Source organism: Patagioenas fasciata, chromosome 2 (assembly GCF_037038585.1).
Source record: "Patagioenas fasciata isolate bPatFas1 chromosome 2, bPatFas1.hap1, whole genome shotgun sequence".
NCBI classification, from domain to species: Eukaryota; Metazoa; Chordata; class Aves; order Columbiformes; family Columbidae; genus Patagioenas; species Patagioenas fasciata.
The window spans coordinates 55,150,103-55,427,144 of NC_092521.1; the positions used below are offsets into that span (position 1 = coordinate 55,150,103).

At 40.4% G+C, this 277,042-nt stretch overlaps 5 protein-coding genes across 16 annotated transcripts in view; 4 read left to right on the top strand and 1 right to left on the bottom strand.

Moving 5' to 3' along the window:
- TWSG1 (twisted gastrulation BMP signaling modulator 1) overlaps nucleotides 1-9,807 on the top strand; it is a 23,622-nt gene extending 13,815 nt beyond the window's left edge. For both annotated transcript variants that reach the window (XM_065832520.2, XM_065832521.2), the window contains exons 4-5: nucleotides 1-235; nucleotides 8,134-9,807. The exon at nucleotides 1-235 is cut by the window's left edge and continues 32 nt beyond it. In XM_065832520.2, the coding sequence (XP_065688592.1) occupies nucleotides 1-235; nucleotides 8,134-8,315 (417 nt within the window). In that variant the 3' untranslated portion in view covers nucleotides 8,316-9,807. The remainder of the gene's footprint in view (nucleotides 236-8,133) is intronic.
- A 4,999-nt stretch (nucleotides 9,808-14,806) lies between these two features.
- Nucleotides 14,807-48,594, top strand: RALBP1 (ralA binding protein 1). 2 transcript variants are annotated; one of them, XM_065830971.2, is made up of 10 exons: nucleotides 14,807-14,962; nucleotides 31,752-32,045; nucleotides 39,402-39,860; nucleotides 41,886-42,235; nucleotides 43,645-43,806; nucleotides 44,266-44,397; nucleotides 44,965-45,072; nucleotides 45,833-45,954; nucleotides 46,369-46,492; nucleotides 46,771-48,594. In XM_065830971.2, exons 2-10 carry the CDS (start codon nucleotides 31,802-31,804, stop codon nucleotides 47,032-47,034), a joined length of 1,965 nt encoding a protein of 654 aa, XP_065687043.1. In that variant the 5' UTR covers nucleotides 14,807-14,962; nucleotides 31,752-31,801; the 3' UTR covers nucleotides 47,035-48,594. The 2 variants fall into 2 exon arrangements, with proteins under 2 accessions (XP_065687043.1, XP_071660345.1); XM_071804244.1 differs by lacking the exon at nucleotides 14,807-14,962 and adding an exon at nucleotides 39,026-39,122 and having other exon boundaries at nucleotides 31,909-32,045.
- A 7,040-nt stretch (nucleotides 48,595-55,634) lies between these two features.
- Nucleotides 55,635-124,349, bottom strand: PPP4R1 (protein phosphatase 4 regulatory subunit 1). Of its 9 annotated transcripts, none has more exons than XM_071804248.1 (21): nucleotides 124,013-124,349; nucleotides 123,680-123,724; nucleotides 108,003-108,087; nucleotides 99,262-99,368; nucleotides 87,999-88,141; nucleotides 86,074-86,220; nucleotides 84,411-84,518; nucleotides 83,645-83,710; nucleotides 81,288-81,446; nucleotides 80,246-80,376; nucleotides 78,192-78,709; nucleotides 75,763-75,852; nucleotides 70,604-70,779; nucleotides 66,297-66,392; nucleotides 64,883-65,068; nucleotides 62,829-62,990; nucleotides 62,122-62,222; nucleotides 59,721-59,841; nucleotides 59,491-59,625; nucleotides 58,338-58,479; nucleotides 55,635-56,722 (listed from the first exon to the last, which is right to left on the bottom strand). In XM_071804248.1, the coding sequence occupies exons 1-21, from the start codon at nucleotides 124,017-124,019 to the stop codon at nucleotides 56,559-56,561; spliced, it is 2,889 nt and encodes a 962-aa protein (XP_071660349.1). In that variant the 5' UTR covers nucleotides 124,020-124,349; the 3' UTR covers nucleotides 55,635-56,558. The 9 variants fall into 9 exon arrangements, with proteins under 9 accessions (XP_071660349.1, XP_071660347.1, XP_071660350.1 ...); XM_071804246.1 differs by having other exon boundaries at nucleotides 108,003-108,138; XM_071804249.1 differs by lacking the exon at nucleotides 108,003-108,087 and having other exon boundaries at nucleotides 124,013-124,202.
- A 23,304-nt stretch (nucleotides 124,350-147,653) lies between these two features.
- On the top strand, nucleotides 147,654-218,680 carry RAB31 (RAB31, member RAS oncogene family). The gene is given in 8 exon segments (XM_065832161.2): nucleotides 147,654-147,803; nucleotides 147,806-148,051; nucleotides 176,864-176,943; nucleotides 178,346-178,427; nucleotides 190,709-190,780; nucleotides 194,889-194,995; nucleotides 199,686-199,795; nucleotides 214,502-218,680. Coding segments are annotated over 8 exon segments (945 nt in total). The 3' UTR covers nucleotides 214,600-218,680.
- Nucleotides 218,681-234,507: 15,827 nt separating this feature from the next.
- Nucleotides 234,508-266,428, top strand: VAPA (VAMP associated protein A). 2 transcript variants are annotated; one of them, XM_065830875.2, is made up of 6 exons: nucleotides 234,508-234,654; nucleotides 251,351-251,503; nucleotides 257,121-257,224; nucleotides 259,226-259,315; nucleotides 262,030-262,206; nucleotides 263,138-266,428. In XM_065830875.2, exons 1-6 carry the CDS (start codon nucleotides 234,579-234,581, stop codon nucleotides 263,294-263,296), a joined length of 759 nt encoding a protein of 252 aa, XP_065686947.1. In that variant the 5' UTR covers nucleotides 234,508-234,578; the 3' UTR covers nucleotides 263,297-266,428. The 2 variants fall into 2 exon arrangements, with proteins under 2 accessions (XP_065686947.1, XP_065686948.1); XM_065830876.2 differs by having other exon boundaries at nucleotides 234,509-234,654; nucleotides 259,226-259,306.
- Nucleotides 266,429-277,042: the final 10,614 nt, after the last annotated feature.

The following is a 277,042-nucleotide window of genomic DNA, read 5'->3' on the forward strand; positions in this document are numbered from 1 at the left end:
CCTCCAACATCCAAGAGCACTGTTGAGGAATTGCATGAACCGATTCCTTCACTTTTCCGGGCGCTGACAGAAGGGGATACTCAGCTGAACTGGAATATTGTTTCCTTCCCTGTGGCAGAAGAACTGTCACACCATGAGAACCTCGTTTCCTTTTTAGAAACAGTGAACCAGCCACAGCATCAAAATGTCTCTGTTCCAAGCAACAATGTCCACACATCTTACTCGAATGACAAAGGTAATGAGTGTAGTATGTAAATTCCTAGCGTTTCCTCTTATCTCTTCCAGGAGCTTTCTCAGTGCGTCTTCTGTGCTTGTCTGTGCTCTCTTCTTCTTTTCACATAAAAAAGCATGAAAAGTTCAGTCTAATTTTGAGCAAGACCTAACAAAACGAGTGAGGCAAAAGTAGTGAGGAACTTGGAAGATGGTGTTAATGTGTCTGATGGTCTTAGGAGACACTGAACCACAGGAATTTGTTATCTCTATAATTCCTCCTGTGGCATGAGATAGCTTGTTCACGATATTTCATGTGCACTGGCATGGGATGTTCTTTGACTGTGAAGCAGTTACCTGCATCTAGGAGACAGGACAAACCAAAAACTGGATCCAAATCATGTATCATTGCAGGGGCAGGCAACTAAAATGCTTGGCTTCAGAGGTCTGAGAAAGACATGTGCTATAAACCATTGCATGTGAAGTAGATGTTTAATTTTTCATCTGAGCTGACATAACTTTAGCTCTTTAGAAAGATAATTTGTATGAAATCCAGGATTAATAGCTAACCTGAGTAAGATTAACAAGATCGCTCTTTATGTTGACGAGGGATATGTGACAGACAGTCTTAAAAACAAGCAGTTTGGGGGGTTGTTAACGTACGACTCATTCCTCTTATTTTCTATCAACTTTTTTATATTCTCACATTTAGTTTAGAGCACAGACTTCAGAATATTGTTTGCTGATGGCAGCGGTAAGATGAGAAGGTTGAGGTAGTGGAAACAGTGGCAGAAGAAAAATGCTCTCTGCTTCTTTGTTTCCGTCTTAAACCTGAAATACTTTTCGCTGCAAATCAATACATCAGACTTAAAAGAAGCTCATAAAGAGCTCCCTGCTTAACAGGGAAAAAATAGCATCTGATTTATTAGCATAATTAATGCTTTTCTTCCTTCCCAACACACACTTTAAGTATTAGTAACTCCATCTGTTGCTGTTGTAATGACTCTTTTATCTTATCAATGAAAGATACCTTAATTGATGGACGTGCTGCTTTTCTATACCATGGTGAACCTTTGACCTAGTTACGTTTCTGAGTAGGACTGAGCAGGAGTTGGTTAAATAGGACCATAATGGCAACTTTTCTAATTTCCTTTGGTTAAGGTACGTTAGAAAAAGAAATTAATTCCAGAACTGGGAAACCAGATGGTCAGAAAGAATCTCATTCATGTCTTTGATGTTATTAAAATACTTGCTTGACATTATGAGAATGATGCAGAAAACCATGTTAAATGGCAAACCACAAAAAGCCCTGTGTGCAAGCACTACCGTATTTAAAGATATAAATTATAGTTGGAAAAAAAAATATTCTTGGAACAATCTTGAATATATCCCACTGTACTTAGGTGCAGTAACAAATGGCTATTCCCTGACAGTCCTTTACTACCATACCAACAAAACGGGCTAATGATAGTTTTGGATTAAACTTGGAATTTGAATTGCATCTCAAGGGTGTGGAGGGGTTCTGAGTTTAACAGCATGGACAAATACATAACACTGCAATTTTTTCTTAGTCAAAAGTCTCCTTCATTTCATTTACTGAGAATGTATCAGAGATTAGGTTGAGAGACCTTTCAGTGGAATGATGGTAGTCCAAAAACAACAGTTATATTTAGAAATAGTTACAAAACGCCACTGGTTTTTGGGCTTCAGTAGACACTTAGAGCAGAAATAAATGTCAGAGCTGTTCTTGTAATCACTGGCTATGCCTCCTCCGTCTTAGTGATCAGTGAAGAACTGGGAAAGGTAGAAAATGGCTTTCAACAATGCTGTACTTTAAGTATCTGAATATGTAAACCTGTTGAGGAGTCTCTCCTTGGTCACAATGTTAATAACTTTGTAGTGCTCTGCTTTTTCAGAAGTCATGTTAAATTTTGATTATAAAAACATGGATGATTTGTGCATTGAGAACAGAAGAAGGTGGAAAGAAAAGCTGGCTGCTAACCTGGGTCAGTTGATGTTTATTATGGTGGAAGCAAGGACAACTGAGGAATTGTACCTCTTGTGTTGGGTGTTGTGTGAGCCCTGGGTTGGCATTGGTTTTAATACTTTTTTCATGAGTTCATTGGGGAAGCGGCAACCAAAAGGTGGAGTGGTAGGAGGTCAAAGGCTAAAGAGCTTTGTGAGCATGGGCACAGAGAGGAAGCCCAGGAAGTTGCTGGTGTCTGATGGCTTCTGCTTGTGCAAAAATCCGTCACACAGTCAAGTCACTGTGGCGTGTTAGAAGAACCCCAGTAACAGAGGGTGGGCCTGTGCGTGTGTGTGCTCAGTTGCAGTAAATAACCATAGCCTGTAGTGGAAGAAGCTGAAGACCATTTCTTTACCCTTTCCTGCTCCCCAAACATGCTGCTAAGCTTACAGGCACATTTTGCAAATGGAGACGTCCTTTGGGTGACTTGCTGAGCAGTTGTCTTCAAGGCCGTGACATTCAGGGATTTGAAGGAATATCCCTGAGAGCAGGAACGTGGATCCTTTATGTTTTCCTTAGAGTGCTGTGCCTCCTCCATTTTGAGGTTCTTCTGTGACTCTTTGCATGCTTCACTCCAACATGGTGTTCTGGCAGCAGCCTACTGCGTTGCCTGTGAAGGGAGAGGAGCTTATGAGAGGTAGATTTTGATAAGAGGACAGTAGTCTGTGCTGTCTTCTGGAATACATCCCAAAATGCATAGAGGCGCTGCCTACAGATACCCCTTGTCATGTAACAGCAGCTCTAATTTTAATTTTAATGCGTGTTCACGCAGGGATTGCTGTTAAGCTCGTCCAGGGTGTCGGACTTGCTCGATACAGTTCTGGGTGAGTGCCAATAAAAGCAGCCCCAGCCACAGGAACCCCTAAGCTTTGTGCCTAGAGCGGCGTGAAGCCCCTGGCCCCGGGAGGGCGCCCATGGATCCGGGAGGAGATGGGGTGCGGTGGGATATAAAGCATTCCTTTCTCGCCCCAGCTGGCCGCAAGCCCAGCCGCCAGACCTTGAACTTCCTCGTTATTATCTTAATGAGTGTCTTCCCTTTCCTCCTGTGGATTGACTTGTAACGTTTTAGCTGCCAAAGCATGCATGCGCTGCTGGAGCTGCTGCTGTTCTTTGTATCAGTAGTTTCTGGCATTTGAGGCGCTGCTTCAGAGAGGATTGTGATGATTATTAATCTAGAGCTACATTTATACTTTATTCTTTTTTGCTTTACTTTTAGCTGATACCCTCAGAGCTCTCTGAACTGTGAGTTCAGATGTTTAAATAAGCTTAATTGTTTCAGATGGTGACAGGATGTTGGCAGGACAGAGAGGAACTAGATAATCTTTTGGCAGCTGATGAAACAAAATCTGTGTTGTAGTTCAGGGTTTCTGACTTACGCTGCTTGGTGACATGGGGGGGATGGCGTCCACTCTGTGCTTCTGTTCCCCCCGTAGAACCAGCCAGATAAGGAAGAGTTAGAAATCCCATAAAGTGGCATCTTCCTCCCTAGGTACACTAGGAAGATGTTGTTTTTATTTTTTGTTAAATGTTTCTTTTTATAAGTTCTGACTGGCATAAAATGTTGTGGCTGGTAGATGGACAGTTACCTTTTTAAAGTACTTTCAGAGGTACTGATAAACAGACCAGCAGACAACTGAACTTACATAGCACTTTTAAGTTCAAATGTAACATATGGGGAATTGTTATTAACTGGGAAAGTTTTTTTCATCTTGTAGATAGGCATTTTTCCTTAACTTACAAGAACTGAATTGTTTTCTCTGAGTTGCTAAATTCCTCTGTAGTGCACCAACACAGATCTCAGTGGCAGCACAGACAGTATCATAGCAAAGCCTGATAGAAACATGAGTCAATTTCTTCTGGTCATTTTGAATTTAGTCTTGATTGTTGTTTCTCCTACACAACCTTTGTTGAGTATGAATTGAGGGAAAAAACCAGCGAGAAACTCATGTTCTGGAAAAAAAATAAAAGAATGCTGCTGCATCTTCCTCCCTGCACCTGTAGCCTGTAGTCCTTGCAGTGTGAAAATGGGCAAAATGCAAATGAAAGAGCTGTTACTGCACTAAGTAACATCCTTTTTATGTACACTGAGGGTGCCAAGTGATGGCAGTGTAATTAGGTTTGTGAAACAATTTAAATACTCTCCCGGATCCCAGCTGAGCCTGTAGGTGTGTAATTTTTTTTCCCCCCTGTGTAACTGTTTCTGCAGCCTAGAAAACGGGATTTAATGCTTCAGGTGAGGAACGTTCCTGCTTTCAGTAATTCATTCTCTATAGGGGCACAGGGACTCTCCTGAGGAAGGAACCAGGAGTGTCCCATGATGAACAAAGTGCGCCCTGGCCAATCTGGCTCCTTCAGATGTGGCAAGTCTCTGAGTCAGCAAGATTTCAGAAACTGTTTGGTAGCATATACGTCGGAGCATGTCCTCCAGCTGCTTAGGAGAGCTACTGGGAACCAGCCAGGCCTACTGCTGGCTCTGGCCTACTATGTGGAGTCTGTCCTCTCCCCTTCACAGCACTTTTGGACTAGTCCCCTAGGACCTAATTTGCTTGGCTTGTGTGCAAGTGAAAATAAACCTTCTTCTCCACTCAGTCAAGATTAATGTCCTTGGTTGTTGCTGCCACTTTAATAAGGTTGAGGTCTGGCTTTGGTTCCAGTTTTGGTCCTGGGAGAGTGGTCGATGAACCAGTCTCTCCAGTCTTGCAGGGCCTGATTGCTGTCATCTGGTTTTGCCAGGGTTATGGACCTGGTGCTGCTTGTCCTCTGGCCTCTTTCGCCAAACGAGACATCTTCAGTCTCTCATTTCAGTGTTACTGATCTTTACATGCTAGAAATCACACGCTTTTTTCCACAAGAGGTTCAAGCAGGCATTACCTGATGAACTGGGCTTCTCTAGGACTTCTGAACTGGTACTGACATAGATGAGGTTAACATGAAGGTGAACACAGATGTCTCCAAACACAGAGGGGGCTAGTCATTCTCTGGTGCGAAGACAGCCTGCAAGTGCTGGGAACAGCTAAACCACCTCAGAGTGTGCGTAACTTTCCTGATGAGTTTTCCTGACCTACTGCAGGCTTTCCTTTGCATGTTGCGAGTGACCAACATGATAGCAGTGAGCACTTCTGGCCACCCTTTGGAGAGGACTGGTTTCTTTAGAGTTGTTCCACTACTATCTAGAGAGAGCCATGAGTGATTTTGCCTTCTCGAGCTGATCCAGAGACTAGGACAGTGAGGTGGAGATGGCATCTCAAAAGCTGATTTTGCAGCAAGTAGTCTTTCTGGATTAGCCAGGATTGCTTGTTTTGGGGCAGAGGCTGTATACCTCCAGCTGACACCTTCTAAGACTGACCCTTGATATTTAAGGTCAAACTTGAGAAGAAAACTACTGAAAAAGTATCAGAGGAGTGAACTGTGATTAAGCAAGAGGGTATGAAGATACTTCTTAGAGAGGCTTCTGTAAGGTTCCCATGCTTGCACACCAGCACTGAACTGGATGACCGATAGGACACTGGTGCTTCAATCTCATGATGAAGACTGCTTGGAGACCCACCTCTACTTTCTCACACTTTACGCTTCCACTGAAAACCTCTTATGAGGAGTGAGGGGAACAAGTACCTGGGAATGCCTGGACCTCCAGGGAATGGAAGCTGTGTGCTCCTCCTTGGCACCCAGGCAAACTTAGTATTTTGTTGCTGGTAATGAAGTGTTGTCAAGTTCTTGTGCATCCTCCATAACAAGATGGAGCTGTTGCACAGCACCTGGGTGGATTCTTGCCTATGAGGCTGTGGTGGCTACATCTCCCTGCCACTTTTCAGCTTTGGCTGACCGCTTCAGGTATATACCTGGCTGCTCACTTTGCTCGTGCTACCATAGCACACACTTCTGTTTTGGTCTGTTCCTCTCTCCTGTGTGAATCAAGTATCGTTACTGAAGCTGTAGATACGTTGGTTGGTTTCAGGCAGTGGTTTTGTTCTCTGAGAACTCCTCTGGTTGCTGTGCCTCAGCCTTATTATAAAGGGTCATAGAAATAAAAGGACCAAGAATGAGAAAGGACTTACACAGCCACAGTGTGTTTTGTTGACATTACCAGTGGTCCTTCAGGTACTCCAAGGTTTCTTGGACAACTTGCAGCTTTACTCACAGCGCAGCTTTCCTGGGAGCAGAAAACTGCTGCCGCTGTGGGTCTGCACTTTCTCCCCAAGATCCTTTATTGCCTGTTGCACTGTATATGGTGTCTGCAAGAAGTGTGTGTCAGTTCAGAGCCTGAACAAGGCAGTTAATACTCTCTTGCTTTCAGTGGGCTGGCAGCAGATCCTGTGACCCTCTTGCAGCTGTTTAGGTCATAGTAAAATAGTTTGACAGTGATCAGGGTTCCCTCATAGATGTTTTGACAAACGATAATTCTTAAAAGGGTAGTCAAGGAAGATGATGCATCCTCAGAAAAGTTGGTGGGTACACTGTCCTCTCCTTTACATTGTACTGTCCCTTGCCAACTGTGTTGGTTCTGGGGAAACTGAATAGATCTGATGGCTTGTGGGGTGATGCAGACCCTGTTGGCCTCAACTCACCTTTGTACCTAACCTTAGTACCTTGCCTTGAGAGATGAATACTGCTGAGGTTGCTGCTCTTGTTGGGCACCAATATTTTGAAGGGGAGGTTCTGGTGCATTTCAGCCTTCCAAGATGTACTCACAGATAAGAGACTGAATAAACACTATGGTGAACAGCTACACTGCTCCAAGAGTCCTTCAGTTACTCACCCTTCTCCATATCTCCATAATAATTTAAAAAAACCCACTGTCTTGATTTATGTTTGGAATATGTTTTTCTAATCCATATTGGAATGTAGGTCAGTATGTTTCTTCTGGATCCACACGCCATAAGTAGTAATGGGGTAGAAAGACATCTCCTGCTCCCAAGTCTGTGTGATATGTGCAAGTGGGACATTTATGTTTGCAGACAGCTTTTGGTTGTGCTTTTCACCAAAGTATGCCAAGTTAGGTTTGGGTAAATGTGATGCAATCAGGATCCTTCGGAGGATGAAACGAGTTACAGTGTAATCACCTGATCAGCACAGAAGAAAGCTGGTAGAATCTGTCAGCTTGGAGAACTGGAAGTAGACTGGGGAGAGATGTTTTTGTTTCATAGTTGTGGTGAATGCCTTAGCTCCAGTGTGAGGTTGCAACACTAAACTTCATGGCATTTCAAGTAATTGCATGGATATTAGAGGAATTAGGTCGATGCTTAGGCAAAAGGAGTTTCTTAATCTTAGTACTAGAGCTGGCGTTGTTGCTATAAAAAGAAGAAAAAAGTGTGCAGCTTCAGGTAGAGGAAAGTGTAATTCTCTAGCTCTGTGATTTAATGCAGTTTAAGAATATTGTTGAGTTATAGGGGAGAATGTTTACACTTAAGTGGGTTTTGTTGGTTTTTAAGCAACTTCTCTAAAACTGAACTTTTAAATGATAGCATATAGTAACTGCTGGCAACTGTGAAAGTGGTATCTTGGTGATAAAGATATTACATTCAGAGGACACATGCTTGCTTTTTATTTTGGCATAGCCCATCTTTATACTTTAAAAGGTATCCCTCATAACTGTGGGACACAGAAGAATCCCAACAAAAACATTCTTGCCTATGACTATATGTAGAAATAAATCAATCCAGAGGCAGAGCAGACAGCAGGTTGAGTTGTAGACACTGAAAACTTGAAGTTGGTAGACTGCCCCTTGGGTCTCTGTCTCTTCCCTCTGCTTTCACTATCACCTCTTTTTTTCTTTATGGCTCATTGTCATGACTATTTGCAATCCTACTTCAAAAGCTGCACATTTAATAAAATTTTAACTAACCTTTAACATTATTTTAAGACCCTTTAAACCAATTTTTTTCCCCGTTTTGGTTTAGAACACATGTGTACTGTGGTGTATTTTGACGACTGCATGTCAATACATCAGTGCAAGATCTCTTGCGAATCCATGGGAGCATCCAAATACCGATGGTTTCACAACGCCTGCTGTGAGTGTATTGGGCCAGAATGCATTGACTATGGCAGTAAAACTGTAAAATGTATGAACTGCATGTTCTGAAGCAGAAAAATTGTAGTGTAGCAATACTGAGGCCAAAGTAATCTCTCTCGGTTAAAGAGACGGAGATTGCAAATACTGTGTTTTGGTGGAGTGCCTACTGGTTGCAATTAAATGTACCTAGTTGAAAAAAAGATGTATAAAATCTGAAGACTTTTTTTTTTCCTTTATTTTTTGAAATTCATGTAAGCAAGGCTAACTAGTAGAAGTTTCATCACTATGTTCTAAATTTATTTTTCTTTATTTCTGCTCAAATGGTACAGCCATGCTCATCCTTGCTGTTCTGATTGTTTTCCTTTGATTTGAAAGTATTGACTATACTGGTTTTTGGAATGTAGTACTATATCTTGTAGTTTAGAGTAGGGAAACCTTAAGAATATGGTAATGAGATTCCCATCATTTAAGTTCAACAAATAATTACATGGCTGCTAGGGTGGTGGGGGGTGGTTGCTCTTTAGGGGCTGAGTTTTTTGCTTTTGCTTTTTGTTTTCGTCTTTATTACCTTACAGTTTGTGAGCTTAGCCTTCTATTGTGAAAATGGTATTTGGTGAAAAAGAAAAATTCATGCTTTCTCTTCAAGTTCAACACATGGGCTGTCATGGATAAAATCCTAACTTCTTAGAAGGGCTGCCCAACAAAACACTATGTATGGGACACTTTTCTTCCAAGTGTCATTTGCTCTGCTCTCATAAGTACATTGGAGCCTGTGTTGTATAATTTATATATCTTAAAAATGTATATCTTTTCAGTCTTCTCTTAGGCACCAAAATAAAGCTGTTAAGTGCAGTTGCATGTCCCTCTCAGGGTTGCTTAGTCCCTGAACATTCAGTCCAGTAAAGGAAACATGAAAGATTTTTATGGATTTAATGACTAAATAAATAAAGAAAATGAAATGACATGAACTAGCAGGTGGTACACAGTTACCAGTTGAGCAGTTGGCACTAAGACTGTTGCCATTTAGTAGTTTGCCATTAATATTTATTCTGAAATATAATTTTCTTTTTCCTCCCATGAAATGTTGTCGCTGGAGAAGGGAAGATGTGTCCACAAAGGCAAAATTAGGATGTTCTGAGTTTAGAACACTGTCCATTTCTGTAAGGGTTTGAATATGTTGACAGTTACTATGACCCAGTTAGGTCTCCATTGATAATGGTACTAAGTACAAGAATAAAGTGTATGAGTAGGTAACGACCAGCTTTTGGTATTTATATTCATGTGGGTTTTAACTCCTTGAAATTTTTTTAATGCATATGTACATATGCACACACAGAAAAAGAATATTTGACTATTCATGTTTCTCTCACTAACTTTAGCTAGAGGGATTAAACTGTTTTCTAGCCACACCTGTCTATCTGTACCATGTACAAATGAAAGCAGTCATTTTAAATTTATTTTGTTTAAATGTTTGCCTGAATGTTTTTTCATATTTTTCTCATGATACAGTTCTTTCAATAAGATGAAACATAATAATAAAAAAATCTGCTCTTGTGAATAATGTTAGTTTTTTCAGTCTCTTTTTCAGCTGTAAAGAAGTACTTGAAATATGAATGTTTATTGTTTTGAGCTAGTGGAAAATGGAATACCTTCATGCTTTAAACTTACAATTAAGTGATAAAAAATCATAGACATCAATAGAAAAACTTATATCAAAATGAAGGAGTCATTCTTCCTGTATTTGACAATTCACATTATCCTTTTTTTTCTGCTTGAGTTTCTTAAAATGAATGGAGAGGAAGAATACATTAGAGTTGGCTGTGCCTCATTTTGGCTGGAGGGTGATGCATCATCATTCTTGACCAAAACAGGAGACGTACAGTGAGCATGGCTACAGGTCATGAGCATCCTTCAGATTAGTGTTAAATTATTGCAAACATTACATTAGTTCAGAATCTTCTTGGAGGAAAAAAAACAAAGGGCAGGTACCTGCTGCCCCATGGATCTGTGACACTGTGACCATTACATCATCAGAATTTCCCTGTCAAGTCAAGTCCAGGGAACAGCAAGGGTGGGGAGCGGGAGGGACTGGGGAGAACTGGCCTCACAGGTGTCCGGGAAACACTGTGGGGAACGGCACAAACATGTAAATACGGTTGTCTGTGTCATGGCCTGAGAGCCAGCAGTGAGGATCCATGTTTTCTGGGGCTTGCCTTATTTTCTGTAATTCCGAATACTGTCTGGAGCTTGCTGTAAGCCTTGTGTATATGCAAATGTCATACAGCAACAGCCAGTGTATTTTATTACAATGAGTGTTTTAAGAGGTATTTTAATAAAAAGACATTACTGGTTTATGTGTTTGTTTTCTCATTATTTTCTCAGGGCAAATGTTACCAGGAAGCATAGTATAGAAGTTACTGATCTAGATGGATGGAATAATACAGAGAATTATTAAATCTTCAGCAGTTTTTTTCCAGAACTAAAATCGAAGTTGCCTTTTATTTTTTTTCTTTACAAAAATCAATAAAATGTAATTTTATTAATACTAAAAATGTTCTTTTGGACAGAAATCTAATTGATTTGGAAGGTTGTTTATTTTATCTTACTCTATTTTGTAAGAAAAAAAATAATTTATTTTGCAGGCTCTTATTTCACTTAGGTCTAGAGACCAGCAAACTGTCCCCCACCTAAGTGCTTTAAAATACTTAAGAACATGCTTTAAAAGCTTTATTGGGTAGGAATCTTCTCCAAGTAAAGCATCAGCCAGTTTTATCACTGTCCTTTGGGACAGAATTGTAAATCACTGGTCTTAAAGGGAAGAAAAAAGGGAATGCATATAATAAAGAATAATACAAATCCTTAGTCTCTTGGGATTCTGACTGAGAAGGGGTTGAAGGCCTTTTGTTATTCTTTGTCTGAAAGCAGAGAAGGTTTTTGTTGAGGTGTTTTGTTTTAGGGGTTTGGTTTTTTTCGTGTTTGTTTTGTTTCTCCCCATAGGCACTTCTTGTTCCTTAATTTCAGCAGCACTGACACTGAGAGTGTACAGAGAGTGAGTACAATGGCCATAATGGGACATTGCTTTCCTGTCATTCCCTAGGGTTCCTGGCTTGCTTTTAGTACACTTAATGGATTCCACATATAGTACTTAAAAATGAATATAAGAACACTTGCTTGTTTCTCTAATAATATCTATGGTCTCTCCAGTATCCATCCCAAAATTATGGCTGATTTGATACCTGGCTCCCGAGCCACTTATCCTGCTGGCTGGCCGCTCTGGCTTGATGTTTGCTGATGATGACTCACTGACACACAGACCCAACACATACATGCTCTGGTCTCTCCAGCCATGGGCACCTAAGACCTGCAGGCCCCTGTGACTTGTGGTCCCTTCTCCGTTAACTGGCACTTAACATCTCCATGCACCCAGCACAGAGAGCTCCTCACCCAGGAGAAGATGGGACAGACCTGGTGATAGGAGGTACCTGCAGGGCATGGCCAGACAAGTACTGACCTGCCACCTGTTTGCAGCTGACCAGCCCCATCTGTCTTCTTAACCCTCTTTTTTTCTCCATCTTTGTTCCTCCCTAAAAAACCCTCATCCCTCCCTGCCTTTGGTCTCTCTATTACAAATCCTGTAGTAAATCTTGAGCCATCCCAAAATGTTCTTCCCCTTTGTCCCAGGAGCCCCATACTCCTGTAGGCAGTAGCCCCACCTTTTCAGGTGCTCTGGAGAGCTTCTCCTGTAACTCAGGGTGATGGGTGTCACCCCTGCCCAATGGGCTTATGGCAGTTATGGGACAACCCCATCAGGGGCTTGTTTCTCTCAGTACCATATTGGGGCTACCCCACTTGCCATTGTGCCGCTGTGCTCCTTCATGCTAATGGAGAGGGGTGTTGATAATGTAATTAAGCATTTTGATGACCATGATGTCTGTTGGGTTTCGCAAAAGAAACACTTATAGCAAGATTAGCTGTGCACTGTTGGCATGACATGTCCCCAAGCAGTGCATTGTTAGAGTTTGTGATGCTCACACAAGAGAACAGATATATAAGATGTCACAAGGAACAAAGCAAATGCCTTTCAAACAAATGTAAGATGAAAGGCTGCCAGACACCAAATTTTTATTATTGTCTTCGTTGCTTAAGTATTTCTCAATCTTCTTCTTATTGCAAAGATCTGGGAATGATATGACGCCACAGTGCTCATGGGAGATGCATAGGCAGAGTTCAGTGTTGTACAGCTCTTCCAGCTCTTTTGAATAACTGATAGCTTATGAATAACTGATAGTTTTTTCCCAAATACATCAACCAAGCAGTTTCTTCTAGATTTTCCATTGTATAATGCATTCAGGCTCCCACTGTTTTGCATGTGTTCCCATATGTGATCAGTGTCTTTCATAAGCCACACTTCTTTATGACCATTATTATTATTCCCTTATTGCTAATGAGAATTCTGTGTCTAAAGCTACCCCAGAGTAGTACAACCCATGTAGACTCCCTTCTCTCCAAGACAAACTTCACACCAAAACTGGCTCTCTTGAAGTAGTAGTGTAACTGAGAGGGAATGGGAAGGTATCATTCATTTATTGAACACAGCTCTGCCTTTTCTTCTGACAAAATACTTTCTAAAGCTCCCCCTCCGTTATTATTCTATTACATTTATGAGGCTCAGGTACATCAGAAAGACTGAATTTCAAAACAGAGAGCTCGACACTGCGGAGTCATTGCTTGGCTTTGTCCTTACAGCAGTAAGAATTTACAGAGTGAATGTGGGGCATGGAGGGTGAAAGAAAGTGCCCCAGCCTCTGTAAATAGGTCTCGGGCCACAATGAGTTTTGCAAGTCAGAAATCATCCAAATGTGTTTTTCCTGGCAGTAAATTTGTATAGTCAGCACTGCACACAATTGCTTGTTTGTCTTCAAAAAATGGGAGAAGATTCATCCTGGGTTCATTAGCTGATGGGCCCATTGTGTGTGAACTTGTGTTGGCGACAGCCTCTGCTAATACTTATTCTTCAGAGTTGAGAGCCTCTGGCGACTGTCACTTCAAGTGGAGATCCTCACAGGCAATCATCTCAAATTACTATGGGATGTTACTGAAGTAACTACTCTCTCCTGTTTTGCCAGAAGTAACACAGCCGTTGTATAACAAAAAATAACCAAACACGAGCTGCGATCTTAAATTAAATAAACCAGTAAGCCCTTGCTGTTAAAACTCTTTCTTTCTGGAGGGGAGGAGGTAAACTGGAAGTTGTGTGATTATGTAATATGTTGTAGAGACAATATCTCTGTGCTCCAACACTAATCAGAGTGTTTACAGCCACCCCCTTTGTATTTTCTACTGAATAGCACAAATTCCTGTGGGGGACCTTTTGCATTACCACGGGAGGTTGCACAAAGAGACCTTTTGACAAGGACTAAGCACCATTGAATCTCAAGTGAATAAATGAAGCAGGTGGCACGTTGCCACAGTATTAATGTGTCCTGTAGCTCAGGGATTATATTTAAGGCTGTGGGAATGGATCAGTTCGCTTCTTACTGAAACAAATTCCCTTGTTGATGAAGAATCCTGAGAAGGATTCAAATTATGCAGGTGCTTAACAGAACAGAAACTTGCATTGTAAGAGACAAAGAACACAAAATTCCTTTTAACATCTCTGTAAACAGGATGCGCGTTGAGATAGAGATGTGTTTCTTGGCACAGGTGCCTGAAGTCTCATCCAGAGTGTTTCTCCATTTTCTTGTATTCCAGAGAGTGGTAAATGGGTAACGGATTCAAGGTCAAATTCGTTATGCAAGATGAAGCCAAAGTCGATGGCTGCTCCCTTGTGAACTGCAAACGGAGAAGTCAGTAGCAACACGTTATTGGGAAAGCAGGCCAGATGCAAAGGCCTAGACAGCTGCCTCAGCTCTTGTATTAACGGCTTTTGATGTTTGCTGACTTCCCACCGCTGCAAATTATTTTATCTCACAACGGACTTAGTCGTTCACCGCTTTAATTAATCTTAACGCTTACATTTCCTTGTAAATCCGTCCAGAAGAGCAATCGGGACGCTGCCCGTCAGCAGCTTCGGGAAACTTTACGAAGTTATTTTACCAGTTTGTCCCCGCCGGGAGGTCACTCACTGGAGCAGGGGGGACGGGGGGCGCCACACGCCGGAGTCCCCTCAGGCAACCCCTCGCTGCCCGCAGCCAGGCCCAGTTCTCCTCACGCCCGGCCTCCGGCTACCGGAGCCCGCCACCCCTACCCCAGACCTGGGGGCTTCAGCATCGGGGGGCGAACGAACAAGGGACCAACGGCTGCCACCAACAGCTCCGGCGCCCGTGGCTGGGAGTTGTAGTCCGGCGGCAGAGGCCGGCCAGCTGCGGCTATCGGGGGACGTTCCCAGGGGAAATACAGTGCCCGTCGTGCCCTGCGAGCGGGAACGGTCTCCACAACCGTCACGGTACTGCGCTTGCGCAGAGCGCATCTCATGGGGGGGGGGGAGGGGGAAATGTCCGTCGGCGCACGCGCCTCCCGCCCTACCAGGCCGCTCCACCCCCGCCCCCGGCCGCCTCGAGCCGCGGAGCGAGGCGGCGGCGCCTGCGCGGTGGGCAGCTCGCGCGGCTCCCCGGCCGTCCCTCCTCGCGAAGCCGGGCGGCGGAATGGGGCGCGAGGCGGGGCCCCGCGCGTGAGGCCGAGGCGGGGCCGCTGCGACGGCGAGCGGGGCGCCGGCGGTGAGTGACCGCGGGCCGGGGTCCCCGGGCCGGCCCCGCTAAGGGGCGCGGGAGCCGCTTCCGGGCTGGTGGCGGAGGGGGGGGAGGGGAAGAGTGGGATAACGGTCGAGCGGAGAGTCACCCCCGCTCCCCCCAGGCGCGGCTGCCGAGTGGGGGAGGGGCCGGCCCGAGCCGCCCGGAGGCTGGGGGAGGGGCCTGGGGGGGTCCCCGCCCTGCTTTCCCCTTCACCCGGCCCGGGGCTGCTGGCGGTGCCGGCTCGGCAGGCCTGGAGCGCTGCCCTTCCCCCCGGGGGTCAGCCCCCTCCAGCAGCGGGGCGGCCTGGCTCGGCTCGCCTGCTTCGGTGGGGCTACCGGGCTGTGCGTCCCAGCGGTGGCTTCTTCATCGGGCTCCTCTGCAGGGGGACCCGACCCGTGTGTTTCACTTATTGGCCTGGTTGTCCCTCCTGTCCTCAGGGGGTTGGGCTGCTTGTGCACCCTCTTTGCTTAAGCATTTACGCGCTTTGAGCCATGTAGGATTCACCGTAACTCAGGCTCCCGTTAGAGGTGTGCTGGGCTATGGGCTATCTTTCTGTGGCTTTTTTTTTATTTTTTTGTTAAGGGGAGATAAGGTTTTTTTAATTAATTTACCTTTGCTTAGAGATCACACCTTTAAAAATCAGAAAACTCCTACCATTATTGTCATTCTTCAGTGTCTAGTATGTTTAACAAGTTGTAAGGATGTGGTGTTTTCCACCTGATAATGTTGTTACCGTATGTCATGTGTCAATGTGTGATGTATGAGTAAATAAGCAGATCTTATTTTTAAGTGCTTGTATGTGTTAAACCACGAAGAAAATGCGATCCACCCAGAGAATTTGAAAGTATCTGTTGGTGAGAATGGTATGGTTTGGATTTCCACCCCTCCTGTCCTGGTGTCACTGATGTTAATGGTCATCCTTTATGAGGAATAATAATAAAACCTAATAGCCTTTTTACCAGTTGCATACATCAGATGGATTTGTGTGAGTTGTTTGTTCCAGCATGGCAAAACAGCCATAATTGCATTCTTATAGCTATTTCTCACCTGGAAAGCACTTGAAGTGCTTACCATGTGTGTTCACATTGCTATAATGCACCCATTCATGGATGATGTTAAGGCTCTGTTGGATGCAATGCAGTATTATAATGCAGTGAATTTATTAGCAAGCTTAAAGAGAAATGGGAGAGAGATCCTTAGATTTGGGGTTTGATGTCATTTGAGGTGTTGCATACGGCTTCTGATGAATGATGCTATACAGCTTCTTCCATTCATTTTAGTACAGACCCTAGGTGTTACAGTACAGTTATGCAGTCAGTGTGACACATGCTCTTGACGGGCTCTTTTAAATGGAGAAACAAAATAGACTTTTAAAAAGCTCACAAGCAGTTGTGGTTTTGACTTTTTACTACTTTTAAGCGTGTGACTAAACTCCGTGCTGTAATGTTCTAGGTAGCGAGGTTAAAAATAGGGTGTTTATTATGGAGGAGCAGGAAAGTTTACATTCCGTGTTCTAAGGTTCTGATTTCTAACATTGAGAAAATAAGTTGTGTTTTAGTCTTCTCCCATCTGAAATAAACTATAGGGATAGCTGCCTGAAAATTTTAATGTTTTAGGTGCATCTCTGTCTTTGTCTTAGTTAAAGTGTGTTCAGGGGTGGAAGGGCAATTTTGTGGTTGGTTTGTTTGTTTCACAAAAGTAAGAATTTAATGGTAAAACCCCTGGTGTGCATGTAGTTATACAGGGAAGAAGTTTTTTCTGTAGGGTAGCTTATTTCAGTTTCTATATGTGCATGTCTATACTGGAATATGTTGTCTTGGTATTGCAATAACTGGATTTTTGCTTCAGAACGGCATGGCTTAATTTTGTACATGTAGTTACAGCAAAATTGATGTGTGCATGCACTAGATCCAACAGTTTGAGGTTTGGATCTCAGTTGTACCCTTTAGGCACTTCCCTGATATGTTTTTGCTGTATTTTCTTACAGAAAATATTCAAATAACACTGCTGTTTCTTACAAGCTGGTTTTAGATTAATGTGGAAGATGCTGCTGCTTAGCAATAAATACCAGAAAATGCAAATCTGAATTCCTTTTGTAAAGCTTGGTGTCATGTAGCTGGCCTCAAAATGCCAAAATAAAGTAGAGTATGACAATTCTCTTCAGTTCATTGTATCTGTAGTATAATGCAAGCTTTCCTCTGAGCTAATGCATCTTACTATTTTGAATCAGTGAATGATTCATTACCCTTAAAACTAGTCATGGCTTTTCGTGTGCCTGCTTCAGATTTTCACCTAAAGAATTCATCAGCTCTTTCTACTTTTCACCTGAGCCTCATTACCATAGTTTTCAAATTATTGCTAAAAAAAAAATACACACATATATACATATATATATATAAATGAGCCCATAGCTGGGCTGGAAGTAGCCCAGGGGAGGCTTGTGCTTAGGCTGCATCTACAGACGTGGTGATGTTGGTAAGTGATTGCTGTCCAAATAACAGTTACGTCTTCTGCCTGCCACTGCCAAAACAGAAAGGCAAGCATGCAGGTTGATTTTAGGAAACGGAAGGGTACGACTCCTTTCCTGTCTGTACTTATCCTTCCCATCCCAGCCATCCGTCGCCTTTTGGGCTTTACATCAGCAAATACAAACTGGGTCAAAGCTGTGAAGGTACAGTAGGGTGAAAGAGCCTTTGATGTTGGTGGCAGCCACAGCCAGCCTTTATCTCTGAAGCTGAGTAACAGCAGGGATGCTGCACTCCCTGCTTCCCATTTCTCTGCAGGCTGCAGGAGGAGATGGGGGTGATTGCTTACTGGGGCAGCTGCTGGGAGGTGGCAGGGAGAGGGATGTATGGAACTGCATGAGTAAGGAGTGGTGATCCAGCCAGGATCACCCAGCCCAAATATCTCCCAAGAGATTATAGGTTATTTTGTCCTGTTACTAGAAGATAGTACACTAGGAAAAATTCCTATATTTAGGTTTCATCAATACAGTGCTGTGACAGTTTTGAACTATTAGGGAAGAATTTGTGAAAAAGATACATACAAAGTACAGTTGCTTTGGTGGATAAAGTAATTTATGGAGAAGGTAAAAAGTAAAGCTAATACCTAAACAAAGTGTATCTGACTGAAAAGATTTGGGAAATTTAACTGAGGTTCTTAGGGTGATTTATTACTATTACTAGTGTATTGAAAATGCAGAAGGCATCTTTTTTTTTTTGTCTAATCTATGAATTCCAAGTAGGCATAGGAGACTGAGATCTACCAATTTGAAAACATGAGATCACAATGTTTAAGAGCAATCAATTCACTGCCTACAAGTAGTATTTCCTTTGGTAAGTAAATAAGATGTATTTAAATAGAGAACGTGGTTTGATATTTTTTCCCTGTGTCGCTTCTGTAATACTAAGTAAACAGAAGTGCAGATAATTAACGTTTCCCAGTTTCTTCCAGTAGCAGTTTGGCATAACATCCTGACTAAAAAATAACAACTAATTGTTTAATAAACACAGAATTTTATAACAATAAATAATTTTTTTGAAAGTGCTCACCAGTTGCTAAAACAATAGTAATGTAAATCTGAATAAGTATGGTGAGATGTTTAATAGCATGAATTAATGTGGTATGTAGCCCAGATTAAAAAAAATAGTAAAAAAAGTGTTGTGTTTAGTTTTAAATAATCAAATTTAGTATTGTTTCTATGTGCAGAATTAAATTACGTGGTTGTTCTGACATAATAGTAATTGAAGGGTGTGATGCAAGTTGCTTCATCCTTATTGGTCTGGCCTTAATTGTTAATAGTTTTTTATCCGTCCATTTGTGTTAAGTGCTGGGAAGATTTGTAGAAATGTAAACCTTAAGCAATCAATGCAACTATAAAATTTCTTTCAAAAGAAGGTTTCCGATCCTTGGTGCTATAGATTGAATTACGGTATGACCTTGCAGACAATCCCTGGCTTGCTTCCATCTGGGCTAACGTCTTTTCTTGAGGATGCTAAGTGATTCTTGCCAGCTGCAGCCCAACACGAAACACTGTGCTGGGAACACCTTGCACAGGTGTGCAGAAATGCACTAGTTTGTCTTCAGGGGGATACACTTTTCATAGGAGTAGGTGCTGCCCTCTACTTCAGAGCAATGGAAGGGGTAGCTTTGCAACTAACAGGAACAGATTTCTCTTTTGCATACTGCTGCCTTTATTCTTCTTCTTGCTCACAAGAAACTGAGCAATTTTAGACTGGCTATTTTGGTCTCTGGATGCACAGGAGGAAAGCAAGGGATGGTGGTGGCTGCTGGCAACAGGTGGGAAGGGGCCAGATGGCTGCTGTAGAAGAAGAGTGAGTAGCAAGCACTTGGTTGCATGGTTTGACATTCCAAATCGGAATGCAAGTTTGGACCAAACGGAAAATTATTTTAAGGAAAATAAATTTAGCTTCACATTGGTTGTTTTGTACATTTGCTAACAGTGAATTAACTGTTCACTGGCGTCAACTCATATAGTTATGTATAGATAGAATGTATTTTTATTTCATTTTTGTCCTCTCTAGTATGAAAACTTCACATGCTGCTATGATCTAACTTAAGTTAGGACATGAAGTTTAGATCCTGTTTTACAGTTTCAGTAGGATACCTGGGCTTCTATATTACATGTAGCCGAGCTTTGTGCTAGAAGACAGACATCTGGCAGGAAGGAACTCTTGGGACTGAACATTGATCTCTGGTACCACCAGAGCTTGAGCTGGATACATGGTTTTTAAAAACACAGTGTATTGTGATAATACCATTAACCTCAGACTTGTGGGAAAAGGGCTACCACAGTGATAAAAATTGCAACTTATCTTTTTCACAAAAAAATAGTAAGAATTCTGCAAGGATGTCACTTCTCTTTAAAACTATACCTAAGTTTTAAAAATAAAGTTACACCTAAGAGTGCAAAGCTATAATTTAAATGTTTTTTTTTCCTATAACTTTTGTGAAATTTAACATTTAACTTACCCTGGTAATTGGGCTTGTGCATTTTAAATATGAGTGTCACCAGTCAAGGTACAGAAAGTTTTTTTGATATTACAATTAAATTTTCACCGATTTTTGTTAGCATGAATTACATTGAATGCTAAATGTAAATTGTAATGCTAAACATGCCAGCAATGAAACTCTTTCATTTCATTGTATTAGTAGTGTTTTTCCATCATGTTACTATGTAAGTCCATAATTCTTGGTTATTGTTTTTCCCTGTCCAATACACCACTTTCACATACTTACTATTCAGTGTATAAATTTAATATTGCCTGCTAAGATAATTAAATTTGCAGGTATTTTACTATGTTTTTAATAATCTAACTCCAGTAGATGTTAATATTGTGAACTAAATGCTAGATAAAAGCATAACGTTAAATCTGTAGAAAAACTAAAATACTTTTTTTTTTAAAAAAATTGAATTAGAAGAAAAGTATCATCTGACCCCTCTTTTAATTTTTTGATTGTGGTGGCTTCCAAGGAGATGCTGTTCTTTTAAGACAGCCTGAAGAGCTTTTCATATTTGATGGGATTTTTTTTTTTTAATTCATTGAATGAACTAAAAATGAAAGAGCTCGGGAGAAGACCAAAAAAGAAGAAAACAAAGAAACCCAAAAAACCTAACAACAAAAAAATAGATTTACCCAGAAAATCCTTGGATTATTTCAGTCCAGTGGTTTTAGCTTTTCTTGTTCTTTAGATGTTTTAATCTTTACAAATTCTGTAAGTTTTCTTTGTGCTGGCCACTTGCAAGCTAATCTTAGATGCAGAGTTCTTTCACAGGGCTTGCTTCTGAAGTTTGAATCCTGAAATTTGGGGTTGCAGTTCTCCAAAATGTATACAACTCATACCACTGGTGATAGGTTTGTTTTTATCAGTCATGTTTTGAAAAGGATTTAAAAAGTTGTTGGAGGAAGTGAAATGTAACTTTCCAGCTGAAAGAAGAAATGATGAATATATGGAGTTCTGACCTTGTTGTTTAGATGGTTCAGTAAATTAATGTGACTGGCATACTAAGATGTAGATTCAAATCTGAGTTCTTTGACATAAATGATTAAGAAGAACTAATTTTCTGGCAATGACTATCACAAATATATCTCACAATATGCATAAACCTGTATATCAAAAAAACAATGGACAAGTTCTGCTGCTTGTTACCTGCAGCACTCTTTGTGTGCTACGATTTTATGATATTTATTTTATGATAAAACTGCCTTAGAGTTTCTATTGTGGTTTGGCTTAGTTTGGTTACTAGTTCTTTATAAATCCTTCTTTTGTAAGTAAGTTTTTAATATGCTATTTCAGTCAGACTTTGAAGACACCTAGAAGATACCCAAACATCTGTCATGGAAGTTTGCAGTTAACACATATCATCAGAACAGTCAGTGACAGATGCACATTTTTGACGGGTAATTATATTTGGTGGTTTTTGCTGCTTAAGAGCAAGGATTTCACCACTCTTAAAAATGCCTTATACCAACAGAGGCAGCTTATTTTCTTTTTGGGGTTGGGGGGAGGACAATGGCACTATTTTGTCTTATGTATAGTAGGGCTTCCATTAAACTATCTCCACTAATTTTAGTTAAAGCAGCATGATTTTTCTTTTGTAGACAAGGCTACACGAGAGATTTGGGAATGGCAATCAGAACTTGTTTGGTCCTGTGCTACCAAATACTGAACTTTTTTTTGCCAGCTGTGAAGCAAGCGTATTTTTAATGTCTATTTGTGTTACTATTCAGTTCATTTTTACTATATTTAGCAAGTAAATTGAAAACAGCAATCATTCTTTATTTCTTCAGGTATGTTTTTTATGATACTCTGAAGCCATAGGACTGCTGAAAAGTACTTCATCAAGTGCTACAGACTGAGTTGGAGCTTGTTTTAGAAAATATGTGTCAATTTAATTTTAAATTCTAAGGATGCGTATGCAATTTTCTGGAAAGCCAGTGTTTCATGTAAGTTTTCTTGTGAGGCTGTTTGAATGTGTAAATTGGCACAGAAAACAAATGTTATGAACTTGTGGGTCCTGCTGCTGTTTCAGTAATCAGTAATTTAACTGATCAGCCTTCCCCATAGCTGCTTCTGAAGAAGCCTTTGCTGGCTGTGGAGGCAGATTCCTCCTGCCCAGCTGTTCCTTGCTGGGAGGAACCGTGGAGACCAGTTGCTGCCCCAAGCTGGGTGGTGCCGCACCTTGCCTTGAACATGTTTGTGAATGTTTGTGGTGTTCACGTGCGTGACATTTTGCAACATCTCAGCCCTGGAGGTGGTGATGTTAATCATAATTAATAATCTACTGAGCTTATAAATATTCAAGTTGACTTTCCCCTTGGGTGTTGAGTGAATCTGGGGCAGAGGTAGAAAACAGGAATTGTTAATACGAACTCTACAAATGGTACTGAAAAAAATAACTAAAAATTTAGAAATTTACAGAAAGGTTAAATACTTCATGTGGTCTTGATGAAGAGTTGTCATTTGCATTGATGGGAATATGTCTGAAAAAAGGATATGATATAGTCTTCTTCTTGTGTGGAAATTTACATACCACAGGTTATTAAAAAAAAAAAAAAAAGATAATTTTCTTTTACATATTACAGGAGTTTGACAGATATCACACAAAATCACAGGATCAGTATATATTCCAGCAGTTTGCACTGCTATAGACATACCATGGATCAATAAAACTATTATTTTATTGACAAAACATCTACAAATAAAATGAGCTACACCAGAAAAAAAAAATATTTTGATGGGTAAAACTGCATCTACAGCAAGACTTTGCTAAAAACTGCTGTGCTGGGAGCATGGAAACATTATGCTCCTATCCATTATAGTTAAGTTGGTGAAATGCCTGCGTGTAACTCAGTGTCCAGTTGATTTTTCTCATTATGGTCCTAATAACACAAGCAGTGAAGGCAGAAAGGGAGACTCCTTTTACTTTGGTTTCCAGGTCAATAATTACTGATGTTAGCGTGATAATATACAGGACTCTTTATGCAAAAAACAGAGGTGCTGCAGATAGACATATTTATCAAATAAGCGCTAAAATAATCAGCAGATAGACATAGTTATTAAATAATCCATAAAAATAATCAGAGCAGCTGTCATATAAACAGTTTTTCTAGATCGAAGTTTTTTGTTTTTCTGTTGTTACAGTGGAATGGGTTTTATCTCAAACACTGTAGTTCTGTTTTAATATTCACTAAAAGTTGGGTGTGATTTACCTGAGTTACATTTGAACATGCAGGGTTTTAAACAACAACAAAAAAATCATATATGGAAACTGATCATCTGTGTTGTGTATCACACTATTAAGAGATTGAAGCAAAGCTGTTCTTAGTTCCTCCTTATGTTATAGAGTTGTCAGCCTCTAATTTATAGATCTCTTCATCTGTGTTCAATACATGGTAGCAAAAATTCCATGTAAAGCGCAAGAAACCTAATTATCCTAGTTTTAACCCTGAAGGTTTGTGTGTCAATATGCTTTCAGAAAATGCTTATTTCTGGGAATGATAAGGCCTTAGATTTGAATAATATTTGTATTTGGTAAAGTAAACTAGCCTATTCATACTGATCTCTCAGTTAAAGGATTATGAAGTGACTTCTGTAAAATTAACTTAATGCTCTTTGAAAATGTTATGAATAAAATAATTATCACAGTTCAGGCAATTCAGTAAAGAAGAATGGTACTTCTAATTGATTTTTCTACATCCAGCCTAAAAGATAATGCCCCAATAATGGATTAAAAAGCTACACTGTCTGGATTCAGCATGCAGGACTTTGTGGAGCGTGTGCGCTCCTTCTCATTTCCTCTATATATTAAGCTTACACAGTTGACAAAGCGTAACTGGGCTTCGTCTGTGCTAAACTTGGTGTGTTAGCGGGTGGCAGCAAGTGGCTTTTCGAGGACAAACCAGAAGATATGAGTTAGGCAAAGGTGTTTGCAGGGGGACATACCCCTTCAGGTTTGGTTGTAATTGGCTTGAATAAGAAAGATTATGATAATGCAACAGCGTTGGCATCTGCTTATACCTGTCAGCGGAGTATATTCCCAAAATTTCTGTAGAGCTTGAACTCTACCTGCTGGCAGGAGCCTCACGATGTGTTAGTGTGCCTCTGCTGCTGCTGTTGCTTTTGCCAAGTGAATTACTGCAGTTATAGAAATGCTATTGTGTTACATTACGCATTTCTGGTCTCTAGGCATGTCCCAAATTTGTTACTAGCGTTAAATCCAAAGCAAAGTGTCTTTAATATTTGTTTTTTACCCTTGTCATTTCTAGAATTTTAGCATGCCTTAGCTAATGCACTCTTAAAACAAAAACAAACCCAAAACTAGGCTATGTGTAGCCTTAGGGTTTTTTTTATTATTTTGTTTTAATTGGGCAGTAGAACTGATTGTGCAGAGCTCTGGCCTCTCTCAAAAACTAGATTCTGTTCTCTGTTGTGTGATCTGTCATAGTCAGTCTGTAAATGCTCTTGAAAGAATAGCAGAAATGCTTAAAACTCCAGTTAAATATTTGATGCCAAATCCATTGACTTCTTGTCTGCCTTTTTTTTTTTTTTTTTCCCCCTCCTCACTCTGGTGATTAGCACTTTCTTTTTAAACAGCATTTATGGTACATTCAGCTCAGCTGGTCAGGCTTTTGTGGTCTTTTTTTATTTTTAACTGACTCCACTAAATAGACAGCTGTTCTCAAATGTCTGAATTTAGATACTGAAGCGTGACTGAACGGTGCCATAGTTGAAATCTCTGATAAGGGGAGTTTCTCATTAAATAAACTCAGCCCAGGAACTGACAGAAGTATAAAAATTAGTCTTAATTCTCTAGATCAATTACTGTACGACTTGCTGCAGACCTTTGGTGACTAGGGATTACACAACTCCTCAAAAGGCTTGTCAGAAAACATGAAACTTGTACATAGTCCTGAGGGCAAAAAAAGCCCAAGGTGATACTATGTTTGTAGCAATTTTTAGTAAACTGCACACGTTTTATTGCATTTTCCTCCTTTTTTCTTTCAAGTGGTGAAACTAAATCTTTCTGTTCTGTTTTACAGGCATTAATGGTGGCACAAGTGGGAATTTGGAGAGGTGGACAGGAGAAAAAGGACAGGGTTTTCACAACAGGAATAATTTTAGGGCCAATCTAAGCAATATGGCTAGCATAAATGTGGTACAATATTGTGTTTTTCAGAAGTATAGGAAGGTTTGATGCATTTGCAGGACAGTGTGTATTATTTAATTTAGCTCTGTCATGGTTTAACCCCAGCCAGCAACAAGCACCACACGGCCACTCGCTCACTTTGCCCCGCCCCCAGCAGGACAGGAAGAAGAGAACTGGAAGGACAAAAGTGAGAAAACTCATGGCTTGAGATAAGAACAGTTTAATAATTGCAATAAAATAATTATAATAATTGTAATGAAAAGGAATAGAACAAAGAAAGAGAAATAAACCCCAAGAATGACAAGTGATGCAAATGAAAACAGTTGCTTACCACGACCTAACCATGCCCAGCCATTAGCTCAACCCCAGCCAAAACCAGCACAAGCTCTCAATAGTTTAGCCCTTATTGAAAGTTACCACATTTTTATTTGGGCTGAAAATTGCTTGGTTGGGTTTCTTAGACTGGTATTTAAAAATTTAAACAAAATGCTCCAACCAAATTCTTTCAAACTATTTCTTAGAAGTAAACTAGCAGGAGAGAAAATGTCTTTAGTGTAATTAGAAGTATTTTTGTAATCAGGCAAACTTTTTTAATGCTATTTGTATTTTAGAGAGGAAGCCTAAATTTGACTGGACATGACCTCCCAACTTTCCTTGCTTATGTGCAGACTGTAATTTTCAGAAACCTTAATTAGAACCGAATGTGAGAGAAATGGAAGGAGGCAGGCGAAAACCTGGGAAATGGTGAGCAGCCAGAGGGAGAGATTAGATGGGGCACTGGGTGTGGAGAAGTGGTGAAACTGAATTTGCACAGTTCTAAGTGCTGAACACCTGCATGGTGAGGAGGAGGTTGTGAGAGAGAAGAGGTACAGTCCTGACAGTGGAGGAACTGCAGGGGAGGGGAATGAAGAACCTAATGGAGAGGGCCTGAGCCTGGGAAGCAGAGGGACTAGACCTCAAAATGGGAAACTAGTGTGCTGCGCTTGAGGATGATTGGGGGAGGAGCTGGCACTGGGCTGCTTTGTGGTGATAAGACCATGGGGGCCAGGAGTAAGATTCACAGTGGCTAAGACTAGAGAATCCTGAGCAGTGGAACAGCACTCTCCCAAGAAAAATGAGAATGAAGAATGAGAAGCTGTTCTCTGGGTAGACAGTAGCAGTTGTAATGCAAGTCACTCATATAGTCAAGATGCTTCTGCAAAGCCTGGTCTGGTTACAGTGTTTATCTGCCTCACAGCGCAGGGTCCAGACCTTCTTACTTCAGAAATATGCAATGTAAAGCATTTAAACAGCAGTCTTTCCGGTTGTTAGCTGGCCATTTATTTCCAAGAATGCCTTATGTATATGTGGTTGTGATCATAATAAAATGCACCACTTTGAATCTGCTTCCATGGCAGCTGATTCAACTGGGGAACGACATGTGGCAGGGCTTGCTGAGATATGGGAATGAACAAGGAAGCCACACGTGCCACAGTTTGTGTAACCTCTGTATAGGGCTTTGGTTGTTACCCTGTGAAGATCTGTGCCTAGGCTTTTCTCGTAGACTGTCTGCTTTAGGTTGCTCTGGAGCAGACAGTTGGATGCAAACCATCACAGTGTGCCTCACCGGGGAAGTGGGCTGTTACAGCAAAAACAGGCAGTGTGACGTGGGGAGGCAGAGTTATGGGACAGGGGCTTTTCATATGTGGTTATGGTTGATCTCTTTTCAGGTGCACTCCCTCTAGAGTAAAGAGCACTTAACTCTCTCCAGGGAGTCCAAGGTCTGTTTTCCCCAAGATGTCTGATGGAAACAGCCTGATGGAGCTCTCCAGAATTTGTAGACTAGAGGCTGTTTTTTCTGAAGTGAACCAAACCAGAAAGCTAACACTTAACCTGGAGAATTTATCATCATGTGATTGTGAGACTTTATCATAATGCGATCAGAAGCCTGGTTTCTGATATTTTAAAAATATCTGGGATATTATTAATTTTTTTTTAAGGGTCTCTCTACTGAACAGGTTAATGAAGAGCTGGAATACCCTTGATAAAAGGGAATAACCTGGCTAGTGCAAGATATTCTGAATGTGAGCTGGCTCCTCAAGAGTCTGCTCAAATATGGATGTGGTCTGTAGCTCTCTGATTGTGAGAGCTAAGTAGTTTTGTGTATTTGTATATCACTACAACTGAGCTGGTATGGGCTCTTAAAGCAGAACTTGAAATACTTTGGATAGTACCGTAATTCCAAGAGGCTTTATCCACCTACAGGTAAATAAGAGAGCATGCAGACCTGTGTATGTTACTTTTAGAGTTGATCTGATGATGGCATTTTTTTCGTAAAATGTACAGCTTGCTCCTATGTGACTCGAGTTGAGTGATTACACACTCTCCTTTGAAGTAAATTTTCTAACGTTCTCATAGCATCACATATTCTGTAAAGCAGGGGTGTCAAACTCCTTCTCAGTGGGGACCACATCAGCCTCGTGGTTGCCTTCAAAGGGCCAAATGAAATTTTAGGACTGTATCAAAGTAGGAATAAAGTAAACTTTGGTTTAGGAACTGAATGCTGCTGTGCAGTTTGAATTTTATTCTCTTTGTCAAAAAAAAAAAAAATCTTGTGAAGGCCTTTCTTGAGGCTTTAATTATTGCCAGTTGTGAAGAGTGCATGACTCCCAAGGGAGTTATTTAATGCTCTGTTTATGTGATTACTGGTGACTTGTGAAATTTTAAACTTGCTCTACCTGCCTACATGAAGCACTTCCCTTTTCTTTTTCCTTTTCATGGCCATGTTGCCTTATTAAAGAAAGGAAAAGACACTGTTTATGTACCTGGATGCTGCTTGTTAAATAAAATAGATGGCCTGTGATGTCATTTTGCTGTTTGGCTGCATGGCAACAGTTCAGTCTAAGAAAAGCCACATTTTGTTTTAACAAAAGACGCATTTTGTTTTAAGTTTTTCAGTATGTTGTAAAATTTGCACCTTTTTATGCAAAAGTGCAGCTTAAACTGTAGTGGTTTGTTGCAATAATAAAAACTCAGAACAATTTGAGTAAAACCTAAATGATTTATCAGCTTTAAGATACTAAAAGCTTTCCTCTTTGCCTAAGCTGTTGTGGTAGCTGACATCCATTGGTAATTACAAGATGATTAATTTGAGGCATACTTAACAATATCCTCTACTCTTGGAAGGACCGTGGTTTTAATGGCCTCACACACTTTGCAATAGTCTGCTGAAGATGCAGAACTTAGACATGTCTCTGACGTTGTATAGTCTTGGTAAATAACTTACTTCTAACTCTGTTTTCTCATCTCCAAGTCAACTTTTTCAGCCATCTCAGCAGTTGTATGAGTACCACTCATAAGTTTCTGAAGTGCTTTGACATGCTTAGACCACCAGTGATAGATTTTATTCTTTCCGCTGTGGTTCATTACTTGCCAAAATGGAGCTATGCTTATTACTAGGATAATTTTTGTCCAAAGGCAGTGTGCCTCATTCTTTGGGCAACATACGTTTCTTCGCATATGTGCAGATCTTTTGGACTGAAGGCCTGCAATGACGAGGCACTGCTGTGTTCTGGATCTTGGTTTTGGAAGCTTACAATAGTGCAGGTTCTGGTAGCCGAGGGAGTGTTTCCACTCTGCCTCCGTCCTTTGATTACTGACTTCTTGGGACTGTTCTCAATGTAACACCCAGATTTGCCTGTTCGTGGCAAAATGAGGATGACCTGGGGACACCCACCGTGCTTCAGATGTGGTCTTGCATAATGCTTGCTACAGAGAAATTTCCCATGTCCTTCATTCCGCCCAACAGCTTTACAAAATAACATCTGTGCATGCAGTCACCTGCTGTAATTTGCTTCTGCTGTTGCAAGTGGTTACAAGGCACAAAGTCACAACACAGACTCAGTGCAATACAGAAATAATGGAGCCTTCTGTACTGAATGAGAGCTGGGAGTCTGGTCTTTCAAACTGTGCCTCTCTTGAATGTGTTTGCGCCAACTTAGACACACTGTAGTAAGTGTAATAAGAGATCTATTAAAGTTTGCTATCATATCTCTGTCAGCCTGTTCCAATGCTATACATCCCTTTCCATGAAGAAATTTTTTCTAATATCCAATCTGAACCTTTCCCTGTACAACTTGAGGCCATTTCCTCTTGTCCTATCACTTGCTACTTGGGAGAAGAGACCAACACCCTCCATGCTACAACCTCCTTTCAGGCAGTTGCAGACAGCAATAAGGTCTCCCCTCAGCCTCCTTTTCTCCAGGCTGAACAGCCCCAGTTCCCTCAGCTGCTCCTCATCAGACTTGTGCTCCAGACCCTCCATCAGCTTTGTTGCTCTTCTTTGACCATGCTTCAGCACCTCCATGTGCACCCTTCAGCACCCTTCTTGTAGAGATGCCCAAAGCTAAACATGGTACTTCAGGTGCAGCCTCACCAGTGATGAGTACAGGGCGATAATAATTTCCCTAGTCCTGCTGGCCACACTATTTGTGACACAAGCCAGGATGCTGTTGGCCTTTTTGGCCACCTGGGCACACTGCTGGCTCATGTTCCGCCAGCTGTCTGTCAACACCCCCAGATCCCTTTCTGCCAGGCAGCTTTCCAGCCACTCTTCCCTGAGCCTGTAGCACTGAGGTTGTTGTGACCCAGGTGCAGGACCCGGCATTTGGCCTTGTTGAACCTCATACAGTTGGCCTCAGCCAAATGATCCAGCCAGTCCAGATCCCTCTGTATGGCTTTCCTGCCCTCCAGCAGATCAACGCTCCTACACAACTTCGTGTCATCTCCAAACTTGCTGAGGGTGCACTCACCTCATCCAGTTCATCGATAAAGAGATTAAACAGAACTGGCCCCAATGCTGAGCCCTGGAGAACACCACTCATGACCAACCACCAACTGGATTTGGCTCCGTTCACCACAACTCTTTGGGCCCAGCCATCCAGCCAGTTCTTCATCCATTGCCAAGTACACCTGTCCAGGCCCTGAGCTGCCAGCTTCTCCAGGAGAATGCTGTGGGATAGGGTGTCAAAGGCCTTACTGAAGTCTAAGTACACAACATCCACAGGCTTTCCATCATCTATTAGGTGGGTCACGTCATAGAAGGAGATCAGGTTGGTGAAGCAGGACCTGCCTTTCATAAACCCATGTTGACTGGGCCTGATCGCTTGGTTGTCTTGTATGTACCAAGTGATGTCACTCAGGATAATCTGCTCCATGAACTTCCCTGGCACTGAGGTCAGACTGACAGGCCTGTAATTCCCCAGACCCTCATTCCGGCCCTTCTTATAGGTGGGTGTCACATTAGCCAACTCCCAGTTGGCTGGGACCTCCTCAGTTAGCCAGAAGTGCTGATAGGTAATGGAAAGTAGCCTGGTGAGCATCTCTAGCAGCTCCCTCAGAGCCCTTGGATGGATCCAGTCTGGCCCCATAGACTTGCGGGTGTCCAAGTGGTGTAGCAGTTCGCTAACCATTTCCCTTTGGATTATTGAGGCTTCATTCTGCTCCCCATCCTTGTCTTCTGGCTCAGGCGTTTGGGTACCTGGAGCACAACTTGTCTTACTGTTAAAGACTGAGGTGAAGAAGGCATTTAGTACCTCAGCCTTGCCCTCATCTTCTGTCACTGTGTTTCCCCCCGCATTCACCAGAGGGTGGAGATACTCCTTAGTCCTTCTTTTGTTCTTGCCTTGACACTTGGGGCAATGGGAGTAGGAAATAGCTTTTACTTTTTCTGAAGTTTGCTCTATTTTTGTTTTCCTTTCATCCCTTGAAAGAAGAGCTAATATCTGAGGGTGATGATTTAGACACAGAGGGCCAAATTCAGCAAAGCAGCCTCCAGAGGTATGATGTCCCATATGGCTTATCTGTTCTGTAGAATTTCTCAGATTTTGTTCTAGGAATAATTTTTTGCTTACAGTTTCCATTGCTAAGAATTTATGTATTGGCTTCTTTCAGCAATTTTCATCTTGTCTTTTATTTGGCCATAACTCTCAAGCAAACAATGTATCAGCATCTGGGTGCAGATGACCTGATATAGCCTCTTCAAATGTGAAGTTGTTGTTGTATACCAGAAAGACTTAATCATTCTTTTTCTACATTATTTAATTTGCGTTAGCATAATTAGAAGATGGATTTTACTTTAGGATTTTTTTTCCTTATTGCAACAGCCCAGGCAAGTTCTTATTTGCATCTGTAAAATATGCTTGGGAAAGATGAAAATGATATTTGCCTTAAGTGCAGTGCTCACAAATACCCTGATGTTCCAGACAGATCTATTTGCCAATCGGTATGCAAACTGCCTATACATTTTGTAAGAATTATTTCAAGTGTTAAAATATTCCAGTACTTAATATATAATGTTTTGTACAGGGTAGAGTACAGATGGCTAAAGTAGCAACTTAGCAACTCTTTTATTATGTTAGTATGGTTTAGGAGTTAATGGAGAGATTCTGCAAACACTGAACTTTGGACCTGATGTTGTGTTACTGTGTCTTGACATAAGTTGGAGCATTCATTGCAGAAGGTATTGCTGTTCGTTGTGTTTTCAGGATAGAGCTCTAAGTAAGGTATTCTGACACCCGGTGCTTAAAATTGTGTGGGGTTTCTTTTTGTTTTCCCCTGCTGCAGGTGTGATGGACAGGTAGCAGAAGATTTCACTTGGATATCAGGGAATCAGAATGACTGAGTGCTTCCTGCCTCCCACTAGCAGCCCCAGTGAACACCGTCGAGTAGAACACAGTGGGGGTCTTGCTCGTACTCCCAGCTCTGAAGAAATCAGTCCTACAAAATTCCCTGGGTTGTACCGCACCGGTGAACCTTCACCACCTCATGACAGCTTGCACGAGCCTCCAGATATAGTATCTGATGATGAAAAGGAGCATGGGAAGAAGAAAGGAAAATTTAAGAAGAAAGAAAAAAGAAGTGAGTAGGCAACTTCTCTTATTTCATGCTTATAATTTCTCTTTCTTCCTTCCTTCCTTCCTTTCAAAATTGCTTAATATTCCCAATGGAACTTGTGTAGGTGTGCAGGAAGTTAACTTGTACAAACAGGATTTGTGCAATACTTGTTTCTCTTAAAAAAAAAAAAGCTTTAACCAAAAATTGGATTTTTTTTTTTCTCTGATACAGGTGCCAAGCACATGCCCAGAAAATTACTAATAAACATGTTTATCCAAAATCTTTAACAATGCATTGGTAATTGCCTGGCATGGGGTTCTTCTAATCTCATTACCTATTCACATTCCAAGTGGGATTTTTCAAGTGTATTTCTAAATAGATGCTTTTTGAAATTTTAGCTGAGGTGGTAGCTATTATACTGTGTGTTTTTCCTGAATTTTGTACTTTTAAATTTGGACAAGTCAGTTTGAACAACTTTGACCCTTTTCCCTTATGTCTCCTGTATCAGGTTTGCTGTTGTGTACCATCTCAAGTTTTCTTGTGCACACTGCACCATTATTTGAGGTGTAATAATAGCTGTGTCCTTTTTTTCACTGGCTTCTCATTTTAGTCTGATCATGCAGTTTCCTCCAGCAGTGCCTAAGTATTATTGCAGAGTTCAGAAATGTACAAGCCAGCACTGGGATCTGAATTTACTAGAACCAACAGAGTAGAAATTAGAAGAAAGTAAAGCTTCGACTATAGAATCCGTTCTTTCTCAGTGTATCAGTGGCCAGAATGGAAATTTTTATTTTATTTAAAACGGACTCCTGCAAAACAACAGAGATCTTACTTCCCATCTTTAGTGTTGTGCAGAAAATTTTGGAAACATGAAATAGTTTTTATTCAGTAGCATTTTCCTGCATATTCTGAAAGAACTTGGAAATTTTAAGCCGATACTGAGCACTCTCAGTACCAGAAAGATCCTTACTGTCCAATTCTCCAAAACCTAAATTATCACAGCCCAAATGTTAGTACTTTTTAAATTGGTATTTGTTTTAGCAAGATTTCAAAATAATGTTCATTTTGTATGATGCCTGTATCTCTGAGGCCTGGAAGTTCTGGATGCCAGTGTACCTTGACACTTCTCATTTGTGAAATTTGGAAGATCAAAGATAATGAAAAAGCACATAGTATTCTGGCATGTTAGGGTGAATATGGTGACTATTATTAATATGCATGCACATATTTAAATAATTTCTCTTTAAGAATTTGCTGCCACTGCCCTGCTTTTAATCAAACCAGTTTCCAAGAATGCAGGATTTGTTTCTGGCACAGTTTAGAAGGACTATTGTTATTAACTAAAGGCGGTGTGCATAAAGGATACTGTAACTCAAGAATATATTATCCTCCAGTTAAAACCAACAGTTTAAATTCCTGCAGGTTTTAAGAAAACTGATTCTTTAGGTTTTTTTCCTAATGTTGACTTGTTAACCTAATACAGGATATTGGATTGGTGATGAAAATTCAGTATTGATCGGATGGGTCTAAATTCAAGCTATTAGAAGCTGTTTTTTTCTTCTTTCCAAGTCAGCTTTCTGTTATAACTCTGAATTAGGCACCTCCAAATTTAGAATTGTTAGGGGTCAGCATTATACATCGTGTGGATTTGTGGTGTAATTCTGCATGTCTCATGGTGATGGTCTAACTGAAGGCTGAAGAGGAAAAAGGCTTCTTCAGCAAATACGTGCAGGTCTGTGCACATTAGCATTGTAATGGCTTTATTCCACAAGTGATTACAGCACGCTTTAGAGCTGATGGAAGCAATTTTTGTTACTTAAAAGAAGCTTTAAAGGTATGAAAAATCCTCAAAAACACAAAAATGCAAAACGTAGGAAGAATCAAATTCTGTCTTGCAGCTATAATGTAAAAGGCATTCAGCATTTCTTAGCCCTAATGTAAGTATGTCATATAATTGCCAGTCAGGTAGAAGAGTAAGTTACATACAAAGCTTTCAGTATCTCTTGTACAGTAAAAAAAAAGGCCATTATTGTAAATATACCCTGAACAGACATTTCACGTATGTAAATGACAAGGGCTTTTTACAGCTGCTTAACATGGCTGATTTTTAAGAGTTCCCCTTCCAGCCTTGCCTGTTGTTATTCCTTCCATACTTTTGATTTTTCAGGTTCTTCCACCTTTTAAATTCTATTGCATGTGTTCAGATTGTTTCTTTTCACTTCTCTGGACACCTGCCTTGATTTTGGGTAGCACACAATCTGTTATGATCATGTCATTTGGAGCTTCAACAAATATAATTGAGCATTTCAGGGAGAAAAAGAAAAGCGTTGGTGTTGATATTAAATTATGACAGAGTAAATGTCTGTTGAGCTTACAATACTAGTGAATTCATAACAAGGTCATCCAAACTCCTGAAACTGTATGTAACTTTAATTCTACAAAGATTTGGGGTATTTTAATAATACTCTAAATGTAAACTTCAAGAATGCTTGAAGAGCAGGAGGATATATGGAAAGGGAAGGATAAGTACCCCATTTTAGTTTTTCAGGTAAATCCTTTTTGCTGGAGAAATATACTCTTATCTTCAGCATTTTATATGCTAGTAAGGGATCTTCTTTCCTATGTAGATAATAAAATAATTTGATATTTTTCCTGTTAATGGCAATAATCTAGTAATACACAGCAATTATCCTGGGGAAAAAGTTATAAATTTTTTTTCACAGTGATAGAAAATTATATGAAATGTTGGGGGGGGGGGGGGGGGGGTTTGTGTGGAATGACAACTACTGGAAAAAAGTTTCAGCCACTGATGTCTTTCTCTGCTCCTCTCTGACATCCTGTTGTTTAGCTGCAGAATGAGTTAGATTAGGGGACTTCTTAGGGGTTGAAATGAATTTTCTTTTTACTGGGATAGTTTTAACACCAATCTGTTTCCTCACTCAAAACAACCTTTGCTCGTGGAAGAACTTGTGCTGTGGCAGCGTGCAAGCAAAAACGGATGGTTGTTTTGAAGCAGTAATGGTTTATACGAGACACTGATTAGCGTAATTGACTTTTTTTTTTTTAATGGTTAACTTTCTGTCAGTAATCACACCATAAAATATGCAGTTCCTTGCAAAAGAAAAAGTTTGTAAGTAATACTTAAAAAGCTATTCCACCCATTATAATTTCTGCAGATAGTCTGTAGGTAGTACATCTTACTCTGTCCATTCGTTGTACTTTTGAGATTGATACCATTGGACAGGATGGGTTCAATATGTAGCTAGGATTTTTTGTTTAGAATAATTTTCATTTTCTTTATATAATTTGTGGGAAAATGGAGAATTGGTTGAATTGTAAACTAAACTATCTTGTGAAAAAACAGTAGTATCATTGGTATGAACTCTTCTGAAATTTTCAGGAAATATTTTTGAAGACCAAATCTCTAATGTGTTGGGCAAGAGGTCATATATGGGTTTTTTTGAGATGTAGAGGAGGGCTGAAATATTCCTACTGTTAACTTGGGGACCTGCTCCAGTTGGTGTCAGCCTTTATCTTCTTCCCCTGAATTCCTGAGTTGGGATTCTAGCCACCTGCCACTCTGTGCTGGGTACCACCAGGTGGAAGATGCCAGCCTGCTCTCTTTTCTGTCATCATAAGGGATTTTTTTTCCAAAATAATTTCTGCTGGACATCCAGCAACTATGCAAAAGCTCCAGTAGCATTCCCAGCTGTTCCAGGTAAAGCAATGACTTGGTAAGTTGCATCCGTGCTCAGGATCCTTCATTTCTGTGGAGAAATATCACATGTCTATAGGGGCAGGTCTGTTAAACATTTTAAGGAAGCCATTGTCATCCTACGAAATAACTAAATAGCTGCCATTACAAACAAACCATTGTTTTTACTGATGAGGTGTGTGGAAAAGCCCTGAGTACAGTTTCCAGATCTAGAGAATAAGTTACTAGAATTTTCTACCCGCGATAAGCATTAGAGACTCTTCATATCAAGGTTTATCTTTGTGTTGCTGCATCCCATCTACTGACAAACTGGTATGTGTACCTGTATAGCACTGTGTATTTATTTAGTAAAGTACTCTTTGCAAATAGTTTAAAAGCTTGCCTTTTGATGCCACTAATTATTTATATCAAAATAAGGCAAATTGAGTATTTCAGGTTAATTTGCTCTCCTTGCGTAGCACTGCACAGTAATGCGAATGCAGAATTTGTTTGGGAGTGCTGTGCTCATGTCAGTGAGTTGAATGTATATTACAAGCAAACAGATCTAATTGAAAGTTGGATAGTAAGTGTTGGTAATGTCCGTAAGTTTTAGGTTTCTATTAATAATAACAACACATCTTGTGGGTTAGGAGAGGAAACAGAAGCCATCTACACAAGCTCATTCTGCATTCATGGATGTCTTACTCTTTTATTTATAAGTGGCATACAAGTTGATGGCAATCCCTCTGATAAACTGAAATTAGATTATAACTAATGCTAGTGTTGCGCATGGGTCTGTATAGTCATAGCTGACCTACTAAGTCTTCCATATGTAAAAGCAATCCATGTTTTCTCTTAGTGAATTAGTTACATGTGCATCCAGATTTTCCCAGGGAGCCAACATCCGACGTAGAGGCATAAATGACTTAAAAACTCATCAGATACCTGATGCGCAAAATATATCATATGGTAGGTTTGATAAGTGGCAGCTCTACACAATGCACCCCTTTGTGTCAAAAGTAAATGCTCTAGCAGGAATTTATAGCTGCATTGTGAGAGTGCAGGACAAGTATTCCCAAGTAAGGAGACTGATAGAAACAGTGGCCTTGCTGCATGACAAAGCTTTTAAGCCTGTAAATTAGATTTTTCCAGAGTAACACTGGAATTTTTTTATTATTATCTTTCAAAGCGGTTTTCGTAATTTTCAGTAAGGTAAGAGCTGTATTTGCAGCATCACGTTTCAAGTAACTGCATTGAAGGCATGATTGTGGCAAAGCCCAAAGAAGGTACTGGCAGAGTCCCGTCGTTATGCTGGTGGAATTTGAGTATTTATTAAATGAATACGGGCTTCATACAGGTGGAGGAAAATTGGTGCACATTAGAGTGATGGGAAAATGCAGACTAGAAGTCTTGAGAAAACAGTGAACAGATATGCCAGTTTACTAACAGTAGATAATACTTCATTCCACATTTAAAATTACCTGATTTGTCAGGTGCTTTTGATGATATTTCTTCTGTGTAAATTCAGGTTGTTTATATTTCAATATATTGTGTCACTGGTGAAAGGTAAACAGCAATATAATATACCGTACCAGAAGTACGGTAAAGAAACTTGGGTTACCTGAGAGACATATGAAAAGCCCTGTTGGTATGGGTGGGAGATCCTCTGTGAATCTGTCATTAGCATGTATTTCTAAACTTTGACTGCAACAAATTAGAATAGGCTGGTTTTGTATTTAACTTGTTCCTTCATGTCTTCTCACAAAGTCAAGAATTACCAGTTCCAGTCATGTGCTGTTGCTGGTGTTGCATTACCACAGCTCTAGAAAAGCACTGAGGCTTGTGTTGCAACACGGAGTGTTGAGACATGCGAGGCAGGGGCTGTGTTTGGTGGTGAAAACAACCTCTGGTCCCCTGTGCTGGCCCAGGGGATGCGCTGGTGCCGGTCCTAGTGTGCGTGGGAGAACCCCGCGGTGCCGGACTGGGGCTGTCAGAGCCACCCAGCAGGAAAGGTTGAGGGTGGATTGTTCTGAGCTCTGGGGAAGATCTGGCTGAATTATTTGTTTATGCACTGCAGGTTTCCTTATCCATTTCTGGGTTTAGTTTACCAAAAGAGGGAATGATGGATTAGCCAGTAAACAGGAAGGGTAAGACCTGGTTGCTAGCTGTCCTTTAGTTAACATTTGCATTTTTATATTAAAATTCCCTTGGATGGGAACGGTGCTGCAGCCTTTCTACATCTATAACATAAAGTACATGTTTGGGACAAGTCCAGGATGAGAAGGGTGAGCTGGTCAAACAGCTGTAGTTATTTTATGGCAGTTCCATGCTTTAATAGATTTCTTATATTTATTTGACTATTAAAAGCCACCTTCTACAGAGCAGCCAAGGAGGCTTCAAGATACAGACGGCTGCTTGAATGTGCTGAAATAACGTTGCGAAACTCTGAGCCTTAATATAGTTTAGAATTTGAAGAATAAAAGACTGAATGCCCCCTGGTTCTTTTGCACAATATCATTCACCTGTAAAAAATTACAGACTATAACCTTGTCCGTGACGCTTGCTCTTGTAATTGAAGGGGGTAGTTTTCCACCACCCAAAACTAGTGTTGATGTGGTCCCTCACTTGGGCAGAGGTGCTGCCTGTGGGTAGTGGAAGAGCCTCAAAGGGTCTGTGTGGTGAGGGCTTCACCTTGAAGCCAGTGCTGGCTGCCCTGGGGACCTGACTGCTGCAGGTGGTATGTGAAATGACCTCTTTGTTGACCAGGTTTTAGGCTTACTTTTCTTTTAATGGGGTACAGTCACAATCAATTGACTTCTTGGTTTGATTGTGTGTTGGTTTGGTTGGTTTTGTTTTTGTTTTGTAATCCACCTTTAAAGCTCTCCTTGCTCTTGCCTGCAGGATGGGCAGGGCTAGCTGCAGAGGCGTAGTTAGTAAAAACACAGGTGTACCTTTTAGAGGGCACTTGGTGTTTTGCTGCTGAAACAGGATACACCACCCAGGAACTTGTTTGATGCTTTTTAAGGCAAATACGGGGCTTCACTGACAGGTATTGTGCTAGTGTTACTGGAGTTGCTTTATTTGTCTAATGGAAAAGTGTGCTTGGGCTTTTTTGTTTGGTTTTTTTGGGTGTTTTATTTGAGGCTGAAACTTTATTAACTTTGTACTTATCTTAAAATTTGTAATATTCTGGAAATGAATTGGGGAGTTAAGTGGCTGAAATTTAGTTTGTTCTTAGCACAAGTTTGTGTAGAATGACGTGTATGTAGTAGATGATCCTTAACAGTGACTCTTATACTGTTGATTACAGGAACATAGAGAGAAGGTGCCAGACAGTTGTTTTTATTTTGCATTTCCTTGACTATTAGATGGGAAACTAGCCCATAAGATGGACATTGCCATTATGAGTAAGTATATGAAGTATTAATTGTTTAGATCGTTCAGGAGCTGTGTGGCTTATCTTTGATGCGATTATGCAACCTTGATTTAATCCTTCTCCACTTAATTGTGTAAAAACTCAATAAAACCTTCCGAGGAGTCAGGCAGGTGCTGTGTTTCAATTCATGCATCTTCTTCTCTCTCCTCCTTACATATTTGCTTCTTGTTCTCTCCCTGTTATGATGTGCTATCTGGAAACTAAACAGACTCACAGCTGTCCTCTTGCCTTCTCCTCCTTTGCCTAATAGCGGAAGGTTATGCTGCATTTCAAGAGGACAGTTCCGGTGATGAAGCTGAAAGTCCTTCAAAGTTGAAGCGGTCCAAGGGAATACATGTCTTCAAGAAACCCAGCTTTTCAAAAAAAAAGGAAAAGGATTTTAAAATAAAAGAGAAACCCAAAGATGAAAAACACAAGGAAGATAAGCATAAGGAAGACAAGCATAAAGAGAAGAAGTCAAAAGACTTAACTGCAGCAGATGTTGTAAAACAGTGGAAGGAGAAAAAGAAAAAGAAAAAGCCAATTCAGGAGACAGAGATACCTCAAGTGGATGTTCCAAGTCACAGGCCCGTGTTTGGCATTCCTTTGTCTGACGCGGTAGACAGGACCATGCTGTATGATGGCATCCGCCTACCAGCCGTTTTCCGTGAATGTATAGATTACGTAGAGAAGTATGGCATGAAATGTGAAGGCATCTACAGAGTTTCAGGTACTCTGGGCACGCTGACATGCAGATTCCTAAGGTCTTTACATGCAATTTTCTTACTATTTTACCATCTTCAACACCTAGAGACTCTGTTTGTAGCTGAATTAATTTTAATTATCCAAAAGATAATCAGGTAGCTAAAGTGAAGCATAGCTGTAGGTCTGAAGTACCAGAAAAGTTGCTAATATGGTGGGACTCCTTAATGGCAGTAAAAATACACTTGTTTTGGCCTTTTGTGATAGGATGGTAACAATGCATAAAATGTGTAAGTATGGCCAGCTTGTATTTTTTCACTTCTCCATTAGAAATACAATGCTAGTTGATTGCAAAAGCAAAGATGAGATACAACTATGTTATTACTTAAGCTTCCCACTAAGTTGCTTTTTCCAGTTACTTCCATTGTATTATTTTTTTCTTAAAACTTCTTTTCTTTGGGCAAATACACTAATAAGCAGAAAACGCAAGTTTCACTATTTAAACTTAGCAACAGCGGGCCAGTTAACCATGGTAGTTAAGTAACACCAGCTTGCATAAATGAAAATCAGTTTTAGTCACGTTCAACAAAACAGTCCCTTTATTTGTGAACTGCATCTGCAATATAACTTCTATAAGTATCTCTGTGGGTATGTTTAAGGGAGCAAGAACAAGTGAGAAAAGGAATTTGAGGAGAAGTATTTGGAACAAGTTGCCTAGCACTGTAAAACAGTAAGCAAATGATTGGAATGGCTTCATGAAGCTGTCTTCACGCTGTCGATCTACATGGTATTTGGTAGGCATGCATGAATACCGCAACAGCTTCAACAGTTTCTTTGTCTTGCCCATTGGAACATTCCGATTGTGTGGTTTTTTTCAACACATGATGCGTTGGGAATTTTCACACAAGGTGTGTTTTCTGTAAATCATTTGTGATGTTTGTACTTTCTAGGTGTAAACCAGTGCAACAGCACCCTCTTGTGTGTGTAAGGTTGTTTAAATGGAGAGCTCAGGGAGAGGATTGCAGTGATTTAACAACCTATCAGCTTTTTGTGATGACTAAACTCCTTGGACATGAAACTGGGCACATTTTACCTGGCCCTGACCATGGGCTGATTGCACCCAGTTTTGCTGGTTGTGTATGAGCCAAGCCATGGCAGCACATTGAGCTGATGTAACTCAAGTGCGTGTTTGAGCTTTAAGAATGAAATTTCCCTGAGTTTGAGGAGATTGGAATGCCACCGAGTTATAAAAACACTTTACAGAAAGTCTTGGCTGGGTTGAGTAATTGTGTAAACACACTTTTATTCATGCAGTGCCTCAAATCAGGAATCCTGTGTGAGATTCCTCCGCTGAGAAGGGCCAGCTGGAAATCTGGAAAGGAAAAAGTGTGGGTTTTGTTTTGACAGAGGAAAGCTGTTATAGGTAGAACTTGTTGCACAATATTTGAGTTGATAGCATATTTGCTACTTGGCTTAAGGCTGTATAACTGAACAGCCAGAAAGATGCTAAATGCAAATACATAATTGATCTTATGTTCCCCTGCCCTTCATCACCCTATTTTGTGTTCCTTGATGCGAGGAAATGCTGGCAGCAGTTCTGATTGAGAACTTCGGCACCACTGTGGTTTTGCTTTGTAGTAGTAGTCACTCTTTTAGAATCAGTGAACACATAATTTTGAGTACTTTTTTAGATATTAGGAAAAAGTTCTTTACGGAGAGGGTGGTGAAGCACTGGAACAAGCTGTCCAGAGAAGTGGTGGAGTCACCATCCCTGGAGGTGTTTAAAAGGTGTTTAGATGAGGTTCTTAGGGACATGGTTTAGTGCTAGAGTTAAGTTAGTTACAGTTGGACTTGATGGTCTCTTGCAACTGATACAATTGTATGATTCTATGAACTTTGTTACATGTGGATAACTTTTAAAAGGCCTTCCTCAATTAGCTTAAATCATAAGGAGAGGTGAAACAATTTCATTCCCCCCAAAAAAAATTTAAATATAACTATTACACATTTACAGTTGAAGATTTCTCTTAATTCTTGCTCTAAATATTTTAAGGAATAAAATCTAAAGTTGATGAGCTAAAAGCAGCCTATGATCGAGAAGAATCTCCCAACCTGGAAGAATATGAGCCCAATACAGTAGCCAGCTTGCTGAAGCAGTACCTACGAGAACTGCCTGAAAATTTGCTTACCAAAGAGCTAATGCCTCGCTTTGAAGATGCTTGTGGGAAGAGCACAGAAGCTGAGAAAGTTCAGGAATGCCAGAGGTTGCTGAAGGAGTTGCCAGAGTGTAACCATCTCCTGATTTCTTGGCTGATTGTGCACATGGACCATGTTATCGCAAAGGAACTGGAAACAAAAATGAACATCCAGAATATTTCTATAGTGCTCAGCCCTACTGTCCAGGTACGTGTACCACACAGCAAGTGTTAGAGCAGAACTGCAGCCTAAGGCAGACTTTATAGGAATTCTTTTGCAGGTGGGAATCAGGTATTGTCTGATACAGTAAAGCTAAATTACAACTTCTCTTTGTACCTCAGGAACCTAAAATGCTGGGAAAGGGGGAACAAAAGACATTCTGAACGTGAGCTTGCATACTGCGGGTCTGATACTTGAATTCTTATGAGAGTGTTACAAAGATGCTCTCAGTATTTTATTTCTGTCGTGAACAGAAGGAATTTAATGTTGAATTTGCTCAATAATTCATGCAGATACACAATTTCTGTGAGCTTTATATTCAGTGACAATTTAGTGAAGACTGTATTGTTGCTTGATTTTAATATCAAGCCGATGAACCCCATCCTGCAAATAGATCTTCCTGGTGCAGCAGTGGCTTCGGTACAGTGACTTTGGTGGCTGCAGTCAAATGGCTGGGGAAGAACAACTGACTTGGTTTTCCAGTAAGATTTTGTGGTTTCTGGATTAATTCCTTAATAAACATCTTGGAAATATTTAAATACAGCTCAGAATTAGTCCTGTGCGTAATGGAAACATGGTGTTATTGGGTGTGGGTCTTCTAGAAGGAAACGCACACTTTAGAAAAGCTTGGCTTTATAATTAAGAGTCTAGGTGGAGACTCAGTAGCAAAAGGGCTGCGTATTTGTGGCTGTTTTGCTGTGCCAGGCACTTTCTAGCTAAAGAAGCAACAATTACTGTAAAACAATGCAGGCCCCATCACGTTTTGTTGTGAAGTAGATTTTAGCAATTAAAATACAGGTAGTGACAGAACACTCATCTTTCAGAGTAAATTTTTGAATTTTAATGGAAGATATTATATCAAAATAAATACTTGCTTCTGTTTTGTATTAAAACAAGGAGTACAGTAGCAGCTTCTTTCCAACTACTTTTTCTACTATATTAAATAAGCTGAGAGTTGCAGAAAATAGTTACAGGTTGGAGGAGGAGAGAGAATGTACCAGCAAGCAGCCATAAGACATTATGGTTGGTGTTCCCTCTTACCTGTTGCTGTCACTAACAACCTTTACATGCCTAAAGATATTTTCATCACTGGTAGATACAGAAATGTATTATAATTGTGGTAAGTTAACATGTGAAAATTCTGAGTTTAGTATAAAAATGCCTCAGAAACACAGGTAAGAGAGAGAGTGAAGTCATTCCATGAGTTCAGCACTGGGTCATCTAAAGTATCATTTTAAATTCAGATTTTAATCTCTTGGGGCAAACTAACAGGACTGCGACTCACCGAAAGCCATACTAAAAGCTGCGTGTTTCTGGAGAAAGATACTGCGCTTTGCAGATAAAGATGATGTGAATAAATCAGCTTAACCAATATTTTGTCTGGCCTTTCTTTGCAGATCAGCAACCGTGTCCTGTATGTATTTTTCACACACGTTCAGGAGTTCTTTGGGAATGTGACCCTGAAGCAGGTGACAAAACCCCTTCGCTGGTCAAATATGGCAACAATGCCAGCGCTTCCAGAAACACAAGAAAGCATCAAAGAAGAAATCAGGCGGCAGGTTGGCATTTACTTTACTGTTTTCATGTTTATCTTTGCCCTGACTTCTGTACGTTCAGTAGTAAATTCTCATAAGCTTGTAACATACTCTCTAATTCCACCACAATCGTCCTGTCAGTGGACACCACTGGACAGAGACTGGTGATATTCCTGCCCATTTCATGTTTGGAAAGTTTGTATGGTCTTGTGATGATAATAGCTGTGCCTTTCATGGATTGCTTTGCTATGATCTTTGATATTTTTATCATGGGAGAAAGGTTAGGAGAACGTGTTAAAAAGTGTGGATTCTTTAGTATTGCTCTTCAGTTGGTTCTAGATCAGGTGCTGAATGTAAGTTAACACTTGATGTTGGTCGACACGTAACATCAAGCCGGTTGCCACAAAACCAAAAAGATTTTTCTTTTCAGTCTGCCCTGCTGTGATATGGTAATGACACTAATTTCTTTGGCAATATTTCTAGGAGTTCCTGCTGAACTGTTTACACAGGGACTTGCAGGCAGGGATAAAAGACTTATCCAAAGAAGAGAGACTCTGGGAGGTGCAAAGAATTTTAACGGCTCTTAAGAGGAAACTAAGAGAAGCTAAGAGACAGGTGGGTAACTTTGCTATATATTGGCCAAACACCTAAATCACAGATCCCTAATTTCTGACAGTGCAGAGGCACACAGATCAAACCATGTTTTGTTCTTTTTACTGCAGATTTTTTTAGTCTTAACTTTACACATCTGACAAGCAATTGCATTTTCTAGTTAGCTGGCTCTCCCTAGGGACAGCAAGATCTTTGCACTCCTTCACAGCTGTCTACAAAAAACAAACAAACAAAAACAACAACAACAAAAACCAAACCAAAACAAAAGAGTATTATTAAAAGCTTAAGTGTTTGATAGAGCACGTATTCATTATATGCTTAAAACAATGTGTCCTGGAGTACCAAGGGGAATTTCTGGAGGACTCAAGGTTAACAAACGTCTGAAGCATTTGTTTTTTTCCAAGTGTTGTATGTCCCAGAGAATAGAGAGACCTTGCTGAAAACTTTCAAGACGACTGAGATGGTGATCCTAAATTTGGAAGATAACATGTTAAAAAAACCTCTCTTTTTATAGTAAATAGAATGACTGGAGAAACTGTCCTTTTCAAAGTTGTTCTCCTTCTCTGGCAGGAGTGTGAAACAAAGATTGCACAAGAAATTGCCAGCCTTTCCAAGGAGGATGTCTCCAAAGAAGAAATGAATGAGAATGAAGAAGTTATAAATATTCTACTTGCACAGGTAGGTGGCAGGCACTTACCTGGTTGTCTGCTGGTATTTTCTTGTTCCTTATCTTTCAGAAAAATTAAATACACTTTTGTTCTTTCTAATGCAGTGGGAGGTTTAAGGCTTAAAGGGGTCTCTCAGTCCATTAAAATACAGGGCTTTGTTTTAATTGTAAATAAAGTAGGGAAGCAACGCTGACTGCAGGCGTGAACCCAATGCTGAGTTAGACCCTTGCTAACAGCAGAAAGGAGACACCATTTAACAATAAAGGCTACTTCTTTTTTTTTAATGTACTCAGAAAGCATTTCCAAATCTAACCAATTCTAATGCCATTAACTACTCTCCTGCTGATCAAAGGAAGTAAAGCAACTACTTTGGCTTTTTTGCCCTGCTTTGCTTCCCTCAGTAACTTTGATCTTCTCTCCACTATACTTTGCTCCTTGAACATTCATCTTCAAAGACATATTTTATAATTCGGTTTTTCTAGTTATTTTACTGGTCAGCCAGAGCTTTTCCCTGTGATTCAAGGAAACAGGCAGCCAAATGTGCCAGAATTTGGTGCATCTCCACAACTATTCAGTACAGCGATTGTCTTGAGGATTGAAGAACAGACACTGGTTTTGAACTTAGATTTGCTTTGAGGTCTTGATGAATCAAGGCAGGCATGTTAACCACTTCTTCTGAAAGTATTTCAGAGAACAGCATCATCTGATACTGCTCGTGTTCCTGTAGAACATAAAGTTAAGGCTTTAAGTGAACTCATTTATCATTGCAGGAGAACGAGATTTTAACAGAACAAGAAGAACTACTGGCCATGGAGCAGTTTCTGCGGAGGCAGATTGCCTCAGAAAAGGAAGAAATAGATCGCCTCCGAGCAGAAATAGCTGAAATACAAAGGTAAAAGCGACACTGCTCACATCAGAGCCCCTGCCAGGAGAGCACTCTTTGCTTAGAAGTACATATATGCTCTTCTGAAACAATACTCTAAATTACACTTAAAAGCTCACCTTATGAACAGCACGTTTGAAATCTGCCTTTCTTAATTGAAATCTTAGCAACTTTGGACCTCTTAGGATAAATTCTGAGTATAACAATGGAATTAGCATCTAAAGGAAACTAGACCCTGTGCACTAAAAAAATCCCCCCTGGGAAATCACCGGTTTACTAAATTAAGCTTTGAAAATAAATCTTGGTTTTGTTTTTAAAACCACTGCAGATTATTCAGTGGCTGTAAGTTGACTCTTTTATACTGCTCTAGTTCTGGCAGATGTGGGGAAGCGTTTGAATCAGAGTTTGTCATTGGTCTTTCAGTCGCCAGCAGCACGGCCGAAGTGAAACCGAGGAGTATTCTTCCGAGAGTGAAAGTGAGAGTGAAGATGAGGAGGAACTGCAGGTCATCCTGGAAGATTTGCAGAGGCAGAATGAGGAACTGGAGGTAAGATTTGCATCTTCGTATTAATTGGTGCTCTTCTCCTCAGTGGTTACTTGATTTAGTCTGTGCAGAGACATTTGCACACGTGCAGACTGGTACTTTTGCATCCATTTCACGTAGGCATAAAACCCACATGCTGTTCTAAAATCACTGTAGTGTGCACGTCCACATTGCTGCCTGGGTTAGCAGCAAAGCTTCACTGTGCAGGGCTAAGTGGCCGCCCTCACTACAGCAGTTCTTTGTCGGAAGAAGCCCTGACATTTGTTTTCCTTACTTAAAAGATAAAGAACAACCACCTGAACCAAGCGATTCATGAGGAGCGAGAGGCCATCATCGAACTGCGGGTACAGCTTCGGCTGCTGCAGCGAGCGAAATCGGAGCAGCAGGTGCAGGAAGAAGAGGAGCCAGAAAAACGCGGGGGTGTTCCTCAGCAGCAAAGAGACACTGTCCTGGAGACAAAAGCAGCCAAAGAGCAGCCAAAAGCAAGCAAGGAGCAGCAAGTCAAGCCATCGCCAAGTAAAGACAGGAAAGAAACTCCCATTTGATCAGGCTCCTTGGATATGCATAAAATCAACTGAACGGTGCGAATTACTGTAATTTGAGTCAAACTGCACAAATTATTGCTGGCTGTGTACATTCTGTAAAGAAACTTCTAAGCCCTGGAGACTTTTGTCTCTAACACTTGTGGCTTCTACTCATCAGACTCAGGTTTGTTTGCAGAGGCCAGAAGAGTTTTCCAGTTAGTATCAGATTATTTCAAGACTGGTTTTCTTCAGGTGATTTAAAATAATTCAGTAACAGTTTTATTTTAAACCAAAATCATTCTTTACATTCATTGGAGCAGAATTGGAAGATCTCATTTTCAGTAAATAAACAAAAACTCACCCACATTTACTAATTATTTGCCTTGTGAATCTATTCATCCTCATTCACCATTAATTATTTCTGCTTATTAACCTAGTCACTTCTTGCTTGTGCCTTTGATACCTTTCTGATGCAGAATATATACAAGGGAGCTTTAAATTTATTCTGGGTTGGCTGAAAAGTTGGGAGACTGCGGGGTATCGCGTTTACCTAACATGCCCTTAAGCTTCATTTTTGTCTGAGATGTACTGAATAAATGTAAAAACTTGAGAGATGTTATTTATGTCCCTGTATGATGGAAATATTCATCAAGAGCTGTTCATGTCTTTTAGCGACACAGGTAATCCATTTGCTTGTTTATAAACCGCCATCATCATACCTGTTTATGACAGGCTGTGTTCACACTGCTGCCAGATAAGCCACCAGCTTTTTCTTCAGCCATTTAAAATGTTTGGGTCCCTCGGAGAAAGCCACTGACAGCTGCTTTAGGCAGGGATGGGGATGGGTTACGTCACTTACTATCAAGCTGTCTGACCAAGCAATACAGCATTTCCCTCTGCAGAAATGCAAGTCACTCGTGCTTTCCAAATAAGCCTGAAGAACACCACCAATGGGAGGCACCTAATCTAACAAACAGCAATAGCCTCTTTTGTGGTGGTGTTCAAAAAGAAACAACCACCACCTGGGACTTGCTTTTGGTTTGGCTGGTTTACTGCTTCTACCCATCGAAAGCCTCCAGCTATTTAAGGGCCATTTAATGTTTCAGATGCTCACCCATGGGTTCAGACATAGGCAGCAAACTCCACAGCGTGCAGATAGGCTATCTTATTTTTTAATCTGGATATTTATTTTCAGCACCTGTTGGATGTGGTTATATTCTTTAATCTATTGCACTGTTGTGAATCATTGGCCATGATTTGATTTTTGTACAAATAATGCTTTGATATGTTATAGAAAACAGCATAGTATTTTTTTAAAATTTGGAAAAAAAGTTTATAAACACAGAAAAATGTGGTCAGATGACAAATGTAAACTAAAGCATTCTCCCTTGCCTTCGTTACATACATTTTATATTTGCTGGCAATATTTAAACTTTTTTGTTGTTGTTTGATTCACACTAATTCCTATTGAATTGTCGTGGATTTTTCTAATGTTCTTCAGACAAATCTCTTAATATTGGTTAACTTTTATTTTGTTAGGATCGTATTTATCAAGCAAATAAATTCAACAGCCATTTGAAAGCAGTTTCTAATTTATCTACTTCGTAATGTATAATATCCTTTTCTAATGCAAACAATAGTTATTCTTCTTGGGCAGCTACTTGCAGTTTGAGAAGTTTATATGAAAAAATAAATTCAGGCTTTCTAAATAGCTCTTCTCTGAAAGAACACTCTGTGCATTTGAGTGTCAGAAAGCTTCCATAACTCAGCTGAATCAAGTTTAGCTTGATCAAATTAAAGATTTTGAGACTTTCCTTCTCTGTTACTACTAGAGATTTCAGCTGCAAAGGTAAAAACGTCTTATTTATTCACATTATTACTTCCAACACATGATCAGTGTTCTTTCTCCTGGAACCTTACAATGCAGTTCAAGTGTGGCACCACTGGTGTCTGAAATGGAGGTGTGATTGCTGCTCCTGCAGTAGTCCAGCAACTGTAACCAGAAATTCAGTTTCAAAACACCTGAAAGATGTTTCTTTTAAATTTTCTTTCACATTCTTTCGAATGATACATCCAGTGATAAATACAGTTATTGATAAGACTCCTGCAGTTTAAATTGTATCAGTCAACGCTGGTCAAATCAGACCCACGCCAACGACTGCCCCTTGTCAGAGCACTGGGGGATGTCGAGCCTCAGGCCCCTACCCTGCCCTGCCCAGGGGCCAGGGCACAGCCACTGCTCCTCCTGCCCCCCTAACCTCTGCCAAGGGGTTTGGCTGTCCCCAAATGCCCTAGCAGCAACACTACCCCAACGCTTGGGGTGCTCGTGGTGAAAAAGCCTCGCTAGCAAAGGCTGCGTGCAGCAGTTGCAAATAATTAGCTGAAAAAGCCACAGCTAATCTCAAATAAAGTCACGAATAATTACAAGACAATAATCTGAGCATGTTGTTCAGATCACTTCATAAGCTGCCTTATGCAACCCAAGTGTCCTACAGTGAAATCTGTGAGATGCAGCGCTCACGTCATTGCCCACAATGGCACCAAAAAGGCCCGCACAGCAGGCCACCTTCGTGGAGTCCATACACATCCTGAATATCCAATTTATCTAAATTAAAGTGTCATTTAAATGGACTGACTTACTTAAAATAAGACTCCTCCCAACAACTGCAGCTTTTGTGTGCAGAGTGCGGCACCAGACCCTCTGACAGACTCTTTGGACAAGACATCAGACCGACTTACCTTTACTGAAATGAAGAAACAGGCCTGCAGCGTTCATTCTAGTGTGCTGGACTTTGTCATGAAAGTTTTGTTGCTGTGGCCCGTCTGGTTTCCTCTTGTAAGTTTAAGTGAAGTGTTTCCACTGCAGAGCATTACTCCAGAGAAAGGAGGGGGAATGGTGGGATGGGACAACTACATTCCTCACTTGATCTTATAGTCCTTTTCAACACAAGCCTAGAACAGATTTTGTCAGATCAGTCAGTCAGAAACCCAAAGGAGCAAGAAGCACCATATAAACAAGTCACCGGACTCCAGTGCCAACCTGAATCAGGACACAAAGTGGTTTTCACCAGCAACAGGCTACTTTCATCTAACTGGAAACATGACAGCTTTTATATGCATAACTTGCTCAAATACAATGGAACAATGAGCCAACTTCGGCCATCTGGCATACCAAGTGGGTTTTTTTTTCTTCCCAATAAAGTCTTTTTACTCTGAAAAAAAAGCAGCCTGAAGTAAACTGTTACTGCCTGAAAGGGTGCAGGTCTTTTATTGCAAGATAAGGGAAGAAAAAAGACAAAACCATGAGCAGTACTCCTCTCAGATCACATCCCTGCTACAAGTCTGAAAACATCAGCTTGTGTCCGAACACCTTGCAAGATTCCAGGCAGCTTTCCAGACTTCCTGGGCTCTGCGTTGCCCACCCCAGGTTTCCAAGGCTGACTCAGCTTCATTCTTACGGAAGCAGAAGGTGCCTGTTCTGATTCCGACAGGTTTCCTCCCCAGTGCATTGAGGTACTTTGAAAGCTCTGTCATGGAGCACAGTCCTACAGGGAACCATCAGGGGTTCCAGAAATTCATCATCCTTTATGATGAGGATAAAAGACCCCTGCACAGGAAGCTTCCACCTCCATTCACCGATTCCAATACCAGGAGGGATTAATTTTTACCTCTGTGTCCCGTCAGATTAATGAGCTAAATCTAATTTTTAAAGTCTATGCACTGAAGCCAATAATTTTACAACTGACCATGTAAGGCTATTCTCTTTCAATTAGAAAAAACAAACAAAACAAAACAAAACAAAACAAAAAAAAAAATCAAGCCCATCAACCTCAATCTCTGCCAAAAAGAGGCTTGACCGGGCTTAATCTGTCAAGGTTTTAATTTTTCAGCATGCACCTCTGACTCACAGTGCTTCATCTGCAGAGGGGAAAATGCCTCATCCAGACCAAATATGGCTTATATTAAAGCAGCACAAGTTCTCTACGGTGTTCTTTAGAACGCACTCTGATAGCAGAAGCCAGCGGCACCACGCACGGTACCAGAGAACGGGTGTCAGTCCTTCCGGCCCCAGGGAAACAAGGCACAGCCTCACTCTCAGAGCCACGGGCCAAGTCCCTGGCTGCTCCACCATCCCATCACAGATGTGGATACCCAAAGTAGCACCTGTCAGAACCGACCTGGTGGTGCTCCCTGCCCTCAGCCCAGTGCTGGCCCTTGCACTTGGGCTGATAAGGGTTTACAACTGGAGTTTCTTGTGCTGCTATCTTAACAACTCAGCAAGGAGGTCTGCCAGTGTTCAAAGGATTATGTTGCAAAGCATACGATTTTAACCAGATAACCCCAACTCCCATGCACTGGAAAAATTCCCCCATCTGAACTGCAAAACACAAGAGTCCCAGTACAGTGACAGCTCAGGGCAGTGAGAGCAGCCCTTGTTGCCTGAGACCTGCCCTTGGCCGTACCTTCTGACTGCTGAGCCGTAACAGTAGCTGACAGCCCTTCTACAGCTTCTACTAACAGTAACCAAAAGTGGGGGGCTGTGGGGAATAGAGGAGGGCAGATATCAGGAAAAAGGCCAAGACCAAAGGTCGCTGCATCTCAAAACCTGTAAGGCTGTTCCTTACATTGTTCTGACTTGTCAGCTGATTCCTCCCTGTATATTCCTCCATGCTCCTGCACAGCCTGCCCTGTCAGGGCTGCTCCATCTTCCAAAGCAGGAACACACCGAGCCCACTGGAGAAAGACCAAGCTGCTGCAAACCAGGGCTCATCATCATGGGCCTTCCCCTCCCTGACCTGGGTTTGCATGGCAAGGTTTTGCTACCAGGAGGGGCTACAGGGGCGGCTTCTGTGAGAAGCTACTAGAAGCTTCCCCAGTGTCCAACAGAGCCAATACCAGCTGGCTCCAAGACAGACCTTCCTTACACAGGAAACCTGGATTGACTATGAAAAGAACTGAAATTTCTTTCGAAGTTCAAACAGTGCATCTCTCCTCCTCTCACTATCCCTGTTAAAGCCATGCAGAGAAGTGCACTCAGTACCTTCACTTTTCAGAGTCATGATTCAAAACCCCTGCAGGTAACCCTTTTGAAACGCTCCCCACGCAGAAACATGACTGCACCTCTGCAGAAATGGGTCACTGTATTTCAAGCAGACCACGGTCAGAGGGCTGGAAGATGTTAAAAAATCTGTTTACTTGTCTCTGCTAAGTCACAGTGTATTTTAATCACTTAGATGTAGTCCAACCTCAACAGCAATTGACCACTAAAGCATTCCCATTACCTTGAGCTCTTTATTTGTTTTTCTGATTTAAGTAGAAAGTAAAGTAAAAGTACAATTAAGTACAATTAAAAGGCAGAGTCTGAAAGCACTCGGGTGGGGAGGGAGGAGATCATGCACATTTTAAATGAGCTTTCCTGTCATAGTCTTACATTTTTCAGGCAGTCTAGCAGTATGTCCTAACTTTGCATAGAAAGAAAAGTTTAACCACTTTAAGATTATCACTAAATCACTAAAAGATTAACCACTTTTCCTGTTGTGTGAATGCCCACCCTTCCTCTAACAGGGCAGGGAAAAAGGGTAAGAACCAACAAGCCTGGAACAACGAACTCTGGGGCACAAGCCATTGATAGAACATGAAAACCGCCACAGCCAGACCTACACCTGCATGGGGTGGTTGTCTCTCCACTTGCTGAGGTTGCCAAGCCCAGGCAAACATTTATTTCAGTTGGGCTGAAGTGCGCCTGTTCTTCTGCAGTTCTAATGAATACAGGATCCTGCCCACAGGACCAAAAATTTGTGCAACAGCCATCTGGGATGCTCAAAACAGAAAAAAAAAAACCAAAAAAAACAACAATTTCCAAGTGTCAGCTGTGTCTTGGTTAAAAACAAACCGCCCTCTAGAGGGTTCCACACATTTGCCAGTTTTACTGGTGTGAAATCGGCAACATAGCGTGGTGAGGAAATGGCCCTGCCAAATCCAGACACTCTCTGGGGAGGAACAACTGAAGACAGAGACCTGCTGTGAAAAACATCAAGCAGGAGAAAGGCACACACTGCTATAACCAGGACGTGGGGAAAAAAGGGATGTTCCCATGAAGAAACTCCAAGATGAGCAAGCCAAGAGACTAAATGGACAACAAGGAAAAGTGTCTGTGAAGGAGTGATTTGGTAGTCTACCAAGAAGGTGGGGTAGAGCTATGATAGTGCTTTTCAAAAACCATGGACCAATCGATGACAGTTCAGGAGGCACCTCACCTTCTGCTCAAGAAATCCTGACCAACAGAGAAATTAATTGAGATATTATACAAAGCTCAAATCTTTCTTCAGGGGAGACACACATAGGGGAATTCACCAAGATCTTTGGGAGCACTCCCAGACACTGTCCCACAGAAAAAAACCAGCTCCTCTTTTTCACCACTCAGAACCAAGATGCACATTTTGCCAAATCCCATGTCCTTAGGGACAAGCTGAAGCTTGAATTACTGACATTGCTAATGCTGCCAGCACCACAAAATTCCCTATCAGAGCTCAGCAACAGAAACCACATCCCTCAGGCTGCAGATCAAATGCTTTTGGGCAATGCTGAGAATAAAGCAAGTCTTTCCTACCCTTTCCTTTCATTTCTTGGGAATCACCAAATGAAGCAAAGAAGAGGCAGACAGATCCATGACATGTTGGGTGAAGAAAAAAAAAAAAACAGCGAAAGACAGCTATTTGCCCTCTTCCCTGAGAATGACTTTTGTTTGTTACATATCGGGGAAATTCATACACTCTGCAACAGAAAACCCTCAGCCTTCCTTAGGAAAAGTCCCAAATTATCCCTCAAATTCACAGGCCTGCACCAGTACTGAAGAAATACAGAACAGAGAGAAATAAAGCATCTGGAAGATCTGTCTCATTTTTCAGCTTAAAGGTGTCTTACTCTTAAATAACTAGAAAATACTCAAAGGGAACAGATAAAATGCTTCATTTTACTGGACTAGTAGAACACCACCCCAGGGAGGCTGTGGAGTCTCCTTCTCTGGAGACATTCAAGATGCTCCTGGACACCTTCCTGTGTGATCTGCTCTGGGTGACCCTGCTTTAGCAGGTTGGACTAGGTTGGGTTGGACTAGATGATCTCCAGAGGTCCCTTCCAACCCCAGCCATTCTGTGAATACTACATTGGTACAATAATGGAATTAGGTTGGGACATGTTCATTTTGGACTCCAAACACTACAATTTCTTTTAAGTCCCAATACTCCTCCAGTGAATTTTCTAACTTAATTCACAGTTAGAAGCTGACCTGAGACACACTCTGGTCTGAACAAAGAGCTGGTCCCATTCACCTCAAAAATCACGCACGTGACCTAACAACAATTCAACTGTCATTACACTGAGGCAGAAAAAAAAGACAGCAGGATTTATGTACCCTGAACAAAATGTAAAAATCAACCAGACCTCAATGCGTATTTCTAGACTGGGAGAGGACAAGTTACTTTTAGTTTTCTCCGTATGGCAGTAGGGAGAGCTCAGAAATCCTCTTATCTCTGAACAGCTTGCTGCTTTCTAACAATCTGCTGTCACCCAGATGCACTGCTGTCACACTGCCTAGTTCTCTAGGGATTTTCCTGTGACTTCTGAACAATTATCAGAGAACATGAGGAACAGAAAACCTGATGAGAACAATGCCTATACTTCGGGAACTTCTGACCTGGGCATATAGTTACCTTTTCAAATTTTAAGCCAGTTTAGAAAAGAGATAAGCAAAGAAAAAAAACTAAGGAAAACCCCAACAGAAACCAACCAAACAAAAATTCAAACAAATAAAAAAACCCCACTCAAACAACCAAAACAATAAAAACAAAAACAAAACAAACCAAAACACAAAAAAAACCAAAACACACCAATAACACACAAAACAAACAAACCAACCCAACAACACCACACAAACCCAAGAAGCTTCAAGGCAGACAGAGATGACTGTATCTTAACCACCTCCATGGCCATGCTCAGGAGCAGAAACACAAGCCTTTGGAGAATAAATAGCAACCTTCTCTTTTCTAGAGAAGAAACTACAAAAGAATCTGTTTTCCCAAGAAAATGGGGGCGGGGGGGAAGAGACACCTGCCTGAGGCTGAACTGCCAGGGTATCAGGCACCTGACTGATAAATGAAAATGTTCTGCTAAAACATATCAAAGATAAGATTCCATAGCCATTTCTACTTCCTCAGGAAAATAAGCTTCACACACATCAGGTTCAGCAGGCTGGAAGAAAGGTGATTTAAGCAAGCTGCCCCTGGAAGGCACAGAAGGAGATTCGGCATCAGTTATCTTAAATGAGGGGAAACCAAAGCAGTCAGCGAATTGAAGGCAGATTAAGGACAGTCTGAGCTCACAGTTTCTTGTAAGTCTGGACTGAGCTGGATATTCAGACTCACTTCAAAGGTGCCACTTCATGCTGGAGCACAAGAGGGATGCTTGAAAGAGAATCTAGCAAAACCTCAATTACATGGCCAAGTACACCTGTGCTGTTGCACATCCCACCTCAAAATGAAAAATTCTTCACAATCCTCAAGCAAGCCGCTTCCACCTGCAATAGCAATCCAAGTGTAAAGAAGCAGAAAAACAAAGGCCACTTAAATTTCAAACTTATTCTTTTAATGTCTTAAAAAGGTCACAAGATTGCTTTCAATCTTATTAATAAATTTTATTTGGACAAGTAGAGAACAACTTGTATCACAACAGCTTTAAACAACATGATTAAAGACTGCAGCACTCCAAGGAGGCTCACAGATATGTACAGTATATGAAGAAAAAAGTTGCACCTCAGAGCCGATCATGATCAAGTTAAAAATACCTGACTTAAAGTACATGTGCTAATAAATTTCCTTTAGGTCATGACCAGCATGAAAATAATTAGGACACAGGTACTCAGCAAAATTTTCTGCTAATGGGTACAGCAATATGCTGCATTTAAGGATTAAAATCAAATTCTAGTTTAGTGTTAGCACTGAGCCCTTAAGAGAAATCCAAATTTCTACTTTTCTCCATTTACAAACATCAAAGCTATTCCCACTTAAGGGTGTGCCCAGCTGCACACAAATCAAGTCCTTGAATGATAAAAACTTTTAGGGCTAATACTGGAGGTCATATTCCGGTATGAATTTGCCTTTCTGGCCATTTTATCTACCAGTTGCTACAGAAAATACTTGCTAAGTTAACTCCTCAGGAGAAACAATGCAGGTCTCTGGAAATCACATCCTTTCTACAATGAAAATGATCTGCCAATTCAAGTTTCATTTGTTCAGGAAGACAGAAGATTTAAGGCTTCGGTGGCAAAAATAATCCTCTGAGCAGTGTTTTTCTAAAGTCAAGCTGACACAAGTATGTTCACTTTTTCTTGACTTCAAATTCCTGGTATCAGTTTTAGATAACATCCACCTGTTAAGTCTGGCAAGAAATCTCTCCTTCTAAAGAGGTTGTCTTAGATCAACCATTTTAGAAGCATTTGAGGATAGTTCATTTAAATTTTTTTTAATTATAGCAACATTCAGAACTTTTTAATAAGTTGATGAAGCTGTACTCATGGCATCATCTGCAATTTTGGTACTGGCAGGGTGTATGCTTGCAAAATATTTGACATCACTGTCATCATCCATTTGAAGCGCCATAATTGTTTGCTCCACGGCTTCTTGATGAGAGTTGGCAGAATTTAGAAAATATTCTGTAAGAGAAAATGCACAAGACTTATAGGAGGAAAAGACAGTAGATACTTCAATGTAAACCCCAGCACACTATGATGAGGTTCAAAATCTCAGGAGACCGTGCACATGTATAGTCAAATTGGAATATCTGAGCAGGCACACAATAGACTTCTAAATAAAACTATACATTCTTCTTCAAACAAACAAAACAAAAAAAAAAAAAGCCAAACCAAACCAGAAAGCCAGAAAAAACACAAAACCAAACAAACACCCACACCACAACATTCCATGTTTTAGAGGACAGTTGCTCTAACAGTGTTGTTAGAGTACAGGATTTCTATGGTCCTTCAGTATGAATGTAAGTGTGACAGAATCCATGACTAAAGAGGAAGAAAAAACCTGCAAGAGACTCAAGAGGAGTGTGCTTGTATTTGTGATGAAGGGAAGGTATCACAAATCCATGGCCATGTCACTCCATTTCACTGGCAGGCTTGCCAAATAATGACCAAACAATAAAACTAAGATAATAGGAATGGAAGAAGTACCAACATCTTGACAGTTTTCACAAACTACACAACACAAGTTGCATAAAAGCAGTGCTAACTACAAACAGCTCACAGGAAGGACAATTTAGATCTGAGGTTTAAAAACTTTTGAACTTCTTTTTCAGATCTGCCTTTCACAATCTATCCACCACCCCTAATCATGTACACATCTTTGAGACAGGGGCTACCTGTATTATAAGCTTATACACTGGCAATGCAAAATGGAGATGTACCATCCAGGTGGGAAACACAAAAAAAACAATGACAACAACAAAAATACCAATACTATATGATAACAGGAAGAACAGTGACAGCCTTGGCACAGTTAACAGTAAATCACTGCACATCGGCTGATCCATCTTCCATGCTCACTCAGTCTCCAGCATGCACAAGACAGCCAGCAATAGCCTGGTTCTCCCTGTGTTGGCATCTTTTGCATTGTCCAGCGTTTTGAACATCTTGCATTTTTCTTCACACTGTCTATGCTAGAAACAGCAGTCCTCAAGCCAGCGTATGGTTTTGAGAAAGAAAGCAATCAGGGGATGCTTCCTAAGCAAAGTCTCCAATTCGAAAGTTGCATGTCTAATTTACCTAAAGAGATTCCAGAGAAGCTTCCTTCCCACTGCTACCATAAAATATAGAAAAAAAAGAAACAGCAGCCACCTCTTCTCCCCGAGTGAGAAAACAGATGGTGGATTTGTATGGATGGATTTTTTGTTTTTATCCTCATTACACAGAACATCAAGATTTTTTTTAACAAGAGGCACTGCTCAACAACTTCACAGTTGCTAGTTGTTTGTTCATGCTTTCTGTGCCCTGGTGACACCTCTACAAACTGGTTCATTCAGGAAAAATGGTATAGAAAGAAGAGGCTGGCAGATGAGCAGGAACTCTAATTTCCCCAGCATTACAAAACAGTGGCTCTCATACCACAATAAGGTTCATGGTTTTATCTCAGCCAAGGTAACATTCCACACCAAGGAGACTCTAAAAACAAGATCTGATGTTGTTTCCTCTTTCCCAGCTAACCATAGGAAAGTAGAGGGACAAAAAGATGCACAGCCCATTGCAACTCCTTCTGACCACTAACCTTTCTCTAAAAGAGTCTGCTTTAATGTTTTTGCAAGCAGGACTCGAACATTTGGAACCCTGTCAGATGCCAAGTGTAACAAGTGTGGCAACAAATGCACAGCAAACTGGTCCATGGGCAGGCAGTCATCTTCACTGATAGTCTGGCAAGAAGACAGAAGCAATTTCATTAGATTTCAGCACAGTGAGGATAAAATCCCAAAACATAATCAGAGCTGACACGTTTTATTACCTTCATAGTATGAATACACTAGGTAGTATCCACAAAATTTTAAAATGTGGTACAATACTTTCTAGCACAAAGCTGTACACAATAAAGTAAGTAAGGGCTGAGGAAATTCAGGCTCACCCAGAAGCCCACTTTATTTTCTATTAAGTCTGGCAACTTCCTTCATCTTTTTATTTAATTATTAATTTTTTAAATCACTCTATAATTTGAAAACAGGGAAGAAAAGTAAAATACCTTCCCAATCCTTTTAAAGACTGATTTAGTCTTTGTTTTAACTAGGCACTATATTAAGACAAGAATGGTCTGTCTAAATAAACATCTGTTGTACTCAAACATGTTTCTCTAAATAAGCTCAAGTTCACATTCCTCCAAATACTTTTAAACTGTCCCACTTGGGCAGGAGTCATGTGGGTTCCCAGTCTGCACCTCTGCTACAGCCCCTAAATGTGACCATTTCTTTGGGACCCCAGCCAGCTGCAACTCTACTACTTATTTTGCTGAGAATACACTGGTTTTGACCAAGCTGCACTAGCTGGGTAAGGAGGTACAGGTAACTCCTAGCACTTGATTTCTAAAGAGTAACCCAAAGAAGTGGCAGGCTGCTGCAGCATATTATAAAAATCTCACTTCATGCTGAGTAACTAAGCAGCTTCCCAATTCAGTGATTATTTTGCTATGTGTTTCATATTCAACATCAGATTTGACAACCTGATGTTAATATGCTAAGCTAAAGATGCATTCAAGCTCATCTACGGAGCAACACAGAAGAAAGCAGCTATGAAACCTATTTCCTTGGAAACAAAGTTCTCACATACTCATTAAAATAGTGTCAATAGATTATTGAAGAGTTCCAGCTGCTTATCCCTGCCTTCATTCTTACCACCACCCCAACAAAACCAAAAAGATGAACAAAAAGGCATTTTACCTGGCAAATAAAGACAAAAGTTTGCCGACCAGACCATTTGCGACATTTACAGAACTTTTCAACAAGTTCATTCATGAGGTTTACCACAAAGGTTGATGTTGAAGCCATGTACAGCTTTTTAACCATTTCACTAACCTTGAAGAAATGAGAAGAAAAAAAAAATACAAAAATTACTTCTGATCACCAACCCTCAGAAATCTGAAATCTGCAATTTACTTAGATTGCTTTACCAGCTTGTAAGAAATCCAGCGGACAGAAGACACTTTGTCTGCACAGAGGCTGAAAGCGATAGGTCGCAAGTAGTCATAAATGTCTCTGGCACTGTACAGATCTAGAAGCAAGATCAGTTGCCTACAAGACAGAAGAAGAACCAAACAGAGCACATTATAAGAAGAAGAAAGGTAGCTTTAAATGTAAATATGATAATTTCTATGACAACACCTGCCAAATAAGCAAAATAGCCATAAAGTTCCTGAAAAGTGAAATCATCTATTTTTCAACGACATCAGTTTGAGTACATGTCACTTGCAAATTTTAAATTGCCACTTATGCACAATAACGGCAAAGTGCTGCATGAATGTAAAGCTAGGGGAGAGGCAAGGGAACCAAGGTTGCATTTATGAGGCAGGAATCCTGATACTGGCTACAACGCACATACAGCACAGTGATCCAGATGTGGATGACACAGGAGTGTGCACATGTATTTGAATACCAGCTGATTGAACATATCCGTACCAGGAGTAATAGGTAAGTGATTTGTAGCTACTAAATCAAAACAATACTTGAATGTAGCAAAAACATTATATCATGATCAGATGTTAAACCAGATCTCTTAAAATGTAATTCAAAAGATGCACTGTAATTAGTCATTACAACATGCTCATTTCATCATTCCAGCTAAAGAAGCCCTGGTCCCACAGCCTCTCCTCACAGGGCACGTGCTGCAGCCTTGATCTCTGTGGCTCTCTGCTGAATTTGTTCAGGTTTATCAGCGTCTTTCCTGTATTGGTACAGATGCATTACTCCAGATGAGATCAAATCAGTGCTGATTAGAGGGAGGTAATTGATTCCCTCAACACACTGACTTTGCTTCTGTTGATACAGCCCAGGGTTCTGCTGCCAGGACACACTGCTGGCTCATGTTCAGCTCGCTGTATTCCGTAATACCCTGGGCCTCTTCAGAAGAGCTGTTCCCATGGCTTGCAGTCCTCAGTCTGTCTCACCATCAGAGACTTTTCCTTTTCAGGCACAGGACTTGGCACCTGTCCCCTGTTTATTTTCTTAAGGCTCCTGTTAGCCCCTTCCTCCAGCCTGTCTAGGCCCAACTGCATGGCAGCCCTTCCTTCAAGCACATCAACTGGTCTTCCCATTCTGGTGTCACCAGCAACCCTGATGAGAGTACCCTTTGTCACCCCCTCCAGATCATTGACAAAGACATTAAAGAGGAAAGGTCCCAGAACACACTTCTGCAGCAACTATAGCTACGCTCCAGGTAGAGTATAATTTATTTCCCACAACCTCCTAAATCCAACCAACTCTCTAACTTCTACTCATTCAGCCTCCACCCATCCGGATCATTATGTCCTAACCTGGCTACAAGAATATTGTGAGACTTGGCATTAAGAGCCAAGCAGAGGTAAATGACATTTACCACCCTCTCCTCATCCACAGATTCAGTTATTTAATCACAGAAGGCAGGTTCTTCAGACATGCTTTACTCTTGGAAATTCATGCTGGCTATTTTCATGAAGGATTCCTCCTTCACAATTCCCAGAGGCTGATAAAATTTTAACTCCCTGATACTATCTTCTAGAAAGCCAAAAGCACATCATCTGCCTTTCTCTAGTACCTGGTGACCTGCCTTCATCTTCACAGCCTTTCAAAGGTGATGACTAATGGCCTCTCTATGACATGGGCCAGCTCTGTTAGCACCGTCAGTTGCAGCCTGTCTGATGGATATACAGGGGCTGAGTTCTCAAGTAATCCCCCAGTTGATCTTCAACCACCACTGAAAACTACTCTAAGCTTGGAGGCCTAGGAAATGTTGTCAGTGAGTATCTTGTCAGTACCTCAGCTTTTCTTCACCAAATCATCCACCCTATTTAGTAATAGTCTCTTATTATTCAGGTGTTCATGAATAAACAGAAGTTATGGGACCATTGCTGCCTCCCATAGGAGCCCAATTACGAGTTTCACAAAAAAGCCAAAGTCTGCTCACATGAAGTCCAAGGTCACTACTCTGCTACTTGCTTTCTTTACTCCCCTCGAGATCTTCATCTCCTCCCTTTCATGGTCCCAAATTCAACCAACTCACCAGACACAACAACTCCAAGACAAATTGCTAGAACACTTCTATTGACTTCAATAGCAAGCAGATGTGATCTTCTCCTTTGGCAGCTTCTTTTTCATGGAAGGGTAATGTTTTCAACATATAGTCATGAAAAAGTCATTCGAGTTCCAACCTGAACACTTAAAAATGATGGGAACTTTCAAGTAACGGGAACAAGTAGAGGAGGATAAGGACTATTCACTAACTAAAAATTAAATGAATAATGTCACTGTAAGACATTTATGATGTAACATTTTAAAATACCCACAACGATAAAAACAAGCACCCAGAAAACTACATACTCAGCCAGCTCTGCACGGAAACGCCAGTTCCTGCTGTTATCAGTCACTAGGAATTCCTGGAGCTGATAAAGATACTCTCGTCTTTTGTCAAGATGAAGAAGCTGTAACAGTAAATATACACAAAGAAATATAGGCTACCATCAGCAGATAGAATAAGAACTTTAAAATACAACCAATGAAAGACTTTTATTAAAAATAATAATCTTCAGCAGTACTGTTGCTTTTGTAGGCTAAACCCTATCATGCTTAAGTCTACAGAATCACATGGGGCACTACTGAAAGCAAAATCTGACCTAGTCTCTGCTTTTACCCTAGGAAACAAGAAGGGCAAACAGGAAAGACCGTATTGATTTACAAGGTTTTACAATTTGTGTCTTTCAGCTCCAAAAATGAGGCAGTTACAGAAAAACTCAAAGAAATTTGAGAAGTTGTGTACAGAGGTTAGAGACACCAAAAATCGTAATACCATCCACAGGTACTTGTTTATTGAATGAACACGCACAAACCAGGCTCTTCAGAGAAAATAAAGTATCAGCAACACAGATGTCCTGAGAAATACACTCCAGTATTCAGACAGACATCCGGATTCTGTCCACATTTGTATGAATTACCACAAAGAGTGGGATTTGCCACCAGTGTTATGTTAAAAACAAAGAAACAAAGCAAAATACTTGATGTCACTTGACCGAAGTTTAACACAGACATACCTTCAGAAAATCATGCAAGTGTTTAAGCACACCTATCCTGACTTCATCTAGATCTTTTAAAAAGCCATTGAAGACAGGAACTAAATCTCCAGCTGTAAGCTGGTCTCCAAGGATGACAGCAAGTTCATGTATAGAAAACGCTAGTGTCCGCCGAACCTTCCACTGTAAAATAAATGGATTTTATTGATGTATCATCTGAAGTATTCGATTTTAACTTGAGGGTCAGTATCCAAGCTGGACTCCCAGCAAGCTACAGTACTTACAAAAACATTCAACATTATCTCACGTAACAATTGAGGATGAAATTTCAAATTTAAAAGAGAAAAAAAAAAAAGGGGGGAAAAGGAAAGAGAGGGCAAATTATGAGGTTTCATTTCTTTCACCTGAACAAGAAGGAACTAGGCAAATGAAAATAATGAAAATGTTTTCATTTTCCAGGTGTTGGGAAGGAATATAGTATTCTTGACATGAGTACTCTTCCATACATTACTCTTTGCTTTAAATTCTTTTGGGTAAATTAGTTCCATACTACTACTGTCTCACCCATTTAATTTATAAACCAGAACAAGATACATATCCTACAATATTGGAGCTGGAATATTTTAGCTTCCATTATTATTAGGTCCCATTAACTTCCATCATTAGGTCTCATCCTCTTGACATCTCAAGGGTGGGTGTCAAGAGGATGGGACCAGACTCCTTTCAGTGGTGCCCAACAATAGGATGAGGGGCAATGGGCACCGACTGAAGCACAGGAGGTTCTGTCTGAATATGAGGAGAAACTTCTTTATTTTGAGGGTGCCAGAGCACTGGAACAGGCTGCCCAGAGAGGCTGTGGAGTCTCCTTCTCTGGAGACTTTAAAAACCTGGCTGGACACATTCCTGTGTGATCTGCTCTGGGTGATCCTGCTTCAGCAGGTGGGTTGGACTAGATGATCTCCAGAGGTCCCTTCCAACTTCAGCCATTCTGTGATTCTGCGATTGCAAGTAAATTTTCACCCAGACTGAGTGTCCAGCAGTCCAAGGACCAGTAGAGCTTTTACTCACCCTAAAGCAAGGGGGCATTGTTTCATTGGAGTAATTATTTCAAGTTAGTATTTTCAAAAGTAAAATAACATATATTCTTTAACCAGCACTTTGCAACCAGCAAGAGTACTGTTCTTTTGCCCTGATCTGACAATTCAGTCTTTGTTCATATTAGAGTGGTGATAAACTCCAGACAGTTTTTGAACACAGAGGTAATTTGTTTTTACTTGTGTTTTAAATTTATTAGCGGATTGTTTTTAATGGCTGCAAAAGAGTTTGGAAAATATGAGCAACAGCCATGTATAAAATTACTCACTATATATCACTGAGAACTGCTGCTATGACATAGCAAGCAGCAAGTTCAAGAGAGGTGAAGTAGTCTTAGAATGTTTAAAAAAACAAAAAGAGCATCTCCAAAAAAGGAAAAAGGACTGAGAAACAACTGTAAAACAGCAGTAAATGCACAAAGCCACCTCCTTACCACCTGACAACAAGGAAAATGCTGCTATTTCCAGTATTTGTTTTTAAAACAGCAATGCTGCATGGTAATAATGGATGTTATTCCCTTATGACTAACTGGATGCAGCATCTAAAGGCCATCAAAAGGCCTGGGTGTGAGGCTGACTCACTGAGCTTCAGACATGCCTGCAGGGGCATGTGTCTGCTCATGTACAGCAGCACAGCCTGAATTCTCATACCCATGAGAATCCTGAGCATTGCCATAAGATCTCAAGTGAGCAGAAGAAATCGGAGACCTCTCCTCACATTCCCACCAGGGATCCACCTCCCACTCAACCTGCCCCATTTCCTTACTACCTGAGCACCACACATACCCACCCCTCCTCCAAGACAACACTTACACTTTCATTCCTCATATAAATAACCAGTATCGGCAACAGAAAGCTCCGCATAAAAAGCGGAGCAACCCAACACCCAGTGAACAAGAGAAATCATCACACAAGTTCAGATTATTCATTGTCATGTCATAAAAGTTCAGATCGTTCACTGTCAGGGCTTCTTGAACTTACCTGCATGTCAGATGCCAGCGTCTCATAGGTGTCTTTCAAACAGTGCCAATTCTGTCTGCCCAACGTAAGTGCCACACCTGGCAGGCTGTAGGCACAGTGTTTGGCAATCTCTGTATCAACCGTTTGTGCGCGAGATGGATCAGTCATTGATAAATACTGATCCAGCAAGGCTTGAGGTACAACATCCTATAGCAAGAAAAGAGTAGAATATTTACACCATTTTCAATGCTAAAATTCAAGGGCACACTGTCAGAAGAACATCTTTTTCCCCACAACTATAGATTATTATTTAATTACGATCTCTTAAAAAGAATGCAAAGGTTTTGTATTTCATAAGTACCAGAGAAATTATAACATACTGGGGGCTATTTGAAAATGTACAGACCAACGTAACAGATGAGTAGGTGGATCATTGTCTACTTAGACCAGGAAATTAAGAGACTACATTCTACCTTTCTACAAGCATTCAGGCTCACAGCCTGTACAAATTGGCCATTTTAAATCAGCCATAAAAACAGGTAGAGCAGCAAATGACAAGACTTGCTCAAAAGTCTTTTTCCTGTTTCTCAAAATCTTGGGGAGGTGGGGAGAAGAAAATGGAGTTAAAATGCTTTGGGAACAGAGCATACTCAATATTGCTCCCAAACTCCCTAAATAGTCAGCAGGAAGGAAAAGGCTTCTCCAGAGATAAAGAGATCCTTCTCTCCACTGAGAAATGAAGGCATCTGAAGTAAAACTCTGCAAAAACCTCTTTGTGTTGACTTGAACACTGCCTTTGCTTCAGCTGTTGTCAGTTTACCCCAGGCACTGATTCAACCCAAGGGGGTGCACGAGAGGATTTCCCCAACACATCTGCCAAATAGCTCAGCTCACATATGCAACAAGAGGGTTTGAGGTTCCCACTCAAGGAACCACACTGGTGCAGGGTGGCACGCTTAATACTGAACTATGTAACAAACATTTGATTCCTTTTGGGAAAAAATAACAGAGAGACAGTTCAAGCTAAATGAAACACTTTCACAACTTTTCTGCAAAAAGCTGCCATGGACTGGAGTGGTTCCACTCATAACATTTAACAAAAAGTCTTGTTTCCTCAGTAACTTAAATTCCCTTACAGGATAGTTTCCATAGAAAATGAAATCAAACAAAACCAGAGCCTGGAAGTCTATGACAACCATCACTTCATGTCAAAAAATACTGTAATCTCTTATACATAACTAAAGCAGAAGCAACTGCTGAATTAAGCCATTATCTCTGGAAACAAGGAATATTTAAAAATTACTTATTTAAAAGGTTTGCCATATTTAATAGGAACTACATTATTGAATGAAATACATAAAAGAAAACCCCATATACAGAAAAAAACTTTACTTATCTGATACACGTAGAAAAAACAGAAGTCACTGTATTTTACCTGTACTTTGGATTTTCTTTCTTCTTCAGGGCTGAAACTACTGTTGGTGCTTAAATCTGAATCATTATGAATATAGTGAAGTGTAGAATCCATATTCTAGGAAAAAAAGGAAAAGGAAAAAAAAAGAGAAGTCACAAAAAATACACTCAAGGATTAAATACAAGACAAATGTCAACACCAAGAAGTGCTGTCCTCAGCTCAGCATCTTTTTCTTAGATTAAAGGAATACAAATTTTAATATCAAATGCAATTTTGCTACAGCTTGAAATCAAAAGGTCTGCAAGATAAATCTTTCTGCTTTCAATTTCAAACACAGGTTTCTCATATTCTGCTCCATTTTGATTCTTCGGGAGTGAAAAATCACAGGAGATGAGTACCTTTGAGACTGCATTAAGGAAAACCTAATTAACATATGGGTCACATTGCTTCTGCCCTGAAGGGAAAATGAGAAAACACCTGTAGTGGATTTTGTTGGATTTGTTGCTCTGAATTTGTTTTAGAAAAAGGTCAAAATAAAGCCACCCTCCCACTTAAGAATAGAAACTGGTAAGACTTATGCTGTTGCTCCTTTCCTAGAGGTGATTATTCTGTAATCTTCTCTACAGATGAGCTTCCCCTTATAATACAGAGTCCTAGTAGACCACAGCTGCTGACATTAGTCATCACTCCTCTCAGCAGTTCTATTAAAATAATTTCTAGCAGTGACTGAAGCATCCTGGCTACATATCTGGGCCTTGAAGATAAGGACTGAGACTATGTTTCAGAATTCGACAGAGCAGCAGAGGTCTGGTATGCTATGATAAAGTCTGCTGCTGAGGGGTGCACTGTCACTTTCTATACCAGTGCAGTTCCCTGAATACAATGCACTTTGCATAATCAGACATGAATTCCAAGATGCATAATACATGATGAATATTTGAAAAGTACATCAGGCTGCTGTCTGGTACAACCGGACAAAGACATTTTTGCTAGATATGAGCCAAGGTATCTATTCACAGATGCCACAGGGTGCGCTCTCAGGGTCAACACAAGCACTGAGAATATGCATACTCTGTCAGTTGTTCAGATCATTTTGACAATAAGAATTTCCAAGCAAGCTATAAACTTCTTCAAAAAAGCCTGAGGATACCACCTGCCTTCCTTGGTTTGACTTCAGACAGTTCCTTTTTTCCTCTTCCATGATTCACTTTCATCTAAGCATTGGGTTGTAATTTTAATCATTGAGGTATAATTACAGGTGATAAAGAACAGGCAGAGCTGTGAGGCAATTGTGTATCACTTGCACAGCAGCTCAAGTCACCTGTCAGGCTTAACAAGCAGCAGCAAGAACATGTCAAAGAGCCAGGGAAAGAAGAGATTTACAAGTGATTCCGTAACTGTGTCCAGCAGCATACAACTCCAACTATAAAACCTCCAGAGGCTCTGAAAATCATCTATGCAGGGTTTTAGTTTGCCAGTCAATCTTCACTTTTTTTTTTCTCTCCCCAGAAAAAAAGATCATTTTCAGCATTGCCAGAAAGCTTTGACCTCTTTCAAATCAAGAGATTATGAAGCAGCCAGTACAACCTAGCCACAGTGTTTCTCATGAGTTGTCCGGGTGCACAGGACCAGAGGCTAGTCATCCATTCTGCTACAATAAAAACAAAAGACCCCATCTCACAGTCTCTGTTATCCCACCTCTAAAAAGCTAAGTTAAAAAATAAATATCTATATATGTATATGCATACATATATATATATATATATGTGCACACACATACACTGAAGGGTGTCACAGATGGGAAAATTTTTACCCAGCCACTTTTAACATTGAATACACATTCCAGAAAGGAAAAGCTTCGGTACACAAAAACCACAGTATCAGTTGGTATTTAAGTCAGAGCAGTATCTCTATTCCTGCAGATGAAGTTCCATCTGTACTTTTCCCATGTATCATGCACACACTGAATTGAGCATTGCAGAGAGCCAGGACATAAAAATTCAGCAAGGTTTAGCCTGAAAGCTTCTTGTATAGCAAAGGGGTGAACCACCACTTCCTAGATGTAAAATCTTTGCCATGGCCTTACAAACCTCTTGCATGAGGTTTCCTTTAGCTGCAGAATAACAAGAGCTCCATGGTGGTTCTCCACAGTCCCCATGGCTTGCACACAAAGCCCACAGCACCAGGACAAGTGATGCTCGTGTTTCCTGACAGGGCAGCTGGCCCAAACACAGAGACAAGAGGCCAGTCTCAGGGTTCCACTCTTTTCCTGTCATCCTTGTTCTTCTTAAAAACAGTTACTTGTGCCAGAAAGGCATGGACTGATATTAGTCCAGTTTCCTTTCTTTTCCTTCCCTTCTCCCTCTACCTCCAACCAAAAAAGAAAAAAAGAGGACTCCCACACCCATCCACTGGAAGTACAATTTGGGAGCCTTCTTGAGGCTCACATTTATTTATCAAACCTTATAAAGAACATACAACCTAGAGAAAATATAATTGCTGGCTCTTGAGGAAAAAATGAACAGCTACCCTCATCCTCAACAAGATTCATTTATGTCGAAAAATCTTATCTGTTCATTCTGTTACAACATCCATCATCCATTTTCATTTGAATATTCTCTCTTTAACAGGTAGCATTAACTCCGACAGAACCCAATACATCTGCAGAAGGGCAAGCGAAGTGTGACTTTGCTTCATGATATGTGTACAGAACTGTGAAGGCTGTTTTCAAATATAAAATGCTGTAGCTTGATTTTTCCGAAGTGCCCAGTACCCTCTGTTGACACATTGCTCTGCTGAGACTTGAAAAAAAACCCAACCAAACAAACAAAAAACCACTGCAAGAAAAACACCTGTGAAAATCAGAGCTCTCTTCACTGCTAGGGGCAAGAGTCCACTTGCTCAACAGATCACAGCATGATTCTCAAATTCTAGGTGACCTCTATAAGATCTTTTCACTTGTAAAATGAGGGCTTGATTCAGTGCCAGTAACAAACAAGCAACTGACAGATTAAGAGCATCCTGTTAAAGAGTAAAACTGAAACATGCAAAACCAATAAATATCAGCAATGTGAGAAGTTCTTAAGGTACTGTCAGTAGCATACTCTGTAAAGAAGTCAAATGCAAGACAAGTCCCTTTGAACAAACACCACCTCCATCATCCCCAAAAACTGGAAGGACGGAGGTTACATTTACACTGACATTTTACAGGTTAGCATTAGAAATACATTACTATAACAGATCCTATGATTAAAAAAAAAAAAAAAACAACACATATCGAGCCTGACATCAGGAACAGGGGGCAGGTTGTTTTTTTGAAATAAACCAACCAAGCAGCCACATTTGTAGTGTTAAATTATGATTGTGTATAAACAGCAGTATTCAACTAATTGTCACATTCCTCCACTCTCCAAATGTTTTTGGGCTACATGGTAGTCCAACAGCTTAGGTGAAAAGTTAAATCAAATGTCATCTAGAAGCACCGCCCTAATTAAAGAAGGTTGAAAATGTTTGCACTGGACTGATGTCTACTCCTAGACTTTTCAAAGACATTTATCAAAATTTCATCTGAAAATCCCATTTAGGCTACATGATTCAACAAATCGCTTGCTGTGGTTTTATGGAGCATATTTTGGAACCATTGCTTTCTACATAGCCACAGTTTTTCATACCAGCAGAACTTGTGGCACTATATGCAGTGAACACAGTGGGTTTGGTCTAATACACAATACAGAACAGAAAATAGTATGAAATGCCACAGACTTCGGTTAGGCAGGAGGCAGCAGTGGTATGCTGAAGAAGTGCAAAAAACTTTAAAATGTTACTGATTGTTAGAATCCACTTTCTCTTTCAGCAGTCCACACAATAACCTAGATTGCAGGTCCTGAACTAGTCTTATGCAAGCCAGTAAACTACTATAAAACACTCTGATAGGGAGGACAGGGAACAAAGTACTTCCTGCAGATTGGGGAGCAGGTACAGAAGGGGATTCATGTATTATCAGTAGGGCTCTGTTTTAAGGAAGGTAATTTCACAGTAATAAACTGCAGTAGCATTAAATCATCTTAAAATGTGATAGTCAACACAGATTTTAATGGAAACAATTTCAATAATTTACTTGGACAAACACAGAACTGGCAACCAACACAATTCATTTCATTTTATTTTAGTAGCTAGTGCTTCAATACCAGCCAACAAAACTGAATGCCACACCAGCCAAAAGTAGGAAGCATTTGGCTGCAATTACAGCACAAATACAAAATACAGCTCTACTACTGGAGTCCTGGAAACCCTAATAGGAAAAAATAGAGTATAAACTTGCTTCTTACCTCAACAGTGTCACCAATTAAAGGCACAATATCACCCAGTATAGGTTTAAAATTTTGTTGGTCACTGATGGTTAGTTCAGTCTGTGAGTCTGTTCCCTTGCCAACACTGGTCATTGTCTCTTCTTGAGGATCCAAACTGGATGCTCTGAGTGCAGCAGACAACACTTCCACTTGTGCTGCAGCATGTAAAAGAGAAACACACGAGAGACTGAACTGCAATAAACTTTTAGCAAGTCTACAAATCAACTAATTGACTGAAGGGATGACAGAAGAACTACAGAAGAAGTACAAATTTAAGATTATTGACTTTTAGTAAACCCCAAACTGGAGACAATTAGTGTAAAATGCAAAACAGATTAACGCTCAATCACACTGCAGTTCAGTGACATTTGTCTTCAAAGAAAAAAAAAAAAAAAACAAACACCAAAAAACAAACAAACGAAAACCCACAACACACAAACAACTAAAAAACCCAACCAAACCACCACAGGAGTAAGAGACTGCTATTAAGGTAGGATTAGTTCTCTAAGGATCTTGGTACATATTAATGGCACAAATAGTCTTTGAGTCTTTGGGGCAGAACAGGACATGACTACTAACTTACCGACTAGATCTTTTGTGGGAGATGTGAATATGAGAAAGAAGGGAAAGGTAACTCACATGAAAGTTAAGAACAGGTTTATTCCTATAGAAGAGATTCCAGTTTTGAGAAGCTGTGTCTCTCTTTACATATGGTCATTAAATTGTTATTTTTTTATAGAAACTCTAAAGTGAGAATTATATAGGAAGATGCTAGAGCCCAGCAACTCCTTGCATCCTCCAAACAAATAATGAAAGTTGCACTGTTTGATGTCCTATTACTCATCAAAAGAAAGCATTAGCACTTCACACTCTGCCATCCACTCTTTTGAAAAAGATCCAGCACTTGTGAGACTGCTCTGCTTACTGCTAATTTAAAAAAGCTTTGTTGAGCAATGTTCCTTGGATACTGCCTGACCTAAGCAGATCGGGTATCAGAGCCAATCTTAACTAAAACTGACACAGAATTCAGTGCAAACTGATCTACCCTCCTCCTCTCCTCTGCTTCTTTCCAAGAAGGTAGGAAGGAATAATCTCCCAACTCATTAAATTTACCCAGACATCCAAAAGCTCTGTTCCTCATAGACTCTGGCTTTTCCAAGGTTTCTTAAATGCTCATTGTGAAATTAAATGACAAACCATATGCTTGCTTTTAATCTCATGTTGCCCTACTAAGTTACAGAATATAAATTTCTCCCTCTAGCTTTTTTGATAGGGTTATTAACAAGAATTAAACAAAGAAAGTTAGGCTCATTTATAGACAGAAGAAACATATCCAATACATCTGTTACAAGAAACAAAATTACAATTCAGCATAATCTTAGCTATCAGGAATTGGAAAACACTCTACAGGTTCACTGGTTTCTAGGTGTAGTCAGATGAGCAAGAGAAAAAAATCATTTTTTAGAATATGCAACACTAGCTCCATGACTATGTCAAATTTCTGATAGAATAACCAAAATATATTCTTACTGTATCACTGCAGTTCACCTCAACAGGAAAAACTGCAACGAGGTAGAAACTTTAAAACCAAAACATCATACTAATACTATAAAACACATTATATCAGAAAATATACTTTCAATATATATCTATAAAACATACTATAACATAGAATTTATAAATAAATATATAAAAAATAGGAATTTTACCATTTGTAAGATTAACAAAAGCTTGCTATGACTTCACTCTTCAAGTGTTAGTTCACTGACAATAAATAAAGTTCTATTTTAAAGGCCCATGAGAATAAACAAGATTAAGGTTTGTAAATTTCCCCAAAAATTTAAAACTTATATAAATCACCCCAGACCCATGCAAAATAGGCAGTCATTCAGAGCACCTGCTAGGGAAAGAAATGCCTGTTTTATTACCAGTTTATTCTCATTTAGATAAAATTAAAAATAATTATATTCTGCTGCATATCAAAGACATTTTTTCATAAGGACCTTTTTCATGAAGGACAACTTCATGAGAAATGTAAACTCCTCTCATTTTCACTTAAAAGTCGAGAAAGCATATCCTGACTAGGTAACACATACTGCTTAAACACTGAAAATGTATTTATGAAAAATCCACAGAGTGTTCCACAGATTACTTCTAGTAACAAGAGTGAAGGTATTTACAGCAGTAATTGGGAATTTTCCCAGACATATTCCCCACCCATGCCCCACTGTCAGCCTGCATGCCTGGACCACCCTTGCTTAGGGGCTTAAGAGGATAGAGACCACACATATCCCGATTTCCTTTGCCTGCCCTAGAGGAGATATGACACAAACATGCATCTCCTCAGCTTCTTGTCAATTCTATAATCCCAAGACATGAGGCCGAAGGACAGGAGACGCCAAATTCCCAATGATTTTATTGACTGGCATGTGCCTTCCTTCCTCTTTGAGTGCTTCTCCATAGGTCCTGTCACCAAGGGTGACTCCAGTGCTGTCATTCACTGAAGGGTGAATGACCTGAAATCCATAAACACCTTAAGGTCCTAGCCAAAAAAAAAATAAGATCCAAGTACAGTTACTATGGAAGGTTCCAGAACGGTGGGCCACTTAGTAAAGGAGGAAGAAGAAAAATAGAGTGCATGTGTGAGTATGCATGTATATATGCAGAGCTCTAGGTGGTTGCCTTAAGATAATGAAACTTGAGACAATATCCTACTGAGTTGTCTTCACCACCCTGGGTTCAGGTAGGGTATATACCCTCATAATCCTGTCACACACAGTCCAAGATCGGTGCTGACACCCTCTTGATTGAGGTATCTGCTGCTCTTCCGCATCTCCCACTTCCAGAAAACCATCAAAAGCACAAGCAAAGGATAAGCCCCCCCCAATGCATGACACAGAGAAATGTCTCAGAGCTCTAGGGAAGAAAGGCTCTGGGAGAAAGACTAGAAGGGAATGTGCTGGCTAACTAGCTTTCACAACTACCTTCAGTAAAAATCCTAGTGTGAAGGTCAGTTTTGTGCATAACACAGAACTCATGTATTGCACTGGTATGATAAAGTCAGTGTTCACTGGATCTTAAACCATCTGCTAAGTAACTCTTTCTTCCTTTGACTTTTGCTTCAGGTGAGAAGTATTTTTCAACAGGTAATTATTTATTCTTGGCTATTGTACTCCAAAAATAACTGGTACAACCTTTGAATTCAAGCCTACATTTTACCTGGCCTTATTAAATTTCCCTGTCCTCAGGAATTTGTGTCCTTTCAATATGCTTTATTGTTGTTTTCTGTTTCTCCTAATGTTTCACTAGAAGACATTGATATTTTAAAGTGACATGCTCCCTTCTTTTCTCTGAAGGATCTGACTTCCTGACCCTCATTTCTACACTCTGAGGGAAAAGCTATGAGCTGCATTAACGGGTACAGAGATGGAAGTAAGTAAAACATAAAAATAAGGAGTTTCTTCTCCACTTCCTCCTCACCTATTGTTACATTAACAACATATAAACTTTGACTGCACGCAGCACTAGCAGCCTAACTTATAAACACAATTTTTACATGGGAATGGCATCAACTGACCCCACAGCTGGGCTGGTTTACCCATATTATATCTCCATCTGGTAAAGCAGCCTGTAACCAGCATAAGCCAGAGTTAGCCCCAATAACCAGCAAGTCAGGCTTTTTCTCTTCCTCCAAGTAATATCAAGAAAAGCTGACATTACATGATTTAGCACTTTCTATGCAGAACATAAGGAGATAAATAAAGCTGAAGAAAGTGTCCCTAGAAAGAAAAATAAAGAAGTAAAAACATCTGAGAAAATAAAAGCAAACTCTGAAGTAAGTGAAGACAGCAGCAGCCTCAGGGAGCTGGAAAAAGGTGACCTGAATAAAGACCCTGTGATAATTTTAAAGGACCTGGTATACTTCAGAGAAATGTGCAGGTTTCCATCTCACAGTTTGAGACCCTCAGGATGTCTGGCCAGGGGATTAGAAAGGTCTTATTAACAGGGATTACACACCATTGCTTAACTCTGCATGGCTTGCGTAGTTCTGCTAGGCAGTAGCGTTTGTCTGTGAGCAGACAGACTGTCTTTATTTCAGTTGGTGACTGCTCAACTACCTACTACTCAAATTAATCACTTCGGTAACAAGCTAATTCTTGAAAGAAAGCCTCAAGGTAAAGATTTTTGGGAGCCTCAGTTAAAGAAGTTCATCCCCTTCTGAAAATGAGATTACAGGAAAAAAAATGTTCTATGATGGTTGCTGGTCAATGTTAAAAAATTGTATTTGCTAGAGACCTCATCAGTCTCCACGCCCTGGAGCAAGGATTTGAAGTTTGCAATGCAAACTGCTCTAATGATAGGGAGGTGCACTACTGAAACACAGAAAACCTAGTCAAGTTACAAACCTAAAAACCCCCACAAACAAACACAGCCACCCTAATACCCCACACAACCACAAACAGCTTGTGCTGTGTATGTAAACCGTTACCCACCAGTGCTTGGCAGCCAAGACATCTGGAAGATTGGGGTATGTGCTAAACACACTGCACTCTGGGCTGCACAAGCTGGATGCATATACAGTGGAAAGGAAAAGAAAAGCTGTACTCCTCTGACTCAGAAAGAATCATTGCTGGTTGAACTTCAGTACCAAATCTCCACGCCTGCTTCAGCTGCCAGGGACTGGCTCATTGTACCACGAAGGACATGACCTTATTACCATCACCAGTTGTTATGCAGAGTCAAATAATAAAAATGCAGTTTGATCTTAAGAACTTTCAAAAACCGTGTGCCAGTGATCCTGGCCAATATGGTTCCACACAACAGGTATTAATTTTCTTCTTTTTTTAAGTTTATAAAATATTCTCCAAAATAAAACATGTTAAGAACAGGATGCTGAAGTTGCACAGTAAAGCTCTGAAATGCTAGGTACAGCCAGAGCTAAGGTCATCCAAACAAATTAACCTTACTGACACATGTGCAACATCATACACTACAGTCTCATTCCCAAATTACACTTTTGCTAACTCATCCCCACTTCATCTCATGACGTCTCTAGGATGCTTGCCCTATTTGCTACAGAAACCAGAAGACATGTACCCAGGGGAGCTCTCCAGTATGGCAGGTCTATGCTTACCCACCACAGAGAACACAGCATCTTCCGCTTCCATTCCTTGGCTGGGAATGCAGTGAAAAAGACAGGAGCACAGCATGGAAGCAGGAATCCAGGGCTTGGGTGACAGCAAACCAGTGAAGAAAATAAGTGCAAGAAAAAGGCACAGGGATTTAAAAAGAAAGAAAGAGAGGAAAAAAAATAATTCTAGCTTGCTCAGTCTTTGCTGTCAAGAACCAGCTCTTTCACAGTACAAGACTCATAAAAATGTAATGGCTAGTTTTGTGGGGATGGTGGGGCAGGGAAAGTCCCTGAGGACCACTTGGGACCAGGGCTGTTTGGTAAACACTTGTAAGCCATGTATAACTAGAGACAAAATTATCTGTGAAATTAAGACTAAGAAGTTACATAAAATTTCTATTAAAATAATCAGACAACCTTTGGACTGAATACTTATACCATCAGTTTGTAACAACAGTTTTAGATGATAAAGATGGAAGGATTATTCCTGGTATTGCTATGAGCAAAGAGGAAGTCGGGGCTCTGATCTTCTGGATTACTCCCAAAGGGAGCCTACCTCCCTCTTGTCACAGTTTATGGAGTGTAAGGTCCAAAGCATAGGCATTAAATCAGCTACTCAGAGACTAAAGTCCTGCAACTTTTATGTGTGCTTTAGTGTTTGAGACAAGCATGCAAAATGTATACTATTCTATCAATTTTTGTCTCAATTTCCTTATGCCGCAATGCACTTTGTGTAAAATTAAAATAACAACATTACCAAATCAAAACAGGCATGTTGTTAAATTCCAGTATCTGAAGTATTTAGACCAAATAATGAAAGTACAGGCAAGAGGGAAAAAAATAGTACAAGGTTTAGAAGGTGTTTCACAGGGCTTAACTACACAGCCTTCATCAAGTCAGAGGTACTGAACAAAATACAAAGATGACTGAGTAATTAAAACCACCCACCCCAAATTAGAATAAATGGTACTGGTAACCCTTATTCAAATCTTTCCTAACTTGTGGGCACTGGGAACCTATGTTGTGGACAACCTACTGAGAGTTTTCTCCTACTGAAATGCACAAGTGCTGGTCAACAGCTGCACAGAAAACCTCTTGACATCCAATCAAGTGAGTTCGAAAAAAATCCTGCTCTGAAACAAGACATGAACAAGATACATAACAGGAACAACCCTGTAACCCAGGACAATTCTGATGTACAAATACATGCCTACATAAATCTTCATTAAAGGTGCTTAAGATATGTTCTGTAACTAGACAGAACAAGGTTTTATAAAACAAAACTAAACAGCTGGACGAGTTTTAACAGTGGGTTTCAGAGATGGGTTACATGAGGACTGAGATCATTAGCAAGGATGAAATTTTTTTTCTTATCTCTCTCCTTAGAGAGAGAGTGCTCAAAGCACCCTTAAAGCAACAAGTCTCAGCTGCTGAGTTCACAATAGATTAAATAGAAGCAGCTCAAAATGGATTTAAGAAAAGTTATCTGTATGTCATCCTACTAACAACAAAAAGAAGCTGAAAGCAGTATCAGTTTATCCTAAGGTGTTTTTTCCACTCCCAAATTGACCCTCTTTTTCCCCTCCTACTTTTTCTGGTATAAAGGCATGATTTCCCCTAGGGATTCTCCAGCTCCAGAATAACATGGCTTCTTACTTAGTGGTACCTCTAGACTTTCTGACTGAAGCGCTCAAGCTTGATGTGCCTTGGAATTTATTCAGTACACAAATACCAAAAGAAACATATCTCCAGTAGGTGTGAAATGGCCAAGTCATTTTAGCCCAGAAGGTATTTCTGAGGTGCTGTTCCATCAGCTGGTCACACTTAGGAAATCCTTCTCCACCCTTCAAGAGCCTTTAAAATGGAAGATATGCATTCACATCAAGAATTCAGTTTGGATCGATTGTCAGTTTGACCTAACAAACTTGGCACACTTCTGCCAACAACGAGACTGCAATAATAAAGACCTTGCACAAAAATGGAGAAGACTAAGTCATTAAAAACCAAATAGATAATGCATAAAATAAAAATCATTATCGCACTTCGACATTTAAAAAACAAAATAAAAAAATCTTAATCTGCCTTCTTGTTTTGCATGTATGCTAATTACAAATTAATTTCCTCATCAACAGCTTATGCTATTGAACTATCTATTTGGTTATACTGTCAAAACAGGCAGTTGGAAGTTTATAGTGCTAACTGTATGCATATTCAATTTACGGAAAGAATCATATTACCTTTAAATATCTTCACACAAATGCAAGTTCCCTTCTAGTTCATAATCAATTTTCACAATTAAATCAGAATAGTTACAGTCTCTCTGAGGACCAAGATAAAGTAGTATTTCCAACTTTTAAAACAACAGAAAGCCCAAATTGCTAAAGCAACATATGCATATCCCTAAACACTTAAAATGCTTCAGTATCCTTACTATACCTTTAACATCTGGATCGTCTATATGGGGTTCCAAATTTTCTATCATTTCTTCCAATTCTTTCCTTCTTGCCATAGGAATGTTTGGGGATACTGGCATAGTGAGTTCCTGAACTTCTCTATCAAGTATTATCTCAGAACTCTGCTGAAGTTCGAAGTCAATATCTATTTCAGGAAGTGGAGTCCTCCAGAAATTGAAAGAGTTGTACAATTCCTGTTCTGGAAGAGAGGTTTCCTGGGAATTCAGCCCAGCCTCCCGCAGACCTGCTGTACAGCAATGAGAACTTTGCTCATTTTCATCAGCCATTTCTCCACACGATTCTGAAGACAAAGTGCAATGGAAGGATGACTCAGTCTGGAAATCACTTTCCCTCTGGGAGTTCTTTGACACTGTATTTTCATCTTCCATGGCATTTTCAAGTTTTGTTGCAAAATCATCATTATCAACATGTGAAGACAGATCCTCTGTCCTGTCGTGCTCATCCTCTGTTGTGACATCTTCCGCAGTCCTGACTTTTTGACTGTTGAGTGCCAAAGCAAACAAACATTTAAAAAACAAAACATACTTTTGCAAACAGATCCTCTTGAAAATTCACACACGTCCTATCATCTTGCTATTTATCAAATAAGATTTACTTACAGCTTAGCAAAATAAATCATATAATCATAGAACAGTTGAGGTTGGAAAGGGACCTCTGGAGGTCATCTCCTCCAACCTCCTCCCTCCAGCAAGGATGCCCAGGACTGTGTCCAGACAGCTTTTGAATATTCCAGAGGATGGAGAATCCAGTCTCCCTGAACAACCTTGTGTCAGTGCTTGGTCATCCTCACAGTAAAAAAAAAAAAAAAAGGATTTCCTGATGTTCAGATGGAATCTCCTGTGTTCCAGGTCGTGCCCACTGCCTCTGGCCCTGTCACTGGGCACCACTGAAAAGAGCCTGGCTCCATCCTCCTTGCACGCTCCCCTTGGGTATTTGTATACATTGCTAAGTTCCCCCCTGAGCCTTCTCTTCTCCAGGATTAACAGTTGCAGGTCTCCCAGCCTCTCCTCATAGGAGAGATGTCCAAGCCTCTTCATCATATTTGTGGCTCTTCAATGGACTCTCTCCAGTATGTCCATGTCTTTCACATAATGGAAAGCCCAGAACTGGACCCAACACTCCAGCTGTGGCCTCACCAGTGTTGAGCAGAGGGAAAGGATCACCTCCCTCAACCTGTTGCCAAAGCTCCTCCTAATGCAGCCCAGGATAGCACTGGCCTTTGCTTCAAGGGCACATGGCTGGTTCATGGTCAGCCTGGTGTTTATCATGACCCTTTGAGCCTTTTCTGCAAAGCTGTTCTCCATCCAGCCAGACTCCAGCCTGTACTGGTGCCCGGGATTGTACTTCCTCAGGTGCAGGACTCTGCACTTCTCCTCATTGAACTTCAAGAAGTTCCTGCCAGCCCATTTCTCCAGCCTATTGATGTCCCTCTGGATTGCAGTATGACCCTCTGGCACATCAGCCACTCTTCCCACTTTTGTGTCATTGGCAAACTTGATGTGGTAACACTCTGGTCCACCATCCAGATCTTTAATGAAGATGTTAAACAGGACTGGACCCAATATTGACCCCTGAGATACATAAGCTACTAGCCTCCAACTATGTGTTACTGCTCAGAACCCCTCTGGTCCTGGTCATTCAGCCATCTGTCAACCTACCTCACTGTGTTCTTGTTCAGCCCATACCTCACCAGCTTCTCTATGAGGATCTTATGGGAGACCATGTCAAAGGCCTTACTGAAATCCAGGAAGACTATATCCACTGCTCTCTCTTGTCTATCAACTCAATCATTTCATCACAGAAGGTATATCCCAAAGTATCCTAAGTTAATGAATAGTCATGTATTTTTAGTAAATAACTGAAAATTCTGGTAGTCTATTAAATAAGATGAGAAGTTCCAGATCTTTCCATTTACAAAGATTAATGCTCAATTTATACAGGAAAGTTAATTTTCTCAACATGCAGTTCATACAGAATTAAGGAAAAAATAATTTGTAGATTTAGTAAATTCTTTACCTGTTTTCCTGTGCAGAACCACAATCTTCTGGGTTTTTACCATCTTCTTCTTTAAAGTACTGGCCACTGCTGGATGGATTAGCAAAAGTTGATATAAAAGGCCCCAGGGACTGAAAAGCAGCTTGGCGGACCTAGTAGAAAGGGTCCAAGGTGAAAAAAAATTACCTATATATATAAAGTTTGCTGTCCTACAAAATACAGCTGGTATTAGGAATTGGAAGGGTCATAAGTCTACTGAGGAAAGAAACAGTAGAGGCTCTTGTCTAGAAAGAATCATCCAGCTGTATCCATAAAGCACTAAGTAAAAAAGTTAAGAAAAAGCTGGGTAAAAACAGTCAAACTTGCATGACGTTCCAGAATCCAAGAGCTCATGTTCCTATGCAAAAGACGTACTTTTGGCTCTTAGAAGTAGTCTGATTGATAACAAACTTCATAAGGTTTGTAAAGTAGCTCTTCAAGAACAAAAAAACCAAACCACTAAACCAAACAAACAAAACTAACACACCCCCCTACAAAAATAACCCAACAAAAACGAAACACACAACACCCACAAAACAAAACAAACACAAACCAAATACACACAAAAAAGGACAAAAAAACCCAACCCCAAACCAACCAACCAAAAAAACCCCACACCACAGCAAACAAAAACCAAACCACCCAAAACAAACAAACCACAAACACCACCACCCCATTCCACTAGCCCATTCTCCCCAATAAAAGCAGGTGGTGGTAGGGAATATGAAGAAATACAAATAAACCACATCTAATTTTCTAGTTTTGTTACTGATTTTCAGCAATGTTAAGTCATAGGCAGTTCTGTAGCTAAGAAAAGTTATCCCAACAACACAGTTGTTCTTACATGCTGCTGTGAAAATGCGAGGGACCCTCTACACCCATTGACAAACTAAGCAGAAAACAAAGAAGAATTTTGCTTGACAAGTTCTGTCATCCACACCTATGGGGAGAGGTTCTATATGGAGTATTGCAATAAAATCCTTGAAATATTACAGCTATGCAAAAAATAAAAAGCAATTCTTACCCATCGTGAAGGATCACTAATCAAATTAATAAAAAGGGTTGATAATTTTGTCCTCCGGACTTCCTGTGATGTTGCACAAGAAACTGCCATGAAGCATTCAGCACAAGCTTTCCTAACTCCCCACACATTATCAGAGCAGAGCTGGAAAAACCTCGGCAGCTGTTAGGAACATAGTGAGTAAGTTTGCAAGTCTTAACAGGTAGTATTTGTTACACAGAAAGTTCTTTCCTCACATACATTTCCCTCATCTGGTTCTCTGCCCTCATACTCAGATGCATTAGTTTAACATTTGCAAGACAAATGCTACTTATGGATACAGATAAGGAAAAACCACCTAGCTGAAGAGCAGCAGGAAAGTACTAACTTCCTAAACTGATTTATATCCAAAAAAGAGCTCCAAAAAACCCAACTTCAAAAATATGGTAAGACAAAACCTCATCACTACACCATTCTTGCCAAGCAGCTAATATTGAAAGGAACAAAAATATAAATAATACTGGTGCATTATGATTTTACCTATCAGAGATCACTTCAGATTTTTGTAAAATTCCCACTGATATGCAAAGAAAAGAGCATCTTCAGAAAGAACGAAAACCTTTCTTTTCCATCTAAACTTCTCATTGTGAGATTTACTAGTCTCTGTCACCACCTGCCCTATGAAGCAGGACCTGAACTGCGCACAGGAACACGGGAACGAGAGAAACACTGCATTTGGTGCAAGAGAAAACAGGTTTGAACAGAGCAGTGGTTTTACTAATAAAACCAAAGCACTTAGAAGTTGCTCAAGTGATTAGGGTTTCTTGAAAAAGTAATAGTAAGGATGAAATGGTGGACAGAGTGTAGGAGAGGCAGTAAGAGACATGCCGGTCATCACATGGCTGCCTTCACTTGGAACAGGCAGACCAATAAGATGTAAGCAATACAAGGACTGTTGCTACAGCTCTGATCTTAGTTACTGATGTTGAGCTATTCCTACTGTCTGCAGCAAAGTCTTCTGGACTTAGCTCCTTATTTTTAAAAGTATTTATGTTACTAAATGAAGTTTTATCTAAAGCCATACAGCTTTTTGCCTTTTCAATAATCAAAAAAGCACAGAAAATGGAAAATGGTATTTTTTGTTATGGAAACAGATCCCAAATCGTCCACCCACATTATTGCTTTCACATAAAATCAACAACACTTCTTTGTTTCCTAGTTTAATTGCACCTTCTACAAAGTTTTAATCCAAATCCATTACATGTATCACTAAGAGGGCACTTGTGTGAGAGAAATCAATTTACATCCCAAATCAAGAAACATATGGGATATAAATCTGCACAATGACACTTATCAAATGGCTTGAACCACACAATACCTAGGGAAAAAGGCAGCAAATGCTTTAGGAATGTAAGAAATGCCCTGAGGCTCACACTGGGTATACCTGTCCCACTATCGTATCTGCAAAAGGTTGCAGAGCCTCTTATTGAAGTCATGCCTGCATTTACACTCTTCTCCTTTTCAAGCTCTTCGCTAATTCATGGCACTGATTCATCAACCTCCTCTGGCCCTCAACAAGCTTACTGTCCACATTCCCAAAAGGAGAAAGCTTGAAGAAGGATCCCTAGCCCTGCTGTGTCTCCAAGACCAGCAACATCCACCACCACTTTGGTCCTGCCAAGGGAATGGGGGGCACTGTTAAGGATACTCTGCTCAATTCTCCATCCATTTCCCTGCTTTTCCATTTTGAATTTGCATCTCTTCCCTTTATTACATTTGTTATTGCCCAGATTCATTTATTTTCTCTACTTTTCCTTCTCTTTCACTCCTTCCTAGGAAGGCTGTGGGGCTTTGTTCGAGTAAGGAAAACGGACTTTAAAAGACCAAATCAATGAATGGCAGCTTAAGTGATGCTGTTTAAAGAGATAACACAAACCTTGCCACTTCTAGCAGTCTGTACTGCCCATGTTCTTCCTGTATCTGCAATCTCTCATTGCATTTATGGACACTGATTCTATGATGCACTCCTGCTCACCTCTTGCCTAATGTATTTTTGAATTTGGGTATACTCTCCGTCTCCACAGTCTGAGACATTTTCTTCTGTCTGGTTTGAACCCTCCTCTCAGCTTTAGAATTGAGTATCCCTTAGATCCAGACTGTGCGACTTGGTAAGTAAGAGTTCTGTATTCGTAGTAACTGCCTTCAAGATTTTGTAAACATCAATCATAACCTCACAACAGCAAAACTGAAGAGTCACAGCTTTTTCAGTCTCTCCTTCCTAAGGGAAAGTAATCATACACAGTTGCCTAATCATTTTAACTACCCTTCTCTGCACCTTGTATAGCTCCACTACTGACTTGTATTAAAAAGAAATGGATTACCAGCATTTCTTCAGTAGCTTGCTGTCCAACCACACTGCAGATGTCTCCAAAATTGGCTGCACATACCTACCAGACAAAAAACCGAGAAATAACCACTAAGATCATCACTTTAATACAGCAAATAAAATCAAAGGAAAAATGTAAACAGCTTTTAAAACCATAAAAACAGCTTTCAGTGCAAACTCAATATCAGCCACTTCCCCATTCCATCAGTTCTCATGGTTTTTTAAAAAAAAAAAAAAAAAAATTTCTTTATTTCAAGCTTAATCAGCATTTTTTAATCACAAAGGAACCGCTCCAGAACTTAAGTGAAAGGGAAGGAGGATAAAATGTATTCAAAGTGCTGTCAAATGAAAGAATACAAGCAGGGTGAAACCAAAACACAGCCACAGGACCTAAATACCAGGATGGAGTACTGGTTTATTTCATCTTAAGGTGCATCTCTAATTCCATCTACACACAGTGATATGAGCTCAGGTGGCTGATGTTGTATCAGTTACAGTTGGTTCACATTTTTGTGGCTACCTGCATAATCATAAGGACAAACAGATTCTTTGTTTCTGATAATAAAGGTAGGAACTCTGGAAAAAACTCGGTGTCAAATATAAACTCTGTGGAAATGCAAGCTACAAAAGAAACTCCACAGCTTTCACTTATACACGTCCCAAATGAAATCTAGCGGGAAACAATAATTTAGATAAGTCAAGTTCCAAGTTGATGACATTCCTTTCACAGATAATCCCGATCAGATGTTGATAATTCGTACCTTACGAACATGAAACATTCTGCAGTCACAGCACATCTCACAGAACCTGGGAAGAACAAGTCTTTCCGTGATGTCTTTTCCCACCATGGAGGCCATTTTGCACATTATCTAATGGCAAGACAGACACTAATCAGGGATGCTTGTGCAACACACAATTCCCTGTCAGTTACACACAGACATTTTACACTTTTCATTCTGATGCACGATTTTATTGAAAACTGTGAAATCCATTGAAAAAAGCATTTTTTTTTCTTTTTACCTTCCTCCAATCATGATGTTACACATCTGTAGAAGACATCGGTCTTTCACCAAACTAAATAAAATTCGTAACTAACGGAGATAACTGAACTCTAAGGAAATCACTCTCGTATCTTACCAAACAAAACTTCAGAAATTTTTTTTTAAAAAGAGATTCTTTCACTATTCCAATACTTAATGGATATATTTACAGTTAACAGAAAATTGACAATTAATATGCTTAAGTGACTTCTACAACTTCTGTATGATTTCAAATTTAATCACAACACTCTATATTGCACATATGCAACTCCCTGACAAAATTACTAAAAAAGCTTATCATAACAAAGAAAGCGACGGTTTTCCCTCTAACTGCTCCTTCATTCCAATTTTTACAACTCTTAAAGAAAAAAAGTAATCTAAAAGAATTTTTTGTTTAACTTTTTTTATCATATCAGTAGAGCTACTTAAATTCATTTTCTTATAATAACAATTATTATTTTTCTAACCCCTAGGGGCTCAGTGACCTACAGAAACCTTTCTCATATTTAAAATCTTCAAAACAATGAAGATTGATAGAACAATTCTGCTTTAAATTTTACTTTCTACAGTATTTGTAAGCTTCTTCAAGTACATACTAGAAATTTTGTATCAAACACAATAATGTCCAGCCTGCGTACTGTTTAGGAGTCCAGCCACATTATGAAAGTACAATATTAATGAGGTCTCTATCAACCAAAAAGAAGAAAAAAAATCTGCCAGCAAAAAGCATCAACACAAATTGCAAAAAAAATCAGGGGAAATAAAAGGACATACATCTCCTGCCATTTCTTGTTCATAAATTAACTTATTAATTTGTTTACTATTTTAATTTGACAGATAATAATTTTCATTATTAAGGCTGTGTCTAAGTATAAAAAAAAAAAAAAAAAAACAAAACCACACCAACCAATTGTGAGTTAATCAACTCAAACGCTTACGATTTCATCCAATAAAACAAACCAAAAAAATCAATAAAGAAAATAGCAAAGACCAACAAAATTCAAGAGTTAGAGATTTTCTACTGATGGAAATTTTACACATATGCAATTTAAAATTCCATAAAACAAACCAACCTGAAAATATTAAAAAGCCAACAGTAGCAGATGCTTTAAGGAGTCAATAAAATTAATCACACATGCTGTCTTGGGACAGCTTGTCCAGTTGGGTTTTTCTTTACAGCATATATAAGCTACTGAATTTAAATCTAACCTTGATTCGAGTGTAACACAGAATAGAAAAAGTTACAGATTAGTTATGGATAGCAATACAGTTGTTTCTCTTTAATACCACATGGATGTGTATCTTGGAAACACACTACCATTACTAAAACATCAAGTATTCAAGCAAGCTTTGCACTGTGTGATTTGATATTGCTGTTACTTACAGCCACTGCTTCTGTCTTCACATCATCATTGCTGTCTGGAGCTGTCAGATCTATCAGAACAGGGCATACTTTGGTCTCCACATCGTATCTCTCTATAAGTTCTTGCTCCAACAGAACTAACAATGCTGCCTGGCTTGTTTTTCTTACCTATTATAAAAAGACAAAAAAATGAACTAAGAAACTCAGAGACAGTTTTTTCTTTGTTTGTTTAAATATGTGTTCTGTGTTTTGGAAGCTGTACCTCTATACTGCCACACACCTATACCAATTGTACTCAGCAAGAGGACGTGTACTCCAAAACCACTTCTGCAAATGCTTCATGTTTGAACCAAACTATGTTTGAACTCAAGAACCTGCATATTGCAAACTAAGGCAATGCTATTACAAAAGTGTCCTCCTACATACCTCCCAAAACACAGTACAGCAATGTCAAAATAGTAGTCATGGCAAAGCCCATGCAAGAAAAGCAGAACGACTAATTGGGAGCAACAAAGTTCTAAATAAAGTGAATTTTATTAAACAAATCCTCTTTTTCTGAGATGAACAATTTTGGCTAACAATGAATTCATTTTGAATGTATTTTAAATTCTGAGAGACTGTACAAAAATAAAATAACCATTAATAACTGACTTCACACATGGCTAAGCCCTGCTTCTCAAAAATTAAGTTCTTCAGAAAACATTACATAAAACAAGAAACTATATATTGCAATGTCGTAATTTTGAAAACATCACCGAGATCTTTGTTTCAGAGCAAATCAGCCACATGAGTTATCAAGTATCAACAGAGCTTAAGATAATGAACAGAATCACTGATCTGCTAGCAAGAAAATATCAAGCAAAAGCATGGTTGTTGTATTAGAAATGAATTAGTAAACCAACTCAAGAAAAAATAGGTTTAGGTACCTATTTTTAATTATGGAAAACCTGGAAAGTGCAAGGCAAAAATAGTTACAAACTCAGATCTAAAATACTTAAAATACTGTATCACCTAGGATTAGTCTAGTCTGAAAGGACATGGAGAAGCCTAGAGAAAGCTTTAGACAAGCTAACTCATACATGTAGAGAAACAAACCATACGAATCCAACCAAAAGTTTTATTGGATCAATATATAAATAAATGGTTATGAAGGTTCATAATGATGTTAAAAAAAAAATCATACCATACTACTGTTCCTTTATGTCAGAATTTAAATTACATAAGCTTATCAAAAGGACTGTTTGATTTTGCCTGTAAGAATACAATACCAAATAAAAGGCCCCAAATCAGAACAGACCATGTTAGATTAGGGGTGCCAAACTCATTTTCACCAGGGGCCACATCAGCCTTGCGACTGCCTTCAAAGGATCAAATATAATTTTAGGATTGTATAAATGTAGGAGTAGTTACATTTAGATTAGATGAAAAATTAAAAGTTGGAAATTTTCTTTAATTAAAGTTCAGAGTGCCATGCATTTCATGTCATTCAAAACCTTTCTACCCCAAAATAATACACACTTGTATGATGCTAAATTATTTAAATTGAAAAACCTCACACCAAGTATATTCAACAAGCTAATAAACTGTGAAGGGGTTTCATTAGAAGGAGATATGTTTTTTAATTAGTCAGGCCCAAAGGAATCTCAAGGCCACTTTGAGAAGCTGAGAACAGAATCTGCTGTGAGAAAGAGGGGTGTTTCTTCATTAACAGGGCCTCAGCATGGCGTGAGTCGTCGGACCTATCATCGGTGGGGCTCCAGCATGTGGACTGCCCGTGATGTTCATTTAGCGAATCCATGCTTGGAGCGTGGATTCGTGATTAGAGAATAGTTGCGTATATAAGGAGACATGTTTCTGTAATAAATGGCTTTTGCGTGATTCACACCAAATCGGAGTGCTGAGTCCTTTATCGTTCCAACAATAAACTATTTCTAAAAGACACTTACCTGGTTATTCTGGTCTGCGAGGTATCGTACCACAATAGGCAGTAAGTATTTGGAAAAAGCATATGGGATTGAAGGTCTGTTTTCTTGACAGAACATAGCAATATGAGGCACCTGTTCCATCAGTTCTGCCCGTACTGTTGGCTCTGTTAGAGTCAAAATAAAACAAAACAAGGCACAACAAATGTTTACAAGCATACTGCCAGAATAAGCCTTTTACAGTCCTGTACATAGAAACTGTGTTCTCATATGTTCAGGGCAGCATGTTTACATCAAGCTTCATTTTGATAATCATCACCTTTTTGCAAAACCATGTCCACGTACACTCTGTACTGCTTATCTTCTAAAATGACAGATTCCACATTCTTGGTATAAAAAAAACAGGTACAGGTATAAGGAGAGCAAGTCACCAAACATTACGAGTATCAGAATCTGTCTGAGCTCCCTACAAGCATCACTTACTTCCAAGAAATCTAAGCAGAAGTCAACCCAACACTTGCACCAGTTTGAGAAGAACCAAACTGAGGGGTGCTCCTGGCCACAGCCTCTCATGCAGGAAAGATCCTGCCGAGCAGGACAACCAGCCACAACCACCAATGATTTTTTTCATTCTTTGCTTTTTAAGGTTACTGATATTTTTGTCAGATGGAAAAGATCCTGCATCTTTCCAGTTGCTTCTGTTAAGCCTTTCAGGTATGTTTTTCATCAAAGCTGGTGACTATTTAAAAAAAAAAAAAATTAATTAACCTTTTAAAATTCAGAAAACAGAGCATGTTTTGAGATGGAGAAAGCTACCATCACTGCAAACAGACTGTAAACAGCCCCTCTCTCAAGAGTAACTCTTTTCAAAAGGCTTCAGATGGGAAACAGAGCAGATTGATGGATGAACCATCAGGCTGGGCAAGGAGGGATAGAGGGCTGAGAGGTGAGTGATAAGGAGATAAGACTAGCAACTAAAGGGAAGGGAGACTGGAACTTGCTGGACAAGAAACTGGAACCAGGGCCCAATGCCAGGGCTAGAGGGACTCACTCCCACCTTTCCCACAAGGCTGCTATTTTAAGACATGCCCAAGACATGATGTAAGGGTACAAGAGGCTTGTGTCACAACACTTATCACTAGGATCTCATTCTCACTTCTCTAGGACTCCTGCCTCATTTCCTGCAGCAGACAGAAGATGACTTGGGAGGAGGGATGTGCAGAGGAGAGGGGGAGTGAGGAAGATAAATTTGTCTGAGGCTGCATGTTCAGCACTAGTGTATCCCAAATTGTTTCCAAATTTGCTTCAGGCAGTTCCCACCCTCCCAAACCCAAAACTTGTGGATGCCATCATGCCGATACAACTGTTTGCGCAGCCAGACAGCAAACTATATCAAAGAACTGATCTGGCTGATGCAGCTTTTGGCCCACCACAGCAGCATGATTAAACAGCAAGAACTGGCACTTAGATTGGTTTCTCTGTGCAATCACACATTTCCCTCAAGTAGCAGAACCATCTGATGATGGAAGTGAGCAAGTGATGGTAAGAGAGCATGCTGGGACTGCTTACTGTGATATTACCATCAAAACAGAGCGAAAGAAACAAAATGCTGAGAAACCCAATTCATCCCTTTGCCTAGCATGAAGCTGTGCAAAATCCTCAAGCCAGAACCTTCAGTATAACTGTATGCTACTCATCTGATTGCAGTCCAAACTCTGTCTTCACTGCTGAAGAAATACCACTGCTACAATCAAGGACAACAAGAGCTCTGCATTAAGCATATCAAGAGCTATGTATAAAGCTTTGGACGCCAGGCCCTCAAAACGTGCAGACTGTTTTGGCTTTGACACCTCTACAGTTTGTCCACCCACTTGTGAACTAACAGCAACACTCCCTTTCCCCAAATTGTCTAGGTTTGCTGTGAAACTGAATTCACAGATTTCTTCACAAAGTACTCCAGCAAGAAAGCAATGACTACCAAAACATAAGATCCTTTTTTCTTCAGAACAGGGTTCATCTATTATGCAGCACTTAAGAGAGTGACCACACCACCTCAGACTATTGAAGAGCTGCTCATGTAAAGCAAATCCCTTTCTTCCTGAGCAAGTTCTGGCTTTGTGGAGGACACAGATGAGATGATGCAATTAAAGATCTGAAAAATTCATGTCTAGGAATGAATTAGACCTGTAAAGTCACCTTAGTTCTCACATTTCCCTAACTTTTAAGTACGTGGCTCTGCAATCTTAGTAAGGTCAATTAAAACCAACAAACAATCCACCACTGTCTATGTAACTGGCTGTGTAAGGCAACACCGTAATTCACTAGCAAAAAAGGCATTTGTGTTGTTCTGGGGAATTACTGTCACTATGCAAGAACCTGAACCTTAACCTTACCAATTTAGATAAGAGCTCAGTTCTTCCAAATGCTGAAGCATATGTTCCAGTGTGTACTGAATAGAGCCTAATCTCACAATTTGATGGGGTTACAGTAGAGTTGTTTTTTTTTTTTCTGTATTATGTTTCCTAAAGACCCAAGCAACAACACAAAAAATTTCCACTAAAAATACTGCATTTTCTCATTCCTTTCATCCATTCCTCAGCCTTGTCTTGAGCTTAGATGGGTGGCAGCTCCAAATACAGATTCCAACAGATTTCAATACACAACACTGTCTGCCATTTCAATTTAAACTTTTCTATGGTTTAGTCATCACCACAGTGAATGGAACATGGCAGTATCAGCTAAAACTATTATACAAGACTTCTGAAAGTGTAAATTCATCCAGCTGGGGAATACATCTGCATTATATATTTTTTGCACTGTACAATACAGTCAGGACCTGTTAGGCTCTCACACAGCATAAACAAAATCTAGGTGGAGAATTTTACTTCACATCAAGACTGAAAGTTTCTATTTTAGGCACTCTGGAAAAATCGCTGTGTACAATTAGGTTCTCAATAACGTTTGCTTGGAACAGTACTTTTCCACTTGCAGAGGAATTATTTTTAAATGCTGCTCTTTTCAAATTATCTCCTGAAGGTAAAAGTCTGTGCCTTAATGTAGCAAGCTACTAGAAAAAAAAAAAAAAACAAAACCAAAACTGCAACTTGTCAAAACAAAAAAAAAATTAAAAGAAATATTAATATAAAAAATTAGATCTTGGAAGTAAACTCATTTTTTCTCATTCATTAGCACTCTATTCTATCAGGTCTTGTATATTCTCTATATACAGAATTTAACTTAGAGTTTTAGAAATCAAGCAAAACTAAAAGAATGATAGAAGAAAGTAAAAATACACTTCCATTTCTTCTGTTTGTAAATAACTTTGAAAAGAAGTTGCAAGAATAAAATGACACAGTTGTATTTCTCTTGATTTCCAGACCACATGAATGCAGCAACATATTACGCAGAATCACAGAATAGTTGGGGTTGGAAGGGGCCTCTGGAGATCATCTAATCCAACCCACCTGCTGAAGCAGGGTCACCCAGAGCAGATTGCACAGGAATGTGTCCAGGTAGGTTTTTAATGTCTCCAGAGAAGGAGACTCCACAGCCTCTCTGGGCAGCCTGTTCCAGTGCTCTGGCACTCTCAAAGAAGTTTCTCCTCATATTCAGACGGAACCTCTTGTGCTTCAGTCTGTGCCCATTGCCCCTCATCCTATCGTTGGGCACCACTGAAAGGAGTCTGGTCCCATCCTCTGGACATCCATCCTTGAGATATTCATAAACATTGATGAGATCACCTCTCAGCCTTCTCTTCTCCAGGCTGAACAGACCCAGCTCTCTCACTCTCTTCGTAAGAAAGATGCTCTAGGCCCCTAATCATTTCATAGCCTGCCGCTGGACTCTTCCAGTAATTCCTTGTCTTTCTTAAACTGGGGAGCCCAGAACTGGACACAATATTCCAGATGTGGCCTCACCAGGGCAGAGTGGGGGGGGAGGAGAACCTCCCTCAACCTGCTGGTCACACTCTTCTTAATGCACCCCAGCATACCGTTGGCCTTCTTGGCCACAAGGGCACATTGTTGACTCATGGTCAACCTGTTGTCAACCAGAACTTTCAAGTTCTTCTCTGCAGTCCTGCTTTCCAGCAGGTCCGCCCCTAACCTGTACTGGTACCTGGGGTTATTCCTCTCCAGGTGCAGGACACTACACTTGCACTTGTTGAACTTCATTAGGTTCTTCTCTGCCCAGTCCTCCAGCCCATCCAGGTCTCGCTGAACAGCAGCACAGCCTTCCAGTGTGTCGGCCCTTCCTCCCAGTTTGGTATCATCAGCAAACTTGCTGAGGGTGCACTCAGTCTCTTCATTCAGGTCATTGATGAACAGGTTGAACAGGACTGGACCTAACACTGACTCCTGGAGAACCCCACTAACTATAGCCCTCCAACCAGACTCTGCACCATTGATCACTGCCCTCTGACCTCTGCCCTCCAGCCAGTTCATGACCCATCTCACCACGCATTCATCCAGCCCACACTTCTTGAGCTTGCCTATGAGGAGGTTGTGAGAGACGGTGTCAAAAGCCTTGCTGAGGTCAAGGCAGACAAGTTCACTGCTCTTCCCCCATCTACCCAGCCAGTCATACCATCATAGAAGGCTATCAGGTTGGTCAAACATGATTTTCCTTTGGTGAATCCAACCTGACTACTCCTGATAACCTTATTTTCCTCCACATGCTTGGAGATGACATCCAGAATAAGTTGTTCCATCACCTTTCCAGGGATGGAGGTAAGGTTGACTGGCCTGTAGTTTCCTGGGTGGCCCTTCTTGCCCTTTTTAAAGACTGGGGTGACACTGGTTTTCTTCTAGTCCTCAGGCACCTCTCCTGTTCTCCAAGACCTTTTAAAGATGATGGAGAGCGATTTAGCAATAACATCTGCCAACTCTCTCAGCACTTGTGGGTGCATCACATCAGGGCCCATGGATTTGTGGATGTCCAGTTTGTCTAAAAAAGCTCTAACATGGTTCTCCTCAACCAAGGGAAGGTCTTCCTTTCACCAGACTTTCTCTCCTGTCTCTAGGGTCTGGAATACCCGGGGCCCGGTCTTAGCAGTAAAGAGGGAAGCAAAGAAGGCGTTCATTAACTCTGCCTCCTCTGTATCATCCATCACCAGGGCACCCTCCTCATTCAGCAGCAGACCTACATTTTCCCTAACCTTCCTTTTGCTCATGATGTACTTGAGGAAGTCCCTTCTTGTTGTCCTTGACATCCCTGGCCGGATTTGCTTCCAAGTGGAGCTTGACCTTCTTCACCACATCCCTGCATACTCTAACAGCCTCTTTGTACTCCTTCCAGATGGTCTATCTCTTTTTCCACATTACATAAACATCCTTCTTCCACCTGAGTTTTGACTGGAGTTCCTTACTCATCCATCCTGGTCTCCTACTCCCTTTACTTGATTTTTTTCCTCATAGGGATGCAACCCTATTCCAATCAACATCTCCACAACCTGGGCAGACTTTGATCTGCACACAACAACCTACACCACAGAAGTAATTAATTGTTCCTTCCTCATCCATGGAAAACAAACAAACCAACTAACCATTTAAATTTCCCCTAGAATTTGACACCACCTCTCATGTAAGCAAAGTACTAATATGCTCAGCTTGCTACTCCTAGCACATACACTTAGCTTTCCTAGATAAATGTGTACTGTTTATTTTATCCCTGCTGAGGCTTCAGTTCACTCTGTATTCCACCTCAGCTATGAGGAGGTAAAGCACCACAGTTAGTTGTATACTGGAAATTAAAAGGAGATTGTTGCAGGGCTGCACAGTATAATATCAACTAATTGCTCGAGAACAGTTATTTTTAAATGAAATAATTATTCCAGTGCCAGCTCACAACTAGATTTATATCACAATAGCTTATTCTGCAACAACGCACAATATTTAGAAGAAATGCTGCAAAGCATTCATTATCCCAAAATGACCATTCTGAAATACAAGCAGCAGTCAATTTCCCCTACATTTGTGAGGGGCTGTAAGGCTTTTGTGTTATAAAAGTGTATATGAGGAACAACTACGGGTGATGTTAACACTGCTTTGACTGACAATTTTCATGAATGTTTTAAGTACACCTGAATATTAATAATATTAATATTTGTTGTTCTTAAAGATTGTAAGAAGTAAAGGTGTAAGTGCATAGCTTTCCATTTACACTTTCATTCTTAAAAAAAAAAGTGAAAGCAACTTTATGCCCTTTCCCCTGTACAGATCTCCATTCCTGTATTCAGCCTGAAATAAGGTCTACAGCATACTAAAATACCAATCTGCATGGCAATAGTACTGGATTTGTGCACATGTCAATTCTCAAACTGAGCATCATTTGAATGATCAAAGACTAAGTCTATTTAAAGTTTTCAGTTTGACTCAAAGTTTATCTATCCTCTTCTCTCCCAAATACAACTTTCTCTTTTTTCCTTCTAGTGTCATCCATATTTTCACCTTCGATTTCTCTCATTTTGTATTTTACCCATCTCTTCAACTTTCCTACCTTTTCTTCTAAGACAACAGAACATCTAGATAAGTGAAAATACACTGTAACCAGAGACCACCCCCTTAGGCTTTGGAGTCCATCAGAAAGCCTGATGTATCTGATGTGTGTACAGCTTCAGTAGTCAGGTTCTTTTCTCTTACTAACCAGAAACTGAGTCAATTACTGACCGGCAGAGCAAGGACTGAAATACAGACTAATGAGAGAGGGCAGTCCCCATTTGTCTCTCCATGCATCTGCTTGGATGACTGAAGAGGATCACATCAAGCAAAGGAAAACATTCTTAGTGTAGCAGGAGGTGGGAGAAGAGGTATGAAAAATCCTGAAACAGAAGATGCTGGAGGGAAGAAAACACAGGTGGAGCTATTGACAGCTGGGAAAGGCAAATATTAGCATTCCCATTAATATTGCTTACATATGAAGAGTTTGTTAAATTAAATGTTATCATATGTGCTATTTGACAGGTATTGCTGGCATCTCCTACTATACTGAAGGCCGTAATTGAAATGGTCCTACTAACATAGGTTAAGCACACTATTAAGTAATTAAGGTTGTGAGGCTATCCACATTAAGCCTGATTATACAGTTTCAAAACTTAATGACCAATTAGTCTAATAACTGTTTTTTAAAATCTGTTTTGCAAAGTGTGTTCACCACTGATTCTATGCAGTAAAGAGACTACTTTTCATTGAGGAGAAAAAAAAATTCTAGTTGGTTATATTCAAGCAAATAAGCACCAGTCATCCAGGAAGTCACTTCCTTTTTCCTCCATCTTCTCTTTAGAAAGATACCTATATGTATTTATTTCATAGTACACTAAAATACCACATACAATTTAGAAATGAAGATATAGACTCTGTCTCTAAAAGAACCCTCAGAAAATAAGATTTTAAGTTTCTGGTACCCCTTGCAAGCACACTGAGCAAAATGCCAATAATGCAATAATTCTGGCTAAGGTTAACTTTCAAAGCCAGTTAATTATACTTGTGCACACAGTGATGTATCATATAAGCCATTCACAAGCTGGTACCAAAGAAACTTTGATTGATACCAATTTACTCAAGTGAAAAAGTCAGACATAAGGCTCTTGTTAAAGCTCACATGAGTCTGTGGCTAGTCTACATTTGAGAATGAAGAAGGCCCAGCTGTTTTAACACAAAGATAAGCATTTTATCTCTAACAAGGGTTTATGGGGGATAAAATAACATTTGCCAAGCACTGGGCTTCTGTACCAAGCTGCTTCTTGGATTCTACAGGTTCAAAGACACCACAAAAACATCTATGTGGGAATCCATATCTAACATTCCTAAAGAAACAGAGAAATTACAAAGTGATTAAACAGCAGATTCAAAAGCAATACAAGGTAGCCACTCCCTACCATAGCTGTAACTATTCTAGGGAATTCACTACCAAAGACAATACGGAAGTCCAGAGTTTAGAAGGACTAAAAAACACCCAAACTACACAGCAAAAACCACAGACTTAGCAGTAACACCCCAATACAGCAATGAAGACAAACACTGAAGAAAATAAGCCTTCCAAACAACTAAGATTTGGAGAAAAAGTTACTTCGGCAAGTAAGGGGGTTGGAGGCAGCAGATTATTCCCCAGCTGCCACTGATGGATTTACTCCACTGGAACAGCTATTCTGTGCTGCCTTTTACATACAGGGTATGATACCAAACACAGAAATGGTGCTGTCATCATAGTCCCAGTTTCAGGAAAAAAAGAAAAAACCACAAACAAACAACAAAAACAAAACAACATACAACAAACAAAACTCACCACCACACCACAATACACAAACATACCAAACAACACCTAGGCATGTTTCTTTTTCAAGCAAAGACCATGACTGAAAAACATCAGCCCAATTACAGGACTTCTGAAATGCAAGGTATTAACAGAACAGAGGACTGCTTCAGCAGCTTTATGGCACTGGGTTTTTCCAGCTCATTGCTGTACCTATATTTTAGATAACAGCAGCAGTAGCACAAAGCAAGCATGGATATTGTGTACCCCGGGGTACATTCTTCAATTCAAACCAAATTATACCAACTACTGCCAAAAAAGTAAACTACCTCGCTTTCTGTGACTTGATTTGACAACAGAAGACAAATACCTCCAAATGTTAAAAAATAGTCACAAGACTAATGAGTATCACCTATTAGAAATGAGAAGCCCTGTACATAGTTTATTTTGACTTCCCAACAGTGTGGTTTTGGTTTTATTTATTTATGCATTTAAACACAAAGGCTTGACTCCAGGATGGCTCTAACCATACAGATGTCTGGCTCTAACCAAGCAAGACAAACCACACAGATACTTTTATCATGTTTTCTTATTCCAAATTGAGGTTTTTTGTTTGTTTTGTTTTACAGAATTAGTTGAAAAAAATCATAAACAGAAAAAAAGCATCAAATAAGAGAAAAATGAAAAAAACTCTAGTAATAGTAACCTTAAAAAAAAAAAAGGCACCACAACACTGTGCTGCAGATTGAATAATGGTCAAGCATATATATTAAGAAAACACAAAGCGCATCTAGTTCCATAACTATTTTTCACATGGTTTAAGACACAAGGATATTCTAATTATCTGTCTTATAGAAACAGGCCAACTCCAATACTGCAACTGCTCAAGGCATGAAACTCACAGCTAAGTTTGCAGAACTTTAATTTGTGGGGCAGCTGCAGAATCCAGTGCTACTAGTTTGGCAGATCTGAGAACTTCTACAATGCAGGAAAAGCCTGAAACGCTGCTTTTACTGACGCTGAGAAAATATCAACCTTGACTAAAAACATACTCCACCCTTGTTAAAGGAAACAAATTGATTTGAGCTCAACTGTCAGCTTTCATTTCTAACTAAACAAACTTCAATTTGACATGCTTAGTTGGTCACCAATGAAAAGCCTGAGGCTACAAACTTGCTGCACAAGGCCATTTTTCCCTGGACACATTTGTCCTATTTTCCAAACTTGAAGCTTCAGAAAGTTTCTGATGCTCAAAACTGTTAAAATGATTACACAAATAAGCACTGTGTATACAGACTTCAGAAGAGCTTTGCTAAGAAAGCACTCTAGAAACAGTCAAACACCACTGTTCTTAACCATTTAATCTTAGATTTTCCTAATCTTAGAACCTTTCCTCTTAACAAATCCTTGAAAAGGTGCTCGATACAATTATGTAATGCTTACAACAGGCTACTTTTCCTGACTAAACAAGGACACTCCCTCAGAAAAATAAAACTGTATATTTTAAATGAAGACAATAATGACAGAACAACAGAAATCAGCAGAATTATCTTTTTACCATTAGAAAGCATTATGTTCTGCAATTCTGGAAGAAGGGAGAAAAACTATCAGACACATAACAGAGGAAACATTTTCTTCTCATATAAGATCTCATACAAGTTTCTCTCCATAGCACTCCTACAATGACAAACAAATTAACTTCAGATTTTCTCTGATGTTTTGCCACTAAAGTCTTCCTTCTTTCTTCTAGTGCTTCATCTAGAAAAATTTAATGAAATATAACAAGGGAAAGTGTAGAGTTTTGCATCTGGATAGGAACAACCCCAGGTTCCAGTATAAGTTGGGGAACGACCTATTAGAGAGCAGCGTAGGGGAAAGGGATCTGGGGGTCCTGGTGGACAACAGGATGACCATGAGCCAGCACTGTGCCCTTGTGGCCAGGAAGGCCAATGGCATCCTCGGGCGTATTAGAAGTGGGGTGGTTAGTAGGTCCAGAGAGGTTCTCCTTCCCCTCTACTCTGCCCTGGTAAGACCACATCTGGAATATTGTGTCCAGTTCTGGGCCCCTCAGTTCAAGAAGGACAGGGAACTGCTGGAGAGAGTCCAGCGCAGAGCAACAAAGATGATGAGGGAGTGGAGCACCTCCCTTATGAGGAAAGGCTGAGGGAGCTGGGTCTCTTTAGCTTGGAGGAAACTGAGGGGTGACCTTACTAATGTTTACAGATATATAAAGGGTGAGTGTCACAAGGATGGAGCCAGGCTCTTCTTGGTGACAACCAATGGTAGGACAAGGGGTAATGGGTTCAAACTGGAACACAAGAGTTTCCACTTAAATTTGAGAAGGAACTTCTCAGTAAGGTTAACAGAACACTGGAACAGGCTGCCCAGGGGGGTTGTGGAGTCTCCTTCTCTGGAGACATTAAATCCCACTTGGACACCACCTTTCTGTGTAGCCTCATCTAGGTGTTCCTGCTCCAGCAGGGGGATTGGACTAGATGATCTTTCGAGGTCCCTTCCATATCTATAGAGGTCCCTCTATATCTAAAGAGCCCTCCTACTCATTACTTATACAGGCATCTTGCTTGCCAATTCCTGCTGCCTCTCTTCACAACTGGTTGCCCAGAAGGGCCCAAGGGAACAATTTCAGTATTTAAATTCTATCAGAACTAATAGGAGTTTTGCACAGATGTCTTGCAAGATTCTTCTCAAGAAATTAATGTTTTCCTACAAATGTAAAATAATCATGTAGATCTGCTGAGTAGCCAAAGTATCTAATAAAAGTTATTAAAAAATGTACTGATGGAAAGTGGTAATCCCACATTTTGAAGGGGCTTATTTCTGTTGAGGAAAATAGTAAGGAAAAGAGTTATCATCAGGGAGATGATTTAGTGAAATGAAATTTTACAGTATGTTATTGCATTTGCAGAAACCTAGTTTGAATATTGAATACATGAAAGAACACACTGGTCCTGTGCTGAATACAGGTTCAGCAATTCTGACTTTCCCTCGTTACCCCAGTAAAATTTTTAATGCTACCTACCTGAATCATCAGCTAATCTGCTGATTCTCTCCAACACAGCAATACAATCTCTCTCATCATCACTGACTTCCTTCAAAGTGTCCAGCAAACTTCGAGCCACCATTTGCCTAGTTTACAAGAAAGATTAAAAATTAGCATTACTTACATCCAGAAATACAGCCAAATCAAGACGTTGTGCAATCATACAAGTTCCTTACAACAAACAGTACAATTTTACATAGATTCACTTTTAACTTGGTAAATTCAGTCAGCCCTGCTTTGGGAATTCTGAATCATAAAGAACTGTTAACTTTAAATGTAACATGAAAAGTATCCCCTTGGTTTACAAGGATAAGAGAAACCAGCAACAAAGATAAAAACATAGTAATCATCTGCCAACTGGGCAAACAGGAGCTGAATGTTAGGAAGTCAGTGTCAGCTTTTCATCTTTACCTCTGAATTTCCTAACTTGTTCCATACAAAGCAAGACAACATCACTATTATCAGAACAGTTTTAAACAGAATTATGAACTTATTTCAAAAATGAAAGCATGAACACTCAAGCTGAAGATTTCCAATCTGATGGTGATGTCTAGAAGCTAAACCTCATTCAAATGCTATATGGAGTAACGGGTACATACTGTGAAAACAGCATGTACTAGCCAATGTGTGCCTGGGACATCATTAAGAAATATGAAACAAGTCAGAATCAACTTGGTTACTACTTCTAATGCACAAGAAATTTTTCTAACGTTTAACTTGTCAGTGACAGGATATAGTCAAGTTTAGGTTTTTGTCGTCCAAGGTTCTGTTGCAGCCCATGTTACGAGGTCATGCCCATGAGTTACCTAGAAAGACCAGTACAGCTGACAATGTGTGGCAATCAACCTTTCTCCTCATAAATAGCCTGAAATGGCATAAGTCCTTTTTTTTTTTTTTTTTAAACCCTTTTGGACAATGTGAACATCAGTTCAGAGAGCTAGCAGGATTATCCCAACAGCAGAACGGGCAAAGGAACAGTGTCCAACATGCTGCTCGCTCTTGTACTGCCCCAGAGCAATTAATCTAAATGCTGAAGCAGCAAAGTTCAAGTGCCAGGTATTTCCAGACTGATAGAAACAGTGTGAGGATGTAGCCTGGATAGAAGCACTGTTGGCAAACAGCAGTGCTGTAGACAAGAACAGAAGCACAGTTAAGCTTGATCATGTTCACCATAAAGAGTGAATGTGAGCCATGGCCATAAACTGGTAAGAAACAGATGGTTACATTTCTAGTGTACAAGGGAAGCTTGAGAACAGTTCCATGCAACCGAAGAAATGCAGTAGCTTTTCATAAATTCCCAAAGCTAAGCAGACATTTAAATCACTGATTTTCAGTTTGAGAAAAATGGAAATGTTTCACAGCGGTCATTTACAAAACTATCACAAACTGAACTGTTTTGACATACATACAAACAAAATCCTCTAAAAATCAAACTGCAAAATAACTGTTTGCCTTCGACAAATTTCCTCCTCCTCACTCTTTCCAACTTGGTAGAAGTGCAACTTGTCTCAGCAGAGATCTCAATATGCAGTTGGAAGTTCAGCTATCAAAATCCTGATGGAGATAAACAGACTATGTGACACACTAACCCAGAAGCAAAGTTGACTTGGTCCTTTAAAATGCTGGATACCTCTGAGTTATCTTATAAACCAGCCTGCTCAGATGCATCTCTTACCTATTAAGTGTAATCTTGGAAAGCAAGAGGAAAGCCACCTGAACCACCAAGTTGGTCTCAGCAAGTAAGGAACCACAATAAACAGCACTACATCCCATCTGGCTCCTTGCAACTACAGAACCGCCACACCTGCTGTGCTGGGAGTTTTGAGAAGACTCTCACCTCCTCATCGAGTTTTGTTAGCAGTATTCTGAACAGCAGTGACTGGATCCCACAATAAGTCTTTGATAGTTCCTGTGAGTTGGACAGATGGCTATGCAGAAGCAGCCACCCTCTAAGTTGAAGGCCACAAACCTTCTGCTCAAGAGGAAGACAGAAAACCACAAATCCTAATCTGAAGTAGATACAACTTATTTATCAAATCCACTCCAAGCTAAGAAAGGACATTCAGTTGGGCTAAAGGTAGAAGATGACCCCCACCTGCATCCAGGTGTTATTTCCCTCTTTGGCTTGTAAAGGAATCAATGGATCTACATCTACATTTAGCAGATTCTGGTAAAAAGCACTACAACAAAGGCAACAGGGCAAGCTAAGCTCAGTACAGAAAACCTAACCAGGTAGGCAGTCAGAACGAAAGGGCGATCTCTTAACTCCACCCATCCGGTGTTCTGGGTGATTATGTCCACTCATGTCCTCTAAACATTAAGGGCTCTGATCTGGTTCTGCCACTATCCCTCCAAGAATCTGCTGAAATTCTTCGCATCCCTCCAAGGCACAAACATAGGACAAAGACCTAAACCTACCTTGCATTTGCCACAGGCAGAGAGCTGGCGTGTAGGCAACGAACATGGAATTACTTGAACCCTGTAAACTCACACTTTACCATGCTCTGCTTACTGAAGAGCAGAGAGTAAGCAAGGGTCCCTGGTGCACTGTCTAGCAGTCTGATCTTCCTTCTCATACAAACATTGGCAGTAGAGCTACAGAAAGCCTGTAACAGAGGACTGCAATGAACTTACCAATGCACAGTAGCATAAGGCAAGCAGTAGCTTGCCCAGCAACTTGCCAGTTAAGTGCCAGGTGAGCATTTGTGAAACAGTAACAGAGCTCTGAAAGATGACCTGTCTGGTCTAGACACAAACAAAACAACAAAAATAGGCAGACAGGCTTCATGCTTAAGAAGTAAGGAGATAACTCTTGTGACAGGGAAAAAGAAGAGGAGCAGGTTTTCTCTAAGGATGACATCCACATAAACCACATTCTAACAGGGAATCAGACTCCTTTGAGTACATGTAATAGAAATGACTCCACCAACATTAACGATGACAATTATTTCAATGGAATACATTCTGTTACTATACGTTACTCCTGGTTATCAGGGCATGATATGGGATTAGGATTAATGGTTTCTTGCCATTTCCCTACTGCCACTGGCTTGGGTTTGTGCAGTGCTTGCCTCTAATGAGACACCAAGCTCCACTAACAACTACCTTTACATATTCTCAGTGCCAGCAGAGTTGTCTGCATTGTGACAACTACCAGATCACATCTTCTTGCCCATTCAGTCAGATCTCATACCCGATTCCTCCAGGTCCAAAGTGACTTTTGCTAGCTTCTCTGGCAAGTAAAGCTTCAAATCAGTAATGCTACAATTATGAACTTTTAAAGAAAATTATTTATTCAGCATACATTTCTTTGGTATAGGACTGCAACCTAAGGAGCAATGTACCCATTTATCCATTAAACAGCTTAGAGGCCCAAGAAAGCGCAGAAGTCAAAGGCTGGAATGTAGCATGCAGTACAAATGCTTCAGCTATTATGTGCAGAAGTGGAGGATAATTATTGAAGTTCAAGTTTTCGTGACCATGCATGGGGAGAGTTCATCCAATAGTACAAAAACTGATACGATATTTTTGTAGGTACACTTCACTGCAATAAGCAGCAGAATGAAATGGGGATAGATTACAAACAGCCTGCTTTTCTGTCCACATGCAGGGGGACAAATATTTTGAAGGTTCTGCATGCACAGACATAATTAGAATTTATGACTATATACTCCAAGAAGAGCTATAAATATCTTCGTTTGGCTCATTCAAACTCCTTTTATACACTGCTTTGACCTTATTTAGAATCAATACTAAGAGTTCTAAGTGGTCTAATTACTGTGTACCAACCACCATCATTAGCCCTTTAATAAAATTCTACTATATAATTTCAATGAGTTCATCTGCACAAAGTGCATTTGGCTAGTAAGCATATATTAAAAGAAAAAGAGAAAGGAAAGAAGATAATTTTTTCTTTACTCATTTTTGTAGAACTTCTAAATCAAGATTTGACGACATCCTGTGTAACCTCATCTAAGTGTTCCTGCTCCGGCAGTGGGATTGGACTAGATGATCTTTTGAGGTCCCTTCCAATCCCTAACATTCTGTGATTCTGTGACATTTCACGTTTAAGTGAATATTGGTAGTAGCATTTAAGGTTGGCACTGTTTTCCCCAAACAATCTTAGAAGATATTCGGAATAAACTCCCACTTTTGAAATCAACATCTTTGTAGCCTTCTTAATAAGAAAGGTTAAATATGCAGAGGTACATTCAGTTATTATTAATTAAGACTTCTCTTGGTGCTTTGGGAAAATTCTGTCCTTCGATAGCTCAACTTACATCATTTTAATATACACTTAAAAGGTAAACTTTCTCAATCTATATTGCTAAATATATTTGTTATACATGTGTCTGTAAATTTGTGCACAAAAAATTGTTCTGAGGTTTGTTTCATTTTTACTAAGTTTTAGTTTTTGACATACAGTGGGCTCAAAAAGACTGAAACATGAAAACAGAAGGAAAGAGAGACAGATTAGGAAAAGCAACCTGGTTTATCTTAAAATGATAAGAACTGTCCTAGTGAAAATGCATGCCACTTTAGCTTCACCTGCATAGCTTTGGTATGAGTTTGCCATTTCCTTATTGTCAGTACATAACAAATACCCCCAAAAGAGAAAGTTTACACTGGGCTATACTGCACAGACAGAAGGAAAGTGAGTGGGGAGATAAAAACTGCAAGTGTGGATAACAAAATTCTCAGTTAACTTGTTGGTTATAATCTAATCATACCTAAATGAAAATAAGGCAAGGTAATGTATTCCACTTCAGGAAGGTCTTGATAAAGATTCCCAACATCCCACCAAACATGCAGTCTTGGAGAGGTTTTCGATACACATTACAGCACAGAAGGCTGAAAACAGCACTCTACTGTTTTAGTGGGGGTACTTTCTGCATACAGGTCCTAGTCTTTACATACACAGTAAAATGAGTCTTGACTCCACAAAAGGGAGTGAATAACTGGAAAGGCCTATGGTATAGCCCTGATACATCTAAAAATGTATTGCTACCCTTAATTTGTTGGAAAGGAATTGATTCCTTATTTCCTGAACCAGAGTATACATTCTAAAAACTTCTAGACAGTTTTCCAGAATCACAGACATGTAAAACCAACATTTATATTGCAACTGTTGAGTCAGGAATCAGATAACCATATTAAAATAATTAATTGACACACATGGTACAATCTCCTTTCTGATGTTTATCTCTTTTTCATTGGGAGTCTAGAAAGCAAGACTGCCTTCTACCAACCACATCAGAAACCACGTCTGTGCCATGAAGCTAGAGGAGCATATGTTTTTGCCAAAAAAAGACAAGTTACCCAGAATGCTTTAGGCCAAATCTTCACCTATACTGTATATAGCAAAAGTGCTACTGATCAACTGTAGGTGAGTACACACACCTCTGCTTAATCCTTCTTTGAGATCTAATAAATCCTCAGTTGCTGCTGAGTGCTGCTCTAAGACTATTATGAAGTTGAACTATTTCAGAGAAAACTATTCTAAAAAAGACATGAAATGCAAAGAAGTACTTCAGAACACAAAGCAGCATAGCAAGAATACAGCTTAAAAATATGTATTGCTATATGTAGATATAGTGTTGATAGCCAAGACTGATCATACTGATGCCAAGATTTACTTTTCTTTGAAAAAAAAGGGCAATGGCAATTCCTCAAAAAGTAGGCTGATCAGAAGAGTGTCTGCTGTTCAGGAGCTACCTCACTATTTGAACAGATCTATTGGTGAGTGTTGTATACTTCTAAACCTTCTTAATGAGGAATGGAAGCAAGTTAATGACAATAAAGCTTAGGAAAATTCACAAAGGATTTTTAAAATGAGACAAAAGCTATGCTCCAATCTGCACCAACAATTGTTTTTTAAAGCAAATAGTAAAAGGGAATCCTCATCCATGCATGAATTCACACACACCAGTGCTACCAGACACAAGGTCTCCGTGCGTTTCAAAGGTGATGGTCTTGGCTTTCTGCTCGGCACCTACTCTTGCTGCAATATGACATCGGATTATGAAGGCATATGCTAGAGATGCTTCTCAAATCTTGCCTGAAGGCTGCCTCTTCATTAAAAAAAATCCATAATCAGAGTCCCACTTGCCTTGATTTCAGATACAAGAAGGGTCATTTATTGTAATATCTGTCAGGTTCCCCTCCATTCTCATAGACTAGGACAACATCCGTGGTGCTGATCAGCAACACTCAAAACAGTGAGGATGTAGACTATAACATGCTAAATATTGTGACACAGCAACCCCTTCCACCATTTGGGAAGCTGTTAAAGGATTCCCTACCTCACACTTTTTTTTTTTTACAGCTCATCCCATCAAAAATCATACGTATTTAAATGAAGAAGCAATTCCTACTTGCAAGTTCCAAATCCTATCTGCTAAAATTCCTTAGGATGCAGACGTAGATGCATTTGCATGTCAGAGCAAGTGTCTTTCAGCTTCAGACACCAGCTGAGAAATCATGAGTGCTCAAGGGATCCACTCAAAGGAGACTAGGCTTTTGTAGTAATTGTTAAAAATTACTTAACTTTAATCATTCAATATAACCACACACTGCAAATATGACACATATGTAGATGACTAATCAGACAGAAAATTATAATTTAAAAAATGCAAAGAAAAATATTTAAAATGAAATTTAAATATTTTTTTTCCTAAAAACTAAAAGCAAATTCATCCACTCAAAGAAAAAAAAAAATCTTACCCTACTTTACCCAGGCTCAGTGATTATGTTGCAAGGATTTGGGCACCTATAATTTGAAGCTTCCACACAAATGCAGGTTCAAGGTCACATAAATTACTGAAACATTATTAACTCAACTGTAATATAGTATTAAACTACACTCAAGTAATTGTATGAGATTATACCATTCTAAGATACATTAATTAACTTGTTTACTCTTATCTTTTCCCAATGAAATGTTCAGGTTCATCTGTCTAGAAAAAAATCTTTCCAATTATTCCCGAGACTAAGTAATGCTGAATCATCATAAACTGCCTGCAATAGTTACTCACTATCAGCGTGATATAACTGCTACTCACAGTTATACCACTAATGGGTAGCATATGCTATTCCCTATATTTTCTTTAGGTAGCATAACACACTAGGCCTACAAAGAGAGCAAGGATTAAATGTGTTTATACCAAATGAAAAAAAAAAGACATATGCCCATGACCAACACTCTCAAACAAACAAACACAACAAAACCCCAGGGAAAACTATAGTTACTCCATCTATCTTGCCCCACAGAAAAGCACAGAATGCATAAATCTGGACAGCGTCATCAAAAAGATTTCAAGTTCATGCATGCCCCACACCCCATGCAATATATACTGAGAGACTCAGAGAGAGGTTTTTTTCTTAAATAGGCAAATAAAATATTAGAACTACTATTCTTGTTTAAAATACAAATCACACAACTTGAGTTTCTGAGTTTGTTCTCCTCCCTACTGGCTTTTATTACACAATTGTCAGCTACAGCCCTGAAGACTCCTCTTCCCTCCCATGAAAAGTCAAACACACAAAAACTGTTTCATAGTTGGCAAATCGCTGATTTCATCTCAAATTTTAAAATACCACAAACTCTGCAAGGTTTTCATTCTGTTTTCTTGAAGTCCAAAGGGGGGATGATGTTCATACATGTCATATGGAATTTTGATTAAGCACAGGGCTAAATTCTTACAGAACTCAGGCCACAAAAAAAACAAAAACCAAAAAACAACAACAAAAACAAAACAAAAAAAAAAAAAAAACAACAACAAAATAGAGGCTAACTTACAGTGTGGTTGATCGCAGACTTATCTTCTGCATACTGCTAAATTAAGAATTCAACATAAAAGCAAACATGCTTTATTAAAGATTTACTGGGAGCCCTAACTAAACTATGTTAAAATAAAATGCCAGAAAGCATCAACCTTCACATATTTTACACATTTCTGTGATCTTGTACCTGTTTATAGTTACAATTAAAATAAATTCTGTTTTTTAATTTCTCCATTCCATTGCACAGTGGATGTTCGAAGCAAATTTGGGGGGGGGGGAGGGGGATGGGGGCAGCGTTTCTGCTTGATGTATACTACAATACCTGTGCTTTTAAATGCAACAACTAGCTCCATGGCATTACAGAAATAAAAAGGGGAAATTGCAGAACACGGTATTAACTGGGCAAGATAAAACTTCTTTTTTCAGCAGTTTTGCATTTTCAATAACCAGAATCAGCTATACCCAAACTGTAAACGAAGGATGAGGATGATCCAGCAACTCTTCTGGGGTTTACCTGCCAATCTACAGTGCTGTTCTTTATACTCTCCTGACCCTTCATGAAGTATTTTTTTAAAGTCACCTTCCACACAGAGTTATGGATACAGTTTGCTATTATCTTCTAGTCCTGTGTCAACAGGAAAGTTAGCATCCACAAAAAAAAAAAAAAAAAAAAAAGAATGTGGTCCAATTAATGAAAAAGTCCTGAACTATGGTTGCTTAAAAGGTAAGGAAATGGGTTTTTGCTGTCATTAATATTTTGCTCTCTATAAGTAGAAAGAGTACCAGCAAACAGGAGGAGTGGAAAGTGAAGAATTTTTTAAAGTAGTTAAGATGTTTTAAATTATTTGTATTTCATGCAAATTAACTTCAGTCAGATTTTAATCAGACCATAATCAGTTTACATACCATAAGCCGGACAGGACATTTAAAAAGCATACCTGTTAAATATGTTTTCACTTGCAGCGTACTTGTCCAGTCTTCCCAAAGGCGTCAACATTTCATCTTGTGAGACAAAGTCCAGGGCTGAAGGTATAATAATCACATCAGACTCTGAGCTGTAGTCATCCACACCAACTATCAGAGACATCAGAAATATTCCTTATAATCACAGTACTTTAACACTAAAATGATGTCTGTTGTTGGTCTGAAATGCAAAAGGCTAGGCAAGGTCGCATTGATAATATATTTACTAACTGCACTACATTGTTTCTCTTAGCTTTCCCCAACTCCCGCAAGTCCTTTTCTAGACAAGAGTGATTATGTATAAACTGCATTAAAGGGATTTTGAGTAATTTTCTCTAAATTCCCAAACATGATGTTTCACTGAACACCCAAGGTTCATTATATTTTTAGCTAACAAACAGTATTTTTTTTACCTTGTATTTTTATTAAGCAAATGACTTTTAGCTAATTCTAAAATCAGCTTTTTGAAAATGCACTGGCTAAAATCATAGCAGTAGTTAGCCCAGAGATAAAGTTAATACAACAAAATCTAAGAGAACAAAAACAAAGCTTCTTTTTTTTTTTTTAAAATAGATCTTAATTAATAATGTTTAAAAGTTCAGATGTGTGCTGCTGTATCCAACTACCAACTAAAATAGGCATAATTCACCTATTGCAGTTACTAATCGGCACATCAACAAGGAATTTCATATAAACAGACACCTTTATCAACACAGAAACACAATGAAATGGAAAAGGGGTCATTCCTGCCCTGCAGAGCTACTTGACAAATTAGAATTTGTGCTACCATCTTTTCTGGTTTCTACATGCTCTCTGAAGTGCTCAAAAACTCAGTCCCATAAACACATTAGCCTACAAATGCAACAATTTCTTTGCTATTACCTCAAATGCATTCACTTATTTGCAAGAACTATCACAGGTCACCTGCTTTACATCTGAGAACACAACACTACAGTACACTACAACTATTCTTCAGTCTAGCCAAGATTTTCTGAAAAGCCTTTCTGAAAACTGGCAAATAGAGATGGACAGAAAACAAAGACAGACAGATCTAGAAGTCCAACAATTATTTATATTTTTTATACATATATATATTTATATATTTATATATGAACTCTATAGAGGAAAGAAAAAAAATGGTTGTCCTGTTATCTTCCATACTATGTTACGTAAATTGATTATCATTATATCATTATCTTCAATATTCAGGATACACAAGCAGCTACCATTTTCTGAATGTCTTATTTCAAATGTCAAAAGATTTAACACCAAACTCTCCTTAATAATAACATTTTTAGACCTAAACTGAGTTAACAACATCCATTTACCAACAAACTAATTCTCCCATTTTCTAGGTAGAGAATTAATTGGCATTGTTTAACTGACCATAACTAAATCCCATCCCTGGAGGAAGGTCCAATTTCTGCAGTTGCTGACAGGACACAAAATCCTTGCCAGAAAGCAAATGAAGTAGTGATGGGAAAATAGCAATGACATAAAAAGAATGTCAGAGATAGGAGCAAGGAAGAAAGTGTGCTAGGAGCTGTGAGGCAAAGTAAATGGAAGATCAGTTTGGGGAGAGGAACTAGTACTCTTGGACACACCTAAGGTGGAAGAAACAAACTGCAAGGGGAGGATGGGAAAGCTCAAAAAAAGGTCAGCTGCAGAAAGCTATTGCAGCACAAAGGGAAAGCACTTAGCAATACCAGGTTTACACAACTGTTTGAACCTGTTTGGTTTGGGTTTGTGGGTTTGGTGTTGTTTGTTTGTTTGGGTTTTTTTGTATCACTTCCTTCCCCCCAACCCCTCCAAGAATCAGCTTTATTTTCACAGGAAATGTAGGGAAAAGTCAAAATGCACTCTTAATGCCAGTTAGGATTTTAAGCCAGGTTAAGTTAACAAAAACCAGGTTACATGATTGATAGGTTCATAGGTCTTTAATTCAGCCCATTGATCCAACTAAACCAGAGGCTTTCCTATGTTTATAGCTATGCCATGCACCTTTCTCACACAGACTAGTCTTTCTAGACTAGAATAATTCAGTTGAAGGGACCTACAGTGGTCATTTAGTCCAACTGCCTGATCAATTCAGGGCTGACAAAGTTAAAGCATGTTATTAAGGCCATTGTTCAAATGCTTCTTAAACACTGACAGGGTTGGGGCACTGACCACCTCTCTAGGAAGCCTGTTCAGTGTTTGACTACCCTTTCAGTAAAAAAAATGCTGCCTAACGTCCAGTGTAAACCTTCCCTGGTGCAGGTTTGAACCATTCCCACATGTCTTACCACTGCATCCCAGGGAGAAGAGCTCAGCAACTCCCTCACCATGTCCCCTCCTCAGGAAGCTGTAGACAGCAATGAGGTCACCCCCAGCCTCCTTTTCTGCAAACTAGACAAGCCCAAAGTCCTCAGCTGCTCCTCACAGAACATTTTATTCTATGTGAGCTCCGATTTTCAGAGGGCTGACTCAAGATATACTTAGAAGCTACATTCTACAGCATCCACATATGAAATAAGTTACATGGATACTTCTCATTCCAGTAAATGAATTGCATTTTTTTTTAAATGTCATAATAATTGTGTCCTTCACTAGGGAGCTAAACCACTGCATTCAGGTAGATTTCTAAACTACAGAACTGAAATCAATACAGTTGGTTATGTCGCAGCATAACTGGGGAGAAAAAGCCACCCCTCTAATATTCAGTGAAATTAATTCTATGACAGGGTCCTATTTTCCTATTTTAAAGTCACACTATAAATTTGAAAGCATAAATTGGAGAAACAATGTCAAAATACAAACATAATTATTGTCACCAATGTAATTATTTTTATTTAGCATCAAAAGCATGAACAAAAACAAATAATAAATGCTAACCGCTTGTTTTACTTACTCAGTTTCTCTCCTCTCAACCTCATGTTCCATGTTTTCCTCTTTGCCCTCTACACTAAATTCTCCCCTTATTCTCCTACAGTGAGTGGTCCAATGTAGATGTATCTTAGATGGTGCAGAACATGCCAACTGCTTACTCTATATGTCTTAACACACAGACATTCACCTAGGTTGACTAGATGTCTGATGCGTTTGATTTATTGAACTGAATGTTCTCATAATCAGTGAAGTGAAATCAGTTAAGTCAACCAACCTGCTAAAACCACTCTACATCAGATGTAAGTAGCAATGATAAAAATATGAGCACCTGCTTACAATTTATCTGTTTAATGTCTCCTGCTAGTTTAAACAAAAGTGAGGTGTGTGGATTTGACTCTGCTGTGTTTGTGCATTATAAAATTAAGGTTAGCACTACCTTGGGCTTGATGTGTCTCTGCTAGTGATGTTGAGCAACATTTATTATTTAAGTAATTCCAGTATCCCAGCTTGTAGTCACAGAAATCATTCAAATGGCAGCACCCTGATGAACACAAGACTAAAACCAATAGGGAAGACAGTGATGATAAAAATAAATAAATCAGTACCTGAACAGTTAACTGTAATGGTAGTTTAAAAGAACTATTACCTAACATATTAATTTTCACTTCCAACAACAAGACACCAATTCAAGCGAAAAGAGTCATCAGCCCAGTAAAATTCCCGTTTGAACAAAGTCCCTCAAGTGGATGTTTCCCCCAAATGATTCACCAACAATCAAACCATTCCTCATTTAAAATGCATTATTCAATAGACCAAGTCACTTTGATATTACCTACACTTGGAAAGCTATTTCAAAAAAGCTATCAAAAAGACTGTTAACTGAATATTGTCTCATCAGCCCTCCTCTGCTTTCCACCCAACTTTGAGCACTTGCCCAAATACCACAGGACTGTTGATAAATTTTACAAATAAAATTTTTAAAAAACAAAAACAAACAAACAAAAACCAACAACTAAACAAAAACACCATCAAAAAAAACCCCACCTTGAATACAAGTGTGCTGGGTTTGGTTGGGATAGAGTTAGAATTCTCCATAGTAGCTTAGATGGAGCTATTTTGTGCACCTCCAGCCTACTGGCAGGCAGGGCAGCACGAGGAGTAGAAAAGGCTTTGGGGATGTGTAAGTGCTGTTCAACAGTAACTTAAACATCCCTATGCTATCAACACTAGTTTCAGCACAAATCCAAACCATAGCACCATACAAGCTACTGTGAAGGAATTTAACTCTATCCCAGCCAAAGCCAGTATAACAAGGCTAGTTCAAATGCAGAACATCCAGATTCATTTCCACTTGAGAGAATGTAAACCAGGCAACAGGGACGCATGTGACTTTCTTCTCCAGCTGCAGAAAAACTACAGGTCACTTGTCTTGTTTTCTCCACTTTTGCAAACCAGTACAAGTACATCTGGACCAAATGCGCAGAAAGCATCTAAGCTACAAGACATAATTGAAAACCAATGCAAGTTCAGAGCCTAAGTACCTTTTAATCTGATCTTAAGCATTCACACCAACATGCAAAAGCAGCCGAGCTACAAAATTAGGAATTTCTATGAAAATGCCCTATCCCAGCAGTTTAAAGTCACTAGTGGTGATGGAGGGAGGAACAATAATTGGACAATAGTGAGAAAGCAATCACAGTGTTCCTATTTTCTGCCCACATAAGCACCAAAGCAGAACAAAAGGAATAAATGCATTAATTTGTCTAGACTAAGTAGTTTGCAAACTTCTCTTCAAAACTCTACACTACTACCACTAAACACAAGGCAGCATCACATAACAAGATAAGCACCGGATTTTGTTTCAATATCTGTCACTAACCTGTTGTTTGACACAAGCCAAGTAACTCCTCCTCTCTGTACCTTCCTTTTCCTGTCCAATCATTAGTTTGACTGTTTTTTGTAGAAGTTGTTCAGGCTTGTCATCTATCTTGCATCTGGTCCATACTGTATCAAGAATATATTAACACCCTCCAGTTTAAGTTCTCCTGTTTCCCTTACATTTTCCTGTGTTTTATGGCAAGGATACAACAATTACTTGCCATAATTATTAATTAACATGGACCATACAGCAGGCTTGCTGAGACAGACTATGTTTAGAGGTGTTTAGTTAACCATTGACAACCTTGGTTGACCATAAAACAAAACAGAAGTCCATTTACAATTCAGTCCCCTATAAAATCATAGTCTATAGGACAATTTTCAAGTAAGGTGATTTTTCTACTACATCTCTCATCTTCATAGTAACTGTCACAAATATCTCGGTCATATTGTGTCTTTTTACAGACCGGTACACAAGATCCATGTTTGAAAAAATAATCACTATTTTTCTTGTATTTAATAATGCATTAACTCTTTGCCATAGACTGTTCAGTAGCAAGGTCTACCTATACTCTTTGTTCTGTATCTGTTCTGAGCTCCATGGAATAAATATATCCCCCCTCATTTTGGCAAAGAAACTCAGTAACAAGAGGACGAGTATTCCAAAATTGAGCAATTTTCATTTCTAAAACTGTTTGTTGCTCAGCTTTGAAAGATTCAAGATTTCCAACTAATTACAGTTCCCTCATTTTATCTGCATTCCCAAAGCGTTCTCAAGATCTATTGAGAAGTCTCTATGGCAGTTGCTACAGATATATCTAGTAAAATAGCCTGTATTACAGTTGAATAAAAATTAGCCTATTTGCTGTGGTCTATATCAATTGTTACCATAAGCATGTTCAGGTTGATACAGCACTTTATGCAGAAAGGATTTAGTTCTGTTCTGCTGTTCAAGCAAGTAATTTTTCTGCTGAATTGTAAAGCAAAAGTAGTAATCCCACAAGCCCAAACATTTGATAACATAATCAAAAAATAATAGTGGCAAGTTTTGTTCTAAGTCACCATCCTTTATGCTATGAAAGAATAAATTCATCTTACATTTGGATTTCTGCAGAACACAGGTAGTGTTCTCAGCCCTTGAATACTGCAAATACATTCCTTTCCATCTCATTTTCTCTAAGTATCATTTTTCATCTTAATGTTCTGCAAAGAGAAATTCACCTCAGCATAAGCATGGAAGCAACACATCTATATCCATTCACCTTTAGGAACTCATTACTCTTACCCTTCCGTAGTGGACTATATTCCAGCTCCAGTTCTGCAGTGACATCACAGACCAAAGCATCAGTCACGCTATTTCAGCTTCATTTGCTACCACAAATTTACTGCACTGCTGCAGTAACATTAACCAAGAGCTATTGCGATAATAGTTGCACAAATATTACAAAATACATTTGTAATGCTGAGTTCCACCATCTTGCCTGTCAGATTCAAGTAGCACTCACTGGTGATGACAGATCCCACTGTCAGAAAGTAGGAGCTGATTTTTTCAAGAGACACTTAAAATATATTATCTCTGTTCTCCTGCTGCAGCCTCAGACTAAAAATGTAAATGAGATGCCACATGTTTACCCTGATATTGCAAATGTTTTCAAGTTTCTGTAATTTTACTCAACAAAGTTACGAAACAGGTGAAAAGTATAAAAGGGATCAGTAAGTTATTGTCTTAGATTGCAGTCCACCCACCATGTCAGCAGAAATAAGAACTACACTTCCCCTTCTCTGTCTCACCCCAAAATTTACCCTTCAAAACATGGAGCACTATCCACCTTGAGCCTCTTATGAACATGGTACAGTCACCACACCTGCATGCATAGACTTTGTTGTCCGTACTCCAAGTTTGGTGGGATTGGGAGTGGGAGAGAAGGAGGAGGGAGGTAGGAACAAGGAAGAAGATAAGAAGGGGGAAATGCAGAGCAGTTCTGATGCAAAGATGCTGTGTTAAAAGCAAGGCTTACCACATTAGCCCCTATGTAGCACTTTCACAGCAGAGCTTGCTAGCAGCTTGAAGCACAGACAGAGCAAACCATTTAAAATAAAGCTTCAGTACAGGCTTGGTGAGGGGGGGACATTTAGCAGCTGAAAGAAAGACGCAGGAATCAAAATCAGCAGCTGTTTACACACAGAACTTATAGAAGTATGGTGCAGCAAATTTAAAAGACTCACTAGACCAAACATAACAGACTAAGAGAATATTTTCATTTAGCAGAGGCCTTCAAAAGGACACAATTATCAACTATGCCAAAGGAGTTGTGTTTCTCATCAAGCACCAGAGAAAAAAGAGGTGATACAAAATTCTTTAAGCAACAAGGACACATGCAGCTACAGACAAGTTTGTCCCTTCAAGGTGTACAAAAGCAGCACTGAAAATCCTGATTTGCTCTGAAATGAAGGAACGGCTATATCTCATATTGCTCACAAATAATTTATTTGCACAACAGCAGAATGTAACTTCTACCAGTTAGCAGTTTGTCCTTCAACAAAAGCTGGTCCAGAGGAAACTGAAACAAAGAGAAGGACATTCAAGCTACCAGTTAAAACAACTGACAGCTTATATTTTGTCCGTCCATTTCCTGTTGAGAGCATAATGCACCCGTCACGATGATACTCATGTCCCCTGCTACTTAAGTCCCTATCATTTACCCCTTCAAAACAACTGCATACAATTAAGAATCATGGAATGAGGCTGGAGTGAAGCAAAGGTCTGACAGTGTGATCAGGAAATTCCTCTAAGGTTCTTTTTTTTCTCCTCTACAAGCTTCTTACAGTCAAAGAAAGGCATCCCCCCTCTCTGCAGAGCATTGCTGCTTGTGAGGTTTTTGATTGCCTCCATGACTAGCTGAGAACTTTGAAGTACTCTGAAGGGAATTCCACTTCCATCTTCAATCAGGATGTTCTTCTTGGTCCTATCATGACAAGGACACATGCATTCACTGTGCCTGGGGCCACGATCAAGCTCTGCTCCTAAATGGGTATATGGTAAACACACAAACATCGAGTTCAAACTACATATACATTAGCCATGAACTAACTGGAAGGAAGAGCATTATTAAGAAAGCAGTTGAGGCTCAGATGCTCCAAGGGCTTGTGCTAGCTTTGTGATGCTGACGTGACACCCGGAGTTACAACATATCAGCTACTAACCCAACTGCTCCACTTCAATTAAGTCTTGTTCCACTGGCTCAGTCACAGTAACTGAAATACACTTGCTTAGGCTAAAAGCCACAAAAAAATAAAAGTTCTGTAACTAGTATATCTATAATCTAAAAAACATGTCTTTTCAACATAAAACACATGGAACTTCCTAACTGTATTACTTATCTTCTCTCCACTTAAACCCCAGACAACGCTTCTGAGACGTTGTTTGGCAGCATTTGAAACTCATAGTGGGATATGCCTTTGTATTTCCAAAGCATTCAGAGGTGGAAATTCTTTTTGCACACTCTTCCACACTCTTCTTCCTTCTGCAGCTCTCCACACTTCTCCTGTCTACGCTCAGTATAAAGTATAAAACTGGTCTATGGAAGAAGATTGAGCAGTACAGAATGTAGTGGATTCACTCCTAGAAGAAGTAAGAACAGCCATGGACGTTAATTTTGATGTTGTTTAAAACTGAGTTTCCTCTAATAAAACACACATACAAGCAAATTTGCACAAGCAAGTATCCCTACAGACTAATCAAGTTATTCCTCCTGCAAGCTAGAGAAGAAGGAAAAGGTGGCCTCTCTTCCATTCAAGTATTTTGGAACTGTTCAGACACTATGGCAACAAGACAAAAAAATATCTAAGCAAACTTGTTTAATCAGAGAAAAACACTCCAACAGTCTGCATTAAGCACTCATATAGAATGTCACTTTTATACACTCATATTTAGCTTTTACAGAAACTGTATCTCGGAATAATGCATATTCATCATACTATTTGCCTTTCATTTTTCTTTACCATAAAAACAAAACAAAAACAAAAAACATCAGACCAGTACTCAATTCTTAGTGCAATTGTTCTGCTGTTCTGAATTAACACCCTTCACAGACATATTTTGACACTTTGTTCAACCTACACTGGACAGGAATTTAACACCCTATTGCCAGAAAGAACTGCAGCATCCCACCCAAACCAAGAAAAAGCCATATTAATTTTTCTTATGCTATGCCTTCTAAAGCAGATAGAGAAGCCCCCATGTTTGGGTTCCTTTAGGGGCAGCTATCCCTGCCTCCCTCTTCCAACGTCAGAATTGTTACTTCAGCTCTCAAAGCAGAAGCTATCCTTTCATCCACTTCTGCTACTGTTACAAGTAATCTCCTGCAGCTACTACTCTTAAAATGAAAACTTCCCGCCCACACAGAGGGAAAGTCTTAGCAGCAAAAGACACATACAGGAAAGAGGTATTTTATCTTCACCCTGGGGTCTGCCACCTCCACAATAGGTCAGCAGTCAGAAACAACCGCACGAACATCAAGGTTTCACTCTATCTTAAGATTTTTAAAATTTCCTTGTCTTCCATGACTCACTCACTCCTTCCTGGTTTTTGTTTTCTTTTTCACTCCAACTGGGAAAGGGATAAGGATTATACCTGAAAGCACTAGGAGATAAATCAGGAGACAAAGACAAAATTTAATACAAACAAAATAAAAATAAAATTAAAAAATTAAAAAATAGAAAAAAAAAAAAAAGAAGAAGAAAGAGGAGCTGGCAAACTTAACAGGATTCCTGCCAGAGACAGGTACATAAAAAGCAGCTGTCGAAAAGCGTGTTTCCACATCAGAGGTGATGCTACTGGCCTTGGGAAGCTGAAAGCCTAGAAAATTACCTCTTCTTCAATCCTCTGCTAGATGCAATGGAGAAAATACGTGCAGCCGCATGAGAAACGTTCATTAGCCTGTATCAAATCAAGTACGACCCTTTCCTCACATCATCATCATCTCTCTAGGATCCTAAGTTGCTGAGGAAAAAGAGACTAACCATTACCCACCTGAGACCACTAAAACCAGAATTCTATAGGGACACAGCCATCCAACCTGAGTCTCCAAGTTTCTATGAAGGGAAATCACCCATTAAAAGACAAAAAAAATTAACTGAAGAGCCAGGAGAATTAAAACCTGATCGCCAGGGGAAACAGACTTAACAAGTATGCTTCATTAGCATTAAAAATTGGTTATTAGATTCCCAATGGAACAGAACCTCAGCCACACCAGAGATAATAAATAGAAAGTCTGCCATTAATTTCTGTTATTTTTTGCAACACCGACATTAAACACTGCAGACTACTGAAATGTCAACTCAGTAACTCAAACTATCTCAGCACTCTTTCACCAGAGCTAAGTCTGTGATGGGACCAAAAGGTCAGTACTGCAACACAGTATTTGAACATTATGTTGGAAATTTAGCTACAGTCAAAGCTGAAATTAAGTCTAAGTGACTTGACTTACAGTCCATACATAAAAACTAACAGCAAAATAAAATTTGCCAATTCTTTTTCTGTGGTAAAGGAACAGAAGAACCACAGTACAAAAGCTTCTGATATTACTATGTAAAGCTGTGGGAAAGCTAGAGTGAATTTCAATATACTGAACGCATGTTAATCCAGCATAATTAACTGCAAAAGAATAAGAACTACAACACAGCATCAAGCTATGATTGTGATTTGACACCACAGGAAAATACAGACAGATTTTATTAAGAGAAAAAAAAACAAAACACACACACACACACAAAAAAAAAAAAAGGACCCAAAGCAACAAACAAACCAACCCACAACTTTTGGCTTTAAGTATTATGAAAAAAAGTAAAAATAAAAATTAAATTACAATTAGCTTCTATTTGAGAAGAGATTTTTGTGCTACCCGAAGTATAACAGAATAATTTAATTCAAAGTCTTCAACCAACACAAGCTTATTGGTAATGTCAGATGATTTACTGATCACCTGAAACAAGAACATAAAGATAAACCAGTTTTTGACACCTGCAGATGCAGAGAGTATTTCTTCAGCTTAGGTGAGTAACCGGTTCACACACAGCAGAGAAGTCTGCTGGGAGAGAGGCTAGAAAGACCTGTCCTCCCCTTCTGATCAATGAAAAATAACTCAATACCAAAGCCAGAGGTATATTAGATTATAGCTACTGCATTTTTTTTTACCTTTAAAATGTTTAATCCAGTAGTAAAATCAACTAGTAACACTAGATTTGCTAACTGTAAAAACTATTGTTAAATTTAAAATTTAACTTACCATTAAACTCTTATGCTACAGAAAACAAGTTTACACACAAGCGTATATTTGTATGTATTTATTTAAAAATCATTTAACAGTTCTAAACTATGCTTAGCTATTAAAATAGCATTTTCAGGATTTATAGTTAAAATATCAGAACACTAAGTGTAGAGAAAAAGGCAACTATCATTCACCATTTTTCAACATGATAAAAGATAAAGCTTTAGAATCTGAATGTTAAGCTACATAACCACTGAAGCATGTATATAGCACTTGCAACTATCAGAAGTCCAAAAGTTATAAGTAAATGCAGCTACCAGTTATCAATAATAAACATTAAAACAAATGCCAAACAGTATTAAAAGCAATTATTAGATCAAAATTTCTCTCCTGATTTAAATCACAATTAAAATCCTGAGTTAAATAAAGATATTCTCTTTCACAGTCTGAATTCTAATTACAGATGGCTCTATTTTTCAGAATACACATCCTGCACACATCAATGGACAGAATGAAAGAAGTCTCCATCACGGTACATTTGATTGCATCTATCTGCACTGATCAGTTCAATCTTCAGATTTCAGATTTCCCAGGGGCGAAAAGGGGATGGAACACAAACCACCTAGCAAGAGTCGTAAAAATATTTTATTTATCATCCGAAATATATAATTCTACAACCTCCCATATTCGCTTTTCAACCATTTTTAAAAATTATTTTCCTTTCTGTTCTATACTTAGCTTATAGGGTTACATTATTTTATTTTGGGTTTTGAGTGCACAAAACAAAGATTTGTACAAAAGCCAAATTTTCAATTACTTTTTTCATATACCGTGCAAGATTTTAAACAAAAGATCAGGGAATCAAACAATCCAAGTAGTGTTATGAGTAATTGTCCAGCTGATACTGAACCGCTACCTTAATTTTGCCATCTTATAGTAGGCAGATAGGATGGGGAGTCTTCTGCAGGCTTTCACTTTGAATTTTCACCCTATTGACTTTACGGTGGTGGGCTTTTTTTTTTGCCTTAATGGATATCATGCAAGGATTCTTGTTAGGTTCACCTTCACAGAGATTAAACGCAATGATATACTACTCAGTTTGTGGGTTAGAGTCAATGACAAAGTTGCCTTTCACAGAAAGAACTTACATTTAGCAATTTCTTTTATAACCTTCTGATGTTCAGCCAGTTTCCACTTCAAACTACCAAACAAGGAAAAGCAACTGGCTGAATATGGGAAAACTATATATTCTGTAGTTATTATCACTGCCTTTGACATCAGGAGCTACCTCTACAGAGGCAAAATATTACCTAAAATTAAAGTACAGAAATACCAATGTCGAGCTATGTAACTACTTAAAGCAATCATCTGTGTAATGTACCATCAGATGAAAAGTATACATTCACCTGGGAAAAAAAAAAAAAAAAAAAAAAAGGAAAAAAAAAAAAATCAGAGCTTTTCAGTGGTAACCAAGCAACCAAGAGCAGGAAATAATATGACGCTTTCAAAATAGAAATGCAAACCAAAGCTGAAATTAATTATTTAAAAGTCAATCCAGCTGGTTTATCAACCACTCTCTAAAAGCCTTTCTTATAAAAGCTCCTGTTTAATCTCTGACCTCTTAAACAAATAAACAAAAGGCAATTTTAAAATAGATGCCTTCTGGAACATATATTCAGAAGGTCTCCCACTACTCCAAAAGCAGATTTACTACTCTCTTTTGAAACCTAGGAGCATTTCATTTAACCTAAATATTTGTCAAGTTCTCTTCGAGAAAAGGTAAACTTCCTTTTACAAGCAACTATTAAAACAGTACTCCAAAGATTTAATTATTTGCTGTTTTATATTTCAGTTTAATTACCATCCAATGAGTTGGCACAACAAATGAGGGGAGGCACAAATCATACAGTTGTACCAATTTGCTGATTAAACTCCAACTTTCTAGTAAAATATTTAATTCCAGAGACCTTAAAAACAACAACCATAAAACAGCTAGTTTGAACTCCGCACACCTAAAAAGATACACAGATGCTTGGTTCATTACTTTCAGCAGCAACAATGCATTGTTTTTTGCTCGACTCCAGGACTTCCTCCTACTGCTTTGGAACATGACCAATAAAAGGTATCTATTAGTGACCTTAATGATTCTTTTAATTTCTTTTGTACATTAATTGTATTGTATACTGGTTAATTACATTGTAAATTATCATTATAAAACGAAAAGCATCGATTTTGTGATTCTGAATCAAACTTGGACTCACTGATGAGCTACAAAGGAATGCCTAATCTAGTAAAATGTCCTAAGCCATATGCTTAATCAGAGATGGAGCTTCAGATGTCCAATCCAGATGTGTCCACATGCACCTGCTTGTAATCACTCCTGGTTTCTCCAGCACACCTCATAGATATTTTGCTATTGCTTGATACCAAATCAACTAAAAGCCCAAAGGTTTATTAAAAACTACATAGTTCACTTTTCAAAACAGCCAATCAATTGATCTCATCTTAGTCTTTTCCTACAGTTCATGTTATTTTACATTTACCTAATTTCTCCTCCAAAATCACACCAAGAGGACTACGGGTATGCCCACACATCTTTTTCCTTGTTTGTCCTTAACTATAGTTCACTACATTTAATAGCAAGACCACAGCTGGCAGAATCACACATGCATAAAAGCTGCCAGCACTTCCAGTTTTCTCACAATTGCTTTCTACTACCTCAGGTATATACACCTCTAAACCAGTATCCAACTCCACTGCTCAGAAGAGTTGCAGATATTTGAAATACCCACAACAGAGAAGTACCATAGGGTGGGATTTAGGTTTGGCACAGACAGGCAAAAATAGCAGCTTTTTGTCTTTTTTTGAAATTGCCCATTTCATATGTGCAACCATGAAACATAATCCCAAAGAACGCATCGGTTGGGAACTCTTTCATAAATTGCATAAACCCTACCTTCTGTGGGTACAAAACATGGCTATTTCAAAGAAACATCACTGCATAAGAAGCAGTGCTTTTGACTAGATATAGATACGTACAGTCTCTCTAGTCTGTGTTATTTTTCCTCAGCTCTAACCTACCTCACAAGAACAAAACCACATAAAATCTAGAACCATAAAAAACATCACGTGACAGAACTATGTCCAGACAGTACACATTGATTCATACAGATTCCTGTCTTTTTCTTTTAAAACAATATGCATAAGCATTGAGCTATTCACTTTTATCTATTTCCATCAAAACCTCAGTAATTTTTAATGAGGCTTCAATTTTTAGATTTCTACGGCTCCTGCCTTCAGGATGCTCTCATCTGCACTGAGTCATATCTCCACACATTCATTATTTTTTCATTTTTAAAGACAAGGCCATAACATTCAAACCACCACCAGGAAGACCACGGGTCTCCCATCATCTCTCCCATGACTATTCATAATTGCTTACTTCAGCTCCTGTTTCACAGTCAAGACAAACCATAATCTAAGTGGAAATTTAAGAAGGACTTTTTTTCTTTTAAGTGGGTTACTCTAAGAAAGTCGTCCCATAATCACATAAAGTTTTCAAACAGCTATGCTATCAATCTGAATGTGAAGCCACCAGAACTGAAAAAAAAAAAAGCCTCACAGAAAGGCTGTCTCTTTGTGCGAGGCAATGCACAATGAAAGCCTTCTAAACATCAGATAACAAAACTAAAAGAAATGTAGCAGATAAATTCTAAAAAGTTAAACTAACTCTCCTGTAAAACTTTAAGGCATGAAATGAAAGGTTTTTCTCCCGCAATCTAGTCCCAGTGAGCGGATCGCTGTGTAGACCGCACATCAGACAAAATACCTTCAGACAGCGACAAGGTTCCACACGCCCACGGCAGACTGTGAGGCAGACGCCTGCATTACCAGCCGCCTCCATTTTCACTTTCCGTCCGAAAATTTTATCCCCCTCTTGCTTCCAAGAAGCTCCCTCAGTACTGACATAACCAACAGACACCTTCTCACCTGAGTTATGTTTTACAGCCTACCCAGCCAGCCTTCACACCCCTGAGTTAGTAATTTTGCATCAGAGCCACATTCTGTGCAATTTGCACCCTGACATTAACTCTTTTCCACACATCTCTCCGGGAGGGTCAGGAAGAGGGGGCCTGGGGTCGGGGGAGGAGGGAGAGGTACAAATATATAAATATACAGAGAAAGAGAGAGAGATGGATATTAAAAGAACGAGCAACCGACACGCCGCAGGCTCCGACACGGCAGGTCTCTCCTCCCCGGAGGCGTCGCGCCGTGGCCAGGCCATGAGGGGCCGGCTCCCCTCGGCGGCCCGCAGGCTGCCACACCTCCCGGCGGGACGGCCTCCCGCCCTCCCCCGGCGGCCGTTAACGGAACCCCCGCGCGCCCTTCCCGCCGGCCAACGCACCCCGCTGCGCGCTGCTGCTGCCGCCGCCGCCGCTCCCCCGAGGGAAAGCCCGGCGGAGCCCGGCCTGCCCCACGCGCGCCCGGCTGCGTGTCATGTACACGGGGAAGAGCGGAGCATGGCCTCCTCCTCCTCCTTCTTCCCCCCACCTCCCACAATGCACCGTGGGCGCTCCCCTCTGAAGCCACTTCCTCGACCGACAGCCGCCCCACGCCGCCCCCCCGGCCCCACTCACATCCGTCGATCTCCTCCTGCAGGTCCTCCTGGAGTAGCGACAGATCTGCGGGAGACACGTACCATGTGTCAGCGCCGCCCGGCCCGCTGTCCCCACACCACCCCGGCCACGCGTGACCCAGCGGGGCCGCCCCCCGCCGCGGACGTTTGCGGGCTCTGCAGACTGCGCCCCGCTGCCTCCCCCGACCCCACCCCGCAGCCCCCCGCACTCCGAGCCGGACAGCGGCGGGAAGCGCTTCCGAAGCCGGAGCGGGGGAGAGGAGGGGGGAGAGGAGGGCTGGCGCCCCACCGGGGAGGCGGCGTGTGCGGAAAGGGGGAGGGGGGCGCTACCTACCCGCCATCTTGCTGCAGCCCCCGCGGGGCGCCGGGCTACATTTAACCCTCGGCCGGGCAGACGAAGGGGGCAGCGGTGCGGACGGCAGGAGGGGGTAGGCCCCGCGCGGTCCGGGCCTCGGGGCCGACGGCGTCTCCCCGCGTCCCCGGGAGAGTCGCGGAGGGAGGGAAGGAGGAGGGAGCGGGCGGGCGGAGGAAGGCGGGAGGAGGGGTCTGGGCCGGACACGCTGCCCCCGCCTCCGCCCGGCGGAGCCGCGCTCGCTCGCAGGGGCGGCCGCGCCTCTCCGCCCATCGCTCTGACTCACGCCTGGAGCCACCCGGCCCGCTCTGGCCCTGCCTGGCCCTGCCCTGCCCAGCCCGCAGGCGGAGAGGCCGGCGACCGGCAAAGCACGGCCCGGCCCGTTCACCTGGCCTCGCCGCTCCCCGCCCCCCCCGCCGCCATCTCGGGCTTGGGCTCATCCTGCCGCTCGCCGGGGGGCGGGGAGGGCAGCGGGGCTGACTCAAGGCCCCGCGTTGAGCGTTGTGGGGTCACCCGGAGAGAAGGGTCCCCTGAGAGGTGGCCGTGCCGCCCCCACGGGCACACTCCTCCCGTGGGCTGCCGAATTTCAGCGGCTGGGAACCCGTGTCTTGGAAAGACGGGATGCTCTCAGTGCTGCGCGTTCTGACTTTTGTTTTAAAAATGCGCAGTTCAGTGGTGCGTACACGTGAAGGTACCCATCGCTTCCTGCTTCTCTTGGCTGTACTTTACGGTCGGTGCTCGTTGGTGGTTGTCATTTTTACTGTTTTGATACATTTTCCACTGTAAATTAGAAGATTGAAAGTGTTGGATGAAACAAGTGCTCTAATTAATTGATACCCAGGACACTTGATAAGGAAATGGCCACTACTGGTACTGGTGCCACTTGGGAGCCTTATCTGAGCCTTCCACAGTCTTATTTTTATCTTGGCAATAATTAAATTGTTAATACACAGAAAAGCAAAGTAAATTATTTTTGCCTATTTTGTGTTTGTTTTTTTTTTTTTTTCAAAAAAGGATGCCATTTCTGTAGCTCTGTTTTTAACTGAATTACATGTCTTGTAAGCTGCATGTGAACATCATACATCTGTAAGCTGGACAAGGATTAAATCTCTATAGTCAATGCCATAGTGGCTGAAAATGTGTGATCTTTTAAAATGCATACATACCTCTCCTCACAATCCTACAGAAAAAGCTCTGTTCTGTTTCATACCCATTCAATCTTTAGATGAGTCACCAGGGCCTACTGGATACTGATTATCCAACACCTGTTTTTATTCAGATATATAACCCCAAAATCTGAGTAAATCAAGTCAATTTGCCATGACTAAGTTATATGAACCATGCTATTCTCTGCCAGTGTAATTTAAGAGGAGATTCAGATGAAATATTTGACATCACAAATAGCTGACAATGGTAGGTGTAATAGCTATAGACTAGAGCAGAAAAGTAAAGCATACTTGAAGATTAGGTTTTTATTATCTCTATTACTACAGGTTATTTCCAGGAAGTTTTCTCTCCACTCCACATCCTTCACCACAATCAAAGCCCAGTTTTGCTTCGTCTGAATTCGACAGATGTGCTTCGTTTTACTGAAAGAATCAAGGGGTTTGTTTCCTTTTCCTAACTCTTTACAAAGAGACACTAATGCATGCTAACCATAGATTACTGTGGTCTGAGGGCATCAAAGTTGCCTTGGCCATTATTGTTATCATCATAATGAGAAATGGAGCTTAATAAGATACATCTATGACAACTGGGTTTATAATTTGCAGTGCACCGGAAGTCCTGCTCTTAAACTGTACTAATAGTGTTAATTATTGTCAATTAATTATTGCCTCATATGTAATAGTCTCTAGAGTATTTAGGACTTTTTTTTTCTACGTACGTTGTTTAAAGAGAGGAAGTACAATTTATGTAATAAAGTAAGGTAAAATTATGATTACAGGAGATCATACTTACCCTAAATTCATATAAATGAATTTTGGATTTTCATGTGTGCATGTGATCTTCTTAAGTGCTGGTTAGTTCTTTCTCTGTAGGCAGGACCATGGTATTTAAATAGCTCAGATAACAAGGATCAGTGTGATTTAGCCTTTGAAGACAAATTATAACTGTTAGGAATTGTGTTTTTCTTTTGCTACATGTTACCCATAGAACATTAGACTGTATTCCTCAGGCACAGTTGGTCCCATTGCTATCAGCCATCAGGAAAGGTCTCTTCCTCTGTGAGTAGAAACTCTGTGGCAAAACCTTTGGCTTGTATAGTGACACACAGGGAGGGGAAAAGAAAAAAAAAAAAAAAAAAAGGGTTTTTTTGGCTTCATCCCAACACATAATGCAAACACCTACTTAATGAGTAATGAGTAAGTAACCAGATCTTTTTAAACTTTTCAGCCTCAGTAAATTCCCAGGTACTCCTTAAGGGCCTGATCCAAATTTCGAGTTGATTGAAAGATTCCCTGCCACTGGTCACAAGCAAGGCAGACAGAGAACCTGTAAGTGTTGGACAGATACTGACTCTTTCAGACAGCATGATGGACTGCCACTCTAAAATAATACACCTAATTATGAAAGAAAATTTTCTTAGCAGACTTGTTTTATTAGATGAGACGTGTTAAGGAGTCAGCAATATGGCAGCTGCCAAAACATTGTAGCAGATTTGGTGCTGGAGTTCTAATAGCCAGTTTGAGTACCCTTACAGGCACCAGGAAGTAAAAAACTTAAACAGATACACTCACATTCACACACTCTGTCTCATGAAAAAACACATTCCGGAGGGTGGAACGCAAGGCTATGGATGGATGAATACAAGCTGAAGACTCCTTGGCAAGATCCTTTGCATGTGATAAAATACACCTCTATTGCTGTCTATATGATATATCTCAAAAAAGTTCACAGTAATCAGCAAGACATTTTAGTATTTACATAAAGTACTGCATAAATCCTTTCAAACCTATATCAATGACCAAGTTAGACAGAAGATACCCAACATCCATCTAGACATATTTGCAACATGTTATTTTGTGGCTTGATTAATGACATTTCTTCAATCAAAACTGCTCCAGGTATAAGGAACTTGGACTCAAAAACCCTGCAGCCCCAAGAACTCACCTATGTCATCTTATATTATTATCTAGCATATTATTATTTATTTTTTCTCATTTGCTCTGAAGAAGCAAGTCTGATCAAACAACAATGCCAGCTTTCAATGTCTGTATAGCAACTATCTTTGCATTTCTCCCAGACTACCCTTCGTTTGTGGGAAGAGCTTCCCATAAATATCTGCGCAGCCATCTCGCTATCCTCCTTCAGATTCCTCAGCAAAGCCCTCTTTTCCTGTAAAGCCTACCAAAAAATGCATCGAGGTTAGACTGCTGGTACACCAAGGCAGCTGCTTATCCTCTTGAGTAATACCCATAGTTTTCTTGTCCACCCCCAGGATTCTGTTTGCACACATATGTTGTGCTGTATGGTTAAACTATACACTCTTTACAGGCCATATCTTTGTTCTTTGTAGGCTGCTTAACCAAAACTGGCCCATGACTAAATATACGGATTAAGATACATATACACACATAAACACAAGGGTACCTATAATACATATGGATACACATGAAAACCTGACGGCTGAAGCCTGGGACACAGTCAATTTGAATTTGAAAATGTATCTCATATTGAAGCACTTCTGCTACAAAGAGGTGTTTGTCATGAAGCCTTTCTTTTTTTCTTATACTTGCTTCTGTCCTTCTCCTTCCCTATTGCTGTTGTTCTTCTCTCTCTCCAATAAAAGGGGGTTTTTGATACATCCCTTGTGGACAGGAAAGTTTTTGTGCACCACAGTTTTAATTTTCCCTGTTGCTTGGCTAAGAGCTGGAGCTCTTAGATCACCTGCAGAGCTTAACATCTGAGTCCAGCTGCTGCTGCCTCACAGAAGGATTATAAACACATTAATATGCCAACCATGAATAAATTAACACCTGAATTTGCTGACAAAGAGCTTGGTTAATACACAGTGAAGTTTGCCTTGTGGGCAAGTGAACGTCTATGTGTGTGTCTGATCCTATAGGTGCTCAAGCTCACTGTGAAAGAGGGCAAAGAATTAATATATCAGAGGCAATTTCAGGGAGCTGGGTTTCAGTGTCAGAGTGCAGTGTACGTACAGAATTCCTTGTTCAGTAGCACTCAACTTTAAGAGAGCTGTGCTGCAGCTCTGCAATGCTCTGCTTCAGGTATCACATGTCATGCACATGTATGCTACGGGAAGACCGAATCACTGATCAAACATGGCAGAGTTCAGGTTGGACTGAAGTAGCTTAACTCTGGATTTCCTGGTTCTCAGAGGTTTGCGTCTCACTGACATACAGGAAGGAAACAAGACTGGGCAACCAGAAACGAAATCTTTGCCTCACTGAATTGCCTGTTGATTTTTTTTTTTTTTTTTCCCCTAACAGAGAGGGGGGAAAAAAAGGCTATTTCACGAAATTACAGCAACCATGAATATGCACAGCTGGGATACTATTGTAGTAGATACCAGTGTCCCCCAACTCTTCATCCTAGATCTCCAAATCATTTTGGAAGGAAATAGATGTCATTATTCTCAATGTACAGGTAAAGAAAGAGAGAACAAAAGAAGCAACATGATGTGCCTGATACTGCATATCATGCCTGAGATGGAAATAGTGAATAAAATAAAACACATACCAAAAGATCTTCTGTGCTACTTCTTGCTATCTGATGAGATTACATATATGACAGGTAGCAATCTAATGCGTGGTTGCTAATGTGCCAGCTCTGAGTTGTATGCCAGGCCAGACCCTGCCTCCTTGTTAGACTTGCCCATGAGTCAGCCAGGCTTTCCAGCCTTTCCTCAACCCACACAGTATCCCTTCCCCATCCAACCAGTCCCTACCTGGAAATACCTAACCTGATTTTCTGATTAATATATTTGCATTTATTCACTCCTTCATTTCCTGGACTACTGAGTTTAAATTTCCATCTCTCTAGGTCTGCTTAGATATTGGCACATGCAATCAGCTCATGCTCTTCTTTCAAATCAGAGATGAGTTATTCAGTTCCAAGAACACAACTCAGAGGGACAAATGGGACTGAATTACTGCTACTACCAAAGTTGCTTCTCCTTTTGGTGATTGTCCTCCAGCATCAGGTTCACACCATTCCAAGCAGTCCCTCCCAATGATCCTTTCTCTTCTTACTACAGCACCAGCTCTCCCCACTCTCTTGCTCCTCTGTTGGAACGATAAAGGACTCAGCACTCCGATTCAATATGAATCACGCCAAAGCCATTTATTACAGACAGATGTCTCCTTATATACGCAACTATTCTCTAATCACGAATCCACGCTCCAAGCATGGATTCGCTAAATGAGTATCATGGGCAGTCCACACGCTGGAGCCCCACCGATGATAGGTCCGACGACTCACGCCATGCTGAGGCCCTGTTAGTGAAGAAACGCCCCTCTTTCTCACAGCAGATTCTGTTCTCAGCTTCTCGAAGTGGCCTTGAGATTCCTTTGGGCCTGACTAATTCAACAACATATCTCCTTCTAATGAAACCCCTTCACAATTCCCCCTTTTTGTTCTTGAACTAGTCAGGCCCCTTAAACAGCATGCTGAATCGTCTTTGAAATACACTGCAACATAGGACACGTGATTAACAACATAATTACAATTACATAGAATGTAGCTAAACCTCACTTAATAAGACTAAACAACTATCTGCTTATACTCAAACCTTCATATCATATATAAAACCTTAATTCTACTTATGACAACCTTAGCAACACACTATTTTAGAATAGTGAGACAACTTAATACAATATGTTCTCTTAAATTCTTAAAAGATCTATAACTGCGCAGTTTATAGAGCAACGTACTTAATACCATCAGCATATGCTAATTATTGACTTAATATCTTAAAACTTATATTAACCTATTCATATGCTAATTATTGAATTAATATCTTAAAACTTATATTAACCTATTTAAAAGATCTATAGCTTAATCTTAATATCTCTTTTAAAACCTTACCAGTTGCTAAATTAGGTTACCATGGTAGAAATATCTTATACTTTTACCTTATCTATGCATAGATTATCTAATTGTAATATCACCCTTTTGGAACTCTTACTATCTGTTCAAATTAGCTTTCTCTATGGAAGGTACCTTATCTGTTTACTAATAAGCTTTTAGACCACTGGGTCTAAGAGCATCTATAACACTGAATAAGAATTCATGGTTTACATTTGAGACAATTCTCACAACTTATCTCCCTCCTGTCCTTCTGCATCTGTCGAATCTTTGTTGTCTTTATTCAGCCATGGCTTGATCCATTTCGCAGGAATCCATTTTGATCCTTGGTCTGTAATGACACAAGCATAACCCTTTCCCCAAGTTATTAATTGGAAAGGACCCTCCCATTCACCAGTAACTCCATTGCGTATTTTGACCTGACATTGATTTTCTCTAAGGTCTGTCAAGTATCCTTTTAAGCTTGTTCCAGGACGAATCATAGGTGGAATGTCGAACCCTTGCGGAGGGCGTAAAAAGTTCAAGACATATAATGCTTTGCTTAGTCTGTCATGCGGAGTAGTACAGTCAGTTCCCCCTTTTTGTTTGTCAAGCTGATGCTTGAGAGTTCGATTCATCCTTTCTACCAAGGCCTGACCAGTAGGAGAATTTGGTATCCCTGTAATGTGCTTAACACCCCACAATTGAAAAAAGGTGGCAGTAGCTTTGGCGATATAACCAGGTGCGTTGTCTGTCTTGACCTGTGCAGGAACTCCCAAAGCTGCAAAAGCAGAACGTAAATGTCGTTGCACATGTGAACTAGTTTCACCAGTCTGAGCAGTGGCCCATATGGCGAAAGAATATGTATCAATAGACATATGCACATACTTCAGCCTACCAAATTCAGGGACATGTGTGACGTCCATTTGCCACAATTCCAAGGCTCCTAATCCTCTTGGATTGACTCCTGCACCCAGCCCTACTGAGATGCGCTGACAATCTGCACAACTTTTAACAATACCTCGGGCTTCACTTTCGGACAATGAAAATTGCCGCTGTAAGACCTGAGCAGACTGATGGAGGAAACTATGAGAGCGTACTGCTTGCCCAAACCTATCTACTGGAGGTGGAACCCAGGCAGGAGATACAAGAAAATCAGCTCGGCGGTTTCCTTCAGCTAAATCGCCTTGAATTGTCAGATGACTACGGATATGTGTTATGAAGTATCGGTGTTGTCTCTCTTCGACCAACAACCATAGTTGCTTGAACAAAGACATCAGTTGTGCATCCTGAACCTCTTTGAGCAATGATCTTTCAATGCGAGCTACCACACCTACCACATACAAAGAATCGCAAACAATATTCACTGGGCTATGAGCAAATCTGATAAACACTTCTATTACAGCCCTGAGTTCCAAATGCTGAGTTGATCCTTTCAGGTCAGTTAGTATCACATCGTGCCATTTTCCATCTGTTTTCCATGTAATTGCTGCTTTCTGCATTTTACCCCCTGCGTCAGTGAACACTGTGGGTCCTTTAACAGGAAATTCTGAGAGAAGAGGGGGACCCTCCTCCATTGATCCCATATTCAAAACTGACATTAACTTGTGTGGAGGGGAAAATGTCTTAATTAAAGCTTGAGAATCTAATAACGCAATCTGAAAAGGTAAGGAGTTCTGCAAAGCCCACTGTAAATATTCTGAAACGAGGGGAACAATGATATATGCAGGCTCAGCCCCTGAAATTTCGACTATTCTCTGCCTACCTTTCATTATAAGCTGAGCAAAGACCTCAACCCTGGTTGTAATGGTTCGTTTGAGTCGAAAATGCAAAAACACCCACTCTAAGATCTTTAACGGCTCCTTACCAGTTGTCCATTGCATTATGAGAGCAAAAGGATAGTTAGTATTGTTTACAATTAGTAGTCCGATTACATAATCTGGGTTCCACCTATGGCTGAAAGCTTTTACAAGTTTGGACATAATCTTTTTCAGAGCAGCATCCGCCTCAGCAGTAAGCGTTCTAGGAGAGCTAATGTCACTATCCCCTTTTAGCAGTTTTACAATTGGAGCTAAATCCTAATTAGTGATCCCACAAATGCTCCGGACCCAATTCAGATCACCCACTAGTTTCTGCACATCATTTAAGGATTGAATGACAGGCTGACATACTATTTTCTGAGGTTTCACTGTGGACTGAGAAATTTCCCAACCAAGATATTTCCATGCTGGTTGAATTTGTAGCTTTTCTGGAGCAATTTGCAATCCTCTATGCTGCAACGTATCAGATACTTCATTTATCAACAAATCAGTCGAAAAAGTTTCCCCAGCTATTAATATGTCATCCATGTAGTGGTAAATCACTAACTCAGGATGAGATTTTCTGATTGATTGCAAGGCCCAAGCTACATAAATTTGACACATAGTTGGGGAATTTTTCATTCCCTGTGGCAAAACTACCCATTGATACCTTTTCGCAGGTTCAGCCTTATTTACAGAATTTATGGAAAATGCAAAACGTTTACAGTCATCAGGATGCAAAGCAATGGTGAAAAAACAATCTTTCAAGTCAATTATTAAGATCTGCCAATTTTCCGGAATCATGACAGGGGATGGTAATCCCGGCTGTAATGCTCCCATGTCTTCCATGGTATCATTAATTTTTCGAAGATCATGTAACAACCTCCATTTCTTTGATTTTTTCTGAACAGTAAACACAGGAGTATTCCAGGGACTTGTAAACGGCTCTAAATGCCCTTTTTCAAGCTGTTCCTGTACTAGCTCTTCGACATGGGTGAGTTTTTCTTTACTGAGCGGCCATTGGTTTACCCATACTGGATCATCATTTTTCCACTGTAATTTAAGTACTGGTCGCCCATCATCAATGGCCGCTTCTAGAAATGCTGTTGTTTTGTCACCAGAGTTGCTCCTAGTTGTCCTAACACATCCCGTCCTAATAGAGAAACAGGGATAGACATCACATTCACGCAGTAAAGAACTAAATTACTCATGTTCTTCTGTATTATCACAAAATGCACATTTTGAGTCAACGGAATCTCATGATTTAACAGACTGTGAACTTATCGTACCATGTAACAAAGACCTATCAAAATTGCAACATTCTTAAACAGATACCCACAAAGAAAACAGGTTAATAAGGAAAGCATCTTGCAGACTTTAACAAGTTTTCTGACCTGTGTGTTATCAGTTAAGTTTCTCTCAGCTTGTTGAAGTTCAAATCGCCCTGCCTGTAAAACTGTCTGAAAAGATTTAATGATTTCTTGTCCAAGTGCTTTTCTATGTTTTAAAACACCTCCCAATACCGATTTTTCAGGAACACAACTGAAAACAATCATTCCTGACCCCATCTTGCAAGTAAAAACCTTGTGGGGGGGGGGGGGGGGGGGGGGGGAAGCACAGGGCTGCTTGCAGCCTGAGTGGGAAGAGCAGGCAGAAGGTTTTATGGCGCACTTAAAAACAACTGGTGAAACAATTAACTCACATTCCTGACAAGCTGCTTGATTTTCAGAGAGACGGTACACAGGAACACATAATATGTACTGTAAAACTCGCAAATAACATGCTGATAGCAAACATTAGCATTTTCTACTGCTAATTTCAACACCAGTGCTTCCTTAACTTCTAAGTTTTCAATCTGCTTATTGATGGTCTCTTGAAGGTGGTCAATAAATTGCATGTAATTCTCATTGGGACCCTGATTAACAGTTGCAAATGATTTGGCTGCTTTGTTGGTTTCAGGCACCTCTCTCATAGCTTGATATTGCTGACTGTTGGATTCACTCGCTAATAGCTGATCTGATCTTTCACACAGTTCTTTTGCCCAGTTCTTATCCGGCGGCTCCTTCTGTTCTCTTGTAGGAGTTAGAAGGATAGAAAGCGGTGAAGGCGGACACAAATCAGTAAAAGAATTGATATTACACTTATTTACGACTTTAGCATTCTCAACTTTCACCAGTCCTTTTGACAAATTATCTGACTCCAGTTCTTTGGACTTCTTGGTCTCTCCAGGGTCGTGTGATGGTACAGGAGGCCATCCACTTGGTAATTTTCCTCCCTCCGCCCCAGACTGTTGTATCATCGGGGGTGCCGAAGGCACAACAGGGGATGGAGTAAGGAGGGTATCGAAAACACGAACTGGGTAAGCTTCACAGTTATTTTTAGAGTTCTTATCAGGCTGTAACGCTGCAAAAATTCCAGTAACCGCAGCCCGCTCAGCCTTAAATTCTTTTAAGGTGGAAATTATAAGCTTCCATGTAGTTGCTAATGATTTAGCTTCTTTATCTCCGTCGCTAATCTTATCCCATAATTTCTGCCCTATATCGTCCCAAAGTTCAATTTTAAAAGCTTTCTCAGCTTCTGTCGGGTAGCCGTTAGTTCTACAACAAACCAACAGTCTACGTATGTTACTTTCTTCATATTTAAGTCCTCTCATAGAGAGAATATGCAGGAGGATCTTAACTATAGCTTCTTCCTCTGAGGATATATTCTGCCCCATAACTTCACTCTTCCCTCCTCCTGCTCCCAGCCGCTCACCTTTCCCGGGGCCTTCTTCAACAAAATTTATCCGCGGAACGTCCGTACGTCTCCGCCCGGCTCTCAGTCCAGCTGAGCCGCCTCCGGCTGGGCCGCTCCAGGCTTTTCCCCGACCTTAGTGAGACGCCGTTCGGAGTATCACGTCGGGGTCACCATTTGTTGGAACGATAAAGGACTCAGCACTCCGATTCAATATGAATCACGCCAAAGCCATTTATTACAGACAGATGTCTCCTTATATACGCAACTATTCTCTAATCACGAATCCACGCTCCAAGCATGGATTCGCTAAATGAGTATCATGGGCAGTCCACACGCTGGAGCCCCACCGATGATAGGTCCGACGACTCACGCCATGCTGAGGCCCTGTTAGTGAAGAAACGCCCCTCTTTCTCACAGCAGATTCTGTTCTCAGCTTCTCGAAGTGGCCTTGAGATTCCTTTGGGCCTGACTAATTCAACAACATATCTCCTTCTAATGAAACCCCTTCACACTCCTCCGTTCCAAAATCTCCTCAGCAAGCTGCTGTGTACAGCACTTTAAATTCTGTTTTGACTGGCAGTTTTTGAGCCTTCTTACTGTTTTCTTATACTCACATTGCATTTCTTTAAAGTGAAATAGAAACAAAACCCAAGCCCTTGTAGAAGTGGAGTCTGGCAACCTGTCCACAAACCTTCTCCATATTTGAACTGGGTTTAGGCCAGATTCAAGAGTGACACTGCTTCACACCCCATGTGAATACTAGCTTGGCCACCCTATTCAGCCAACAACAGTGCAATCCATTTAGTCAGGGAGAATTAGGTATGTGCCTAAGCAGGCAGCTAAGCTCTTTTTTTGCTGATCTGAAGGGTAGTAGGTGCCAGTGGGATACATGTCAGGAGAATGATTGCTTAAGGACATGGCTCGTTATCCTGGTGTGTGCGATTGCTAGGATCTGTCAGTCTTAAAAAATGCGAGGGGTGGAGAAGTCAAGGGGTTACATCCTAAGAACTCTTTGTTTAGATAACCCTGGCTCTTGTAGGAAGCATGCTGAATTTCAGGGTCAGTTACACACATGTATTTTAGACCTCTGGAGAAGCCAGTCTTTAGGTGTGTGTATTTGCAGTCTTTTGAGGGCAGATGTGAACTCATTGTACTTGTGCTCCAACTCAATCAGCAACTGTGTAATTACAGTTCATGAAGCACTGAGCCCAGACAGAGGTATGAACAGACAGTGAGCAGCATTTGAAAACCAGTCAGATATATGCAAAATATAGCAGAGGTCCATTCCCTGAAGAAATGATTGAAATTGAAATGGTTGTTCCTCTGAAAGTGAAGGCTGAGAATTTTCCTATTTACAGTGTTAGAAAATTACCTACAGACTATGAGCAAGGATCATATAACACAGGAAACAACCACCAAAAAGCTACTCAAAATAAGGAGGACAACTGAATGATGGTTCTTGACATGTGCCAATTTCTACACGGAACCTTTTAGCTATTGATCTGGGAGGGAATCCAAAGAACTAAATGTTTTATCTCAAATAAATGTACACAAAAAAGAGGAGATACAAATAGACATAAAACCCCGCATATAATCTCTGAGGAAGATGGTGATACAGTATGAGTTATGAAATCTGACGATATATAGGGTCAGATGGTTTGTAATAACAAGTATGAAAAGTTTAACAAGCTGTTTGGTCCAAAAAGAGTTTATTTGTTTAATTAAAGTGCCTAAGATATGAAAGAGCAATTACAGTCATAAGGCAACTCCTGGCTAGGCTCATTGTCTCAATTATTTCTAAATCAACCTTACTCACTGACCATTTCCTTTATTTTTACCACCATATAGGGCTTGAACCACTGGGTGCCTGGTTGTGGTACAAACGTAAGCTCTAATATTTTTTAACTGTGGGAACAGTTAAAGGGTGTCAGGTATATTAAGAAGCTTTACATTACTGCATTTCGACTTCTTGGATTTGAGTACTGGCAACATTTCAGGTTCAAAGGTTTTTGTTTAGAATGAGATTTAATGTATGTAGACTGTAGTATTGCCAATAATATCTTGAACTGGGTGTGTTTTATTGGGTGATTCATAAAGAAAGTCAGACAAAGTATGCACAGTGGTATTGGAATGTGGGTGGGATCAAAGTAATGATTTAGTGGAATATGCTTGTCAAGCACAGCATACAGGAAATCTTCTTTCAGAATAAAGATGAATTTAGCCCATGAGAACCTCAGTATATTTCCAAGTGTCACTTATTCCAGCAAACCCCAGTGAAAATATCAAAGTAAAATGAGAAAGCTGCAGCATTCACCCTCAGATGTTCCACTGGCAATGAGACTACAGTCAAACTTGTTGGGACTAAAGGGCAGGAAAACGAATAAAATTAATAAAAATAACATTGATTTAAAGGGCTACTGTCTGCAGTTCCAACACAGAAGAAAATTCTACCTGTTCTCTAACAGGATGGCTGCAGCATTTTTATTTAAATTCAATGCTACTCTTTTTTTTAGTATCCATAAGCCTGCTCAGCTGGGTTTGTCATGATTGTACATTTGCATGCAAACACCTCACTCCCTCTGCACTCTTCCTGTTCACATTTCTTTCCAGGCAGCATTTTGAAAACCACAGCACTGATTTTGTTGCTGAGACCAAGGAGCCACTCATCCTGAGAACAAGGAGCTCTAGCACTGGGAAACTGAATCCTACTTAGAGGCTTTCATACTGATATGAGTGGTAGTGTTGTCCTGAGTTCAACTATTAAAAAGCATGCTGTTCCATCTGTTGAAATATATTATGTTTAATTTCTCTTTGTCTCCTGATCAAGAATTATGTTTTTGTTTGTTTGTTTGTTTGTTTGTTTGTTTTTACAGCCTACTAAATAGTAGGGACAGAGCAGTCCACTCTTATCCCTGCTTGCTCCACTTTGGTGCACAAAAGGAATTATCCTGCTAACAGGAGATAAAAGAAAGACTCTAACTCTGACCCTAGCGCTGGAAAGGATTCCATGTAGGAAACAGTGTAGATATAATGTTTTCAGATGGCTTTCTACCTTTGACTTTGAAAGGCAATCTGCTGTTTTCCAAGACCTGTGTATAGAGAATTAATATTCCACAGATGCTATTTAGTTCTCAAAATTTCCTATCCGTGGTGGTTTTTTAAGAGTATGAAAGCTATTAACCCATGGGTTAACACATCATCTTTAAATAATGTATTACATACTTTCACTCAAATGTACTTTAAGATTTGAATTAGATTAAATACACAGGTAAGATTTTCGTTTGTAATTTTCCTTAGGGAGAAAGAGATGAAAATATAAGGCTGCGCTTGGTGTGGTGTCCTTCACCTACTCATTAAAAGTTAATCTGTACAGTTCTCAAAATTGTCAGTGGACAAAACCTCAGGACATAAGGAACTTGAGAATAAAGGAAAAAAGTTCTTTCTCTTGGAAAGCTCTAGTGTATATCCATTAATTATCTCATGATACCTTTTGGTAAGCAAACAGAAAAGCATGCAGTGTAGAGCATGCCAGTGCAAGTTAGAGGAGAGGCAGTGAAAATTTGGCTTAACTTGAAAAAAACAAGTTGTTAGAGCGATTTTGTTCCTTTGATCCAGAGAGCGAGCTTTCATAAAGATAGGGCTGGGAGCAGCATGCCTTGCTTTAAGACAGGCTTTATGTGTTCTGTATCCTCAAAAATCTCTGCATCCTTTTTACTTCCACACGTATGTCCTTAAATGCCACCAACACAGCATATTGAGCATATATTGAGCCTGATTACTTGCCTATTTTATTTCTTCCCTTGGTCTAGATAAAAAAAAAAAAAACAACCAACCAGCCCTCGGTTTGAGCTTACTTTTGGGTAACCAGTCCAAGAATAGGTGTAGAATAGGTGTTCCCTCAAAGGGGTGCTTATGTCTTTACTCCTGTGTTGGAATAAATAAGACGTTATGAACTTGCTGTTGCTATGGAATAACACACGCAGGCAGCTCTGCATTTGGATAAAGTCTTTGAACTCACAGGGTGTCATTTACCTCCCCTTCCTGCAGGATAAAGCCAGCTGGGGGTTCAATCTCTCCCCATCCTCTGTGCAAATCGTTTGGGACCCAGCTCCCCAAATCCTCTGCTGTCTCCAGAGCTCTGGTTTCTTTGCTCTCCAGGTTGCTGTTTGCTCTGCAGCCACAAGTCAGCGCTACCACCCAGGTCACCCAGATGCCCAAATGCTCCCATTCTCTGTGTAGCAGCCATAGGGGATATTTACACCGAGGTGCAGTTCATCCTGCTTTTTTGGGAGGGGGATTACAACCGAGGCACACGCCCAGAAGTTCAGTGAATGACAGTAGCTCAAATAAAGTCTGGGTTGCTAACGGACTAAGCTCCTTCCTTTCTGGAAACTGCACGAACATCTGGACCAGGTGGCTGGTGACCACATCTCCATTCCAGCCACCTGTCTTACTGAAAGAATTTGGCTTCAGTAGGACTATCTCAAACTCAAACTTCAACCAAGAATTGAAGAGTTCAACCATGAGATTTTTTTTTTTAACATATCCTAACACTAATGTGAGACTTTTGACTCTTTCTGGGTTTTGATGGAATGATATTTTGTCTTCATCAGAGCGTCAGATTTAATTATTTCCTCACATTCCTGATATCATTAGAAAGATTATGGCTGTGGTAGGTTCTCACTAAGGTTGTCCTGCACATAGATCTTCACTTTGCTGACTCCGTTACTGCAGATACCTAGTGCTAGTTCTCTTTAAACTATACCTTCACAACTAACCTTTCCAATTAGTGCTCTAATATTTTTATTCTCATCAGTTCATAAAGCTTTTCTAACTGTGAGAGTGAGAGAGATGACTTTCTGATCTACCTGCTGCTTTGTGAAGGTATGTTTGCATACCCTTAGAATGCAGGCTTAGTATAAAACTTTGCTTGGTATTTAATTGCTCTTAAAATAACATTTACAGCCTCCTAGTATACTGTAGAACCTTTAGACATGGTACACCCATCACCACTCAATCATTTTTAAAGAAACCATGAAGGATGATTGAAGGAGAGGGTAAAAAATCTGGACTGATAAAATACACTGCATTGTGCATATTTCCAATTTCTGCTCTTCAAGATTGTCTCTTAGCTCTTTGTTATGTCAGGGTAATCAGCATCTGTTGGTGCACTTAAGACTCTGACAAGTTATTGCTTATTTGAAGAGACTACTATATTATTATTCCTCATTAGAAAAACAAAGCTGTTGATCAAGTAGTGCATTCTCTTCCCCCTTGTAAAATATTTTATTACTAAGTACTCAAAACCCTACAAAGCACACAGACTTCTAATTTATTTTCAGGTTTGAACAAACTCAGATTATCTGTCTTGAAGGCAAATTCTGAAGTCCATAAACAGGCAGCACTACCACAGATGTTCATGGAAATGGGAATATTAAACAAGGACTTAACCTGAAAATAAAAATACTGACATCACAACAGTAATAATTATAATTTCTGTGGTCAAAACTTCGCAAAACTGCAAGTTTCTTTTAAGGGTTAATTTGTCCCCATAAAGGACATAGACCCAAACAGAGATTTGGAGTTTACATCAAACATCCTCTGCATTTCAGGACTGTTTAGATGGCCAGTGGGAAGAAGAGAGGTCACACTCCCAAACTCAGACTTAAACTCATTCAAACACACAAAAAAATTTATTTATAGCAGAAACAGAAAAAGAAAAAAAGTTAGAAGCTCTGTCTTTCGTGATCTAGTAGGTATTTTGGATTGATGAGAATTTTTTGATCAGATTTTTCTCCCTCTGACATTTCTTTCTCAGATTGCTTTCATATTTACTATTCGGACTGCAAAGAACCCTCTCATGTTAAGTCTAAACAAATGAATTACCTTTAGTCTATCAGATAAGCCTCCTCAGTCACCACCTGGCTTACAACTGAATTTCAATTTCTCTTTGTCAGATGCCTCATGTTTATAATGAACACCCAGTTCCACTGATGCAGACAAAAAGATAGAAGTGACACCACAAGCTGCTACAGAACCCCACTCACCACCTAAACTAGTGTAAGGCCAGGATGGATAGATGTATTTCATTTGAAAATTGTCATTTGAGCCTTGTTTGGAAGATCCCTGTTTGAGTCTTCTGTAACCAGAGGAAGCACCTATCAATGTGCATTCACTGCCTGAGGATTTAATGAGAAAAATCAATGTGAAGTTCAAACCTTCTGTGGCTGGCAGTACACACACACACTGGGCATGTTTTAGACAAACCTGATGCCCACTTGGCAGGACAAATTTCTGACAGTATAAGAGTGCTGTTATCTCTCCTTGGCAATAGGCACAATAGAAGCCTGCTTGCTTGATTATAAAACATTTGCCTTAATACAATACCCTTTTCATAGTTTGCAAGGCTAAGCTTAATTAAAAGGAGAATTGTGGATGGTGTTCTTTCATTTGGTAGTAAACACAGGCTCCTTCATCACATACAAAGCTAATGGTGGTAAACTGGGCAAAGTTAACTACTAGATACTACTCTATTATGTATGAAGATAGTGTACTGTGGAATATACTGCCAGAAGGAAACAGCATTACTATTCAGTAAATCCAATTGTAGTTTATAACGAGCTCCTACTCACTGGGCTACTCCTGCAGTGAGCTGGAAAGCAAGAAGTTATCGCAGTCCTGCTGCAAAGCCTCCCTGCATTTTGAAGTAGAGATCTCTCTCTATTTATCACTCCAATCACACAACGTCTAGTTGGGTGAAGCTGATCTTTACTCTCCCTTTTCAGGCAGCAACTAACACGCATCAGCTATACCAGAAGCATGAAAGGAATGAAGCAAACCAATCCTGGCACCACCGAAAGTAAACTTGAGACAGTTCGTGTCACCTCCATGGACTCACTCATAAAAATCATCATGCTGCCTTTGCAAACTGCCCTCAAAATTGACAACCCAAGGACAGGACTTGCAAAACATAAGGTTACAATAGCTACGGACACTGCCAAATTGCCACCTTGAATGCCCACAGTCAGTGAGCCCCCTGTTTTGAACTGCGCCTTGGTACATGAAATCACAACAACTTTTTGTTTAGGTTGCTGTTTACATTTACGAGCATGTGGAACGCTCAGGCATATTTTTTATAGAAAATAACATGAGAAAGGATTCATCCAGTATCACGGGCTCACGCAAGTATTTTTATAAGGTTCATGTGGAAAAGGAGATTGATAATAAGATATGGAGCTTTCATGGGGAATTGATTGTATGAATTCAGCCTGTATAGGCAATATATAGGTTGAAGCAGCTGGATGGCTTTTGCTAGACTAAATGAAATACACTGGTGATTTCAATCTCAGTAGAAAGAGCTCTAACTGGATTAATTTGTGATACATCAGACCTGATGTCCAGCCTGAACAGCTGGTTGTTGAGTGCAATACAGAGAAATCATTGATTGGATCACTGAATCTTGACTGGTCTTATTTCAGGTAATCTCAGAAATTTTTTATTACATACATCAATCTCTACCTTTAAGTTAGTTTCCTTTTCATATGTTGCTCTGACAGCTGCTGTTAGAAAAAATTTCCAAAGCCTTACAAAACGCTAATCTTAACTTCCAGTTCAAATCCATCTAAGGCAGATTTGTGTCTGTTTTTCAATTGAGCTGATATTCTGCTTTAGCTAGTTTTTGTCCTTGGTGCTTAATTGCCTATAGTATTTGTAGCATTCTCAAGTTGTACCTCAGCTTCTGTTTTTCAGATATAATAAAAAAAACCCCACATTTTTAATTCTTTCCCCATCGAACAGTGTCAGTGGAAAAATGGAGTGCTGTCACCAACTTGGGGCTATAGCACATCGCTTACAAAGAATGAGAAAACTTGCCTTAATTTACATTAGCATTCTTCTGCGATAGGAGATTGCCCTGGGAATTACTCAGAAACCAGTAAAGTAAATTTGACCCTCTTGACAAATATACATTTATACTGCAAAAAATCTTTCTCAAGCACTTTAGGACCAGTGTATCTGTTTCAAGGTTTATCAAGCAGCAGGCCAGTAAGCTTTATACAAACAACTCCCAGTTCTTTTTCAGCAGCAATAATGCTGCTTTTCACAGTACTTGGCAGTGAAGCTGCAAGTAGGATCTTGCAGAGGTTTACTCCTCTCTAATGTTTTCCAGTGGATTTTCTCTTCAGGAGAGAATGACTGGACCATATAAATGCCACAAACAAGAGATGTTAAAACATGAAGCAACACTACAATAAAATGAAGTAACAGGCAGCTGCAGATTCTCCTGGCATTAATGCTGAAACCAGTGGGCTAAGAAGGGCATAACTCACTTTTGGCAAGTGAAATGAAGTAGAATAACTCTACTGAAGTTAAAAAAAAAATGCAGTATTTTAAGACCTATATGACTGAAATCAGAATCAGGCCCTCAGCCTCCACCAGATCATTCTAGTACTTCTCCAGTTTCCATGTCTTGGGAGTCTCATGAGCCCTTCCCAGGGCAGCCCTTTTCTAACCTTTGTGGTGATTAATCATAGAGTCAATCACAAAATCACAGAATGGTTTAGGTTGAAAGGGACCTGAAAGATCATCTAGGCCAATCCTTCTGCCTTGGGCAGGGACACCTTCCCCTAGACCAGGTTGCTCAAAGCCCCATCCAGCCTGGCCTTGAACACTCCCAGGGATGGGGCATCGACACCTTCTCTGGATAACCTGTTTCAGTTCTCACCACCCTCACAGTAAATAATTTCTTCCTAATATCTAATCTAAACCTACCCTCTTTCAGTTCAAGACCATTACCCCTCATCCTATCACTATACTCCATGGTGAAGAGACCCTCCCCATCTTCCCTGTAGGCCCCCTTTAAGTACTGGAGGCTGCCGTAAGGTCTCCAAGGAGTCTTCTAAGTAAACAAATGAACAAAAAATAGCATCTTCCAGACTTTTAGCCATTTCGTAACCACCGGATTTTTCACGGGATCTAGGGTCTGAGCTGGAAGCTGCTCCTCCTGCTCAAAGAACTGCTTGCTTAGCAGCAGCTGCTTTCCTTTTAAGAGATTTTGGCAGTTCTTTGGGCAGGCACTGGTGAAATTTGTGTGGTGGGAGTCATTGCTGTATTGCACATTTGTGTCATCCGTGGGATGCAGAGGCACTTCTCCACGGGCAGTGTGGAGTTAACTCGCCTCCTGCTCTGTGCCTTGGGAATAAGAGCTGGGATGGTAGCCCATAGTAGGAGGGCCTGGCTTGAATTTGCCAGTGAAGACGAGGGATAACATTTTTGTGTGAGGAAGATGCTTGCCAAGAAATTGAGAAGGAAAGCAGCAGTGGGAGAAAGGAAGTAAGTCACCAGGTGCTTGGGACAGACAACAGCCATTTCGGGAACTGGGCACACATCAGGATCTCGGAGGGATCTTTCTCTGCATAGGTCACTCATCGGAGAGAAAAAGCAGGAGGAGGAAGGCAGATGCCTTCGTAAGCCTGGGAATATTGCCAGCACCTCTCAAGCACCCAGTTTCCTACAAATACAGGCTAGATAAATTCTACTGCATCACTTCTAAAGAGGAATCAACTGATGCTGTAGATAAACTTTTACATGTAGGACTAGTTTCCTACCAGCACAAGTCACAGAGGGGCAGAAACATGTGGGTAGGGGCAAAGAGGAGAGCAGCAGCAGCCCCAGCTACCATTGTCCCAGCCTTTTGGAGGACCACATGCTGGGACTGAGGGCTGTTAGGTACCCAGCCCCAGGTCCCACAGCAAGCCAATGCTGCGAGCAGGAGAATAACCCACTCTTCCCAAATCCTGGTCTTGTGCCTCTAAGCAGTAGGCTGCCTTCCTTCCTTGCTTTGATGGGTCTATTCCAATGAAATAGTGGTGTTACACTGAAAAAAATGAGGGTGAGTGATGGGATAGTCCTGCTTTAGCTGTCTAAGAAAAAAAAATAGTGAAGGATGAATCAATCCTACTCTCCCAAGGCAACTAGTACTATCTGGAATTTCCAGATCGAGACAGGCCCAAACAAACTTTCCAATTATCACACTCAGAACTACCTTAAGCCAGATCTTATCTTGCTGGCTTAAGCCCAGCTCTGAGGATCGAATTTTCTCACACTAAAGAGTAACTAATTTGAAATCAGTGCATTTGCGTTGTTATAGAGTAAGAACAGACTGAAGGATGGTGTGGTTCCTCCAGTTTCTGCAAACAGGAGGAAATTATTTCTACAGAGAAAATGGCTTACTTGAAATGCTAAGGGAAAGCTGTTGAAAAACAAAGCCACTTGGCTTTTTATTTCCCAAAAGCAAAATACAGTTGGTTAGAAAGAAATGCGGCAAATCATTGCTTCAAAACTTATAATTATTCATTGAATAAGATGCTATAAAAAGCAAAAAAGGAAAACCTTTAGGATACAAAGACTTGTTTTCCTTTGCTGTTAACCAGCCATTTGAAAACACTGCAACATGACCAATTCCTCAAAAATGTCTTCCTGACCACAGCGTCTTGCATGCAGACAAACACATGGATTATGCCAGTTCCTGGAAGAAAGAACGTCATTAGCTTTTTATTTTTTTTTTTAAATGGTGGCGCACATGTCTGTTTGTATTGTTATTTTTCTCTTTTCTTATCTCCCTAATTTTGGGGGATATTTTTTCCTTTTGTTTGTTTGTTTGTTTCTGTACTCTTTGTTTAAATAAATATATCTTTTTTTCCCCTCTGGTTATTCTTTACTTGTTTGACTCTTCAGACATTTTGCCTGTGCAAGTAAAATTGCCCTTCCTTAACACTCTCTTTCCTGCTGGTTCAGCCTGAACGGCTTCCACTGAGTCACCTTCGTGCTACTGTTTTATACAAATTGCTTGCTGTATGTAGCTAATTAGTTATTCGTTATCTTCAGAAGTAAGCTTTTGAGGTCTAGGCTTTAACCTTTTTTTTTTCAGTGAGGGCTTCTGTTTCACCACTGTGTATTTGAGAGGTTGTTTTCTCAGATAAGGAAAAAGATGGGAATCTGACTTGCTTTCCTGGGCAGATTTCTCAGGCATGGTTTTGTATTACAGTGGTACTGAGTCAAGGTAGTAATTACGCAGGTACTTACATGCCTTTGAAGTCAGTGGGATATATTACTGTCTCAAAAATGGACTGGCTTAAGCAAGTACTCTCCCAAACGGAACTTTATTGTGCTCCAGTGCAAGCCTGCATTGAGAGGTTTTGGAAAGTTAAGGTACCTTGGTTAAAGCTGCAGTTAATGTATATACAGTAAAGTGCATTAAGCTGCTCTATGGATGCTCTCATTACATCATCATAGTTCCATCTGAGCACATTTAAAGACAAGCCCTCAAGCTGTGCTTGTGATGCTGAACAGCTTTGAATGCAGTGTGCCACGTATCAATCTCTTTCTGTAATCTGCAATCTATTGTAGATTATATTAGAATAAAATGTAATTCAAGTGTTTCTTGCTGAAATTGATTCAGGTGGTATAATGTTTCACATGTACAATAAGCAAAAATTTCCAAACTTCAAGGATTACAAAATCTCAACCAAAGAAAAGGGACAGATAACCAATGGGATAAATGAATTACACAGAAATGTTTAAAGATGTGACAAAAAAGAAAAAAGAAGAAGAAGTTATGGAAAGGTGATCCTGAACCATAACACTGCCTGTGAATCTCAGTCCCTCAAGAGTGGAAAAGTCTGAATCAAAGGTAGAGAAGCAACATTTAGTTCAGATTTGAAAGAAAGGATGGAGTGAGATGGTGTAAAATCTTAGAAAGTTGTATCTCCTGCCGATTTGTAAAAGTAATTACTGGCTGAAACGTCGGGTGTGGTGCTACTAGTGCAAACTGTAATTGTTCTGTTTGTGACTGCATTCCATTTGCTTAGTGAAATACTTCATTGTATAATGCATTTTTGTGGAAAGACAATGAGCAGACAGAATCCCAGCAATATTCTGTGTTGGTTGCCTGAAAACCTGCTGTGCTTTGTTACTATTTGCAAAATTCTCCTTTAAAAAAAAAAAAGCTTCATTAAACCAGAAGCATCTCTCTGATGAGCATCTCCTTTGATGTCGCTCTTTTGATAGTTTCTTTCCTGACAGGCTGTTATACTCCACTAGAAATATTTTGTGTTTTCCTCCTTGGGGATAACAACTGCTTTGTTCCAAGCATTTCCTTGGCCCAGGATTTGGGAGCTCTGAGTGCAAACATCCCCTTCCAGCCTATTGGTGCCAGTGTTGGATCCAACGTGGAACTAATTAGTGACATAATGAACACCACAGCAGTTTATCACCAGGAAGCTCCTAATGATGTGGCAGTAATCTCACAATGACTAATAAAGATTTTCTTAATTTCCCTTTAGCAATTCTACCTGATAAATCAGTGACCAAAAAAAAAAAAAAAAAGAAAATAAAAGAGTAAGTAGAACAGAGGCTATGACTAAAAATACTCAACAGACAATGTTTTTCTGCTTTTCTGGAGTTATAGCATGCACCTTTTCTCCATAAATCCTAGGACTCTGGCTACCGAAAGCAGAGTGGTTATGAACCTCCCTCATTGATTTTGGTAGATGGTTCCCAACATCAGCTGCAATGTAGTATTTAGCATAACTTTTGGATGTGTGGGGTGCAGCCCTACTATCAACCTGACTACTTTAATCAAACACAGGTATTTATAACCAGGATTGTGTAAAAGCAGAGTTTCTCTTTTAAATGCTTTCTGCATGTAGTAAGTAAACCAAACTGGGTACAAACTGGAACATATGAGGTTCCACTTAAATATGAGAAGAAACTTCTTCAGAGTGAACGTGACAGACACTGGAACAGGCTGCCCAGGGAGGTTGTGGAGTCTCCTTCTCTGAAGACATTCAAAACCCACCTGGACACATTCCTGTGTAACCTCATCTAGGTGTTCCTGCTCCGGCAGGGGGATTGGACTGCATGATCTTTCGAGGTCCCTTCCAGCCCCTAACATCCTGTGATTCTGTGAAAAAAAAAGAAAGGTAGATGAATGCAGATCGTTCGCGACTGAAGCAGTCCAAATCCTGTAGCTAGACCAGCACATGGTGTGTAGGACTAAGCATATGTGCAACTACATGCAGGATGCAGCCTCTCAGCGATTATTTTTCCCACAACAGCAAATATTTACACAATATCTCCCCCGCTCACAAGCCCACTCCGGGGCGCAGCGTTTGCAGCACCGAGCAGATTCCCCCCTCCCGCCAAGCAACGACCCCCGCCGGCCCCAAGGTCCCTCGCAGACGAGATCCGCGGCGCTAGGGAGCCGGGGGGCTGCGGGAGGGGGAGGCACCGCCGCGGCGAGGCGGGGCCGGGTGCATGTGACCGGCGGCGGGGGCGGCCCCGGGGGGGCTGTGCCGCGGCGGGCAGGGCGGAGCGGAGCGGCGGCGCGCCGGGGCATGCGGAGCGGCCGGGCCCCGGGCAGATGATGGCGATACGCGAGCTGAAAGTGTGTCTGCTTGGAGTGAGTAGAGGAGAGCAAAAGGGGTTGCTTCCCTCTTTTCTTTCCCACCCTACTGGTGGGGGCTGAGGGAGGTGGGGTGCTCGGTAAAAAGGGGAACACTTCCAGCCTCTCTGTCCTTCCTCCCGAGGGCGCCGCGTCTCCCTGTCCCGGGTCGGGGGGGATCGGCCGCGGTGAATTCCTCCACGCCGAGACTTGGCAGTCGCGCACCGGACCCTGGGGGGGAGGGAGAAAGCTTTAGTGGTTTTTGTTGTTGTTTTGGTTTTGCCTTATTTTTGAACTTTTTAAAAGTGAGAGGGCGTAAAGAGGTGAGAGTGAGGGTCTCTGTTTGGGGGGCTTCACCGCTGGAGAGCCGGCGCTTCCCGGCCGCGGGGGCGGTGGTGACCCGGCGGCGTGTCTCCCTGCGGGACCGGAGCCCCGAAAGACGTCCGGGAGGCTTTTGCAGCCCCTCATCCCCGCCGCAGGCTGGAATGTCTTGTCACTCGCAGCTTTGGCTTCACCGAGCCCCTCTAACAATGGTGGGAAGCGAAACAGAGGGACGCGGCAGCGCGCTGAGACCTTATTTCGGGTGGCTCTTCCTCCCGGGCGCTTCGGCCCCCTGCCACCGATGTGCCGTGTCGGTGATCTGTTTAATTACTTGCCTGGGTTTACTCAAATCTTTGGCTCGGCTCCTTACAGGAATGTCGTTTCTGCCACTTTTTTTTTTCTTCTTTTGGTTTTTGGCGAACCCGTGTGTGCGTTTCCCATCTGGAGCAGCAATGTGCTTAGCTTTGCAGTTCGGCTGCGCCTGCCCCCTCTGTGCCCTGCGCGCAGGGAGCTTCGCAGCAAAATGTGCTCGCAGAGTTGTTACAGATATTTCTGGGAGAACAGAGCCACCTCTTCTGACGGTTACTAGGAGAGCATCACTATTGAATTGTTGTGGGGTTGGTTTTGTTTTGTTTCGTTTTTAGAATCAAACATCTAGGTCCATGTGTCCATAAACATTCAGGAAAGCTGTATGAAGGAAGGCATTTTAGAGTGAATTCTCTCTTATGCAGTACAAGTGAGTTGAACATCAAACAAACAAACAAACACTGACAACACAAACTCCAAACAAACAAATACAAACATTTCAGGTCTCTCTGATTTGTGTTGACACCCCAGCAGGAGTGAGTACCTTGCAGTGCAGTAAATGCCAGGATGTGGTGCCAGGGCACTGAACAGTTGACGCCAAAGTATTTGTCGGTGACCATTCTTCCTTTCTCAGTTAGAATTCCTGTCTTGAACTTTTTAAATGGCATAGAGACAAAATAAATTTGGTTTATACAGACGTGAGGAGTCTGTGGTAAAATATGTGGATGTGTCTTTATTTTTTCTTCCCTAGTGGAAAATCCTGTAATTTTATAGACATGAGTCTCTTGTGACATGACATTCCTCTTGCCCATTATTTATTGCTGTTTTGTAACATTAAAATGTACTGGAGGTTTTGCAAGGCAATTGTTTACTTCTTTTGAGACAGGAAAAAATAAAACCTATAAAGCAGCTCTGTGTTACTAAGAGTATGCAATTACTCTGTAGATTCACTAAAATGGTAGGATGACAGCGGGAACACTTTGGAATATGTAAGTGTCTATAGTTATAGTTGCTTAGTAGTTAGTGAGTGTTCCTTCCCGAGTTTTAACAGGCTGTAATACTAGAAAACCATCTACTTCTGCTTGTAGACATCTTGTTTACCATGGAGGCTACTGCCCTCTTTTCCTAAAAGTGAGGAGACTGCTTTGTATGACACACCCTCGGGAAGCTCAGACAGACTTCCAGAACAGACAGACTGTACTTGTCCATGTGAGCAAGTGCAAACATAAATCTTAATAACACAAACCCATATTTTCAGGTCTGCCAAAAGGAATCTTAACAGTTGTCTTATCAGTAGGTCCTGGACCTGGTATGTTGATCTGTACTGTATCTGGTAGATTCTCTGACAGTCCTTAGTCAAGTCTGGCATGTCCAAGTCCCAAGCTGAGTTCCTGTCGTTGTTAGAAATAGGGATTAAATTGGTTTGTAAACCTGTGTACCTCCCCACTTCTGAACAAAGCCCTAGACTGCACCTCTAAATCGGACAGGAGGATCACTGATGGTCTGCAGTCCTCAGCTGTGCAAAGGACCTGGTCTTGGGCTGTTTCTGCCAGCTCAAAATTCCCCAGTGAGGAAGAGAATTGCAACTGGTGCAATGTTGGCAAAACCAGCTTCTCCGCGAGCCCCAAAGCGCCATTTGTCTATAGAGGGTATAGGTGGGAGGGTAAGGAGGGAGGGGAATAGAGAAACCAGAGCCGTGCTCCATGCTGCCAGGCCCTGTAAGCTTGCACAGTGCTCCAGGGTCACCCTTTTGCCAGGAGCCATCATGGTGAAGATAGGCAGTAAGTTATCAGCCCTTGGATGGACCCTCACGTTGCCCAGGTCATGCTGTAGCACAGGAGGGAATCTGGCCTTCATTTTCCAACATAAATCTATCATAACTAGGATTTAGGTATCTGCATTTTGCTTCCTGCTCGTCCAGAGTGGCCTGAGGTTTTTTGAAATTCTGTGTGTGTGATGGGAGAGATTTGGAGGAGCCTGGAGTTGTGCACTAGAAGGAGATGGTTGTGAGGTTTATCGGCATTGGAGGAGATGCTACCAAGGCAACAACAGAGAGGAAATTTGAGGCAGCTCAAGCCTAGGTGTGAGTCAGTTTGGAAGGCAGGCTTTGTTGATCATGGAGCTTTGTTATTTATGAATTTAGGAAGGCAGCGCTCTTTGAGGAGGGATGGTTCCAGCTGATGGGCTGGAGGGAACTGGATGCCTGCCTAATTATTCAGTGCCTCACAGCCTTAGGTGTAAGAGCTATGGAGGTACAATTTCAGTGGCTCTCTTGAGTATGTTGCCATGCAAGTGGCCTCAAGCCTGCTTCTAAACTACTTCACCCAGTAAATTATTGCTGCTGGGAAGTGAGGTATCTGCATGTGAAATGTGTTCATCATTCTAAGTGCCAACACTTGAGCATCTGCTCCAAGTCTTGTCTTGGCACCTCACACTCTTCCTGGTCTCTTGGTCCAGTCTGTTCTTTGTTCATAGCAGTTGACCCTGTGTTAGAGGGTACCAGCTTCTGGTACCGAGCAGGTCTTAGCTGCAGCTCAGTTTATGCGATGAAAGGAAATCACAGAATCACAGAATGTTAGGGATTGGAAGGGACCTCGAAAGATCATCTAGTCCAATGCCCCTGCTGGAGCAGGAACACCTAGATGAGGTTACACAAGAATGTGTCCAGGCAGGTTTTGACTGTCTCTAGAGAAGGAGACTCCCCAACCCCCCTGGGCAGCCTGTTCCAGTGTTCTGTCACCCTTACTGAGAAGAAGTTTCTTCTCAAATTTAAGTGGAACCTCTTGTGTTCCAGTTTGAACCTATTACCCCTTGTCCTAGTGTTGGTTGTCACCGAGAAGAGCCTGGCTCCATCCTTGTGACACTCACCCTTTATATATTTGTAAACATTAATAAGGTCACCCCCCGGTTTCCTCCAAGCTAAAGAGACCCAGCTCCCTCAGTCTTTCCTCATAAGGGAGATGCTTCACTCCCTTAATCATCTTTGTTGCTCTGCGCTGGACTCTCTCCAGCAGTTCCCTGTCCTTCTTGAACTGAGGGGCCCAGAACTGGACACAATATTCCAGATGTGGTCTTACCAGGGCAGAGTAGAGGGGAAGAAGAACCTCTCTAATGCAGCTCACATTTGATTTGCATGATGTTTCTGTCCTGAGTGGCCACCTCTTGAGGGGGTAAAGGAAAGAGGGACAGAGAGGGAGTGATGTGTTCCTAAGCTGTGCTTCAGTGCTGAAATGTGGCCAGGCGTGCAGCTGGGAAAAACTGCCAGGTTTCCTAATCTGGATGTGGCTGCTGGGTGCCATGTGCCTTGGCTCCTGACGTTTTCTTTATGCAGGCTGGAGCAGTGATTTACAGCTCTCTGTGAAGTCCTGGCATAATTGTGTGTGGCAACCACAGAATAGATTGCCAGTTTTAAGACTAAGTTTCTTGTCTTTGTCACTTCCTGAGGAAACTTTGACAGCTTTCCAGAGAGGATTTGGGAGGCGGCTTGCTTAGCACCATCTCAAGTGACCTCCATTACTATTTTCCTTTTGATTTTGTTTATTACATTTTTAGGTTGTGACTATTTGCTGTAGGACCAAAGGAGTTAGGATTCAAAGAGACTCAGAGGTCATCCCTTGGCCTTAAAGCTCTGTTTATAACTTTCCTGACAGGTTTGTCTCACCTGTTCCTAATAAACTCACAGTGAAGGTTTATCTTGTCCCCGGGGTTATATCCCAGAGCTTAACTGCTGTTAATGTAGAAAGCTTTTTACCCAGCGCAGTGCCTGCATCTTCTTTGCCCGAGACTTCGTTTCTTCATCGTCCAGTTTGTGCTTCCATTTTCTTACTCACAAGAAGTCACTTGCTGGCATGCATTCTGCTAGCATGCAGTCTGAAAATACTGTCTGAAGCTGGTGAGTCTAACTTTGTAAAAGGAGTGACATTTCCTCTGTGGAGGAGAAGCAAGTTTCCTCAGGAATTTTTCTAAGTGTTCCTGCTCCGTCAGGGGGATTGGATTAGATGATCTTTTGAGGTCCCTTCCGATCCCTAACATTGTGATTCTGTGATTCTCTGGAAATGAATCCCAATTGCTGGATGTGTGTAATGGTTTGTTAGCTTTGACGATGTCATGCACCTCTCTGTGCAGTGTCTGCATGTGCAGGATGTGCAATTCAGCTCAGAATTGTTTAATATTTAAAGTAGTTGTCAATATGTGAGTAGTTTTCTTAAGGAGCGAATCTCTCTGGTTTTCCTACCTTCATGCCATGATAATGTGAAGATCTGGATTCTGGTGGATGGAGAACAAATTCCTGTAGCAGGGTGTATGTGTGCATGTCACACCTTTTTGTGCAAAACTTGAGTACCCACTCTTCTGTTTTAAGAAACCATTGTACTGAACACATCACTGAGAGTCTTGTAGTTTGTATTGGTGTTTATAAAATACAACCATTCTGTTTCTTTTTTGTCTCTAATATGCTTATCATTATTAATGCTCTTATGGCCTAGATGTTCCAACCCAAATAGGAGCACTGCTGTTGAAACAAAAAATGCATCCTTGATTCAGTCGTACCAGTTAAGATACTTTCCTCTCACTAGATATGTGCAAGGGTGTCTATATGTTAAGGTGATCATTGAACTGAAGACAGTAAGAAGACACACGCAGAAGCTATATGTGCATCAACAGCTGCAATGCTGTAGCCTAAAACAGAAAAAGAGGAACCAAAGTAGTGCAGACAGGTAGTTGCAAAAAGAAGAATATTTTACTCATGAAATAAATGTATGCCTTCTAAAATTTTGTCCACAAAATATCTGAGAGAAGAACAGTGACTGGCAAGCGATTTATTATTTTTTCCATGTTAATGGTTTATCATCATCTGCTTATTCATTCATGTTTTATTATATAAACAAATAGCTCTATCATGAGAGAAATTTTTCAACCATGATTTTGCATGGATGTCTGTCTTGTGGAACCATTGATATGAAATATCTATTGTCACAGCCTTTCCGTCAAAGGAGCCCTTATCCATGTCTGTCTCCTAGCCACTTATTTCTTTGCATTGTAATGAAACATCAAATCACGTGTAAAACTGGACAATGATTTTAAGTCCATGGGGAACTGAAAGGCAGACAGCCAGACACACGGTTAGTGTGACTACATATGCCTCATTTCCTTGGGAAATGGTATTCTCTGTATTCTTCCTTGGTGAATACTCTGAAGTTGGCACTTACGTGTGCATATTTCCATACTCCGTTGGCCTGCTTTGCTGTTCAAAACGCAGTCTACCAGGATCCCGAAAGAGACTGAGACTGTGGTCATTCTAGTTTTTTGGGGAAAAATATTGCATAAAAATCCAGTTACATAGCAAATGAGAAATACCTTTTCTCTTGTCAATTAGTAGGTATGTTCAGAAGCCTAATCTACGATTTTCATATTAGTTTGTAAAATGTTTAAATGGCTAAATCAGATTTTTGCAATGTAGACATTAAATATGTAGGTAAATAATTTGTCTGAATTTAACAGAATTCAGGATTTCGTCTTGATCTTGGCCTTACTTCTTTCCTGACCTGCTTGCAAGATTTTTATGTTTACTCATGTTGCAGGGGCTACAGATTTTGGAGTCTCTACCAAACTGCTGCTGGTTTGGCTGGAGGGGGTTGAGTGCATCCACTACAACTCCTATCTTCAGCACATTTTGCGTGGGATTTCTTAGAAAAGTGAGTAGGCTGGGTTATGAGCTGAACATCCTTCTAAGAAAAGAAAGCAGAGGCCACATTCCACTTTCATTTCCAGCAGCACAACCAAACTGGATTTCTGAAGCAAGAGAAAGTAGGACTTGAAGCGGGTTTTACTTTTGGTAGCTGCAAAGACTCTGAAGAGGAAGCTCATTATTACTAATCAGCTGGACAGCAAAAGAATAGGCTGTGGCTGGTGCCTGTTGCTGGGAGGACTGTGTGTGATCGACTCCAATCTGCTGATAACCAGCTCTGACCTCCCTTCTGCTGCTTATAACTTACTCGTTGAGACCTTGCTGTGGCTATCATCCAAAAATTACATGCAGGTTGCAGTTTTACTATCTTTAAATCATATTTAGTTATTTTGTTCATAGTATTACCATTTTTTTTAAGGTTTCCTCAGGCCCTTGGTGCAGTCCCTCTCCTTGATTTCTTAGTATTGGCTGGAAAATTGTGAAACTTCTTGTTTTACAGTAATTCCGAGAAAAAAGTAGGTTCTTTCTTTCTGTGAAAATAAGCAAGTTGAATTGCTAATAAGCTCCATTTTTTAACACAGATGAATGCAGTTGTAGCCATGTTCAGTGAAGCGGTGCTGAGGGAGACTGTGAAGCAACCAGAAACTCTGCATGCAAGAAATGTGTAGGGAAAAGAGAAACCCTCTCATCAAACAATTCCTTTTAACTGGCTTAAGTCAAGCCATATTCAAAGGCCACTCTAAAATATGTTGTCTGAGACTGTGGTTGATGGTACGACTTGTTTCTAAGGCGATAATTTGCCGCCTTGGTAGGTTGCAGTTAGAGAGCAGTTGAAATAAAGTGGCAAAATAGGCATTAGCTGAGCTGGTCATGGGCAAAGACCTCTGAGCCTGCATGGCTTTTGCATGTGGTAGTGTTTATAAATTACAGTACTGGTAAACTTTGCTAGCGTTGGGTTGGGTCTGAGCTGAATACGTGTATGCTGTGGACTCTGGAAGTGTGCAGGCTGGATAGGCATATTCTTTCTAAAATTTCTCAAGCTAACTCCTTGTTGAGAGAAGCATTTACAGGGAGGCTGGAGGCACAGCTCTGCTCTGGTTACCCTCAAACAGCCACCGTTTCTTTTGCCTCCCTTCTGCTCATTCTTCCAAATGCCATTTGCCCAGTCTTCAGGGCTGTTAGACCTTGCAGGGACTGTTGTTGACCATGTATTTTCTGGCTGCATCCCCATACACATGAGATCAGGACAGGTATCATTTTCTTCCTTTCCCACCCCTTGTTTTTGAGGGGTTGAGGTGTTGAAAGGGAGCACAGCTGGCTTTGGCAGATTTGCATCATTGACCCCCCACCTTCCCCACAGTTCAGGTGCCGCCTCAGAAGACAAGTTGCTGAGTGCAAATCAACTTGTTTCTCCTCAGCTTCAGTGGCTCATCAGCCCTCGCTGATGGAGGGCTGTAGTTTGGAGTTGTGGTCTGACCGCCTTGCCATCATCTACACATCGTCGTGGAGATTTGAGGCTTCCTCTGCTCGTGTTATTCTCAAGCCTCTTCTGGGGCTAGCTGAATGCCCAAAATGTGGTACCCAGAGCTACTCTCCAAGAGGGTTGGGAAGGATGGTTGGGAAACAGGGAGGCTTTGTCTGGTCTGGTCTGCTGGGTTCTGACATCAAAGGGAACGAACAAATTTGCCCCGGCTGAGTTAGGTAGTGTACCTATCACTTTCTCAGGGTGGGTCTGGTTCTTCTATGGAGCTCATCTGTGAAGCTGAAAGCACTATGGATCTCATTTTCAGTGTGACGATTGTTTGGTGTCTCCAGAGCTGGCAGCGTGCCTCTTCTGCCCCTCAGTTTCCTCACATGTGCTGTGGAGGCTGGCACACCGGGTGATACTGAAGATCTTCCTACTCTGGGTTATGGCCTCATTTGCTCCTCACCAGCTCTGCAGCCCCATCAATGAGCCAGACTCACTGTCACGGAGGGCCATTGCATAGCACAGAGCCCCCTGGCATGGCCCAAGCCATGGTTTTGGGTCGCTCTGGTGTCCCTGGGACTTTCTGCAGGGGTGGCATGAGGACGTGGGTGGGAATAGCTTGTCTTTGGGCAGTCTGGGCAGTGGCCCTGCCTGCTGGAGGAGGAGGAAAAGAAGTGTTTGCCACTACTGATCTTTCCTCAAGTTTTTTACTCTGATAAGCTTTCCCTTTGAAAGTCACTGCAAGCTAGTGTTCAGCCTGGGCTTTTCCATCTAGTTTACATGGCCTGGTATTTCTAACTGCTTATCCCACAAACTTTTACATTAGATTTAAGCTGATTGATTTTTTCCTTTCTACTTCCTTTGGATAGTTGGCTGCATTATAAAATATTTTTTTAAATTTAAAAATCCTACCTCAATTCAGTACTAATCACACCTATGGGTTGGATCATCCCCTGCTTTTTGGAGAGGGCAGAGCCAGCCTTCAGTGCTCAGCTGCTTGTTGGGGCTTGTCATGCCCCCCAGTACCTCACATTTGCAGCCTAGGGGCAGCTCATGTGAATATAACTCGGCAGCCCCTTGCTAGAAGATGCATGAGAACTGCTATGTGACGTGTGCTCCCCAAGTAAATGAGAATAAAAGATGGTTTTATTCTCACTGAGATGTTTTCCTTTGCACTGCCTACCTTGTTGAGACAGGGTAATGGTGTAAGGGTCAAGGTGGAAGGTAAGTTTTTAAATTCCGTCTCAGCTTAGCTTGTAATATGCCAAGAAAGGCAGACATTTCAACTTTCTTTTGAAACATCTTATACACCCTTCCCATAAATGCTTGCAGTTTTGAACACCACCGCAAGAACACAAATCCAAGCTTTAGAAAGCTGCCAGCGGAGGTGGATGCAAGGCCAGCTGGGAGCACAGCCTTGTATAAGCAAATGCCAGTGGTTTGATTTACAGTCTCCAGCCTCATAGAGCTGCTCCTGAAAGCTGAACAACAGGCAGTGGAACAAATGCTTTATATTTTCGCTTGGCTATTTTTAAACTTAAATACCAGTTAGTGTGCAGTTTTTATGTTTCTTGGAGGAGAGGGTAGAGCAGTTGCGGTTTTGCACTTTTTGTTTTGGACAGAATAAGTTCTTATTTGGACAACATGTGGAAGTACATGTGCGTGAAATCCAGCTACTAAATACTTTGTGTCCCCAAGTTATTGTTTCTTCCTTTGTCAGCAGAGCGACAGGATGCTGCAGACGTCATCCTGTGTCCTGGATGGACCGGTCAGCCTCTGCCAGGCACAAATGCAGGAGACTATAAAAAACTGTCAGGGGCAATCTTTTAAAATGATGATGATCAGCCTCTTGCAGGAATTCACCTACAGTTAGGGACTCTCTGAGGCAGATTTTCACAGAATCACAGAATGTTAGGGATTGGAGGGGACCTCAAAAGATCATCTAGTCCAATCCCCCTGCCAGAGCAGGAACACTTTGATGAGGCATTTTCCTTTGCTTTAAAGCCTGTGTACAGAAGCAAAGTGAGTTAGAGGTTCCTGAACTGGGTTTAATTTGGCTTTTTTTTTTTTTTGACCCATAATTTTGCAGCAAACAAAACTTGATAAGTGTCAGTAGGATCTAATGGTTAATCAGCAAATCACAGAATCGCAGGATGTGATTAGATCCTGTGTTTCTGAGCGATGGGATGTGTCTGAAGCCATTTACATGTCCTCCCCGACTCACTGGTGACCCATGAGATACAGTGGGCATTGGAGGAGTTTTAACCTTCTCTCTTTTATCCTTGTAATCAGCAGCTGGTACCTCATTTCCAGGGTTGCCATTGCCTGTGTTCTCCAGGTGTGCCCATTTCTTGCTTGTGAGGCTGGTGCTGGGAATTGGGTGACAGAGGAGGAATCCTTAGGTGTTTGTTCTACATCTGGTGTGTGCCAACACAGAAAGCTGTAATAGGGAACACCAGGCTTCCCAGTAACTGACATGTGAAAAGCATCTCTGAGAGGACTCCCTTGAATGTGGTATGGAGTCATACCAAGGCTCAGCTTGGCTCTTGGGACTTAATTGATTTTTTTAACTACTTGATTTAAGGGGGATAAAGTACATTATTGCTATGGCTAGTACTTTAGAAGTTAAAAGCCTATAACAACTGGAAAAGTTGGAGGCATTTGTCCATGCACAGTCACAATTTTAATCTCAAGCAGCTTCTGCCGTCTATGGAAGTAAATATTATATTTGTTTGCTTAAGACAGTCCTTGCTAATTCAAAAAAAACCCACCTTTCACTGAGTGACACAGACTGATACCAGTCTGTAAGGGCACACTTCCACTTTGTGGCTGGATAAATCTGTTCGTTCATTAATTACTGGAGGGATTTGGGAAATGAGAAAGAACAGATTCCTTTTATTGGATAGGAAGCTCATTGTCTAATTTTTTTATTATTTTTTTTCCTTAGTGTACTAAATATAAGTGGATCTATTTTAAGAGTAATGAAATTAGCACTTGTAATATATCTTGTTAAAGCTGCTATGAACAGGAAGATTCCAACCACATTTAGGCCAGAAGTCCTTCATGGTGCACAATCCGTGCTTACTTAAACCTCTGCGATACTACACAGACAATCTTTCTTTTAGGATATTCAGTCCTTGAGTTTGGTACAAGCAAGTTTTTTTCTAATGTTGTCACTTAAGTCAGCATATTTCTTTTTTTTTTGGGTGATATTTCTCTCGTTGAAAATTCAAGGAAAGTTGGAATTAGTTTTAGTTTGCTTGAGTGTCAATGAAGGAATTAAACACTGTCCCCCAGATTTAATATCTTCAACTTTCATGACTCCAGCAGCAGAGTGTAGTTTGTGTGAATAGTCTTCAAAGTAAATTGTTCTGTCGTTTGATATATTTCACCCCCTCTTTGATATTTTTCTTTATTTTATTTTCATGCAGGGTGTGCTTGCTAAGAATAAATGCATGCCTAGGAATTAGACAGACAGTTGGAGCATGTTTTACATGACAAAAATGGCAGTTGTATAAAACCAGGTAACATAAATGCTGATTTAAGACTGTTGTTAAGATTGTTATGGAAGCCCTAATTTTGGTAGTGTCCCTAAGCACGTGTTTAATTCTGAGTGTTTCTGAACCAGCTAAATTGAATCCCAAGCTTAAAGCTCAGTGTATACTTCAGTACGCAGCTGAATGCGGTGTTGTGTGGAGGACAAAGATAAAACTTTTATGTAAGTTAACTATTTGAGATAATGCAGCTCTTGAGTGATTCCTGTCATTTAACATGAAAACCAGATGAAGTAGCTTAGTTTTACCTCTGCTTAGTTTTCAGCATCTCACAGGCTTTTTGGAGACAAAGCTTTATTTGACCAGGCGATTAAGTTGATCCAGAGTTTCATGCCCAGGTTTGCCTTCTCCTTTAGGCTAGTGCAGTGACAGAGAGAGGGAGAGAATGAATCTTTGACACCTGTAGAATAAGTCCAAATAAAGTAAGTTTGTGTAGTTGAAGTGATGACCATCAGTAGAAAAAAGGGTGTAAAAGTTGGTGTAGAGGAGATTTGGAGGAACAAAGTGATAAAGAAAGAGATTAATGGAGGAGGAGGAGGCGGAAGTGGAGTACTGAAACTGAGAGACTGAGGGAAGGCATGAGAGGAGCCTTGTGGGGGACCAGTGGGAGGAACACAGGGTGAAGTTGGAGAAGGAGCAAGGAAGAAGAAGCTGAAAATAAGGAAACAAAAAACCACACAGAGCAAAGCAGCTAACGGAGTAATACATCTGAAAAATAATAAGGTGCGGTAAAAACCCCTGCCACCTCTCCCTTGGTTTTAGCCTTCAGTTTCCTTCTTTTCAAGCTGTAACTTTGTCTTACTTAGCATGTTTCATTCATGTTTCAAAACATTTTTGTCCAGCTGAACTAGCCGAATTGTTGTTTACATTGCATTAAATTAAGCTGTTGTCTTTTGACTGGTCAAGAACACACTGTCACACATCTGGTAAATGAAAGGGAAGGTCTGATGGGATCTCATGGGCCACTTGAGGTGTTGTCCAAAATCCCTGTGCTTGTCATTCTGCTGTATCTGGGGTCTCCAGGAGCTTTGGACTCAGTCCCACAGAGTCTCAATCACTCGGGCTGTGACATTGCTGAACATGTTTAGCATCCAAACAGCCTGTCCTGAGAGGGGCTCCTCAGTGCCTTCTGTGTGGCTCAGTCTCTTCCTGCTTTGGAGGAAAAGATCAGATCTGCTTTTCTTCTAGCCTGGCTATTCCTTCTTAACTGTACTAAACTTCATGGTTTAACAATCCAATTAAAATACTCCCAAGCATGTTTTCATTTGAGATTTGCAAAGTCCATATGCTTTTGACCATTTCTGGTTTCTGATTTAAAAGTGAAGATGAGAAAAATTGGCTAGGGTGAATCAAAACTTCATTCTGTGAGTCAGTTGTAAGGTAGATACTTATTTCCTAGTGATTTTTGTAGTGGAGAGAGGAAGGTCCCTTAAACAATAACAGCAACAAAACTTGTTACTGCTCATTTTAAGCGCTTTTCCCTGAAAAGTTGGATTTTGTGGCACTAGTGGTACCAGCTTTAGGAGTTGCTGAGTTTTATTCCTGCTGAAATCAACGGGTGGTGAAAACATTCAAGTCAACTGCTTAAGGTATATGGCCTTGCGCTGACAGTGTCTTGTATTTATGAGCCTGTTCAGTGTAGATAGTTTTGCTCTCAGCAAGTTCACCACAGCATAGTTTTACTCTCAGCAAGTTCACCGCAGCACACAGTGAATCCACAGATAGAAAATTCAGCCCTGGGTTTTATTCTGCTCTGCTTGCTGTTATCTCTTCTGTTTACTTGCTTGGATGACAGAGGGGAAGGCACCAGGTGGGTCCTTATTGTTGCTGTTCAAAAGAAATAGTGATGTTTACTGTATGAGGGAGAGCTTTAGATCCAGACAGGTGAAGTGAATGTGAAATCACTGTCAACTTAAGATAATTAAACACAATAGTTTGGTGAAAACTTTTCTAACACAGATTTAAGTTTACGAAAGCCTCCGATTGTTAGTTTCCAGTCCTGCACATCTGTTCAGGAAATGAGAACCCCCGGCTTCAAGGATTTTAGACATCTTCTTGATGCCATTTAATGTCAACCTAGATGTACATTATCTGCATGTACATGTTATCTACATTTAATTGTAGATAACAAATATTGGTGAATTCCAGTAAATCTGAACTCACCCCTCTTCCCCTGATGCCCCAGGAGAAGGCACACCTCGTGATGTGCCTGGAAGGCTAAAGAATGCAGGTTTCCAAAGGCTGCCAGTGAGCTGGCGAGTTGTAAGGGCAGCCTGAGTAAAGAAGGTGCTGTTAGCAGCCGTCTAAATCTTTAGGCTGCTGCTAAAAGGAGGCTGCCTTGGAGACTGCTGATTTTACATGTTGTTGTATCAGCTAAAAAGGAACTGATAAGCAGAGGCAGAGTTTTGGTGATAAAACCGCAAAAGAAAACTTTAGTCCCTGTCTCACCCACATGGTGTTTCCTGAACCTCTCAAGGTTGCTGGTGTCTTTGGCCAGCCAAGAGACAAGGAAGAGTTGTTTGCCTCTAATTGTTGGTAGGTGACATACCCTGAACTAGGGATCCTTTAGCAAAGGTCCAGGGCCATGAGGCTGCTTCCCATTTGTTAGGGGAAATATCTTTATATAGCTTCCCCCTGAAACTCTGTCTCCTTCCTCTCTGTCGCCCAGTGCTGCAAGAAAGGGTCAGGCTTGCTTTTCTCCTGGACTGAAGTTTTCAACTGGTGTTTCACTTGGCACTCATCGTTTGTGTGGCTTTTTTCTCCGTCTTTGGTATGAAATGCAATAATAAGTTGCAGGTGAGGTGGTTAGAGATTGGGAGGGAAATGTCTGAACATTTAATTGATTTGCTTACTAAGCTTGGATGGGCAAATTTGAATGTAATTCTGCCCTCTTACAAATTTTCCAGGCAACAGCTGGACAACTTTAGGGTTACCAAAACTGAACACCAAGAGCCATTTCCTCAAACACTGTACCTAGCTGATGTGCATATAGTTGATTGCATAAGAGCCACTACCTTCTTTTAATAAAAGAAAACGTTTTTGTGCATCTAAGCTGAAAACCGAGAAGTTTTCATCCAGCCTGGGATTTGTAGGCAATCTGTAATATGAATTTATAAAGTCTGGATTGGATTATCAACTCTAGACTGACTGGAAAAGTTTTAATATCTTCTATGTAAGGACAGGTATATAAAATTATTTTTTTTCCTTCCTATTTGGTAAGTGAGACTAACAAGTCTGTACTTTGAAATTATGGCTCCTAATGATAGGATTTGACAATGGAAGAGACAGAGTGTTGGAGTATGAACAGAACTTTGTCAAACGGCAATTCAGGTCAAAGTTTATCTCCTCGTCATACAATTATTTTGAAAGTTTCAGCTGCTACAAATATATGTGGGGAAGGTTCGCTTAGAGAAGGAGTTTGGTTTGGAAAGAATAACACAGAATTGTTTATCTCATTTTTGCTGCCAAACTATACTCAAAACTAACATTTGTCAGGATGCTGTTGCCTAACGTGTTTACTGAACTATGAAAGCCTCAGGTTATTTATGTATTTAGTCTGAAAATTGAATGCAGCTACTCTGATCACTGCATTGCACAATGATGATGAATGATATTTAACCAGATAGTTATGCTGTTGTGCGTGCATATGGCCTATAGCGATAACAGCCCCTGCAATCAATACTCAATTATCGTTGACAATGCGAGCTACAGTGACTTGTAAGTTACTTCGTTACACTTATCCCTGACTTAATTTTTCAAGTTCAGAGTCAATTCACAGGATTCCTAAGCAGATATCATTCACACAGATTTTTACTGTATTTTAAAAGGGAATTTATCTGTATGAAGAGTGGCACGTCAAGTGGATTTTTGCGACTGTATGTATATCTTGAGATAGTGGGTAGGAAAAGGATGGAAGTGTGCAGATGTTAAAAGTTCTCCCAAGTTTGTCCAGAAAATAAACTCTGACCATTTGATTTTCCAAAATCAGATACTACTGTCATGAAAATTCCATTGGCATTAAAGCAAGAATTGCAATTTTTCTTTGTTTTACTTCAGCCTTATTTAGTTTCTCCCTGTTGAGGTTTCACATGCTGCAAAGATTTGGCAAGTTTGTTCTTGGTTCCTCCTTCACTGGGGGTGGGATGAGTGGTGACCACTGCCCATCTGTGGCACCACAGTAGGAATTTTCATATAGTAAACCATGGTCCTCGTTTCTCCTCCTCACCCAGAAAATCAAGTGGTGAACATGAAAGCGATCATTCTTAAGTGTCTGTGGTGATGCTCAAATGGGAAATCAGCAAGGCAGTAACAGGGAGAGGTCATTAAGGTGAACTGGGGTGGTGGGAGAGCATACCATGGAGTGTAATAAAATAGGCTTCCCTATCACTTAAAGGGCATCTGGCAGGGTAGATTTACCTGCTGCTCTGTGTTATGCCTTGGTCAAGAGGATCCAAGAGGATTCAAGAATCAGTAGAGAGCAGTTAGAGGTATGGTTCTTCTTTGGATGGTAGTGACTTGATAAAGTCCCACAGCTATAGGTCTCTTAAAAGTAAACAAAAATATTCCCTGTGTCATGTAGAGCATTTTTGATACTGTGCAGGTTTGGGTGGTGTTTTTTTTTTTCCTTAGTTCATTAATAGGGAAACAGATGTGTGGGACATCCTTTGCAGCTGCCATTGCTGTGTTCACACTACACATTGCCAGGCAGGGATCTCAAGGTGGTGAGAGCAGTGGGAGATGCCCATGTTTCCAAGGGAAGGTGCTCAGGCATTTTTTTCCATTTCTGGCTGTCCCACCTGTGTAGTTCTTGTAACTCTATCGTGTAGTCCTCATTCCCTCCTTGGTTCCCAACTCACTTGAAGTCAGTGCTTGTTTCTGCTTTCCTCCTTTCGCTGTATGACGAAGTTGATTTGTTTTCTTCTCCCTTTGGCACAGGAGTCACCAGGTGGTGCTATTTCCCAATTCAGTGCCCTCCTTTGCATTGCAGCACAGTCGAGCCCTTGGAGAAGGTTTTTACAGGGTTTGGTTTTGTGATGGAGCTTGCTTTGATGGGCAACTGTGTCAAGTAGAGAGGGGTTTTGCTTCTTGCCATATGTTCAGTCTTGAGTCAGTTTTTTTTGAAGCAAAGTTGTTCCCTGTGACTTAATCAACCAGCGTGTGTTCAGCATTGAGGTCATTAAAAGGCCGGACAGCTTCTGCGCAGCTTGTGACCACACAGTTATACTCAAAAGCCACTTTACTATAAAGTACGAATAAGTCTTGCTAAGGATGCCCTCAGACTTTGCACTGCTGGGTTTTCCCCCGTCCAGTGGGAGGTTTTTTTGTAGGTTTCTTGGCATCTGCTGCTACTCTAAAGGAGATTTGTGTGTGTGTGTGACTGCTCCCTGCAAGGTGCTCCTCTTGTTTCTCCTTTCATCCTCCCATCTTATTAGTCAGCTAGATTGATACCACCTTATTTGCAGGTGCTTTTTATAGAGCTCATGCTCTCACTTGGAAATGTAGCGGCGGTTCAAAACAATCCAGCATCTTAAGTGAATAGCCAGTGCCCCCAAAAGCGACAATTTGAGATGAAGGAATATGAATAAACACCAAGTTCCTCTCCTCTTTCCACCAGGCTAAGCACTTCTTTCTCTGCAGCAGTCCATGCCACATGCTGTCAAGGGCATAAGAAAATGATTGATAGAGATTTTGCTCTTTGATTTCAATTTAAAATCCTCCATTTCTCTTGGCAGTTCAGCTACTACTCTGAATTTGATAACTTGTTTGGAAAGGGGAAGGAAATGTGTAAGAAAAGACACAGAGAATTAGCTGGAAATTTGATGTGGGAAAGCAGTTTCTAAATAATATGAATAATGATTGAAGATTCTTATCTTTGCCATCTGCACTCATGATAGTGTGGCAGTGTGGTTAGCTTGCACTTTGTATGATAAGATGCAATGATTAAGCATATATATTTGAATCAGAGTATGGGGTTGGAGTTTTTTTTGACCAAAGTATATGACCTTTAAAAATTGCTAAGTTGGGCATTCCAGGGCTAGATTGGCTGTTGTGCAAATTTGTTGTTATTATTTTTTAAATTTTATTATATTTGGTTGTTCTTCAGTCATGCCGAAGGGCAAGGAACTGAGGTAGCTGGAGTAATGACCCCGTAGGCTATGTTTTCTTCATCAGTCACATTTCTGTTCTGCCTTATGGTTTTATTTCTTTATTTTTACTGCATTGGAGATATTTTAAAGGATAGCTTTGAAGGAAGCTGCTTTGTTCTCTCTTTCCCTCTGCAGCCCTCTGTCTCATAAATAAAGATTGCCTTATATTCGCATGCCAACTTTACACACACAAAAGAGTTGGCAGGTCATGGAAGAGCAGCACAGTCTGTAAACTCTGGGGGACTAAACGTACAGCAACCATGTGGGCCACTTTGCAGTTTCTTGAGTAGAAGATAGTTTAACTGACCACTAATCCTGCCACCCGTTGCTAGTGCAGTGTAAAACAAGGGTCTCTTTCTTACTGATGATTTAATAGCATGTCAGTCGCTGGACTACGCACAACGGAGAGATGTGCCCTTTCTGACTAAGTCGTCTTCCCAGCACCGTCTTGTCTTCTTTCAAGGTGGTAATGTTCCTTCTCTCGAGTAGCCACAAATGGAGAAAGTTTTCCACATTTGGAGTAAAATCTTTGGCTGAAGTTAGTGGAGTGCCTACTAGCTGCCAGATGAGAGGGAGCCCTCTGAGTGAATGCTTTTGAAAACCAACTGTTTGGGGCAGAAAGAAAAGGGAAGATACAACTAGTCCACTCACCTTGAAGTTCTTCAGGCTGCAGATGTGATTCTCCATGCCTTCAAATCAGCATGAGGAGCTCGAGATTGGAGCCCTAGTTATGGTAGCAGGATAATGCCCAGTATCTTCAAAACACTCTAGGAGAGACTTAGGTTTCATATGATGTTACATATACGAAGATATGAATATCTCTGTGAAAGTGAATTTATTGTTACCATTAGCTACTATCCAGACATTAGCAGCCTGTCAGTCTCTCTCATCTCAGGCCAGGCACATCGCTTTGATAGGATGATGAAGTGCTTTTGACCATGTATGCTTGCTTTTATACTCTATATTTGGTGAGGCCACGGTGTTGATTTGGGTCTCTGGGCATATCTTTGACAAAAGAAAGATGGAGAGATTCTAGTTAATATTGCAGTCCAGGGTGTGGGAGGGCTGGAAATATTTTTGTCTGTGAGAGTGGAAAGGATGCAGCAAAGTACTAAAGAAGGTGTATTTGAAAATTAGCCATTAGGGTTTTTTATCTCTGAAAGTTTACTGGGCTGCAATCTGGTGGAGGGTCATAGACCTGTCACAGTGAATAGGGAGAAACTTATTAACTCCAGAGAAGCCTACAAAATGCAGTGGGACTGCATTCTCTGGCCCTGAGTATGACAGATATCCCAGCAGCTATGCATGCCTGTGTCTAATTCCACAGGAGGATGTGAGCAGGATGTGTGTGAAAGGAAATCATGCGCTGAATAATCACACTGGTAAGGGAGCCAAACCCTCGTAGCCGGCGTTTGGGTTTGGTGGCTGGTTGAGGAAAGGTAGACAGGGCTGCAGCTGCATCCAGCTCTGGGGTGAAACAGATGGGCAGTTGCTATATGTGTTCTGATAACCTATGTGGGCAAAGGAAAACAGATGGAGAGAAAGGATCAGAATATTTGTTGTGTGTTCAAACGCCAACCAGCATTAAGCCCTGGCTAGCAGGTATTTTTCTGTTTAAAAATAGCCATTAGGAATATACAGGGGGTATTGAACATGCCTATAAATACCAAACAAATGAACTCAGCACTTGACTGTCTCTGAAGGTGCTTAAATGGTTCTTTGTTACAGTACTGTCTGAACACTTTACAACTATGGCTGATTTAGATCCTCGTAATGCTGTTACAAGGTAAAATCAAGTCATGATTATTTTCATTTAACAGCTAGTGAGCTGAGAATGATAGAGCCAAGAATTCCTGTGTCAGACACAGTCCTTGCAGCATTAGGATGAAGGATTGTGTTCTGATATAACTGACCTGGTTGTACGTAGGAAAATGTCTCTGAGAACAAGTGGTGCGCTTCCTACGGGTAGAGGGAATTAGAATTAATCTAATTCTAATGCACACCAGAAGAAAAAGCCTTATTCTGTAGGCAGTTAATGCTCCACAACACCAGTGTTGGCCTGACAATGCACTAGCAATTAGAAGCGATTTGTAGGGTGTTTTACTGTGGGCGAATTGACACAGACCATCCTAACTTTGTGGGAGTAATATACTGACTGACTTAAAACATACTAATATTACTACATATTATGAGTTTAAAGAAGAGCATACAACAAACAAACATGCAGAGAAGGATGTTGTTGTAAGGTTCACACATGGACAGATGACCAAAGGAACTGTGGTGGTTCCTTCGGAAGAACTGTGGAATAATCCTCCTCCTAAAAACACAGTTGCATCAAGATCCCTGTGTTTGTGCTGGGATCTTGGGGAACTTGGTTCCAGTATTCAATGGGAACATTGCTGTTCATTTGGCTGATACTTTTCACTTGGGAAGGTGCTTAATGGCACAGTTCTGGAGGGCAGCTCTGGTTTCAGTTCTTTCTGTTCAAAAACTTACTGTGCAACTGCGTATCCCTTGGGCCTTTGTAGAAACTCCTTGTACATCACTGGTGGCACAAAGCTGTGTCTGATGTTGTTTGGAGCTCTTGTTGCAGAAGGACATTGCCAGACTTGGTAATGAAGTAAAATACTTAAAGGTGGTGGTGATGGGGTAGGGAGGAAAACCACAACAGACCTCTTATTTGGTAGAGGGCCTGCCAGGGAGCTGAAAAATCATCCTGCTGTCTTGGGAAGCAGGCGTGTTCCTGGGCCAATTCTATAGCTCTGGAAGGGGGATCCCAGCACATCAACAGGAATAGGATCTTCTCTGAGAACAGGGGGAAATAATCTATTTCTCATAGCAAAAACTGGAATTTACAAAAATTATTTCTGTCCTGAATGAGGTGCGTATTCTTTTGACTGTCTGTGAGGCTTCAGAGCACTTAAGTTTGCGTCTCCCTGCTTCGGGCTGAAGCCTCAGGCAGTTTTGTGTTGGTGAAGCAGCTGAGAGCCAATGTGTCAGTCTGCGGGGCTGCTCTTGTGTTTTCTTCTGTGTACTTGTGCGGTGGTGGGATTTGCTCACTTGATGCATCTTGCAGATGGAAAAACTGAATACAGCAAGCAGGTATTTGCACTTCTTCCTAGACACTGCTCTGCAGTGTGTGGCTGCATTTTTGCTGGGACAAGCTTGGTGCTTGGCAGATTCAGTTCAGTCCCAGGGGTGTCTCTGAACCCAGGTCTCCTGAAAGGTATTTCTCCTTACAGCAGCGTCTTCAGACAAGTAAGTGATACCCAAATACAGGGAAAGACGAAGGATGCATTTAAGGTTAGTGAAAGTTTATTGGGCAGAGTGATTCTTGGATTAAAATACTGCCCTTGGAAACTGTGATCAGGAGTCTGTTGTGCATAACTCTTCCTTGTATGTTCATACAGTTAATAAAAATCCAAAGCCAGTTTCAGATGCTCTTCAAGCCGCCTGCTACAGCCTTCCAGAGCAGCTGTAACTGGATTAGTAAGACATGGAAAGTATTGCAATGCTGCCTGCATCCGATCATCTGAGTAATGATTAAAATGTTAATGGCAGGCAGAGAGAACTAAAGCAGACTGCAAATTGCAAAGCTTTATTTTGTTGTTCAGCTCATTGCTTTTTTGCCTCCTATTGGAATTTAAAAGACAGCCATAGTCCTGTACTCAGCATTACCACATCACGTGCCTTTGGGTTAAGGACTGGCATCTCCCAGAGCATCAAAGATGCAGGTTGCATGTCTCAGTGCTGCATGACAGACCTTGCCTGAGGAGTGACATTCTTCCAAGATACCAGACTTGACCAGAGCTGAGTATATGTTTCTGCAAAAGCCCAGGTATACTTTATGGTACAGGCCTAGTGATTTCTTTGATGATGGCTAATAAAATGCTAACCATCTAGCAGCACTGCAATGTGATTACGCTGCTGTGAATTTTCTAATTCCATTGAAGTCTTGCTGAGGATAATGGGAATGGACCAGGGGGATTCAGCTGTAAATCAAAGACTAAAGCGTGGCCAATTCTGGCAGTGGAAAGAACAGCTATTTTAATGTGGAGAAGCTGAACTGCCAAGTCAAAACCAGCTGCACTTAACAGAGCTACTGGAATGAAAGATCTTTCTGCATTTACATTTTTTGTAAGACTCAGTGATTATTTTTCTTTCCCTAAAGTTTGAACTGTGTCTTTCTCTCAGATTTGCTTGGCCAGTTGCAGAGATTTTGAGTGCCTTTTTTTGGTATTCAAAATACTGAATGTTTTGACGATAAAGGACAGTTTTCTCCTCTTTGGCAGCTTCATACCAACTCAAATGTTTTCATCTATATGTTGTAATTACTTCAACAATGAAAGTTCTACACTGGGCAAGGTAAGGTACTCTCCTTCCTATCTACTGTAGCACTGGCAGGAATCAAATCAGTGTAACAAAGAGGAGAATTTAGCTAGGAAAGTCTTGAGCAGAAACTGGCTCCTCTGTTATTTTTCAATTAGTAGTGAACCAGCCAAGAAATTTGTCAGGTGGCATGAATATGTGACAGGGAGCCAGGGATTGTTGCTTCTCTCAATAATCAGGAACAACCAGCTTCCTTTCTGAGCAGATCCTCTTCCAGAAGAGTGAGATGGCTTCTTGACTGTACCCTTGTTCTGTGTGTTTGATGAAGAGGTTTGTGGGTTGTTGGTTTTTTTTCCTCCCTTCTCTCTGTGACTGAAAGATATCAAATGCAGGATTATCTCACTGGAAGGTGTGCTGAAAAGGTCACTGGTGGGCCAAGTTTGACCATGATTATTTCTGGTGCCTGCACTTGTTGCACCTCTTGATGCTAACTTGCCATGAGAAAGTTTCATAATAGTTTGCTGGCCAGTTATAGTATTGCTTTCTGCCTACAACCCAGGTTTTCATGAGTGTGAGCAGCTTTGTAATTCCGGCCTATGTGCATGCTGAAGAAGCTATGCCATGGGAGGCTGCCTGGGGGTTGTGGTAAATCAGCCCTGACTGGATTGGTTGCATACTTTTTCTTTTGATCAGAGATCCTCAGAGGAAGGACTGGGCTGTCAAAGGCTCGTGGTGCCTTTGCAATTAGGGTGGCTAGCGGGTAAGCTCTTGGGGACCCCCAGCACAAAGTGGCTCTGAGGGGCAGATGCATTCCCACCATGAGAGATGCAGGGGAGTCCTCAGGGTTCGGTGGAAGCCATGTGAGCCACGAGGTCAGTTTCTTATGGGAAAGGATACAGAGTTGTCATATCCAAGTGCTTCTCATGTTATTGTTGAAATAGTATTGTTGTTACTGGCTTCTCTTCTTGGTATGAATACCTTCCAGGTTGTTAGGGTATAATCATTCTTCTTCCAATATGTGAGACAAACGCGCGTGTCATGGTTTAATCCCAGCCTGCAACCAGGAACACAGTAGCCGCTCGCTCATTTGCGAAGTGGAGTGGGGGAGAAAACCGAAAAAGAAGGGAGAAACTCATGGGTTGACATAAGAACAGTTTAATAAGACAACAACAAAAATAATGTACTAGTAATACTACTATGTACAAAATAAGCAATACTCAATGCAATTTCTCACAAACTCGGATCATGCTGAACAGCCAGGCCTGGGAAGGAGAGCACCCGGGTACCAAACAGCCAGTCACAGCGATGGAGCAAAAAGACAAAAGACAAACAGGCCAAAGGCCAACTGCAAAACAGCAGAATAGCAAGAGGCAGAATTCCAAATAAAGCAGAACAGAACTGGACTGGAATGGAACTAACAAACTAATGGAACTAATGAGCCAGAAAAGCTGACTCCAGTTATATACAGAGCATGATGCTAATGGTAGGGAATATTTCACTGATCAACCTGGATGTCAGTGTAGGTGCTGTCCTGTTATGTTTCCTCCCAGCTGCTATCTTGCACCTCCAGCTGGACAGTTGAAAAAGTCCATCATTTCCTTGGCAACAGCCAAGACATCAGTGAGTTCTTACATTCTTTTCATACTGACCCCAAATCACAGCCTAGCTACTGAAATAAGTAAGTTAGCACTTCTCAGGCAAAGCATGGGAAACCTAGTGTGTTATCTCATTATTCTTATAGTAAATTCAAAACAAGATATTGTGGTAGCTACTAGTAAGAAAAGTTTCTAACTGCAAGAAGGAAAATTAGCTCTCAGTTAAACCAGCACAGTATGTTAAACCCTCTACCTGTAGATCATGTTTCAATGAATCTGTACCTTTGGAGGTACAGACATTTTTAATTTGTAAGAATTTGTACAAATTGAAATACCATGGATTGAATCTTGGCTTTGTCTAAGATGATGGGAAAACTTTCATCCTTCTGAAGGAGCCATATGTTGGATCCCTGTGTTATATAGATCAGTTCTCCTTTAGTCCTCAATGCAAATTTTTGTGTCACCCATCTCCAGGGTATCTCAACACTCTTTTAAAGCTGAAATGGGAAGTTAGTCATGAGATCTGTGTGGTTGCAACCCAGATGTTCTTTTTTTTTTTTCTTACTTTGCAAGTGGGAGGACAGAAGGCAGTTTCTTCAGTATGTTTGTTCTTGATGTGCCATTTCCTCGTGTGAATTGCTGTCTATTATTCTTGTTTTATTTGGTTTCCAAAATCCAAGAGTCGTGAAAGGATTTTTGCATGGTTTATCTGATTTTACATATAATTAAAAAGCCCTCTGTATAGTCAAGAAAATTCTGTGTAGTCAAGAAAAAAATAACTGTTGCAGCAGTGTGCATAATTATAGGACTGCTCTTTAGTCATCAGTCACGATATGTGTGGACTTTTTGTGAATTCAACATTTATTGCATTTCAGATGTAAAATTAATTTACATAAGGAGTTTAGTTTGCACAGCGCAATAGGACTTGACACAGCTGAATTTATTAAAAGCTATTGTAATATCAAGACTAAAGACTAATGTCCTAATCAGGGATGTGTTTACAGGGTAGTATAGTTCCCTTCAATTTTGAAAAGTTCTTGAAGGCCTGAGCTCTATGGTTGTGCAAAGGTATAAGAGAGACATCCAGATTTAAATTAAAGAGCTGAATTTTCCTGCATTAGCTTTTTTTCTGCCAGGATGCACAGATCTGGAACAGTGTACAGAGGTATGTACTAGCTGCCTGTTTGTAATGGGAGAATGGTTTTCTTTTTAAATATATTGCTCATGTTTAACTGCCTTTTTTTTTCCCCAATCTTTCTCTATGCTGCTGCAAATCAGCAAGAAGAAATCAGCAGCTCAGTTGTTGTTTGCCTGCAAATGAGTTGCCAGCATCCTGTAATTTTGCTTGCTTGAAATCACCGTCTCATCTCCTTTAGAGTAATGTGAGCTGAGAAGAGGAAAGTGGGGTGGTTCTTCGTGAGCAGGAGTGTGGTTGGAAGCCCTGTTTTTTTTGCAGCACAGTCCTCTCCATTCTGGTGCTCTTAAAATCCTCGTGCCTAAATCTGTGGGTAAAAGGACTTCAGAGGAGTAGAGAACATCTTTTCAGGGTTAAAGAGTTAAAATCAGGAGCTGGTCATTCTCGCACTGGTTCCTTGTCTTTATCAGAAACATCTGATTGCAGCTTAAGATTTCCATATCCATTTTGCTGACCAGTGAGAGATTCTGAAGTTGTAGGTACTTCTTCTGGTGAACTAATAGTGATTCACTTACTGTAAATTACATTTGTACTCCTCTCCTTCCTCCCCACCCTACTCCACCCTTTTTACTTATATCTGTACAATGCAATTTATAACTGATATTTAGGTAAGTGTGCTATGAGGCTTATGAAGAAGGAAGGAGAAAAGCAAAATGTGCAGTTGGTTCCATGAGCGACTCATCAAATGCACCATGAATATCTTGACTGAGAATAATTATTTTATATTTATCGCTTTCTTACCACTCCTTCCTTTCATGAAGTGGTGTACTCTTGATCATGATGAGTCAACTAGTATGGTGCTGAAACCCTTGGATTTCTGATAGATAAGGATTTTTCTGAGGAATTACAGGATCTGTTACTTAACGTGCAACATAACTCCTGACGACATGTTCTCAGTTTCTGAAACTTGTGCAATCCACTCAGCTCAATACTGCTGTGCCCTTTTACATAAGTCAAAATCTTATTCTTTGGTGTATGGTTGTTGTTATATATACACTAACATGGAATGGAAAAAAAAAAAAAAGAGGGTATAAAAAAGCTGGTGAAAAATAGAAGTTTGAGAACCAAAAAATGAAGTCATCTGCATGCGTGAGAGTCATCTGCATGTGTGAGTGTTACCCTGGAATGTGGCTTGACAAGTCTGTTATAGTCCTTTGAAGAAAAAGGGACAAAACAAAGATGGTCATCCCCATCAGATGTTAGAAAAATGGATTTATGTAAAGGATAAACATATAGCAAAGGACAAAGCAAATGGTAGCAGGAAAGCTTTTGTATGGCCTTAGTAAGGAGGCTTAATTAAATGCATTGCTGAGAAGTGAATTCCTTTTCTACTTCTTTGAAACGACCATGCTTTCATTGAATTCTGCGAGATATCTGAAAGATAGTTCCCTATTGTCAGCAAAAGGTAAGGTCTGATTAGTGGTAAAAGATACCTATTATGTTTTCCAGTTGTTGTATAGTATTCATCCACCATGATTTGCTTTAGTTTCAGGCAAGTGTCTTATTTGACAGATGCAGGTATGGTAGCATGAACTGAAAATTTTCTAAAGTGGTTTTAAATCCTTGATAATGATAATCACTGCCTTAAGTAGGAAGCCTTTGCTTTTTTACTTCCTTCCCCTCTGTGCTCTAATTATATACTCTGGTAGCCAGTAGCCGGCTGTTTGTGTCCTCCAGGCAACAAAATCAAAGCTGAGAGTGCTTGTTTCACCTGAACTCCTTGGTGCAATAAATTGCTTGGCTCCTGAAAGGCACTGCCTGCAACAGTGGTCTTCCTAAAGACAGGTTCATTTGTGGTCCAAGTCCATTGATTTCACTGAAATTACACCAGCGGTATGCTTAGCCCTCTCTGTAGTCTAAGCAACCCCAGGAGCAAAGTGCAAGAATGCCTTTAAGCTTCTTGGTGTTCCTGGCATGTGCTTAAGTTTAGCCCTGCTTGTTGCGAGAGATGTGAGGGCGACAGAAACTTTTAAAGTTCATTTAAAGCTAGCACGAAATATCAGTAACGGCCACAAACTGAAAGATGAAGAGGTAGGAGCTTCCAGGAAAATAAGCTAAGCTTTAGTCTAGGCATGTGGTGTCATGTCCCTGTCAGAGAACTGGGCTTCTCTTGCTCAGGAACTGGAATTGCAGTTGCCCTTCTGAGTGACCTGTCGAGGGAGCTGAAGGAAGTATTATAGTTCAAACTAAAGCGTCATTGGGTCACGGGAGTCAATGTCGACTTTCAAATGTGGTGGCAGAAACTCTCTGTCCCTGCTGTCCCCACAAAAGGGAAATTTAATTCCTTGCACCCAGTGAGGGGTTGTTCTAGTTTCTCCACGTTTAAAATCCAGAATAAGAATTAGATCCTTCGTTTCAGCAGAGGACTTTATTTTTTATTTTTTTTTTTAATTGTATTCTGCCATCCTGGTCTCATGATTATACAGAGATGTCATCTGGAATTGATAATGAAGGCAAAATTTGGGAATAGCAACAGGATGTGTTGCTGCTATTCATCAAAAGCTACGGGGATGGTTTTAAACACTGCTTCTCTCTTTGATCTTTTTTTCCTATTGATTGAACACAGTAGATAAACAATCGTCTGTGTAGCTCGAGCATCTATTATGGCTTTTAAGCTGACTAAGGACAGCTTTGAATTAAATATGAGAGTTTAAGTGATGGTGTTCTATTAAGTGCTGTCTATAAAGACCTCACTTCCAGTGGCGATGACAGTTTCATTTAAGCGTAGTGAAAGGAAATCTAAATATGAGCATTCTTTTTCTTTCTTATTCAAAAAGAAGAATATATATTGCAAAATTGATTACAGTAAAGGCTAAGGTGCTTTTTTTTTTAATATGTAGTTATGTTTGTAGTGCTCTCAACAAACTATATTCTCTTGTCTTTGCGATTTTCAAGAAATTTGTGTAAATTAGTCAAGTGTCTTAAAGTGTGGATACAAATGGAACTACCAGGTGCAATCTGGTAGTTTTGCAATCACTGCCAATGTAATTAATAGAAAACTTTCCACTGACTTTTTAACGAGTTAGATTGGACCCCAGTCTGTCATTGTTAATGTCTTGGAAAGGTCAAGATCGATTTCCTGGCATCCTTTTTGTCTCTAAGGAGGCTCTTTGCAATTCTGTGGGAGACATAGTGTTATTGCTGTTCCTCTTCCCTGATAGTTCTCTGTATAATTTGAGTTCTTCTACCTACCATCCAAGGCCTCATGAAATAACAGAGACAAACTGGAAAATGCTGCATGTTGGGGGAAGTTGTTCAAATCTTAAATGCCTAAAATAGTATTTCTGCATAATGTCAAGCTTTCCCCCAGCCCTCCCAGGTTATTCTGAGTTTTATTCCGGTGCTGTATTGCTGTTGTTTTTCCTTCTTGACTGGGGAAGGGGGGAGGGAGAGGGAAGACTATTCCTGCAAATGTAATATATTGGAGTGTAGAGAGCAAGTTGTGTTGCATTTAAAGTAACGCTGTTCCACTGCAGTCCAGTAACAACATGCACAGCAATAGCTGCACATCTCTGGGGATCCAAATCTTTGGATTCCTGCCTTTTCAAAACCACCTGCAGTCTCTGTGAAGTTTCCACCAAGCAGGCTTGTTTATCTCACCATGAAAAGGTTAGTTCCACTCTGCTGTCAGTGTACCAAAACGTTGGCTTTAGTTGTCTGTGTTGGAAGGATGCTTGTGCTACCCTTGCAACAGGGTATGAATGAAATAGTTTCTCTGGTTTTGCTTTCAAACACATGATGCATTACCCAGCACAGGATTTTCTTGTAAATGATTGTGCTTGAAGAACTGCAATCCTTGCAACAAGAGTATAAAATCCACCCCGAAAAGTACAAGGCTTGGAGAGAAGGGAGTGTTGTGAAGAGGACCAGGCTCCTCAGGGAGGTTGTGGAGTCTCCTTCTCTGCAGACATTCAAAACCCACCTGGACACATTCCTGTGTAACCTCATCTGGGTGTTCCTGCTCCGGCAGGGGGATTGGACTGGATGATCTTTTGAGGTCCCTTCTAATCCCTAACATTCTGTGATTCTGTGACCAGAGAACTGCATTCACAGTTCTCATATTTGAATAGGATAATCCACGTACTTGCCTTACTTTTGAAACATTTAACCTGCCCCACTTGCCACTGGAGAGGATTTAATTTCACACATAATTATTTGACTATTTCTTCAGGTGAAGTATTGCTATCTAGGGTCTCTTGAACTCACTGTTATGCTTTTCTTTGTTTTCAGGATACTGGGGTTGGGAAATCAAGCATTGTTTGTCGATTTGTCCAGGATCACTTTGATCACAATATTAGTCCTACTATTGGGTAAGTACCACGCATTGGATCTTTTTTTCTCCTGTATATTTTTTAACTTGCTGCTCCCTGCTGAGTTCCTTTCTCTGCCTTACTTTCAAGGCTCTGAATACTGTATATATATTTTTTTTTCCTCCAATTTGTCAATCTCACTCAACTCTTTACTCGTCTTTAATGCCTTTCAGCTTATGTTACCTGTTTAGAGAGTCTGGGTCTGCCCCAAACCAGGTCTGCTCTGCTCTTGGTGTTCTGGGAATACAGAGGGGCCTTAAACTTGCTATATTGCATCGTACTCTCTTATGGAGAGGCTGACAGAGCTCTGCCATTCTCCTCCTGTGAATGATGTCTCTTGAAATAGTCTCTTCCCTGAGGCTCTCCAGAACCACACTGTATTGCCTTGTGTTGTGCGTGGCCATGACCTCCAGTTGTCCTATTTTGTTTTTCTTTACCTGTCTCATTCCAAGAGATTCTTAGATGTCTTACTTAGCTGATGTCCTTTTGACTTGTCATGAGCTTCCCACTTCAGATTGTGTTTCGACCTTAGGATTAAAATCGCCTTAGTTTCCCCTGGTCAGTGAAATATCAGATCTGATCCTCAGAGCTTAAAGAACCAAAACCTCACAAGCCAAGAGGCACGATGATCAGTTATATGTCATTTGATGTCATTTGGTGCTTTTGTAATGACATGCATTGTATCAAATACATTGTTATGAGTCAGGAAAAAAGTTACCATGACATAAATTGTTCAGCAGTGTCCGGATAGGATGGGGGGAAAAAAAATCTGCCAGAGTTTGGCAGTCTCTCCCTGCCAGCTTACAACTGAAATGATGCAATGTAAAAAAGCCTATAAATTTGTAATACCCTTTCCTAAAAGAAGAAAAATCATGCTGTGAAAACATAGACAAATTGCATATCCTACAAAAAATAGAAGAATCCACAAAGATTTTTTCATTTGAGAGGGGGAAAAACTTTTTTCCGTTTGTTCACCACATGCGTTCCAGCAGGTGACTTTTCTGTTCCCTGGTGAACCAGTCGCTGATGTTTAATCAAAAAGTTGCACATGTGTTTCCTGGTATGATGGCAGCTGATGCCTTTTTTTCTCAAGTCCATATCACTAAGAAGGTGGAGCTAGCTAGCATCAGGAGCTACGTGTGAGCAGCAGGAGCATTCGTGTTCCAGGGCCACACACAAGTGCCCTCTGAACCTCAGAGGCTTTTCCCTTCTTTTAAAATACATATATAGGTATCAGATCTTTTATCTGAGAAAAAGGAGACTTTCACTTCCATAGACATTGTATCAAGGTTTTGGAGCTTCCCCATATGCAGGCTAACCCAACAGAACTAGCTAAGGTGTAAGGGTTGCATATGCAGAGTGTTGGTCACATTATGAATTTCCACCGCTTCTTTCTTTTCAGAGCATCCTTCATGACTAAAACTGTGCCTTGTGGGAATGAGCTTCATAAATTTCTGATCTGGGACACAGCTGGTCAGGAACGGGTGAGTTTTACTTTGCAATATGTCATTGTTATCCTGGTCTCTTTTAATGTGTTGGCATACTTTTTCTAAACCTTTCATTTTCAGAAGCCTTTGTAGGTATAAATCTACAGAATGTCAAGTATACAGGTTCCCATTTTATAGGTGGGGAAAATGAAGAGGCAGGCTGACCATACCACTTACCTAAAAAAAAAAGAAAAATCCTGGTGTGAATTATCGGCCACTTTCCTCCAGACAGCTGAGACAGTGCCCAAGTGGTCCCTAGCTCCCTCTGGTTTCGTCAGATTGACATATGGCGGCTTTTGTTGAGATGGGAAAGCACTTGACTTCCAGCACCTGGGCTGGCAGGTGGTCTGAGCTTAGGTGGTGACTTCAAGGTTGTCCTGAGTAGGGACATTGAATAGAGGCATGGGTTGTGTCTGCTGTTGTTATTGTGGAAATTAGCACAAGCAACTTGAACGCCTTAGGGTTTTTGTCTTGATTTTTCATGTGTGGGAAGTGAATTGCTCAATTTAAGTATCTTTTCCTTTGGCTTTAAAAAAAACCCCAACATGTGTAACAGAGTTTATGGGCATTAGTTCATATTGACTGTGTGAGAGCATGGTTGGTTATTTGTTTCTTATAATAGCCTCAATGGCAGTATAATGCAGTAACAGGCCGTAGAACTGTAGAGTTCTTTTAATATATGCCCACATTTACCTTGAGAAGTTTGAAAGAAATGGAAAAACCCATGCATATGTTTTAAAATACCTTGAAACATTCTTGTGAAATTGGACTGTTCCAGTTTGTAGAAAAATGTAGCTATGCTCATGTTAGGTTGGGTAAAATTAGATGCTTATATAGGCTGTAATGTCAGTCCTGATACATTCCACTGTGTTCTCCATACCTTGTTTGTGAATTGTGAGCCATGAAGAGTTTTTACTTTTTAGTGCAGGGAATTCTTGTGCTTATATTTACAACTTGTAGCATGATGTAAAGTGGCCCTGGTGAAATCTGTTGACTTTTAGCAATTCAGTATGTTATTTACGATGGGAAAACAGATCTTGAAAAACATGTTTGAAGTATAGCATAATTCTTTCCCTTGAATCCTGTTTGTTTGATTTCTGCGTGGTCTGGAAATGATGACTAATTATTGCAAGAGGTAGCAAAGGTTCAGTTTTCTTTCCCATGGTTTGAGTTTCCTTTCTTATTCTCTCTCTCTCTCTTCCCTCTGCTGCCCCGATCTGCTTTTGTTTTGGTTTGGTTTTTTTTACTTTTGCTCTTTAGCTCACAAAACTCAGTTCTTCATGTTTAGATACAAGTATTGATCTATTGTCCCATGTTATCTTAAGGCTTTTTTTTTTTAAGTAGGTAAATACTAGTTCAGTAAATACGACTTGACTAAATGATGCCCCATTTGAGGCAGGAAATCTGTGACTGAGCTCTGACTCTTGGACACAAAATCCATCCTTCCCATCTAGTCCCTTACGTTTCCTCTCAGTTTTTTTAGGGTTGTTATTTTTCAAACATCTGCTTTCCTTTTTTTTGTGTCCAGCAATGATGGGCGGTTCCCATCACAAATTGTTAAATGGCTCAGAATCTATTACAGGTAAGTTATGTTACAGGTTTTCATGTGTAATCAGGAACTGTAACCCCTTTCTATTTGCACAATGTATTCTCAGGCTTTTATTAGGATTCTTGGGAACTGGGGTGATACAGTAAACGAAGTTGATGGGTGTTGAGTGCTAGCTGCTGAGGCAGACAGGTTTCCTAAGGTGGTGTCCAGACTGTTCCACGTCTTTCTCTGCCCTGAAACATCCAAATTTTACAGATAAACACATCTTTCTCAATAGCTTATTCACTTTAATGTGTATGTGGGGTTTTGGTTACTTTACCTTGTGTTGCCCCTTCTGATGTGCTGTTCAAGAACAGGTGTCTCCCCCAGTTAATTTCTTTCTTGTTGCCCTCTGAACAACAGTGATTACTCAGAGCTTCCAGCCTGCCCCAGCCTCTGGGCCTATTGCTCTTTTTTGTAGTGTACTAGTAAATGTCTTCCAAGTGGTGTTTCTGCTTTGAGAGCCGTTGTCCTTCCCTAGTTCTTGGCAATTTCTGTTGAGGCTTTACGTTCCCCTGACAAAGTCTGGAAGTTTTGTCAATACCCCTGTTGTCTCTGCTGCTGATAAAGATGTTCAGGCCTCCGTGCTCTTTCAACATTGCCTTCCTTTGGCTCTGTTCTTCAAACACATGGCCAAACATAGGACTTTAGTGTGTGTGTGTGTTCTGGATTCAGGGCACTCTGTGCTCCCCCAGCTGTGCCAGTTGTTGCCATGTGTGCTGATGTGCAGCCCACCCTGTGCTGCTGCTGCTCCCCATTGCTTCACATAAGAAGAGCCTGGGGTGAGATTTAGCTGAACCCTTACATATGCCCTGAAAATTGAGTTCAAGCCTAAACCATGGTAGACCAGGCAGGTGGAACAGCAGCTGCGCTTCTGTCTTCCTTGTTCATGAGTTTCTCCATTTTCATCAGTTTTCTTTTTTTCTTGAGTTTCTCTTGGCACCAGAGTGGGAAACTGCCAACTTGGAGAGCATAAAGAAACCACTCTTAAATATCTTAGGCACAAGCCCTTATTGAAGCAATACCCTGGGAGAACCAGCGTACCTCCTGGCTGCCTTCAGTCAGCTGGGAGAAACTGGAAATTCCTGTGGCTGCTTCTGACAGGGAGCTGCGTCCTGGGTGCTCACTCAGCCCCCTCTTGAGGCATTAAATCAACTTTCAGGGAGCCACTTGTAACATTGCAAGCCTTTGGAAATGCTGATTGGTGTTGGGTTTAAAAACTGATAGGAAACACCTAAGTTAGTTGAAGAACCTTAATACACAGTATGGAGAACAGATAATTTCTGATTCATATGGATAATGGATATAATATTTTATTTATTTCATGTAAGGAAACTTGCAATTGTAGGCAGAGTAGAGGTGGAACCAGAATTGCCATTTTGGGGGAATAAACAAGCAAACATCACTTCTGCAGAATGACAATAATGCAGCAGAAAATGGAGATCAAAAGCATTTTCATCATAGTCTTAGTGGGAGCAAATGCTCAGCGTGCTTCCTGAAGGAGACCCTGGGGAGGGGTACGTGTGTCTCCAGCAGCTCTCACTGTGGAAAATGCACATTGTACTTCACTACAAAAGGACAGAGCTTCTTAATCCTTTAATCTTGTTTTTCCTTTTCCCTGTTTTTTGGGTAGGGAAAACCTTAAACTGGCCGCACACTTAATAAAATCCCCCTACTTTTCTGTGCCTAAGTACTGGTCTCTGCAGACCCAGTGTCATTGTGTTTGTGTGCTATTAGACAAGCTGTTCCTCAGTGTCGTTTTCCCTCCACCCCACTGTTTTCCCATTTTCACTTTTTTCCCCGTGTCTCAGTTATCCCCCCATCAGATATAAATGGTTGCTGTGGACTTCAGGATTTAAATGCAGACAATTATGTTGTTGTTAACAAAGATTCCCTCCCCTAAGAGGAGTCTCTTCACAAGTTAGTTAATGATGTTTTTATTAGCATATAGTTTGGTTCATGGTGCCCTAAGTAGCTTCTAATTACGATGCTTTCTCTGAATACCTTGGGTGGCTGCCAGCTTTCCATTTTGCCAGCTGAGAAATATTGTAGCAAATAGTTAGGGAGCCTGAGGGCCGTGTTTCTAGGGCAGGAAAATTTATCTCTGTCCTTTTTAAATTTACTGTGGTGAACTCCAGGATTTTTAACTTTGTTTAATAGAAGGAGCTTCAATTTCTTGAGCCCAATTTAAACCTTGATGTGCATTACCTTGAGTTGTGGTTTTTGTTTGTTTGTTTGTTTGTTTAAACTGCTCCATTTCCAGGAAAAGGCTGACTGATGAGATATCGACAGCACTTTATAGGCCTCTCTTTTCTGAGTGACGGTAGTCGTCCTGGTGATTCAGAGTCAGTGTCACAAGGTAGGGGTGAAAATGCTCCTTAAGAGGAGGACTTGTCCTTGCTGCAGTCTCACCTGGGACGTTTACACTAAGCTGAGCAACCTTATCACTGAGCCTGTGGATGCTTCCTCTGAAACCGGACTATCCTGGGAGGAATTAACACCTACTGTCGATGACTTAAATTACTTCTGCAGTCAAGATGCGGCCTGGATCTTGCTCTACAGGTGGTTTTGTGCATATGGTGTAAGGACTTCCCAACAGTGAGGTACTGCTTGCAGGCTGTAAAGGACAGCCGCGATTTGGTAGTGTGTGCATCTGTGAGACCACAAGTGGCATTGGAGCTAGCAGTGAATATGTTATTTTTACTATTTTTAGAGTGAAGTTAAACCGTGATAAATCATTTAAGAGATGCATGTGAATGTGTTTTTTTCTTAAGCATCAACAAACTTGTAGCGTGTGTAGCTTGACAGTGAGCTGTGGTTTAGGTGTAGGGTCATTTGCATCCTTTGTTTAATGATTGTGAACTTCAGAAGGGCTAAGCGCAGGTCACATCTGTGATATTGCAAAAGTTTGTTTTCTGCCTGTTTAAAATACCTTCAAAAGATTATCCTGAAATGTTGGAATTTTTCCCTCTTCACTTGAATTCTTACACATTTGAGAAAAATGTTCTTTCTTAGATACATATATCTTCTTCAGTTTAACTAGCAAAAATACCTGCAGGCCAGAGACAGCCAGATCTTTCCTGATTTATTCAGCTTGTGAATCCTGAGAACTGGGATCTCAGCTTTCAATCATGGAGGGGAAAACTACTCAAGGTTATAACATGCTAAATGGTATCTGATAGTGGCTTTCATGCATAACATTTTTCCATTTGCTCATTGCCAGCTGAGAATGTCAGGAATTTTGTATCCCTCCTTGTGCTACTTCTTGTGTGAGAAGCTTATGTTTCAGGATAATCTGTTTGACGCTTCTGGTTTTTGCCTTTGCTTCTGTCCACACCTCAGATTTTCTGTTAGTTGGCAGCCACTGCCTTGAAGGTGAGAGGAATGGGGTGTTTAAATGCCCAGACTTTGGCAAGTAGAGGAGTCGATACTATTCATAGAACCATAAAATCATACAATAGTTTGGCTTGGAAGGGACCTTCAAAGGTCATCTAGCCCAACCCCCTTGCAGTGAACAGGGGTATCTTCAACTAGATCAGATTGCTCAGAGTCTTATGCACTAAAGCCTTGAACGTCTCCAGAGATGGGGGATCTACCACCTCTCTGGGCAACCTGTGCCAGTATTTTACCAGCCTCATTGTAAAAAGTTTCTTTTCTCATGTCTAACCCGAATCTCCTTCATTCATCATGCATGGACTGCTTCAGTGAGCTTGTTCAATGCAGATGCAGTGATGGCAACCTCTCACTCTTCCCATGTGGATGCTTACCTGATCCATGGAGGCAGTTAAGGTGGCTCTCCTAAAGAGGCTGGTAGTAATGTGTTTCTCGCACTGGTCTGCAATGCTCTTCACCACAAGAACCTCAGCACTTTGGGTTGTAGCAATAGAGATCAAAGCGTGAGGAGGAATGTGCTTCAGGTGGTTTTGGGGACAGGACTGAAGTGGTTTGTGGGGGTGATGTGGCAGTAAGGGCTGAGGGCAGGAGAAACAGGGCACCCAAAATCACCTGCAGAGGGGCTGGGAGCATGCTGCTGAGTGAGGGGACAGAGGGACGTGAAGGTCCTAGTCTAGAAACGTGGATGTGTGTGACAGGAAGGGGAAGGAGGTTGCAGAGCTCTGTCACTACTCGCACACATAAGCAGCTAGCAGAGAGCCAGAAGCTGTGGCTGTCCTTACCATTAATGGCACCCAGATAAAGAAAGGGTAAGGATCTCTGCCCTTGAGAGGAGCCAAGTGGTTTGGTCTTGACCACTCAGGTGCAATGTACATAGTCAGAGAAGAGCTTCTCAAGAACGGGAATGAAATCTGGTCAAATGATTGTGGCTGCCGGGAAGCAGACCTTGCGCTGCTATGCACCTGCAGGTGCTTGAAAAGGCACCGTATGGAAAAATCTTAGCTGAATTCAGTTCTTGATGTGAGAAGGTGCGTAACACTTGCTGAGCACTGGTCTGGTTCTGCTTACTCTGTGCATCCTTACTCTTCCCAGCCATGCTTGTAGGCAGCATTGTAATCCTTTTGCAGCAAGAACAAATTATGCTCTTTACAGTCTAGCATAGTAAAAGCAACCCAGTAGAGGGGCTGTGGGGATTTTTTTGGTCTTTTTTTTTTTTTTTTTTGTTTTGTTTTGTTTTGTTTTCGGCTTTTTTTCCTTTTGGCTTTGCAATTTGGAAGAGACAGCCCTGCTGTGGCAGTAGGCCAGTGCTGGGGTGTAGCACTACAGGATGGTGCAAAGAGCTGCAGGCATGAATTAGTGTTCCCTGGTGTGCCTGGCAGATTGAACGAATCCAGACTGGCTTCAGCAGCATTTAACAGCCTCTATATAAATAGGCAGGAATTGTAGGTTTTTATTTCCATATTTATTTGGCCTCTGCTTTGCTTTCTAAACCAGTATTGCATCAGACGTGATTAAGAGACTTTCACTGCCACAGCTTGGGTGTGATTTATGTTGTGTTCCCTCGAATTTGTTTTTTTCTTCTAAACGTTGTGATATGGCTACTGTGTTTTTTTTTCTTCCCCATTCTGTACATTAGTACAGAGGAAATGTGAAAAGCGTTACCTATGACCAAGTACACCCTTCCATGAGATACACAGGAAACAGAAAACAAAATGTTGGAGAGATTTTAAATTGGTGGTAAATTCCTTAATGGCTGGTTGGTTCCATTTTTCTGCCGCTTGCAAGGGCAAAGCTTCTGTTGACTTCAGTGAGCTGGCCAAAACAGGGGTTGCAGAATCCCAATTCTGGTTATGCTGAGCTTGCATTTGCGCCAATTAGGACTGAATTTTTCCTCTGTGCTTCAGGGCTGCGCAGCTGCAAAGGATGGGCAGCTTTTATTTGGATCCTGAGAGAAAAAGAGGACCTGCTTTCAGAGGAAGTTTCATAAGCCATATGTGGCCTCACTTCTTCCTTTGTGGCAGAGATGATGAACCACAAGTGCAAAGTGGACATGTTGGTAGAGGAGCAGGAGTACAAAGGTGCTCTGCACCTGGTTAGCATTGCACCAGTACTTTTGTGACTCTGTAGGTATATAGGACATGGTGTGGCACGCTCTGAGGAAGAGAGCCTTAAAAGTCTTCATGAAGCTACACAAGTAATTACTTTTGGTTTTTTGGCACGTCTTTGCTAAAATAAGTTTCTTATTTATATTTTGAATGACCCCTTTGGCATGGCTGTTGCTGTTGAATTGGAAAATGTGCCCCTACAACTTAACTATTGCATTGTATGGGTTAATGGCCTCAGCCTCACAAGTTGTTATCAATGCCAGAAAAGCAGAACAGGTTCATGGGTGGTGAAAGTGAGTCAGTATCTGCAAACAGTTGAACTTTTTGTGGATACTGAATGGGAGGCACAGGACTGAAAGGAGGTTATAGCACCGAGGGTGTCTGTCTCCCAAGTAACAAGCAACAGGATGAGAGGAGATGGCCTCAGGTTGCACTGGAGAAGGTTCAGATTGGATATTAGGAAAAATTTCTTCACCTAAAGGGTTGTAAAGCACTGGAACAGGCTGCCCAGGAAGCAGTTGAGTCACCATCCCTGGAAGTGTTTGAAAGACATGTAGATGTGGCACTTAGAGACATGGTTTAGAGGTGGACTTGGCAGTGCTAAGTAATGGTTGGACTTGATGGTCTTAAAGGTATTTTTCAACTAAAATGATTCCATGACTTCTAATTTTCCACAGTAGGTGAGCTGTTAATGACAATTTACTTGTGATACAAAGATGGAAGGTTTTCCCAGTGACTAGAAGGACATGGTGGAAGATGGTAGAATAAAAGAAGGAAATTATGGGGATGAAAATCAGTAGTATAAGTAGCAAGTCCCTGTACCTTTAGACTCCCAGCAAAAGTGTATGCTGTAAAGTTGTGATTTTTTTTTTTTTTTAACTGAGAAGGAAAGCCAACTGTGAATGTACTTACTGGTTAAAGAATGATCATGTGTGTATGATGCAGCTGTGAGAAATGTGTTAGATGTTAGGGGAAGTGGAGTTAATGCTGCTTCATGTCTAGAGCACTGCATACAAACCTGGTCACCTGCAGTCAGGAAAGAAGAACTGAAGCTGGACAAGGTGCAGGGAAAGGCAATTAGACCCTGCTTTCTCCTTGCTACCGTATCTTCAGTCTGGAAGAGCCTGGTTTAGCAAACTGGCAAAGTTAAGACTGAAAGACTGCTCTATATCCATATTTCAGCTCAAAGCAAGCATTGATGCTTGAATTTTAGTAGCTCAGGGTGCAATTAAGTTACAAATAATTCAGTCTTTAGGAATTCAGAATTGTATTAACTGTCAAATTAATGTGATCCCTGTAGGAGTCACATGGAAAAAAATGGGTGATTTTAGGCTGGACTTTGATCAGCTTTTTAAATGGGTTAGTCGTGTGGTTACTCATGATGCTTGGAGCTGACAGATGGTTGTTTGGGGTCTTTATTTCCCTTTTTGCCCAAGGTGATATGAGGTGCTGCTGGCTGCAGATAAGGGTGACATCTGCTAGAGCTCCATGCTTGGTTGTGGGTTACAGAGAGGCTGACATCCTTGGCAAGGTGGGCTTGTAACCTGGGTGTCCCTGTGACAGGGCCCTGGGGGTGGCCGCCTGAGGGCTTTGGGTGGCCCTTCTGGAGAAGCAGAGTTGTCCTCATGCCCAATCTCAAGCTGCTCCTGTTTCTGCTAATTTTCTTGGGAATTACTGGGTACAGAAATACTGAGCTATAAAATTGAGGTTATAGACATGGTAATTTATAATGCAGAAGGTAGTCCTGTGAGATTTAATTTTGTGAGCTGCGTTTTTGTGTGTCGCTGTTTTGGGCGTCTGTCCCACATTTGGTCCTTGGCAGATGAAAAATGTGCGCATTAGTATTTTGTATCCGTTTAATTAATTTTGCATGACTCTCTTTTTCCAGGTAATTAGGCCAGGAAAAGGTTCAAGAGGAGTTTGCTTTTGGGCACTGATTTAAAAGAAAAAAAAAAGGCATCAACTAAACATAATTATTTGCATAATATTTTTCCTAGTATGTTTGTGATATTGGAAAATCCATGCTCATAAACCACCTTTTTAAAAGTCTGTTATTAGATCATGGAACTTAGAGTTATAGTTTTGCAACCCCTCTTGATACATTCATTGTTGCAGAGAGTCTTTTTCTCTTTTCTTGTGGACAATAGTGATTTCTTATGATTGGGACATAGTGTGTCATCATGTTTGTTTATTAGACTGTACAGAAGAATGACAAAGGAGCTTTAATTTTGGTTTTATTTGATATTCTGTACTGTGGTAACTCACAGTAGTTGTTACAAGTGTACTTTCAATTGTTCCTGAACAATTTCGAAGTACTTCTTTTTCCTCATAGACCATAGGAAATTGCATTAAGATGCATTGTAATCTCACTTTGGTAGCTTTGTCCAATGTAAAATATGAAATCTTGAGTGTCAGGTTTATCCAAACAGGAATATAAACTTAGATGCCAGATGAAATCTATCACTTGACATTTAAAAAAAAAAAAAATCCTGAAGCTACATGCCCAAATATGGTTGAAGTATTTTCTCCTTTTAAAATGCCTTATAGCTGGAATATTACTATAGAATCATGAAAGAAGTAACTGTCCTGTCAGCTGAGTAAGTAAATATTAATAGATTTTCAGCAGAGTAGGGAGGTCATACTTGCTTGTTAACAACTACTGAACCTGAGTGCCTTTCAGAGGCCGTTTTCTCTCTGAGCCTAGCTTGCTGTGATCTTGCCCTCCCTCTTTCCAAGCTTGTGAGGAATCAGAGTATTTAAGTAGATTATTTTCTATTAAATAGCAGAGGAACTGCGTTCCTCCTGCATGCTGCGCCTCTGGTCACCACTTTTTATATTTCTTGACACAAGGAGCAAGTCATACATAGTTTGATGTAGTTTGGTGTTTCTGTTATTAAAAAGCAACATGCTGTTGAAGTGATTAATTAATATCCCCAAATATTTAAAACGAAGTTTTCTTTGTTTCTGCATTTTACCTGCACTGATTTAAAAGGATTGTTGCTTTCGTTGTAGGAAAAAGAGTTAAACTGACAGTGGCAGTAGACTGTACCAGCAGAGATGTGCATGGAGTTGTTCTGCAGGCGCAGACCTATTTGAATATCAAATCAACCAATGTGAATCTGGCTTCTAGTGGTCTCGTCCTTCCTCCTTTTATTCCAGCCATGCTTCCCCACCTCTTCCTTTTGACCAAGCTTGGTGCATATCTGATGCACAAGCTGGTTTAGGAATCCTGCTAAAATTAATCCTTTCCAAAAAAACAGTAGCTAGCATCCTGGTTCCATTAAAATATACTTGTCTGGGATTCAGTGGCAGAGGTCTGCTTTTCTGTTTACCCTTTTTTAAATTATTATTTTTATTTTTACTTTCTGACCCTAACACTGGCAATATTCTTCAGCGAAACAGCTATTATGGCAAGTGTTCTTGTCACCTGGTCAAAAGAAAAGGGAGAGAAATTCCCAGGATGTCATATAGCATTTCAGTGTGCTTTCTGGGCCAGTGTTGGAGGAATTTGAAGCATGTGAGTTGACCTGTGTGGTTCCTGTGAAGTGTGATTGCTGTTATCTGAGAGCTCTTTGTAATTCATGAATGCCTCATAATCTAGATAAAAACCAAATCAGCATGTGTGATGGGTATGTAGTTTTTTTTTTTCCCCTGGGAGTTTACAAACTGGGAGGGATGTGCATATACCATGAAAGGTCAGATCTACCCTCCGCAGATAAGGTCCCTGATTTCTAGGGTACTTCAACAACAACACACTGTAAATTTCTGTCATCATATGGAAGCCTAGAAATTCTGGAAAGCATTTATTGCATTAAACATGCAAGTAATAAAAGCCACACACTAAAAGCCTGGAAGATGCATGTCTACCCAACTCCCTTAGGATGCTGGCTGATCCCTTTTCTTCAGACCTTACTTCTCAAATGATTCCTCTTTCTTTTCTCATCCTCCTTCCTGCTGTTTTCTCCTATTAATGAGCTTTCCCACCTGCCTTGCTCCCTTGACCATCTGTCACTGCTGCTGTGCATCCTTACTGTTCTAAGAAAAAGCACCAGTCTTGAGCTGGAGTGTGTGATCTTTGATAAACAGCTTACAAAACAGCAAATGAACCAATATTACAAATAACTCACTTTATACATCACATGTGAATCAGCACGACATATGGAGGCTGCTAGGTCTTTAAGTACGGTTCTGAGAAAAACTGCATCATCCAGTAAATCTGCAGAAGTTTGCGATGTAACACATGGATCTGTGCATGTTCACTGGGCAGTGAGGTTCATACCCTGCCCTCATAATGTATTTTATTTAGAAGCTGACCTCAGTTATTTGCTTCAGCTTAATATGAAGCTTTCACAGATGACTCTACAAATAAAAAAGTGTGAAATGACTGTGTGAGTGCCGCAAGACTGAATGTATATTCTGAGAAAGATTATTTTTTGTTTTCTTAAGACTAAGTTTAGTTGAATCAGCAGAAAGGCTTTTTGACTTCCTTTCTCTGTGCAATTATAAACTGAAGTTCTAAATCAGCTCCTTAGTCATGGTAAATTATGAAAATTATACTGTTCATTGGCAAGCTCTTGTTATAATAAACAAATTTTTTTGTTGTTTTTGTTTTTTTCATAAAGGATGTTTCCCTTGAAACAAAAAGCTGAAGAGCAGCTTAAACTGCAAGAACCCATGTTTCTAAAAGTATCTGTCGTAGTATAGGATAACTAAACATGCCAGGTGTTTGGAGTTTTCTGACAAGCTAAGTCCATACAAGTGATTTGCGTTGTTTTATAAAAATTGAACCAAAGCTGAATCCAGTTTATTATGTCTACAAGGCAAAACATTACTGTTTGCCAGGGGAAGGGATGTATGTGCGGTCAGGTTAGGTAGGCTTCCAAGTGCAGGTGATCTTCACGTCAAAACTTGTCCTCGGAGTCCATGCCCTGTAATGGAAAAGACACATTGAACCACTCACTGAGTGCTGATGGAGTAAATCCAGCAGGATGAAGCACGGCAGGAGATACAGGAGCTCTGCTTCCATGGGATTTAAGGGAAGTTAGAGGTGGGCAGCTACCAGATGCATCTGTTCTCTATGAAATGAAAGAAAGGCAGTGGTCTTGCCATGGCGAGTCTTTGTGACCTGACAAAGTATGATAATTCTGAATTATTAATGAATTCTTTTTTTTTGGGGGGGTATGTTTTAACAGTTTCATTCCTTGGCTCCCATGTACTACAGAGGTTCAGCAGCAGCTGTGATAGTTTATGATATCACCAAGCAGGTAAGACCTTCTGTATGCTTTTCACCTGTGTTAACTCCTCTGCTTGGGCCAGAGTAAAATTTACAGCTGCAGAAGTATTTATGTGTTAATTCCTGTTCATATCAGTGGGGCTCATATGCTTCAGTATTTTGGGTATATTTGCATGGAGGTGTTCCAGCTGCCTTAAAAACCTACACGTGAAGTCCAGCTTCTGTGTTGTTAAAACTTTGTTCAGATGAAATGTTGGAGGTGGCATTTTGTAGAAGTTCCTTTGGCTTTCCTCTTGCTAAGTAGCCAGGATGATATCCTGCAATGGGCCCTCCCATCACCACCTGTGTTCTCTGTATAGATTGAATTTTTAGTACAAAAAGGAGCTAGCTGCTTCATCAAATGAACAGAAATTAGGTTATTTGTATATTACTGATTTAAAAATTAATTATTTTTAACTAAGCATATGATCTTATGTTTGTAGTGTAGGGCTCTAGTCTTAACTTTGAAACCAGCAGTGAAAGAATAAGTCTCTGACTTTTGTCTCAACATTATTCATTTGGAATGAAAATTGTGTTTTCAGATCCTAAACAGCTATTGCTGGTTTCTCAGGCAGAGGAGGTTCTAGCTGAATGCCTTTTCCACTGCTTTTGAAAGAAACCCCTGCTGATAAAGCTGAGTTAGAGGTGGTGTTCATGGATGGATGGTCATGACAATTCACTTGCATTTTATTCCTTTTCTGCCAATTGAATTATTTACTATGAGGTTGAGAGGGCTGAAGTGATTCTCCAGTGCATTAGTGTAATGATCTGTGGCTGATAATGGTGGCCACTGTTGCACAAAGAGGTACTGTTCTCCTTTGCTAATTTGCCAAGAAAAGATGAAGAGTGAATCCTGCTGGATTGATACTTACTTTTAATTTTAAATGTCTTACAGTTGATCTTGTAATGCATTGTAAGAATCTAATTTTGTTTCGCCAGCCTTTTTCCAAGCTCACAGAATAAAGAGGGCAAAATAAGAGAGGAAGATCAATGTGTATTTCTCTTTCTGATGCTTAATATTCAGCATTCACCATTAAAGTAGAATGGATAATTTTTCCCAATTGACTGATAGTGCTCTCCCTTCATTGATGCTGCTACAGCCATTGCTGATTTAGACACAACTCTTGGCCATTTCTGAAGGGGAAAAATTATTTATAATATATTTGGGAGCTCACTTTGAGTTTTAATAGTATTTTAAACCATGCATTATAATTATAATTACAATCTCTAGGAACAAAAGTGATTTTAATGCTATTAGTTCATTAGCATAAAGAAACAGAAGATTTGCTATTAAAAAGTAGGTAGCATCAGAAAGTTTGAAAGAGCAGCAGACGTTGTCAACCTTGACTTCAGCAAGACTTTTGACACCGTCTCTCACAACCTCCTCATACGCAAGCTCAAGAATTGTGGGCTGGATGAATGCGTGGTGAGATGGGTCATGAACTGGCTGGAGAGCAGAAGTCAGAGGGCTGTGATCAATGGTGCAGAGTCTGGTTGGAGGGCTGTAGTTAGTGGGGTTCCCCAGGAGTCAGTGACCTGGATGAAGAGACTGAGTGCACCTCAGCAAGTTTACTGATGATGCCAAACTGGGAGAAAGGGCCGACACACCGGAAGGCTGTGCTGCCATTCAGTGAGATCTGGACAGGCTGGAGGACTGGGCAGAGAAGAACCTAATGAAGTTCAACAAGTGCAAGTGTAGGGTCCTTCACCTGGAGAGGAATAACCCCAGGTACCAGTACAGGTTAAGGGTGGGCCTACTGGAAAGCAGCACTGCAGAGGACTCAGGAGTTTTGGTCGACAGCAGGTTGCCCAAGAAGGCCAATGGTATCCTGGGGTGCATTAAGAAGAGTGTGACCAGCAGGTTGAGGGAGGTTCTTCTCAAACTCTACTTTGCCCTGATGAGGCCACCTCTGAAGTACTGCGTCCAGTTCTGGGCTCTCCACAGAATCACAGAATATTAGGGATCAGAAGGGATCTCAAAAGATCGTCTAGTCCAATTCCCCTACCAGAGCAGGAACACCTAGATGAGGTTACACAGGGATGTGTCCAGGTGGGTTTTGAATGTCTCCAGAGAAGGAGACTCCACAACCCCCCTGGGCAGCCTGTTACAGTGTTCTGTCACCCTCACTGAGAAGAAGTTTTTTCTCAAATTTAAATGGAACCTCTTGTGTTCCAGTTTGCACCCATTGCCCCCTGTCTTATCAGTTGTTGTCACCGAGAAGAGCCTGGCTCCATCCTCCTGGCACTCACGCTTTCTATATTTATAAACATTAATGAGGTCACCCCTCAGTCTCTTCCAGGCTAAAGAGACCCAAATCCCTCAGCCTTTCCTCATAAGGGAGATGCTCCACTCCCTTAATCATCTTTTTTGCCCTGCGCTGGACTCTCTCCAGCAGTTCCCTGTCCTTCTTGAACTGAGAGGCCCAGAACTGGACACAATATTCCAGATGCGGTCTCACCAGGGCAGAGTAGAGGGGAAGGAGAACCTCTCTCGACCTGCTAACCACCTCCCTTCTAATACACCCCAGGATGCCATTGGCCATCCTGGCCACAAGGGCACAGTGCTGGCTCATGGTCATCCTGCTGTCCACCAGGACCCCCAGGTCACTTTCCCCTACACTGCTCTCTAATAGGTCGTTCCCCAACTTATACAGGAACCTGGGGTTGTTCCTGCCCAGATGCAAGACTCTACCCTTGCCCTTGTTATATTTCATTAAATTTTTCCCCACCCAACTCTCCAGCCTGTCCAGGTCTTGCTGGATGGCAGCACAACCTTCTGGTGTGTCAGCCACTTGTTCCAGCTTGGTGTCATCAGCAAACTTGCTGATAGTACACTCTGTTCCCTCATCCAAGTCATTGGTGACTATATTGAATAATACTGGTCCCAGTACTGACCCTTGAGGCACTCCACTATATACAGATGTCCAACTAGATTCTGCCCCATTGACCATGACTCTCTGGCTTCTTTCCTTCAGCCGGTTCACAGTCCACCTCACTACCCGATCATCCAGATCATACTTCCTCAGTTTAGCAGCAAGGATGCTGTGGGAGACTGTGTCAAATGCTTTACTGAAATCAAGTTTAAGGACAAGGGATTACTGGAGGGAGTGCAGTGGTGGGCTACAAAGATGATTAGGGGCCTAGAGCACCTTTCTTGTGAAGAGAGACTGAGAGAGCTGCACCTGTTCAGCCTGGAGAAGAGAAGGCTGAGAGGAGATCTCATCAATGTTTATAAATATCTCAAGGGTGGATGTCAAGAGGATGGGACCAGACTCCTTTCAGTGGTGCCCAAGGATAGGATGAGGGACAACAGGCACAGACTGAAGCACAGGAGGTTCTGTCTGAATATGAGGAGAAACTACATTACCTTGGGGGTGCCAGAACACTGGAACAGGCTGCCCAGAGAGGCTGTGGAGTCTCTATCTCTGGAGACATTCAAGACCCACCTGGGCACATTCCTGTGTGATCTGCTCTGGGTGATCCTGCTTCAGCAGGTGGATTGGACCAGATGATCTCCAGAGGTCCCTTCCAACCCCAACCATTCTGTGATTCTGTGAATTTTGTACTTTGAGGGAAAAAGCCAAGTGAATTGTCACCTGTTTCTTTGGTTTCATAATGATTTAAATTGAGGTTTACCAGGTTACAGATTCAGAAATGCTGGCATGAGGGGGCCACTGAAACCTCTCTTGGATGTTACTGAAAAATATGAATAGTGATTAAGATAGTAATCCACCAGGCAGAAGATGAAATTAGACAAATGAAGCTCACTTTAAACATTAAGGAAATTAGCTACTAAACAAATTTAAAAGAGCTCTGGTAGATTCTTAATCACTGGAAATGTTAGGAAAAACATTTAGTGCTACTTCGGGGAGTAGCCAAGGGGGAGGTGTCCAAGTTTAAGCAAGAATTAATTTGAGGAAGTCTTATGACATAAGGTTTGAAAAGCAGATTACATAAAACAGCCATCTTCTGGTCTTGTGATCCATAAAATTATTCTTGCATTAATACTGTCAGAGCTGTGTTCCTCTAACTTCAGAAAAATAAACAAATACATCAACAGAGATGAGATTGTTATCTTATTTGTTATTTCTCCAACTTAGGATTCATTTCATACTTTGAAGAAATGGGTGAAAGAACTAAAAGAACATGGTCCTGAAAACATTGTAATGGCCATTGCTGGAAACAAATGTGATCTTTCGGATATCAGGTAATACATCCATTTTTGTTGTTGCTTTGATTGCAATAACTAAATTGTTTTATTCCGTCAGGTAACCAGTTTGTTGTTGTAGTAGTATATCATTTTGGTCAGCTGTATTGAGTCTTCCCCAGTGTACAACCACACCAGCAGCAGCACAACTTGAATTATGTGCTGCTTTTTTTTTTTTAAGCTCTTTTACTGCCCTTTCTGTGTATTTGTACAATCTACACCTTTTAGCTGCTGAATCATTGGGAATGGAAAAGTATTTTTTTTTTTTTCCTTCTATTCATGTTAAAAGGTGCAGAACGTATTAAGCGATGAGCAAAACCAGCAGTGTAGAGTTAGAAGGGTGGGCCTGAGGTAGAAAATTGTTATTCACAGAGCAGCTTTGAGAACTTACACTGCTCTTTGCAACAACCGAAACTGTCCCGTAATATGGAAGGTAGAAAGTGTATTTTTGTTGTTTTTAGGAGCATAACTTCGAGTAAAACCTGTGTCACCTTTGTGAAGCAAAGAACCTTCTGAGTAAAAGAGGTAAAGGTTGAATCTGCCCTCCCGCAGAAAAGCCAAGATGATGCTGTTTGGCTTGAGAATGAATTTAGAGTCACTGCTTGTTAGCTCTAGTTTGGATTCACATTTATCCTTTCTGGAAGCACATTTTGCTGTACAGTAGTGATCTTTTATGTCAGTCCATGACTCTCTGTTATTTCTTTCTTCAGCTGTACTTCAACTCAGTGGCCGTATTTGATGCTTTCCTCTTAGGACCTCACATGCTCTCGTGGATGCTGTTGTGTTATAATCATTGTTTGGTCCAGGTTCACCAGAGCCCTGAAGCACTTGTGTAACTTAATTAAGTGATGCGGTGTTTCCAAAACCAAATTGTGTTGGGTTTGGTTTGGGGATTTTTTGTTCCTCCCCTGCCCCGTCAGCCATGAACTGAAACAAAACTATGGGTCGCTTCTTTCTGTAAGACCTAAACAAGCCCTGGTGCTAGAGAAGACTCCTGGTTTCTTTTGGGCTAAGAACTGATAGTACACAGCACAGATAGTATATTTTTGGCATCTTCTGTCAACATGGTGAAGCCAAGTCCTATAATCCAAAACTAAAGGTTTCCAAATGTGAAATAGGGAAAAAAAAAAAGGAAAGGACAATTATAAATAATAAACCCCAAAACCAATTAGCACAAACTGGAGTTTTCAGTTGCTCTGAGAGTCACTTTAAATTTAAACTTAAGTGTTCCCAGCAATACAATTGCCTGATTAAATTAAGGGTAATAAGTTTGGAGATTGTGCCAAATGACTCCAATAGCAAATGAATCCATAACCAGCCTTCCCCCTGCTTTTGGTAGCATTTGCTCTGGCAGCAAGCTTTTAAATGCTCTTCCACCAGAGGCAGGTTAAATTGGGGACATAAAGGAAAACCTGCACCACAGAAGCATTGGGAGTATACTGGGGTTTCTCACAGACTGACTGTGATCTTCTTACCACATTCTTCTCAAATGCTACCTGTTGTTTACTGATTCCTCATCATCTATTTCTTGCTCCTGTTGAGCCAGTACAGCTCTTCCATGTAGAAAATGTTCTGGCATTTGCATATTGCTTATTGTCCTCAGTGAGCTAATGTCTCTCTTTTTTTTTCTTTTACGTAATTATGAACAGTTTTGAGGATTTTTCTATGCTGTTATTTTTGATGCATGCCTTTTCTCTTTCTAAAGTGATCCAGTGATGTCCAGTTAAAGATATTTTGGTGGACAAATAGAGAGCAGACTATATTCATGATATGTTTTCACAGTTCTTCCAGCAGTCTGATTGTTTATGCAATGCATGTAACTGTGTATTCTCTGGCTGCTTTATATTTCAGGTTGACTTCACTAAAAACTATTTTAGGTGAAATGTGTCACAAATTTATCAGATTGTTTCCAGTGAATAGAAAATGCATATACCTTTGGGCACAGAGAATTTTAAAATAAGGTGATGTGAGCACAAAGGAGCAAGCTGCTGTCTGTATGTGTTTTTGGCATCTTTGTCTAGTTTTGTAGAACTTCTGGCAGGTGTTTTGCCGAGTATTAGAGAGGCAGCTGCTTTTAAGACCAACACGAATAGAAGCAAAAGAGGACAAGCTGACCAGATCCAAGTTGATTTGATTCTACCATCTCTTTGACTGTAGGAGATAATGTAAGGACAAATGCGTGGAAGCAATAGGAACTGATTATATTCCTCTGGGAGAAGACTGATGCTATTTGTTATAGTCATTGGCCATGTTACCCTCCTCATTTAGCATCTGAAATTTGAATTTGAGTGGCCAACATGGATTTGGGCCACTCAGGGGACATGATGCCTTTCTCACTGTTTATGGGCTATGAGCAGTTTTTGGCACTCTGTTCATGTAAATTTCTTCTCCACTTCGAAGGTTTCTACAGATAGGCAATTTTGTTTAGTATAAATCCTTATTTTTGTTATAGCACAATCAACCCTAGTACTTTTGAGTGTTTGGCATACTTTTAAGTAGCAGTAGTAGGCTTTTCCTTTTAATATGTGTACTGTCCTTCTGACAGCCAAGTCTTTAAAAGGTAGTTTCAAAGACAGAAGCTGAGACTTAAAATGTTAAGTGTCCAAAATATTTTTTGAGCATTACAGAATCATGACAGGAACTAAGAAGTGTTTACTTCTCTAAAAATGTGGTGCAAGTTGTGTTCACTGGAAATTGCCAGATCCTTGGTTAAGAGAATTCAGCAGAATTTCATGCTCAGATCTTTCCTCTATGCATCTAGAATATTTCTTTATTCAGTAGTTATTCAGAAAATTTTAAACAGGGATGGAATCAACAGAATGACTTGGAAAAGGTAAAATGAAGTAATTGACATCTTTCAGAATAGTTATTCCTCTAACTTTCCCTGTAGTCCTGGAATAAGACTTTCTCAGCACTCCGCTGATGGCTCTTGCCTTTTTCCCTCTTCACTCCATCTTTCATGTATTCACCTCTCAGCTTAGAGTTCAAGCATTTGTGCTTTTCCTTTTTGATAAGGTGGCATCTTTGCAATATTGACATCCAGATTATGATAGCTCCACTTGATGTGTAGAGCCTTCTTGGTGTCAGCAGCACTGGATGGCATGATGTTTATTTCCCACATGCTGCGGACATTTATAGGCTTCCTTTAGAAATGTCGTCAGAGAAGGCTAAGAAGTTTCATGATGCTTCCTTGGAATATTGTCACTTGCTGCTATTTTACCTTTTCCTTGATTCCCAAAGTTTGCTTTCTCATCTAAATCACAGCAAGTCGAAAGACTTCATTACATAACCCTATGCTCTCAAATATCTTCACTTACTGTTGTTTGAATATTATGTTATATAGTTAAGTTCCTTTTTTCTTATTTCCAGGGCCATCCACAGATGTTGGTACCTTTTGTAATAAAGGCCAAGGTGCCATTTGAGAAATAGTAAGCGGAATGCTCCTTCCCTGTGTCTTCCACAATAAAAAGACATGTAATGCAAAGCAGCAAGTAATGGAAACAAGCTCTGAATCCAGATGCTGGAACTGCAGGCTAATTTTTTTAAAAAAACATTTGTAATAAATGATGCAATTATTCTGCCTCTCGGCATGTTTCTTATGAGCAGCAGATCTGATTTATTTAAAATATATACCTCCATAAACTAATTGTGAAATTGCATTGCTGTGCTCCCACCTGGGTACCTTCTGTTAAAGTCCAAGGTGCTCGTACTAGGAGGAAATTGTATGAGGAGTCTCTGTATTGATTGATGAGAGCTGGGGGTTGAAGAAGTCGGTGCAAATTCTGCAAGTGCAACAGACAGTTGTAAAACCGCACAAAACACACCAGCTATTGTATTGAACAACTAGAAGAAAAACAGTGCTGGCAGCCTGATGTTTCAACATGAGGATCCCCATGTCCCTTGTTAGGGTGTCCAGTCTCCAATTCTGAGCTGTTGCCCAAAAATCAGGAATAGTGCTGGTTACAGGCAGCAGCGGATACGGGCAGATTCAGCTTTGCCACCTGTCTCAGGCAGATACAAGGTCAGCGTGGGGTTTGCTTTGTGTCTGAAGCAGAGGTCTTTTGCATTCTGTAAACTGCATTTACCAGCTTTTGGCGTATGAATTACTGGCTACAAAATTAGGATGTTCTACCAGTGATTTTAAGATGATGTCACTTTGGTGCCATGGCACAGAATGGTGGTCTTCCCTCAGTGACTCCGGCTCTCCCAGGTTGCTCTTGCCAATGTGCTTGGAGACAGTGGCTTTCATATTTCTTTCAGAATCTCTCGCAAACACTTAGATTATGCTCTTATTGTTTTTTTCCATAACAGTCATACTGTATCTTGTTTGAACACTTGGTATGAATGGTGCTGAATGCTGCTTGGATCAACAGAGTTTTACGTCTTCCCTCCAGTGTTTTAATGCTTTTCATATTGGTGTCAATTTTATGAAACAAACAAGACTGTCATCTAAATTGTCTTCCTTTTTTCAAGGCATAGGTTCAGCAGCAAGGCCAAGAGATCTGCAGATTGATCATTGGTGATATTTTTAATATGATGATCTAAATGCCATAAGAAGAAGAAAGATAGTACTACTTTTGCAGGGAAGAAGAGCATACTAATGCTTTTCTGATTAGACTGTTTGAGGGTTTTGTTTGTATTTTTTTTCCCAAAATATTAAATTAATTTTTGATTTTTTTTTTTTTTGTAGGGAGGTTCCTCTGAAGGATGCCAAAGAATATGCAGAATCTATAGGTGCAATTGTTGTTGAAACCAGTGCAAAGAATGCTGTTAACATTGAAGAACTTTTTCAAGGAATAAGTAAGTAAAGGCTCCCTTTGTTTATTTATTTATTTATTTATTTATTTGTGGTTGTTTGGAGGTCTTCTGAAAATAGCTGTCTGTTTCGCATCTAAAAACTTCTTTCCCAAGGACATGAGAAATCCACTGCACCAGTAGTATGGCTGCTATTTATACAGATGTAAACTAAGAATGACTTTGAATACACCAGAGCAAAACATCGTAGATATGGGGCAAGCCTGTTCCTTCTAAACTGTATATAGATCCTGACCTGGGTCACGTCTTCTGTTTCAGACCAAGCCTGCTGTAGAGGCGATACTGTTGATCTTATCATGTTGATAAAGACTTAAACGTTGAGAAATGCGCCTGGAGGGTTACGATAAGGAGAAAATAGTCACTGCAGTGGAATCTGTTTTTAAAAAAAAATATTTTCTCTCAGAGTCTTTTAAACAAGATGAGACTGACATTTCTCAGGAAGAGAAAAAATGTCTTTTTCAGTTTGCTTTCTAGGGGTTCCAGTTTTGGTCTCTGCTGCAAGTGAGAAGGACCTTGTGGGCTGGAAGGGACCTCAGGAGACCTTCAGTCCAACTTCTTGCTCACTTTACAGTGAATTCATACCAGGTTGCTTGGGCAGTTTTCTGGCTGGGCCTGAGAACAGAGGTTCCACAACCTCTCTGGGCAGCTGAGTCCAGTGTTTAAATAGTTCTCACAATGGGATCCCCCTGGTCTATCAAGTCGGAACCTCTCCTGATTCAGTTCATAGCCACCATCGCTCATTGTCCTGGATGCACCTCAGTAAAGACCCTGGCTCTGTCTTCTTAGCAGCCCTCCCCATGGGTACTGGCAGGCTGCGTGGTGATCCCCCAAAGCCATCTCATCTGCAGGCTGAACAGGCCCTGTTTCCTCAGCCTCTCCTCACAGGGCAAGTGCTCCAGACCCCTGACTGTCTTGATGGCCTCCCTCTGAATTTACACCAGTTTGTCAACCTTTTTCTTGTGTTGTGGAGCCCAGAGCCGGATGCATTACTGAGCTTGTGTTAGACCATATCAAGATGGGGATGATTACTTCACTGGATCTACTGGCTCTGCTCTTGTTGGTGTGACTTAGAATGCTGTTGGCCATCTTTGCTGCCAGGGTGCGCTGCTGGCTCGCGCTCAGCTTGCTGCCCTTGTGTCCTTTTGGCAGAGCTGCTTTCCAGGCAGCCAGTTCCCAGCCTGTCTCATAGCCAGGGGCTCTTCCTTCCCACAAGCCGGGCTTTCTGAACCACATGAGGGTCCTGTTGGCTTATTCCTCCCTCTAGCCTAAGGTCCTCTGAACAGCAGGTCTGCCCTCAAGGGTATTGAATGTGCCTCTGAGCTGGGTATCATCTGAGGGGTCAAGTGGATGCGTATTTTTCCCTCCTTCAGGCCACTGGTGAAAGTTACTAAGCAAGGTACTCCACTCATAACTGGCCTACAAGTAGATATGTACTGTTAACCACTGTCCTTTAAGTCTGATGATCCAACCAATTTTTCTCAAATCTAACAGTCTGTCTACCTAAACCATAATATCCCAACTTGGATATACCAGGATGCCGTAGGAGAAAGTGTCAAAAACCTTGCTAAAGTCAAGGTAGACAACATCCAAAGCTCACTTTCAATCACAGATCCGGTCATACTGTTATTTAGGGCAACCAGGTTGGTTGAACGTGCTGACTGGCCCTAGTCACCTTCTTCACATTCATGTGCTCAGAAGCAGCTCCTGAAAGGATTTGCTCCATGGTTTTCCCAGGCAGCTAACCAGCCTGTAGATCCATGGCTGCTTATTACCCTTTTGAAGACAGGTATAACGTTTGCCTTTCTTCAGTCATAGGGGACCTCCCTCATTCTCCACAACCTTTCAAAAACATTAGGGATGATAAAGAATGGTCTTTCAGCAACATGGGCCTGCTCCCTCTCCATCCTCAGGCTTGTATCTGTTGAGATTCCTTAAAAGCTCCATGACTTGGTCTTCTTCCACTCCTGGTGGTTCCTCCTCTCCTTGAATCCTGTTTTGGGGTGCAGAGGCCTAGGACACAGCACATCCAGAAACTCAAGTTTGTTTCCCTAAACTCTTAATTTTATTTCACATATTCATAATCAGCTTTTTTATCTACCACACTTTGCCTGAAACGGGGCCTGTTCAAGTGTTTGGTTCACTTGCATGGGATATATCTGAAATGGTTAATGAGAACCAGTGTTCCTAGAATATGCTACCTTTCTTTTACCTCTTTTAAAAAATAAGTGTGTAACATGGCCGTCTAGAGGAACCGGTTCTTCCTTGTGATACTTTACTAGATTGCCTGTGTCTGATGGTTGTGAATGTTCTCACAGAGGAACTCATCCTTGCCACGCAATTACATAGTTAGTTTCTGTCTTTGATAGGCAGTGCTGCAGCTGGCAGCTTACATTGTCCCTAATAATGGATATAATAGACGAGGAAAATCAGCTAAATTAAGTTTAGTATGAACTAGATACCCAGGCAAGTGCACTTAATTCCACAGGCAATTATTTCTATATATAGAAATACTTGGTCTCGGTGGATGTAGTCGTGACCTTATCAAGTACTCGGTGGAGAGAAAGGAGAGGGTTGGTAGTGTATGTTTATAGAAATATAGTGGAAACCAAATGAAAAATGCTTAATTAGTAGGAGAATTAATTAGTATGATTGTGACAGGGGAGGGGGTATGGATAACTTTCTGATGTTTTGCACCACTTCAATCTTCGTGCAATTTCCCGAAAACAGTCTGTTTATGTCCAAGTTGCATGGCAGCATTTCTGCCTTTTCAGTGTATGAAGTCCATCTGTGGCCATGTCTCCTACCCTGTTTGTGTGGTGCCCTAGAAGTCACGCTGCAGCTTTAGTTTTGCTTTCATGCTGCCTGAGAGTTCATGCCCTTCTCTTTGTGCTGCTGTAGAAGGGCATGGTACAGCTCCGCAGCCTCTGCGCAGGGAGACAGCAATTTCTGTTCGCCTTGGATCTTGAAGGCAGACTACATGTGTTGCATATTTTACAGCCTGGATTTGGAAGGATATTCCAACATGCATGGAGAATTTCTTCATTAAAAACCTTCTCGAAATTGATGCCCCAAACAGAAGGGGTTAGACTACATTTTGATCTGGCTGAAAAATTCACCTCCTGCTTGATCATGCTTTTCTTTTCCCGGGGGTATTTTAACATAATCGCTTTTCTTTCCTAAGGTGTCGAATAACTGTCTGTTTTCCAGGGAAAATATTGTGAACAGAGTGAAACAGTATAATGGGAAAATATTACTCAATGATATAAAGAAGGCAGAAAATAAAAGGGGATCCGGGATGTCTTGCTGACAACCAGATAAATCTTGGAAAAATTATAGAGATTATAGACAGATCACTTCATTTCTAAGGTTATTATATTACACTATTTTTGAAAGATTTTTAATAAGTTTCTCTGAGCCTTTGAGGATTTGACTGCTTTGAGGGATGCCTTGGTAACGCAGCCTCAACACAAATCCGTTGTCCTTATTTCTTCTCAAGAAAATGCAAGACGTGGAAGACTGGAATGAGTAAAAGTTTTTGATTTTTTTTTGAGACGGGGCAAATCTGGCAAGAGAGGGACTCTGCAGTTGTTGTACTTAGGCAGATAAGACCGAGGAGGCAGCTGGAGCACAAGAATCAGCAAAGTCGGCGTTCTTGGTGCTGGAGAGTTTTCCCTGAGCTGTGTGATGGGATGCAGCTCCTGGCTGTCTGTTGTGCCCCTGTGATTTCAGGCAGCAAGCCACTCTACTGCACTTACCCTGGTTACATTTAGCAGCACCTGACTGAAGGCTTGCTGTGATTGTGAAATATCGCGTGGCTGTTTTATTTCTCTGTAAACCAGAAAACAGTATTTTTAGTACAGTTGTATATTCCCTACTTGGGCTACATTTTTCAAAATGTCTTTCTTGAAAGGTTTTTGACATAAAAAAGGCTCAAGATGATAGCGGTTTTCATGTGTTCCAGTAGTTCTTTTTTTAATAGCTGAGTATAGGATCAAATGTTGTTAATTTTTTATTCCCAGCCTTAGAAGAATCATAGACACAGCATTTCCTTCTCACTGGTTTATATTTCACCAGCAGCAAAAATGCCAGGAATGTACTATTCAATAGCAGTATAATACAGTATCAAGTTGTACCTGTGCAGGGGTCATACCAGTTCTGTATTACCCCTTCATGGTTGTGGGGCTTTAATCCACTGTCTGCAGCTTGTGCCTGGGAAGGCAGCTTACCCATTAGAACCATCTGGTTTTCAATGACTAAACAAGCTGCCCCAAGTGTACTGTCATCTAATAGCAATCACATCCTTGCAATTTCAGACACCCGTTCATTTAACGACTCAAATAAGCCTTAGTTACCTTATTCAAATCTAGTGCATGCCAGCTGTTTCTCTTCAGCCTGGATGTATTGCCTGTTACCTTAGCGTGAAGGTGCCTCAGATAGGAAAGAGTAGATTAAATAAAAGCCATCTTCTCTATATGATACAGCCGAGACTGTACCTCCCAGGTTAATATCAGTCTGCATCAGTAAGTCCAAAGGTAAACAGGCATTGAGGCAGGTAAGCCTCTGAGGAATACCTAGACAAGTGAAATATGAAATGAACTTGTGCTTAAACAAAAAAATAAATCATAATACCATAGAATGGTTTGGGTTGGAAGGGACCTTCAAAGCTCATCTAGTCCAACGCCCCTGCCATGAGCAGGGACATCTTCAACTGGATCAGGTTGCTCAGATCCCTGTCCAGCCTGGCCTTGAATGTCTCCAGGGATGGGGCATCTACCACCTCTCTGGGCAACCTGGGCCAGTGTTTCACCACCCTCATTGTAAAAAAATTTCTTCCTCATATCTGGCCTGAATCTCCCCTCTTTTAGTTTAAAACCATTACCCCTTGTCCTGTCGCAACAGGCCCTGCTAAAACGTCTGTCCACATCTCTCTTATGTACCACTTTTAAGTACTGAAAGACTGCAGTAAGGTCTCCCTGGAGCCTTCTGTTCTCCAGGCTGAACAACCCCAATACTCTCAGCCTGTCCTCACAGCAGAGGTGTTCCAGACCTCTGGTTATGTTGGTGGCTTCCTCTGGACCCTCTCCAACAGGCCCATGTCTTTCCTGTACTGAGGGCCCCAGAACTGGACGCAGGACTCCAGGTGGGGTCTCACCAGAGCAGAGTAGAGGGGCACAATCACCCTCCTTGACCTGCTGGCCACACTGCTTTTGATGCAGCTGAGGATATGGTTGGTATTTTTTAAAGTGTGACAGATGTTGAGGACTGTTGTACTACCAAAGGAGGAATGATTGAAGCATTTCAGCATCTTCTGTTGAGGATGAGAGGGAAGTGAGAGATGAAATAATCAGAATTGCTCTACAGAAAATGTGTAAAGAGTTCACAGAATCACAGAATTGGCTAGGTTGGAAAAGACCTCAGAGATCATCAAGTCCAACCCTCGGTCCAACTTCAGCCCATTTACTAGATCATGGCACTAAGAGCCATGTCCAATCTCAGTTTAAAAACCTCCAGGGACGGTGAGTCCACCACCTCCCTGGGCAGGCCATTCCAATGCCTGATCACTCTCTCCGTAAAGAACTTCTTCCTAATATCCAGCCTAAACTTCCCCTGGCAGAGTTTAAGCCCATGTCCCCTTGTCCTATTGCTAACTGCCTGGGAGAAGAGACCAGTTCCCACCTGGCTATAACTTCCCTTCAGGTAGTTATAGAGAGCGATGAGGTCACCTCTAAGCCTCCTCTTCTCCAGACTGAACAACCCCAGTTCCCTCAGCCTCTCCCCATAGGTCATGTGCTCAAGTCCCTTCACCAGTCTTGTTGCTCTTCTCTGGACCTGCTCCAGCACCTCAATATCCCTCCTGAACTGAGGGGCCCAGAACTGAACACAATACTCCAGGTGTGGCCTCACCAATGCAGAGTACAGGGGAAGGATCACTTCCCTTGTCCTGCTGACCACACTATTTTTGATACAGGCCAGGATACCATTGGCCTTCTTGGCCACCTGGGCACACTGTTGGCTCATGTTGAGCTTCCTGTCAATCAGTACCCCCAGGTCCCTTTCTGCCTGGCTGCTCTCCAGCCACTCTGTGCCCAGCCTGTAGCGCTGCAGGGGGTTGTTGTGGCCAAAGTGCAGCACCCGGCACTTGGCCTTGTTGAACTTCATCCCATTGGAATCAGCCCATTTTTCCACTCTATCCAGATCTCTTTGCAGAGCCCTCCTGCCTTCCAGCAGGTCGACGCTGCCCCCCAACTTGGTGTCATCAGCAAATTTGCTGATGATGGTCTCAATCCCCTCATCTAAATCATCAATAAAGATGTTAAACAGGACTGGGCCCAACACTGACCCCTGGGGGACACCACTAGTGACTGGCCGCCAGCTAGATGCAGCCCCATTCACCAGTACTCTCTGGGCCCGGCCCTCCAGCCAGTTCTTAACCCAGCAGAGAGTGCACTTGTCCAAGCCACGGGCTATCAGCTTTTGAAGGAGTATATTATGGGAGACAGTGTCAAAGGCTTTGCTGAGGTCTAGATAGACCACGTCTACAGCTTTCCCCTCATCCTGATCATAAAAGGAGATCAGGTTGGTCAGACAGGACCTGCCCCTCCTAAACCCGTGCTGGCTGGGTCTGATCCCTGGTCCATCCTGGAGGTGCTGTGTGATTGCATTCAGGATGATCTGCTCCATCACTCTGCCAGGCACCGAGGTCAGGCTGACAGGCCTGTAGTTGCCAGGGTCAGCTTGGCAGTCCTTGTTGTGGATTGGGGTGACATTTGCCAGTTTCCAATCATTTGGGACCTCCCCAGTGAGCCAAGACTGTTGGAAGATGATGGAGAGCGGCTTGGCAAGCTCTTCTGCTAGCTCCCTCATCACCCTAGGATGGATCCCGTCTGGTCCCATAGACTTATGAGGATCCAGATGGCTCAGTAAGCCACCAACTATTTCCTCTTGGAATACAAGGGGACTATTTGGCTTCCTATCCCTGTCAACCATCTCCAGAGGCCAGTTATCCTGAGGGCCATCTGTTTGACTGGTAAATACTGAGGCAAAGTAGGTATTAAGTACCTCAGCTTTCTCCTCATCTTTGTTAACTATATTTCCCTCAAAGTCCAGTAGAGAATGGAGGTTTGCCTTGCCCCTCCTTTTGTTATTAACTTATTTAAAGAAGGACTTTTTATTATCCCTAACAGAATTGGCCAAATTAACTTCAAACTGCACTTTTGTTTCCCTGATTTTTTTCCTGCACGATCTAGCTATTTTCCTAAATTCTTCATAGGTAGCCAGCCCTTTTTTCCACAGTCTGTAAACTCTCTTTTTATTTCTGATTTCCTTCAAAATCTCCCTGTTTAGCCAAGCCGGTTGTCTTCCCTGCCGGCTAGCCTTTCGGCGCACTGGTATAGCCTGATCCTGTGCCCTCAAAACCTCCCGCTTGAAGTATGTCCAACCCTCCTGGGCCCCCTTGTTTTGAAGCATTGTTTCCCAGGGTATGCTCTGAACTAGACTTCTGAATAGGCAAAAATCTGCCCTCCGCAAGTCCAGTGTAGAGGTTTTATTGATGGCTCTCCTTGCATCTCTAACTATTGAAGATTCTATTATTTCGTGGTCGCTATGCCCCAGGCGGTCTTCAACCACTACATCTCCCACCAGCCCTTCTCTGTTTGTAAACAGTAGGTCTAGCAAGGCCTTACCCCGGGTAGGCTCATTTACCAGCTGATGAAGGAAATTGTCCTCTATACACTCTAGGAAATTCCTAGACTGCCTCTTCTGTGCAGTATTCAGCTCCCAGCAGATATCTGGCAGGTTAAAGTCCCCCACAAGAACAAGGGCTGTCGATTTTGAGACATCTGCCAGCTGCTTGTAGAATAATTCATCTCCTTCATCATCCTGGTCGGGTGGTCTATAACAGACACCCACGAGGACATCAGCCTTGTCGGACTTCCCCCTGATTCTGGTCCACAGGCACTCAACCTTGTCACTACTGACCTTGAGTTTAACAGAGTCAAGAGACTCTCTAACATATAAAGCCACCCCTCCACCTCTCCTGCCCTGCCTGTCTTTTCTGAAGAGCTTGTAGCCACCCATAGCAGCACTCCAGTCATACGAGTCATCCCAGTTGTTGGCATGCTCAATCTTACTGATGCTAGTCCTATGAAGAGGAGACAGGCTTATGTTTAAAAAATACAGTTGAAGATGTTCTTCTTAGATGAGGCTTCCTAATTAGAACAGAGAGTTTCTGTCTCAGGGTACAACCTTTCATTTGGTAAATGCTCAGTTATAAATGCACAAAGCTATTGATTTTCTGATGCCTTGCTAGCAGTTCATGTATTGAATATTTAATGTAACCCAAATACTTGTTTCCTAGAAATACTGGGAGATTAAAAAAAAAAGACCAATCTCTAGAGTTTACAGTTTAACCTGTTGTATAGTGGAGAAACTAGAGAGGAATGTGTGAAATGCCTGTCTGTGGAAGGGGGAGGGATCCTTTCCAGCAGACAGCTGATGTTTGCACTGACTCAGATGAACTTGAGTGGATGGAATTGCAGATGTCCAATTTTGAAGCTTTGTGAATGATGAACGTGGTGGTTTTCATCCTGTTATCTGCTGATTTGCAGGCATCTGTGAACTACTTTGAGGAGGTCTATGAAAGATGTTTTAAGAAGAGCAAGTACATTTATGTTACAAAGCAATTCACATATGCCATTTTTAAGGCAGACCAAGCCCACAGCTGAGTGTTTGTAGGGGATGTTCACCTGTGAACACCCTGTGAAACGCTGGAAAAACATTGCCCTAACTTATGTTTGAGATTATGTTATTCACAGTTCATGCTTGTTGTATTCTGGGTTAGTAATCCTCTTGCTTTCAAATGTTCATGAATGAAGCAAAGCTTTCTTTGGACTACTCCTAAAGCTGTGAGATCTTGAGTTTCTCTCCAGCTGCAGGAGAGCTCTTCAACATAAACTAGTAAATATACCAAAACAGCCTGAAGTTAATTACAGCAGAACCTCAAATCAAGGTTGGATCTCTTAGTAATTAAAGTCACTAGGTATTATGTTGTTTACTTTGATGCATGTAAGATTTTTTTTTTCCTGCAAATTTTAATTAAATGAGCAAAATTTACTTGTATTGCTGCTTCTCCTAGCAAGAACTTCAGTTTCAGCATTCTATGCTTTTGCTTTTAAAAAAAAGGGGAAAAAAAACCCAACGCATTTATTTTCTTGCATGGAAGCGCTGTTAGGTATGCTATTAGAAGCATTAGAATAATTGCAACTTAACTATGTTTAGTTATGCAATATCCTTTAGCGTAAACATGTGCTACCTTGCATGAAAACTTAAAACATGAAGTAAACAGCAGTCAGCTCCGTCCCTTGGGGAAATCCTGTTTTGTTGCAATTGTGGGTGAGAAAAAGAAAATGCAGACTGAGCAGTGGGCCAAGCTTTATAAACCATGTGAGAGACAGGGGTAACTTCTAAAATTCTAGTCAAACTGCTTTCTAATGTTGAAAGGATTTGGGGAGATAAGAAGCGTGACTGTCACAGGTCCTGCAGATGCAGAGGAGTCTGATATGCAAATGCCGAAACTGTTGGGTGAGATGTGCCTGCTTCATTCTGCCATGTCTCCACAGATGGCTGTGCCTTATTAACGAGGTTTATAGAGGGCGATGCTTTGCAGGGGCTCACTTTGCTGGGATACAGCTAGCCATTTTAGGAGGAGGCTCTGGCCATTTTATGTCTGTTGTACTGCTGCTTGAAGAAGTCTGCCTTTCCCCAAGTGAGCTGTGGATTTCACATCCTGCGCTAATGAAAAATCTCTCCTTCTTCCACCCCCCAAAAAAATGAAGTTGTACGTGATTTTCGGGAAGAGAATAGATGGGATAAATGTGCAGAAAGCCACCATGCAGCACTGTGATGTCTTGCCTCTTCTCCTTAGACAAATTGTTGTAGTTGTGTTAGATAGTAGATAGTATAACTGTGCTTCTTCTGGACTTGGACTTCATCATCTGGATGTGCCAGCTCAGATTGATCACATCCCATCTGTTTCCACGCTAAACAAGTGTCTGTTCAATGCACTATTGTGTTTGTTCCTTTGTCAGCATAGTAAACAGTTGTGGATTTTTTTCCCTATGCCCAGTTTTAAGGCGTTCTCCAACCTCTCGGGCAGTCTTGTCCAGGTCAATGATGAAACTAGTTTCATGTTAAAAAACCAAACCAAACCAAAAAAAACCCAAGTCCAAGCCTGATTTTTCTGAGCTAATGGAAGCTTATAGCTGAAGCATTGCATTCAAAAAGGAACAAAGAGAGCAGATTTTATTACTGTGGTGATGCATCGTGCTTTCAGCTACAGCAGAGCAGTCCCCATCTGCCTGCCTTGGAGTTCTGCTTGCATTTTTCTTTCTCCCTTCCCATTTTGTTTACCTTTTATCCTGCCCTCCTGTTTCCCAATCTCCTTGCCACTGGCACTCTCAGAACCACAGCTCCCAGAGTGCTGATTAATCTCTTCACATTAACAAGTTTCAGATTCAATAGCAGGAGTTGGAATGCTACCAGGCATCAGACAAGAGTCTGACCTTCATCCTGAACTGCCTCAGCCCAACTCCCAACATGCCAGAAAGGAGGAGATGCAATTTATTTAGTGCTTCCCACCTGTTAACCTGGATGGTTCACTTCAGAGCCATGCGAATTTCTGTAACCCTACATTTGAGCAGTCTCTTGTGACACTTATTATTTTACATGCCATGGTGTGGTGTGTTTACTGGAATGAGATGGTGGAGAACACCAAGACCTCTGTGTGAATGTGTAGAGGTGCATGTTTACAAACAGTTTTGTTGCACAAAATCTGTGAAATATGGTCTAAACATGAGTGAAATGAAGCTAAAATATATAATCAGATATTTAATTGATAGAGGTGCAAGAGAAAATTTCTAAATTGCAGTCAGCAGACTTCATTCCATAGAAATATCAGCAATGGGAGCCATATAGAAATTTATACTGTCTCAGTAATAGTATATCCCTAAGTTACTCATTTCACCAGTTCAGCTTCAGAGTTCTTACATAAATGTGTGCACATGCACTTTTCCTGTGTGACTGTTTCATCTGGAATCCCAAGATGTGCTATTGGTGGTCTTTGGCAAGCTGGTTAGTTGCGTCCTGCTCTGCAAAATGGAGAAAAGACTCTATTTGTGGTCTAGTTTGTCATCTTTTAAGTTAGGCAACAGAAGATTTCAGTCTTTCATGGCTCTTTTTAGCTGACTCTATCTTAATAGAGCAGTCATTGGTTTGAAGAGGAATTGTCTTAATCTCTTTATTTCTTCAGCATAAGAATTGCTGGACTGGACATGAGGGCACTACTGCTCCTTTTTGGCATCAGCTGCATGAAAGAAATAGCATAAATTAATAATGCTGTAGGTTATCTAATCTAGAAGTATTTTTATTGCTCTGAAACAAAGACTATGTATGTCAGTGAGAATTGCTTTTAAAATGAGTATGTACTTTCTAAAATTAATTCAATTTATGACCTCTGTTGATCTTGACTCAGTGACAGCTAGATTGAGTGGGTATCTGCAATATTGATGCCATATTTATCAAGAGATGAATGACAAGAAGAGATGATCACAGTGCTTTTAGACAGCAATAGTGATTGAACTGGTTTTGAAGAGGGTTCAGGCTAGACATGAGGAAGAAATCTTTTACAATGAGGGTAGTAAAATACTGGAATAGGTTGCCCAGAGAGGTGGTAGATGCCCCATCCCTGGAGACATTCAAAGCCAGGCTGGACGGGGCTCTGAGCAACCTGATCTAGTTGAAGATGTCCCTGCTCATTGCAGGACTAGATAGATGATCTTTGAAGGTCCCTTCCAACCCAAAGGTTTCTATGATTTTATGATTCTATGATAAGTGTAGATACAGGTTTAGCATTTCCCTGCTCATCCTTAGTGTTCTGCTGCTTCTTAAACCTTTCTTGAAGAGACCAGCTGTCAAGGAGGCCCAGGGAGAGTCAATTAGGCAGACAGATTTCTGACTATTTTTATCTACTTCCCCTGACCCTTGGTGAAAAAAAATCACTGTATCGTTTGCTGTGGAGCTGGTTCTCAGGTGTTAAACTGAGTGTTATGCTTCAAGAGAGTTACTCCTGTCAGCTGTACATCAGATGGTAAGAGCTGCTTGGGCAGGGATAAGTCTTTTTGCTAAAACTAAACTGATTAAACTTGATGGTTTAATAAATCTGGTAATTAAAGAAATAATAAGTTAGAGAAAATTAATTTATTAAAAAAATCTCAAACTTGAACAACTTTTAGACTGTTTAAAGCTTTATTTCCTTGTATTGAATTCAGTGAGGGGTATGCAAACAGCAGAAAACATGGCTAGTTAATGAAAAACAGTACTGAAGTTAAAAGGCCAGAATAACTGATCAAGACATACTATATCTAGAGATTTTTTTCTCTTTATTTTCATAGTTGTTATCTGTGCGTTTTATTGTTTTGAGAAATGAAATAAATCAAGGTGATTCTTAAGATATAGTGTGTCCTCATCTGAACTGGACAAAGTGCTCACTGACCTTGAAGCCTGCAATGGTTTTGCCCCAGAGATAAGCTTGCCTACTTCTTTGCATACACATCAAGAGTACTGTAGAAAACACCTGAAACTCATAAGAAATGCAGATTGAAAAACAAGTAGAGGTAACATAGTTGTTTAATATGGACTTCTAAAATCAAAGTTAAGCTAGTTTGCATGTTAAAGCTCTCTTCTTCCAAGCTTGTTGTTACAAGAACCAAATGTTCAGAGAGCATTTGCTTAGTGGAAACCATGTCTGTAGAGTCTGATTTTTTTAGCTATGTTAGGCTCTGAGTCAGATTGACAGGGTTTTATTTTAGCTGGGGCTGAGTTCAAAGCACTTTGGAAATAGTAGGTACCTAATGCAGAAGTTCTCTCCAGGTCTCTGTAACAATGTTACATTCTTGGAAAGCCTCTCGCAGATATTACATTCTTCATATTGTCTACAGTTTTAAGAATTAGTGGGTTCTCTTTGTCTCCAAACAAAGCCAACAGAACTAATGCATGTAACAACTGTGTCTGTAACCACCTGTTCTGCTTTTTATTTTACTTTGGAAGGGCATATACAAACATGAAGTCCAAATATAATGTAAGCAGGCTGTGAAGGTGATATTTTAATGACCCAAGTAGAGTGCAGCATTGTAATGTCAGTGCTTACACATGCTTCAGCCCTCAAGATACCTGTTTCTAACTCTGGACCAACTACAGTATCTTTACCTTAGTAATGCAAGGAATTTTTTCCTCTCTGATTCAGTTGTACAAACACCCAAGATTATCTGCTTCAGAAGTCACACTTCTGTTGTATAACATACCTGTTCAGAACTGACGAGGAGGGGTGAAATTTTGATGTGCTTGACCAAAGGTAATTTAGGAACAAGTTGTACAGATTAAATTTTCCTGTTTGATTTCACTGGGATTGGATTTTACTTGAATGCTTTTAACACACCCTCCCACAACCACCACCCCCCAAGTACTTCGTAGGTTGTAGGACTCTGGCTTAAACATAGGTACATAATTCATAGAACATTTGGCAAGAGAGAGCTGTGAATAAATGCAGCAAAGGATGGGGAATCTACACTGTAAAATCTACCTGGATTATGATGAGCTCTTCACAGGAACTTTATGCTCTCTGAAAGCGGCATATAAAAAACAAATGTTAAGTATTGTAACTCTTGTTGTTTAACATAGGTAATAGTACAACCAGGAGTAATTAACAGAAAGTAGATACACCTTCAGAAAAAATTTCCAGCAAATCCACAGGGTAGTGAGAAAGTACTTTACCATGGCTGTTAGCTCTCCAAGATCCTGATGGAGAGATGACTCAATGGGTTTAACGGGAAAGCCAGGCCCACACCAGAGGCAGAGAATAGATCTTGGGAGGATCTTGGGTTTCCATTTATAATTCTCATTATTAAGCATATTGTATGTTGTCCATGAGTAGGAAGGCAGTTAGACAAAAAATGCCCCCAAAGGGCACGCAAGGGAGGGAGTTGGAGCGGTGCTTTCAGCCCCTGAGAGAGACCTCTTGCTTTCCTGTGATGGCTGAAATTCTTTCAAATACTTAAAATAATCAGCCCATAAGATGATTAAAAAGTCAGGAGTGTTCGGTGGGGGTGTGGTAAGTAATTAAAGCTGTCAACTGGAAAGACATGGGCACCCCTCAAAGGACAGAGAGATTCAGTGAACAGATTTTTTTTTTTTTGTGTGTGAAGTATAGGCAGCATGCGTTTAGTGCTTCATAAAACTCAAGTGTACAAGTACTAAATGTCATGCAGATATAGGACAGGCAAGATCTTGTTAAATTAGCACCGTTCACCTTTAAGTGGAATTAGGAGAAAGCTGAGAATTTTCTTTTTTTTAAATGTAAGGTACTCAGTGAGATAACTGTTGTTTTAAATACATGGGTAACAATTTCAATGTACTTCGTGCATTCTTGGTAGCCATATTTAAAATATTTTTTTAAATGTGAAAATTTTCTTTCATAAGCAGGATGCAAGGAAAAAGATTCAAGGTACACAGGAGATGGTTGTTTTCTGGTAAAGTTTCACAGATGTAATCCTTCTGCAAGCTATATCATCCTAACTTGCATCTGCTTGTGCTGTTACTGCATCAGGAAAATTGAATTCATTGTCTCTTCATGTGTTTCAGGTCGGCAAATCCCACCCTTAGATCCTCATGAAAACGGTAACAATGGAGCAATCAAACTTGGAAAGCAGACTTCACAGACGGGTAGGCGGTGCTGCTGACCCAACTTGATCTTTTTAGATATACTTGAAAAACAGCACCATTTGCTTTTTGATGGAGAAAGGACTTTGTGATCTCAGTGACGTGGCTCCTTATCTTGAAAGCAGTAATTTCAATACTTCCCATGAGCAATAACCCAAGGATCAGAAGCAGAAAGCTTGACTTCAAAGGGATTTTGCAAGACTGAGTTGGAAAATCCTCTCTAATATCCTGTCAAATTTACAGCGTCAAAGTACTCTGATTCTCTGTTTAAGCCAATGACTGTTTTTTTTAAATAAAAAGATCTTTTTATATATGGATTTTAGATTTGCTGCAAAAACTTCTTACATTGCAAAGTGGACTTGGCATGTTTTTAGAGTTTTCTCAGTAATAATAGGATGAAAAAAAAACAACATAAAACCTGAATTTTGGCTTACAGTTTCTCTGTCATCTTTTTAGCTGGACTCTACTTCTGTATTTTTCTGAATCTGTAGCTTCATCTCACACTTTCAGTAAACATCAGGAAGAAATGGACTGAATTGGCTGAATAGAAAAAAAAAAAAAAAAGGATCCAAAGGATGAGTGAGTGCAATTTTTACAGGCTAGAAGTCAAAATCTGTGTCAGGAGGTGCTGTGTATGTGAAAGAAGGAGTTGTCATGAAGGACCCCATGCAGTTCCCAGTGTGCTTCGGAAAGAAGGTGCAGCTGCTGTGCTTTGCCTGGATTGTTTCGTTAATTACTGAAATTGTAAAAAGAGCATAAATATCAGCTTAATATCCACTACTTAGCAGGTTTTCTCCAAATCTGTGCCCCAGACTATAGTTCTTTCTGCTCCAAGATGCCACTTCCCTGGTTTGTAAACGAGAGCACCACACTGCCCCACTCCTTTGTGGTCTCACTGCAGCGCTCCAAGAAGCCTTCAGGTTGGAAGAATGATGTTTCTGTATAAAAACAGCTTAAGAGAGCACAATATAATTTGGGGTTAAAGGCTGGAACCTAATAAAACAAACCAGAGCGTTTCTTTACAAATGCAATTCTGTGAATTTGTGGAGTAGCCTCTTCACCCACCTGGGGATGAGGTATGGAAGACACACCTTTGAAGCTTGATGCACTGGAAAATACAGTGTAGAAAAAAAATATGCAATAGGTGGTTGTAAACTAAAAATAGTGTAAAACTGTGTGTGTTCTCCACTTTCATCTTTTATGAATGTGCATGACTGGGGTGATAAAATTTGAATTTTTCTTGGAATTCAATTGGGATTCAATTTCATTGGAAATCGGATCTAGGGTAAGAATGCAGGCTTTGAAACCAAAGCCCAGCCTGCATTCCACAACATGAATTTATTCTCTTAAGAGGAAAATTAAGCTCACTGCGTATTTGTTGGGGGACTTAGGAAGAGCAAACAAAAGGGGAAAACAGCTTTCCACAATAAATCATGAACAGGCAAGCTAGAGTTAGGTTACTGTGTTTATGCATAAAAACCAGACCTTATTGCTTGGTTGTGAGATCGCTTTGATAAAATAGTGCTAATTCTTAGGGCTTGAAACAGAGCCAGATGAAATCAACAGGAACCTTTCTTTGTCTTCAGAAGGCTTGAAGTAGTTATAGGTGGGAAATGTCCCATGGGATTTTATCTAAGAATCTAAGCTGCATTGTTTTTTCACATATAATCCATTTCTCAGATATTTTAGACTCCTTTAAAAGCACGCATACTTGAAAATAGGCCCTTGGATAATACATAGACACAGACAGCTACCATGAGAAAGGATATTTCAGGTAAACTTCCAGTTGTCGCCTGTGCTGATGTATGATCCGCCTCACTGCTTCATTGCAGCAACTATTTTACAGCTAATCTGGGGTTATTTAAGTGAAAATTCAGCAATCATCATTGTTAATAGTTGAGGAAGGAGATGGGCTCCTTCAGGGAACATTTCACCCCATCATAGTACAAGTGGGTTTGCCAGGGGTGCCTGGCTCCTTCCCCTGTCTGTGGAGGGAGATGTTAACCTGGCCTTCAGCACTGAAGAAATACAGAACATAGCAACATCACAGATCCATGTAATTTATGGGATCTATGACTCAATGCTGCAGGAGATCTGGCTCTTCCTAAATGAAACCCAGTAAAAGGTTAGACCAGTTAGCAAGAAAACAAGGTGAGATCAAACCAACTTTTTTAAAGGTATAATAAATTTTAGTTCAACATATAGTAGTTATGCATAACTGATTTTTAGGCTTTCATAAATCTTTGTGGTATATTTTTTTTAATGTGACATCTCAAAAGTCATCAAACGCTACTAGAGATGTCTGAAAGCTTTGTAAGGCAATTCTGCAAGTACCTTGTATACTCTAATTTCTGCTAGAACTGGCAACTGATGCTGATCTGGATGGAGTAGATATTGTCTTGAGCAACCAGCTCTCAGAGCTGGCATTGAGCTGTATGTGAATCAGAACAGGTTTATGAGTTATATGTTAAAGTAGTTTAAAATTGGAAGTTGTTACAATGGATCTCTGGCAGATCTTAAGATTCAAATGCGGGCAAAGTAGGCTCAAAGATACTTGTGCGTTTGGTGGTCCAAATTTAAATTATCTTATTCTGCCTTTTAGTCAAGAAAAAGCTTTAAATGAATAAGGATTCTGACCAAGTTCTTGAGATTTGGGTTATGGTGAGCTGCAGCAGGGATCGCTGAGTCACAGGTGAAAAAATAACAGGCCGCTGTGCTGTGCAGAGCAGCTCACATTTTCTTCGAAGACAGGGTTCACCTTTGCTGGTGATGTTCCCTCTCTGCTGTCCGTCAAACCTAAAGTGCAGCTTTAATCTGCCTCTTCAAATGGAGGAACAGTTTGTTTTTAAAATTACGATTTTCAAATGTAAAATTCACTATTTCTGCTTCTTATCGTTGCTTGGAAAGCACCACCACCGTTTATAAACAGCCAGAAGAATGACATACCAGAAAAACCAAACTCGGAGTCAAAAGTTTCAGCAACAACCAGAATTCCTCTTAGTAGTTAATGATGGCTGGTGAAAAGCTGAATTACTGTACAGGAGCACCTGACTCTCTAGCTGATCTGCTATAATAATAACGCTGCAGTGCTAGGTTGGTGCAGCTGGTGCTGGATTCATCCGAGACTGGTTTTCTCAAGGGAGCCGTCAGCAGGACTGACACACGGGCTGCAGTGCCAAGGGTGTTTGGTGGAGCTGGTTTGCACCGTGACTCGAGACTGTGACTGTCTGGTTGGGGGTGACTCGCTTTTCTGGCTTGTCATGAACTAGTTTTAAAAACAAGATGATGAAGGAACTAGTTTTCATATATGCTCTGCATATGTGTGTGTATAGAAGTACAGATTTATGTTGTTTATTCTGACACGTAGTGTTTTTTCACTATGTCTGGTTCTGATATACTGCACATTGTATTCTGTAAGTACATTTTTTTGTTGTTAATGGTCATTTCACCTTTATGGACTTAAAGTTACGGATCAAAGGTAGCGAGAAGATGCAGATACAAATAGGTACAGTTGTTGACTTGCCATTCTTAAGCATGAAAATGGCATATGATAGGAAAAGCTTGTTTGCAGGCTGAGAAATCTAAAAAAGGCCATTAGTCAAGAATTGGGACTCAGAAGTAATAAAGTTACACTCAAAAAAAAAAAATTTGTTCATGGTACAGAAGGTACATGTAAAGTGCTACAATGTAACATGGGTTTGTATCAATACCTAGAAAAGTTACCTGTCATCCCTTGTCTTCACTAATCCTTCATGGCACGCAGTAATAAGCGTGACCAGATAGATTATACACGCGAGTACTCTGACTGTAATCAGACCGTTTCAGTACAGTGATGATATATTTTACTATCCTATCCTTAATTATTTAAACCAGAGTCAGTAATAAATTGTACATTTAAAATCACCTGCTAAGTACTCCATTTTGTTTATATAAGGGCTTTGACTGGGCTGGACCCACTCGCTTCATGTATGGGATGCTGCAATCTGTTCATACTTTTACCTTCTGTTTTACATATTAATTGTATCATACCCTAAAATGTAGTTTTTGTGTTTTATTGAACCTACCATGATTAACGCTAATAAATGTTTTGAATACCCCTGATTTGGGGATGTCTCTGATTTCAATACAGCAGAACAAAATAGGTCCTATTGTTCACATCATTTGGTCTTGAAAAAGGGCTGTCTGCAGTCTGTGGATTGTGTACCTGGGATTTAAATGGTGCTTGGTTCATGTGTGGCTGCCTTTAGCAGAAACCGAATGCATTCCTAGGGGATCTTGCAGTGCGGGTGAATTTTCAAAAAAACAGAAAAGGATTATCTAAAAATCCCTTCACTAAGTTACTTGATTTATCCATTAGAAGAGTGGCCAGGATCAGCCTGGAAATTCAGAATAGTAGCTGTCAGTATAAAGTGAGCTTACAGTTACCACTTGCTTTGAATAGCAACCATGACTACTATGGCTCATAAGACACTTTCTCTTTTGTATGTTTTTGGGTTTTTTTGGTGGTACATTTAAGGTTTTTTCTTACTTTATGTCCCTTGAACTTGTCTTTAGGAGTTAAGAATTAACACTCCCTTACGAAGCATGCAGTATTTCATGCCTATTAGTTGTATTGTTTCAAGAGGTCTTTAAACTCACCAGAAGTTTTTTGCACTGTCTGGTTCATGTTTTCAGAGTTGTTACCACAACTATGAAGACTAGGAATAAAGGATTGGGGTTTTTTTTAAGGAAAAACAGGTTTTTGGAGTAAGGCTTTTCTAACTACCATGATAAATTCAATACACAGCACTACCCAAGAAGCACAGTAACTCAACAGTACAGAACACCATTTCTCTATGTAAGTAGAAACCAGTATTTCAAAGGGCGTTACACAGGTTATGAGTTTAGTTATTGCTTGAAGAGACCTGGCAGGATCTGCTCCCTGCTTTACAGCATTCATAATCACAATGAAGAAATTATGTATCTTATCTCCAGCTACGTGTAAATAAAAATGAACCCAGGTATATAACTGTAAACTGTAAAATGTGATGTACTTAATTCAAGGAAAGCCTAAGTAAGACCCACTTAACTATTACCAGTGTGTTGGAAAATCAGAAGTGAATGCTGTTTTTCCTTTCAGTGTGGAAAGAGAGCTGTGCCACTCGATGGATCAGTCCTGCCATTGTCTATGAGGTGTTTTACATGGCTTAGAAGCGTGTTCTTGTAGTGCTTCAGGTTAGTTTAGAGTTGAATTTAGCAAAGAGGGGGGAGCTGTACAATTAGCCTGAAAATAAACCTCTCCTGCTTTCCTTTTGAAGACTGAAGCTTGTGTCTCGTGGTACTTAAAAGTATTTGACATTTCAGCCTTCAAAATCTTCACGACAGCGTCTTCAGTCTTTCTGCAAAGAGCATCGCAGGACACCCTGCTATGATCTGAGCACTGTTCTGAAATCAGGACAGCAAGGCTGATGAAGTAGTCTGTGTGTCTACTTCATACCTCCACCCCCTCACCCAATCTGTAAAAGTGTTTAGGCTACTACCAGGTTTGTGAAATGCCTCCTTTCCCTGAAAGAACACAGTAAGCTGCATGATTATTTTTTTCCTCCTCCTCAACATTGTTTCACACAAGGCTACAGGGCAATTTTCTTGAAAGCGTTAAAACACTTATGGGAGGATAAAGCAGCTAAAAGTATTTGTACAAATGCCTCTGTTAATTGGTGCCAGTTAGTCCGTAAGGACTCACTATCAACAATACGATGCATTCATGTGTGCTGGGATTCTTGACCATTAAGAAGATCTGCTTTTGATGATATCCATATTTTAACAGCTGGACCAGCACTAACTCCATTGCTTGATACAAATGCTCTCACTGTCCAAAAGTAACAATCTTCAGTAGAAACTGTGAAATTAATGGTTGGCAGCATTTAGCGGGTTAAGATGAGAAGGAATAAGTAATAGCATAGTGAAACATAATGTAGCCTTTTTCATGTCTGAAAAATCAATTTCAGATGGGTTTCTTCATTCTTGATTAAGCTCTTATTGCAAAATATCTGCAAAATTCTTACACTTCTGGTACTACCAAGTGGGTCTTGATGCAGATTAGTTTGCATTATCACTTATCACTGCTGTGTATTTTGTAGGAATAGGAGGGCAGGCTCATGATACTAGCATTAATAACCACTGTGTTTTCAATACATATGGTGTAGAAGTATTACTGGAATGGTTTTGTAACATAGCTGTTGTGAAAACTTGAAGACAGTACACTGGCAGAACTCGAAGTGTAAGAGACCTGTACTAACTTGCATTTAGTGTCACACCAATGAACAAGTTTTTAATAAGATGTCATTAATCAATGCAGGAAAGTATACTGCTACGGTGGAAAAGAATTGTGAGGCTTCTGGTTAGATATTAAACATTTACCAGCTTGAGAAGGATTTCGTTTTTTCTCACTACTAAATTACTCCAGCCAGAAATCATTTTTATTCCTAAGACTTCCTGAAGTATTAAAAAAAAAAAGGTGCAAGCTTTCTTAGAAAAGCACTGACCTTGCTTTTTCAAAACCTCCCTGACAACCCAAGCTTTATCTTTCTCATCATCTGTCAAAAGTTGAGACACGCCTTATTTATGATGAAACACTCAACCTTTCCGATTGCCACACTCTGATAGTTTCAGAAAACAAAAATGCATTTCCCCTTAAGTCCGTTTAATTCACATTTATTTTATCTAGTCAGTGCCATTCCTGCTCCCTCCACAACAGTGAAATACATGTCTAAATAAGAAGATAAATACCTAACAACTGAATCCCTGTTTCCCTACAGCACGTAGAGTACTCTGGGGAAATTATCTGTTGCGGACAAAGAGACAAACCCAGGGCTTTTGATTACTTATTGAAAAGTACCAAGCAATAAGGAAGTCGTCTTACATACCTAAGAGATGCCCTTGAGTAAAATGAACATCACGCTCCTTTGTCAATATAATATGACGTGGGAGGCAAGGAACACCGTTGCTGTTACTGACTAAATAAATTAATAAATGAATAAGAGGATAGTAACAGTTTCTCTTCGCTTGTTTAATGGGGTTGAAATGTAGGTTTAGCACCTTATAAAAGAAAACCCTGCTTCTTGTCATCTGCAAAGAATATGGCTGCTTTGCTGATAAATACATGTCAGGAGTTTTCACAGAGCTTTTGCAAGAATGTGCAATGGATGCAACCTGGAGGACACAATACATTTCAAAATCCCTTTCCAATATTCTGCAAAAAATCAAATCATCAGCAAACCTAGAATCACTACCAAATGTTTAAGTTTCTGTCTGTGTTTATCACTTACCATGTGAGACAATTTTGCACTGTAGATATTTACCAAAAAAAGCATAAAATGTGTATTAGGAATCTAATAAGAGTTCTCAGAAAGAAGAACATTCAAAATAAAGACTTAAAATTTTCGGTGCTATTTCTTGACACAGTCAGGAACCCAAATGAGAATGAAATGTCTTTCCTGGCACCATTCCCTTTAGAGATACTATTTGTCCTCTGAGTTTTACCATACTCTGTAGGTCATTCCTGGTTCTCAGGGAAAATTTGCTTTCAAGGTGGCAACCTGAACCGCCTGCTGGCACCCAACCAGCTCTCCTCCGGAATGGTTCTCCCCATGGTCACAGTAAGGAGGGACAGAAGTCTCATTAGCAGCTGACGTTTCTAAGAGAGGTGACTCGGCTTCCTGGTAGTTTTGAGTACAAAGGAGACTTTTGAGATATGCTGGAAATATGAACTTGTAATGACCTAGGAAAGGGTTTTCTACAGAGAAACTTGTTTCCTTGTGACAGAAATACCAGAAAAAGAAACACTATTTTTAAAAGAATTTTCACCACAGTCTTTTTAAAAATTTTTTTAATACTTTTAGGAGGTGAAATTGCTGGAGGGGAAATAGGTTTTTTGAAATGGCAACAAAGCCAGAATGTCATGTTGATTACAAAATTCTGAAGTGGGAAAATAATATTCAGAACTGAAAAGAAGGTGCAAACAACATGCTGATGTCCTACCCTGGAAAACACACTTTGTGGTGGGTCACAGCTCCATCAATGTGACAGAAAAGGAATAAAAGTGATGTCTGAAATAGAAAATTTGGATTAAAGGTGAAAAGGATATCACATTATAAATCGTCAAATGGTGCATATACATGGTACAGCTGTCTTTACACCATCGTTACATGAGAGCTCTAGCTAATAAATGAGCATAAACAAATACAAGATTAAGAGTGCATCAGGTGGCTAGACTCCACCTATAAAAAATGATACCATATCTTTACCTGTGGGTATGCCTGGATTTACATAGTACAAAGTACACTGAATAAAAGATGATACCTGTTCTTGCGGTCCTTGACACACCGGTTACTGAGTTGGAGCCCTGGACAAAGGGCTCTGGCTAATACATTCCACTGCACTTACATAGCCACCCTGCCTACCTAGTTTAGCTTTTCATGAAGCTTGATTCTGGATGTCTTGGAATCAGTAGTTTTGCACAAAAAAGGCAAATTGTTCCAGAGAAGGCTACGGAAGAAAGGATGGGGTGGTGATAAATCTATGCAAGTAGATTTGCATTGACCGATTCAACCACAGCATGTAGTAGGTACTTAAGTACTTGCTGCTGGGAGTATGAAGGCTTTACAATAACACGACATCCATCACTGAAAGATAAAACAGAGGGATTTTTATTTTATTTTACCCAGGAGGAAATTAATGACTTAGAAAATCCACAAGACACGAGTCATCAAGTCATCAATGTCAGCAGGCATGTCTTCCAGACACCTCGCCTCATCTCACTGCGAATCACACACCAGTGAAAGATGCATACCATGGCAGAAAAATTGCTCCCTTCCTTGTATGATACACACAGTTTAAAAAATTACAGGGCCTGAAGCAACTCCCAGATTAGAAAGAGAGCCTCTGTCTGAGAAGCCTGTTTCACATCACATCAGTGACAGCGAGGTGAGGATGTCTGGGAGCTACGGGTTTCAAAGATCTAGGAAAGTGGTTACTTAGCTGTATGATTCAACTCATGTCTCTGGGAGTGCAGGAGAGCCTGGAGTTATTGAGGCAGGCTTGCTTTCAAAGAAAGCCAGCTTTTTTTTGTGTGTGTGTGAAATGGTGCTAGAATTCCCATGAGAGGTCCCCATTTCCCCAGATATTTGAGGGAAGATGTGATCCCTGCCATTTTCAATCAGCATTGGAAATTTTCCTTCCATTTAGTGAGAGCTCAAAGCCATAACAAAATCCTGGATGTTAGGTAATTCCAATGCATATTTTAAGCTAGGCAGCCAGAGGCATTAAATTAGAGTTCAGGAACTTGTGATTTTCTTTTGGTGTCTTCAGATCATGCTGGATATAGAATCATAGAACCATTTCAGTTGGAAGAGACCCTCAGGATTATCTAGTCCAACCATAACCTAACCTAACTCTGGCACTAAACCATGTGTAAGCAAGCCATGTTTCAAGCTAGGGGGCCTATCTGATTTTATATACAGTCATGTCATAAAAGGTGTGTGTCGTGGTTGAGACGGACAAACAACACAGACCAAGTTCTTCCAGGATGAAAGTAGTAGATGCCATTTATTGCCACAAGTGCATTTTTATACAGTTTTACCAATTCATGTGTCCCTTCGCTATTGGTTACAAGTTACAGCAGTAACATCTCATTGGCTAATTTTGCTATCATCAATGTTACTCTTCTACTCCCTTCTCTCTCACGGGTACATCCTTAACATCTCTGGATACTCCTTTACTCCCATCTTTCTCATGGGTAGGCCTTCATATCTTCAAGGCTAATTTCTGTTCCCATGCCCTCTGTCAGGGAATCCACGGACTCCCCATAGTTCCCCACAGGTGTGTGACGAGGTGATGGAAACATTCTCTATCAATTTTTGCAGTCATCTGCAATTTTAAATATAATTCCTACTATAATGTCACGGTTGTAATTTACCTGTATCTTTTGTACTTAAAGCTGGTCTATGGAGAGTGAGATTTTGACTGAGTATGAGTATAAATTGTTACCTTTCTGTCAACAGGGTAGATGCTTCCAATTCATGTATCCATCTTCTCTTCAACTGCCATCCTTCTAGGAAGCCACTGAATAAGAGCAATTTTGAGTCAGGGCTTTGAGGCCTTGAAGCCTGAGGTTGCTTTGGCATATGTTGAATTACCACACTGCCAGGCCTCCATGGCAACTTTATCACTACCATCAGAACAGCCTGCTCTATTGCCTCATACAAGAGTAGGCTTCGTGGGTGGTTTTGTGCATTTTTAAATTTTCCTGTGAGACAACTGCAAATGTATTTCCTTATGATGTCATCTGGTATCTGATGATGGCACAATGAAGGAAAGTGTTGTGTTTTATTAGCTACTCAACCCACATGAAGGCAACAAAGATGGTGAAAACTGAAAATGTGCAAAACTGTTTAATCTCGAGTAAACTCTACTGTCTAGTTTCTAGGAAAGTAGTCAGATAATTGATAGATGTTGCTCTGGTCATCTCATCAAGCAAATTATTTCTGCTTGTGTTTAATAATGAACCCATCCATGTTATCCAGCCTGAAGCAATCAGAACTCGGGTCAGTCCTAATGTGGCCAGAAGCCTTCCCATCCTGTCCAGTCTTTTATAATGAGTTGTTACTGAAATTTGTTAAAATTGAGTCAGTGGCCCAACTGAGTCATTCCGAAATCTCTATCCAGTTCATTCTCTAAGAGACAAACATAAGATTTAAAACATCATTTAACTTTTCGGTAACTATAAATAATTGCGAAGAAATATCACGTGTGATGTCGCTGGAATACATAAGCTTTCCCAAATGCATGACATTTTTAAAGCAAGAGCCTAATTCTCAGATTTAAAATGTGACTTAGTAAAAAACATAATGATGCAGTTCCTTGGTTTGCTGTCCTTCAAAGCTATCTAGATCAAGCCTCCTAGGATTTGCTGAAGATTACGTGCCATACTTTGAATCTCAACTTAGAATGTGAAAATTGCCTGAAGAGTGATCTTTTCAGCTTAGCCATCCCTGAGATTGAAAAAACAGTATTTTAACTTGGTTAGAAGTTCTGTTACTGATGCATAAGCCAAAATCCAGCTCAACTATTTCTGAACAGCTAACAAGAGCAAAAGCCAATTGTTTGTTTTTTGCCTTTGATGTGAGTGAAAATGAATTCACCTTGGGTCTAGTTGCTAGATAAGAAAGCACAATTTTACCAAGCTACTTCAAAAAGCTGGATTTCTTCTGTTACAATAATGAAGTGATACGAAATACTTTCACTTTCACTGTATGTGTGAGAGAATGTTCATCAATGAAAGCAAAACACATTTAAATCTTCAGGGTTGAATGCTCCCAAGAGTATGACAAAAATTGATGGAGAAGCTCTTGGAGTCATTCATATTCATTCTGAACAAACACTGGTGCACAGGGGAAATTTCAGATGACTGATAAAAAGAGAACAAGGCATATTGTAAAGAATAAATGTGATGGGTTTGGATAATTACAACCATTACATAGACCCTGGGCAAAGTATTACTGAAGACAAACAGAACGAACAGAAATTAATTCATAGGTAGTAGCTTACGTAATGTTTATCAATATATTTTTTATGGAAAATAGGTGCATTCAAGCAATGAGATGTGACTCGTATTAATTTAATATACATGGATTACTTTAACTCATTTGGTGTAGCACTGCATGACAATCTGGTAAAAAAAGCCTCAGTACTATACAAAATCAGTTTTACCTGTATCAAATGCTTTGCGAACCAATTAGCAGCTACATCAGCATATTTCTACTCTCTTCTAATTGGTTATTTAACAGCTTCAAAGGTGCTCATGCAGTTCAATGTCTTTATCAGTTATCTGGAAGAAAACACATCTCTTTGCTGATAACTTTGCAATCGATACCAAAATTGCTGGCAAGGCAAAAATGAAGATAATAAAGTGACATACGGGTATTTAACATGGTGCTTCAGATCTTAAGACATAATTTAAAAATAGGAGGAGCCTCAATGTGGAAGAGATACTATCTCCCGTCTGTGTATGGTGGGACCCTCTGAAGTCCCCGGTTCTGGCCTGGAGAGGGAGAGTGGTGGATGAATAGAAGCTACTCTCTGATCCACTATAGATTCCCGTTTTCTTAATTTCTATTATTTGCCTTACTTGGGGAGGGAAAAAATGCAAGGAATGGCCAGGCACAGGAAAAAAAACCCACCACATTCAAGGTTTGTAGTGGCTGACTCTGGTATTCTATCAAATTGCTACTAATGTATGTTAAATTGGTTTTTCTCATACTAGGGACAAAGGAGGAAAAAATACACCTGCCTTATTTGAAGGTGAAAGGAGAAGAAGCTTGCTGGCCTGTCTGTCTGCTAGCCAGCCGGAAGAGAGGGGCAGGAGCAAAGTGGATTAGGAGAGAAGGAAGGGGAAAAAACACGGAAACAAACAAAACCAACGGCAAAATAGGACAGAAGTAGTTTTGGGGTGATGGAGTGGGAGCAAAAGGGTCTCAATGCACTATAGTGTGTTTCTCTCTGAAAAACAGAAGTGAAGTGAGGGAACTTGTGGAATTAAAACAGTCATTGCACTGTTAAAGTCTATATTAAAAGGCATGCTCACACAATTTTTACAAGCATTTAACTTTATGAATTTAACCGTGAAACATCTATTTATGTATTTATCTGCAACAGGTAGGTAGGCACAGGACCAAAGCAGTGGGTGATTTGGGACAGACTCCTAACCTTCCTTTGGTGCTGGGGGAGGAAAATGGTGAATACTGACAGTTGTAGGTGGAGAGCAGAGCGCATGGTTGCAGTGCCCATAGTGTAGGTAGGACCTGCTGAAGGGTAGAAGCGTTGTTCACAGGGAAGGGGAGCAACAGGGAATTGTGCACAGCGCAACAGATCACTGGCTGACAGGCACACATGGGTTGGGAGTGCAAAGGTCCCACATGAGATAATCCAGGGCAGAGCATCTTTTGCTACATGAGGCTTTCCGTAGGCCTTTTCACCCTTTGCAACTTCAGAAATGCTGTTGGGTGTTGCAGCTTTGCCTCTGCAAAGTGCTCGTACCTGTTTTAAGGTGACCCACCAAAGTACCAGAAAAAAGTCTGAAAGACATGTCCCTGGTTTTGCGCAGTGTATCAATTGCATATTGCAATCTAACAGGTTCACATGCGTATCATTTGTACAATCAAGCTATAAATAATTCAGTATTTGGCAGTCAAAGATTCCATCAATAATATCATGCTGATTTTTTTTCTTTTTTCTTTCCCGAATGCAAAGTAAATAAATATTTCATAAACAATCTCTCAGGTAGAGTGTTCAAGCTTGTGTGCAGAAACAGAACACCTCTGCAACAAACAAAATGGAGTGGGGAGATGATTCTAGAAACCTTGTGTCTTTACTCCTAGAGGTAATGAACTAATCAAGAACAAAGAGATTTCATGTGTGTATTAGCTCCATATCAGTAATCTGAGCCTCCTGCATCCGTTAGAGGAGCATTTTGTGCACGTGCTTGTTTCCTGCCACAAGACAAGGGTAACAGAGAATTTTCCAGGAGATGCACACAAACCACAAGAGCAGAGTGGCTGTGGGTGCCCACGGGAGCTGTGATTTTTGCAAATCTGCAAACTCTTAATTTTCTCCATGTTAGTGTTCCTCTGGATCACATAAACCTGTGCAATTGCAGAGAAAGAGCTGTAGCTGGCATAAGTGGTTGTGATTTAATTGATCATTCAGAGTGGAGGAAAATCCTCATATTATTTAGTAACAGACTACAGGGGAACGGATCTTTCCTCATCAGTCACTATGCAACCTATTGAATCCACTGATGGTTTGAATTTCTCCACATCTCCCCTTCTTTTGCTCTGTTCATTTTCAGACTCTTAGTTAATTGGATCTTTCAGCAGAGACAAACATTTCATTCTAATGTTCATGATACGTATTTATTTTTAGGGTGTTGTTAACATAGTTTTTGCTGTCTCTTTCTGTCTGGCTCTGCTTAATTGATGAAAAAAATAGCTGTCTAAAATGTTCTTGAGAAAAGTTGCTAATTTTTCCCCAGAGATCTTCTCCTTGTGTTTGTTTTCAGTCAATTCTACTCAATTTTGTAAGAAAAATCTAGCACTGCTTCTTCAGAGTGTGTTTACTTTCTCTTGTAACCATTGCAAACTAATGTATCCTGGGAAAAGGAGTTGGATTCTTCTCATTCGCAAATACCATTAACAGAATTATGGACCAAATTCCATACACAGCTCCAAATTACACACTCAATTAGGGCCTGATCCAATGCTTATTAAAGTCACTGGAAAAAAATCTCCCTGAGTTTAATGGACTTTAGCTCAGCCCTCGGGGAATGGACATTTCCACTGCGGATGATCAGTTTAATCTTCGAGCATGCTGGAATTTACACAATGATAGACTCATAGGGCTGGAAAGGACTGCAGAGGTCACATCTCAAGGCAGGATGAGCTAAATTTATATCTCCAAACAGATGTCTAACCTGTTCTTAAAGGGCAGTGACTGGGACTCCATGGATTGCACTTCCAGGCAATCTTTTTCTTTAATTATCCTTACTCTTAAAAAGTTCTTCATATCTGCTCTAAATCAGTTCCTGCTCTGGTCTATGCCCATTACTTCCTACCCTGTTCAAATTAAGCAAGAGCAGACTATTTTCTTTCTCTTTGCTATGGTGTTTAATGTATTTGAAGACTACTGAACACATGAATCCATCTTGTCTTCCTTAGGCTAAACAACCTCAGTTCTTCAATCAGTTCCATATTTCAGTCTACTTGTTTCCTGGACCCCCTTCAATTATCCCACATCTTTCCTGAAGGATCATGCCCAAAACTGGACACGGCACTTCAGTGTGCGTCTCGATCAGCACTTAGTAGAGGCAAAGCACTTCATGTGTCATGCATCGTCTCAGTACAGTGCTTGTCTTTCACACATCCATGTGACATTATTTGCTTTTATTTACCTTGTGACCCATTAGAACTGAACCAAAGCATAATGTGAAAATATAATTTGAGGGCTTCGTGGGACTGCTCAGGAGATGCTGAAGGCAGAATTAGCATTGCAGAGCTGCTATGTATATTAAGAGAACAAATTAAGGTGAAATTTGAATACCAGTTGCTGGATAAGTTCTCCAAACCAATATTGAGAAACATCACTATGTTGTTTTTAAGAACATCAGACTGGAAAAGTGATGCAATGACCTTAGGGTACCATCATGTTGCTTCTGCAGAATTATTTCTCAGGTTGAGACTATTTTTTAAGATAGTTTTTATCTTCTGGAGCTGAGTTTCAAGTACATACTTATGTTTGTGTACGCACCTATGCGTATTTCATTTTTGGCTACTAAGTGTCTGTGCATTTTTAGAAATGCAACACCAGCAAACGACAACCAACATACACACACATCATATTTTGTGTATTGAATCATCTCATTACATCCCTCATGAATGTATAATACATGAATTGTAATAACCAATTCCTGAAAACAGTATTCAAAAATCCATTTCCTTAATAACTTTTTCCTTTATCAAAGTACTAATGGCTTTTAGCATATTTGAAGTTGGCTTAGGAATCATTCAGTCCTTTAAATGCCACCTTAAATCACAAAGACAAGATACAATTTTTGCCTTGTTCCTCCATAAGTTAATGATCTAGGGAATTTTCGTGTTCCGCAGAACAGAATCAGGTCCAAAATATGGAAAGTACATAAAATTCAAAGCTATAGCTATTTATGAGAATGTCATTATGTGTTATTGGCTTCTCTCTACTTGAATATTCAACACATATTCTATGTTTTTCTAATAATGTCACTAGGTAAAGAAATACACTCTAGTTGAACAAACTTTAAGATGTACTGTTCCACTCTGTGGCAACATTTGAATAATGCTAAAAATTATCAATAATAGCGTGAACTGCAATTTTACCTTTGATGTACAATACAACAAGTGGGCCTAAAATTATACATAGAACTCATTATCAGTCAAGTAAATGATGACTAGAGCCTGCTGTATGAAGAGTTTTGTATTTCAGAAAAAAAACTGCAGCACCAAAAGGCCAGGTATTTCCTTAAAGAGAAATTAAAACATACTCTTCCCTTTATAAGTTTGCATTTTGCAGTATTCACTGACTTAGCAGTGCAGATGCATGAGATACTTCACTGAGATCTAGAATTTTGCCATTAACACAACAAGTAATGTGACACTTAGTTGCTTTTCCTGGCAGCCTTAATAATGCCAAGAAATCACAAAAAATGTTGTGATATTGTTTTATTGCAAGACATTTTCAAGTTCCGAATTGGTGGGACTGAATAAACTACTTGTGTAATGAACAATGGAAAACACTGTTACAAAACTGAATCTACTCTGCTACTTCTCAGGTATAGAGAGAGCTTATTTAATACTTAATAGCAAACAGTTTTGAAAAACATCAAACCATCTCCAAACTGAGATATTCACAGTGTGAAAAAAATTAAGATCTGCAAACACACAGCACAAGTGTTGACCTCAGATTAAGCAAATGTTATCCTTTGGCAAGCAGTGATGAATATACTAATGACGCTTCTGGAACAGCATCACGATCTCATCAAAATCAGTGACAGGAGCTCTATTAGCTGCAATAGATCCAAGATTTCATTCCTGGACTATGCAATGAAGTGTTAAAATGAAATGGAGCAGATGTTGGGGAAGGTTGCCAGATATTGCTGATCAACAGCACAGGTGTTGTTTAATATAAAAAAATTATATCCGTCTGGATGAAATAAAAGCATTAGATCAGAAAAGATACTAAACACAACAGATTAATGCATTATTAAGGTTCTCAATGTGTTCAGTCATCAGCAACAACTACACTAACACCACATGTTCATACACAATTACCATTAATCCACCCACTCAATGTTTATGTATTTTTTAATGTAATACTAACTTTGCCATTGCTATAACACAAAATGAGTAGATTGAAGCTGGACAGGCAAGCACTGAGCTGGGCTGCCCAGTGAGGCTATGAAATCTCTGTCCTCGGAGGTTTTAATGACCCTACAGGACAAAGCCCTGAGTGACCTGGCCTGAATTCAGCTTTCACCCTACTTTCAGCTGGAAACTGAACTATGGCTCCACTGGAGTCCCCTCCAGCCTCAGTGATGCTGTGATGCTCCCTCTGTGAGCCACAGCATACTTGAGGCTGTGCCCTGTGTTCATTCACTGCCTCTCCATATGCCGGTGATAAGGATTAACCCAGTCCTCCCCCAACCCGCACACATCCCCTGATGTAAGGTGTATCTATCACGCAAGCAGGTCTAATGAGTTTGCACTGAAAGCCATGCGTAGGAAAATGTGCAAGACTTATGCTGTCATACTAAGGAGAGATCTTAACTTCTGGTTCTCCTCAGATTTTCCCATGTGAGAGATGTATAAAAGAATTAGAAAACAGAGGTATTTCTGTCTTCTAAATCTGCATAAAGGAAGCTTAGTTTGAATTTGTACTCTTGTTATTTTTTAACCCCACTAAAAGGAGAAAAGACAGAACCTTTTGTGGCATTTAGAATTTTGCAACAGTTCCCCATGTCTTGATTATTTGCAAGCTGAGACCCAGAAGTTCTTCTGGTACATAATGACCAGGTAATTCTGGAGCTGAATTACCATTTCTGAGAAGCGTACACTGTGGCTTAATCTCTGGTGGATTCTTGAACAGAAACAGAGAATGACTAAAATAAACTAAATGTCTATGTTAACAAAAGAAGAAAAAAACATACCAGGACAGAAAAAAACCTGCTGTCTTCCAGTTTATCTTCCACATCCCAAAGGTACAAACGTATAAACAAAGCAGAACAGTAGTTTTGCTAACAAAGCCCAGCAGAACACCAGACAATAACTTTAAATATTGCACTGTAAATAAAGGATGTAATTTAAGGTGCTGTTTTATGTGTATCATAAAATAAGTCTGTAGCAGGAAAACTGCAGCCAGAGATGCAGAGCTCTAGCGACATTTTTACATATATGCCACATATATTGCCACCTATTGAAGCCAATTGCAATCAGGTAAAACTGCTCTGAAGTACTTTTCTACAGCACTTCTCACTTATTTCTTCTTCAGTCAGTGAGAGTATTAAAAGTCACATGGGTATTTGCTGTTGGTAAAAGAGGCAAGGAGAAAAGTGCTAACATCGGCAGGTGTGACAGTTGCAGGCCTGGAGGACAGGCAGCTGAAATAGAGGGTGAAGGCTCTGCTGGAGTCAAGACAGAGCCTTAATCAGAGGGTCTCACCTGCAGAATGGCATCAAACCACTTCCTTTGTGGTTGGGGCTCATGTAGAGGTATTCGCCAAAGAAATTATGTGAATCACAAGTCTTATGATGGTGACCTGATTTTGAAGGTAAAGCATTTAAGTAATTCAATTTATTTACTGTCAGGATATATTTTTCAAATGGGTTATTATAATCCTATACTTGTTCTTAGCATACCTACACCAGATTGCAAGAAAGGAAAATCAGATGTATTAATCCTTCTGACTTCAATTCCATCACCTGCACTCCAACCTTGTATGAATATAAACTTAATTAAATACCATAAGACATATTCTTCAGCTGTAGATTTAAGACACAGGAATCATGAAGGTTCAGGTGGATATGGCTATTTGTTTTTTCTTGCTTGTTTGTCACTGGTGTTTTCAAATATCCCAAGAGACACCGTCTGCTTGAAAGTGTAGTATTAATGATAAGGCCCACCATGAAAGCACTGTGTCTGACAAAAAGTGCAAGTGAGAAGGATGGCAAATACTCTGCATTTCTGTGTACTAATAAATAATGCCTCTAATTTCTCATTCAGGTTTTGCAAGAGCTCAGTCTCTCTCAATACTGACTCCCTATTAATACTCCTAAGCCTTCACCTAAGAACAACTTTTCTACTCAAAGAGAATTTTTGGCTGTTTTTCAGGCTGTTTGGGAGCTGGGCCCACCCACCTTGGTGCTCAGGTGCTGCCTGGCAGAGCTGCCTTTAGGTTGGGCCGCAGCACTCCTGATGCGAGTACCTCAGCAGCTAGGAGGTGGCTCCAGCGCCTCAAGCCTCACCTGTGAGCAGCCCAGGCACAAACCGAGGCCCTCAGCAGCCGTGGAGAGTTTGGGAGTGTTTACCCAGTTTGTCCTTCCGTGCCTCTCTCTCAACTCCTTCTATGAGGCACCCAGGCTCGCCCTCTCTTCTCCAGCCACAGCGGAAGGGTCGGCTAAACCAACCCTGGGCCGAGGGCCGCCCTTTCCCACAGCCTCACAGAGAACCCACCCCGGCTGCCTGCGCCCCCTCAGTGTCCCGCCAAGACTACAACTCCCAGCACACCCCGCGCCCGACGGCCGCGCAGCACGCCGGGAGCGGTAGCTCCCCAGCGGCGTTGCGACCACCCAAAGCGCTGAGCCAGTGGCTCCCTCACTCTCCCGCTGATCCTCGGCGCACGTCTGCTGCCCGAGCTCTGTGTGTGTGTGTTTCAGGGGTATCGCTTCTTCCTGTTCACCTCCGGCGGCTCCAGCGGGGGTGCCTGCGAGGGCCGGGCCGCTGGGCCTCACTCCAACCGGCGGCGCGGGAGGCGGGCAGCCGCTGGGCGCGAGCTGTGCGCCGGCGCATGCGCGCAGGGAGGGCCGCCGCCACTGCCACCCCTGTGCCCGCGGAGGGGTGGCGTTGCCGGCCGGGCCTCGAGCCAGTGGCGCGGGGACACTCGAGACGGCAGCGCGCGCAAGCGGCAACGCCCGCCCTCGGCCCGCGCGCCCCGCCGGCAGCGCCCGCAGCCGCGCGCCGAGCCGCTGCGCGACCGCCAGCCCGCCGCGAGGGAGCGGCGCCGCCGCCGCCCGGCCTCCCGCTCCCGCCCCTCCTCCTCCCGCTCCCGCCCCTCCTCCTCCTCCTCCCGCTCCCGCCCCTCCTCCTCCCGCTCCCGCCCCTCCTCCTCCCGCTCCTCCTCCCTCCCCCCACTCCTCCTCCCGCCGGAGCGAGCGAGCGAGATGGCGGCCGCCGGGGCTCTGGCGAAGCACGAGCAGATCTTGGTGCTCGATCCGCCCACCGACCTCAAATTCAAAGGTGAGGGGGAGCCGGGCGCGGGGGAGAGGTGGGGAGGGGGCAGCGGGACGGCCCAGCCCGGCGGCGTGTTCCGCTTCGCCTCGGTGCTGGGCTGCCTCCAGGCTCCGCGGTTCCCCTCCTCCCCCGGGCCGCGGTGCCGGGCCCTGCCCGCCTGGGTCCGTCGAGGAGTGGGGGGGCGCCGCCGAGCCGGTGTACGGGCTCGGCCGCCGCCATCTTGGGATCCCGTGGGGACTCGAGAGCGTGTCCGCGGCCCCGGCAGTGCCGCGGTCCGGCCCACGGCGAATGCTCGCCCGCCGCCCTCTCTGTCGGGCGCGGCGCTCGGCGGCCGGCCGCCCCCCTCCGGCCCTCGCCGGGAGGCCAGTCCGCCCCCTCCCCCCCCACAGTGTCCCCTTGCGTGCCGGCGCGTGTCACCGCTCCCTTCGGGAGGCCCGGCCCTGGAGCAGCGGGGCTCAGGGAAGAGACGGGAGCCGTCCCGGCGAGGGAGAGTCGCTTTCCTGTCATTTTTGTGGCCGCTGGTCCCTCTCTGTGCGGTCTTCTTCTGCCAGCAGCGGGTAGGAGAGGCCCCGAAGTGGGCGATTGAAGCCTTGCCGCCGTGCGGGGAGAGAAGACCCGCTTTCAGGAGTCTGCCCTCGGGTCTGGCCTTTTTCCCCGCCCTGCAGCGCCGGCCATGGGCACTTGTCAGAGCCCGGTCCCAGCCGGTGTCCCCGCGGGGGCCGGTGCGGTTTTGCACCATCACCCTGTGCGAGTAGGCGGTGTGCAGGCGCTTGCACCCTTTCTCGATGCAACCTGGCCTGGCGAATGACTCGCCACCCTTTTCATCAAATTTTTATGTTTCAGGCAGGTTCTAGGGACGTAAACAGGCAGCTCGCTCCTCTCTTGGGAACGACGGAAAGGAATGTGTGCGTTTTGGAAGTTTCCGCTTTATTGGGTGTTGCATGCTGACTGCGTGACTGTGACTGGCATGACATGCTTCTGTCAAAATAGGTTCTAGTTAGTGCTGTTACCATGTCTTTTCTCTCTTAATAAATTAGTCGTGGAAAGGCAGGGTCTTCCAAAGATGAGTGATGCTCGAAAGGTAGGGGCATAAAGAAAAGCATGATAGAATAAGAAGTTTTTAGTAGTATCCTGTGATTATAATTCATACACATAAGGAGCATTCAGCAAAATATCAGAACATTTCAGATTTAGAATCAGCAATGTTAGATATTTTTTTTTTAGGGCTGTTAATATTATCTGAAGTTACATTTTAAATTTTGTGACTAGTGTCAGCACATGTTCTTGCCTAATCCTATAAATGTTTCTATTTTATTTTCCATTTTCAGTAGACCAATTTTTCATTGCTGTAGAGGGACACAGTGGAATTTATGATGTTGTAAAAGTCTTTAAATGGACAACTAAAATTAATGTTTATATTAGAGAAGAACACTTTATTCCCCCAAAATACCTTTGGCTGGTCTGGCTTTTAGAAATAATGCTAGTTTGTCGAAGAGATTTTTAACAAACTATACTTTTTTTTTTTTTTTTTTTTTTTAAAGAAGGCTGCTGTGTCTAATTCAGGGCTTTCAAATGTTGAGCTGTCTTCAAGCTGGAAGTAAGGCATATTTATGTGATATGAAACAAAGTGTTGATACAGGGAATATGGAATAAATACTAGATTAGAAATTCTTTCTGGATGAAGCCATTGTCAGTCATTGATCTTTATTGTGCTGTGTATTTATGTACTTAGAGCATGAAATATGTATTCTTTAGGCATAAACTTTGGTTTCAGGCTAATGCCTATATTAGGAAAATTTATGTAGAGCAGACTAAGCAAAAACAAAATCTGAAGCATAATGAGACTGCAGTCTTAATACTCCATGGAAAGCACTCTCTATTACTATATTGTTATAGTAATATACTATAGAAAGAGCTATCTGTTGAGAGAGCATTGAGTGCATTCCCAATAAATATTTTCTAACTGCTTATTATTATGAGGTGTTTAAAAAGGTTTGTGGACCACAGACAGTAATTCACCTCTAAAGTGCTGCCTTGAAGAGTACAATATTGGCAGAAGGGAATTCAGAGTGTAATATTTTAAAAAGTAATCTGTTAGTAAGAGAATGTGTGACTCAGAATAAGTGTAACTTAGTGTAGGAAAATTATACAACTTTGTTTAAAAAAATATTATTTTCTGTGTAGCTGGTCATACAAAGTTATTTTATTAGGACATTTATCCATTATTACTATTTACCTGACACTGTAGATGTGTATGTAACAGAGATATAGGTTAAGTCTAAACATCTGAACTAAACAAACAGTTTTGTTGGTTTTCTTGCCTCAGGAACTTGTAATGGACTTGCTGACCTCTAGGGTAAGAGTGAAATGTGTTAATATGCTCCTGCACAAACAATGATTTAAGTTAAAAAGTATATAGGACTTATCTTACGGAGTTGTTGTTAAAGTGTTAAACTCATCATCAAATTCATCGTTGCCTGATGAAAATTCTCCTTGGTTGTGGTGGTTTGTGTTGTGTTTTTTTTTTCTTTTTTCCCCCTGATCTGTTTTAGTCAATCAGCAAAAATAAGCTCTATAATACATTTATTCTGAATTTTATTCCACACACTTTAGGGGGAGGTCTAAAGAGCATGTCCCATGATGGTTTCCATGAACTTCCATGGCTTCCATGATAACTAGGTTTCTTTGGGTTGTGGAACCATCAGGAATCCCTAAGGAAAATCACAAAACAAATAAGTACATTTCAGAGTGTTGTACAAATGTGAGGCAACTGATATACACTATGTAATACAACTTTCAGAGAACTCAATGTGGAATATTTGGAATATTGAGAATTTGCCTCATGGTTCTTGTATCCATATTACTCCTGTAGGTTAGCTTGCTTCTGTATTTTAATCTAATGTATTTTGTTTAGCTTCTCAAATCTGAAGTTGTTTGGAATTGTTTAGGACTGGGTACAAAGAACTGAAACATGAGACACTTAAAAGCCACTAATTTGGAAGGTGGAGCATCCGCTGCTGCTTATTGAGGTATTTTCATGTGACTTGTACATGTAATAATTATTTGTAGGTCTAGTTCAGTGAAGATTATGGTAATCTGGAATTGGTTCCTTGTGAGGTTTTTTTTTTTTTTTTAAACAGTTGTGTGATTAAGTAGCAGCACTTGAATTTATCAGTTCAAAGATTTCTCGTATTGTTATGGGAACTAGGTCTTCCTTAAGTCAAAGAAGCCAGTCTTACAGTTTTAAGTAACATGTATTTAAGCTGGTCTTGGATGATGGTTCTTTTTAAAAAAACTTCGCCAAATCTTTAAATCATCCTGAAGACATGCTTCTGCAACACCTAATTGAAAATCAACACCAGTTGATTTGATGAGCCTTGGAAGATTAGTAGACAGTGCTCAGAATTTCAATTTCATGTGAATCAGAGGTGTCTGAATGGCAATGGTCAAACGTTATAGAAATGTCTGTATATTCTAAATTGATGTGCTTTACTGAAATTCTTGCTTAAAAGTGTGTGAAATCCAGTTATCTTACCTTTGTTAAGGTCTCAAAATAAATGAGACACACTTTTTCTTTTTTATTACCTCAAGGCTAGAAATAAGTCAGCAAGTAAGCAGACTAAAATAAACTTTTCAGCATGTCTGTGTACAATAAATTTTCCCTTTGATGAGGGGTCAATATAAGAGTGGATGTGTAATTTCTGTTTATTAATCCAATTAATAATTTAGGATTGTTAGTGTATGAAATCTGCTATCAGCTGGTATATGTTCAAATGACTCTTTCCAGGTGAGGCAGAGAGCACTTCACTCAAGCGTTACAGCTCATTCTGAAATGCAGATTTCAATGCATTTTAAATAATACAAAAACATTACTGTAAATTATTTTGTGATCATTACACTGCTGTTGGTAACATTGAAAGCCACAGGCTATGTGTTGCTGCAAGTCGAGAAGGTGGAATTTAAAGGTAAAAATAGCTCAACGTTAAATCCATCCCCTGCCTTCAAGGTCTGTTGCTAGAATTGGCCCACGTTATTTTTTAGTCCAAGCAGAGTTTGAAGTCCTCAAATGTGATCTTGATGCCTTACTTGTATGTGTCTTGATTGTGTTGGATTTTACACCTGTTTTCACTCTGTTCAAAGCACTAGCAAATATATGATGTACTGGCTTTCTACGGTGGGTTAAAAAAAAAGGTGATTTGGATGTCAGTTTACTGATATCTTCATTCAGGAACGTTTTTGAAACTAAACAGTGGGAGTGCAGAGGGGAAAAAAATGGTTGTAACTGATTACTAACACAGTTGTGGCTTTTTGATACTTTGAAATGATTCCACTGAAGTTAATATTTTTACTGGCTGAGTATTGGTAAATGACAAAGATTGAACATCCCGTAGAATGACTCAGTACTCACCAAGTAGTCTTTGACATATTTTTTTAAAATCCATTCCTGGAATTGTTTACTCTTCCTATGTATCTGTACTTCTGTCCATTGTTTCCTGGCTCAGATGTAATATTTCTTAGTGATTTTTGTTTGTTTGCTTGTGGATAGGTATTAATGAAAATCGAAATATAAAATTATTGCTTGGAATGTGTTGAGGAAGAGAAAGGGAGTTTTTTTTTTTTTACCACGTGTTTCTTAGGAGGTGATATTATGTAAAAATGTATCTCTACCACAGTGCTAGACTGCATTTAAAACTGACTAATAAAAAGGAGTTGTACTGATGTTGTATTGATTTGTGAAGTCAGGCATATTGTAGGTGTTAGATTATATTTTGGCAGATCTTGTTTGCCCTTTGTTTTAAGATTCAACAATGGAAGTAGATTTTTCCTGTGATGATAGTGGTATACAGCAGTGAAGATTTGGAAGTTTTATCCTTTACCAGCAATTTGTAGGACTGTTTTACTTAATACTGCATCTTCACTAAACAGGGAAACACTATCGAAACCTCACTGTCTTATACTTCTGGTGTAGTCACTGGTATAAAAGCTTCACCTTTACATTATAATTAGTCTAAAATGCCTACTCATGCTACTTGTGGATAGCCTAAGCAAGCATTCTCATCACTGCAATACGTTGTTATTAATACTGTAAAAAATACTGTATTATACATGAACACTGTACCATTATTCAAGGCCAAGTTGAAAAGTAGAAACCATGAACAAGAGTAGCTGTTTTATGCATCAGTTAATAGATCTGAGTATTTAGTGCACTGACTGTCCATTGTGGTATTATAAATTGTTCCTGTTTCGGCTTAACTGTGGTTTGTAAATGTTTTACTTTCTGACCAACTTTGTCTTTGGGAGATGTTTGTTAACCAGATGTTTGTGACCATCAGTCATTAAAGGATTATTACACACTCAGCTTACAAGTCATAAATTCATCTTGGAAAAGTCTGCTGGAGAAAACCTGCTGTGTGTAAAGTGGAAAAAAAAATCACTGACTAATTAGATGGGTATTACATTTTCCAGTGTGAAAGTTGTTGAATTACAAGGCTTTTATTGTCAGATGAGCCAGATAACTGTGTATAAACTAATTTATTAAAAAAACCCAAACAAACAAACCCTCAGCAAAATGACTCTACGATTTTTGATGTGGTGTTGTTGAAAATAAAAATTCAGAAACGCAAGATAGAATTTTGGTAACTTTATGTTCCTAAAGGTAGTAAGACTTTATCCAGTGCATAGTGATCCTGGCCTTTTTAGTTTCTCATGCTCTTTTTTTTTTTGTTTGTGTGTATTGTGTACAGTTATTTCATTGCATTGTGAATTGTTTTGCAATGTAGATGTCATATTTCATTTTATGGTTTGAAAGTACTTAGAAATACATGATTATGTAATTTAAAGATTTTCATTTTATTTCTCTATATGAACAAGGTCTTGAGAATTAAGACAATTTGCTAAATATTATCTTGGTGTAGGACATCAGGTGTTTGGTTTTTAATAACATGAATAAGGAAGAAAAGAAAAATAATTGTCTGAATTTTAAAAAACTAGTCACCTTAGAATTTTCCACTCTTGTGTTTCTCAAAATGTGGTCTCACTTGGGGTAATTCTTAATTTGACACTTCAATGCTTGAACAGGTCTGACCTCGATAATAAGCAAAGCTTTAAAGGAAAAAAAGAATTATAGACATGGAGATAAATGGAACGTGGAATAAAATGCAGCATGAGTGTGCCAGGTAGAATGTACCATTGTGATCTGAGACCTGCTTCTCTATCTGTACTTTTCATCTCTTCTGTGTGCATTCCCCATATAAAATCTGATCTTGCCACTGGATTTACTGGATGTCATTACATTCTTTCACAGAATCATAGGACAGTTTGGGTTGGAAGGGACCTTAAAGATCATCTAATCCAACTCCCCTGCCATTGACAGGGGCACCTTCCACTAGACCAGGTGTCTCAAAGCCCCATCCAGCATGGCCTTGAGCACTCACAGGGAGGGTTCATCCACAACTTCTCTGGGCAGTCTGTCACAGTGTCTTACGACCTATATCATGGAAGTCCAGATCGTTGACATCCATAGCTCTTCCCTTGTCCACTGATGCAGTCACTCTGTCATAGAAGGCCACTAGATTACTTGGGCATGATTTGCCCTTGATGGAGCCATGTTCACTGTCCCTGACTACCTCCCTGTCTTCCACACATTTTGACATATATTCCAGGAGGGTCTGTTCTATGACCTGAATATTGACTACTTGATACAAAGGTATCTGCTAAAATAATAGGTTACAGGTGAAAGAACTTAGTGGAAAAACAAAAGGTGGAAAAGGGACAAGCTATGAAATAAAATGCAGCACAGCTGTTGGGCTATTTGAAGCTTAATCATAGAATACCGTGTTGGAAGGGATCTCATGGGCCATCTGGTCCAAACTTTCGTGGCAAAAGCACATTTCTAAAGGACGGATCCGTGTTGTGTTTGAACTTGGTTTAGTATCTTCATTAATGACCTTAATATTGGTGGGACTGTGCTGGTAGAGCTCATTAGTAATGCGAAGTTAGGAGATGTGTTGAACGCAAAAAAAGGTACATTTGATATGTGCTAATAATAAAACTACTGTTGTCTCATTTTATTTGAAAGTGATGAAGGAGGAGTAAAACTAGCTACCACTTAATCACAGGTTTATTGCAAGTGTGATGAGTCGTGAAAGGGGGAAAATACGAGACTGTAGTTTTGTAGTGAGAGAAGTGTTAATGTCAAGGTTTATGGCATTGATGAAGCTTTATCTGAACGCACGCCTGGCAACACCTAGTCAGGGAAAATGAACCCAAATGGGAATGGTGCAAAGAAAAAATGATTAACATAAGTGAAGTAGAATAGTTTGGCTTGTTTATCTTAGCAAAATGAAGATTGAAAGGGGATCTGATTGCTATCTATAAATATGTCAGAAGAGGTAAGCACTAGGGAAAAGCTATGTAGGCTAAAGGGTAGGATTGGTGCAAAAATGAATTGGCATCAAGTGACTGTGAATGTATTTAGATCATAAGAAACTAGTTGAATTTCAACTCTGAATCATGTCAGTCTGAAACAACTTTCTCAAAGTGATGTGGGCAACAGAGTTTTAAATTCATTAGATACCATCTTACAAAATGGTTTGTTTCACATGGACTTTGAAGGCTTCTCCTAGGTCATGAGGTTACAGTTTTCCTAAAAGTTTGGTAGGACAGTGGTGGTACCTTATTATGTACTTTAACAAGGAGCTGGTATTTTATATTACTTTCTAAGATGTTAGAATGCCTTGGCTGAGATGAGTGTTTAATATTTTTTTTCTTTGTAAGAAGAGATGTTAATAAATTAAAAAATCATATGCATAGAAGTAACCAGTCCATGTATAAAGTAAACTTAGTGATTATAATTCATAGGAGTATTATGTTGATTTAACATATTTAACATGTTACCACTACCATCTTAATATGGCCACTGAGTCTAGTAGACCCAATTAAGATAAAAACTGTTTTGTTTTTGATTTGGATGTCTACTAGGCATCTACTAGACATTTTCCATGTCACAGCTCAAGGTGGAACTTCAGCTGCGTCTATAGAAGGGAACTGACTGGTCCTGGAAAGCATTAGCTTGCCTCAGTACTTTGATAGTGAGGGAATGGAGTTTGGAACCCTATCTGTGGCTGGATGCAATTTTTATTTAAAGTGTGTGTTTCTTTTCCTGAGTGACTGTAGGATATGTTGTACTTGGCTTTTGGAAGTTTGGGAGTTGGAGACCTATAGTCTGTGCTTTCGGAGATTGAAGGGTTACCCTGAAACTGAAACAAGTTGTTCATGTGTTTGGGAGGTAGTTCAGTATTAGCTAGACCTGTCTGTAGGAAGTTTTAATATCTGATACATAAACATGTTTAGACCAGGCTCTATGTTATGTGCTGAGGTTGGACAGCACGTAACAGTCAAACACCTGAAACTGGGTTTTTTAAAAATAACTTTCTGGGCTTTTGGCCACACTGGGCAAAATATGAAATGGGTTTATTTCTAAAGTTACTTTGTTACACTGTTGAGATACCACTTGTAAGGAAACTCCTGAAAGCCACAGGAGCTCTGGTGTTCTGTTTAATGTTGGAGTCTGCCCTCTGATACCCAGTTCTTGAAGCACATCAGGAAGAGTGCTAGGTAACAGCTTTTGCTGAGGTCTGTGAAAAGACTGATTTTCTATGTGCTACTACAGCTGCCATCTGAGACAATTACAAGTATTCTGATTACTGCTACAGAGTTTGAAGGGTATCTTGTATGTTGCAATTCAGATCAGAAAGGTGTATCCAATACTAAATTTCATATTTGAGGGTGCAATTTAAGCTGCTGAATATTTGAATATTTTAAACAGCGTCACTGAAACCTTTTGTAAGCTATAGTAGGTTAAAATATTAAGCAAGTTTAAAAGAAAAAATGTTTCTTGTTTATTTAGTTCTGTTGTTCAAATCTGCTAGTATTCTTTGAAATCCAAGAGCCTCTCTAATTATAAAATTCATTAATTATCCTACCTCATGCAAGTAGAGAGAATAGTTGCTCTAGCAGAAGGGATTTGTAACATAGCCCTTAATGAACTAAACTTTTAATATTGAATTTGTATTGGAAGATTGCTTGTCAGTATTACTCAGATGTTTCAGGACTTTTGGCATAATTTGCTGATTTAAATGTTCATGTTTAGAAGTGTTACCAATATTTCTTACCAATATTTTTACTGTTCTTGTTATTTCAATGGTGAGAGCGCTTTGGAATGAATAACTTTATCATTAGATTCTTAAGACTTTATCCTAGTACAGTTATGAGCTACTAATAGACATATATGACTGAATGGACTCAGACAGCCAGATTTTAGAGTTTAAGCTAAATACAAGCATTAATGTCTTTGAGTGAGATTATTCAATGTTGTACCATTTGTTGTAAAATTGTAAAGTTGTACCAACAACTTTAGTGTTGAGACTAAAGAAACCTTTGTCCATATTTAACATTAAATGCAGGAAAATCTCATTTTAGTCTGTATTTTATCTAATATATAAAGTAGATAATGTTTTCTTTACCAGAATTCGTGGTAGTGATCTGTGGCTATACTTTACCCTTGATATGGATGCTTATTGCATTTTACTGTGTTCTTTTGGCCACTAACATGTCAGTAATGAGCTGGGGTGAATATGAAATTTTAATACAGAAAGAAAATGTAATAATTTTTTTTTTTCCTGCTTTGAAGTGCCGCTGTATTGCATTCCTGTCTTTTCTCTGTGAGAATGGCAAGCAAAATATATCAGTTCCCATTTCTGTCACACCAGCCCCCAGTAAAGCATGCATGCTAGCATCTGCACAAGCACCTCTAGTAAGCTGTGTAGCCATAATAGGCCCTGTTTGCCCCTTGAACAGAGGAAGATGAACTCTTAGGATTAATACATGGGCATTGTCTCAGCATTTTTAAGAAGGAAAAATCTTTGACAGATACATCAGCAGCAGCATGGATGCCGACAACCTGTCATTGTGGGTAGCTCAGATAAAATCTGATGCTATCCATGATAAACAGTGCTAGCCTAGAATCAGCGTTCAGGAGCTGAGGACATTGAGGTGTGAAGCTTTCTTATAAAGCCTTTTTTACATTTTGACATTTACATGCAGGTTGATGACAAAACTAATAACTATTCCTCAAGTGCCAAGATAGAATAAGAAGTGAAAGATTATTATTGCTCTAATATATGGATATCTACATGAGAGCCATGGTTATTTGTAGGTATTATTAATCTTGCACCTTCATCCGCTGATTATTCCTTATCATTCAGACCTATAGTGTTGAAGTGTTAATCCATGAAAGCTAAGCTGTTATGCTTCATAGACCATGAATAATTTTAACATAGGTGATTTGAGTCAGAATTTTTCCTGCATTTGAAGAAGGTGTTTGAATGGTCATGGTTTTGGTATTTCAAGAGGAAAAAATTATGTCCATTGGCAATGCATGTTATGGATTCTCTTCAGATTGTTTTCACATAGGTTTGAATATTAATTTCTTAAAACTAATCTATGTAAATCAAAAACATTCATATTCTTTGTGTCAGCTGCTGTATTTATGCTGTGTTCAGAAAGTGCTATAAAATACCCTTTGGAGAAATAAGTGTTTTGTTATGCTTTTGATGCACTTTGATACATTTTAAGATGTTTTCTTATTGGACAGTCAGGGTAGTTTTTACTTACTGCGGAACACTGTCTTTCATTTTTAGACATCTGTCCTTCATTACCTTTGGTGGAAGATGATAAGGTCAGGGAATACTTAAGTAAACTGGACATACAGAAGTCCATGGGCCATGATGGAATTTACCCACAAGTGCTGAGGGAACTGGCAGGTGGAGAGCAGGATGACAGGAACCTTGTGAAGTTCAACAAGGAAAACTGCAAAGTCCTGTACCTGAGGAGGAACAACCCCGGCCACCAGTACAAGCTGGGGTCTGAACAACTGGAGAGCAACTTTGCCAGAAAAGGCCCTGGAAGTCCTGGTGGACTCCAAGTTGACCATGAATCACCAATGTGCACTTGAAGCAAAGGTGGCCAGTGCTATCCTGGGCTGCATTAGGAGGAGTGCTGGCAGCAGGTCAAGGGAGTTGATACTTCCCCTCTGCTCAGTACTGGTGAGGCCACAGGTGGAGCACTGGGTGCAGTTCTGGGCTCCCCACTACAAGAGAGGCAGGAACATACTGGAGCGAGTCTAATGAAGGGCCACAAATATGATGGACTGGAACATCTCTCCTGTGAGGAAAGGCTGAGAGAGCTGGGACTGTTCAGCCTGGAGAAGGCTCAGGGGGATCTTACCACCTATGTAAATACCCAAAGGGAAGGTGCAAGGAGGACAGAGCCAGGCTTTGTTCAGTGGTGCCTGATGACAGTGCCGGAGGCAATGGGCACAACCTGAAGCACAGGAGTTGCCCTCTGAGCATCAGAAAATACATTTTTTACTCTGAGGATGACTGAGCACAGGTTGCCCATGAAGGTTATGGAGTCTCCATCCTTGGAGATATTCAGAAGCCATTGAGACATAGTCCTGGGCCGCTTCCTCTGGGTTGCCCTGCTTGAGCAGGTGGTTTGGCCCAGATGACCTCCAGAAGTCCCTTCAAACCTCACCTGTTCTGTGATTGCTATGTCAAATAATGGGAAAGAAAAACAAATTTTGTCCCAAGTACAGAATTCTTTCTTGCATCATATGAATGTAGATGATATGGGGCTACATAAATATATTTTTCTTTATTCTGTTGTTACTTTTAATTCTGGCAGAATGGATGGAGATCTTACTCTGTTCTTGTCAGGTCTATCATAAAAGTCAGTTAACTTGTTCTCAGATTTTGTCTCCTGACTTTTAACTCCTTTGTCATTCATTAGGCTCAAATTGTCAAATAGAGCAAATGATTTTTCTTTGCCTGCCCAACCTGACTTTATTGTGTGTTGAAAGAAAACTACCCTCCCGAAGTTTGTTTTGGTAAAGGTGTCTTGAAGTGTTCTGTATGTTTCAAGTGCTTGGAATTTCAAAGGTGATGAAGCAGTTGTGAAAAAACAACATCCCACTGAAAGCATATAATCCAAATGATTTTTTTAAAATTAATGCTGTAATTTACACATTTTAAGGAGTTTGGATTCCTTTGGCCAGTCTGTGTACTTTTTTGATGTGTACTTGTATTGTTTTTAGATGTGGCTGGATATATCACTTTACTGTGCCAGTTTACAGCTTAAATAAACTTTATTTCTGTGCATGAAATAGAGTGCTCTCTGGCAGAATCAGCTTATGTATTATTAGCCTTTATAACAGCTACAATTCAATGTCTTAAATTGAAGAGGACAATATACTAAACACTTAAACTGTTTAATGTAAAATGCTGTTGAATTTGTTTAATAATGTATGCTCATTTTTGTACAACTCTACAAGTTATCTGCCTTCTAATTATCAAAGATTTTATGTAATCTAATACAACAATAATTTCTTATCCAATTTTAGGTAGAGGTGATATTCTGTGACAGTCTCTGTGTGTACATTGTGACAGCCTTACTAATTTTGAATGGAACTTCTGAGAAGAGCAGGTTTGCGTATCAAGAAGTTTATGTTCTCTCTGTCCTACCAAAGGCTAGAGATAGTGACAGTGATCTTTTGCCCTTTCCATGTGTACCATGGACTGAGGAGCTCTTTGTGTAAGCTCTTCATTGGTGCTCTGGAAAGCCATATTAATGTCATCGTTTTTTCCCTTATGTTTGACCATTCTAGGCAGGAGTAGGATGAATTTTGGAGCCACAGAACAGGAGGAGACCTGAATTTTAAGAGAAAATGACACCATTGGTCTGAAAGATCTCTGTCCATGTCTTACCTGCCTAGTAATAAATACATAGTATTTTGATTTTACAGCAGTGTGACTGGCGAGCTTGTGGCAAGCCGGGAAACTTGGCAGGGTGTTTCAGCAGTGGAAACCGACTCTGCAGAATCTCTGTCATTTCTTCCTGCCCACTGGTTTCTCTGGTCTGAGATATGTAGTTGCCAGAGGTAACCCTGGCATTAATGTTGTGGTGGCTTCACTGTAAAATTGCCAAAATAGAAATTCAGTACATGGTGTTTTTTGAGATCTCTAGTATTTCTGAATGTGATTAGGTAGGTGTCTGTCATTCGTTTCTAAGGCACTCATAAGTCAAAAAGACAGGAAAAATCTCGGCATGGATTGTCACCACTCTGTTCAAAACAGTTGGAATAACCTGGCACTCTTAGAACTTTTATTCTAGGAAGATGCTGTAATTGGTATCTTGAATTTACACTGCTAAGTGGATTGCTGAACTCCCTGTCCTCTTTAAAGTAGTTCTGACTCCTAGAGGTTGTTAGATTAAAATGCCAGGTTTATCAAGCAATGATCTCTTGTTGTTAGACATCACTGTAGTATCAGTATAGCTTGAGGATTTTATTAGTTACATTACCACAGCTTCTGAAAACCCTAGTTGCAGATCTGCAAGTCCATTGCCTTAAGTTGTACAAATATAAGACAAAAGATAGTTTAAGCAGTTTGCAGTGGAAGTATTTGGCGAACAACAGTAGATGAGTATCTGTGAGGTGTTTTGTGTAGTGAGTACAGTTAGACATGAGCCTGTCTGAAGTTTAAGTGCTCAGATAAAAAACAGCTTTGACCTGGGTGTTACACAAGCAGCAAGTAGAATGTTCTTTTTGTGAGTATAATGCTGTCCTAGTGTAGCTGTATGTTTTCAAAGGTGAAGTTGGTATGTATTTATCTATATTGGTGCACACACAGAATATCTGTATGCATCTTTGCCTGTCCTTTTCCTTGGTTAGATGTGGTCTGTGCAGTATGGCCTAACACATTTCTTCTTCCTGGTTCCCCTTCTCACCCACTTCTCTTGTTTTTCTCAAGGAACTGTAATGATTTAGGCTTTTGCACTCAGGCTGTTAAGGCCAGCTTGTGCTTTATCTCCCCATTCTCCCAAGGGTGGCTGTATTTATGTTTGTGTGAATGGGAACTTCAGGATTCTCTTCTGCTGTTGCATGATTTCTTTTTTGAAAGTTATAGCATGCTAATTTAGATCATGCAGCTCCTCTGAATGGTAGTAGGTATTTTTTTCTGATCTGCTATCCTGGTGTCTGCTCCTGCCTGTCCATGCTCAGATCAGTGCTGTCTGTATGCCATTGAAGTATGAAGACAGCTGGGTTTTGCAGGAACAGTGAGATTTAGTCATCTTTTCTTTTGTGCACCAGTTTATTACCAGCTATTTATTAAATCTGATGATTGCAAGTCTCGAGAGGCTTTTTACAGTTTGTGCTTTTTTTTTTGTTGTTGTTGTTGCTGTTTAAAGCTTTTAGAAAGCAGATGAAAGGTAAAACTGTCAGAAGCATGCTCTAGGCCTTGGGAAAAATTTCAGTCCACTCTGAAAGAAATATCCGATATTAAAAAATGTCCCTGAGCTAAAGGCTCTTTGTTGTGAAGTATCCAGGAAGTGCAAAGGAGGTCACTGCTTTCATGTACCTGGGGAACAATAGCAGATTTTTTTTTTTTTTTTTTTTTTTTATCTGTGGTGTTAGAACTGACAGTAGATAGCAGAATAATTTGAAGAGTATTTTGAATCGTATCTCATTATTGCACACTTGGAGAAGGCAGGCACGAGGGAACCTTTCATGTCTCAAAAGAAACAACTTTTTAAAAAATTTAAAAATCAGTTTATAAATTCACTGCTGCTTTGTCATGAGATAAGCATTTTATGAATGGTATAGCTACTTTTCTTGATGACTGTGCCTTTCAAAATGAGTGTCTGAACTGAACCTTTTCCCTTTGAGCAGAATTTCCTTAATAATAGCAGTTGAGAAGACTGAAAAGCAGAGCTCCTCAGGTTGTAATCAGTTGTAATTAAAACAAAACAAAATACAACCCACGCTTTTCAAAGCAAGATTCAAGGTGCTGTGTGCCACTGGGCACTGCAATGGCAATGCCTAGGTGTCTATTAGACAAGCTCCCAGAGTAACTTCCTACAAAATGTTATTGTAGCTCAAAAAATAAATGTTTGCTCTTTTCTGAGTCTTATCACCAACCTTGAATTTAGAGGAGTGTTCAGCTTCCTGATTTTTAGTTCAGCTTGTGATATGGGTGATGTGAGTTACTTTTGGACCACACTCCATAAGTAAATGCAACTGGATCCTGCAGGAGCCATCAAGAGGCAAGCAGCAGGAAATTTTGAAGTAGTTTCGTAAATCTTCATCATGGAGGCTGTGTCACATTTGCTTAGATTAAGAGGGTGACTATTTCGTCTAGTGTATAAAGCCAGATTATAAATGAAGTTACAAGTAGTACCAGTTTCTAGCTCGCATGTCTTCATCTACATCTTGGCATTGTGGTTCTTAGTAATGCCCGATTTAGTCCTTTATTGATTTGTATCCTGATGTTTTGTGTTTTGACTCTGTTCAGTACTCTCAAAATCAAGGATTTGGATTGGGAGCGAATCAGAGAAACAAAGACATCAGACAGATAGCGAGCCCTCTAATGTAGTAATGTGTTTGACAGTGGCCAGTACCATTTCCTTCAGACTAGTCCAGATACCTCTCTGGAATAAGGTGTGCAGAAGAGAACTGACTTTGTTTCAGGCAGTTAGTGGTTTTGTTGTACCTTACCATCTGTTCATATCATGTGTATTTTTCATCCTATTTAGTCTAAATTTTGCTTTCTTTGTGTGTTTTTTTTTTTTTTTTTCTTTAATGGAAAAGTAGGTGTCATGTTTTCAATACTGATGCAAATTATTTTGTAGTAATTTGATGTGTAATTTTTAAATTAAAGAAGGTTCTTAAAACTTAATGTAAACATGAAATATTATTGAATAAATTTCATATTCACATGAAATCCCATTTTATAAGTTATATTCTTCTATTGTCTGTGCAGTCTTGGTTTCAAATGGCACAAGCATAAGGGAGATTAACGTAGCTCAGAACACTGTGAATGTTACTTACTTTTTGTGCTGTTACTATATGGCATCACATGGAGGTGATCTCTGTTGGAAAATGTGCATTTGCAGCTTGATGCTGAAATTAAGCCTCTTGTTTGATCCAGTCTTGGAGGCAATTCCTATCCTGATGGTTTAACATAAGCACAGTTTACAGAATACACTGCATTGAATAGGTAGATCTGCAACTATGACCTTTTTTCTGTGGATCAGTTAGAGCATATGCATAAACAGAGTATCATCTCTTTTACCTATTTTTGAGTTTAAAAGATGAGGTTCAAGTCTATAGGAGCCCAGAAGCACACAAGAAGTTGAATTCTCAAGAGCAGTTAGTATGTTTCAGTATCACAGTGTTTTCTTTCTTTAAACATTTGAAGGAGTTCCAAAGTACATGTTGCTTCTATTCCTAAATAAATATCCAGCAAAATTTACTTCTGCATATAACTATTACCTTCTGGGTATTTAAAATGTTAAGAAAGATTTGGTAAAATGTGCATATCTATATATTAACTTTTTGTGCCAGCAGCTTAAGTCTGTCATACAATTTAAGGGTTATTTGTTTGTTGCTGTAATGTGTATTAGTATAGCTAAGGTGACAGAGCATGCTTTGCATGTAACAGTGTATGTGCTCAACAGGGCCGTGATTTAACTGGCTCTTAGAAGTTTGTTGTCATCAAGTTATATTTTAAGAGTAATTTGTACTGTATAAACAGATGTATTTTTCAGAGATATATGCATATTAAAAAAACCCTCCTTTTTTCAGGTCCCTTTACAGATGTAGTAACTACAAATCTTAAACTACGAAATCCATCAGATAGAAAAGTATGCTTCAAAGTGAAGACCACAGCGCCTCGTCGATACTGTGTGAGGCCGAACAGTGGCATTATTGACCCAGGATCATCTGTTATCGTTTCAGGTAAAAACAAATATACGTAGTTGGAGGTTAGTTGTTTTTAGGCCTTTCATGAGGTTCTCTAGTGACTGATCTTAGAGGCTGTTTGAATTGTGTCAGCTTTTTAAAAAGATTTTTTAAAATAAAACTGTTCCCCTTCATTAATGCAATATCAAGTTGATGTTGAGCTGCAAATATATATGAAAAATCCTCTATACAGAAATACTTGTCATTTGTAACAGTTACCTGCAGCTCTCCATGAAAGGAGAAGAAAGCTGGAAATGGGCAGTGACAGTAACAGTACTTTTTCTTCAAACTACTACATTCATTCTTATGTCTTGAAGTAGGGCATTGCTTGGCTGCTCCCATGTGTTTAAAGTTTAACATTTGACAGCTTATTACATCTAAAAAAAATCATTTACAATTGTAGACTAGTTGTTTTCACCACGGTATTGGTCCCGAACTCCATTGTTTCATAACTCTTTCATTTATCAGAATAGTATAGGTTGTGGCAATCATTAAATTGCTTTTCAAAACTATATTTTCTGTTATTTAGGTAAGTGGAGCAGTTTGTAGCCCTTAAATTTGAAAAATTTAATACGTGTCACTACAGACACACTCCTTATTCTAGCTTTATTTTTTGGGTGAGGGGATTAGGAAAAGAATCCTTACTTTTCAGCAGTGTGAGCCTTGAACTGAGATGATGGTGTGGTTGGGGTGGGTGGGGTGTGGTTGGGGTGGGTCGTGGTTTTTTTTTTCTTTCTTCCGTGAAACTCCATGTAGGTTTGACTTACATACTTCATTCTAGCAGTCTGGAGAGTTTTGATAGCTGGATGTATAGTGATCTAATCCTATACTGTACTGTACAATGTCAAAAAGACCAGGTGTTAGTAATTGTGGGAGCAGACATTCTCAGGAAGACAGGAAAAGACTAGGTATCAGTCTTCTGATTTGGTGAACAATTTTCGTAGGTCATTCTCCTGATGATTTTGAGGTAGAAATCTCCTGAATAAAGGGGATTCTCAAACCAGTGACAATAAAAGGCGAGAAACTGTATTTCTTTGGACTTACGGTATTTCTCGCCTTGGAGAGAGCGGAATCCCCTTTTTGTAGACTGGACTCTTATAGGTTGTAGAGGTCACAAGCAATACAGGTGTGAACTCCTACATCTCCGAGGTCTAGTAAGCTGATTTTTGTAGAAATCTTGGAGAACTGTAGCAAAGCAAAACAGAAACATGAAGCAATCCTCGAAGAGGATTCACTTCCTCAATTCAGGTGCATATCCTTATACTCTTTGGGAAGTTTAAAAGAAGCTGGAGAGCTAGCTTCAGGTGATACATTCAAATCTTGCAAAGAATAACTCAGAAGAATTTTGTATTTATGATTGTTTGAAACCTTAGAGTAACTTTCCTTGTAGGAAAGATACCAGTTTTCTGATCTAATATGATCTGTAGAACTTCAGTATTGCCTACTCTGTGTGGTCCAGCATCTTATGAGTGAAAGAGCATTTTACTGAGAATTGATTCAAGATTCAAGTAGTTGAACGTCTACTTTATTTCCATGTTCAACTTGCAGCCATTTTGTCTTAACTGTGTATTAGATTTGGTATCGATGATCTTTCCTGTGAGTAGTCATACATCACAATCAAGATGTTACCGGAGAGGGAGTTGAATAGATGGAAGTATTCTATTTGTCTATTGTAAAGTGTGTTTCTGTAGTTACAAATTGTCATTGTAGTGCTTTGAATATTTCCATTTATAAATGAGGCAATACTGGAGCTGTAAACAATATTTCAGCTTCAAGTTCACCAATAAAGGGAAACAATATTGTACTGCTTGACTCTTCAGTTTGTGTAGCTGGGAATCTTTGATGTCCCTTTTTCTGTATTACTGGTTCTCCTGCAGGTATTTGGGCACTGTAGCCCCAAGATGCTCTCATGCGCAGTTATTTAGTTACAGTGACTCTGCAATGCTTTTCAGAATTAAATTATCTTCCCCGAAGTGTCAACTTCATCTTTTTGTTTCTAAGCATATAATTTCTTTTGCGTCACTTGGTAAGGCAAGTGCGCAGATAATTTTTCTAGTGACCCACTTTGTTATCTCATCAATCTCTCAACTGAATATTTTCAGTACTGACTCATCTTTCATTTAATTAAAAATAGATTTCTCTCACATTGTTGTGCAGAGAGAAATCACCATAGGATACCATCGTCTGAAACTCTGTGTTCAAAACTAAATGTTGAGGTAGTGTTTGCTGTCTTCAGCCTGTATAATGCATTGTGCTGATTTGGCATCAGACCAGTTTTTAAATTCATTGGTGGAGATGTGATTTAACAGTCATTTTAAGGAAGTCTGTGGCCATTTTTATCGTTCAGTTGTGAATCACTAGGTAACCTTTTTCAGCCAAGTTTATACATTTTTTTCCCCAAAATACTGATTTGGTAAGACTCATTTTTCTTTACCTTGGTGCCTCAAGTTAACTATTTATTACTGTATCATGTATTGCGTGTTGTTAACTTGTTAACAGTTACCTGTTGTTGATTTTTCTTTTCAGAATATAGGGTGCTACACTTCCCCCTTCACAGCTTGCTACTGTTACTTGTTACTGTTCTCCCTTCTGGTTTTCAGACCCCTTTAAGATTTATTTTGTGGAGAGAAAACCCTTCTGTGTAGAAAACCTAGGCATGTTAACAGGAGGGTTGCTTTCATAGCTATTTGTTGCAATTCCCCTGGAAGTGATCTCTGGACTACTCAGGGATTCCAAGTGAATGTTGAAAACTGGGGCTTTGTGTATTCATGAGATTTTCCATGATTACTTAAAACTGTAAAGAGCTTGAAGAGCTCTTTGAACTTGTGGATTGCCTTTTCCTGCTGCTTTTTGATTTAGTCACATTTTCAGCTGTTACTGAGTGGTTGAAGAACATAAAGTTACCCAAGGATTTTGCCAGCATATGAAGAAGTTCTTTGACGATGGAAAGCTGGCTTTGCCATCTTTCAAGTTACTCCATCTGTTCCCTTGGATTTAGAAAACTGAAGTACTGCATGCTGTTCAGTAGTCTGTTGATGGAACAATTCTTAGGGATAAATTGCTATAGCATCCATACCTGGAAGAATCATTTAGTTTGATCAGTTACGTTTTGGACCACAGTGAGACCAATGACTAAGGAAACCTGACTTTTAAACCTTTCCAAATGGGATTTTTTGAAAGCGTGTCAGGTACTGCAATTCCTTTATGTGCTTTATTTGTGAAATATATCTGATTGAGATTATTCACTATGCTGTATGTAATATTTAAGGGAAAAAAATAATAAATGAGAACCATCCTGTAGCAAACACCTGCAACTTATAACTGGTATTTAAGGCCTGAATGTAATTAAATTTAGAAGTAATTGTTTTTCATAGATAGTAGTGAATTTGGAAAGGCCAAGTTAGTAATTACTATACTGTACTTAGTATTTTATAAATTAATGCACTTCAGTCCTACCATGAAGAATTTACTCTGTGTGAAGGGAAGTGTGTTGAACTATATATCCAATGAAGATTCAGAATTGTGGCAAATCTAATTGAATTGTTGAAAATTGCAGCGGTATTGGAGTCTACAGACTGAATTGATTTAGAATGTATGAGAAGGCTGTGCAGAGCATACAATGTGTTGTTCTAGCTAAGTCAGTATTTCTTCTATAGCTTTTTCACTCTAAAATACGTAAATATACAGATACCTGTTGATAGGACTCCATAAGTGTAATTTTTTTTTTTTTTTTTAAAAAATCTCTATCTGAAACTACTTCAACTTTTCTTTTAATTTTGTATAAAGATAGACTGAACTGGAATTCCCATTCTGTGGAAGACAAGTATATGTACACTTGAAACAATTTATCTCTGCAGTTCACTCTGAGTCTTTATCTTCTGGTAGGCCAAGTTGCCAGCGTACCCACATACACATATTTAAATATAATTTGTGTGGTCCTGTACTGCTGTCTGGAGTAAGGCAACTAATTGTCTCTGAAAAGAGACAAGGGAGTAATGTGGTAGTTTGTTTCAGCGTCCACACCGGACAGACAGTATGGTTGGAGGTAGGCTCTGTTGGTTGTGTATCCATCTCTCTGCATAAGTAGTTCCCCAACACTACTATAACAAACATTGTTTATTTAGGTGCTTTTGCAAACCCTTATATTATGCCCCTGCATATGCAGCTATATCCTATGAAAGTTCTAATCTCCTGGTCTGTGTTGTAGATATCATGTTATTTCAGTTCCTTTGAACTAAAGAAACCACACACAAAATAGTGATGCCAGGGTGACCTGGACAACCACTATGTGGTGTAAAAACATACAGTCTGCTCCTGGATGGCCTTGTACAACTTGGATAGATGAAGGTACTGTGCTTCTTTAATTAAAGCTTTCATTTAAAAGTATTTCAGTGATGTAGAAATAATGGAGGCTGTAAATACTGTCAGTGATATACATTTTTCACTGAGCTTGTCCACACTGCAAAATAATAACTTCAGAAACATGAGTGTCTATTCTTGACCAACAGAATTTTCAATTTTGGAAAGCTGGAAGTGCAGTAAAATGGCTGTCATTCAGAAAATCGTAACCTCTTGCATACTCTGCCTCTGGTACTTGTAGCACAAACTATGTTGTGTCAAAAATGTCTGTTTTTTTCTAAATCTGCATTTTGGAGCATGTTGAAACTTGAAAATGCAGAGAGAAAATACATAAGATAAAATGCAAGGAATAGGTATTATGAGTTTTATTTTAATATCTCGCTTAAAGCTGCTTTTTACAGGAAATTAGATTTTGTATCCCATCCCTCTGTCTTCGCTGGTAAAATGTGGTAGAGGTCCCAAACTTGCCATAGTATTTAAGTATGTACTTGGACTTTGGAGTACTTTTGGACAAATGTTAACTCTTAGACTGGACTTATGGTTAAGAATGTTAAAACCTGAATAAAATGTGTTATGTAGATATTACATAACTAATCACAGTAACTCGTTTGTTGGTTTTAAGAGCTCAATTTGAAAATCTTTTAAAGATGGATTAATATTATTAAAGCCCCAGGCAGCATTACCTCCTATAATAACTGTAGTTTGAATGAAGTATTTTAGTAGTTTTGCGCCCAGATTAGATTAATATACCTTTAGAAATCAGTTGAACTTGCCCCAGTGCTTGGATAGATGAAGGTACTGTGGCCTACCTAATGTAGTTGTTTGTTTGTTTTTGTGTGTGTTTTTTTGTTTTAGTTTTTTTTTTTTTTTTTTTCACCTGAGTGACTATTACAATGTGTGATGCAGTTCTTTTAATCTTTGCATTAACTTAATCATAAAATGTGTGTATTCCAGAGGAAAGTCCTGTGGTGTATACTTGTTTTGTTTTGTGTCTTACAGGAGCTGTTTGTTCTTACTTGTATATGAAATGTCTTTTAGCTGTAGTAATTACAGAAATAATATCATCAGCTACACCGGATCTTTCCTCTCAGTACCTGTTGCCGTAGTGTGTATCTGCTCTGTTTTCAACGCTACCTTTGCATTTTAACATTCAGTGTCTGTTCAGTGAGAAACGAATCTAAAGTGCATAGCACCTCTGTTAACAGTGATTAGCTGAAGAATCACAGATTTATGCTTTATTTTTTCTTTTGAACAGTAATGCTTCAGCCTTTTGACTATGACCCAAATGAGAAGAGTAAACACAAGTTTATGGTACAAACAACCTATGCACCACCAAATATTTCAGATATGGAGGCAGTGGTAAGTAAAAATGGGGTAAAATTACTCTTCTGTATTTTCTTTCCTTAAAAATTCAGGTTTAAGTGTAAATGAATCCTGGTTTGGAATTTGTTTTTTGAGAAGAACTTGATTTTTCTCTGAACAAGTATGACTTCCATAAGTGATTCTGGGTTTTTAAACAAAATACAAGCTCAAGTCTTCAAACTTGCCTAGTGAACTGGTTGAATGGAGATAGTGAGTCTAAGGTAAGGTCAGTTCACTGTTAAAATATGGCCATGTTTTATCTTACATGCAGCTAATCTGCAGGCGATAAACAGGTGGTATTTAAAGGAATCAAGAATATGTTTAAACAACAAGCCTGAAGCTGTTTGAAATGGGTACGTTTGGTCTAAAAAGTGTTTAAGTGAAATATTGAATGGGATTATAATGAATTAAAACATTTGGAAGATGATATATCTCTCTACAAGACCAAGTAGCTAAACATAGCACAAATGATGGATTTATTTTGTTTTAATAGAACATGTGGTAGATTCAGTTCTTGGGGAGGATTGGTCTGATGAAAGATCCAGAAAGAAGAGATTTAGGTTTGTGCTTGTTAGTTCAGAAGTAAGGATACCTGTTTCTGACTTAACAAGCTGTCAGCAATGGGAAGGAAGCCTTTGGCTGTCAGAACACACCCTTTAGGGTGTACATGCGCTCCCATAAGCATGTATATTAAGGTGGAAGGGAATGATACACAGGCTTTTGTCTCCAGAGGCTGTTTCAAGGAATGTCCAAGTTTAAACGGGTATATTCAATCTTCACTCAAGACAAAGGAGGAGAGAGGAAAACAAAGGATAAAGATGAGGTTTTATGAATCACTGAAATCCACTAGACCTCTGCAGATTGAGAGTCTGTCCACTTATATGGAGGCAAAGACTACTGTGGCATTGTTCTTTGCTGGCATCAGTTAGATTTTGTTGTGCTTTTGAAACATGTAGCTAGAAAGTTAACATCTACCTTCCTTGTTGGTCTGGTTTACTTTTTATTAATATGCTCTGATAGCTCTTGATTATCCATGGTTAGTGAAGCATAACTATTTGGTAAGGATATAAAAATCTGCTTTATAAATACCTTTTAAATAACCGCTTTCTCAGTGTGTTCAATATAGAATACTTAGAAATGGATCTTGCAGAAAATTGTTAATTGTAGTTACTGTACAACTAATGCCACTGAAAAAAGAACAAAAAAAAAAAAGGAAGGATTATTCTAGTCTGTAAGACCTGCAATTCTAAGGTAACTTCAGAGGATCTATTGTTGGAGGAAAACTTCAGATGAGTCTCTGAGCCTAGAGATTTAAGGCAAACACATGAAGTGTATGCTTTGAAAGTTGATTGTCAGTTGAGTGGAGAGACTCCAGTTTATTTCACAATTATTGAAATATATTGAAAGCCATTAGATTAATTTACTTATTTATTTTAAATAAACAGCTTTGAAAAAATCTCTAGGCCCATATTGTAATGTATGATGCGGTAAAAGAAGGTACTGGTTAAAAAATCTAAAATATGAAGAACTAAAGAAATTTACTCTGGAACTAAATATAGAGTCACTAACAGATGTCTTTCAATCTTTTGTTTAAAATGGCTGCCTACAAGACAGGACATAAGAAGTGCATTTACCAAAGAGTGATAGAGCAAGAACTTTGTTCTTAAACAGACTCAGAATATACTTTTTCCTGATGGTGTGTTAAAGGAACTGCTGTATTGTTCCCTCCCTATCCCCTACAAACCTCTGGATCCATCCTTGCATTCAGTTTACTCATTTCCATTTCCAGACTTTAATTTTACCATTTCTAGCTTTCATTACTTTGCACTAGTCAAAGTGAACAAAAAAACATTGTTCAGAAGTAAGTTTTAAAGTTGCAACTAAGGTGAGGACAGTATTCAGCTATATAGGAGGCAAGCACTAAGAGGAAGCTTATGAACTGTTCAGATATTTGCATGTGTCTGGCATGTTATGTAACTGTATTAATTGTTGTTTTAGTGGAAAGAAGCAAAACCTGATGAGTTAATGGACTCCAAATTGAGATGTGTGTTTGAAATGCCCAATGAAAATGATAAACTGGTAAGTAAGGTAAGAGTAAGAAACTATCCTACACTGACACGTAGGATCTCATAGATTTTTTTTTTTTTTTTTTAATCTATTTGATGTGTTGATTAAATGGATTGTAGGAATTTGTACTAAATCAAACAGACATAGAATCATAGAACAGCCCAGGTTGAAAGGGACCTTCAAATACCATCTGGTCCAGCCTTTTGTCAGAAGGGGAGCACTCTGTCCAGTCACATCTTAAAAACCTCCAACAACAGAGACTAGTGCCAAAAATTATTATCCTTTGTTATTTTTATTATTGATTTGCTTTAGCATTTTATTGCTGTCAGATTAAAAAAAGAGAATCTTCAATACTGCATACAGTGAAAAGTGAATAGCATCTTATGCTTTTTAAAGTATTAAATGCTTTTCAGTTTTAAAAATTTTATTTCTAATTCAGCTGAGTTAGAAAAGGAAGTACTGATTAGAAATTAATTAATACTTTGGGAGTCCTAAATGCATTTTTAAGGTAATGGTAAAGACAAATAAACAAGAAAGACAAAAAAAATCCCATTACCTCTTTCAGGCCTTTGCCTTCAGTATAATGTTGTGTGGGTTTTTTTGTAGGTTGTTTTTTGTTTGTTTGTTTTTTGTTTTGTTTGGTTTTGTGTTTTTTGGGGTTTGGTGTGGCGGTTTTTTGGGGTTTTTGGGTGGTGTGTGTGTGGTTTTTTTTTTTGTGAAGGATAATTTATGAGATGCAGCTTCTTATTCACATGTAAGCTGCCTAAGTATGTGTTAAATGCTGAAACTGTAAAGGTTTTATTATCAAGGCACTTATTTGGCTTCTTTCTGTGATTTTTTTTTTTTACCTTCTTGTTAAATTACCTCTTAGATATTAGAAAAATTATACTTGTTTTAAATTTTAAAAGATGTATAATATAGTGAGAGAAATGTAGTGGATTATACTAAACTACCTCCTTTTGTACTTTCTTTGACATCTTCCTAGTATTGACTGTACATAACATTTGTATTTTTCTGAGTAGCAGCCTAGGGTAGCAAAACCCCGCTTTAGCAGTTGATTTAGTCAGTGCCTTAAACCTGGCAACGAGAAATCTGCCAAATCCTGAGGGTAAGCCTCACTTGCTACCTCAAGATATGAGGTAGCACCAGGATACAAATATTTCGCTCCAGTGAGCAACAACTTCTTTCAGATGCCTACCAGTCAGTGGGGTCAACAGCAGAAGGAGGTTTCCTCCAGGGAGATAAGTCTGCAGTGAAATTCCAGTGCTACTAAAAGAATTCAGTTCAGCTAGCAAACCAATTAAGAAAACCCAAACAGATCCCCATCTGCTTACTCACGATATATATATCTTGATCTTTTTAAATCCAGTTAGGAGTACCTGTGTGGAGTAGCAGGATCTGTCTCTTAGGCTGTCTATGGCTGCATTGCAAAAAATATAAAATGCTGTAGATTAGAACTGCTACTTGCATAAGAGTTAAAGAAATCTTGCATCTTTTTTTTAGTTGCTTTGTTTTTACATAGATGTATTTACCTTTTAATAGATTTTCTGTTAAATGTAGTACTTACCTTGGACTACTTTGGTTATGAAAGATACATTATGGTGGTGGTCTAAATGACATGGTTTGTTCAGCCTGAAGAAGAGACTGAGGGGAGAGCTCATGCAGTTACAGCTTCCTCACAAAGGGAGAAGGAGGGGCAGGTGCCAATCTCTTCTCTCTGGTGACCAGTGACAGAACCCAAGGGAATGGCAGGAAGATGTGCCAGGGGAGGTTTAGGTTGGACATTAGGAAAAGGTTTTTCACCCAGAGGGTGGTGGAGCACTGGAACAGGCTCCCCAGGGAGGTGTCACGGCCCCAAGCCTGACGGTGTTCAAGAAGAGACTGGACAGACAAATGGTGTGAACTGTGGGGTTGTCATGTGAAGGGGCTGGAGATGGACTCGCTGTTCCTTGTGGGTCCCTTCCAACTCAGGACATTCTGTGATCCTATGACATAGCTGCATAGCTAGGCAAGTATGAATATAGAAGTCTGAATCTTCATATTGAGCTGTTTCTGAGTGTATATCGATATGAATGCTGTGTTTTTGCAAATGATAACCTGGGCTATACAGTTGAATCCATTGTATTATAAATGTCTACTGAAGATCATTATGTATTTTGAGCAGAGCTGTGGGAACTGGATTTTTAATTTTATTTTTGACTTTGATACAGCTTTTTATGTGACTTCTCATTTGTATTCAAAATTTATAATGCTGTGAGACTGAAATTCCATGTTTGTGCAGTCACTTATTTTCCTTCAGTAAGAGGAACTGTAAGTGCAAAATATTTTTACCATACATACTTCATATTGGTTGGTGACACAACCTGTTTTCTTTTTACTTTGTTTTATTTCTTACCATTGTAGGATTAATTTCTTCCTCTTATTTTTTACCCTCAAGCTCAAATGCTGTTTATGGTATTTTATGCCATCTTTTGGATGCCTGCTGGATCAGTGTTAAGCAACTCAAGTATTAATTTTTGTCTCAGTAGCATGTAGTACCAAATGTAAACAGTGCAATCTTCTCTTCTTAATATTTGAGCTAATCAGAATTGAACTGATAATGGACGTCTTTGTTCAGATTACTGTAAATATAAGCTTCATTGAACTAGATTAGTAACTGGATTGTTTCAGTTTTAAGCTGTGGATAATTTTTCTCTAGGTAAGTAAAATTCTCAAGTCATTCTTGATATTTGTAGAATGATATCGATGCAAGCAAACCTGCCCCAGTACTGAATACATCTAAGCAGGATGGACCGATACCAAAACCACATAGTGTTTCACTTAATGATACTGAAACAAGGAAGCTAGTGGAGGAGTGCAAAAGACTTCAAGCAGAGGTTATGAAGCTGACGGATGAAAATCGGCACCTGAGAGTAAGTTCTGCTTCCATGTTTATATTGAAGTGACTTCACTCTTCTTGATTGAAAGGTCTGGTTTGTAATTAGGCCAATAGATATGTATTCCAGAAAGTAGGTACAACTCTTAACATGTCAGGATTGATTTCTGATATGATTTTATGGTCCTGTGTATACTGTATATTTTAAACTCCTTAGTGATTGAGATATTGTGATTGTCTTGGATGAGATCCTGAAGCTACGTAATTTTCATCTTAACTGAAATGGTGCAATTTAAGGTGGTCTTAGTTATTTTAAGTCTCAATTGGAGATATGGAATTAGTAGCTTTTAATAGAGGTGCATTATTATTCATTCTTAAGAATGAGTAAATGAGATCCAAAGCAGTAACATTCTGTATCACAAATTGTTAGTGAACAAAAAAAATTACCTTTTATGTAAAGGTGTCATTTCAGTAACCTATAACTAGTCAATATGTGCCTTTATGTTACTTTCTGTATGTTTGCTTTTGGTTATCTGACAGTTTCATTGACCATGGTAGCCCTATAAAGAGCCATGGAATAATGATGTCTCCACACCTGTATTTCTGGTGACATTGGAACATCCGGAGAAACACAACACAAAGGAGATGTTTCTTCTTAACAACAAGGAATTACTGGTATTTAATTCTGACACATAGTTAGTAAAAGTTGGATTCTTTGTTGTGCCCAGCAAGAATTTCAGAATCTTTCTTAAACAGAGCATGGAGAGAAACTAGTGGATTACTTGTCCTTATTTGAAATGTTATGGTTTGCTATGTTCATATTTTGGATTTTGTTGTGGTGTAATGTTATTTTTTTTTAAACTTTATTTGAATGTTCACCAGTAAATGTGGCCTTTGAGTTCAGTTTTTACAATTATAAAGAACATGTGTCCATAATCTTTTTCCATCTGTGTTTTTCCACTCCTCAGGATGAAGGCTTGAGGCTCAGGAAGGTAGCGCACTCGGATAAATCTGGATCACCCACAGCTTTGGCCCTCAGAGATAATGGCTCTAATTCTCTTCCTTCACTTCTTGTTGTAATTGCAGCCATTTTCATTGGATTCTTTCTAGGGAAGTTCATCTTGTAGAAAGAATGGGTGAGAGAAGCATGCAAAATGCAGCTTCCTTTTTTTTTTTCCTTGCCAGAAAAAGATTTGTTTACCTACCACTTCATTGGTAGTATGGCCTAAGTGGCCATTTTTGTGTACAGCGTCATAACAGGCTTTGCCTTTAATGATCTCGCACGGTTAGAAAACACAACCTAAAAAGACAAACTGTTCGGCTACTGGACAAAATTGTACATTAAGTCATCAATAGCAGGTGTCAGTTGCACAGTCAGTCCTTTATGAAAATTCATAAATAAAGAATTGTTCTTTCTTTCTGTGGTTTTAATAAGAGTTGAAAAATTGTTCAGAGTCTTGTAAATGTTATTTTAATAATCCTTTGAAATTTTATCTGTTGCTGTTACCTCTTGAAAAATGATTTTATTAGATTGCTAATCCCACTCATTCAGGAATATGACAAGAGGTGTACTGGGGGAAATGGTGCCTCTTACTGTGTAAATTTTCTCCTTACCTTACTTTGCTAATATCATGGCAGAATTTCTTTCTTATCCCTTGTGAGGCATTGTTGAGAGTTCTTCATCCTTACAATCCTGTCCCATAATATTTAACATTACAAAACAAATAAAATTGTTAACGGATTTTTCTGCTGGGTAGCTTGTTTGTGTGTGTTGTGCTTTTAGAAGGGATTCCTAACAAGTTCATTGCTCATGGTAATTTGCTACTTGTAACAAATGGCTATTTTGAAGTTTATTTGCCTAAGTCTCTGGCTTAGACTGTTGTAACTGAGGCTTCGGGAAAAAAAAAAAAAGGTTTCCATTCCATTTGTTTAAAAAAGTTAACTGTTTTCTAGCAGCTTTCAGCAACAGAGAGGATGATTATCCAACTTGTTTTGGGTCAGAATAATGTAGATATGCAGCAGGTACAAATACCAGACATGAATGTGTTCAGTATACTAACAATTTGCTTGGATTGTGCAGGAGTGTGATAATCAGCCTTCTGTTCCATCTTTGGATCTTCTGGGTGTCTTCCAGGAGTCAACATTATTCTTTGATTTCATAAGGGTACTTAATTCACATATACTAACTTGGTTTATAATTCTGTTTTAGCAGATATTCAAAAATGCAGTTTGAATGATTCAGACACCCATAATGAATTTCATGGTGCAGAAGAGTTGATATTTGCTAAGTGAGCCTCAGTTGCTCACCTTTTGAAAACGAAAATAATTTTTTATGCAACTCTTGGGAGATCTACCTGTGTTAACCATGTACAGTTAGGTTTTAAAGAATGCATTTTTGGGGGTCTGAAATGCTTCCCTGCACTTAATCTTATGTCTTGCCTCATCTCTCAATATGTCATAAAAACACACAGTAGTATTGGAACAAAATATTATCTGTACTTCTGACTAAGCATAATCCAATACAGGGAATTACTTGTAAACTGAAAAATTGCAGAAGGGGTATACTCCTGTAAGCAAAATTGTATATGCTCTTGGACAGCTTGACTTGATGTGGTGCAGCTAAGTGTGTCAGACCTTGGTATATGCACACCTTATGTAGCTGAGAAAAATGTTCTAGAGAAGATGTACGTTATCTTGGTTGCCTTTGATTTCTAGTGTGTTTTTTTTAAAAGAAAACTCTAATTACATCATGTTCTATCATTGCTCTCTGTGATAAACTTTTTTATAAAGCCTTGCATATGTGCAAGGAAGATGATGAAGAAAATGCAAATACTGCTTATCTTTTCACTTAAGCATGCAAGCACAGATGTTTCCAATTACTTGTTCCAGTGTCTTCATTTGAGTCTCCTTCCATCCCAGTGACTGGAAAAACTATGTTAAGGTCTTGATTAGTTTGGTCCCACTGGTTCAGAATGGTGTAGTTCTCCTAATTTTTTTCTCTAAAAGAACATTGCCACGTCAAAGTTTCATAGCCTGTTCCAAACTGATTACGTGGAAAATAACAAAAGCAATAGTGTGCAGGCTGTTGTTTGCTTCAGACAGAGCAGTCACTCCTGCATTGAAGGGTAAAAAAATAAATAAAAATAATCCCCTGGAAGAGCTTAAGGTGCTTACAGCATAGTGTATGGAGGTTTTCAAGGGTAACTAGCACTTTCAGGACTTGGGAGCAGAAAAAGGAGTCATTGCTCAATGCAGCTGACTCAGGTTTTGATGTCTGGCAGCAGAAATAAGGTAAAAATAACAACAAAATCAGATTGAAATAACTTGTTTCATAAATAACAAACAGGTGGTGGTAAAACTTGGTAATGGTTTAAGTAGTCTTTGAAGTGAAAGTGTGCAGCGGTCTCGTAACGATTGTACTTACTAATGGTATAAAGAGACTGTCTTGGTTTCCAGTAATCCCTTCATAGCTGTATATAAAATGTAATGCTAAAACTATTTTGCTCTCAGGAGTCACTTTGGATGAGATCAACTGTATTTGGTGAATTCTGTAATATGGATTAAATTGTTTGTCTTTGTTCCTGAAATGGTTAGAACTTCTTGCTTTGTCTGCCTGCTTACTTGTGTATGTAAGCACAGGGTAATACAGTCTCTCCACTGCTCCTAGTGATACGATCAGATGACGAAGCCCATAAAGTCGTATGAGGCTAAATGTGTAACTTCAGTTATATATGCATTGCAGTTGCTCTTCTGATTTCTCAAAAGGGCAAGATGGAAAATGTATACAGTATCAAAGTAGTATTTTAATTTTTTTATGAATATAGCACTTTAAAAAAGGGTAGTATGATGGTTCAGGGGAAAAAATGCCTAGTTAAATAGAAGATACAGCTTCTGTAGTAATTCTGGGCACCAAATTTAACCCACTTAAAATATATGTACGTATGAAATTCATGTAAGAAGAAGTTATTTGTATCATGCACAAGTTTTTTGTGCACTTCTACTCATTCTCTAAAAGCTGTTGACAAACACTATTGCCCAGGCTTGCATGTTTCTGCTGCTATAATTGAAGCCGATTTGCATATAAGAAGCAACCAAACACTAGTTTGAAAATGCATTGTCTTCTTGGGAAGAGGGAGGGTGGAGGTGGAAGATGACATTTTGCCAAAGGGGATAAGACAAAGTCAATAAGCAAAACTTATCTTTCAGGCCTTCTTTAAAGATATTAAAAATTGAAGTGTTAATAAACCATTAAAAATGTAGTAGTGTCCTTTTTATTTTGGAGCTTTTCCCGGACTGTGTATGGTCTGTAGGGTGCTGATAGTGGGTAGGTGTATCTAGTCCACTTTGCAGGTGGTGTGGCTGCCCTGCTTCTACGTACTGCTAGTAAATGGCGTGAAACTGCCTTGGATGAAGAATCGGTGCTGAGGTGAAGAGCAGGTGCCTGAATCCAGGCAGCACTGAAGATGTTGATGGTTTCTCAGATTTATAGTAGTCGTCGTGACACAGAGTTTCCTGTTTGGAGTCCCTAGGTATTTATGCTGGAACTAACTTTCTGGGGCAAACACTTACTTCAGTCTTTGGCAAAAGACAGAATACAGAACAACCCTAATAAACATTTACTATAACATTGGAATGCCCTGTTCTTCGTGTTTGCTGGTGGGATAAAATTCTGTAGCTTCTTTTTAGCCATGTTGCTGTGAAAGTAACAGTTCACTGCTTTGCTTTCTGCACTAGTTCCTGTTGAGCAGCTTTGTGGTGTAGTTCTTGGGAGACATCCCCATGTAACACTGACCACTGCTGCCAGGGAGACTCTGTCTTTGCTGATCTTGAGCTTCTGTGGCAGCTCTGGTCTGGTGGCACATTTCAGTGTTGGACAAGAGGGGGAACTAAATGCAGGAGTCAGTTTTCACACGGGTTTGACCACTTGCAGGAAGAACTGAAACTAGTGGCCATGAAAGACCACCCCCATTCCTTTACTTCCTGTCTGAATTTGTTTTCTAGGTGTCCTCAAATAATGTAACTAAGCATATTAAAGTTGGTATATTGTGGTTTTCTTTTTGAATGGAAGTTGCGTGTGTTTAAGAAAGACTTCTATTCTGACTGAGCTGTGTAAGCAGAGGTAGTGGTGGTGGTGTCACCTGTAATTGTTTGCCCTCTAGGTGGCAAATAGCTATGTAGAAATGAGGTCTTGTGCAAAAGCAAAACAAGTGATTATTTTGTCTGGTTTTCTCATTGCTGCTAGATGGTAAGGTCAGTGCTTTTTCCTTTTTTCCTGGGAAAAGGGTTTGTGTTTGTGAGCTGGATCTAGGAACTGATTTGGATGAAATACAATTCATAGGGGATGAAAGATGTGGTTTTAACTAAATTGTGGTATAAGCATCTTCCATCATGTTACAGTGCCACTTTTTGTAAAGCTTGGTACCAGCTTGTGTAATGTTGATAACACTGCCAGCAGGGTATTGAATCACTCCTTCTGTGGTAGCTACTTCTGTTTCTGGCAGTGGTGGACTGATGTTCTTCCCTCCCTCTTTGGGAGAAAAGATTTAAAGGGTGTTATGGTATCTAGGCAGTGAGGTATAAGACAGCTGTTATTATAGCTAAGCAGTCTGAGCTCAGACACTTGAAACAAAAATTAATTGAAAGGTGACTGAAATAGTTATTATTACCTTGTAAACTTCTGTATGAGAAAAAAGCATTGAGGTGGATTGTGTGTGGGTTTGGTGTGGTTTTTTTTTTTTTTAAGTCTCCTTATCATCCAAGTTCTGCAAAAAAAATGTAGTCTGGAAATAATTATTTCAGGATGTTCTTGTAAGTTTTATCTTTTTACTCATGCTGGTGCAGGTTCTCGTGCATAGGTGAATTCAGAGAGCTCACGGGTGATCAACATCTAGACTGTTCTCAGAGTGGGTAGTAATTAAATAGCAATATTTTGAGTGTCTCAATGGCTCATGCTGGCTTTGGAGGTCAGGAAACTGAGACACCTGTCTCACATCTCATGTGGGAATTTAGGAGCAGTTGGTGTCAAGTGAAGAAAAAGTATAGTAGGAAGAGACGGTCGTGGCACTTAGGGACGTGGTTTAGTGGTGGACTTGGCAGTGTTAAGTTAATGGTTGGACTCGATGATCTTAAGGGTTTTTTCCAACCAGCCTAAATGGTTCTATGGGAAGAGCAAAATGCACTACTCCAGAAGTGGCTTTGTTGATGGCTGTTAAAAAGGTCTGTACGTGCTGCCTTCTCCCCAGACATATGCTGGAAACTGCTGTAGCCTTCTCCAGGAACAGGGCTTTCTCTCCAACCTCGGGCTGTAAAGCCTCAGACATGGTGACCAGTCTTGTAAACAGGAGAATGCCAGGAGAAGGGTTTTCATTGTATTCATGCTCACTATTGTCTAACATCGAATTTCCAATGCAATCTTCATGGTGCTGCTTTCAGACTTCATTTTCTTGTGTAATACCTTGAAATACTTTAGCCCTTGGGCCTCTCATTTCATGTCCCAGCTTCAAGAAAATCAGAACAGATTGCTTTCCTGATTAGGTGAAATTATCTCTTCATCCTGCCTCTGCAGGAACCAGATTACAATGACAAAGGAAGGTCAGCAGATTTGTGGAAAAACTTAACTTCTTATAGAGACAAAGTTTATCTGATTGCACCATCTTTGTCCTGCTTCTCCCTGTGTGAATCTGAAATCTAATTCAAGCCAAGTCTGATAGAGAGGTTCATGTTTCACAGATACCAGCTACTTCCAGTTACAGGAAAATGAGAGCTGAGATGAAAGACACGTAAGTTGGTGCTCCCATCCAGGGCAAGCCTGCACAACAGTGAGCTGAGAAGACACCTGTCCCGCTGCTGCTGTTTGACCAGTTAGTGCTGGGCTGCTTACCAAGTGTAGATCAAACACCCTGGCAGTGCTTGTCAGCAATGTGGATGAGTGACGAGTGTATTACAAGGGAGCAGGTTAGGACGCGTGGTGGGGAAAACTTGAGCTGCTCATGGAGGGTCTCTGGGGTGGGACAGGAAGGAGGTGATGCGAGAAAAGGTGGAATGGCGGGGTGGGAAATGCTGGAAGTCGAAAGAAAGTGGTGGGGAGAAATTTAATGAAATATAAAAAGGGCAAGTGTAGAGTCTTGCATCTGGGCAGGAACAGTATAAGTTGGGGAATGACCTATTGGAGAGCAGCAGAGGGGAAAGGGATCTGGGGGTCCTGGTGGACAGCAGGATGGCCATGAGCCAGCACTGTGCCCTTGTGGCCAGGAAGGCCAATGGCATCCTGGGGTGTATTAGAAGGGGGGTGGTTAGTAGGTCCAGAGAGGTTCTCCTTCCCCTCTACTCTGCCCTGGTGAGACCACACCTGGAATATTGTGTCCAGTTCTGGGCCCTTCCGTTCAAGAAAGACAGGGAACTGCCTGAGGGAGTCCAGCGCAGGGCAACAAAGATGATTAAGGGAGTGGAGCATCTCCCTTATGAGGAAAGGCTGAGGGAGCTGGGTCTCTTTAGCTTGGAGGAGACTGAGGGGTGACCTCATTAATGTTTTTAAATATGTAAAGGGTGAGTGTCAGGAGGATGGAGCCAGGCTCTTCTTGGTGACAACCAATGATAAGACAAGGGACAATGGGTACAAACTGGAACACAGGAGTTTCCACTTAAATATGAGAAGAAACTTCTCAGTGAGGGTGACAGACACTGGAACAGGCTGCCCAGGGGAGTTGTGGAGTCTCCTTCTCTGGAGACATTCAAAACCCACCTGGACACATTCCTGTGTAGCCTCATCTAGGTGTTCCTGCTCTGGCAGGGGGATTGGACTGGATGATCTTTCGAAGTCCCTTCCAATCCCTAACATTTTGTGATTCTGTTATAACCCTGTGTGTTTGCATCCTCATTTCTCCAACCTGCTCTGCTCAGATACTTTGGAAATAGTAATGGTTTAATGGTTGCAAATGAGTGGGAGAAGGAGTCTGATCTTCAGAGGAGCTGTAACTGGCCTCAGAGCTTCTCTTAGACCAGACACTCAGAAAAACAAGCTAATTGTGGTTTTATGAGTCCACTTCTAGAGCTGTGTAGAAGTTGCGTTTGTGGAACTAGAGGCATACAAGTGAAGCAGCTAATCAAAAGCAAATATTTTCAGGAACGTAACCAGCAGCATGTGGACAGGGGCTGTCTGATCTCCTTGGCTACTGCCATGCAAGTGCTGTGGGGAAAGAGCAGCATGTGACCCGAGTCCTCTGGAGCTCTGTGTATGCAGCAGGGCTCGTTAGGTGAGCCACACAAACATTATTTCCCCAGTGGGCAGGCATAATAATAGGGTTAGGCAAAACTGTTGTGTGTGTCTGTGTGCATATTTATGTCTGATCTGTGAACAAAAATCTGGGGTGCCTGAATGCAAAGTGGTGGTTATAGTAAACTGGGTTACTATAGGACTACACATTGTAGCACCTTGTTCAAAACCCCCTGCTAAATGCACTCTGAGCCGCTGCAAGTATTAGAGACCTTCAAGGAGAGACAGGAGGCTTAAGCAGGAGAATGCTGACACAAGGTGAATTTCCAACATTCAGAAAGAAGCATTTGCTGCTGCTTTCATGAAGTACAAAGATCTCAGCTGTCAATGCAAAAGCATTTTTAGATTATAAGAAATTAAGCTGTTTTTTTTAATAGGAAAATCCTTCCCAGTCTCAAGTCTGATGGCCAATAAGTCCCGTATATTCCTTTCCTTGTAGCTGTACATTGATAGTTCTCATTCTGGTTGGAATTGTAGAAGCGAAAGCACTTGCTCTTATAGTAGGGTGAGGCAATAATAGTCTCAGAATTAGACTGTCTGTCAAAATGTGGTATTTTTTAGCATGTCTAGTGTATTTGAGAGTTTATGTAGCTCTTAGAACAGTTTTAGTGAATGTGTGATACTAATTAAAAGATAATTCTGTGAGTAAAGTACTTACATATAAACGTTCTATATAATTATGCTTTCCAGTTGCCATTTATATATACAGTTTTGGACAGATAGGAGTGTGAAAGCAATGCAAATTTTACAGTCTTCCCTTCCAGTGTAACTTTAAACCAAAACCTGCAGAAATGCATGGTACAGCTCAGACTATGCAGTCACTTGCCCACTATGCCTTATGCAGTGTGGGGAAGAGATTCCTTTAGTGCCTATTGCATAGGTTCAAAAAGTCTTGCCATGTTTGTATGGCATGCAGAAGGGGCTACAGGGACAAAGCTTCATTTTGGTGCTTCTTAACTCTTGAAAGCCTGACTTCAGATTACTTCTGAGCGGAGTTCCTGTGATTTCTTTTATCACTACCGCTCCTGTGAATGGTGTGCTCCCCTGGTAAGGAGAGAGCATCACGTGGAATGAAATTGTGTTAGCCTGATCCTCAGCGAGGACTTTAAAATATCTTTAAAAGCTTTATGTGTGTTTTTATTTTCTGTATAAAACCATGGACTTAATAGAGAAACTGGTTCATAGAATCATAGAACATTAGGGATTGGAAGGGACCTCAAAAGATCATTTAATGCAATCCCCCCGATGCAGTTTAAGGGCCAGTACATGTTTCCTGTTAATTTGCCCAGTTAACTGAGCTCTGATGACCCTTTAAGTGATGGTGGTGTCACCCTCTTTGCTCTGCTGGCACTGCTCTATTCCGTAGTTGCTACCGTGCTCTCTTAAGCGGTCTGAGTTAATTGCTATGTTCAGACCAAGGGACAACGCGCTGAGTCTCCACTTCAACCGCGCTGCTGCTTATTGTTCGCGGTAAACGGGACTGCGAACCTCCCAGCTTGTCTGGTTTCGGTCTCCCTGCTGCCTCTACCCGCTGGTTTTTTTTTTGGGTAAAGCTGGCGGTAGGAAGAAGGCTGAGGAAAGCCGCCAGATGGCAATGTCTCCCCGGCACTCAGCGCTCCTGGCTCCGGCAGCCACTCCCGGCCTGCCCCCGGGCTTTGCCTGTCTCTTGGTTATAACCATGAAGGTATCAATTGTGTTTGGTGGAAGATATGGTTGTTTCCAGCAATGCCTTGTCGGGTAGTTAGTAAAGCTGCTGTCTGTCTATCATTTTAATAATCTTTGGGCATTCTTCCAGCTACTGTTTGGTGCTGAGAGAGAAGTGACCTGGTAGTTGGGCACTTATATAAGAAATTCATAATGCATGTGTCTGTCTAGCAGGCATCTCTCCTCTGGATGAAGGTACGTAGTAGGTCAGATCCCAGACTTTTTCCATGGGTGGAATTGCAGAATTCAGCGGAGTTAATCTAAGAAATATAATTCCTAACAACTCCAAGAACAAACTTTTTACCCAAACTTTTTCTATTTCTGTATTTGACGAATGCACTATCCTGCATAACTTGCTTGCCCATTTTCCAATAGACTGTCATGGAAATGACAGCAGACAGGGACCAGTGTGGTTCCCATGGGAAAAGAATGTTGGGAATTGTCTACCCGCTTTAGGGCAGTGATCACGGGCAGTTCCCATGACTGGGAGACACGTAGGAATTAATTACTGTTCTTGGGGCTTGGTAGTGCCACAACTAGAATCCATGTGATGGACTGGTCCTATACCCTGGAGCAGACTTGTGATGAAGAAAGGGTGGGGAGAAGGTGCTTAGTAAGTAATTAATTGCTCAGGCCAACAGTGCTGTTTCCTTAACTATTGAGGGTCCTTGTGGTTTCATGCCTCGCAGCCATGTTTGTTTCTGCCTCATGCACCAGTGGAGTGGAAATTTTGTTTCTTCATTTCCTTATTGTTATTTATTGATGTCAACAAATAGTAATTTAAAGACATCAACAGTGATTACACCAAAGACGAGAAGACTAGAAGGAGAAAAATTATTGACAAATGCTTTGTAGTAAGAGGAAAAAATATGGAAAATAAATGAAAAAATTCAGGATGAGTAGTGCTGGCTTTTATTACCTAGCCTTCCCTGTTGTGTCAGGAGTGAGTATATTTTGCTACATATAATCTATTTATGCCTGAATTCATCCGTACCCACTACTTTATGTGGAAAGAAGACCACTTCTTCACAGGCTGTGGCTACTGCATTTGGACTGCCTTGTAATTTAGGGCATTCTTCCTGAAAATCAAGCTCATCTTTCAGGGGCCTCCTGAGTTGCTTCTGAAACCTCAGAAATTGTTTGACTCCCAGGCTTTTGATGGTGATGGTGGAAGTCTCATTGGCTTCATTTCACATCTTCTTTCTTTGTGCAAGTGAGGCTGGAGTGAAACTGCACAACACTGAAGAAAGATACTCTTGTTATCCTGTGATTTTTCGTTCCATTCTCAGTTAATTTGAGGTTTTTCTTCCTGTTTAAGAACAGAGTCTTTTCTAATCCCAGCCCTCCTGGTTGTAGCCCTTAGATCAAGAGAGATGGAATAGCAGGGCAGTGATGCTGTTTTGTTTGCTTGCTTCTCATTTATGAAAAATATTTTGTTTCTTTTAAACCACTGCCTTTATCCTGACAAAGATGCTCTGACCATACGCTCCTTGCAAGCCAATGCTGTTGTTACTTGCTGAGCATTTCCAGACCCTGTTTTAGTCAGAGAACCTAAAGCTGTGCTGTGAAACCCAAATCTTCCCACTTGTATTCGTCAGAGCTGTTTCTAGTGACACGTTCTCAAGCATAAGTGTTTTCTTCTGTATAGAGTAAGAAATGAGCTTTTCTGTGCACAAGTTACTGAACAGAGGGAATTTTGGTTATTGCTTTCTGAGACACCTGTAATTTTTTACAGGTAGAAAGTGAACAGAAAATTAACGTGTAGGAGGCAAAGAAATACTTAATTTTTCAGTTAGTCTCTTTTATTTCAATCAATAGTTTAACAAGTGCTTAAACTTCCCCGGCAGTTTAATCTTGAACATAGTTGAGAAGAAAAATATCTTCTATAACTTTACAAAAATAAAAAGATTTCTTTTAAATCCAGCACTTTAAGCAAGCACACTCCAATTCAACCAAGACAGACATTATATCTTCAGATATGGACTTCTGCTCATAAAAATGACATTCTACCCCAGGGCAGCAGGCACAGTATGTAAACGGTATAGAAACAGAGTAACAACACTTGTTTTGTTTTGTTTTTTTTTTTTTTCTGATCCCTTTTGTCCTTTTTCTGAAATAGAACCTGTTAAAACAATTTGCCCAAGAACTTCTTCGGGTTACCATTTGTTCTGTCAGGTGGCTCCTTGAGTAGGATATTACTGAGGGAAAAACTTTCACCTGTCCTGGCAACATTGGCAGTTATTGAAGATACCAACATGAATTGCTTCATTTTTTAAAACCTCTGCATTTTGGTATGGCACATGTCATTCAGTTTGTAGGTCTTCCACTGCTAAATCACTTGCAGCTTAACTTCTTTAGCAGCCAGGGCTGCCAGCACATGAGGTCAAGTTGGAGAAATAGAACGAATGGAATATATTCTGTCACAAATGTATATGGTGCTGTGCAGCAGTTAATTTAGCACATGATGAAACAGAAAGATCAAGGAAGCTTAGCTTCTAGTTCCGTGCCTGTAGCTTAGCAGAAGCCTGGCTTAGCAAATAAACTTCACTCTGCAGACTTACTTATATTTTTGCCCAACTTGGCTTCTGTTGGCTAATAGAAAAATAGGGAAAAATATATAGACACAAAGAGGGAAGCTGGTCTTAAAGATCTTAAAGTTATGTGTCTGATCAACACTACAAATGAACTAGAGGAACTCCAAATCAGATTTCTGGCCATGCATTATGAAGGCTTTTTAAAAGTACTTCCTTTTTAACTGTCTCTAGGTGAGAGAAGAAAAAAAATGCAGTTCTTGTACAATTTGTACATTGTGTCATGTTTGCATTTGGTGTAATTGTAAGCCTTGGAAAACCTAAAGTTTTTAAAGTCCATGATTCAAATCACAGCTGAGGCATGAATGTGCTTTTCAGAGGTAAGAACTAGACAGGTCTTTCTCTTGAAACTGATGTAATATTTGTGACGTTAAGTAATTTACAGAGAAGCCACAAAGCACCAATAAACTGTAGATCATTGCCCTGATGAGTGTCAAACATCATACTGTGGGGCAGCTCCTTTGCTCTCAGCTTCAATCCTGCATCATGAGCACGTGCAGATTTTAGCTGGGACTGAGTTGTGTGTGGCACTTGCGTAGGCAAGGAACAGGGTCTGACGATTTCTGGCCATCGAGATTTTTACCAGACATGAGACCAACTAATGTGGAAATGGTTGGTGATGGTGGAAGAAGCTTGTCTCATGATCTGAGGAACATCATGCCATACCCATCCTCATAAATAAAGACTAACATGAATTCAGTCATGCCACTGTGTCTCAAACAGAACAAAGCTAGTATTTGAGTATTTATATTTGTTTAACTGTCTTGTAATTTATAGTATTTATACTTATTCAACACTATTATAATAGCTCTGTAACTCACTTGGAGATATGCTGGTGTCAGTCTGCTGAATTCAAAACTCCATCCTGGTTCCTAGCGTGACTTTCAGAGGCATTGTCTTGTTCTTGACTCTTTAGTTAAACTGTGCTCCTAATGCCTCCCTACCAGTAACTGATCCAGACCTGACTCTTCAAGTAGGTTTGACTGTGTGGAGCAGAGAAAACCATCAAGAAATGCTGATCAGATCAGCATAGGGCTTGATTCATCTTGGGTAGTTGGCTTTCAGCTCCTTCCAGCAGGCTGGAGTAAGATCTGATATCAGATGGATGGATGAACACTTTCCCTGGTGACTCCTAAGCCATCCTGATCTCTGTTCCTGACTCTTAGTGAGTTTTCTGTGACTTTTCATCTACCTGAGGAAAAAACATGAAAGATGTGATCTGACCTGGCAGTGAGAGCCTCTGATTGTTCCCCCCCATTTCCTCCTGCTGTCTCAAAATGAGATAAACTAGTTTTGTTCCCATTGTGAGGAAATTTACATCCAAGACTGATGCCAGCTTCGAAAAACTGTCAAGAAGGCATTGATTTTGAGGAGGTAGGCAGACTGAGCATAGCCATTTGCTACTCAAAGGGCTTTTTCCTACAGATTTTGCTAGTGAGGTCCACGCTGTCACTGTTTCCTAAGAATGCTTTTGCTATAGCAGACAGTATAAAGACTCACCTGTGTAAAGCTGAAAGACCTCATTCATGACACTTTTTCTGTGATGCTGAAAATAACATACTAAGGGCTTCTTTCCCCCATACTACTAGACTGAGCATCTAGAAGCTGCTGATACTGATGAAGAGCCACTATGACCTTACTCCTTATGTTTCTTATGCAGGTTTTTGCCCTCTCTGTGAGCCAAAACATAGTGTATATACCTGTAAAAGCCACAGCCCAAATGCCACAAAGTTAAGCAGTGCCCTCAGCTCGCTCTCCATGAAAACAGGGGAGCATGGTTCATCCATGAACTTGTAACTCCTTGCTGGCCTAAAATATCTCCCCTACTGCCTCCCCAGCATTTGCTCTGATTCACATCAGTGTGTACACAAAGATGTATTTGCCATGGAGGGAAACCTGAGGGCTTCCTGGGCAGGCTCTTGTTGAAGAATGCTCTGAGGGCTGTGCCGATCCACCTTCCCAGCAGTGTCTCCCCAAACCAACACTGATTTAAACTCCGTGAAACCATGGTACGTGTTGGGACAGTCCAGCATGGAGAAAAGAGAGGACATGGCTGCATTTTTGCAGCTCTTGCTCCTCCCTCTGGTAAGACGGGGCCAGTTGCCCTCCATCAGATGGATGCGGGTACATTTCCAGCTGCTTTCTGGCTCTTCTAGGGATCAGGGTGTACTTGCTGCTGAAAATCTTTATTTGTTCCCACATGAGCTCACATTGCTAAAAATACGCGGCTAAATAGGATTGCAGAACATGTTAGAGCCCGCTTAGAATCATAGAACAGTTTGGGTTGCAAGGGACCTTCCAAGGTC

Excerpts from the sequence above, each read along its gene's own strand:
- RALBP1 (XM_065830971.2), top strand. The coding sequence starts at position 31,802 with ATGACTGAGTGCTTCCTGCCTCCCACTAGCAGCCCCAGTGAACACCGT. Across the intron at positions 43,807-44,265 it reads AAGAAGAAATCAGGCGGCAG|GAGTTCCTGCTGAACTGTTT; the intron begins GTTGGCATTTAC and ends CAATATTTCTAG. Across the intron at positions 45,955-46,368 it reads GAAATAGCTGAAATACAAAG|TCGCCAGCAGCACGGCCGAA; the intron begins GTAAAAGCGACA and ends TTGGTCTTTCAG.
- PPP4R1 (XM_071804245.1), bottom strand. The coding sequence starts at position 123,541 with ATGACACGCAGCCGGGCGCGCGTGGGGCAGGCCGGGCTCCGCCGGGCT. Across the intron at positions 99,369-108,002 it reads AGTGAAAACATATTTAACAG|GCAAATGGTGGCTCGAAGTT; the intron begins GTATGCTTTTTA and ends CTTGTAAACTAG. Across the intron at positions 59,842-62,121 it reads TTCCGTGCAGAGCTGGCTGA|GCAACTGATCTTGCTTCTAG; the intron begins GTATGTAGTTTT and ends TCTGTCTTGTAG.
- VAPA (XM_065830875.2), top strand. The coding sequence starts at position 234,579 with ATGGCGGCCGCCGGGGCTCTGGCGAAGCACGAGCAGATCTTGGTGCTC. Across the intron at positions 234,655-251,350 it reads CACCGACCTCAAATTCAAAG|GTCCCTTTACAGATGTAGTA; the intron begins GTGAGGGGGAGC and ends TCCTTTTTTCAG. Across the intron at positions 251,504-257,120 it reads ATCATCTGTTATCGTTTCAG|TAATGCTTCAGCCTTTTGAC; the intron begins GTAAAAACAAAT and ends TCTTTTGAACAG.